We start from the raw sequence: 288,358 nt of genomic DNA on the forward strand, positions 1-288,358 counted from the left end.
CTGATTACAGCGCCAGGCGTTCAGTAGCAATATATCGTTTCTATGTTTCGTAACCGGTTGTGCACGACTCTAATCTCCTTCTTGACTCATTGGAGGTAGTTGAAGATGCAGAAGAGCGGCTGAAAGGAGCATGGAGAAATTCAAAAATCCATCTTACTGTGCCAGAAAAATAGTGGTCTAAGATATCATTCGCAGAAAGTGGCTTCTGTGTTGAAGGAGCACATGGATTTTACAAGGGTTCTTCTTTTTAAGTTTGCTCCAGTTACATCCTCTGCTGTTTAAAGTTCTTTCTGAGCATACAGGCTTGTGTTAACTGAAAAGAGGCGTTCATTCACAAAAGAAAACCTGAAAAAAACCCTTAGGCCTATGGTTTACTGCCGTTTGAACTACGGCAAAAGCAGTTGCATTAACACAAGTGAGATTATTTGATGTATTCGTTGCAAGATTTATTTTAGTTAGTGTAGTTAGAAGTTATCTAAATTTCTCCTTTGAAAAGTACTAAAGCGTCCCATAGTCAGCTCATTTATTTAAATTTTATTCCAAACTTTAAAGTTTTTGGTGCATATTTTCATTCATATACTGAAAGATTTTAGTGCATATAAATCCTTGGTATTCTTTATAGCAGCGTTTCTCAAACTATGGTCCGCGGGCCACCTGTGGTCCTCGAGGTCTGCCCTTGTGGTCGTCCAAATAAGACAGAAGAAAAAATCAAATTCAAACGAATTACGTATCACACTATAGCTTAAAATCGCAGAGTTTGGAAATGACACATGGCATTGGAATTTCACTTTTTCTCTCAGTACTGACATTTTATGAAATTTATTACCCTACCCGTCTATCGACTTCCCACTATACTCACAGCAACAAAAGAGGGATTTAAAGCACTATACACGTGGTGTTTCTCGCCATCTTTTCCCTGCACATCTGGCGCCGCTCCTGTAACCCAGCCAGGGACCACCCGAATTCATATCAGGGGATCAAAGTACCGAAACTTAATTCGATTTTAAAATATACTTGTTTTAAAATATGCTACGAAAATGATAAATTTGCTTTCGAAGGGAACAAGAGAAAGGTGGTCCGCGGAACTGTTCTGACTTTAAAAAGTGGTCCCCACTTCAAAAAAGTTTGAGAAACGCTGCTTTATAGGGTCTAATCCACCACACTTAAAACAAGACACAACATTATTGGGTCTCTTATGAGACTCCGAGTGTATCCGTTCGTAACCTCGAAAAGTCTAAAGTTTTATATGAGAATTAGATACAAATGTAAACCCGTGACCTGGTAATTTGCGTTTACTACGATCACTTTACCACACTTTGCCCTAAACAAATCGATTTAATACGACTACTTAGTATGAGCTTCATTTGTGTGTTGGCAATAATCTAATTACACTACAAATTGAATCAAAACTTCGTGGAACAGCATTAGAGACTTCAAACTGCTGACGGCCTTATGAGAGAAAAGCGATTCCAGCAGTTTGGTTCAGTTAAAAGTTTGTGGCTTGTGGAACAATCCGTCTAGAAGCTTAACGTTTAGCGATATACCACAAACACGAGTAATTATGCTTTGTATCCCGCTTGTTGTGAACACATTTTGAAAGAATAAAATACAGTAGAACCTCTATTACCCGTGGTAATGAAGGGGGTGAACTGAACGGTTAAACGAAAAAATCAGATAATACGTACCATGAATGATTTCCATTAATTTCAGTGTATCATACAGTTTGGATCAACGATTAAGAACCGGAAACACCGTTTGCTACCCCCCTTCCACGACTGGAGTTCGATGATACTGGCGTAATATGCAAACAAATCACTTTACTAGGCATAGGAGGGAAGAAAAGTAGTTCATCCATTTACTTAAACTAGGAAATATCGTGATTTTGAGTTTGATAATTTTCATTAGGTTTTTGTTTAACCAAAATATAGTACAGTATTAACAATGAGTGCTTTTACTCACGAACTGAGCTTTCCATGTGGACGTATTCATTATGCAGTGTATATTATACTGTCTATAGCACATTAGCGTACACTATAGAGAATGAAGTTACATTGAAAAATAATCATAATATGGATATTTAAACACATTTTTGAAAATGGTGGCAGTTCATTTCGATACACGCTTCAGTTCTAATGTGAATATTATCGCACTATAGACTATTGTACGTAATTCCAATTACCAGGTTCGTACTTCGTATCAGTAACTCATGTTGAAATAATTCTGTACCTTTTCTATAAAAGAGTACCTTACGTACTGTAAATTCAATCTTCATTTCTGCCCGATCCGAAAAGATAAAATTACTCAGATATGCTATCTACTGTCCGTCCAAGTGGTTACGTCGCAGCGTCGTAGAAAGGGAGGAAATCACGTGACAGTTAATTACTTAACGAGGCCCTTTTATTTAAGTTATTTTAAACAATTGTATGGGTATAATATTACGTAGACGTCCAATTCCTAATAGAAATAATTTAATGTTCCCAGAAAAGAGCTAAGACAGCCCAGCCACTAGCATTTACAGAGAGGCGAATAGAAGCAGGTGGGGGAAACCGGGATGCGACGTAGGCAAATGGAAAATGATGCAATATTGAAAGCTCCTTCGTCACTGGAAAACGCGAACATATTTTTGGAACGCACTGTTCACTATGACCGTAAGGCTACTATGACTGTATATGCGGTCTTGGATCTGTGTGGAGGACGGTTGAACTTCATTAGTAGAAGGGGTGGGAGTGAAGTACATTAAAAAACTCAGGTACAATAAAAATTGAAGTAAAAATAAAATGATGTCCCTGTACTAGACCTTACACTGTGCAATATTATGCTTGTAATAAGCAATAAATACGATGAAGTACAGTAACATGTAGCACTTTACCCTTGTTTTCTATTAAATCGCGCACAGTTGTAACGCCAATCTCGTATTCTGGTGCGACATGCACCACAGTTTATCTTTTTCAAAGTCACTTAATTACTTGCATATTTTTTTCGATAATTAGCTAAACAAGTTTTCTTTTGACATTCGTGGGAGACATTTTGCATACAAGTAATACAATGTCCACCGCTGTGGAGTAATGGTTAGCACGCCTGACCGAGAAACGAGCGGGCCCAGGTTTTTTTTTAATTTCGACTGGCCAGAGACCGTTTTCCAAAGTTATCTATTTTTGTTTTTCTGTTTGTTTACCTTTGTTTCCTTTGTTTTTACTTATACTAATACAATCACAACACCCATGCCCGAGGCGGGACTCGAACCCACAACCCTTCGGACCAAGCGATAGGGACATGCCGTGCCCCTACCGCTTGAGCCATCCGGGCCGGCCTGTTCAAATCCTGGTTGGGACAAGTTATCTGGTTGAGGTTTATTCCGGGGTTTTCCGTCAACCCAATAAGAGCAAATGTTGGGTAACTTTCGGCGTTGGACCTGGACTCGTTTCGCTGTAGAGCTGGGGACGGAGCGGTTCGGTTCAGAGCAGTTACTGTGACGTCATTACTCGGTTGAACCGGGTACAGTACCGAGTACAAATTTGTGGCGGCAGATTTAAAATTTAGATAGATTGAGTCGATTTCAGAACGTACTTTGAAAGTGAAACCAAGCGTGTTTTAAAAGCGTTGTAGTAAAACGCTTTCGCTTTGCCATTTGACGAAAAAAAAAAGTGCTTCTCTTCATTGCAAAATGGCGGTTGCAAATTTCATTTGAGTGATTACAACTATTTGCGGAGTTATTTTGTACGAAAGGCCTATTAACTTTCAGCGTTGTTATATATGACAGACGAAATAAAATTGATAAAATAATTTATAATACTAACAGCTAATAAATTAACATGTGAGCTAAACGTTAAACGCTGCAGCTAAGTAAAAAAGATGATAGAAAGAAAGGGCTTCATGAAGCGCTGCCTAAAACGCTTAAAAATAACACACAGAATTATTTACTATTATGGAAAGCGAATAAAATAATCAATAAAACGTGGAATCTTAAACTGAAGAACATAATGTTTATTTATTTTATAACATTACTAGCCTTCAATACAACCATGTTCTATTTGGTGAAGAGTAATATTATTTATAAATTAAAGTAATTAGGTAACATAATTCGTAGAAATAAATACAAATAAAATGATGACTGACGAGGTAACACAAATCCAATAAACACAAATAGAACAAAAATATAATGCACTTCCTTTTTTAACATATTTTAATATTAATCAAACACTCTATTATTATTATTATTATTATTATTATTATTATTATTATTATTATGTACAGTAATATGTTCAGACTATCCGTGTTCACTAGGCCTACTTAGCAGGTCATATAATAGGATGAACTCCTCTTCAACACTAGAGGAATTTCAGCCCGCCTTGGGGATAAGGAAATAATTTGTCCTGCAGCAGAAAATATTTAAATACAACAGTACCTACGTTGTTGTCTGGTAGAACTCTGTTTGAACTGACCGGTAACGGCTACGGTTAACCGAGTAACTTCGGTGCTCCGCTGCCAAGCACATAAACCGATAGAACAGAGTAACTCAACAGTTCTACTCGCTCCGTCCCCAGCTCTATTTCGCTGGCATTATCATCTTCATCTCAGTAGACACTATATAACCATAGCAGTTGCAAAAGCGTCGTAAAATAACCAATAAAAAAAGGAATACAGTACGGCCACTCAAACAGGAGAATACTGAATGGTGCACAGGTTTGCATTTGTGTGGAAGTTCTTGGAGGACATTTCTCTGAAAGTAGATTATGACTATTTTACAAGTTGAAAAACACCATAAGTAACTATTTATGTTGCTGATAGCGGCAGAAACATTCCTCCTACATACTGTGTAATGCCAGTGGTAAAGGATTGTAATAACACTCTCTAGAAAAAATACGTACAGTATTGGTACTTATGTAATATACAAAAATTCGTATTTTTCCTGCAGGAGAATAAAAAAAAAGGGTGAGGAAGACAGTCGGAGCCACCGGAGTGGCTCAGTCGGTTAAGGCGCTTGCCTGCCGGTCTGAAGTTGCGTTCGGGCGCGGGTTCGATCCCCGCTTGGGCTGATTACCTGGTTGGGTTTTTTCCGAGGTTTTCCCCAACCGTAATGTGAATACAAGGTAATCTCTGGCGAATCCTCGGCCTCATCTGGCCAAATATCATCTCGCTATCACCAATCTCATCGACGCTAAATAACCTAGTAGTTGATAAAGCGTCGTTAAATAACCAACTAAAAAAAAGACAGTCGGATAATCCGCCGATCGGTTAATAGGGTGACGGATAATCGGGGTTCTACTGTACTCATTTCACAGTCATTATCACCTTCATCTCATTCAGGCGCTAAATAACCTAAATTGTTGATAAAGCGTCGTAAAATAACCTACTAAAATAAAATAAAAACTTTGATGTAGAACTAGCTCTTGGGTCTAGCTATGAAGAAGTGATTCAAAAGATACAAAAATTGATATGAGCAGTGACCCTTGCCCATGTAGTAACAAGCCACAGTTTGAACTCCGTGAGTGCATTATTTCCTGGGTTCGAGGCTTGTATAGATATGTATAAGTAATTAGTATGCGTATGGAGTTAAAAATTTCAAACTTTACACACATAATGACTCTTGCCCATAGCAATAAGCCATTGTTTCAACCTTGTAAGAGAGTTATTTCCTGAGTTCGACTCTTATAAAATTATAAGACGTGATCATAAGAAGACAAATGAACAGCGACTAAAACCAATGCGACAGAAACAAGCGAACAATAGCAAACAACGCAGAATGAGAACCAAGTGAGCAATTCAAAGGTAATAAACATCTCTTACGTGGAGTAGCTCACCGCGTGAGACAAAGAGAGCTCTCCCTATATAGGAGGAAGCCTTTGCCCTTAACGGGACATTTTTAGGCTAATCATTTCATTTCATTTCATTTCATTTCAATCAGAGTTTGGTGTAGGACTCTTGTGTCTAGCTATGAAGGAGTTAAGAATTTGTATTAATGACTGCAAAAAATCCTTTACAAAGATTGAAGAAGGTAAGAATTTGTTAAATCAAATGTGTTACTGCAATACATATTTTACGTCAATGGAAGGAGGTAAGAATATTGTAGTTCAAACTTAGCCTATTACAAGCAACGGAAAAGTGAAAGAAGTTACCGGGATTAATTTAAATGTTGCCAGTTCAGTATTGTCCTCCAAGTCCAGCACTCCATAATTGTTTAAGGGGAGAGGATGGTATTTTTTAAAACTTGTTTCCTGTTTGGCGTAAAATATTGTGACAGCGACGTGAGATTCGAACTCGCGACCAGCGTCCCGCAAGAAAGCAGATCGCGCGGGGACGGCGCGCGGCGGAGAGAAGTAAGGGGAAAGGGCCTACGCGGCGAGAGAGTGGAGAGGGAGTTTGCGCGCGCATCTTCTGCTTGCCTAGAGAGGCCGAGAAATCCGTCGAAGTGGAAGACTCGCGAATTCGAACTTTCGAGGCTACGTCGCTGTGGTTATAAATTACGGTCGCGAAGGAACGACAGTAGTTTTCAGTTGATTAGTCAGCCAGTCAGTGAGAAAGCCAGAGCAAGCAAGCCAGTCTTGTGTACCGGAGTTCGACTCGAGTGTGCGTCCGCAACTGTATCAGCATCCGAAGGCCTGAGTTCGAGTGCAATGGACCGCAGTTGGAGGGACCTGAGTTCGAGTGCAGTGGACCGTAGTTGGAGGGACCTGAATTCGAGTACAGTGAACTGTCTCTGAAGGTCTGTGGTTCGAGATACTGTGAACTCGAGTGACTGAGCTAGAAGAACTGTGAACTGAGAACTGATAGTTCTGATTTGTAAATAGTGCTTTGTAAATATTAGTTAAGATTAACAGTTCATTGTTGTTCGTAGTAGTCCAAGTAAATTGTCATTGCCGTCAGTGGAGTGCTATAACGAATACTGTGTTGAGTGAAAATTCTATTGTTGACGAAAGCGTTTAAGGTGAATTGTAGAAAGGAATTATTGTTGGAAGAATAAAATCCTATTGTTGCGTTGAAATAAACTCACAATATTAATGTTTTGCATTTAGAGAGCTTATAGCTGTGGCAACTCAACCAAATAAAAATATTTTGAAAAAAAAAAATTATTTGGGGGCCCAAATTTGAAAAAAAAAATATCCAATGCAGGATTGTACTAAAACCGATATATCTAAACCGTTTTTAAAGATAGATTCAAACAGTTTTTTGCAATGTATCTGCAAAAGCATGTTCTACAAACTGTCTGTAACAGAATTTTGATATTAGTCCCTACGTTTGTAAAATAAACAATTAAAATTTAATAACAATTTTCTGATTTCTTTCCTTGCAAACAAACGGACGTATTTTTAAAATGAAATGAATTAACAAAATTCTGTTACAGAGAAAAGTTTCCTAATAGTCTAAAGAATGTGTGTTCTAAATGTCATGCATGTAATTTTAATAGTTCAGAAATTATATCCATTTTTGTCTGGCAATGTAGCAAAAAAAGTGAAGTTACTGCAACCGATAAAAGCGGACGTGTGATTTAAAAATCCATAGCGCAGGAAGTTTAAAAATGACGTCTCAACATCCGATAAGGGCACAAATACCTACAAAATGTTATGCAATGCATTCCACACATATCAAAGAGTATTTTAAAGAAAAACAATTTTTTGAAAATTTAATTTACCGGAAACAACAATAAAAGTGGGCGAGTGATTTAAAAATCCATAACGTAGGAAGTTTAAAAATGGCGACTCAATATCCGATAAGAGCACAAATACCCACAAAATGTTATGCTATGCATTCCAACATATCACAGAGTTTTTAAAGATTTTTTTAATTTACTCATTTTTCACCAAAAAAAATATCATCCTCTCCCCTTAAGGATTACGAAGTTTTGTGATAAAAGTTTAGGTAGATAATTATTAGGCCCACTTTGTACACGTAGGTAGTTAGGCCTACAATTATTAGCCTAAATAACATATACAGGTAACACACATTTTTAATTGCAACAGTTTACCCCAGATTCTGTAGTTATTTCCCTGGTGTATGTATTTTACAACATATTGTGATCCAAGACAAAATACAATGGTTGTGAAGATAAAGAATAAAACTGTAAACACTTCGCTAGTAATGTATTTTATTTCAATCATGAACACTGAAATGCTATATGTATTTTGAAAAGAAAAAGTTAATTTTCATTAGACCTACTTAATAATTCATTACACCTACGTAATAAGGCAAATATCGCTGTAGAACAAAGGAGTACAACAGTCAATACATAAAGTTTCATCTGAAAGTACCCGTCTTAGCCCAAAGTCATTACAGATGTACAAATTGTTTTTAAATGACTAAGTAATGTTAATTATAACATATAGAAGTCGTTATTTATTGAGAATTCATGGAAAACCATATTTACAAACTTACTGTCACATTTATTGACTACAATATGTCATTTTATTCAATGAAGAATTTAAGTTAGCATATAACCATCATTTTAATATTCATATAACACATTACAAAATTAACTGAAATTGTGTAAAGAAAATGACATTGCATCAAAATAAATTTGTAGGAATGAGAAATTTAATTTCCCATACGAAGAAAATCATAGAAAACAGTTACAATATACTTGAACTTGAATTATTCCTGGGTATGAAATTCAAACCAACACTATATATGAAGACCAACATTGCATTTTTTGCACATAAATCTCGTGCGTTGACATTTTTCACATCTCTTTTGAAAACAGCTTTCTCTCTCATGCTCCTCAGCTTGGCCTCCCAATCTCACTTCATTGGTTACTCTGGATGAGACTGAACCGCTGGCTGGATGTCTGTATGGAGCTTTCCCATAGAGACCACAGTATACTTGCACGATATTTCGCCGAAATTCACAATATGTCAAGTCGTTTTGTACTCCAGCTCTTCTTGACAGCAACCACGCATTATGACAGGCTGCATCGAGACCAAATGCAAACAGTGGGTACCACCATGACTTTCCACGAAAGCTCACCCTCAGAGAATGAACATTTTCGTCAAATCTCTCTACCCCGCCCATGTATTTGTACTTTGCAACAACCGAAGGACAATCCACTTGAATTTTGCTTCGTTTCCCTGCAGTAACACCGACTCAATCTGCTTTCAAAATCGGAGTTACACTGTGACAGTTTGAAGCAAGAGTGACAATATCATTATCATGCCATCGAACAACAGCAACATCCTGTGTCACAGCGAAAGATAATGCACCACGACTGCGCTTTTTCATGTGCTTAGCATCTTCAACCACACACTTCTCCATGCGGTTTTCTCTAATGGTTCCTGTTCCTCCATTTCTGTGTTCAGTAAGAGCTGACAACTTGAGACTTGTAAAGAAATTGTCAAAGTATAAATTGTAAGGTGAAAAAGCTGCTGGTAATCTGCTTTGAAGTTTCAACACAACAGCGGCTCCTAAGCCATATTCTGCTTGGCCTGTCAGTTGAGATCCTTTAGCTCCTTGGTATGGTTCAAACGCAGCGAGATAGCCAAGACGTATCGCTGCTGACCATAGTTTATATCCGAAACCCAATAGCTTCCCATGACTATGCTGCTTGGCACTATGCCTCCCATAATAGGGAACCATTGTTTCATCAATAGATATGTGACTCGACCATACCTTTTCAAACTGTTGGCCAAAATTATCATTCAGAATCTCGAAGTATCTTCGAACTTTACCAAATTTATCATTAGAATGAAGATTGAAATTGTCCGAAAGACGTAAATATTGGTGGATTTCTGTAAACCTACTTCTCTTCATGGTATTCAGTACAAGTTCATTGTGTATTTCTGAGACATGTAGCCCGTCAGTAAGAGAATGGTAATGTAAACTTTTATATCAATTTTGTCCAATTCAATAGAATGATTTCTTTGGAGGGCATACAATTTTGACATTTCACACATGAGAGCGAGTATTTCTTCACTGAACAGGAGCTCGGAACATTCGACAGGAATAAGTTCCGGTCCATTATAATCTGCAAATATTTCATCTACGTCGCCTCATCCAGATTTACATGTAAAGATTTCTTCTTTGTCTGACCACTCTTTATTACGAAAAGAAATATTAGGAGTAGATTGCTTTTGTTTTTTTCTCTACTGGAGTCTGACTAATACTAGAAATATATTGTCTTTCATCACGAGAAATATTAGAATAACACAGCGTTTTCTTTCGTAGACCATAATTATTTCTTCCATGTATATTCAGATCTGAATTCGGCAATTTGTTTTTGTCTGTTCACACTTGAGTGTTTATTTCCCCGATTGTTACCACGTAAATTGTTGATGGTCCGGGGTTATTTCCTTCATCATTATATATTAGCACTTCATCGCAGAAGTAACGTTGATTTCAACTGTAGATCTGAGTATTCTTCCTGGAAGATGGTTCATGTCATTAGTTGTCTCGTCACCACTTTCCTCGTCGGTAAATGGTCCATCAGCTGGTGAAAATATGGTAATATCGTCTTCCTCCATCATCTCCAGTATTTCATACACAGTCAGACTATAAAAGAATAATAAGTAGCATAACTATACTAATATAATGAGATCGAACGTTTAATGTATCTGACCAATGTCACCTGGAGGTGACATGACACTTTGTAGTCCCTATGTACATTATAGGCACCTTTTTTACTTGTTTATGAAAATTGCATATAAAATGTCAATAGTTTAGCAATGTATAAATGGAAACAAAAACAAAATTACTTACCTCTTAGTTCTATTTTCACAAGCCATTGTGTGAAGTGCGCACAAAGTTGAAATTCTTCTACAACCACACTGATGTTTTCTTCTCTACTGCTGCAGATTTACGAGCTAGTCGCCAACAATGGTTGAAATTCAGTTACTAGATGTCAATAAAGGCACTGTCGACGGCGATTTATATTTAAATATATTTACTGGTAATTTTGGACAGCTGTTAGGAAGCGGCACCTATAGGTGACATTGGGACATCATATCTAAACAACCGAAGGCTAAAATCAGCTGTTAGCTCCGCCGATACTAGAGACATAGTTGAATTAATTGAGAACTACACCTTCCTGAGCTGGATTTTAGTAGGCCTACCAACAACATTAAAGGTGCCGACAAGAGCTTATATTGCAAATTAAGCTTTCAGGAATAACTCCCTGTAAAGTTAATTTGAATAATTTCGAGGGAAAAATTATTCCGGGGCCGGGTATCGAACCCGGGACCTTTGGTTAAACGTACCAACGCTCTCCCACTGAGCTACCCGGGAACTCTACCCGACACCAAAGGTCCCGGGTTCGATACCCGACCCCGGAACAATTTTTCCCTCGAAATTATTCAAATTAACTTTACAGGGAGTTATTCCTGAAAGCTTAATTTGAATAATACACGTCACTGTACGTAACAAAAAACCACAATTTAAAGTCACACAGAGTTAGTGTGCACTCAAATGTTGGTTGCTTGACTGTTGTCAGCCCACTTTGAGGTCTGTGGATATAGAGGGGAAAATTGGATCGGTGTCGGGTAGAGTTCCCGGTTAGCTCAGTGGGAGAGCGTTGGTACGTTTAACCAAAGGTCCCGGGTTCGATACCCGGCCCCGGAACAATTTTTCCCTCGAAATTATTCAAGAGCTTATATTGTGGTACACTGTAGTAAGCAGCGCAACCCTAACCCCTGTTGTTACTGATTGGCTAGGTTTGTTCTAACGTTTAAACTCAACAGCGGGAAGTTTCCTTCTGTATAAAAACAGAGTATAGCAGATTCGGTAGTAAGAAGCGAATGCGATCGGTCGTGGGTTCTATTCCCACTTAGACTACTTACTTGGATGGGTTTTCTTTCCGGGATTTTCTTCAGGTGTGAGGAGAATGCCATACCCCATACAGAATCCTCGGCCTCATTTCTCCGAACACCATCTAGCTATCACCAATTCCAGCGACGGTGGAAAACCTTATCGCGTCGTCATTAGAAGATTTACTACTGTTTAAGATAAACGTTGTTCCATTGCACATGCTGGCACGAAAAGTTTATTATGTCTTAATCAGTTTCAGAATCGCACAATGAATTGTATTAAAATATCACACTGGTATCGATACATACATAATGAAAATTAATGACTCCTATTGAAGATAACCAAACATTTAAGTATGGCGCAAAATATGAAATCTACAAGCACGTGTAAAATATTCATTAGGCCTACATATAACAGGGGTGGCCAACTACCTGACTTTTGGTAGCAGTAACCTAGCGGAAAATCCCCGAAGAGAGTCACTTATTTTCGGCTGTTAAATAAAAATATAACCCATATTAATAGTATTTTAACTGAGAAACATGTAGGTCATATATGATTCACTGACGAAGTTTAAGTACATCATTGAGCATTGCAGACAGCACAAATTACATTGCACATTTAAAGAGGTGGATTCGAAACTGGCCTAAGACAAAATGACAAGTTTTGAGAAAAATTATAAAAACTGATAAAACAAATTTGACGACCCTAGTGACTGCATATGTTTTTTCAGACGGATCTAGTTTAGACTTAGGAGAGTCTGTTATGTATATGTAGGCTTGAAAAGGATCAATTAAAACTTGAATACAACAAGTCAAAATCTTAAAAATATGACTTAGGGCAATTTGCAATCCATCTCTTCATTTTCAGGTGTCCATTTCAGTTGTCAACTGCTTGAAATCTCGTTGGTAACTAGTTAAAGCAGTTCGATCATGTCTTAACCCCTTCAGTTCCGAATTTATATTTAAAAAAATTGAAAAAAGAACCTGATTCCATAATCATTCTGGGGATCCAAAAATCCCAAATCAAGTCTTCTCAGAAAATCAAAATTTGGGGGAAATTTTGACCCCTGGGGCCCCAAGATTTTAAATTTTATTTTTAATTCTGGTATAGAAATGTTTCAGAAATAATATTTTCCATTTTTATCACATTGAATGTTTCAAAATATTTAAAAGCATGGAACACATTCCAAAAAATAAAAAAGAAACAATGTACATTATAATGTACACTTAACGGCAAAAAGAATGGGCCGACTCTTGGTCAATAGAAATGCTAAGTTCTGTCGCGCGGTTCACTCGTGTAAGCGTAACGCACTGCAAGGCATTGCTGTGGTGTCTCTTCAATGAAAGTCGTCCGTCTACAATGTAGTTAGTCTTAAGAGCTGTGTGTGGCCCAGTGGTAAGATGTCTGACATTCGTACCAGCGGTTGTGAGTGCGCCTCCCGGTTCGATAAAATTATAATTATTATTATTTTTTAGTTTTTAATTAATTTATTAATTTAAAATGTGAAATGGCATTTGCTCATAAACTTCCTTATGTCTGCCTTGTAAAAATATTATTGTCCATCACCTGTTGGCTATTAATAGGCGAGACCTAGTGTGTATAAACAAAAAATACTTGCTTCACACCCTAAAAAATCGGACGAATATCAAACATAAATAAATGATTAAATAAACAAAAAAGCAAATAATTTGTTAATATATTAACAAAATAAGGCATGTGGTGGGGACTAATATCTCGTCCACAAACCACCTGAGTCAAAAACGGACCTCATTCTGCGCGGCATGAAGTCCACAAGATTATTGAACAGGTCTAAATTCATGGCCACCTCCTCCCACGCATCTAGAACTCTGTCCCAAAATTCATCAGCTGCCCGAAAAGGTGGCTGTTCTGCCCAATTAGAGCATAGGATCCGTTTGACTGTAGCCAACAAATTTTCAATCGGATTCATATCTGGTGATTTTGCAGGCCAGTCGACCAGGTCGACATCAGGTCTCCTCGTAAACCATCATTGAATCCGGTTGGCCTGTGTACAGGGTGATTATTCTGCTGGAAGAAAAGAGTTCCCTTCTGGATATCATTCCCGGGCGGAAGGGATCAGTACATTTGGCAAAATGTGTTCGTAATATTCTGTCGTAAACAGACAGTGGATGCGTTCGAGAAGTCCTACCCCATGGTATGACATCCAACCCCAACACGCGACGCTCACGCGACCCGACCTGTTAAGTCGTCCCACGAAGCGTTCATCGTATCGGTGGCCAACCAAACGATAAACTAGAGCAGGACCATCGTTGCTATTTACCTCGTCGAAGTTCTGTCGGAGAGTAGCATACGCTAGACGGTCCACGGCATCCTCCATTGTCAAATGTTGTCTCCTCACAGGTCGACGACACCGTATGCCACGCTCTCTATTGTCTCTCTGCCATCTACAAGCGTAATGATGAGACAGAACGTTTTATTAACAGACAGGAGTATTGCTTCGAAGAGAGAGGGAGGTTTATTATTTATTAGGGTTTGAGCATATTCTAAGATATGTCGCCGCATAAACATAGCTTTGCGAGACGTATGTGATGGCAAATTTGCAATTCAGGCGTTCAGAAGTCAACATGATTAACTCCTTTTCCAAAGATTTTGAGATATTCAAGGTTAAAGTTAAGTGTGTGAGTGAAGTGGGGTTTAAAAAGGGCGCGTCAGCATCTATGGCTATTTACGCCCTTATCTAAAATTCCTTACAGAACAGAGACATAATACAATAATCAGAATGCTTAAAAGAACTAAAAAACGTCACGATTAAAACGAGGTACACAAATGGAGTTTCAACAGGATGATGCATAAAACTCATTAAAATCTCAGACCTTAACTAGTATTTAAAGAGACAATAAAATAACAATACAAATGCTACTACAAATAAATTATCTGGCGTATTTCTAAAATACTCAGATGTAAAAGGTCCGAATGTCAAGTTTGTTAAAAAACTTATATACTAAATAACAAATGTAACCTCCGGATGTAAAGGGTCCGGAGGACAGGAAAACGGGTCAATAAAAAAACTAAATCACCCTGTCAAGTCCAGTACTCGATAAAAATCTCAGGACTGCATTTGTACAATTAAAATCATTTCCAAGAGCGTCACGAAGAGTCGGCCGAATTCCATATTGCCGACGGACACGGTCATATTTTTTACAATACAATAAAAAATGTTCTTGTGCTGAAACTCGCCACGTAGCAGATGGCCATGTGTCAGATGACAGTGGCCAATCCTCAACCGGATGAGTAAAACTTCTTCGTGTCGTGACGCTCTTGTGGACGAATCCCAAACTCGAACAGTATTCTTTATTCTTCGTAATTTTTTTTCCTCTTGTGCAGACCATTCTCCTTCCCATTGCCACCATATTCTATATTTCAAATAATTTTGTAAGTCTTGCCACCTCTCGCGCCAATATACCAGAGTGCCATTCGTAGCACCATCTTTGGCTGCAGCATCTGCCGCCTCATTCCCAGGAATTCCGACATGGCCAGGAATCCATACTACTCCAATCTCGCAATTAGAGCTTAGGAGTGTGTGGAACAGCTGCTGAGTTCTTAACACAAGGGGATCATCTGAATAGAGAGACTGCAAAGACTGAATGGCACTTAAAGAGTCGGAGCAGATTAGATATCTGCCCCGAGGTATATTCGCTTAGTTTATATTTAAATATCTGTCCATTTGCAACGAAGGAGCAACCAACACAATCATTTACTCGGGATCCGTCAGTAAAAACTAAAGAATAATTTGGAAAACATGATAAAAGTTCACTAAAACGAAGTCTATAAACAAAAGCTGATGTAAAATTCTTAAAACTTTGGCTCAGGCTTACATCAAACATGGGGCGTCGCATAATCCACGGTGGAGTGGTTGTGTATTCTAGTGTGCGAACGGATGTTAGACGGACGTCCAGCTCAGAAAGCAGTTCACGAAATCGCATACCTGCTGGACGAGGTCTCCGTAGATTTTCACTGTATCGGCCGTAAAGAGACGAATGATGGAAAGAGTCGAAAGAATTGTGCTCAGGCTGCGAGCGGAGCTTAACCGCATATTAGCACAACAGAACATTACGTCGCCGATACAGTGATGGTTCCCCCGCTTCACAATACAGGCTCTCTATGCGGCTCGTTCGGAAGGCCCCTGTAGCGAGTCGTATCCCATGATGATGGATAATGTCTAAGAGACATAGCTTCGACTTATTTGCTGAGCCATAAATAAAACACACATAATCCAGCTTTGAACGGATAAGGGCACGATAGAGACGTAAAAGCACTATGCGGTCTGCACCCCAGCGAACCCCTGACAAAAGGCGTAAAATATTTAGGGACTTTTCACAACGCCTTCTTAAATCGCGTATATGCGCCTCCCAAAGTCAAAGATAAGGCCCAAAAATCTTGCAGTGTCTGCATATTGCAATTCCACTCCATTAAGGCGCAGTTCAGGATGTAGATGTAGTCCACGTTGGTTGTAAAAGTGGACACACTGCGTCTTCTGAGTGGAGAATTTAAACCCATTGCGTAGAGCCCATTCTGATAGTACGTTGATGACCAGTTGCAACTGTCGACCGATAGATGGATGATATCGGGAGCTGTAAAATAGACTGAAGTCATCAACGTAGATATCGGGAGCTGTAAAATAGACTGAAGTCATCAACGTAGATATCGGGAGCTGTAAAATAGACTGAAGTCATCAACGTATAGGAGAGAAGATACTCGGCCACCCACACAGTGGGCAATACCACTGATCGCAATGCAGAAAAGAAGAACGCTTAATACAGAACCCTGCGGAACGCCATTTTCTTGGAGATGTTCGTTAGAAAGTGTGGTGCCTACTCGAACTCGGAAATACCGCTCTGCCATAAACTTCGCAATAAATGTTGGTAGACTGCCACGAAGTCCCCAATCATGCAGGGTTTGCATAATTCCATAACGCCATGCGGTATCGTAAGCCTTTTCTAGATCAAAGAAGACCGCTACAAGATGTTCCTTCTTGAGGAAAGCATCTCTAAAGGCGGTCTCTAGCCGAACAAGATGATCTGCGGCTGATCGGTGCTTACGAAAACCACATTGGATATTAGATAATCGGTTTTCCGATTTGAGTACCCACATCAGGCGTTTGCTTATCAGTCTTTCCATAACCTTACATACACAGCTGGTAAGAGAAATTGGTCTGTAGCTTCCAGACAAAAAAGAAGGATCCTTTCCCGGTTTCTGGACAGGGATAACTATGGCGGAACGCCAAGAAGATGGAAATATTCCCTCAGTCCAGATTCTGTTGTACATAGTCAACAGGAAGGATTTACCAGCTGGTGGTAATGTTGAAGCATGCGGTTATGGATATTATCAGGGCCAGGGGAGGTTTCAGGGGATGTGTCTAGTACCGCCTCCAGCTCCTCGGATGTGAACGGTGTATTGTAATGTTCTGTGTTATCAGATATGAAGTTCAGGTTTCGTATTTCTGCAGCATCTTTGATTTTTAAAAATTCCGGGCCATAATTTCTCGAGCTGCTTATCTGTGCAAATGTGTTCGCAAATATGTCAACAATTTCTACGGGACTGGTGGTCATGACGCCATTGTTCAGAAGGCCCGGAATTACAGAACTACGTTTCCCCATTATTCGACGGACTTTGTCCCATACGATGTTAGCTGGGACGTTCTTTTTCAATGAATTGACGTAGTTTGTCCAGGACGTCTTCTCAGCATCGCACACAGTGCGACGAGCCTTGGCTCGAAGACGTTTAAACTGGACAAAATTTTCTTGGGTCGGATGGCGCTCAAATTGACCTAAGGCATGTTTGCGGTCTCGGATTATCTCTGCAGGCATCTGTCCACCAAGGGACAGAGAAGCGTTTTGGCCTGCAGGAAGACCGGGGGATTGATAACTCTGCCGATTGAATTACCACATTTGTAAAGTGATCTAGTATGGAGTCCACACTTTCATGCCCTACATCATCGAACGATATGGACTGCGAGAATCCGACCCAGTCCACCTTTTTAATAACCCAGTTTGGCGAGCGAGATTCCGCAGGACGTAGAGCGGAAAGACGCATTCGGATAGGGTAGTGGTCACTACCATGTAGGTCATGTATCACACACCATTCCAAATGCGTGGACAAAACTGGGCTACAAATGGAGATATCTATCATAGAGAAAGTACCGTAAGCCAAAGATAGATGGGTTGCTTCCCTGGAATTCAGAGTAACAAGATTAAAACGGGTACATAACTCTGCTATTTTATTTCCTCTGTCATCATCAGAATTGGAGCCCCAAGAGTGGTGGGATGCATTGAAATCCCCTACTAACAGATATGGAGCAGGTACCTGCGTCAGAATATCTTCTATTTCATTTACTGTGAAAGGTGTATTAGGGGGTATATACACACAAATTATAGAAAACTCAATATTCGGTAAATTTATTGTGGCAGCTATGCACTGGTGAGGAGTGGTAACATTGATGACAGAGGAAAAGATACTTTGGTTGAGTAGAAGAGCACAGCCTCCGTTGGTATGGATACCGGCAAAATGGTCATACCGGTGAACATAGTATCCCGAGATATTCAGGGAGTTTTCAGGTCGGAGGTGTGTCTCCTGAAGACATAAAATAGCAGGGTTCTCTTGATAGATTAACTGTTGTAGTTCTGCGTATCTGCTGCGTACACCGTTCACGTTCCATTGCATAATATCAATCATCTCGAGGAGCTATATCATGATGGTGGCTTTACTGGAGATTTCCTTTTCTGCTCTTTTCTATGACTTTGTACCTTAGATTGCGACAGCTTAATTTTCGATTGTGGTGACTCGCTTTCAGCACGTCGCCCTCCAGATCCAGATCTCGATCGAGTACGAGATCGAGAGCGGTTCTAGATTTCTCATCCCGACGAGGCGTGCGACGTCGTGACGTCCTCACAGACGCCGAATCTGTCTGGGATGTCATAGCGACTATTTTTTTGGCTTATAGGGCCTTATTTCAAGACCACAGCTGTCGTCCGAGTAGTCAGTCTGAGTGCCCGCGTCAGCAAATGTCTGGGTTGCGGTCTCTGTTCGCTTCCCAAGTAGATCTTCAAGAGGAGGCGTTTGAGTTCCCATATTTACACCCTCCGATGCCTTTTGCAATACTGAAGAATACGATTTTTGTCGGCGTTTCTTTTCGTCTTCAAGAATACGTTTACGCGCCTCGAAGAAGGTAATATTGTCTCTTACCCGGAGTTCTTGAATTGTCTTCTCTGTGATATATTTCGAGCAGTCTTTAGAATTTGAGCTATGGTCCCCATCACAGTTGACACAGTGTACGGCGTTGGGACATGGGGAATCCCCATGGTCACCACTGCCGCACTTCGCACATTTGATGTTGTTCCTGCACCGTTTCTGCGTATGTCCGAACCTTTGGCACCTAAAGCACCGCATTGGGTTCGGCACATACGCTCGGACAGGGACACGCTCATACCCAACAAATATATACTCAGGTAGGACAGATGTTTCAAAGGTCAAGAACACAGTGCTGAGGGGATACGTCCGTCCGTCCGTCCCGCTTACGTAACAAACGATAAGATTTGGACACGGACTGTTCCGCGAGCTCTTGTTGTATCTCGTCGTCAGACAAGCCGTCCAGAGCATCTGTGTGTACCACTCCCCGCGTGGTATTCAGCGAGGACTGTCTTTCTACCTTTATAGAGTAAGACCCTAGCAACTTCGCCTTCAGTAGCGTTTCACTTTGTTTCGGAGACAATGTCTCAACCAGTAAGCTGCTGTTGCGAAGTCTAGTTGCGTTCTTGACCTTCCCCACAAGACTGTCGAGTGCGCATATCACATAGAAGGGGCTAATATTCTTCATTGTCTTTTCTGTTCCCTCTAGTGTGATACTAATGAATTTCGGAGGCGGCATTTTTACGTTTATCTTTACATTGTCCGTGTCCGTAGCAGTATTTGTTTCCTGACCACCAGTCGTATTATGTCTCTGATCTTGTTTTCTTTTCTTCGGAGGAGGAGAGGATGAGCGCGTAGAAGTCATTTTGAAACTGGCCGCCCCTACGGAACCGTCGGCGTCAGCCTGCCACCGGGGGGGGGGCGGAAGAAAAAGACACCAAAAAAGTCTTCTCGGTCTGTGCCGGCCGTGGGGACCCCCCACAGCCCGATTCCAAGCAACCCACTTCATGCAAGTTACCCTTCAAACTGGTCATTACACACCTAATGGCAAGTCTTACACCAGAGGCGTGTCGCAGTTTTATGCCCCTACCACGGGAATAATCGCCCGTGGCTCCCCACACTACACTGAACACAACCGCCAGACTACTTCGGCTAACTCCGACCTACCCTCCCAAAGCTGGAGCAATCCGAGATCGCACGCAGCTTCAGGGGACTTGTGGTTGATTACACTGCGACACCCATACGTCAGCGGTAACACGTCGGAGCGATATATCCGCGAGCAGAGTCGGTCACCCGGACGTTTAAGTCGCTCCGGGCCACCATTGGGGTTCTACGTGAGTGTACATGACTACTGGTCCGGGCTCCGCACCTAGACTTGCATATAGAGGCAGTATGAAGGGTCCACTATTACTTCGTTGCTGGGCGCCCTGTCGGGCCACACAAGTTGGAAGTCGCGCTCGAAACCATGGGACAGGACCACGGAGATAGGAAAGATCCCCGCTGGTGAGACGGGAGTTATAAACCTAAGAAGCTTAACCTAATAATAGATATAAGAATTAGAAGGTGAAGAAGAATGAAGCCTCATCAGGCATTCTTAACAAATCCCGTCATGGTAACTGACGTGGCAAAAACTAACAGCGGGATGGAGAGGTGAAAATGGCTGTGATGATGTGGTGGGCGTTCCGCATGCAATGGTGGCCGGCGAGGAGAAATACAGCGATGAAAAAGATGACAGAATGACAAGGGCTGGGTGGTGATAAGGCGATTAATGTCCGAAAAGAAAAGCACGAGAGCCACCATTGCATCCCCCGGTCACCAACTTGGCGGAACCCACCTCGACCGGAGGTTAAAGTTAAACACAAACTATTAATTCTGTGATGTAGTCGAGAAGAATACTGCAGTCTGTGGAATTTTTACTGAACTATGGAGAAAATCACATTGATCACTGAAAGTATGGTCAATTTAATACGTTGCCAACTTATAAACTCTGAAATAACCATAAGTGGAGTTAATCATGTTGACTTCTGAACGCCTCAATTAAAAAAGTGTGTGTGTAGAATAGTATATAATGCTTAGAAATATTAGCATGACGACAAAGGAATTTTATTCCTTGTAATGCCCCATTTTGATTATTGCGATTCCTTGCTAACTAATGTAAGTTCGCTCTTAGATGAGAGACTACAACGTGTTCATAATGTGTACATACGATTCATCTGCAATATTCGTAAATTTGACCATATAACAACTTCCCTCCAGTTACTTTCATGGGTGCGTCTGAAGGAACGAAGAACAATACATTCACTGTCTCTTCTGTTTAGAATCATGCATACTTCTACTCCGAATTATCTGTTATCGCGCTTTCAATTTCTTACAACTCTTCGAAACCGACATCAAGCACTTCTTTCTATCCCTCATCATAGAACGTCTGTATACTCATCTTCCTATACTGTAGAAATACCTCGACTCTGGAATTCGTTACCTAATGACGTCAGGGACTGCCGGACTTTATCACAATTCAAAATTAAATTGGAAAATTTTGTCTTAGTTAATGTTTTTAGGTATTGCTAGAAGTATTGATTTGTGTTTTTTTTCTTTTTCTTTTTTAATCTATATTAAAATTGTAAGCTTCTTATTTATGTTAGTTAATTAGTTAGGATACAATTAATTGTGATACTTAATCATTCATTTAAAGTTTGTGTGACTGCAACCTGTGTATATTTTTGTGTGGCTTTACTCTGTTTATAGTGCTTATCTCTCTCTCTCTCTCTCTCTCTCTCTCTATTTCTTGTGTAACTTTACTTTGTATATAGTGTATTTTTTATGCTTATTTCTATTATTGTATTTGTATTCCTGGTGTTGTGGAAGAGAAGGCCTAATGGCCTTAACTACACCAGAATAAATAAATAAATATCTATATATATATATATATATATATATATATATATATATATATATATATATATAAACAAATAAATAAAATATGACCCTATAGCTTACTCAGCTTCTAACAAAAATGGTTACCAAAGGCATTTCCTTGGGGATAAAGGCGGCATCCCTACTGTCATTAATGCCGATTTTCTGTGAATGTGAAAGCTTTAACCTCCCCCACTCTGAGGACTTATTTGGCCTGTAATGGGATTGTCTTTACCAATATTTTTCACGAAGCATATAAGCTGACTGCCAATATGAGGAAAGAGATCACATGGAATAATATTCTTAGTGTCATTTGAATAACTCTGTTTAATATTAAATGTAATTTCTTGCGAGGCTGGTACCAACCGCACTAGATTAGATACCTGAAAGAAACATGAAAAGAAACAGTATTTACACGTTATCCAAAGAATGCGATATTTTAAATCTTAACCGGAGAATGACATTTCGTGTAACACGAAGTACTAGATATAGAAAGGCTGTTTCATTATCAAATGGCACATGTATGACAATATCTAAGTCCACTCTTAACTCACTTTAAACTGTGTCACAGATACTACATATCGAAGTTTCTCAAGAAAGAAAAATTATCAGAAGTTTTATTATGCGAGCGGGTTAATATATTGGATAATGGTGAACTATAGCTTGCATAGTACTGATTATGTTTATAATAAAGATTTTATAAAACATGGACTTTTCAAATTCCAAGAGACTTGTGTCCGATAAATGCACACAATTTTATCTCGTGACAGCCACCGCCGTACCTAAGTCGGCTAAGGCGCTTGCCTACCGATCTGGAGTTGCGTTCGGGCGCGGGTTCGATTCCCATTTGGGCTGATTACCTGGTTGGGGTTTTTTCCGAAGTCTTCCCCAAAAGTAAGGGGAATGTCAGGTAATCTATGGCGGATCCTCGGTCTCATCTCGCTATCACCTATCTCATCGACGCTAAATTACTTAGTAGTTGATACAGTGTCTTTACATACCCAACTTAAAATAGCTATGGGACTGAAGCCGGATGGTCTATGGCGAGTCCTCCGCATCAACCCCTTTGATTTAATTACCCCCCTATGATGTGATTACCTGGTTGGATTTTTCCGAGGTTTTTCCCAACCAAAAGGCAAATGCCTGGTAATATTTTGGCGAATCCTCGGACCTCACCTCATCTCACTACATATCGCCAAAATATTGTAAAAAATTGCACAAAACTGTAAAAATTGTAGAAAATTACTAAATTGTAAAACTGTAAAAATTAGTAAAAATTGTAATTGTAATATTGTAAAATTTTGACTTGTTCCACATCTTAAAGCTTCATTGCTCATTAAAGATCTATGGAATAAAATAATGAATGAATGAATGAATGAATGAATGAATGGATGAATGGATGGATGGATGGATGGATGGATGGATGGATGAATGAATGAATGAATGAATGAATGAATGAATGAATGAATGAATGAATGGAAGATCAGTCCTGTTCGAACATGGTTTATGGCAATTTGCAACCTCTATACTACCTACTTATAGCAGCAGACTCTATTTATTATAATGGGCATGCCGAAAGAAGACAATATATAATTTCTCATTACATTTTACGCTTCATTAGTATTCTGCTTTACAATTAATGTAGTAATTAAATTATAATTAAGGAAGTTTTTCAGAAATATCTGGAAAATCGGCACCATTTCCGGTATACAGGGTGATTCAGGAAGTTGTCCCCCGGTGTATGAAGGTGATTCCTCAGGTTATTTAGATAAAAAAGTGGGCAATCTCATCCTATACGCTGCCCAAAGCTACAACGTAAATCAAATTATGCATGTATGCATGGCAACCAACACTGCGCTACTTAGCGATGAGAAAAAGTCTGCAATCATGTATTTGAAAAGTCAATACACTGTACCTGTATGAAATCGTGGGCGTAGATTACAGACAGAACACCGGAGTCGCATTGGTACTATGCGTCCAGCTCCGGAAGCAAGTTCGGCAAAGGACCTGTCGTAAAAACATTATTACCCGAGTTCGATGCTCGTATATATGTAATTCCTTCGAACATGTACGAGTACGAGAGAATTGCAAATAATCGCAAAATTAGAAAATACAACAATCCAATGAGAGGACAGGAATTGGATTGAGAGCACAGAGAGAGGACTGAGAAGACATAGTCACTGAGAAGACAATGAGGACTCAGAGGACAGAAAGTGGACTGGTAGGACAAAGAGTGTAATGACAGGACAGAGATTGAACTAAGATCACATAGAGCGGACTGAGAAGACATAGTGTCTGAGAGGACAATGAGGACTCAGAGGACAGAAAGTAGACTGGTAGGACGAAGAGTGTAATGACAGGACAGAGATTGAACTGAGATCACATAGAGCAGACTGAGATGACATAGTGACTGAGAGGACAATGAGGACGCAGAGGACAGAAAGTAGACTGGAAGGACGAAGAGTGTAATGAGAGGACAGAGATTGAACTGAGATCCCATAGAGAGGACTGAGAAGACATAGTGACTGAGAGGACAATGAGGACTCAGAGGACAGAAAGTAGACTGGTAGGACGAAGAGTGTAATGACAGGACAGAGATTGAACTGAGATCACATAGAGTGGACTGAGAAGACACAGTGACTGAGAGGGCAATGAGGACTCAGAGGACAGAAAGTAGACTGGTTGGACGAAGAGTGTAATGACAGGACAGAGATTGAACTGAGATCACATAGAGCGGACTGAGAAGACATAGTGACTGAGAGGACAATGAGGACTCTGGGGACAGAAAGTAGAACGGTTGGACGAAGAATGTAATGACAGGACAGAGATGGAACTGAGATCACATAGAGCGGACTGAGAAGACATAGTGACTGAGAGGACAATGAGGACTCAGAGGACAGAAAGTAGACTCGTAGGACGAAGAGTGTAATGACAGGACAGAAATTGAACTGAGATCACATAGAGTGGACTGAGAAGACACAGTGACTGAGAGGGCAATGAGGACTCAGAGGACAGAAAGTAGACTGGTTGGACGAAGAGTGTAATGACAGGACAGAGATTGAACTGAGATCACATAGAGCGGACTGAGAAGACATAGTGACTGAGAGGACAATGAGGACTCAGGGGACAGAAAGTAGACCGGTTGGACGAAGAATGTAATGACAGGACAGAGATGGAACTGAGATCACATAGAGCGGACTGAGAAGACATAGTGACTGAGAGGACAATGAGGACTCAGAGGACAGAAAGTAGACTCGTAGGACGAAGAGTGTAATGACAGGACAGAAATTGAACTGAGATCACATAGAGTGGACTGAGAAGACATAGTGACTGAGAGGACAATGAGGACTCAGAGGACAGAAAGTAGACTGGTTGGACAAAGAGTGTAATGACAGGAAAGAGATTGAACTGAGATCACATAGAGCGGACTGAGAAGACATAGTGACTGAGAGGACAATGAGGACTCAGGGGACAGAAGGTAGACTGGTTGGACGAAGAGTGTAATGACAGGACAGAGATGGAACTGAGATCACATAGAGCGGACTGAGATGACATAGTGACTGAGAGGACTCAGAGGAAAGAAAGTAGACTGGTAGGACGAAGAGTGTAATGGGAGGACAGAGATTGAACTGAGATCACATAGAGCGGACTGAGAAGACATAGTGACTGAGAGGACAATAGGACTCAGAGGACAGAGAGTAGACTGGTAGGACGAAGATTGTAATGACAGGACAGAGATTGAACTGAGATCACATAGAGTGGACTGAGAAGACATAGTGACTGAGAGGACAATGAGGAATCAGAGGAAAGAAAGTAGACTCGTAGGACGAAGAGTGTAATGACAGGACAGAGATTGAACTGAGATCACACAGAGCGGACTGAGAAGACATAGTGACTGAGAGGACAATGAGGACTCAGAGGACAGAAAGTAGACTGGTAGGACGAAGAGTGTAATGACAGGACAGAGATTGAACTGAGATCACATAGAGCGGACTGAGAAGACAAAGTGATTGAGAGGACAATGAGCACTCAGAGGACAGAAAGTAGACTGGCTGGACGAAGAGTGTAATGACAGGACATAGTTTGAACTGAGATCACATAGAGTGGACTGAGAAGACTGAGAGTGCACTGAGAGGCAGAGACTGGACAGAGGGCGCAAAGATTGAACTGGTAGGACAGAGAGCGTAGTGACAGGAAAGACATTGGACAGAGAGCACATAGAGCGGATTGAGAAGACAAAGAGTAATCTGAGAGGACAGACAGAGGACTCGTAGGACAGAGAGTGTAATGACAGGTCAGACATTGGACTGAGAGCACATAGAGTGGACTGAGAAGACACAGTGACTGAGAGGACAATGAGGACTCAGAGGAGAGAAAGTAGCCTGGTAGGACGAAGAGTGTAATGACAGGACAGAGATTGAACTGAGATCACATAGAGCGGACTGAGAAGACATAGTGACTGAGAGGACAATGAGGACTCAGAGGACAGAAAGTAGACTAGATGGACGAAGAGTGTAATGACAGGACAGAGATTGAACTGAGATCACATAGAGTGGACTGAGAAGACATAGTGACTGCGAGGACAATGAGGACTCAGAGGACAGAAAGTAGACTGGTTGGACGAAAAGTGTAATGACAGGACAGATTTTGAACTGAGATCACATAGAGCGGACTGAGAAGACATAGTGACTGAGAGGACAATGTGGACTAAGGGGACAGAAAGTAGACTAGTAGGACGAAGAGTGCAATGACAGGACAGAGATTCAACTGAGATCACATAGAGCGGACTGAGAAGACATAGTGACTGAGAGGACAATGAGGACTCAGAGGAGAGAAAGTAGAATGGCTGGACGAAGAGTGTAATGACAGGAAAGAGATTGAACTGAGATCACATAGAGTGGACTGAGAAGACTGAGAGTGGACTGAGAGGCAGAGACTGGACTGAGAGCGCAAAGACTGGACTGGAAGGAAAGAGAGGGTAGTGACAGGAAAGACATTGGACTTAGAGCACACAGACTGGATTGAGAAAACAAAGAGTAAACTGAGAGGACAGACAGAGGACTGGTAGGACAGAGAGTGTAGTGACGGACAGACATTGGACTGAGAGCACGTTGAGTGGACTGAGAAGACATAGTGACTGAGAGGACAATGAGGACTCAGAGGAAATAAAGTAGACTGGTAAGACGAAGAGTGTAATGACAGGACAGAGATTGAACTTAGTTCACATTGAGCGATCTGAGAAGACATAGTGACTGAGAGGACAATGAGGACTCAGGAGACAGAAAGTAGACTGGTAGGACGAAAAGTGTAATGACAGGACAGAGATTGAACTGAGATCACATACAGTGGACTGAGAAGACATAGTGACTGAGAGGAAAATGAGGACTCAGAGGACAGAAAGTAGACTGGTTGGACGAAGAGTGTAATGACAGGACAGAGATTGAACTGAGATCACATGGAGCGGACTGAGAGGACATAGTGACTGAGAGGACAATGGGAACTCAGAGGACAGAAAGTAGACTCGTTGGACGAAGAGTGTAATGTCAGGACAGAGATTGAACAGAGATCGCATAGAGTGGACTGAGAAGACATAGTGACTGTGAGGACAATAAAGACTCAGAGGACAGAAAGTAGACTGGTAGGACGAAGAGTGTAAGGAAACGACAGAGATTGAACTGAGATCACATAGAGTGGACTGAGAAGACATTGTGACTGAGAGGACAGTGAGGACTCAGAGGAAAGAATGTAGACCGGTTGGACGAAGAGTGTAATGACAGGACAGAGATTGAACTGAGATCACATAGAGCGGACTGAGAAGTCATAGTGACTGAGAGGACAATGAGGACTCAGAGGAAACTAAGTAGACTAGTTGTACGAAGAGTGTAATGACAGGACAGAGATTGAACTGAGATCACATAGAGTGGACTGAGAAGACATAGTGACTGAGAGGACAATGAGGACTCAGAGGACAGAAAGTAGACTGGTTGGACGAAGAGTGTAATGACAGCATAGATTTTGAACTGAGATCACATAGAGCGCACTGAGAAAACATAGTGACTGAGAGGACAATGAGGAATGAGGGGACAGAAAGTAGACTAGTAGGACGAAGAGTGTAATGACAGGAAGAGATTGAACTGAGATCACATAGAGTGGACTGAGAACACTGAGAGTGGACTGAGAGGCTGAGACTGGACTGAGAGCGCAAAGACTGGACTGGAAGGACAGAGAGTGTAGTGACAGGAAAGACATTGGACTTAGAGCACATAGAGTGGATTGAGAAGACAAAGAGTAAACTGAGAGGACAAACAGAGGACTGGTAGGACAGAGAGTGTAGTGACGGACAGACATTGGACTGAGAGCACATAGAGTGGACTGAGAAGACATAGTGACTGAGAGGACAATGAGGACTCAGAGGAAAGGAAGTAGACTGGTAAGACGAAGAGTGTAATGACAGGACAGAGATTGAACTAGGTTCACATTGAGCGATCTGAGAAGATATAGTGACTGAGAAGACAATGAGGCCTCAGAGGACAGCAAGTAGACTGGTAGGACGAAGAATGTATTGACAGGACAGAGATTGAACTGAGATCACATAGAGCGGACTGAGAAGACGTAGTGACTGAAAGGACAATGAGGACTCAGAGGAGAGAATGTAAACTGTTTGGACGAATAGTGTAATGACAGGACAGAGATTCAACTGAGATCACATAGAACGGACTGAGAAGACATAGTGACTGAGAGGACAATGAGGACTCAGAGGACAGAAAGTAGACTGGTAGGTTGAAGAGTGTAATAACAGGACAGATATAGAACTGAGATCACATAGAGCGGACTGAGAAGACATAATGACTTAGAGGACAATGAGGACTCAGAGGACAGAAAGTAGACTGGTTGGACGAAGAGTGTAATGACAGGACAGAGATTGATCTGAGATCACATAGAGCGGACTGAGAAGACATAGAGACAGAGAGGACAATGAGGACTCAGAGGACAGATATTAAACTGGTAGGACGAAGAGTGTAATGACAGGACAGAGATTCAACTGAGATCACATAGAGCGGACTGAGAAGACACAGTGACAGAGAGGACAATGAGGACTCAGAGGGCAGAAAGTAGACTGGTTGGACGAAGAGTGTAATGACAGGACAGAGATTGAACTGAGATCACATAGAGCGGACTGAGAAGTCATAGTGACTGAGAGGACAATGAGGACTCAGGGGACAGAAAGTAGACTGGTAGGACGAAGAGTGTAGTGACAGGACAGAGATTGAACTGAGTTCACATTGAGCGGACTGAGAATTCATAGTGACTGAGAGGACAATGAGGACTCACGGGACAGAAAGTAGACTGGTAGGACGAAGAGTGTATTGACAGGACAGAGATTGAACTGAGATCACATAGAGCGGACTGAGAAGACATAGTGACTGAGAGGACAATGAGGACTCAGAGGACAGAAAGTAGACTGGCTGGACGAAGAGTGTAATGACAGGACAGAGATTTGAACCGAGATCACATAGATTGGACTGAGAAGACTCAGAGTTGACTGAATTTCAGACCCTGGACTGAGAGCGCAAAGAATGGATTGGTAGGACAGAGAGGTTAGTGACATGAAAGACATTGGACTGAGAGCACATAGAGTGGACTGTGCAGACATAGTGACTGAGAGGACCATGAGGACTCAGAGGACAGAAAATAGACTGGTAGGACGAAGAGTGTAATGACAGGAGAGAGATTGAACTGAGATCACATAGAGCGGACTCAGAAGAATGAGAGTGGACTGAGAGGCAGAGATTGGACTGAGACCGCAAAGACTGCACTGGTAGGACAGAGAGGGTAGTGACTGGAAAGACATTGGACTGAGAGCACATAGAGTGGGCTGAGAAGACATAGTGACTGAGAGGACAATGAGGACTCAGAGGAAAGAAAGTATACTCGTAGGACGAAGAGTGTAATAACAGGACAGAGATAGAACTGAGATCGCATAGAGCGGACTGAGAAGACATAGTGACTGAGAGGACAATGAGGACTCAGAGGACAGAAAGTAGACAGGTTGGACGAAGGGTGTATTGAGAGGACAGAGATTGAACTGAGATAACATAGAGCGGACTGAGAAGATATAGTGACTGAGAGGACAATGAGGACTCAGAGGACAGAAAGTATACTCGTAGGACGATGAGCGTAATGGCAGGACAAGGATTGAATTAAGATCACATAGAGTGGACTCAGAAGGCATAGTGACTGAGAGGACAATGGGGACTCAGAGGACAGAAAGTAGACTGGTTGGACGAAGAGAGTAATGACAGGACAGAGATTGAATTGAGATCACATAGAGCGGACTGAGAAGTCATAGTGACTGAGAGGACAATGAGGACTCAGGGGACAGAAAGTAGACTGGTAGGACGATGAGTGTAATCACAGGACAGAGATTGAACTGAGATCACATAGAGCGGACTGAGAAGTCATAGTGACTGAGAGGACAATGAGGACTCACGGGACAGAAAGTAGACTGGTAGGACGAAGAGTGTATTGACAGGACAGAGATTGAACTGTTATCACATAAAGCGGACTGAGGAGACATAGTGACTGAGAGGACAATGAGGACTCAGAGGACAGAAAGTAAACTGGCTGGACGAAGAGTGTTATGTCAGGACAGAGATTGAACCGAGATCACATAAAGTGGACTGAGAAGACTGAGAGTTGTCTGAATTTCAGATCCTGGACTGAGAGCGCAAAGAATGGGCTGGTACTACAGAGAGGTTAGTGACATGAAAGACGTTGGACTGAGAGCACATAGAGTGGATTGAGAAGACAAAGAGTAAACTGAGAGGACAGACAGTGGTCTGGTAGGACAGAGAGTGTAGTGACAGGACAGACTTTGGACTGAGAGCACATAGAGTGGACTGAGAAGACATAGTGACTGAGAGGACAATGAGGACTCAGAGGACAGAAAATAGACTGGTAGGACGAAGAGTGTAATGACAGGACAGAGATTGAACTGAGATCACATAGAGTGGACTGAGAAGACATTGTGACTGAAAGGACAATGAGGACTCAGAAGACAGAAAGTAGACTGGTTGGACGAAGAGTGTAATGAGAGGACAGAGATTGAACTGATATCACATAGAGCGGACTGAGAAGACTTAGTGACTGGGAGGACAATGAGGACTCAGGGGACAGAAAGTAGACTGGTAGGACGAAGAGTGTAATGACAGGACAGAGATTGAACTGAGATCACATAGAGTGTACTGAGAAGACATAGTGATTGAGAGTACAATGAGGACTAAGAGGACAGAAAGTAGACTGGCTGGACGAAGAGTGTAATGGCAGGACAGAGATTGAACTGAGATCACATAGAGCAGACTGAGAAGAATGAGAGTGGACTGAGAGGCAGAGATTGGACTGAGACCGCAAAGACTGGACTGGTAGGACAGAGAGGGTAGTGACTGGAATGACATTGGACTGAGAGCACATAGAGTGGCTGAGAAGACATAGTGACTGAGAGGACAATAAGGACTCAGAGGACAGAAAGTAGACTAGTTGGACGAAGTGTGTAATGACAAGGATATAGATTGAACTGAGATCACATGGAGCGGACTGAGAAGACATAGTGACTGAGAGGACAATGAGAACTCAGAGGACAGACAGTAGACTGGTAGGAGGAAGAGTGTGATGACAGGACAGAGATTGAACTGAGATCACATAGAGCGGACTGAGTAGACATAGTGACTCAGATGACAATGAGGACTCAGAGGACAGAAAGTAGACTGGTAGGACGAAGAGCGTAATGACAGGACAGAGACTGAACTGAGATCACATAGAGTGGACTGAGAAGACATAGTGACAGAGAGGACAATGCGGACTCAGAGGACAGAAAGAAGACTGGTTGGACGAAGAGTGTAATGACAGGAGAGGGATTGAACTGAGATCACATAGAGCGGACTGAGAAGACATATTGACTGAGAGGACAATGAGGACTCAGAGGACAGAAAGTAGACTGGTATGAAGAAGAGTGTAATGACAGGACAGAGATTGAACTGAGATCACATAGAGCGGACAGAGAAGACATAGGGACTCAGAGGACAATGAGAACTCAGAGGACAGAAAGTAGACTGGTAGGACGAAGAGCGTAATGACAGGACAGAGATTGAACTGAGATCACATAGAGTGGACTGAGAAGACATTGAGACTGAGAGGACAGTGAGGACTAAGAAGACAGAATGTAGAATGGTTGGACGAAGAGTGTAATGGCAGGACAGAGATTGAACTGAGAACACATCGAGCGGACTGGGAAGACATAGTGACTGAGAGAACAATGAGGACTCAAGGGACAGAAAGTAGACTAGTAAGATGAAGAGTGTAATGACAGGACAGAGATTGAACTGAGAACACATAGAGCGTACTGAGAAGACATAATGACTGAGAGGACAATGAGGACTCAGAGGAAATATAGTAGACTGGCTGGACGAAGAGTGTAATGACAGGACAGGGATTGAACTGAGATCATATAGAGCGGACTGAGAAGACATATTGACTGAGAGGACAATGAGAACTCAGAGGACATAAAGTAGACTGGTATGAAGCAGAGTGTAAAGACAGGACAGAGAGTGAACTGAGATCACATAGAGTGGACTGAGAAAACTGACAGTGGAGTGAGAGGCAGAGACTGGACTGAGAGCGCAAATACTGGACTGGAAGGACAGAGAGGGTAGTGACAGGAAAGACATTGGACTGAGAGCACATAGAGTGGATTGAGAAGACATAGTGACTGAGAGGACAATGAGGACTCAGAGGAAAGAAAGTATACTCGTAGGACGAAGAGTGTAATAACAGGACAGAGATAGAACTGAGATCGCATAGAGCGGACTGAGAAGACATAGTGACTGAGAGGACAATGAGGACTCAGAGGAAAGAAAGTAGACTGGTAAGACGAAGAGTGTAATGACAGGACAGAGATTGAACTTAGTTCACATAGAGCGGACTGAGAAGACATAGTGACTGAGATGACAATGAGGACTCAGAGGAAAGAAAGTAGACTGGTAGGACGAAGAGTGTAATTACAGAACAGAGATTGAACTTAGTTCACATAGAGCGGACTGAGAAGACATAGTGACTGAGATGACAATGAGGACTCAGAGGAAAGAAAGTAGACTGGTAGGACGAAGAGTGTAATTACAGAACAGAGATTGATCTGAGATCACATAGAGCGGAGTGAGAAGTTATTGTGACTGAGAGGACAGTGAGGACTTAGAGGACAGAATGTAGACTGTTTGGACGAATAGTGTAATGACAGGACAGAGACTGAACTGAGATCACATAGAGTGGACTGAGAAGACATAGTGACAGAGAGGACAATGAGGACTCAGAGGACAGAAAGTAGACTGGTTGGACGAAGAGTGTAATGACAGGAGAGGGATTGAACTGAGATCACATAGAGCGGACTGAAAAGACATATTGACTGAGAGGACAATGAGGACTCAGAGGACAGAAAGTAGACTGATATGAAGAAGAGTGTAATGACAGGACAGAGATTGAACTGAGATCACATAGAGCGGACTGAGAAGATATTATGACTGAGAGGACAGTGAGGACTCAGAGGACAGAATGTAGACTGTTTGGACGAAGAGTGTAATGACAGGACAGAGATTGAATTGAGATCACATAGAGCGGACTGAGAAGTCATAGTGACTGAGAGGACATTGAGGACTCAGAGGACAGAAATTATACTCGTAGGACGAAGAGTGTAATGGCAGGACAAAGATTGAACTGAGATCACATAGAGCGGACTGAGAAGACATAGGGACTCAGAGGACAATGAGAACTCAGAGGAGAGAAAGTAGACTGGTAGTACGAAGAGCGTAATGACAGGACAGAGACTGAACTGAGATCACATGGAGCGGACTGAGAAGACATAGTGACTGAGAGGACAATGAGAACTCAGAGGACAGACAGTAGACTGGTAGGAGGAAGAGTGTGATGACAGGACAGAGATTGAACTGAGATCACATAGAGCGGACTGAGAAGACATAATGCCTGAGAGGACAATAAAGACTCGGAGGACAGGAAGTAGACTGGTTGGACGAAGAGTGTAATGACAGGAGAGGGATTGAACTGAGATCACATAGAGCGGACTGAGAAGACATATTGACTGAGAGGACAATGAGGACTCAGAGGACAGAAAGTAGACTGGTATGAAGAAGAGTGTAATGACAGGACAGAGATTGAACTGAGATCACATAGAGCGGACAGAGAAGACATAGGGACTCAGAGGACAATGAGAACACAGAGGACAGAAAGTAGACTGGTAGGACGAAGAGCGTAATGACAGGACAGAGATTGAACTGAGATCACATAGAGTGGACTGAGAAGACATTGAGACTGAGAGGACAGTGAGGACTCAGAAGACAGAATGTAGACTGGTTGGACGAAGAGTGTAATGGCAGGACAGAGATTGAACTGAGAACACATCGAGCGGACTGGGAAGACATAGTGACTGAGAGAACAATGAGGACTCAAGGGACAGAAAGTAGACTAGTAAGACGAAGAGTGTAATGACAGGACAGAGATTGAACTGAGAACACATAGAGCGTACTGAGAAGACATAATGACTGAGAGGACAATGAGGACTCAGAGGAAAGATAGTAGACTGGCTGGACGAAGAGTGTAATGACAGGACAGGGATTGAACTGAGATCACATAGAGCGGACTGAGAAGACATATTGACTGAGAGGACAATGAGAACTGAGAGGACATAAAGTAGACTGGTATGAAGCAGAGTGTAATGACAGGACAGAGAGTGAACTGAGATCACATAGAGTGGACTGAGAAAACTGACAGTGGAGTGAGAGGCAGAGACTGGACTGAGAGCGCAAATACCGGACTGGAAGGACAGAAAAGGTAGTGACAGGAAAGACATTGGACAGAGAGCACATAGTGTGGACTGAGAAGACATAGTGATTGAGAGGACAATGAGGACTCAGAGGAAAGAAAGTAGACTGGTAAGACGAAGAGTGTAATGACAGGACAGAGATTGAACTTAGTTCACATAGAGCGGACTGAGAAGACATAGTGACTGAGATGACAATGAGGACTCAGAGGAAAGAAAGTAGACTGGTAGGACGAAGAGTGTAATTACAGAACAGAGATTGAACTTAGTTCACATAGAGCGGACTGAGAAGACATAGTGACTGAGATGACAATGAGGACTCAGTGGAAAGAAAGTAGACTGGTAGGACGAAGAGTGTAATTACAGAACAGAGATTGATCTGAGATCACATAGAGCGGAGTGAGAAGACATTGTGACTGAGAGGACAGTGAGGACTTAGAGGACAGAATGTAGACTGTTTGGACGAATAGTGTAATGACAGGACAGAGACTGAACTGAGATCACATAGAGTGGACTGAGAAGACATAGTGACAGAGAGGACAATGAGGACTCAGAGGACAGAAAGTAGACTGGTTGGACGAAGAGTGTAATGACAGGAGAGGGATTGAACTGAGATCACATAGATCGGACTGAAAAGACATATTGACTGAGAGGACAATGAGGACTCAGAGGACAGAAAGTAGACTGGTATGAAGAAGAGTGTAATGACAGGACAGAGATTGAACTGAGATCACATAGAGCGGACTGAGAAGATATTATGACTGAGAGGACAGTGAGGACACAGAGGACAGAATGTAGACTGTTTGGACGAAGAGTGTAATGACAGGACAGAGATTGAATTGAGATCACATAGAGCGGACTGAGAAGACATAGTGACTGAGAGGACATTGAGGACTCAGAGGACAGAAATTATACTCGTAGGACGAAGAGTGTAATGGCAGGACAAAGATTGAACTGAGATCACATAGAGCGGACTGAGAAGTCATAGTGACTGAGATGACAATGAGGACTCCGGGGACAGAAAGTAGACTGGTAGGATGAAGAGTGCAATGACAGGACAGAGATTGAAGTGTGATCGCATAGAGCGGACTGAGAATTCATAGTGACTGGGAGGACAATGAGGACTCAAGGGACAGAAAGTAGACTGGTAGGACGAAGAGTGTAATGAAAGGACAGAGATTGAACCGAGATCACATAGAGTGGACTGAGAAGACTGAGAGTGGATTGAGAGGCAGAGACTGGACTGAGAGCGCAGACTGGACTGGTAGGACAGAGAGGGTAGTGACAGGAAAGACATTGGACTGAGAGCACAAAGAGTGGACAGAGAAGACATAGTGACTGAGAGGACAATGTGGACTCAGAGGACAGAAAGTAGACTGGCTGGACGAAGAGTGTAATGACAGGACAGAGATTGAACTGAGATCATATAGTGTGGACTGAGAAGACTGAGAGTGGACTGAGTGTCAGAGACTGGACTGAGAGCGCAAAGACTGGACTGGTAGGATAGAGAGGGTGGTGACAGGAAAGACATTGGACTGAGAGCACATAGAGAGATTGAGAAGACAAAGAGTGAACTGAGAGGACAGACAGAGGATTGGTAGGACTGAGAGTGTAGTGACAGGTCACACATTGGACTGAGAGCACATAGAGTGGACTGAGAAGACATAGTGACTGAGAGGACAATGAGGACTCAGAGGACAGAAAGTAGACTGGTTGGACGAAGAGTGTAATGACAGGACAGAGATTGAACTGAGATCACATAGAGCGGACTGAGAAGACATAGTGACTGAGAGGACAATGACGACTCAGAAGACAGAAAGTAGACTGGTAGGACGAAGAGTGTAATGTCAGGACAGAGATTAAACTGAGATCACATAGAGCGGACTGAGAAGACGTAGTGACTGGGAGGACAATGAGGACTCAGAGGACAGAAAGTAGACTGGTAGGACGAAGAGTGTAATGACAGGACAGAGATTGAATTGTGATCAAATAGAGTGGACTGAGAAGACATAGTGACTGAGAGGACAATGAGGACTTGGAGGACAGAAAGTAGACTGGTTGGACGAAGAGTGTAATGACAGGACAGAGGTTGAACTTAGATCACATAGAGCGGACTGAGAAGACATAGTGACTGAGAGGACAATGAGGACTCACGGGACAGAAAGTAGACTGGTAGGACGAAGAGTGTAATGACAGGACAGAGACTGAACTGAGATCACATAAAGCGGACTGAGAAGACATAGTGAATGAGAGGACAATGGGGACTCAGAGGACAGAAAGTAGACTGACTGGACGAAGAGTGTAAAGACAGGACAGAGATTGAACTGAGATCACATAGAGCGGACTGAGAAGACATAGTGGCTGAGAGTACAATGTGGACTCAGAGGACAGAAAGTAGACTGGCTGGACGAAGAGTGTAATGACAGGACAGAGATTGAACTGAGATCATATAGAGTGGACTGAGAAGACTGAGAGTGGACTGAGAGGCAGAGACTGGACAGAGAGCGCAAAGACTGGGCTGGTAGGACAGAGAGTGTAGTGACAGGAAAGACATTGGACTGAGAGCACATAGAGTGGATTGAGAAGACAAAGAGTAAACTGAGTGGACAGACAGAGGACTGGTAGGACAGAGAGTTTAGTGACAGGACAGACATTGGACTGAGAGCACATAGAGTGGACTGAGAAGACATAGTGACTGAGAGGACAATGAGGACTCAGAGGACAGAAAGTAGACTGGTTGGACGAAGAGTGTAATGACAGGACAGAGATTGAACTGAGATCATATAGTGTGGACTGAGAAGACTGAGAGTGGACTGAGTGTCAGAGACTGGACTGAGAGCGCAAAGACTGGACTGATAGGATAGAGAGGGTGGTGACAGGAAAGACATTGGACTGAGAGCACATAGAGAGATTGAGAAGACAAAGAGTGAACTGAGAGGACAAACAGAGGATTGGTAGGACTGAGAGTGTAGTGACAGGTCACACATTGGACTGAGAGCACATAGAGTGGACTGAGAAGACATAGTGACTGAGAGGACAATGAGGACTCAGAGGACAGAAAGTAGACTGGTAAGAAGAAGAGTGTAATGACAGGACAGAGATTGAACAGAGATCACATAGAGCGGACTGAGAAGACATAGTGACTGAGAGGACAATGACGACTCAGAAGACAGAAAGTAGACTGGTAGGACGAAGAGTGTAATGTCAGGACAGAGATTGAACTGAGATCACATAGAGCGGACTGAGAAGACGTAGTGACTGAGAGGACAATGAGGACTCAGAGGACAGAAAGTAGACTGGTAGGACGAAGAGTGTAATGACAGGACAGAGATTGAATTGTGATCAAATAGAGTGGACTGAGAAGACATAGTGACTGAGAGGACAATGAGGACTTCGAGGACAGAAAGTAGACTGGTTGGACGAAGAGTGTAATGACAGGACAGAGGTTGAACTGAGATCACATAGAGCGGACTGAGAAGACATAGTGACTGAGAGGACAATGAGGACTCAGGGGACAGAAAGTAGACTGGTAGGACGAAGAGTGTAATGACAGGACAGAGACTGAACTGAGATCACATAAAGCGGACTGAGAAGACATAGTGAATGAGAGGACAATGAGGACTCAGAGGACAGAAAGTAGACTGACTGGACGAAGAGTGTAAAGACAGGACAGAGATTGAACTGAGATCACATAGAGCGGACTGAGAAGACATAGTGACTGAGAGGACAATGTGGACTCAGAGGACAGAAAGTAGACTGGCTGGACGAAGAGTGTAATGACAGGACAGAGATTGAACTGAGATCATATAGAGTGGACTGAGAAGACTGAGAGTGGACTGAGAGGCAGAGACTGGACAGAGAGCGCAAAGACTGGGCTGGTAGGACAGAGAGTGTACTGACAGGAAAGACACTGGACTGAGAGCACATAGAGTGGATTGAGAAGACAAAGAGTAAACAGAGTGGACAGACAGGGGACTGGTAGGCCAGAGAGTTTAGTGACAGGACAGACATTGGACTGAGAGCACATAGAGTGGACTGAGAAGACATAGTGACTGAGAGGACAATGAGGACTCAGAGGACAGAAAGTAGATTGGTTGGACGAAGAGTGTAATGACAGGACAGAGATTGAACTGAGATCACATAGAGTGGGCTGAGAAGACAGTGACTGAGAGGACAATGAGGACACAGGGGACAGAAAGTAGTCTGGTAGGACGAAGTGTGTAATGACTGGACAGAGATTGAACTGAGATCACATAGAGGGGACTGAGCAGACATAGTGACTGTGAGGACAATGAGGACTCGAGGTCAGAAAGTAGACTGGCTGGACGAAGAGTGTAATTACAGGACAGAGATTGAACTGAGATCACATATAGTGGACTGAGAAGACTGAGAGTGAACTGAGAGGACAGACATTGCAATAGTAGGGTAGAGAGTGCATTGACAGGACAGAGAATGGACTTAGAGCACATAGAGTCGACTGAGAAGACAGACAGTGAACTGAGAGGACACAGAGTGGACTGAGAAAAAAGAGAGTTGGCTGAGAGGACAGAGAGTGGTGTGATAGGAAACAGAGTGTAGTGACAGGACAGAGATTGGCCTGAAAGCACACAGATTAGACTGAGAAGATTGTGAGTGGACTGAGAGAACAAAGAGCGGACTGAGAGGATATAGAATGGACTGAAGACAGAGTGGACTCAGATGACAAAGAGTGGACTGAGAGGACAGAGAGTGAACTGAGAGTACAGAGAGTGGACTGAGAGGACAGAGAGTGGACTGAGAGGACAGAGAGTGTAGTGACAGAACAGAGATTAGACTGAGAGAATAGAGTGCACTGAGACGACAAAGAGCGGACTCTGATGACATAGAGTGGACTGAGAGGACAGAGAGCGGGCTGGTAGGACAGAGAGTGTAGTGACAGGAGAGAGATTGGACTGATAGCCTATAGTGTTGATTGAGAAAATAGAGAGTGAACTGAGAGGACCTAGAGTGAACTGAGAGAACATAGAGTGGCCTGATAAGACAGAGAATGTAGTGACAGTACAAAGATTGGACTGAGAGCATATAGAGTGGACTGAGAGCATATATAATAGACTGAGAAGAAAGAGAGTGGACTGATAGGACATAGAGTGGACTGAGAGTACAGATACAAGACTGATAGGACCAGAGTGTAGTGACATGACTGAGATTAGACTGAGAGGACATAGAGTGGACTGAGAAGACAGAGAGTGAACTGAGAGGTCATACACTGTACTGAGAGGACATAGAGTGGTCTGAGAGAACAGAGAGTGAACTGAGAAGACAGAGGCTATAGTGAAAGAACAGAGATTGGACTGAGACGACATATATTGGACTGAGAAAATAGAGTGGACTGAGAGAACAGAGAGTGTAATGAGTATAGTGACAGAACAGAGATTGGACTGAGAGCATAGACAGTGGACTGAGAGGACAGATACTGGACTGTTAGAACAGAGAGTGTAGTGGCTGGACAGAGATTGGATTAAGAGCACATAGATTAGAATGAGAAGACAGAGAGTGGATGTGAGTAAATAGAGTGGACTGAGAGGACATGGAGTGGACTCACACGATACAGATTGCACTGAGAGCACAGCGATTGGACTGAGAGCACATAAAGTTGTCTGAGGGGACGGAGAGTGGACTGAGAGTACATAGAGTGGACTGAGGGAACAGAGAATGGACTGAGAGGACAAGGCCTGGACTGGTAGAACAGAGAGGGTAATGACAGGGAACAATTTGGGCTGAGAGCTCATAGAATGGAATGAGATGACAAAGAATGGACTGGTAGGACAGAGAATGTAGTGACAGGACAGAGATTGGTCTGGGAGCACATAGAGTGGACTGAGAATTCAGACAGTGGACTGAAGGCACATAGAGAGGACTGAGAGTACATAGAGAGGACTGCGAGTATATGGAGTGGACTTATAGGACATAGAGTGGACTTAGAGTTCAGAGAGCTTAGTGAAAGAACAGAGATTGGACTGAGAGCACATAGATTGGATTGAGGGGACAGAGAGTGGACTGAGGCTGAGATTGGGTTTAGAGTACACAGAGTGGACTGAGGGTAGAGAGAGTGGACTGAGACGACATAGTGGACTCAGATGACAGAGTGGACTGAAAGGAGAGAGGATTGGGAGAACAGAGATTGTAGTGACAGAACAGAAATTGGACTGAGAGCACATAGAGTAGATTGAGAGGACAGAATTTGGACTGAGATGACATAGAATGTACTGAGACGATAGAGACTGGACTCAGAACATATACTGGACTGGTAGTACAAATATTGGACTGAGAGCAACATAGAGTTGTTTGAGAAGTCAGAGAGTGGACTGTGATGGCAGAGAGTGTAGTGACAGGATAGACATTGGCCTGAGAGCACGTAGAGTGGATTGAGAAAACAAAGAGTAATCTGAGAGGACAGACAGAGGACTGGTAGGACAGAGTGTAGTGACAGGTCAGACATTGGACTGAGATCACATAGAGTGGACTGAGAAGACATAGTGACTGAGAGGACTATGAGGACTCAGAGGCCAGAAAGTAGACTGGTAGGACGAAGAGTGTAATGACAGGACAGAGATTGAACTGAGATCACATAGAGCGGACTGAGAAGACATAGTGACTGAGAGGACAATGAGGACTCAGGAGACAGAAAGTAAACTGGTAGGACGAAGAGTGTAATGACAGGACAGAGATTGAACTGAGATCACATAGAGTGGACTGAGAAGTCATAATGACTGTGAGGACAATAAAGATTCAGAGGAGAGAAAGTAGACTGGTAGGACGAAGAGTGTAATGAAAGGACAGAGTTTGAACTGAGATCACATAGAGTGGACTGAGAAGACATTGTGACTGAGAGGACAGTGAGGACTCAGAGGACAGAATGTAGACTGGTTGGACGAAGAGTGTAATGACAGGACAGAGATTTAACTGAGATCACATAGAGCGGACTGAGAAGACTGAGATTGGATTGAGAGGCAGAGACTGGACTGAGAGTGCAAAGACTGCACTGGTAGGACAGAGAGGGTAGTGACAGGAAAGACATTGGACTGAGAGCACATAGAGTGGATTGAGAAGACCAAGAGTAAACTGAGAGGACAGACAGAGGACTGGTAGGACAGAGAGTGTAGTGACATGACAGATATTGGACTAAGCGTACATAGAGTGGACTGAGAAGACATAGTGACTGAGAGGACAATGAGGACTCAGAGGACAGAAAGTAGACTGGTAGGACGAAGAGTGTAATGAAAGGGCAGAGATTGAACTGAGATCACATAGAGTGGACTGAGAAGACATTGTGACTGAAAGGACAGTGAGGCCTCAGAGTACAGAATTTAGACAGGTTGGACGAAGAGTGTAATGACAGGAGAGGGATTGAACTGAGATCACATAGAGCGGACTGAGAAGACATATTGACTGAGAGGACAATGAGAACTCAGAGGACATAAAGTAGACTGGTATGAAGAAGAGTGTAATGACAGGACAGAGTTTGAACTGAGATCACATAGAGTGGACTGAGAAGACTGAGAGTGGACTGAGAGTCAGAGTCTGGACTGAGAGCGCAAAGACTGGACTGGAAGGACAGAGAGGGTAGTGACAGGAAAGACATTGGACTGAGAGCACATAGAGTGGATTGAGATGACAAAGAGTAAAATGAGAGGACAGACAGCGGACTGGAAGGACAGAGAGTGTAGTGACAGGACAGACATTGGACTGAGAGCACATAGAGTGGACTGAGAAGACATGGTGATTGAGAGGACAATGAGGACTGAGAGGAATGAAAGTAGACTGGTAAGAAGAAGAGTGTAATGACAGGACAGAGATTGAACTTAGTTCACATAGAGCGGACTGAGAAGACATAGTGACTGAGAAGACAATGAGTACTCAGAGGAAAGAAAGTAGACTGGTAGGACGAAGAGTGTAATTACAGGACAGAGATTGAACTGAGATCACATAGAGCGGACTGAGAAGACAATGTGACTGAGAGGACAGTGAGGACTCAGAGGACAGAATGTAAACTGTTTGGACGAATAGGATAATGACAGGACAGAGATTGAACTGAGATCACATAGAGCGGACTGAGAAGACATAGTGACTGAGAGGACATGGAGGACTCAGAGGACAGAAAGTATACTCGTAGGCCGAAGAGTGTAATGGCAGGACAAAGATTGAACTGAGATCACATAGAGTGGACTGAGAAGTCATAGTGACTGAGAGGACAATGAGGACTTAGGGGACAGAAAGTAGACTGGTAGGACGAAGAGTGTAATGACAGGAGAGAGATTGAACTGAGATCACATAGAGCGGACTGAGAATTCATAGTGACTGAGAGTACAATGAGGACTCAGGGGACAGAAAGTAGACTGGTAAGACGAAGAGTGTAATGACAGGACAGAGACTGAACTGAGATCACATAGAGCGGACATGGTGACTGAGAGGCCAATGAGGACTCAGAGGACAGAAAGTAGACTGGCTGGACGAAGAGTGTAATGACAGGACAGAGATTGAACCGAGATCACACAGAGTGGACTCAGAAGACTGAGAGTGGACTGAGAGGCAGAGACTGGACTGAGAGCGCAAAGAATGGACTGGTAGGACAGAGAGTTTATTGACATGAAAGACATTGGACTGAGAGCACATAGAGTGGATTGAGAAGGCAATGAGTAAACTGAGAGGACAGACAGAGGACTGGAAGGACAGAGAGTGTAGTGACAGGTCAGACATTGGACTGAGAGCACATAGACTGGACTGAGAAGACATAGTGACTGAGAGGACAATGAGGACTCAGAGGACAGAAAGTAGACTGGTAGGACGAATAGTGTAATGACAGGACAGAGATTGAACTGAGATCACATGGAGTGGACTGAGAAGACATAGTGACTGAGAGGACAATGAAGACTCAGAGGAGAGAAAGTAGACTGGTTAGACGAAGAGTGTAATGACAGGACAGAGGTTGAACTGAGATCACGTAGAGCGGACTGAGAAGACATAGTGACTGAGAGGACAATGAGGACTCAGAGGACAGAAAGTAGACTGGTAGGACGAAGAGTGTAATGACAGGACAGAGATTGAATTGTGATCAAATAGAGTGGACTGAGAAGACATAGTGACTGAGAGGACAATGAGGACTTCGAGGACAGAAAGTAGACTGGTTGGACGAAGAGTGTAATGACAGGACAGAGGTTGAACTGAGATCACATAGAGCGGACTGAGAAGACATAGTGACTGAGAGGACAATGAGGACTCAGGGGACAGAAAATAGACTGGTAGGACGAAGAGTGTAATGACAGGACAGAGACTGAACTGAGATCACATAAAGCGGACTGAGAAGACATAGTGACTGAGAGGACAATGAGGACTCAGAGGACAGAAAGTAGACTGGTAGGACGAAGATTGTAATGACAGGACAGAGATTGAACTGAGATCACACAGAGCGGACTGAGAAGACATAGTGACTGAGAGGCCAATGAGGACTCAGAGGACAGAAAGTATAGTGTTTGGACGAAGAGTGTAATGACAGGACAGAGGTTGAACTGAGATCACATACAGCGGACTGAGAAGACATAGTGACTGAGAGGACAATGAGGACTCAGGGGACAGAAAGTAGACTGGTAGGACGAAGAATGTAATGACAGGACAGAGACTGAACTGAGATCATATAGAGCGGACTGAGAAGACATAGTGACTTAGAAGACAATGATGACTCAGAGGACAGAAAGTAGACTGGTAGGACGAAGAGTGTAATGACAGGACAGAGATTGAACTAAGATCACGTAGAGCGGACTGAGAAGTCATAGTGGCTGAGATTTCAATGAGGACTCAGAGGACAGAAAGTGGACTCGTAGGACGAAGAGTGTAATGACAGGACAGAGATTGAACTGAGATCACATAGAGCGGACTGAGAAGACATAGTGACTGAGAGGACAATGTGGACTCAGAGGACAGAAAGTAGACTGGCTGGACGAAGAGTGTAATGACAGGACAGAGATTGAACTGAGATCACATAGAGTGGACTGAGAAGACTGAGAGTGGACTGAGAGTCAGAGACTGGACTGAGAGCGCAAAGACTGGACTGGTAGGATAGAGAGGGTAGTGACAGGAAAGACATTGGACAGAGAGCACATAGAGAGATTGAGAAGACAAAGAGTAAACTGAGAGGACAGACAGAGGACTGGTAGGACTGAGAGTGTAGTGACAGGTCAGACATTGGACTGAGAGCACATAGAGTGGACTGAGAAGACATAGTGACTGAGAGGACAATGAGGACTCAGAGGACAGAAAGTAGACTGGTTGGACGAAGAGTGTAATGACAGGACAGAGATTGAACTGAGATCACATAGAGCGGACTGAGAAGACATAGTGACAGAGAGGACAATGACGACTCAGAAGACAGAAAGTAGACTGGTAGGACGAAGAGTGTAATGTCAGGACAGAGATTGAACTGAGATCACATAGAGCGGACTGAGAAAACGTAGTGACTGAGAGGACAATGAGGACTCAGAGGACAGAAAGTAGACTGGTAGGACGAAGAGTGTAATGACAGGACAGAGATTGAATTGTGATCAAATAGAGTGGACTGAGAAGACATAGTGACTGAGAGGACAATGAGGACTTCGAGGACAGAAAGTAGACTGGTTGGACGAAGAGTGTAATGACAGGAGAGAGGTTGAACTGAGATCACATAGAGCGGACTGAGAAGACATAGTGACTGAGAGGACAATGAGGACTCAGGGGACAGAAAATAGACTGGTAGGACGAAGAGTGTAATGACAGGACAGAGACTGAACTGAGATGACATAAAGCGGACTGAGAAGACATAGTGACTGAGAGGACAATGAGGACTCAGAGGACAGAAAGTAGACTGACTGGACGAAGAGTGTAAAGACAGGACAGAGATTGAACTGAGAACTGAGGTCACATAGAGCGGACTGAGAAGACATAGTGACTGAGAGGACAATGTGGACTCAGAGGACAGAAAGTAGACTGGCTGGACGAAGAGTGTAATGACAGGACAGAGATTGAACTGAGATCATATAGAGTGGACTGAGAAGACTGAGAGTGGACTGAGAGGCAGAGACTGGACTGAGAGCGCAAAGACTGGTCTGGTAGGACAGAGAGTGTAGTGACAGGAAAGACATTGGACTGAGAGCACATAGAGTGGATTGAGAAGACAAAGAGTAAACTGAGAGGACAGACAGAGGACTGGTAGGACAGAGAGTTTAGTGACAGGACAGACATTGGACTGAGAGCACATAGAGTGGACTGAGAAGACATAGTGACTGAGAGGACAATGAGGACTCAGAGGACAGAAAGTAGACTGGTTGGACGAAGAGTGTAATGACAGGACAGAGATTGAACTGAGATCACATAGAGTGGGCTGAGAAGACATAGTGACTGAGAGGACAATGAGGACTCAGAGGACAGAAAGTAGACTGGTTGGACGAAGAGTGTAATGACAGGACAGAGATTCAACAGAGATCACATAGAGCGGACTGAGAAGACAGTGACTGAGAGGACAATGAGGACACAGGGAACAGAAAGTAGTCTGGTAGGACGAAGTGTGTAATGACAGGACAGAGATTGAACTGAGATCACATAGAGGGGACTGAGCAGACATAGTGACTGTGAGGACAATGAGGACTCGAGGTCAGAAAGTAGACTGGCTGGACGAAGAGTGTAATTACAGGACAGAGATTGAACTGAGATCACATATAGTGGACTGAGAAGACTGAGAGTGGACTGAGAGTCAGAGACTGGACAGAGAGCGCAAAGACATGACTGTTAGGACAGAGAGTGTAGTGACAGGAAAGACATTGAACTGAGAGCACATAGAATGGATTGAGAAGGCAAAGAGTAAAGTGAGAAGACAGACAGAGGACTGGTAGGACAGAGAGTGTAGTGACAGGACAGACATTGGACTGAGAGCACATAGAGTGGATTGAGAAGACAAAGAGTGGACTGAGAGGACAGACATTGCAATAGTAGGGTAGAGAGTGCATTGACAGGACAGAGAATGGACTTAGAGCACATAGAGTCGACTGAGAAGACAGACAGTGAACTGAGAGGACACAGAGTGGACTGAGAAAAAAGAGAGTTGGCTGAGAGGACAGAGAGTGGTGTGATAGGAAACAGAGTGTAGTGACAGGACAGAGATTGGCCTGAAAGCACACAGATTAGACTGAGAAGATTGTGAGTGGACTGAGAGAACAAAGAGCGGACTGAGAGGATATAGAATGGACTGAAGACAGAGTGGACTCAGATGACAAAGAGTGGACTGAGAGGACAGAGAGTGAACTGAGAGTACAGAGAGTGGACTGAGAGGACAGAGAGTGGACTGAGAGGACAGAGAGTGTAGTGACAGAACAGAGATTAGACTGAGAGAATAGAGTGCACTGAGACGACAAAGAGCGGACTCTGATGACATAGAGTGAACTGAGAGGACAGAGAGCGGGCTGGTAGGACAGAGAGTGTAGTGACAGGAGAGAGATTGGACTGATAGCCTATAGTGTTGATTGAGAAAATAGAGAGTGAACTGAGAGGACCTAGAGTGAACTGAGAGAACATAGAGTGGCCTGATAAGACAGAGAATGTAGTGACAGTACAAAGATTGGACTGAGAGCATATAGAGTGGACTGAGAGCATATATAATAGACTGAGAAGAAAGAGAGTGGACTGATAGGACATAGAGTGGACTGAGAGTACAGATACAAGACTGATAGGACCAGAGTGTAGTGACATGACTGAGATTAGACTGAGAGGACATAGAGTGGACTGAGAAGACAGAGAGTGAACTGAGAGGTCATACACTGTACTGAGAGGACATAGAGTGGTCTGAGAGAACAGAGAGTGAACTGAGAAGACAGAGGCTATAGTGAAAGAACAGAGATTGGACTGAGACGACATATATTGGACTGAGAAAATAGAGTGGACTGAGAGAACAGAGAGTGTAATGAGTATAGTGACAGAACAGAGATTGGACTGAGAGCATAGACAGTGGACTGAGAGGACAGATACTGGACTGTTAGAACAGAGAGTGTAGTGGCTGGACAGAGATTGGATTAAGAGCACATAGATTAGAATGAGAAGACAGAGAGTGGATGTGAGTAAATAGAGTGGACTGAGAGGACATGGAGTGGACTCACACGATACAGATTGCACTGAGAGCACAGCGATTGGACTGAGAGCACATAAAGTTGTCTGAGGGGACGGAGAGTGGACTGAGAGTACATAGAGTGGACTGAGGGAACAGAGAATGGACTGAGAGGACAAGGCCTGGACTGGTAGAACAGAGAGGGTAATGACAGGGAACAATTTGGGCTGAGAGCTCATAGAATGGAATGAGATGACAAAGAATGGACTGGTAGGACAGAGAATGTAGTGACAGGACAGAGATTGGTCTGGGAGCACATAGAGTGGACTGAGAATTCAGACAGTGGACTGAAGGCACATAGAGAGGACTGAGAGTACATAGAGAGGACTGCGAGTATATGGAGTGGACTTATAGGACATAGAGTAGACTTAGAGTTCAGAGAGCTTAGTGAAAGAACAGAGATTGGACTGAGAGCACATAGATTGGATTGAGGGGACAGAGAGTGGACTGAGGCTGAGATTGGGTTTAGAGTACACAGAGTGGACTGAGGGTAGAGAGAGTGGACTGAGACGACATAGTGGACTCAGATGACAGAGTGGACTGAAAGGAGAGAGGATTGGGAGAACAGAGATTGTAGTGACAGAACAGAAATTGGACTGAGAGCACATAGAGTAGATTGAGAGGACAGAATTTGGACTGAGATGACATAGAATGTACTGAGACGATAGAGACTGGACTCAGAACATATACTGGACTGGTAGTACAAATATTGGACTGAGAGCACATAGAGTTGTTTGAGAAGTCAGAGAGTGGACTGTGATGGCAGAGAGTGTAGTGACAGGACAGAAATTGGACTGAGAGCACATAGCCTAGACTGAGAAGACAGAGAGTGGACTGAGAGGACATAGAGTGGACTGAGTAAACAGGAAGGGGACTGAGGGAACATTGAGTCAAGTGAGAGAATGGAAAGTGAACTGGGAGGACAGAGATTGGACTGGAAGGACAAAAATTGGATTTGAATACAGGGAGTGACGCAGAAAAACTGAGATAGAGAGTGGACTGTGACTAGAGACAGTGGATGGAATTGGAGTTCAGAGAGTGTACTGAGATGGCAGAGATTGAATTGAGAGAACAGAGAGTATACAGAAAGGAGAGAGACTGGACCGAGATAGGACTAAGGGGACAGAGTGGACTGAGGGGAAATAGGTTTGACTGACAGTACTTGGGGTGGGTTGAGAATACAGTGGACTGAGAGTCCAGAGATTGGAGTGAGACTAAAGTGTGGACTGAGAGGAGAGATTGGACTGGAGACAACATAGAGGGGCTGAGAGAAGAGCGTGGACTCGGAGGACAGAGAATCCATTGAGAGAGTACAGAGAGTGGACTGAGAATACAGAGAGTGGACTGATAGGTTAGAGATTGGACTACAGACGACATAAAGGGGACTGAAAGGATAGAGATTGGACTGGGACACAACGTGGCCAGACGTTGCTGAGAATGGACTCATAGGACCGGGCTTCAGCTTTCCATCACTCTACATGTGTCACTATCAGTAAAAATGTGATAATATACACGTGCCGCGGAAAGCTACAGAAATATCCCAAAATTACAGATATGCTTATCATAACTACACCTTCGAATTCAATTCCTTCACACACTTCTGATTCAAACACAATAGGAGCTCTATAAAATAATCTTTAGAATGTCGTGTTCTTGATTGACTTTCGAGTAAAGGCATACTAGCATGAACTTATTTGAAATTGATTTTGATTGCAGAAAATTTTAATGAGGTACATTGCTTATAGCGAAATACCGACATGGAGCGTTACTCGAGTTAATTTGGGCTACTATCGGACTTACGGTAATAATAATTAAAACTTACACAGTGCGTTTCAACTACCGTGCTACAAAATTTAAGAGGACACTCCGTTAAAAGTGACAACTTTTTCCCTAACCATTTTTTCAACCAAATTTTGAGAGCATGTTTATTATGTAAAGACTTAACAAAATCCTAATTTTGAACTCCCAAATGTTTCTGGCTTTTGATTTTTTACTATTGTTTTTAGAAGTAATTTCAAACCCAAGTTTCTTGCAAAGGATCTCAATGTTTTAATTTTTTCTTGCCTTGGTTACATTCACAAGACATAGAGAAATATTTGTATGCATTAATTTTATGAAATATCTCATTTATTCACTTTCAAAAATTGTTTCGAAATTTTGAAAATGTAATTTTTTTCTATAATTCATGAAAAAAAAATATTAATAAAATATACTACTAGCATTTTTTTACAAATATAAATTCATAGAAACTTGTAGCTAACTCATGAATACTTGCAGTAAAAATTTCATCCAGATTGATTAATATTTTGCATAAAAAGTTGGAAGTCACACAGAGTTACTGTGCACTCAATGTTGGTTGCTTGACGGTTGTCAGCCCACGTTCAGGTCTGTGGATATAGAGGGAAAAATTGGATCCATGTCTGGTAGAGTCCCCGGGTAGCTCAGTTGGTAGAACGTTGGTACGTTTAACCAAAGGTCCCGGGTTCGATGCCCGGCCCTGGAACAATTTTTCCCTCGAAATTATTCGAATCAACTTTACACGGAGTTACATGTGAAAGCTTGATTTGCATAATACAAGTCACTGTTCGTTAACAGAAAACCACAATTTAAGTCACACAAGAGTTAGTGTGCACTCAATGTTGGTTGCTTGACGGTTGTCAGTCCACTTTGAGGTCTGTGGATATAGAGGGAAAAATAGGATCGGTGTCTGGTAGAGTCCCCGGATAGCTCAGGTGGTAGAGCGTTGGTACGTTTAACCAAAGGTCCCGGGTTCAATGCCCGGTCCCCAACAATTTTTCCCTCGAAATTATTCAAATAAACTTTACAGGGAGTTACACCAGAAAGTTTGATTTGTACATTGTTTTTTTAGATTTGAAAATAATAATTGAAGGATTTATTGATGGGCATATTTTTCCCACCCACCTAAATTTTTTAACATTTTCAAGTTTGAATTCTGTGATTGACCAATGTCAATTGATGTGAATTTAATTTAAAATATGTAAAATACATTCGGATAATAAAATTATGTGTGCTGGAGCATTTTGCTAAAAAAAATGGTATAGAATAACTGCAATGAAAACCTGGTGTGCATTTTTTTAAAGTAACATAAAAATTGTGGTGATAATAGTACATTATGCAACGAGCCTATAATGGTAGTAATTAAGACGCGAGTACGTTTATGAAACGAGCGCAAGCGAGTTTCATAATTTTCATACGAGCGTCTTAATTACCATTATAGACAAGTTTCATACGACTTTTTATGCTCGACCATATTTCTAACTTGATATTATTCATAAGTATTCATATTATTCTTATCTGACTGGGGAGCAGAACTGACCTTGTGCAATATCTCGTAAATTGTGAGATGTGCGCAGACGCGAAAGTATTGATTTTTTCCGAGAAACAAATGTCATTGACCTTGATATAATCTAGAGAGTAAAATAAACATTAATCTTGATATAACCTTGAAATTGATTTAGACATTGAAAAACGAGATGACAAATTGAATTTATTTGAATATTATTTACAATTAATGCTAATTATTATAGACCTAGATGTTGATACAGCGTCGTAAAATAACCCAATAAAAATATTATAGTAACAGAACATAACCTTCTGCAACAGTATTGGATTTCCAGCCTCCGTGACATTTCGCTAGTTGTCTTTCGATTGCATAGTCCACACCTGTGGAGTAACGATCAGCGCGTCTGGTCGCGAAACCAGGTGGCCCGGGTTCGAATCCCGGTCGGGGCAAGTTATCTGGTTGAGGTTTTTTCCGGGGTTTTCCCTCAACCCAATACGAGCAAATGCTGGGTAACTTTCGGTGCTGGACCCCGGACTCATTTCACCGGCATTATCACCTTCATATCATTCAGACGCTAAATAACCTAGATGTTGATACAGCGTCGTAAAATAACCCAATAAAATAAAATAAAAATCGATTGCATATCCGAGAATAATCGCTACTTGCGCTTTCATATTGCTACAATGGTGTTTTCTGATTGGTGGAACACCTGAACTTTAATGAATAGGTGTACTTTAATGAGGTCCATTAAAGGGCCGCTACCAGGTATATAATTACTACATTTCAGCATGGTCGAGCATAATAGTACATTATGCAACGAGCCTATAATGAAGGTAATTAAGAAGTGAGTATGGATATTTATGAAACGAGCACAAGCGAGTTTCATAATTTTCATACGAGCTTCTTAATTACCATTATAGGCGAGTTTCATACGACTTTTTATGCTCGACCATATTTCTAACTTGATATTATTAATTTTATTGTATCTGACCTGGAGCAATGTTCCGTATGTTGTGAGATGTGCGCAGACGCGAAAGTATTGATTTTTTCCGAGGAACAGATGTCCACATTGACCTTGCTAGGCCATAAGAACCTACAGAGATAGCATTGAAATTAAATTAGACATTGAAAAACGAGATGACAAATTGAATTTATTTGAATATTATTTACAATTAACGCTAATTATTATAGTAACAGAACATAACCTTCTGCGACAGTATTGGATTTCCAGCCTCCGTGACTTTTCGCTAATTCTCTTTCGATTGCATATCCGAGAATAATCGATACTTGCGGTTTTATAACGGTAGAAAGCTGACCTGTCATTGGCTGAACAGTTGTAACCTGAGTCGTCATTGGCTGAAAGACCTGACCTTTAATGTGTAGGTGTACTTTAATGACATGCATTAAAGGTCTGCTACCAGGTGTATAATTACTACATTTCGGCATAGTCGAGCATAAAATAATTAAATTGATCGAATTGTAAATCTCTAAAATTGAAAGTAATTGTAATACAATAATACAATTATTTGTTACACTAGAAGTAATATGTTTAAATCTAATTGTGTGGGTAATTTCTGCCCACCCTTGGTAGTCAAAATCACAAAAAAAATATTTTGATAATGCCAAGATTATTATTAAGTACAATAAGCAGCTGCATGTAGTTTTAATCAATCAGAGTTCTCTAATCTCTTTTTTGGACGGTGTATTTGATAGGCGAATGTAGAATTTAAAATTCAATTCATGTTACGATTATCGTGCTATCAATTTTAAAAGAATCATAAACTTTATAGCTTACGGTTATCATATCTTTCTGCTGATATATCCCTCATTTCAATTTCGAACAATATTCTTAACGTTTTATTTGATTAGACAAATTTTGTTGAAGACGTTGATAAGAAAAAAAGTGGATATAAATATACAGATTCGTTTAGCATTTCACAGTTCGAGAGGGTGTTACCTGACTGAACAAGAGGTAAGTATCAATAATGGATGATCTCAGCTCTAGTTTATAGAACAACCTACTGTCCGTTAGAGTGTTAGTCCTATGTCGCATCTTGTTTCTGCTGGCCCTTCTGTAAAGATTTGTGGTTGAACTGTCTTAGCTATTTCCTGAGAATATTTTCTGTTCAAAATTGGACTTAACATTTATACAACTGTTTAAAGGGACACTATACTGAAATTTCAAAGTTCCGTATTTTTAAGGGTTCACAATAGTGGAAACAATAACTATCATACTTATGAAGCTAGATTCACCAAATTTTGATCACTTGTAGTCTACATCCGATTAACAATGACAAATGTACAAAATTTCATCCACCTATGTTAAGTGGTTTGCATTTTATTAAAATATTGAATCGCTTTATATAAAAAGTCCTTTGCGCCACAATTTACATTATTCTTAACTGATATTCAATTATACCAAATTTGTCCCCGATTAAAATACACGGCACCGAAATTCCGTTCAGTGAATCAGTAAAGAATCTAGGTATTTATATGGATAAAAGTTTAAATTGGAACATTCAAGTTGCAGAAACCTGCAAAAAGGCATTTTCATTAATCCACTCGTTTAGACGATTGAAGAATTTTCTACCCTTTTCCATGAAAAAAATGTTAGTGCAAACACTCGTGATGCCCCACTTCGATTACTGTGATATTCTGCTTACTGACCTAAGCGTTACTTCGGCGCAGAGACTACAACGTGTTCATAATATGTGCGTCCGTTTCGTCTGCAATATTCGCCGGGCTGATCACGTAACACCATCCCTCGAAATGTTGTCCTGGCTCCGTCTAGAAGATCGTAGGAAAATCCACTGTCTTTCCCTTCTCTTTCACATATTGCATTTCTCCACTCCTGTCTATCTTGCGTCTCGTTTTCAAAATTTATCCACCCATCATAACCTAGACACACGATCACAACACTCCTCAATATTATCCATTCCCTCCCACCGAACATACTCATATTCATCTTCTTTCACTGTGGCTGTTCCTCGACTTTGGAATTCCCTACCGAGTAATGTCAGAGACTGTCAGACATCAAATCAATTTAAGAATAGGCTAACGAGATATTTTTCTAACAATTATTGTCAACAATAATAGCTGTTTCAGGTTTCTCAATGTTTAATGGTTATATATATCACAGATAAATATCTAAATTATCTCATTATTACTATTATTATTACTATTATTATTATTATTATTATTATTATTATTACCATTATTATTATCATTATTATTATAACTATTTCTTACCAGTGTTTATTATTGTCACACTAACATTAGTTATCCAATTTTCATTATTTACTTTAATGTTGTTTTATGATCTAGATATTAATGTAATAACTATGTAAGCAAATGTATTTAATTGGAATTAGAGTCTAGCTGGGCGGAAGAGAAGGCCTACTGGTCTTAGCTCTGCCAGATTAAATAAATAAATAAGTAATAATAATAATAATAATTATTATTATTATTATATTATTATATACATGGAATCAAAACTTACTATAGGCTTTTGTTGTAAAATTACTAGAATTTTTTTATTATAGATAAAAAAAATAAAAATATCAATAATCATAAAAAAATTCCTTCTTCTTCTTCTTTTGGCATACAGCTCTTACAATTTAGCTAAAGCCTCCTTTAAAACAATAGCCCAATCACTTCTGTCCTCTGCCCTCTTCCTCCATCTCGTTATTCCCACTTTCCTCAAATCTTCCTCAATGCAGTCTAACCATCTCAATCTGGGACGACCTCCAGTGTTCCAGTGAAGATCATCTTCGCCATTCTTTCGTCCTCCATTCTAATTAAGTGACCTACCCATTCAAGTCTTCTAATTTTTATCGAAGTTACTATATTAGGTTCCTTATATACTTGTTCTAATTCCAAGCTACTACGGATTCTCCAATTATTTTGTTCTTTGACAGAATCATAAATCTTTCTCAGAATTGTCCTTTCCCATCTTCTAAGTTGTTGTTGAGTTCAGTTATGGCCTCATAAATAGAGCATTCATTTTTAGCCCCTTACCTTTTAGTTGTGTGCACATGGAGTTCACATCGTTGTTTGTTGACATCAGATCGAAGGGGTGGAGTACCCGCTGGGACACACTGGCCACGTACACACGCATTAATATAAAGGTGAACCACTTCTGTTAATCATTCTTGAGCGAAACACGTGAATTTCAACTGTTGCAATTTATAACTAAGTACATGCGTTAAGTATCGAAATTGAAGCTTCTCCTGCGATCACTCAACAACAATTTGCATTTAGAGAAATTTCTCTCAACATCACAAGACGTTACTGGAGCAAACAGGAAATAAGGAACGTTACTGTCTTTTACTCCACGTTGTGCCAGTTTTTGCCACGTAAAGGTCTCTGGCAGAACACAATGCCGAATAACCAGGGTTCTTGTGTAGGACTCCTTAAAGTTTATTCTTAACCTTTTCGCCAACAGTTTTACCTTGTACATCTAGAACATTCACGTTTCTTTCAAGTTCCTCTATTAAATTAAGGGCGTCTGACATTTTCAGATCGCGAGCTTCTAAAAGTGTAATTGTTTTGAGAACCCTGAAACCATCAAGACCTGCAACACTTAGCGAACGATTCGTAGTGTATATTTTTTCAGAAAGTCCTTAAAATAACTATTTTCGAGCTTGTGATATGGTATATTACATTTAACCATCATTCACATAAATCTCTGTACAATTCCGAGTTCTTAACCTGATTGTCAGTAGAGATGGACGATTGTTCATTGCCTACCCTGGTGAACAAATTTACGTGGTAAATATGTTTCTTCGAATTACAAAGTTGTTTCAAGTATTTACTTTTACTTCCCCTACACATATTATAGAGTCGGCAAGTCCAAAGTCCTCCACAATCTTATTCAAACCATCCTGTAAAGAGCGTTTTGCTTTCGGCATTGTAGATGCACTGATCTTGTACTACTAAAGATAATTGACACGGTACGTTCGCTGTGTACTCTACGTGGACGGTCTGTCTTACAACTCCGCAACTATTTTGTATGTGATCCGTACGTACGCAAGGTCAAGTGACGTCATCCATACTTCGTACAGCTAACTAAACATTCGCTATCTGTCGTGTTATGGGGCTAAAAATGAATGCTCTACTCATAAACCACTATGGGTCTAATTATTGTTGTGTATATTAGTGATTTTGTCTGCTTAGAAATATGTCTAATTATCATGACTTTGCCTAAAGGCATAATAACATCTATTCCCTGCTGAAATTCCAGCTTTTATATCTTTACTGCAATCATTGTCCCATGTAACCACTGAACCCAAGTATTTAAACTCATTACATTCTTTAAATCGCTTGAGCCAATAGAAACCATCCTATTTTCTTCCGTTCTTATTCTATTTTTTGACGTGTTCATAAATTCTATTTTATCCATATTAATTTCGAGTTCAGTCTCTTTTGCTATCTCCTTTATTTCCTCATATACTTCATTTATTGCTGATGCTGACCTTGTTATTGTGACAACATCGTCTGCATAGGTCATGTATTGTCTAGTTCTATTTATTATACTGCCACCTGGGATCAAAAATTCCTAGTACGAGTAATTTACTGATTCACTGTACAGAAAAACCCAATAGCACTGTTCGTTCCAATTATATAAACAGGCTTCGAGACTTTGGGCCCGATACAATAAGTTTACTGTGCATGCACTATAGGCTGTTGACTCGCTGCAGGTAGATAGAGATGTGTTGAGGTAACAACGTTGCTATTTAGAGTAGAGTACGGTAGTATGGGGAAAAACATAGATGTACATTCTGAAAGTAAATATACATTACACAATGATAATGTCAAAAGAATGTGAAAAGCATTTATTCTCCTGTCTTTTATAAGCATTTGTGTTTAATTATACACAGTGTTAATGGTGGAAATAAGCATGTAGCAATTTTAATTTTTTCATTTATCCCATTGGTCGTCTTTAGGAAGTGCAGTTACAGTACCAAATTGCAATGTACCTACTACAAGATACATTCTCAGTGTCTCAAACGTAAATCTTTTTCGGTTATCTGCCAAAGTTTGTACTGTAGAAAGCTGCGCTCTACGTCGCCTGACGTGATAGGAGCAAAACGAAAAACCCTAACATCATTGCAATCTCTAAGAGACAGTCCTTTATTCTCGGGTGACTCTATGTCCACTAATTCGCTGTTTATGTTACACAATGTTCCATATCCGTTATTTTTACATAAAATTGATTTCCACTTCTGTTTTACACGTTCAGTAACCGGTGTACTTCATGTCTCATTAATTCTCTGCATCATTTTCTAAATTAATTTGAGGGCTTCCGGCATCTCTTGCTCTGACTTTTTTAACCGTGTAATAGTTTCAGACACAGTTTGTATGAAAACCAAATTATTCGTCGGAACCTTCAAATCCAGAGCGCTTTCCTTTGCGTATTTGTTGGCATTCATTCTACAGTACCCCCATCCATTGTACGCTTTACCACTATACTCAGTACGCCGTTTTGCGGATTTCCCACTGACTGCTCTATTGGGTCCGAAGTCTCGAAGCCTGTATATAAAGAATCATATAAGCATATCAGTTAAAAATAATGTAAATTGTGGCGAAGGGACTTTTTATATAAAGCCATACAACATTTTATTAAAATATTAAAGAAATACAAAGCATTTATCATAGAAGGATGAAATTTTGTACCTGTGTTATTATTAACCAGATAAACAAGTGATAACATTTTTGTTAATTTAGCTTTAAGAACATGGAAGTTAGCCTAATTTCAGTACAGTGTCCCCTTAGAATAACTTAAATAAAAAGGGCCCCGTTAAGTAAGTATCCGTCACATGCTTTCCCCTGTTTTCATTGACTTTGCGACATAACCACTCGGACGGACAGTACAGAACTTCGAATTGCTGCCGATTATAGTTGGTGTCCTATATCTAAATGATTACCTCAGGTAACCAAATTCCGATATTATCGTTCTCGATTCTGATATTTATGTTATTTTCTTCAATTTAATTATATTTTTTGACGTGAATACGTCTTCAAAATCAGACCAACACACGGGGTACCAGGACGGAAACGGCGATGTGGTCAATTCCGACACTATTACTTCGTCACTAATAACGCGATTCAAATGAATACGATCTCTTTTCGATCGGTTACACGACTACGATACTACGAAGCGAGCATGACCTTAAGTTGGCGTCGCGCAGGGGCTTTCGGATACTGACGGCCATTTTGGGCGTAGGATAAAAAATCCGGGCGTTATATCTCGCTACTTTGATGTCCTAGCGCGCTGATTTTGGTGTCAAACGCAACATCCCGTCTAGATCTATTTAACCCAGACGTAGGCATATTCACGTAAAAACCACGGCCCTGTCCCCGACACTGCGACACCCCGATTTTTTAATTTAAAGTACACTCAGAATTTGAATAGCGCAACCTCATATATAGAACACATTTTAGTCCCGAAACCAAGAAGTTACGTGAACACACGCTGTAGCCAACTCAAATAATACTCGTATTTGAAGAGCAGCAACCAATATGCAACGATGCAAGCAGGTAATTCGGTTTAACAAACAGTTACATCAGCTTAAGAACTACTTAGAAAATGTAAGAAACTGTGCATTGTTTATGTTTAAAATATATGTAAGTTTATGTATAGTAAAATTATTTACAATGCATACAATTTACAATAAAATATAACTGAAGAGTTATGTTAAAATATAATTTATAATATACACTTATTATTTATACAAATATTTAAATTAACAATATTATTTGTCTGCAAATTGAGGTGCGATTACCCCAACATTTGCGATGAACTTGTTACCGGAATCTAAACTTTCGTTTATTGATATTCGGTTTCTTTTTGTGTACTTCTAATTACCTTATATTACCCAGTACCTTTTCATAGCAATAATTAAATATTATTTCCGCAAAATTGCTTCTCGAGTAGATGTAACTTTTCATAAAAGCTGTAATGATTTCACAGTTTTTTAAAGGAGCATCAGCACGCAATAACATGTAACAGATCTTGATACAATTTCCAATTCATCGCTTGGAACTGATTCGCTTGCTTCTCCCAATTTCTAATAACGTAGATACCTTACATGAAATCTTTATACCATTACTCCTGAGTACTAAGTTCCCAAATCCTTTAAAAACAATTATGTTAAAAACTGTGAGAGTTTCTGTTGTTCGGCATACTTAGACTCAATATAATATAATTCAAACTGTACTATGACTGAGATATTTATCTGTGTAAAAATTAAATAAACTATATTTCCTTTGCGAACACTTAGGGTGCTATTCATAGACATTTCGCAGCACGCGCTACGAGCGTACTAAGCTAGACCCGGCTATCCACTGGTTACTAGTACAGAATTCAAATCATATCCTATCGCTAACACTGGTTTATGAATATGATATGATATGATATGATATGATATGATATGATATGATATGATATGATATGATATGATATGATATGATATATGATATGATATATGATATGATATGATATGATATGATATGATATGATATATGATATGATATTATATGATATGATATGATATGATATGATATGATATGATATGATATGATATATGATATGATATATGATATGATATATATTTCTTCACAGCACTTCTTTACATGTAATGGTGTACCTCACATTTCTGTATCCGGTGCCACCATTAACATATTATTACAATAACACATTATTTGCAGTACACGTCTACACACATACTCCCAATTCCGCTATGTACCTTTTTTATTACTTGGTCAATCTCCCCTTCAGTATTTCCCTACATTTCATTTGCTATTCTCTATTTGTTCATTAATCCTAATATATCTAATATTATATACTCCTTTCACACCCCCCTTTTCCTCTAACTACTATTCACTAAAATCTCAATTTCAATTTTTCTCTATAAATTATCATATTGAATTATTTGCCTATTTGATCTTTGAACTTTTATTCAATTACTGTTCCAACATTCAAATGTTAGTACTAATTTTGTGCTGACACTTGTTCATTTCTCTGAACCCTTTCACACTATTTTCACTCATTTCTATTTGCGCTCACTTTCACTTTCACACTATTCTGCTTACACCTAATCCATTGTCACTATTCTCACTTCCTATAAATACTTATATTTTATTTTACACATCTGCTTATACACTTTCTCTCTCCCCTATACTTCTCGATCATTCCCAGTTTCACTATACTTGCACTTTTTGATCACAACCCCACTTTTTTTACACATATCAAATATCTCTGCTAAATCCTCAACTGTCGCAAATTCTGACCTTTCTTTATTGTTCGTCTCTGCCTTATTTCTGACTTTGTCTTTCTTTCTATTTATTTCTTCTTCTATTCCTCTTTTATTCCCACCCCCACGCTTTCACTTTCACATACTAGATTTCCACTTACACCTGCACCCTTATTCTTTACAATACTTTCTTCCCTATCACTTCCTGACTCTTGGTTTCTCTTTTTATCACCCCTCGCCTTTTTTATAGCACCCGTGTTGTTTGTTCCGTTGTTGTCAGCATTCCTTCTGGAGTGCGCTAACCTTACCGCCATCGTATGGAGACTAGGAATCCGCTTACGTTGCACGCTCGCGTTACTGTGGTTTATGAATAAGAAAAACGCTAATCATCCACCGGAAGCCCGCGCTAAAAATGTCTATGACTACGGCCCTAAATGACAACTTGTATACGAAAAGGGGTTTTACTGCCAGTATTTCCCCCGAGTGACGTCATTGCTACAGTCTTTATGTTAATATGATTCCTGTGTATAATATGACGATGACGACAGTCACAATATGGGCACGAAAAGCACAACATGGATCAAGACGAGGGCAATGACATGGACCACGACAAGGACCATGACAATAGCAACAAATACTATGAAAAGTACCCGTAGTTAGAAAGTTCACTTGTGCGATCAGAAAATCGTAGGTCAGATATCTGAACGCCAGTATACCAGAGAATTTAACAAGTAGAGACAGAGAGAATAATAGGCATGATATGAGAGATAAATTGATTTATTTGATTCCACGCGGAGGTGTGAAGAATATTTTCACCTCTAGAAGGAATTAAGGAAAGCTTCAAGAATGGACCACGAAAAGCACAACATGGCCAGAACCAAAGATATAACAAATCGACAAACTTTGAAATAGTTCCGCTAGTTCTCAATAAGTTATTCTTATTGAATTTGGTATTCCCAAGAAACTAGTTCGATTAATTAAAATGTGTCTTAGTGAAACTTACAGCAGAGTCCGTATAGGCCAGTTTCTGTCTGATGCTTTTCCAATTCACTGCGGGCTAAAGCAGGGAGATGCACTATCACCTTTACTTTTTAACTTCGCTCTAGAATATGCCATTAGAAAAGTTCAGGATAACACAGAGGGTTTGAAATTAAACGGGTTACATCAGCATCTTGTCTATGCGGATGACGTGAATATGTTAGGAGAAAATCGACAAACGATTAGGGAAAACGCGGAAATTCTAGTTGAAGCAAGTAAAGCGATAGGGTTGGAAGTAAATCCCGAAAAGACTAAGTATATGATTATGTCTCGTGACCAAAAGTGTACGAAATGGAACTATAAAAATTGGAGATTTATCCTTCGAAGAGGTGGAAAAATTCAAATATCTTGGAGCAACAGTAACAAACATAAATGACATGCAGGAGGAAATTAAACGCAGAATAAATATGGGAAATGCCTGTTATTATTCCGTTGAGAAGCTTTTGTCATCTAGTCTTCTGTCAAAAAATCTGAAAGTTAGAATTTATAAAACAGTTATATTACCGGTTGTTCTGTATGGTTGTGAAACTTGGACTCTCACTTTGAGAGAGGAACAGAGATTAAGGGTATTTGAGAATAAGGTTCTTAGGAAAATATTTGGGGCTAAGAGGGATGAAGTTACAGGAGAATGGAGGAAGTTACACAACGCAGAGCTGCACGCATTGTATACTTCACCTGACATAATTAGGAACATAAAATCCAGACGTTTGAGCTGGGCAGGACATGTAGCACGTATGGGTGGTTCCAGAAATGCATATAGAGTGTTAGTTGGGAGGCCGGAGGGAAAAAGACCTTTGGGGAGGCCGAGACGTAGGTGGGAAGATAATATTAAAATGGATCTGAGGGAGGTGGGATATGATGGTAGAGACTGGATTAATCTTGCTCAGGATAGGGACCAATGGCGGGCTTATGTGAGGGCGGCAATGAACCTCCAGGTTCCTTAAAAGCCAGTAAGTAAGTTCTCAATAAGTGACCCTATTATTAGGAAGGGTAAAAAAATAAATAAATACTTATCTCTCGCTTCTGAATCTATTGTGCTTGTGTAATGAGATAACTGGACTGATAGCTAAGAAAAATAAACGAGCAACACCCCTCGTGAGCAAAAAAATTAAATCTAAACACATTCTACAATGTACACATTCATCACACATGAAATTCATTCTCCTGATTTACAAGGATTCATATCAAGACATCCTATCTAGAAATACCAGTACCGGTAATGGGTTTGATCCGAAGTGGATAAGCTCAGCTCTATATATCAGATACAGGATTTCTAGAGCAAACTCTTCGAGGCTATTTCCCCTATTGCTCCATTAATCTTGTCTAGGGTTCGCTTATTCGCGGATGATTGTATGGTATACAGGGAAATAAAAAGCCATGAAGATACTACTCTTCTCCAGAATGACCTCAATAGAATAAACGATTGGGCAATAGCCAACAAAATAAAAATAAATTCTCTAAAGAGCAAAGCCATCAGCTTTACAAGGAAAAGAAATAAAATAGTCGCATCGTATACGTTAGGGGGTGAAACCATTCCGGAAGTTAACAAATGTAAATACCTCGGAATAACATTTAGCAGCGATCTCGGCTGGGGGGAACACGTTACAGACACAGCGGGAAAGGCATGGAGAGCGTTACACTTTGTGATGAGGGTACTAAGAAAAGGTTCTGATAAATCCAAAGAGATTGCATATAAATCACTAGTACGTCCAGTAATGGAATATGGTGCTGCATGTTGGGATCCTTACAGATTAGAACATATTAAGACAGTGGAAAAGATTAAAAAACGGGCTCTTAAGTGTTGTCGGAAAAATTCACCATTAAAATGCGACACACCCACGGACAGGAGAACGCGAATTCGATTATGCGCACTGTTCAAAACATACAGAGGTGAGCCTGCCTGGAGAGAAATAAAAAATAGGTTGCAGCCGCAAATTACTCTTCAAGGAACGACCACTCATATAAATTGAGGGAAAGAAGGCAAAGGACGGACGCTGGAAAGTTTTCTTTTCTCAATCGTACTATCAGGGACTGGAATGCTTTACCTGCAGACTTACTAAAGGCTTTACCAACAACCAAAAATGCATTTAAAAATAGGCTTAAGGACCTTACTAATAGACGGTAATTATACACAGTATGTAAAGGGTGTAAATGATACGTTGTTACTGAAGTGTTGTATCAGTGAAGAATTATGTTGTGTCAGTGAAGTGTGTTGTATCAGTGAAGAAATATGTCGTGTCAGTGACGTGTGCTGTGTAAGCGAAACGTGTTCCTGTCAGTGAAGCTTTATAGTTTATAGTGGCAGTGCAAAGAATTTGAACAGTGAAATGTTTTTGAAGTGTTAGTGAAATCAGGATAGAATCAGTGAAATGTGTCGTAGTTCCAGTGCAGGGAGTGAGTTGACAGCGAAATGAGTGTAATGTTGAAAGGTACTTGTGCAGATATGAACATATACTCGTGGGTTTTAGTTCGATCTTAGTTTTAAGATACAAATTAGAATATTTCAAATGTTATTTTAAATGATCGTTTCATTTAATTTAGTATATTCCCTGTTGTTGTTGTTGTTGTTGTTAGTATTAATTATTAGTATTATTATTAATTGTATTTTCAATTAATAAGTTTATTATTGTCATTGAGTATAATTAGTTACCACTGCCACCGGGTATATACCCATTGCAGTGTGATTATATACATACATACATACATACATACATACATACATACATACATACATACATACATACATACATACATACATACATACATACATACATAATTTGTCATCTCATCCACACTGATTAATGTTTAATTTGAAGTTTTTAATAAATTCAATAAATTATGTTAAAAAAACTGTTTGATACCTGTTATTGAAATACTGTGTACAGAAATTTTAAATTAAGCCGGTGTTGTGGGTGGCAACGAAGTAAGGGGATAATTCAGCACTGACATGAATGAAAATCTGATGTTTCTTTTATACTTCTCTCACAAGTGATCTCAACTCTTATGACAAACGCGATAATTATGTTCTAGAAATGGCCGTGGATTTACGAAATTCGCTAGCAATTCTCGCAGTGGTGAGCCTGTTCACCATTTCCTCTGCCAATGAAAGAGTCTCTCTGAGATTCTTGGGCAGCACTGATGGCTTCAGGAAGACTGCCACGTCCTCCAGCGGCACAGGTGGCTCCGCCGCTAGCACCACTGGCAAAGGCTCAGCTTCAGCCATATCACCTTGGGGAGATGCTAGCACCAACAGCCAGTTTGGAGGCACCAGCTCTGCCACGGCAGGGCGTGGCACTGCAGCCAGCAATGGATATGGAAACGCCGGTTCCAGCACCAGCAGCAAGTTCGGAGGTGCAGGCAGCAGTTCAACAGGCAGAGCCTCTGCCACAGGCAGCGTTGTCGACAACCCCTCGGAACGCAATACTGGCCTAGGAGGTGAACTATATGGCGACAACAAATTCATCGGTGTCCATGGAGTAGGAGGTGGTTACGGAGGAGGTGGCTACGGAGCAGGTAGTGGCTATGGATTAGGAAGTGGCTATGGACTAGGAAGCGGCTATGGATTAGGAATTGGCTATGGATTGGGAAGCAACTATGGATTAGAAAGCGGAGTAAGTGGCTATGGATTAGGAAGCGGAGGAAGCGGCTATGGATTAGGAAGCGGCAATGGATTGGGAAGTGGCTATGGATTGGGAAGTAGAGGAAGCAGCTACGGATTAGGAACCGGCTACGGATTAGGTCGCAGCTATGAATTCGGAAACGGCTATGGATTCGGAAGCGGCTATGGAGTAGGAAGAGGATATGGACTGGGAAGCGGATATGGATTGGGAAGCGGCTATGGATTAGGAAGCGACTACGGATTGGGAAGCGGCTACGGATTGGGAAGAGGCTATGGATTACGAAGCGGCTATGGATTAGAAAGCGGAAGTGGCTATGGATTAGGAAGCGGACGAAGCGGCTATGGATTAGGAAGCGGCAATGGATTGGGAAGCGGCTATGGATTAGGAAGCGGACAAAGCGGCTATGGATTAGGAAGCGGCTATGGATTAGGAAGCGACTACGGATTGGGAAGCGGCTATGGATTAGAAAGCGGAGGAAGTGGCTATGGATTAGGAAGCGGCTATGGATTGGAAAATGGCTATGGACTGGGAAGTGACTATGGATTAGGAAGTGGAGGAAGCAGCTACGAAATAGGAAGCAGCTATGGATTAGGACACAGCTATGGATTCGGAAGCGGCTATGGATTCGGAAACGGCTATGAATTAGAAAGCGGAGGCAGTGGCTATGGATTAGGAATCGGCTATGGATTAGGAAGCGACAATGGATTGGGAAGCGGCTATGGAGTAGGAAGTGGCTATGGATTAGAAAGCGGTTATGGATTAGGAAGCGGACGAAGCGGCTATGGATTAGGAAGCGACAATGGATTGGGAAGCGGCTATGGAGTAGGAAGTGGCTATGGATTGGGAAGTGGCTATGGATTAGAAAGCGGTTATGGATTAGGAAGCGGACGAAGCGGCAATGGATTGGGAAGCGGCTATGGATTAGGAAGCGGCAATGAATTGGGAAGTGACTATGGATTCGGAAGCGGCTATGGATTCGGAAGCGACTATGGATTAGGAAGCGGCTATGGATTAGGAAGCGGCAATGAATTGGGAAGCGGCAATGAATTGGGAAGCGGCTATGGATTGGGAAGTGGCTATGGATTCGGAAACGGCTATGGATTCGGAAACGGCTATGGATTAGGAAGCGGCAATGAATTGGGAAGCGGCTATGGATTGGGAAGTGGCTACGAATTGGGAAGCGGCTATGGATTGGGAAGCGGATATGGATTGGGAAGCGACTATGGATTGGGAAATGGCTATGGATTAGAAAGCGGTTATGGATTAGGAAGCGGACGAAGCGGCAATGGATTGGGAAGCGGCTATGGATTAGGAAGCGGCAATGAATTGGGAAGCGGCTATGGATTGGGAAATGGCTATGGATTCGGAAGCGACTATGGATTCGGAAGCGGCTATGGATTAGGAAGCGGACGAAGCGGCAATGGATTAGGAAGTGGCTATGGATTAGGAACCGGCTATGGATTAGGAAGCGGCAATGAATTGGGAAGCGGCTATGGATTGGGAAGTGGCTATGGATTCGAAAACGGCTATGGATTAGGAAGCGGCAATGAATTGGGAAGCGGCTATGGATTGGGAAGTGGCTATGGATTAGAAAGTGGAGGAAGCAGCTATGGATTAGGAACCGGCTACGGATTAGGACGCAGCAATGGATTCGGAAGCGGCTACGAATTGGAAAGCGGCTATGTATTGGGAAGCGGATATGGATTGGGAAGCGACTATGGATTGGGAAATGGCTATGGATTAGGAAGTGGCTACGGATTAGGAGGCAGTTATGGATTAGGAGGCGGCTATGGATTAGGTGATGGCTATGGATACGGAAATGGCGGGCTCTGTGGAGGAACCAGACTCTGTGTGTGCTACTAGAGTCGGCCACCATTAGTTCTCTCATATTTGGGGCATTACAAAGTTAGGCATTCCTATTGAAGCGTGCAGGTAACAAAATTCCATCTGCATTATCCAGATTGTATTATTACTATTACTACTTTCATTATCATTATTATTAATATTATTTTGCTATTATGATCTATAAATCTATGAGTGCATAAATGTGCCTTGATTATAGTCAATTGTGAAAAATAAAATACAGATACGAGCACATGATTACAAGAAAAATTTTAATACTAAGATTAAAAATGCATCAATGTGAATAAACGACCTGTCAATCAACCAACCAGAAATTCGTTTTCGAAAAGCATTCCTGTCTAAAGAAAATACGTCTTTAAAAACTTTATTAAATACCTTATAAAGTATAAATTCGTGGAGTAACGGTCAGCGCGTCTGGCCGCGAAACCAGGTGGCCCGGGTTCGAATCCCGATCGGGGCAAGTTACCTGGTTGAGGTTTTTCCGGGGTTTTCCCTCAACCCAATATGAGCAAATGCTGGGTAACTTTCGGTGCTGGACCCCGGACTCATTTCACCGGAATTATCACCTATGTGTTGATACAGCGTCGTAAAATAATCCAATAAAATAAATAAAACAATATGAAATGAAAGAAACTTTGTAATGTGTAATAGTGTCAATAAATGATTTGGGATGTCTTTATCCTTTTATTTGTATTCTGGTCCTTTTGAAAGCACAAGAATCCCTTATTCTTGGAGCACTGCTGGCGAGAGTTCATTTTAGACCGCTTTCATGCAACAGAGCTGGGAGTTCATTTAACGTCATCTAAGCCAATCACGTAGTATTGTTTTGTTAGGGAACGTGATAGTGATGTCAGTTCTTTTCGCTGTCGCATGAGCTGCAATTTGTCATTTACGACTCACGTGTTGTAATTCCTTTTTTCTATATTGTAAATTCTTATACTAAACAACAATGCAATTTTATTATCTCAACAATAGGATTTGCTCTCCACACAGTAACACAGTATTCGTTAGTGCACTCCACTGACGACAATGACAATTTACTTGGACTATTACGAACAACAATGAACTATTAATATTAACTAATATTTACAAAGCACTATTTACAACACAGAACGGTCAGTTCTCAGTTCACAGCTCGTCTGTCTTGGCTAGTTCTTCTAGCTCAGTCACTCGCGTTCACAGAATCTCGAACCCCAGACCTTCAGAGACAGTCCACTGTACTCGAACTCAGGTCCCTCCAACTGCGGACCACTGCACTCGAACTCAGGCCTTCGGATGCTGACACAGTTGCGGACGCACACTCAAGTCGAACTCCGGTACACAAGACTGGCTGACTTGCTCTGTTCACAACGCTAGCTTACTGACTGGCTGAATAAACTGAAACTGCTCAAGTTCGCTCGCGTTTCTTCTTTTATAGCTAAACCATAGTTACGAGAAATTTCTACGGGTGTCCAGAGATAGCTCTCTCGAATTATCTGGATATCTCCACTTCGACGGACTCCTCTGGACGATTCGAGAGGGTCCGTCCCCCCTTCACTCCACAAGTAGCAGCTGCGCGCGCAACCTCCCCTCGCCGCGTTGATGTAATACACCCCCTCTGCCCTTCAGCATGCAGATGCTCCCCGTACCAGCGTTTCGTCTGCCGCGCGCCCTGTCGGACGCGTGTTCGAACCCCGTTGCAGCTGTCACAATATTCTGAGATTACCAGCACATCGAAAAATAATTGCTGTGAATCCCTTTACTGTGAATCTCTGCAAATTTGAAACAAATCTAGCACTGCAGTGCTCATTTCCATATTATGGAGCACATGTCAGCTGTGAACATATGCTGTGATTTTCCCAAGCACAGTTAGGTACAGTAATACTCATTTCAAAATAACGCAGCAAAATGTCACATGTATTTCTTTGTCGATCACTCCTAATATCCACAGCAGGGACAGCAACTGTGCATCTTTATCAGACATCCCCAGATAGCAGTGAGTATGAATTATGCCAGTGGCATAGGCCAGCTTACATTACAATGTGAGTACAGTTAGTGTACGAGGCCTGTCTAAAATGTATCCGACCTTAAATTTTCCCGGGCAAAGTAGTGATTCTAAGGCGGCGCCACTGTGCACGGTGGAAGAAGGAACCGTAATGCGCATGCTTGATTTTTTCACCGCATTCGCTTGTGCCAGTCACCGGCTGGTGGTCGCCAAGTAAGGTGCTGTTCTAAGTGTTTGTCGGATTTAGTTTTCTCGCAATATGACTGAACGAATTGAGCAAAGATACTGCATCAAATTTTGTCAAAAGCTTGGTGATTCTCAAAGTCAAACAATTCGTAAGATTCAGCAGGTGTTTGGGGAAGATGCGATGGGTGTAACACAAATTAAGGAGTGGTTCAACCGATTCAAAGATGGCCGCACATCAGCGGAGAGTGAGCAGCGTTGTGGCAGGCCCCAAACTGCTCGGAGTGCAGCTGTTGTTGAGAGGGTGCGAAATTTGGTGACGACAGATCGTCGTTTGACCGTGCGGGAGATTGCCGAAGAGGTTGGAGTGAGTAAAGATTCTGCACATGCAATTTTGCGTGATGATTTGAACATGAACCGAGTGGCTGCGAAATTCGTGCCCAAGTTGTTGTCCCCGGAACAAAAAGACCTCCGTCGTGACGTTGCACAGGACCTTCTGGACACCGCCAACACTGATCCTGGGTTTCTGAACACCGTGATAACTGGAGATGAGTTATGGGTGTACGGATACGACCCAGAAACAAAAAGACAGTCGTCGCAATGGAAGCATCCCGAGTCTCCAAGGCCGAAGAAAGCGCGGCAGGTGCGAAGCAAAATCAAGGTGATGCTGACTGTTTTCTTTGATGTCCGTGGAATTGTGCATCACGAATACGCACCGGAAGGACAAACGGTGATAAAGGAGTACTATCACGATGTTCTCCGGCGACTCCATGATGCAGTTCGGCGCAAAAGACCAGACATGTGGACGGCGAACAACTGGCACTTGCATCACGACAACGCCCCCGCACATTCATCCCAATTGATCCACACTTTCTTGGCCAAACATGGAATTACAACCGTTCGCCAACCTCCCTACTCTCCAGACCTGGCTCCTTGCGACTTCTGGTTGTTTCCAAAATTGAAGACACCACTGAAAGGATCCCGTTTTGAGAGTAGAGAAGAGATAATGCGGAACGCGATGACGGAGCTGAACACCATTCCAAAAGAAGACTTCCAGAGGTGTTTCCGGCAGTGGAAGGATCGGTGGGCTAAGTGTGTGCAAGCACAAGGGGCCTACTTTGAAGGGGATTAGGGTCCCAACCCCGTCAGGTATTTGAAATATTTTTTCTGGCTAAAGGTCGGATACTTTTTAGACAGGCCTCGTATGTCAGCCGTGGCGAAGAAGAGTTCGTGCGCCGAGCCACTGTGTAACCTGCAACGTGCATAGCACCTGTGGAGGGAGGCGGACACCCGAAGGGGAAATGAAGCAACTGTCTAACTCAGTAACGGATTTTCATTTTCCTTACGTCCAGCATTTAAATATAATTTTATACAGTACAAGGCTACAAACTAATGTTTCGTACGTACAACGAAAAGAGAAATGTACAAGAAAACATAGGCCACATTATCACGACCTGAAATTAACTGTCTTCAGAATGTCTGTGCGTCAGAGTTTCAAAGTCAGGAATTAAGTCATTTACTGCCAGTCGTAGTTGATCACGAAGGTGTTTGTCTGTCAGTCGTGATCTACATTTGGTTTTCACTATTTTCATTATTGAAAATAATTTTTCACAAACGTAAGTTGTAGCGAACAACAGAGCAAGCGAAAGAACGAAGTTTCGGATACTTATTTTTTGACAAAGATTTGAAAAGTTCAACATCTGTCAAGTCCGTACATCTAGCTTTCTTTGCAACATCACATTGTAAATCTATGAGTTCAGATTGAGGATCTAACCGCATCATTCGTACATCTGCTGAAAAAGGGTCGACGTACAGAGATATGTCATGCTCTAAATTTCTTAAATCATGAAATCTGTGTTCCACAAATTCTTGTTTAAGAATGTTCAGCATCTCAATGTAATTATGTAATTTATGAGGAGCAATATTTGGAAGAGACTGTAAACATGGAAAATACTGGAGTATTCTCACCACATTGGCAGCAAAAAAATGCGTCCTCCCATCCTACTTGAAACTTTCGTTTTTGTAGATATAGATGTATTGGAGAGAGACATTGCGACGATACGCCACTCGCAGATCAGAGGCAAATACAAATGGAACGGAGTTTGACTCCAGTGAGTGAGAGAGTGGGAGTTGTGGGAGGTAGAAATGCACAGATATCCTTGCGAGCCACAATGTGCTCGTGAGTCGCATTTTCGCCGCGGCTGGTGTATGTCATTGCAAGTTATGTACAGTAAAATTTTGCAATTTTCCTTATCCATTATCACTTTTAAAATACCATTAAATAATCAATTATTAACACAAATTCCTGAATTTTAAGTACCAATAGGACTTTAATAATAAGAAATTAAACATGCATGTACAGAAATATAAGGTACCGGTAAAATATGTACAGACACTCAAAGAAAGTTTCCGCCATTGGAACATATTCCAAGTGCAAGATACAGGGACATCATATTATTTTTACTAACATTTTTAATATTAACCTGGCTATACCTCTGGATCAACGCCGTTTGTTACCCCTTTCCACGACTGGAGTTCGATGATACTGGCGTAGAATACAAACAAATCACTTCACTAGGTATAGGAGGGAAGAAAAGTAGTTCATCCATTTACGTAAACTAGGAAATATCGCGCTTTTTAGTTTGAAAATTTTCATTAGATTTTTGTTTAATCAAAATACAGTACAGTATTAACAATGATTGTTTTTACTCACGAACTGAGCTGTCCATGTGGACGTATTCATTATGCAGTGTATATTATACTGTCTACAGCACATTAGCATACAATATAGAGAATGAAGTTAAATTAAAAAATAATCATAATATGGATATTTAAACACATTTTAAAATGGTGGCCGTTCATTTCGATACACGCTTCAGTTCTTTTGTGCATATTATTGCACTATAGACTATTGTACCTAATCCCAATTACCAGTTTCGTCCTTCGTACTAGTAACTCATGTTGAAATAATTCTGTACCTACTCTATAAAAGAGTACCTTACGTACTGTAAATTCAATCTTCACTTCTGTCCGATCCGAAAAGATAAAATTACTCAGACATACTATCTGCTGTCCGTCCAAGTGGTTATGTCGTAGGGTCGTAGAAAGGGAGGAAATCACGTGACAGTTAATTACTCAACGAGGCCCTTTTATTGAAGTTATTTAAAACAGTTGTATAATATTACGTAGACGTCCAATTCCTAACAGAAATTAATGTACTCAGAAAAGAGCTAGGAGAGCCCAGCCACTAGCTGGCGAATAAAAGCTGGTGGGGGAAACCGGGATACGACGTAGACAAATGGACGACAGTACCTGTGCGAAAATGATTCAATATTGAAAGCTCTTTCGTCACTGGAAAACGCGAACATATTTTTTGAGCATACTGTTTACTATGACCGTAAGGCTACTATGACTGTATGCGGTCTTGGATCTGTGTGGAGGACGGTTGAACTTCATTAGTAGAAAGGGTGGGAGTGAAGTACATTCAAAAACTCAGGTACAATAAAAATTGAAGTAAAAATTAAATGATGTCCCTGTACAAGGCACTATGCGCGATTGGATACCCAGGGCACACATACACAAGACAACGAATAATTGAATTACTACGTTTAAAATCACTATAGAAATAGATGAGGAGGAATTATAAAAAGAATTGTAAGTAGACGTAGGCATAGTAGAAAACGAAGTAGTAATCATAGATGAAAAAGCAGTAGCAGAAGTAGTATTAGTAGTAGAATAAAAGTAATAGTAGAAAAAATTAATAGCAGTACAAGTATTAGTAGTAGAAGAAAAGTAATAGAAGGAATTAATAGGAATAAAAGTATTACTGTGTGGCGCAGATAAAGTAGCCTGGCTCCCGTTTGAATGTGAATGCGATATTTTGACTACGCACTTGAAATTCCATTATAGAGGGTTATTCATTAACAGTCTTACTAATAAACCGTGTGTAGTTTTTATACTAGACATGCAGAGTTGAGACAGAAAACTTTACTAATAAACCATGCAGAAGCGATGGACGTATAAACAGCCTGTAACTATATAATGGGAATTGCTTTGCAGGAGTTATATACACGAAACCCCTTGTTTAATCGTTGTATATAGAGAAAAAATGGCCGCCCCTCTAACAGCTGTTCCTATCGACTGTCATTTTATGATGATGTTTGCCTAGTAACCAAAGAAGAACAAACCAAAGAGCACAGAATAATTAGAATAATATTACTGTAGCTTGTACTCTTTGACCAAAATATAGTATGGTAATCGATTAGAGCCAGTTGTACTATCGATACTTAACACGCCACACTAGAGCGCTCTACCGGATGCAATAGAGAACCTCAGACATTCTATTATCTTTCGTAACGAAGTAATGACGAAACTATGACATAGCTGTGTAACAGTTGTACTGTTATACGCGACTTATGTAGTGATTATTAGCAAGGAATTTACACACGACGTATAAATGAGCTACTCATTATATAAGTATAAAACAGTTAAACGTCTGTATATAGAGTTTTTATTAGTAAGACCGTAAGTCCGTGAAACATTAAAAAAAAATCACCACTAATAAACTAAACAGATATCAAATTTTACTATACTGAAATAGAGACAAACTCACAAAGATTTTTTTTTTTTTTTTTTGCATATTTCACAAATGCTCAATCTGTCGATCTTTGCAGATATACGACAGATCTTTAATATTTATTATTTATAGTTCACAGAAAAAGTACATACATATTGTGACTTTTATTCTACTTTTACGAGGCGCATCCAGAAAGTAAGTTTCCCGATTTTTTCCCCTTGAAAGTATACGTAATTAGCCGTGTCAATTACGCATGCGTAACAGATCTATGACGTATCAATCATATGCTAGCCGGACAGGTCCCGCCTGGTGCCAGTACCGTGGCAGCAGTGGTCCGAAATGGAAGCTCTTTTTCCTTCTCCCGCCGCCGCATTGCGCCAATTGAAATTCATCGGCAGCTCTGTCAGGTCTATGGGCCGAACATCATGAGTAAGCAGATGGTGCGTCGCTGGTGTAGGCAGTTTTCCGAAGGTCGTCAAAGTGTCCATGATGAAGAGCCCAGTGGGCGACCGTCCCTCATCAACGATGATCGTGTTGAGCTGGTGCGGCAGTGCACCATGGAGAACCGTCGCTTCACGATTACGGAGCTGAGCAGCCATTTTCCACACATATCGCGATCCTTGTTGCATGAGACTGTCACTAAGCACCTGCTGTTCAAAAAAGTGTGTGCCAGGTGGGTGGCGAAACACCTGACGCCCGAACACAAAATGCAACGTTTAGGAGCAGCACTGACATTTCTGCAACTTTATTACGATGACGGCGACGAGTTCCTCGACAGGATCGTCACGGGCGATGAGACTTGGATTTCGCACTGCACTCCGGAAACCAAGCAGCAGTCAATGCATTGCGGCATAGTGGATCTCCGGTCAGGACGAAATTCAAACAGACGCTGTCGGTACGGAAAGTGATGTGCACGGTGTTCTGGAACAGGAAGGGCATTCTGCTCATTGACTTCCTTCCAAGAGGTGAAACAGTGAACGCTGACCGTTACTGTGAAACACTGCGAAAATTGCGACGTGCCATTCAAAACAAGATGCGTAGAATGTTTACTGCAGGCGTTGTGCTCCTCCATGGCAATGCTCGTCCACATACGGCTCGGCGCACAGCAGCTGTTTTGACGGAATTTGGCTGGGAGTTGTTTGATCATCCACCCTACAGTCCTGATCTTGCTCCCAGCGATTTTCACGTTTTCTTGCACCTCGAGAAATTCCTGTTCTCCGGTGAGCGTTTTGGCAACGACGAAGAGCTGAAGACGTCTGTCACACGCTGGTTCCATTCACAGGCGGCAGAGTTCTACGACAGAGGGATACAAAAGTTGATCCCACGATACGACAAGTGTCTCAATTCTGATGGTGGCTATGTTGAAAAATAGCTGAAACATTGCTGTACCTGTTGCCAATAAATGTTTTCCTGAAAGTGTGTGTTCTTTTTTTAAAAAAAATAGGGAAACTTACTTTCTGGATGCGCCTCGTACCACGGGCTCTCAAGTGTTGTCGGAAAAATTCACCATTAAAATGGGACACACTCACGGACAGGAGAACGCGAATTCGATTATGCGCACTGTTCAAAAGATACAGAGGTGAGTATGCCTGGAGATAAATAAAAAATAGGTTGCAGCCGCCAAATTACTCTTCAAGGAACGACCACTCATATAAATTGAGGGAAAGAAGACAGAGGAAGGACACTGGAAAGTTTTCTTTTCTTAATCGTACTATCATGGACTGGAATGCTTTACCTGCAGACTTACTAAAAGCTTTTCCAACAACCAAAAATGTATTTAAAAATAGGCTTAAGGACTTTACTAATAGACGGTAATTATACACAGTATTTAAAGGGTGTAATTGCTATTTTGTTATTGAAGTGTTCTATCAGTTAAGAATTATGTTGTGTCAGTGAAGTGTGTTGTGTCAATGAAGTGTGTTGTATAAGTGAAACGTGTTCCTGTCAGTGAAGCCTAATAGTTTATAGTGGCAGTGCAAAGTATTTGAACAGTGAAATGTTTTTGAAGTGTTAGTGGAATCAGGATAGAATCAGTGAAATGTGTCGTAGTTCCAGTGCAGTGAGTGAGTTGACAGCGAAATGAGTGTAATGTTGAAAGGTACTTGTGCAGATATGAACATATTATACTCGTGGGTTTTAGTTCGAACTTAGTTTTAAGATACAAATTAGATTTATTTTAAATGTTATTTTAAGTGATCGTTCTTCATTTAATTATCGTGCTTCATTTAATTTAGGTTATTATTATTATTATTATTATTATTATTATTATTAGTATTATTAATTATTAGTATTATTATTAATTGTATTTTTAATTAATAAGTTTATTATTGTCATTATTGAGTGCAATTATTTACCACTGCCACCGGGTATAGGCCTATACCATTGCAGTGTGAATAAATACATACATACCACACACCCGATAACAATGTGACTTTTATTTCTAATAATTCACTCTACAACAATGGGTATTGCACTCAACACAGCAACACAATAGTCGTTATTCACTCCACACGATGACAACTACAATACACGAAGTGTATTATTGAGAAGAGCAACAATGTACTCCTAATTTCAATTAATGTTCACAATGCACTATGTGCAGAACAAAACTGTCAGTTCTCAGTTTGTTCGCCTCTCACTATTCAAGTTCACTGCACATTGAACTCAGGTCCTCCAGATGCGGTCCTATTATTATTATTATTATTATTATTATTATTATTATTATTATTATTATTATTATTATTCTGCACGCATTGTATTCTCCACCTGACATAATCAGGAACATTAAATCCAGACGTTTGAGATGGGCAGGTCATGTAGCACGTATGGGCGAATCCAGAAATGCATACAGAGTGTTAGTTGGGAGGCCGGAGGGAAAAAGACCTTTGGGGAGGCCGAAACGTAGATGGGAAGATAATATTAAAATGGATTTGAGGGAGGTGGGATATGATGGTAGAGACTGGATTAATCTTGCTCAGGATAGGTATCAATGGCGGGCTTATGTGAGGGCGGCAATGAACCTCCGAGTTCCTTAAAAGCCAGTAAGTAAGTAATTATTATTACTATTATTATTATTATTATTATTATTATTATTATTATTAATGGGGTTTAAAGGGCGCGTCAACGTCTATAGCTATTTGCGCCCTTGTGCAAGAGTCAGTACAATAACTCAATTTAAAACTGGTAGACGTAAAATCGACATAAATTAAAATCTCGGTGTCAAAAACCAGAAGGCACAAACAAGATATATATATATATATATATATATATATATATATATATATATATATTGGGACAGCGACGTGAGATTCGAACTCACGACCAGCGTCCCACAAGAAAGCAGATCGCGCGGGCTTCACGGATCACTGAGGGACGGCGCGCGGTGAGAGGGGAAAGGGCCTACCCGACGAGGGAGAGTGCGCGCGCGCAACTGCTGCGTACGGAAAAGGGGGGTCGGACCCTCCCGACTCTTCGAGAAGTGCGTCGAAGTGGAGATATCCAGATAATTCTCTGCACACCTGTAGAAATTTCTCGCAACTATGATTTCGCTATAAAAGAAGAAACGCCAGCGAACTCGAGGAGTTTTCAGTTGATTAGTCAGCCAGTCAGTGAGAAAGCCAGAGCAAGCAAGCCAGTCTTGTGTACCGGAGTTCGACTCGAGTGTGCGTCCGCAACTGTATCAGCATCCGAAGGCCTGAGTTCGAGTGCAGTGGACCGCAGTTGGAGGGACCTGAGTTCGAGTACAGTGGACTGTCTCTGAAGGTCTGTGGTTCGAGATACTGTGAACTCGAGTGACTGAGCTAGAAGAACTGTGAACTGAGAACTGATAGTTCTGATTTGTAAATAGTGCTTTGTAAATATTAGTTAAGATTAACAGTTCATTGTTGTTCGTACTAGTCCAAGTAAATTGTCATTGTCGTCGGTGGAGTGCTATAACGAATACCGTGTTGAGTGAAAATCCAATTGTTGACGAGAGCGTTTAAGGCGAATTGTAGAAAGGAATTATTGTGGGAAGAATAAAATCCTATTGTTGAGTTGAAATAAAATTCACAATATATATATATATATATATCACAAGGAAGTCAGTTACTAAAACCGCCACCAAATGTAAAATGTCTGGTGACCATAAATATTAATACATAAAACGTAATCGGATGTAAAGGTCCGAGTACAGGGCAGATGGAATGTGGATAGTGTATCCCCTAGATGTAAAGAGTCTAGGGGCCGATAAAAAATTAAATGATGTTGTGAAGAACTGTACTTGATAAAAACTTTAAAACTGCGTTCACACAATTAAAATCGTTTCCAAGAGCGTCACGCAGCGTCGGATCTATCGCATATTGACGTCGAGCACGGCCGTATTTCCTACAATGCAATAACATATGTTCCACCGAAACTGGAACATGGCACGTGTCACACACCGGAGGAGGTTCACCATTTTGAAAGATGGTTATGTGTAAAACGGCAGTGGCCAATCCTCAACCGCGTAACTAAAACTTCTTCACGTCGTGACGCTGTTTTAGACGAATCCCATTTCCGAACACTTTCCTTTATCCTACGTAATTTATTTCCTTGTTGTGCAGACCATTCTTCCTCCCATTGCCGCCAAATTAAATGTTTCAAAATGTTGAAGACGTATCGCCACCTCTCACGATAATATGCCAGTGTACCATTCAATGCTGCATCCTTGGCTGCAGCATCTACCTCCTCATTTCCCTGAATCCCAACATGGCCCGGGATCCATTCTACTCCGACTTCGGAACCCGTCGAGAGGAGTGAGTGGAAAAGAGCCTGGATTCGTAGAATAAGAGGATCGTCAGAGTAAGACTGTAGAGACTGAATGGAGCTTAAAGAATAGGAGTAGATAAGAAATCTGCCCCGAGGTTCCCTGGTTAAAAACAATAATACCCAGTAGACAGCATATAACTATGTACTAAAAACTCTGGCATATGACGTCATCTTAAATTTGTATGTTTGACCGTTTGCGATGAAGGAGCAACCTACATAATCATTAACACGCGATCCGTCAGTAAATATTAGACTAAAATCGGGGAATTTTGATAGCAATTCAGTAAAACGTTGGCGATAAATAAAAGGGGGAATAAATGTTTTAAAACTTTGGCTCAGGCATAAATCAAACAGGGGACGAATCATAATGGAAGGGTGTTGAACTCCCATCACTGTTGCCAGTGTGATGTCCAGATCAGAAAGAATATCACGAAACCGGACACCAGTGGACGAGGACGCCGTGGGTTCTCTCTGTACCAGTGATCAAACGGGGAGGAATGAAAATTTTTGAACGTGTTGTGCCCAGGCCGTGTGAGCAGTTTTAGCCCATATGCGCACAACAAAAGCTTTCGTCGCCGATACAGAGACAATTCCCCAGACTCGCAGTAGAGACTCTCTTTCCGACTAGTTCGGAAAGCTCCCATTGCAAGTCTCAGATCTTGATGGTGTACTGCGTCTAAAATTCGAAGTTTAGAACAAATGTAACTTTCGTTCTGCAAAGGAATTTTACAATGTTACATTTGTTCAGATCAAATTCTATATTAAATCTACATTAAAACATAACCAAAGTAAATAAAGGAAATATTTTGTGGTAATTTGAAGACATTTTCAAGTAAATGAAGTGACAACCATCAGTAGACAAAAGGGCCCTAACTTTTCCTGCATACTGCCTAATCTTGCAAGTGCTTAATTATTATGCTTATTTAATAAACACCATAGCATGACATACTGCTACACAGTGAACAAATTTTTAAAGTAAGAAAACGTTTGCAGAAAACTATCAATTCGTACTATTCACTTTATTAAACATTTTTTAGTGGGTTATTTTACGACACTGTCAACATCTCAAGTTATTTAGCGTCTGAATGAGATGAAGGTGATAATGCTTGTGAAATGAGTCTGGGGTCCAGCACCGATAGTTACCCAGCATTTGTTCATATTGGGTTGAGAGAAAACCCCAGAAAAAAATCAACCAGACAACTTGCCCCGACTGGAATTCGAACCCGGACAACCTGGTTTTGCGGTCAGATGCGCTAACAGTTACTCTGTTTATCTATTGTATGTCAAAATGTTTCAAATTATTTTCTCAACATGCATCAAATATAGGGGAGAGTGGGGCAAGACGCGGAATTTAGTGTTTGGAGGCTTATAATTACAAGAAAAACACGTTCAATTAACTTGAAAAAGAAATATGTGTATTCTTACACATTCAAGTACAAAACTATAGTACAACTTAAAGGTACACTTTATTTAGCTAATATACAAAAACAATTTTCTGAAGAGTGGTCAAAACTTCATCTTGCCCCACCAGGTGGGGTAAGATGGGGCTGTTACTGTTGACAGAGTGCACAAAGATGAACGGCCTCGTCGTCTTCATCCTCCTCGCCTGCACAAGAACAGTGTGCCCATTTGTTGCACTTCCAACATTGGATCCATCCTTCAGTAGACTCGGAGTGCAAATATCCGCAATATAAGCATTCTGCGTCAGAAATATCAGATGATGAAGAAGAAGAATGAGATCTTTGGTTCTTGCATTTAATTCCTAAGCTCATGCAAACTGATTTCTTAGTTGTACTTTTGCAATTCACTTGTTTTTCTTTTGTCACTAAGTCTGCAGTAGGATCAGGGGTAAAAATATTGTTTTTCTTCACATTGCCCTTCTTTTGTCGTTTTTTTTAGCCTTGCTGTCGATTTCCATTTGCAGTTCATTTTTACATACCGACTCAGTTAGCATGGCAGTCTTTCCTTGTTTTCGTGTCTTCTTTCTCAAATTAAGACTGCTACAACTGGGAATTGGCAGGATGTCCTCAGGCGTAAAGCTTAGTTTTCTTTTGATTTTTCGGTGTCATGTTCACCAAACACGTATGGATTGACAGGCCAAATGCCAGTCTTACGAAAGCCATTTATTCCTGTGATCAATGTTGCTGCTCTTACAAAGGCACTGGAATAAAGCTTCGCAACTTGAAATTGTGTTACAACACGACCTGGATTTGATCTCAGCCAAACGACAACTTCTTGATCATAAAACACGCTCAAAGGTTTCATTAAGCTTACGTCCAGGGGTTGTAAGCGATGTGTACAGTGCAGTGGGAAGAGTAGCAATATAACACAATTATCTCTTACATAATCAATCACAGCCATGTTTTTTGTATGTGTGAAATGGCCATCTAGTAGAAGAACAGGTGATTCTTTGGTTGCTCGACTCCACATAACAAACCTCGGAATATTTCGGACTGCATCCATCCACTTGGGTGGTATTCAGCTGTTGCTCCAGGTGGGCAGTCATTCATCAGTTGATTATTTGCACGGACTCGAGGGAATATAAAAGTAGGTGCCATGTATGTCCTCGCTGCATTGAAACATACTTCAATGCTGATCGTCTTCCCCCTCTCGGCGGATGTCAGAACTCCAACTCGCTTCCTACCCTTTAAAAGAAAGTATATTTGATCTATGTGTTGGCACAATCGTAACTCCTGTTTCATCACAGTTGTAGATTTTCTCCGGCGTGAACCCATTTTCTTAAAAAAACACGGGTTAATAGATCAAAGAACTTTCCGACATTTACTTTGTTAAATGCAGCTGCTCTGGCTGCACTGGTGGCTTCAGGTTTTCTCAAAGCCAACTGTGGATGACGAACCCTTAAACCAGACAACCAGTCTTTGACAGCTATTTCTTTTGTCTTCGAAAAACTGTGAACTTTACCCAACTTTTCAGCCCACTGGTACGCTTGAAGTCTCAGGTCATAAGTGGTTAGGCCAAACAAACTTTCCTCCATTTTTAATATATAGTCAACTAACAGATTCTTCTCTTCCACTGAGAACACAGCCTTTATTGGTCCTAAACTTTGGACTAAATTTAGGTTATTGGACACTGCCTGTACATCTGCTGCAGTAGGCTTACCAGCTTGTTGTTTCGTAAGTTTCACTTTCCGCTCAAGGGTAGACTTTGGTACTTTAAAGGAGTCTTCTGTTTTTTTATAACCCATTTCTCCCCGCATAACTGAGTCAATACCAAATCTCATTGACTCTGGTGACCATTTCCCTCTATCTGTCTTCCGTTTGTATGTTCGAACCATTTTGATTTATCTGCAAAGAAAAGTAATCTCCTTTGATAAATCTATTGTAAACGTGGGGCAAGATGGGGTACTGCCCCATCATGCCCCTTCGAGGAAACCCCGTCTTACCCCATCCTCGCCATTTTAAATCAACCCTGCCGATACTAAGTTAAGATTTAGTAAATATTAATTGTGACACTGGTGAACACATCTATAAAGTCTACAATTTCAAGTACTACAAATGACTTTAAAAAGAAATAAAACATAATTACCTCAGTAAGGCTTAAATATCCACGTAAATATATAAGTCACAAATGTAAAATCACATAACTTTGAATTCACCTAAACTCACTGCGTTCAAGCAGCTCACAATGGCTGTCAACACTGTCAAATTCAGTCTCTTCGTCAACTCTAATATGTTCCAACAGGTAGCACCACCGACTGGGTCTGTAGCTTGAATACCCCGTCTTTCTCTGCTATGCCCCACACTCCCCTAGGTAGTAATATTTTCGAAATCGTGTCCAGAAACTTACTTTAAGCGAAATACATATATTAGAAAAAAATTTAAGACACTTTTCAATAAAGAAATCAAATCATGTTTTATTTAATGATGCTCGCAACTGCTGAGGTTATATCAGCATCGCCGGTGTGCTGGAATTTTGTCATGCATGAGTTCTTTTACATGCGAGCAAATCTACTGACATAAGTCTGTCGCATTTAAACACATTTAAATGTCACTGACCTGGGTCAAAATCGAACCAGCAACCTCGGGCACAGAAGACCAGCATTATACCGACTGTGCTGCCCAGGCCGACTTTAATAAAGAATGTTCAATGAGTTTACACAAGCAGTTATTATACGAATGTACAAGTGTTATTTCAATTACAAACGTAGAAATGGGACAAAAGAAGGGAATGATAATGGAAGGATAAGGACAAATTGTATACAGATTAGAAAGTTTCAAAACCTAAATGAATTCGAAGGCACACCAAAGTAAACACATGAATGAACTGTTAAATGTTAGTGGTTTTATTTTGTAGCTTACCAAAAAAAATTGTAGCAAATTTAATAACATACAAAATTTCTTAAACCATTTATTTACTGTTGATACTAAAATCTAAATGCTGGGAAATGCAGAAGCTCCTAAAAATGAACACCATCATCTCAGCTTTCAGCAAAGTGCAAAGTTCACGTATTCTGTGGCGTAATATAGTTATACAAGACTATATAAATATGGAGTTTGGATGGGAAACTCGTCATAAGTATGTGCCTACGGGTTTACCATCGAATTATGTAAAACCCCATACTTTTATGTAAGTAATACAAGGCAATATGGTCACCGATGTTACAGCATGTACTGTGATGTACCCTCATTCAAGCATTTTGTGCAAAATTCGAACATAAGATAAAGTTAAACTAAAATAAAATAAAAATATAAACTAAAGCAGGCTTTATCCATCACATTCTTGTACCTACTTAACAAATCAAAGTATTATGGGGTGCTTCGTTAAACAGACTGCAGATATTCATGTAAAAATTTAAAACTTCAAATTTTACAGTGAAAATAATTATGTATTTTTAATGCATAAAAAACAAAGTTAGTTTACATATTCTACATAAGGTTGCGAAATAAATACCAATGTGTTTTGTCAAGTTCTGGAATTAAACATATTGCTTATTTGAAGATGAAAAGTTTGTCATTTTCATGCAAATGTAAGAAGCATCAACTCTCAAAACCTATTGGTGGAATGAATGTTGACATTTCTGTTAAGCCCGACAGTCTTCAGGCAGTCTAAGAATATACACATTCTTATTAAATTCTTCCCAGTGCACTGTAGAATAGGGAGCAACACGATGACTGCACACCAATTAAGATATCCTGCATTTCCATTACAATGAACTTCATTATTTTTTTGCCATTGGGAAATCTTTTGTTATTTCAACAGATGTAGTTAATTTACTATTAAATATATTCGATTAATCTTTTCAGAGCTCTGTTTCTAATGACTCTCAATACAAACATGAGGACAATCACTTTACGAAGCTGATGTTACTTAAAGCTAATGGATAAGTAATTCATACACATGGTGAACAGTCTTATTGCAAGTCATTAAGTAAGTGTTGTAGATTATCTTTTCAATCTACAATTTGATATTCAAGCTGGGTATACTGCATTCTGCGTATATCCAAATAGGGAAATTAAGCATTACAATATACCGCATTCTATACTGATTAGACAGCTGGCATAAAGATGAATTCATAATCATATACTGCAGACATACTCCACAGAAGTATATATTTTTAAAATAAATACATATGTCCCCATAATCAATGAAAGCATAAATATTTAACAATTTTTACACGTGTTGAAATATACTTTTACCCTTCACTGCCAAGTTCGGATTTAGCAGATCCAAAATAAAAATTCTCACAAGGGATAAAGAAGAGCCTTAGGGTCGAATTCATAGTCGTCACTTATAAAATGAGGAAACACTTAAGTAATGAGCATTTCCTTAGCACTTATTTTAGATTGTATTGCAGAGACGCTACTCATTCATATGCCCTGAGCATTCCCTTGACATCGAAAGAAATATGGCAACATGGCTAGACATGAGCGCTTTCCTACATTCAATTGTTTTCCAGCGCCTTCAAATTGTTAAATCGGCATTATTGTCATACACAAATACAGAAGTAAATATTATAGAGCTAAAAATTATAGAAGATGTCCAGAAAGCATTTTACAGAAAAGAAAGAAATGAGCTAAGATAACTAGTTATGAAATATGGAGATATTGTCGAAAGTAAAAAAAAAAATGATAATTGTTCTCTCCAAAAGAAGAAACTGACATGGAATAAAATTGCAGTTGAGTTTAATGCCAACTCCGGAAATATTCCTGTAAGTAAATCATTTTAATTTATTTTTCAGTTATTTTTATGCTAAACAAAGTGGAAGTGATATAATTACGCAAATTTTAACGGCTTATTCCTTGGGTTGAATACAAACAAAAATGCAAATAACACTTTGTTGGGACGTGAATACTTTTCGAAAAAAAAAAAAAATGTCGCTTAAATCTACCTGAAATGCTGCTGTATCATAAATCTCAAAGCAACCAGTACTTTCAGCAGTGGCGAAATCGGTAAGCCTCATGGTGTATTGTGAATTTAAATGAGAGACACCAGAATATTCACAACAGTGTTCTTGTCAAAACGATATCTCCTCTTAAATTGTTGATCATTATACATCTCTAAAGGGTTTCTCATATCTCTGATATATCTCTTGCTTGCCGAAACTCATTTTCATTTTAATTACAGAACTCAAATTAAATTAAATCATAATCTATTGCATACCGAATCAGCTGATTACAATGCATATGAGGAAACACTTGAGTAAGCTGACAAGCTACCTAATTTGAATAAGTGTTCACTTCAGTGAGATTTATGAATTGGAAATTATTATAAGCAACTGATTAAGTGTTTCCTTACGATAAGTGTTGACTATGAATTCGGACCTTATATTTCTTTAGATTTTTCTCCCCTCCTTCCCTCTGTAACTCTGAAAAATGGATTTTAAAGGAACTTAATTTGGACTAAATGCTAACAGTTACATAAATAAGACAAACAAAAGTGTGGCTTTACAAAATTAGTATTCACAAGAGCATAACATTTTATTTTACCAGTTTTGCTCATCCCTTGTTACAGAAAAAGTTACACTGAACTGTCATCTCATGCAGGGATAAAAAAAAAATACCAAATAAAATTGATATAAGTACTTTTACTTACATCCTTTCAAATTGAACAATAGTCATCCAAAATTGTCAGCACACTGTTGCAAAGTTACAATCAAAATTACATCATTTCGCTCACCAACCAATAATTTCACTACTATGCAGATCAATGAGTTCTATAGACAGAACAATTTAAAATTTACCGGTATTTTAACCAGTCGCAGCATGGCCGAGTGCAGTGAAGATCCATGTTGCATGGCCTAGTACAGAAGGGGCAGGGATCCAGCAGTCAGCTGATGGGTGGCACAGGGTGTATTGAAGGAAAGTAAATGAATAGTGAAGGAAACTATATGTGCAGGGTTTAAGATGTAATGTGCACCACAATGAACTAATCAAGTAAGTAATAATTAGAGCCTGGATTTATATGCATTTATAAACATTGAAATATGCATGCAAATATTCTCTATAAAATCTTAAAATATGCATTATAATCTATACTAATAATAAATCTGTAGCCGAAATTTTTCTGGTAATTTTCGATTTTCCAAAAATAATTGGTCCTAATATATATAATTAACCACCCTGAAACCGAAAATCGCTTTTTTGAAATTTTTGTTTGTATGTCTGTCTGTCTGTCTGTCTGTTTGTTACCTTTTCACGCGATAATGGCTGAACCGATTTCCATGAAAATTGGAATATGAATTAAGTTCGTTGTAACTTAGATTTTAGGCTATATGGCATTCAAAATACTTTATTTGAAAGGGGTGTTATAAGGGGGCCTGAATTAAATAAATCGAAATACCTCGCTTATTATTGATTTTTGTTAAAAATCTTACATAACAAAAGTTTCTTTAAAAATGATTTCCGATAAGTTTCACTCTTTGCAAAATTTTGATAGGACTGATATTTAATGAGACAAATGAGTTTTAAAATTAAAATAACACCATCTAAGGCGGTGCAATGAAATAAGAAAAAATAACTTCGTCTATAAGGGGCCTTGGACAACAACAATCGAAAGATATTAAACATAGCCTACAGAGAATGTTTCTGTGTTTGTATGAAGTAATATCGGATGCTAAATTACCCGATTTGTATAATTAATTATTATTTCACCATTGGAAAGTGTACTTTCTCTAGATGGACATAATGCTATAATGTTATTACAGTAACTTCTGAGTGAATCAAGGACAGGTAAGATTAAAATAACTTCTTATGCATAGAAAATTTAATAGGCTATTTTGTACATTCATTAAACTGGTTGCATGTAATAAGAAATAAGAAACATGTTAAAGAAATTGTCATTGCACCAAATGAGTGCTCTCTGGACCAAAATGATCGCATTTTAATTATTTAAATACAATTTAAATTAAGTAACATATTAAACGATTTATCCTTCTATCAAACACTAATGTTCCCTGGATCAAACGTCCTATTTTAATTATTTAATTACGTTATATTTATTTCTAACGGGTGCAGCGGAGCGCACGGGTACGGCTAGTATACAATATAAATTCCGGAAGTAACACCTCGTAAAACAATGTTTTTACTTTTAAATGGAGTAAAAAGAAGGTGGTTTTAAAGTCGTGTAAAACATTGTACATTTCAATAGAACACAGTTAAACAACTAACTTGACTTTCACTATATTACTTAAGTATGAAATTTGTCTTTTACTAATATTAAAGCTAAGAACTGCAGGAAACGATTAATGTTATCTGCATATGTTCCATGCTGAAGCTCCTATGGCTTTAAGAAAACAGATTTGATAATAACCTCTACACATCACAAGAAGTCAAATTGCATGGAGTGAAGTAGATATATCTTTTTGTGTCATCTCATTTTTTAATTCCACTGCTTCACCACGTAACAATTTTGCTATCTTACAAACAGTATGCTACCCAGAATTTTTTGCAAGCAATGACTGAAGTTTTCTAGAAACGTTTTTTGCAATTCCGTGTGTTTCAGAGGTGAAAGCATAAATAACATTTTGAATCAAGGACAAGGACTTTTGCAATGAAGAAAACTGTGCTTTTATTTTTGTTATTGTTTCAGATAGACTGACTCACGTGGTACTAAAACAAATGAACTAACCACAGTGCCGCAATTCCACAGGGCAGGAATCATTTCTTATCCATTAATCTTCGAAGAATTGCTGAATATGCCACTCTTTTTTGTATTACAAATATGTTGGAATATGTCCAGAAAATGCCATTTTTTTTTTTTTACTGAAATAGGAAAATGTGCATGCAATGTAAATAAATCTTAAAATATGCAGTCACATGCACTAACAATGATGTGTTAAGTAATTACTATTGTCATGATTAGGAGGCAGATGTTGATGAAATTCATCTTATTTTTCACATTAGGATGGTGCCTATTAATATGGAAATCCTTTCTATGTTAATATCAATGTGAAAAAATTTCTTATGTTGCATTTGTTTATGTCTTACAAATATGTTGGAATATGTCCAGAAAATGCCATTTTTTTTTTACTGAAATAGGAAAATGTGCATGCAATGTAAATAAATCTTAAAATATGCAGTCACATGCACTAACAATGATGTGTTAAGTAATTACTATTGTCATGATTAGGAGGCAGATGTTGATGAAATTCATCTTATTTTTCACATTAGGATGGTGCCTATTAATATGGAAATCCTTTCTATGTTAATATCAATGTGAAAAATTAATTTCTTATGTTGCATTTGTTTATGTCTTTGAGCTAATAGGTCATTTTCATATTTTGTTTTCGGCATTTTTTGGTCATTTTTAATACTTTGAAGATCTTTTAGATCATTTGGAATGTATTTTACTTCCTTCTTTACAGATAGACGTGTTAAATCTTTTTCTAAGCAAATAGATCAGTAATCATTACCTACTGAATAAGTGAATAACAGTGAAGTTTGAGTTTTATAGTTTAAAACAAACTCTAAAATCCATCCCTCATTCCACTGAAGACTTCACCTCACACAATAGAAATAATATAAAATGCTTCACAACAGCTTAGTTTAAGCGAGGGCCTCGACCATTACTACTGTTCTTTTATTGGTATGAGGGTGTCTTTAGAATTAATGTTTGAAAGGCGGGAAACTTTCACCATTTCCTGAACAATAGAATGTTGCATCCCCAATATGGTTCGGAAGGGATCTACTACAGTAGACAGTATTTTTAACACAAAGATTGCAAGAATGCACGCTGCACCCACAATTTGTTTTGTCATTCATACTCCCTCATCTGGAAGTCTGGTAACAAAGTGAAGAGTGGGAGGAGATGGAGAATGAAGGCACTGACATAGACCACCCCTGATTGAAAACACATTGTAAACCCTAATTAAAATCTATAGTTTTCCCTTAAAACATTAATTTTGTTGCATGTCCTTTTCCTTTATCTTAGTCAAATTACAGGAAGTTTCCTCCTCTCTCCGAATTTGGTGGGCAGTCATTGAAACAAGGTGACTAATTTTTAAGAAGTTGTGGTGCAAGTAACTTGAATAATATTTAAATGTCATTTTCTTTTAATTCTATGCCACTTTTCCATTACTTTAAGGACATTTTATTGATCATTTAAGTAGATTTTTAGGTCAACAACATCCGCCTCCTAATCATGAAAATCGAAGAAAACTATGTTTGCATATGTGAAATTTGTTTGCATGCAGTATGTATTTTGCATATAAATCCGGGTTCTAGTAATAATATTGAAAATTATATATAACTTATCTTTCATTAAAGCAGTTGTTGAAAATGATTTTCACCTCTCTCAATGGCAAATGCAAACATCAGACCAGAGTAGAAGATTTTCATACACCTGCTGCAGCTCATTTTCTGTATCTCTTATCACTTGCATGATTTCAATTTTCGGAGCTTCAAGAGTATGTGAATTGTTTCTTTACACTTTCTGCTTTAAATTTCCTCATAGATAAAAATTACACATACCGGTACTTAAATCAGGGGAATATTGTGGCCGAAGTCCATAACTAATTAACCTGTCATCATACTGGTTCATCTTTTCTAGCGTGTTCATTGAACAGGATTATCCTGCAGGAAGTAGGCATGCATTTTTCTTCCTCAGACTAAGTCACCAAGAATGGCTGCAGTATGTTTTGAACACTATGTTCTGAGTTACCTGTGTCATAAAAGAAAATACGGTCAATCATCCTGTGTGCACTAATGCCACACTATACACCTACTTTTTGATCATGAAGAGGAACTTCATGAACTGAACAGAGATTTTCAGTGTCCTAATACCTTGTATTCTGAGTTCACGTACCCATTTATATGATGCATCTACATGGTTCAACTTTTCTTTCAATTTTAAGCATTCAAGCAATGCATGCAAGATTGATATTTAATATTAATTAACATTTATACGTAGTGAAGTTGATGTTCAAACTGGCTCACCATGTAGACATAAAATCTTCATGCTTTTTAATTGAACGTTCGTTTTAAACTTGATTCTTTCAATATTCTTCCCAGATTGCATGCAAACGTGCAAGGAAAATTGAACCACGTAGATCCAGCTATATGGAACCAAGTTTCGTCAGTCATGATCAAAAGAAATGGATAAATTATACCATCATGAACAGATTGTAACATCCACCGAGAGAAATTTACACGAGTAGCTGGATCTGTTGGTGTTAACTGATGAACGAATGAAGCTTGCCACTTCTGTGGCTACAATGCTAGCATGCTGATCTTCCATCCAGGCAGCTTGTGTTCGATCCCCATTCAGGTTTGGGTGGAATTTGTGGTGGGCAAAACTGACATAGCAGGTTATTCTCGGGGTACTCAGGTTTCGCTTTTCCATTTCACCAAAAATCTTTAATTCCCCCTCATTTCATCTATCATCTCTAATAGTAAAAATAGGCTTGTGTAATACCTGGAGATAGTGCAGGTTTCCAATGCTGATCTACTGTAGTTTCTCTGATCTACTGTAGTTTCTAAGGGTTTGGGGCTCTGGATTCAGGCTCATCAATAGATGACAGGACCTTATCTGCAGGGCCCAGTAAGGATGGCCCATCTGTCAGTGTCGGATGCACGAATGCCTCTCAGGGCATCTGTCAGACTTAGAAAATTAGTGCATATAGAGTGAATAATGTACCTAAAAACAGCCTAAGTTCAAGGATCTATTTATTACAGATCCAACCCTGGTGAAAATTAATCAATCAACTGAAACTTCATATGGAAAAAAGTTCAACACTTTCAATCCTCTTAATTCTGATGTTTTTGAGATGCCATATTCCTGTGCTAACCAGAGTCAAAATTTTTTCAGACTTCGCTCGAATCTTATCCGAATATCTGCAAGTGTTTCGTCCGTTAAAACAAATATATTACGTTTTTTTTTTTTTCAAGGTACTGTAGCATCCCAAGTATTGTGGGTCCCTATTACCATGGTATGGCGCATCCTCAGGTTTTGGATAGAGGAGACAGTCTCCAGATATGGAGGGTAGCAGCGAATATATTGAATAAGCAGTCACGGATAGCCGACAAGGGGTGGTCCTCCAGCTTGGGGGTTGGAAGAAAGACTAACAACCCATCACCGTAAAAAAAGAGCCTGTTACGAAACCCCAACATAAGTCTTGGGATGGAACTGATTCTTTGGTGCAACCAGATGGATTGACACACAACCAGATAGATCATATTTTGATAAATAAACGAAGACATACCAGTATAGTAGAAATTCGATCCTTCAGAGGGGCAGGCTGTAATTCTGACCATTATTTGGTAATTGGAAAATTAAGAGAAAGACTATCAGTAGCCAAGCAATTAGAACAAGTTAATATTAGGAGATTCAATATTCCGAAATTAAAAGACGAGGGAACTAAGCAACATTATCAGGTCGAAATTTCGGTATGCCACTTTAGAAAGTTCCAACGAAGTCGAGAAGGAGTTAAATATTAATAGCGTGTGGGAAAATTTCAGAGATAATATCAAAGTTGCAGCTGAGCACACCACAGGTTATTATGAAACGAAGAAAAAGAAACAGTGGAATTTGTCATCTAGTCTGCTTTCAAAAAAAAACTGAAAGTCAGAATTTTTAGAACAGTTATATTACTGGTTGTTCTCTATGGTTGTGAAACTTGGACTCTCACTTTCAGAGAGGAACAGAGGTTAAGGATGTTCGAGAAAAAAGTGCTTAGGAAAATATTTGGGGCTAAGAGGGATGAAGTTACAGGAGAATGAAGAAAGTTACACAACGCAGAACTGTACGCATTGCATTCATCACCTGACATAATTAGGAATATTAAATTCAGAGATTTGAAATGGGCAGGACATGTAGCACGTATGGGTGAATCTCAAAATGCGTATAGAGTGTTAGTTGGGAGACCTGAGCGAAAAAGACCTTTGGTGAGGCCGAGACATAGATGGGAGAATACTATTAAAATGGATTTGAGGGAGGTGGGATATGATGGTAGGGACTGGATTAATCTTGCTCAGGATAGGGACTGATGACGGGCTTATGTGAGGGCGGCAATGAACCTCCGGGTTTTCTAAAAGCCATTTGTAAGTACTGCAGCAACAGGAAACAATGTCGAAATTTAAGTATATATCTTTCACACGATTTCTTCTTTAAGAGATAACTATTGACATGAAACACACTTTGTTCAGTAGTGTACCACACCATGGTGGTGCTTGCAACAAGAAGTTAGGAATGCAACTGAGAAAGCCAAACCCCTCTTTCAATACTATAGCTGATTGACCCCACGCCCTTGCCTTTCCTGTAGTGGAAAGCCGAAAGTATATAGGTAGAAACAATCCCCGTACTCTTGAAGCTCTGGAAAATGAAATCAGAGATCTTTCACACGATTTCTTCTTTAAGAGATAACTATTGACAAGAAACACTCTTTGTTCAGTAGTGTACCACACCATGGTGATGCTTGCAACAAGAAGTTAGGAATGCAACTGAGAAAGCCAACCCCCTCTTTCAACACTACAGCTGATTGACCCCACGCCCTTGCCTTTCCTTTAGCGGAAAGCCGAAAGTATATAGGTAGAAACAATCCCCGTACTCTTGAAGCTCTGGAAAATGAAATCAGAGATCTTTCACACGATTTCTTCTTTAAGAGATAACTATTGACAAGAAACACTCTTTGTTCAGTAGTGTACCACACCATGGTGATGCTTGCAATAAGAAGTTAGGAATGCAACTGAGAAAGCCAACCCCCTCTTTCAACACTACAGCTGATTGACCCCACGCCCTTGCCTTTCCTTTAGCGGAAAGCCGAAAGTATATAGGTAGAAACAATCCCCGTACTCTTGAAGCTCTGGAAAATGAAATCAGAGAAGTAATAAGTAAAGCTACACAAAATGAGCTGGTGTTTGAATATCTTCTATGCTATGTGATGTTTGCATTCAGGAAGGTGAAAATCATTGTCAGCAGCTGCTTTGATAAAAATTAAGACTCGCATAATTTTCAACATTATTATTTTATTATAGTGCACATTACAGCTTAAACCCCACACAATTACTTTTCCTCAATACACCCTGTGCTGCCACTCGACTGCCATGTTCCTGCCCCTCCTATGCCGGTCAAAGTGCCGGCAAATTTTAAATGGTCCTCTCTGTATATCTGAACTTTATGTACATATTTTTGCATCCCATCGTTCACAACGAAAAATAAATTTCTATACATAAATGTTTACGTATATATACAAGTATACTTATTAATATAAATTAAGTTATATAATTAATACAGAGTGATTTATATAGAACTGACACATTTCTTTCTTTAATTATTCCGTTGGAAATTCATTCAATGACTCAAATTTAGCACCAAATTAAGCAGAATGTTTTGGAGTTTCGATTCCTTGTCACTAGATGCGCAGATGTTTATGTTTTATTCCTATTGTTGGCAGCTGTTTTCGACATTTTGTGTCAACATAAAAATGCAGTACACATTAAATCAACGACTCTTCCTTGTGAAGCAATACTGGATTACGAATTCAATTACAGCTACTCAAAGGGCATATCAGAGAGAATTTGGTGTTCGCAATCCTCCCAAAAGAAACACAATACTGGGACTGGTAAACAAATTGGAAACAACTGGATCTCTGGTGAGTGAAAAGGGCAAGCATCGTTCATCTAGGCTTCCCACGGTTGTTGACGTAAGAGCACGACTGGAGCAGTCACCCAAAAAATCATTAAGACGTTTGTCGCAGGAGACAGGGTACACCTACTCAATGTGTCAGAGAGCCTAAAGCCATATAGGGTTACGGTTGTTCATCAGCTACAGGAACCAGATAAGGATAAAAGATTGAATTATTGTCGTTGGTTTCAGACGTTCATTGTGCAAAATCCTGCCATATTGTCCATCACATGGTTCACAGATGAAGCATGGTTCCATTTATCCGGTTATGTGACGACCGAATAATTTCCAGGAACCTGTGGCCACCGAGATCTCCGGATTTGACAATGCCGGACAACATTTGCTATAGAGGTAAATCTCCCAAAATTCCTCTACATTTTAGGTATAATAAGTTGTCGCTAGCACAATTCGTTTTGAAACAATTAATGAAAGAAATGTGTCAGTTCTATATAAATCACTCTGTACAAAAAAATGGCTAGTTAAATTCGGCTGCCATGAATGTAAATGGCAAAATTTTCTCTTTTGCTTCTGTCTCTTGAAATGGCACAGCCGATAACATAGTTCATGTGGTATGATGAGCGTTCAGTTGTAAGAGAGGAGGAAATGAGTAATATACTTCCTTCTCCTTACAAAATGTTCTATGATCCATTTAGATTATTTTCTTAGCTATAATATATTATTACAGCAGTCATAGGGTTACTAACATTTTAACACATCTAGATATTGCCAAATACGTCCATGAGATGATATATCAGATAGTACCAAAATAAATATTAAACTACATAAGAGAGACCTTAGAACTAGTCCTAACCTCAAAATGAAAATGAAGATTGAACTTCTAATGGCTTATTAGGCAACTAAAATATGGAGCAAATGCAGTTATGCAGATACAAAGTAGCTTGTATGTGTTATATACAGTATACGTATGAATTAACCCCCACAACTTTATCAATTAACTTTAGAATTAGAATTCTATTTTCAAAGATGAGTTTTATATATTTATTTTTCTATAACCACTTCTATTTCCTCATAAATGGTCTGGAAATTTTGATAGTGACGAGTCACCAAAAAAGTTAACAATTTTTTGAACACGAAATCACATTTCTAAATATGAACATTAACCATACTAGGTATGTTATAAAATAGCCAAAATAACAACGCTTTCAGTTAAGCTCTTGTAAGAGGGGGAACAATTTCTCGAACGTCATCCTAATGTTCCACTGATAGAGAACATTTCAAAAGCTGGTGTATTTCTACCATAACCAGTTAAAAACTATTATTGGTCCATGAAAGTCAATTGAATTTACATTCCAATAGTCTGGATAAGACGAAAAATTAAGCAATTTTAGATATCAGCAAATAAGAACATCAGTTACCCAAGAGTCAGAAATTCAGATCAACACCAAAAGTGAGGGCATTAAAATCTACGAAACTTTTCTTACAAAATTAAAATTTACACTAAATACGTTGAACTTAATTCCTACATTTCCTTCGACTCTTCTTTCTTTTACGTCAGTAGCAACAAAACTTAGTTCACAGTCACAGACATATCTGTAATGCAAAATGACGTAATTTTAAAATAGCCTGTCAGCCACTGACAGAAATTCATCAATTAATGTTACTGCCAACAAACAGCGCAAAACTATAATTACATGGGATGCAAAGACAAGGGATAAAGACTTTTCCACACACAATTCACAGTTTTCAACCAAACTGGAACTTGAGGTCTACATGCTGTGGCAAACTCAATTTATTCTTTTTACACGGTATAACTTACAATCAACACTCTCCTATCCTTATCTTGAGGATCATACAATTTTGATTGTCACTTTTTCGTTGTGGATGCGGATGCTTGTGCATCCTGACCCAATGACTAGATAAATAACAGAATTCAACTAAACTTGGCTGGTGCACGAGGACTTGAACCTGTGACAGTAGATCTTGTTTAATAAATGCGAAAGGTGACCACTTTGCCAGGCCTGCTAACGATCACAGTACAAAGGTTAGATTATTGTAAATAAAATCAGCATAAGGGAAGAGTAAGTTCTGGACGAGACACTTAGGGCAATGTACAAACACTGTAATAGCCTTATCAGTCACATCACTGGGAACTCAAACACTTTTTCTTTTCAATTACAAACTTTAATAGTCTATTGTCATTATTTTAATTATAGAAAACAGAGAGGAAGCATTTTATTGTGTGTAACAGTTACAATTGCAACAAGATTCTCTTGCAGAAAATCTAATATCAATTCACTGAACTTCACATTTTCAGTATAACCCAGTAGATTTAGATTGTACTACAATACCAAAGCACCACTGTCACCACATCTGCTACCATCAGCACCACTACCAACAACACCATCACCACCACCACAAAATAGTTACAGTTTTCCTTATGGGAACTGTTACGCGTACCTTCATATTTGTGTGATGGCACATGAATATCAACCATGTGTGAACAACAGATGTTTCAAGATTTCGATGATTAACTTTGTCATCACAGAGCTGAAATTTCCAGTGAAACCTTCACATGTACATACAAAGCCCTCAATTTCTTGAATGTTTATGCAAGGTCAGCAATAAGAATTTTGCAATAACACATTTAGTAATGCAGGCAATATATGAAGAACAAATAAACTTCAAGTCGTTCATGATATGAGATTGTGGCATTTGAAACAAAAGCATTCCAAAAATTAATTAGAATTTACTTATTGATTACTCTGGAAATGGTGTAATAATAAACAGCTTTAAAATGTAGAAGTTTAACTTCATGGGAATTTTTAAATGATATTTTCCTGAAGTATGGTCATTACTTTTACAAATTCAGTATCTTTCCTGAGATTTCACTTACAAGTACTTGTGTCTGGATTAATTTCTTATGAAATCTACGGTATACTTCAGTTTCCATGATTAATAAGCCTATAATGAAAATAACGATACATATCTATAGTAAAAAGACGAGTATTAAAAATAACTTAATAAACAAACTTGTTCTTTTCTTACATTAACTCTACACAGCAACTTGCACAAATGAATTGCTAATACAACTTAGCTTATAATAAATTCTACACAGCTGTAAAATATAGATTAGTGTTTAAATTAAAATGAACAAGGTATATCGGCAAACCGGCTTCATAAATTTCAGTTCTGACTACATAATATTACTTTATACATAACAAAATAAAGCATTTGAGTATAAAAATGGGGTGCTGCTGTGCCCAGGCCACATCTGTAGTTATGATTTCAGAAGGCAGACTGTACACAAAAAACATGCAATTGTAATTCGTAACACACACAATCTTTGGCCTTCAATATTCATTCAATAATATTTAAACTAAAAATCTAAAGAACATGCCCTCTTACCACGAACTGATCCAGAACTCGACACTTCCCTGTACAAAGTTATTAAAACAACAGATTCATTCATCCATTCACAAATTAATGACTACCTCAAGAATTATGCTTTTCATGCTATCCAAATAACGTAAGTGGCAATATATTACTAACACTATAATTGGCGTCATTTAGCCAGTATTGTAAAATTACAAACAGAAAATACTGATACTTTAAGAAATTAGTACCAACATTGTCTGATATAAAAAATATTTGCAAATAAATTTCACAAATAACTGAATCTGACAGTCTTTCAAATAAAAATTAATATCATACAGTGTATATATAAAATGTCATATATATTCTTATCAAATTCATTTTTCCATAAACATTAAAATACTAATTATTTAAAAACTGGAATTACCACTGATCAAATGTCAAGCACGTGGCTTTCCACTTGCCTTGTAAACAAAATTGCATAGTTACAGGTATAAAATAGCAGCCAAGTTTTGGATTCAGCTGTTTTGAGTCGAAACGCTTCTGTTTGAGCTTTGATAGAACTTCACTCAACTGAGTTTGATTTTGTTCAGTTAAAAGTCGTCCATCAATAGTGTGGGTATCTTCTTGGAGTACAGTATAGTGTATGGAGCACAAAATTGATGTCCAATAAGCCAGTACTAATTTCAATTTGACCACATGTTCAAATCAGCACAAGTAATTTTTACTTCCTAATTACAACGGATTACATGGCCCAATGAAATGGATAAACTTCAGTGGCCGATAACTCCTCCAAAGTTTTACAATTCACACTACTAGCAATCTTACGCATGCACACCCACACACACGCACCATGCACGCATTCTCCCTCTTGAGCAGAGTTGGCCATTGAACACATACTGCCTCTTGGACTCGATGGGAAAGAACTGAACCAAGACCCCGAGTGAGAACAACACAATGCACAATGAAGAATGAAATGGGTGGGCATCTTTGAGTTTGTGCTGCCATGTCACTTAACACTGTAAACACACGACATTCAAATTGCATCGACAGTGATCACGTAGACATAGACATGGATGTGAAGGTGTTTGCGTATCATGACTCAGATACAAGGAAAGAATCAAGTGCTACAATTTTTGACATAATCAGGCATGCAACGACCCCACACAGTTCATTGGCACAATGTAATAGCAGGTTATTTATGTACGTGCCCCATTGTGAATGTGCTTTCAAAGGATGTGTGTCACACATACAGGCACTCTGCTGCAGCTGATGGGTGGAAGTCAACAAATTAACTAAGTAGAGTTCAACAACAGAATGGAGTCTTGTTCCAACCCGTCTCGATGGAATGCAAACTTGATACCCATGAGAGTCTAAGCTGGGTCTTCTGTAAGATGATGCAGGTCTGCATAGTTTACAATGGCACGGTGCAAGAATTCATACTGAGCCTGCAGAAAAAAGTTACATTACAAATAACACAATCATTGATAATATACCGTATTTTCTCGAATACCCTGCACCCTATAGAAAGCCACGTATGCAACTATTTTTTTTGGGGGGGGGGGGAACTTTCAACAAATGTATTCACACAAATTAAAAACAATTAAACACAAATACAGTGAAAGTTTTGGCCTTAACAACTTTCTTCCATTCCTTACGGCTTCCAACTATCTTCGTCCAGTTTTCCACCTTCATCAATTTCAAATCATTCAGGACATCATCCTCCCATCTATTTTTTGGTCTACCCTGCTTTCTGTTAACTATTGGTTTCCATTTGTATATTTGTTTGACCAGTCTATTATTCTCCACTCTATTTATATGACCAAACCATCCTAATCTTAGCGATTTTATATGATTTATTATGTTCTTATTCTTTATCAGCTCATTCAGTTCACTGTTAAATTTAATTCTCCATGTACCATCATTCATTTTAGTTGGACAAAAAATTGTTCTTAATATTGCTCTTTCAAAAATTAGCAGTCTATGTTTTATGGAGTTTTTAAGGACCCATGTTTCGCTGGCATAAGTTACTACAGGTCTTATTGTAGTACAGTATAGCTTAAATTTGGACTGTTTAGATATCAATTTACTTCTAAATAACTGGAGGTTGGCATGGTATGCTTTGTTTCCCATTACAATTCTTTCCCTTATTTCTTCCTCAATGGTGTCAAATACAGTTCAGTTAACAATAAATTTTATCCTGGAACAGGACACATTTCAAATCCAACCTATGTGAATGCACTGCATGCATGTCAGTTGTCTTGTTTAATCAGCCATTTACACAATATCCTACAATGCTGGTATTAAAAGCATGTGTCACGATTTCCATGTTTCTTCACATGTTTGATAATTTTAAGTTTTTTGCTGCAAGTAACGAATCATCATTTCATACCTTTAGTGTTAGGTCTCCTCATTTTCAGATTTGAAAATAAAAGACGTATAAACTATACACTATTCACACTTGAACTAGATTCTGACACATGTACTGCTCATCCAAACACCATTTAACAATGTTAGTAACTGAAATACAGTAGCGTGCAAATTAATTCGAACACGACATATTTTTACATTTTCTGTCATTGTTGGCCTCACAGCTGCTCATACCGCTTTAATTGACATCTGTAGTACGTGCAATTCCATTGTTGAAGGTCTGTCATTATTTTTTTTATAATATGTGACATTTTGCCTGTCGTTTTGTACTTATAAGCATTTCAGTTGTGTTGAAGACTTAATACTGCAATCCTGTGTACATTCTGTCGTCTTCACAAATCGATACAACTCCACGAAAATGGTCTAAAATTATAACATTAGCAGAGCATTCTTCTATGACACAGAGGCAAATTGCTGCAGAATGTCACATCGGTTTGGCTACTGTTAATTCGATCATAAAACGATACAGGGAGACTGGATCCATCACACCCCAGAAAAAAGGAAACTGTGGCCGGAAAAGGAAGACTTCACCTGCCGATGATTGTTTAATTGTCAGGAAAAGTAAATTAAATCCTAGACTAACTGCTGTCGACTTAACCCGCGAGTTAATGGCTACCACTGGGGCGAATATTCACGTCACAACAGTGTGGCGCAGGCTTTTGGAAGCTGGACGAAGGGCTCGTAAGCCTATTAAGAAGCAACTGCTAACCCCTGTTATCTGCAAAAAACGCTTAATGTGGGCAAAATTACATCAACACTGGACAGTGAATGACTGGAAGAATGTACTTTTTTCCGATGAGTCTCATTTCGAGGTCCACGGCCACCGTGTTTCTTACGTACAGAAAGGATCCGAAAAAGTAACAGCAGCTCATCTCCAACAAGCACCCAAATACCCTCCTAAAGTAATGTTTTGGGGTTGTTTTACACATGAAGGGCCTGGAGCATTAATACCTATCAAGGGAATGATGAATTCTGACAAATATATTCACTTATTGGAAACCAGAATCGTACCCCAGCTGCAAAAATCATTTCCGGATGGCAGAGGTGTGTTCCAACAAGACCTGGCACCATGCCATATGTCTCGAAAAACTACAGAATTCTTCAACAAGAAGAATATTCAGGTACTCCCCTGGCCAGGCAACTCACCTGACATGAACCCCATTGAGAACTTGTGGTCAATTTGCAAAAGAAGAATGCAAAAAATGGATTGTTCTACAAAGGAGAAGATGATTTCTGCCCTCATTGGTGTATGGTTTCGCGATGAAGAAATGAAGAATATTTGTGGGAAATTAGTGGAATCCATGCCAAATCGTCTCAGAGCTGTTATTAGGAACAAGGGAGGCCACATAGATTACTGAGGTATGTCTTAGATCCTTTTTTTTATCCCGTTTTGAGTGTTTTTGCATAAGTAATTACGTTGTTCGGATTAATTTGCATGCTACTGTACCTGTGCAGGAAGATAGTGGCATGTGCTTCCACCTTAGGAGTTGCATGGGAGGAAAATCGTGTTATGTTATCAGTTTCATTTCGAAGAAGCCGTATACCCATATTTTTTACTTCTATATTTCGGAAAAAAAAAAAAAAAAAGTGCACGGGGTATTCGAGTAAATCGGTATAATGAAGTTGATATTTGAAGGGTTCAAGAGTAAAAGATGGTAACTGCCATGACTATAGTTTTGAGAAAAGCACAAAATAAGTTTCCCAAATTTTTGCACTGAAACAGAATGAAATAAAAAGTGAACATAGAAATTAGACAACATATAGTATTGAAATACATGTTAAGTGCACATTTTGAAGCTCTTATTCTATGGATATTAATGAGTTAGTAATATTTATAGTTAGTGGTTACCCCTTTTTTACACCAAACAGAAGTACATTTCTCGACATGTTACTAATAAACACTCAGACTATAAAATTAAAGATCAAGGACTACTCTTTATGGATCTAATGTCTTTTAACAAATTATTCATGTGTTTGGTGTTCCAAGAGAGCAGTCAATGAGTAGACTGCAGTTACAACTCACTAATTTTCATCTACTTCATCTTCCCAGGCCATGTGTTCATCAGCATTAGTAGGCTTCAAATCTTAATGAAATGAGGCATGATCTGGAGGCATCCATTTCATTCGTTCTAATAGGTCTTCCAGTTTGCTTCTGTCAACTTGTCTTCTGTTTTGTTATTTCTTTCCCATCTGGATCAATAGTAATGACTCTTTGGTTGTACAGGGACATCATTTTATTTTTACTAACATTTTTAATATTAACTTGCCTATACCTCTGGATCAACGCCATTTGCTACCCCCTTCCAAGACTGGAGTTCGATGATACTGGCGTAATATACAAACAAATCACTTTACTAGATATAGGAGGGAAGAAAAGTAGTTCATCCATTTACGTAAACTAGGAAATATTACGCTTTTGAGTTTGATCATTTTCATTAGGTTTTCGTTTAATCAAAATACAGTACAGTATTAACAATGAGTGTTTTTACTCACGAACTGAGATGTCCGTGTGGACGTATTCATTATGCAGTGTATATTATACTGTCTACAGCACATAAGCGTACAATATAGAGAATGAAGTTAAATTGAAAAATAATCGTAATATGGATATTTAAACACATTTTTTAAAATGGTGGCCGTTCATTTCGATACAGGCTTCAGTTCTAATGTGCATATTATCGCACTATACACTACTGTACCTAATCCCAATTACCAGTTTCGTTCTTCGTACTAGTAACTCATGTTGAAATAATTCTGTACCTACTCTATAAAAGAGTACCTTACGTACTGTAAATTCAATCTTCACTTCTGCCCAATCCGAAAAGATAAAATCACTCAGACATACTATCTACTGTCCGTCCAAGTGGTTATGTCATAGGATCGTAGAAATGGAGGAAATCACGTGACAGTTAATTACTTAACAAGGCCCTTTTATTTAAGTTATTTTAAACAGTTGTATAATATTACGTAGACGTCGAATTCCTAACAGAAATTAATGTTCTCAGAAAAGACAGCCCAGCCACTAGCTGGCGAATAAAAGCTGGTGGGGGAAACCGGGATATGACGTAGGCAAATGGACGACAGTACCTGTGCGAAAATGATTCAATATTGAAAGCTCTTTCGTCACTGGAAAATGCGAACATATTTTTGGAATGTACTGTTTACTATGACAGTAAGGCTATTACTGCGGTCTTGGATCTGTGTGGAGGATGGTTGAACTTCTTTAGTAGAAGGGGTGGGAGTGAAGTACATTCAAAAACTCAGGTACAATAAAAACTGAAGTAAAAATAAAATGATGTCCCTGTATATTAACTTCACTGAATACTTCAGTGTTCTAGGTGTGGTGTCACCAAAATGAGTGGGGATTATTCTTACTGAATGGCAGTGTGCACGCTTGTCATAAATTCATAAGTGATCCATCCTGACAGACTGTCTTTTTGATTTCATCAATTATTATAGAGAAGGGGTAGCTTATCAAGTTTTACATGAAATAACCAGCGTTTTCACAAAACTCGAGAACTCGTACTCCATCTGTTTGTGCGAATTTCAACTATTTCACTTTTTGAATGTAAAATCTAATGTGCGGCTCACGAGAGGAAGAACTTGGCTGTGAGATCAAACTGCGCATGCGCGGACAATAAAAACCTAAACTAACCAAACTTAACCTTCGTATATGCAAGATGTGTAAACCGAGTATGAAGGGAACTTCTTGATTTGATTGGAATGTGCACGCGAAAATATATCCAGTTAAGGATCATGCTGGCACTGCATGAGAAGTCCGAGCATGCGCAGTTTGATCTCACAGCGAAGTTTCTTCCTGTTATGAGCCCCTCCTAAAATCTGTGGATAGTGGAGATTTCTAGTGACTATAACCCAAAATCAATTGAAATGGTTTTGGAATGAATGGGGCCGTCTATTGCTTATCTTAGAATGTAGTATTAATATGTTACATTTTATTGATGAACATTTTCAACCGGAACGAACACACCACCACAACAACACCAGCTATTGTACCATATCCGGCTGACTGAACTTCGAGAAGTGACACCCTGAAAAACTGTTAACATACGTCCATGTCAAGCTGTTAAATAATATTAACATCATTGTACTTCAATTTGATTGTTAACACTAGAAAACTTTGCAACACTTGATACAGTCAAACAATCCACCACATAACACAGCTATCCAATTGTGTTTAACTTGTTTTATCAGAACATGTAAGCCAAATGAATGATGAAAACGACATCCGTCTTATAAGATTTATATCAAGTGTCATCTGTTAATGTTTTAATGTTAATGTTTTATAGATCTGTTTTAATTTGTTTCATTCAACTAGTGCTTTGTGTTGTAACATATTATGAAGTGACAGTGTACAATCAACAGCTGATTGAGGACACAGTAATCACAAGTTCGCCTTTAAAATAGTGTAATTATGATTTCGTTGTTTGTTAGTTATGTATTGCATTTAACCAATGTGGCATAATATTAAGTATGTATAAAAAACAACTTTTTAAGATCTGAAGATGGCATAAATATGCCCAAAACGTTCAACAATAAAATGTAACATATTAATACTACATTCTAAGATAAGCAATAGACGGCCCCATTCATTCCAAACCCATTGTATTTCTGCTTATCGGTTAAAACTACCAACAAAATGAAAATTGAAATTGTGCTTATCATCTTTTACTCCTGAATCCTTAATTTATTCTCCAATATGTTAACTTACTATACCAGTATCACAGTCACCAAAAACAACAAAACTATTTCCTGAAAGTGCCAGGTTCCATTGTCAATTATCACCAGGCTTCGAGACTTTGGACCCGATACAATAAGTTTACTGTGCATGCACTATAGGTTGTTCACTCGCTGCAGGTGGGTAGAGATATGTTGAGGTAACAATGTTGCTATTTAGAGTAGAGTACGGTAGTATGGGGAAACACACACATATGTATATTCTGAAAGTAAATATACCTTACACAATGATAATGTCAAAAGAATGTTAAAAGCATTTATTCTCCTGTCTTTTATAAGCATTTGTGTTTAATTATACACAGTGTTAATGGTGGAAATAAGCATGTAGCAATTTTAATTTTTTCATTTATCCTGTTGGTCGTCTTTAGGAAGTGCAATTACAGTACAGAAATTGCAATGTACCTACTACAAGATACATTCTCAGTGTCTCAAACGTAAATTTTTTTCGGTTATCTGCCAAAGTTTGTACTGCAGAAAGCTGCACTCTACGTCGCATGACGTGATAGGAGCAAAATGAAAAAAACATAACATCATCACAGTCTCTAAGGGTGCTATTCATAGACATTTCGCAGCACGCGCTACGAGCGTACTAAGCTAGCCCCGGTTATCCACTGGTTACTAGTACAGAATTCAAATCATATACTGTCGCTAACACTGGTTTATGAATATGAAAAAAACGCTGATCATCCACCGGAAGCCCGCGCTAAAAATGTCTATGAATACGGCCCTAAGAGATAGTCCTTTATTCTCGGGTGACTCTATGCCCACTAATTTGCTGTTCCATATCCGTTATTTTTATATAAAATTGATTTCCACTTCTGTTTTACACGTTCAGTAACCAGTGTACTTGGTGTCTCATTAATTCTCTGCGTCATTTTCTAAATTAATTTGAGGGCTTCCGGCATCTCTTGCTCTGACTTTCCTAACCGTGTAATAGTTTCAGTCACAGTTTGAAAATGGATTTGTATGAAAACCAAATTATTAGTCAGAACCTTCAAATCCAGAGCGTTTTTCTTTGCGTATTTGTTGGAATTCATTCTACAGTACTCCCACCCATTATACGCTTTACCATTATACTCAGTATGCCGTTATGCGGATTTCCCACTGAACTGCTCTATTGGGTCCGAAGTCTCGAAGTCTGATTATCACATTATCAAAACAACTGTCTCATTTTCAATTTGCCACTACTGCTCCTTCTGTTCAAATGACAGAACTCTCAATTACAGCTGCAATAATCTCCTGCTTCTGTGAATACTTGCTCAATGGTTTTAAATTAAGCTGTTACTAATAAACTATTATTTTACAGTACAGTTATTTTTTATTTTTCTGATATGACCAAAATTCTTGTGACTGAGTTTAGTTACATGGTTGCTCGAGAGAGGGAGATAGTTATCGTAATTAAGGAAATAAGGAAAAGTTGTAAAGTGTGGAAAAGTAAGACTGGAAAAGCCTACAGGAAATGTCAAGTTTTTCTTTACGAAAAATGTTTTGCTACTTTGCAAACTAGTTTTATTCTTATGATTGGCATGATTGCTAGTTATCACAGACAAGTACAATTAGTTAATTACCTTTGCTTAAGTGAATAACAATTATTTTAAGTGATGTTAAATAAATCATTTATCAATTAAACAGTTGAAACTACAAATATCAGTTTCATTTGTAATAATTTCTCACTTCAGTAAATAACATTATTTAGCAATAGAGATATACGTGCCCAGTGGGTCATTAACAACCCATCCTTAAAAGGCCACTTGTGCTTGAAATATAATTAAAATTCTTACTTTTCGCCACTCAGGTCTTACGATGAAGGCATGTCAAATTTATAAAGAAATTTAAATGAAGAAATTCCGGGCAGATATGGGTTAAAAATGTATATTCAGCTCTCATGGTGGAAAACAAAATAAGGTAGTATTTTATAAATGTTTTAGACTTGTGTTATATCATTTGATAGCAAAAGCTTCTTATGACTATTTTGAAAATAAAGTTTTGTATTAAAAAATGAGAATTATAACTAGATAACTGACCAATAATAATAGTCAAGTCTACACTATAATATCAAAGTCAATTGCTTTATGTTGTTTTAGCTAAAAACACATCATATGCGACATTGTTCTTTAAAAACGTTGCTTAAGGTGCTTTAGAAAGAAATGTCCTATCCCATTCACAACCTTTATCTCAATTACATATTTCTAGGAACGTAAAAAAAAAAAACAAAAACAAACATGTGACAGTCAGATTTTATAAATAAATTTAATTAAAAGGGCTATAGGCACTGTGCAAGCTCCTCTGGTGGCGACTGTTGTTACTAACTGCAGGACAGGAGAGATAGAGTTGTACATCAAGCGTATGAATGTACTTAATGTCTCAGGTTAAATGATAAGAAATATGGATGACTTTAAAAAGTGAAAGATGCAAATTGCTGTGTTCTTGGGTGCAGTAACGCTTATAGGAACACACCAACCTATATTGTTTTTATTCGTTCGCAAAACAGAAAACTGAAGCGGAATGATGCTAATTGTGGATCCAAGAAGTACGCAGACAAAAGTAAGTAGACCTACACTGCTTGTAATAATAGTATTATTATATACCAATGTAAGAAATATAATGTACATATTATATTATGTTTAATAACCATTAAGTTAACAACGACGGGAATTTATCATTTACATTTCAATGCTGTATATGCTATTATATTTAAAAGTAAAAATAGAGTACACAATTACTGAGTTCTTTACATATATAGTATCTATAATATTAGCAACAATAAATTATTTATTTTTAAATGTATTCATATCAATATTTAATTCTTGATTTCAAGTGCTGATGGTTCACCTTGGGAATCAACACACGCAACAAGAATTTGTAGTAATCATTTTATTGGGAACGAGATCAGGGCGCCCCCAAAACCAGCATACCATTCCCAGTATATATTAAAAAAAAAAATTACAAGAAAAAGGCTACCGCATCTCAACTAGCTTCGGAAAAGTACGAAAGAGACGCAAAAAGAAGAAGAAAAGGTGAAAATTTAAGTATTATGGAAGGTGAATGTTCAACAAGTGTTATTTCGAAAAATGAAGTAGCCATACAGGTAGAAGTAAATGAAACCATTCTTAGTGATTTTGTTTTTTCTTTCACAATTGAATTATGAAAGCGTCTATTCCATTACATGCTGAACTGCAGTCACATAAGAAATGTTATGACAAGAGTTCAGGAACAGATATGTTTAATGAAATGTAAGGTTTCTAAGATTATTATTCAATGAGAAATGAGACAGAACTACCAGACTTACCGGGAGTGACATTTGTGGTTTTGAATATATTGTTAAATTTGCTGCCAATTGAAACACAATCATACAATAAGATTAGTAAAGAAAATTGTCTACTCATATTTTTAATTAAAATGAAAACTGGATTGTTGTATTCTGCTATGGGGGTGATGTTCGGAGTTCATCGTACAACTACTGTATATGATGTATTTTTACCACCACTTTAATATTGTTGACATCCACAATGATTAATTTTGTGTTTTGGCCTAGCAGAGAAAGTAATCAGGAAAAAATGCCTGCAATATTCAAAAGAAAGTACCCAAAATGCAGAGTGACAATTGAATGTAAAAAAAAAAAAAAAAAAAAAAAAAAAAAAAAGGTAAAGGTATCCCCGTAACATGCCATGAAGGCATTTGGGGGGCATGGAGGTAGAGCCCCATGCTTTCCATGACCTCGGCACTAGAATGAGGTGGTGTGGTCGGCACCATGCTCTGACCGCCTTTTACCCCCGGGAAAGACCCGGTACTCAATTTTATAGGAGGCTGAGTGAACCTCGGGGCTGTTCTGAAAGTTTGGCAACGAGAAAAAATCCTGTTACCACCTGGGATCGAACCCTGGACCTTCCAGTCCGTAGCCAGCTGCTCTACCAACTGAGCTATGGCCGCCGACAATTTATTGTACTGAAGTTAAAGTGGAACAGCTACCCAAGGCGGATCAAATGGTGGCCTTCAAATCTAAATGCTACGGTGGCAGATCGAGTGACACATTCATAACTGATTGCAGATTATTGACTCTATTAGACGGTGATGAAGTCAGTTTTTCCCGGAATAAAAACAAACCTCTCTGATAAAGGGATCAGGCCATTGTTGTTACTCCACCGTACCTGCATGATGGCAAATTAACAACTGAAGAAGTCGAAACTACATACAGCGTTGCCAGTGTTCGAATTCATGTTGAAAGGTGCATTCAGGGAATTAAAATATATAACAATATACACACACTATCATTTGAACTGCTTCTGTATGTGGATCTTGTTGTTGTTTAATCAACTGTCCTAAGACAAGTTTGAACCTCAAAAGTGATACCAACAAGGCACCACTTATGAGGCAACTAGGCCAGGAGATCATGGGATAGGGTGGCCAGTTCCTTTTCCCCTCCAATGCATATATTGCCGACTAGCTACATATTACACTAGTCAGACTTCAAATGCATACAAACAATTGTTCTTCCTCTGACACATCATCAAGTGAGATGTACTGTCTGATAATAGATGTACATAACGGCCAGCACCTCAATCGGAAGTAGTATGTTCATGATATTGTTCATATGTGTTGTGTTATAGTGAATTTGCAGTCGTCCATTATTCAGGAAGTGTAATTAAGACTACTTTTAGAATTAAATCACATTAAAATACGTAATTTATAGACAGATTATACACATATAAATATTACACACTTCATGACATCAAATATAAGTATAACAATATTTTCGTAATATGACTGTTCCCCCCTCATTCAATGGTCTGAAATCTGATTTAAATGCCAAACAGCTATACTGACATTTCAGGAACTCTGTAGTTACATTTTTACACTTCTTTCGCAGTACTGAACTTTCCACTGTGTCTATTAAACAATTAAATACATATTTACAGTCACGTTACACTTCAGTTCTGTTTTCTGCTTTCAGTATTCTATGTAAAGGACATGGAATATTAATTAAGTCGTACAATTTTAAAAGAGCAGCTGTCACAACGAATTTTAGTTCTTTTTTCGGGAATAGGTCACTAATTCTCCTTGCCTTGGAATATTTCTCTTTTCCTACTGGAATTGTCTTCGAAGCAGTTTGTTCATTATTAACGTAATAAAGAAGCGCAGCTACATGTTTACATGAGTTTCCAAGTCCTGCTGGACAAGGGCAAGTGCTATTAATAATATTTCTTTCACCATCAATGTATAAAAAAGGTCGATTAGAGAAAAAATCACGAATAAAGAAGTAATAATAATAATAATAATAATAATAATAATAATAATAATAATAATAATAAAATAATAATAATAATAATAATAATAATAATAAATCATTGCAGTATAAACTTTGAGAGACATGAACTTACCTCAAGAGATACTTGGTAAGGTGGATGAGTAACAGACGTTTGCGAGCCACTTCTGCTTTTAATAAAGAAAACTCAATCCTCTTCATTTCTTTCACATTATTCACATGCCCATTAATAAAAAGATTTTTTTCCTTTTATTAGTTCGGGGCAGAAAATTATAATCAAATAATAGGCGACATTAAGATATATGGATCATATGCGAACACTAAGAGGAAGACAGATAATATGAAAGACTGGAGAATGCTGAGTTTGCAGTGAAAGACCTCCCCTCGAGCAGAACACTATGAATGAATGAACCCATTGTCACTAATATTACAACTTCTTATCGACAGAAAGCTGCATGTAATTTCTATATTACATATGACTAGTGAATGAATGAGAGCCTGTAGTTAATTAGGAACTGAGACACTGCGTGGCGCCACCAGTACGATTTTCAGACCCATGTTCGGTGCCTATATGACTGTATTAAGGAAAGGGAATGTGTTCTCAATAGTTTTCAGTTTAATATTCAACCATTATACTCACATGTAGATGTGAAGCCGAAATGTGGTATATGTATTATGGTTCAACATTTCATTACAACAGATAAAACATTACGTGCTCTTTTGGAAAGTAATATGAAAAATACTAGTAATATTGTTGGTATAATGGATACCTATAATACCGATCAGGCTGTAATAATAATATTGGTATATGGATACCTGTAATACCAATCGGGTTAAGTAACATGAGATGTAGTTCCGACTTTTGCCACCACCAGTCTTAATGGCGCTTCAATAGTGTGTCGAAATTATACATTGCATTGAAGGTCTTTCTATTTATTTATCTATGATATATACTATGAATGAATCTATACTAATAATAAATCTGTAGCCGAAATTTTTCTGGTAATTTTCGATTTTCCAAAAATAATTGGTCCTAACATATATAATTAACCACCCTGAAACCGAAAATCGCATTTTTGAAATTTTTGTTTGTATGTCTGCCTGTATGTTTGTTACCTTTTCATGCGATAATGGCTGAACCGATTTATATGAAAACTGGAATATAAATTAAGTTCGTTGTAACTTAGATTTTAGGCTATATGGTATTCAAAATACTTTATTTAAAAGGGGGGTTATAAGGGGACCTGAATTAAATAAATCGAAATATCTCGCCTATTATTGATTTTTGTGAAAAATGTTACATAACAAAAGTTTCTTTAAAAATGATTTCCGATAAGTTTTATTCTTTACAAAATTTTGATAGGACTGATATTTAAGGAGATAAATGAGTTTTAAAATTAAAATAATGCCATCTAAGACGGTGCAATGAATTAAGAACAAATGACTTCGTCTATAAGGGGCCTTGGACAACAACAATCGAAACAGGGACCTTGGACATCAACAATCGAAAGCTATTAAACATAGCCTACAGAGAATGTTTCTGTGTTTGTATGAAGAAATATCGGAAGCTAAATTAACCGATTTGTATAATTAATTATTATTTCACCATTGGAAAGTGTAGTTTCTCTAGATGGACATAATGCTATATGTTATTACAGTTAACGTCTGAGTAAATCGAGGACAGGTAAGATTAAAATAGCTTCTTATGCACAGAAAATTTGATACGCTATTTTGTACATTCGTTTTCTGTATTTCTTAAAATAATATTTATGTACACTCATTTTAATCTCAGAGAATTAACGAACAACGAGAGTGTATTGATTTAGTATGCAGTAATAGTACGTTAGCTTAGCAATCCATTATTTTATAATTCAAATTTTAACTATGCTCAATTGAATCGTGTTAAAATACATAAAAAATATATGCAATAAATGCAATGCAAAAAAATTGGGTAATGAGCAAAGCAGATTATCTTGCGCTGTTGTAAAAGTTGTTCCCTGGATCAAACTTCCTATTTTAATTATGTAATTACTTTATATTTATTTCTAACAGGTGCAGCGGAGCGCACGGGTACGGCTAGTTAATATATAAAGGAGGAAAAAACAAAAAAGTCTGCTCTTCTTATTAAAGTAATAAATCAATAGATTGGAAAGAAAATTAAAGAAAGACAAAGAGAAAGAAACAAAAATTCTGTTCAACACCCTAAATAAATACACAAATTAATGGCTGGGAACAATGCTTTCTTGTTGTTACTTACAAACGTCTGCAACATCCCGTGGCGTTGTGACCTCAATTTCCGTGTTGCAGTGAAGATATCAACTCTTTTTTCTGTACGCAGCTGCTGCACCAATATGCTTAATGCTACAAACATCGAGCTACGATCGGATCCACAACTGTAAAATATAACAAGGAATAGCATCAGGTAGATGTTCATCTCTGTAATACCCAATAGAGTAAATATTCTGTTATATCGAGTATTTCAGAATTCAACCGAAGAAATTTAAGGGCTTGTAGAGAGGTCTTATGTGAGGGTGGCAATGAACCTCCGGGTTCCTTAAATGCCAATAAGTAAGTAAGTAAGTAAGTAAGTAATTGTGTTTTAGATAATGTGTGCTTAAAACCCAAAACCACTACAGTATTTCTTAAATTTATTGTTCCCTCTTTCATCCCATTCACAAAACACGGCACTATTTGCTGAGTTATCCTCCAGGACTTGGGCGTCATGTACCTCCAAAATGCTCATCAGGGACACCATGTTCCTATTCCCAAAATTATAGCCTAGACCCAACCTATCATCCCTAAAATATTCGGTACAGTATTTATGTCTGAAACACACTCCATATGAAGTCATGTGAGAATTCGTGAGCAATTCATTCATTAGCATTATGACAGTTGTATGTAACTGGATAATGCAGACAATACAACAGTGGCAACTATGCTCACCACTAGTGACCAGGCCGTACCGAGCCACGTGAAACAAAAGAGAATCGAAATGTTGCTAGAATTCGTGACTGTAATCTTTAACAATTCACTGCACTAGTCAAGTGTGAGATTTACGGAGTATAACGGCAGTTTTTTGCAAGTTTTCGAAGATATCATAACATGTTATCGCAAGCAAAATGAAAGAGAAATATGATGTGGTCCAGGGAATATTGTTGAAATCGACAGAGCATCTAACTGACACTAATACATCTCCTAATCAAACCTCACGCAAACTTATCACTAACAGTGCGTCTAATTGACACTAACATATCCACTCAAAACCCTACCTAACCTCATCACTGTCAGTGCATTTAATTTACACTAATATATTTCCTCACTAAAAACTACTTAAATGTTCACTAACAGTGTCACTACCTCTCACTAACATCTAGAACGAACGAGAAGAGATATAATGAAATTCCACTGGTAATGACGTCACTGATAAACGTCTTGCGCATATGCTGGCAACAATGTGTACTTGGTTATTATTGCAACAGCAGGGTTGAAAGCTGTGGTACCTAAATTATGTAGTTTAGCGAAGAAGTTAATCTAGTGAAGTGTTATTAACCTACCTGCAATGAACTGCAATAGGGCCTGAGCCTCCATGGGCTTCCTGGTGGTTCTGAGTTTGGTCAACTAACTCAATTAACCCTCTTGTGACTTCTGGGACTTCGCCTTCTACTGTCGGCCATCCATTATATTGGAACTGTGTAACCACTACATTCTCATCAGTCTGCAAAATAGAAGTACATCAAAACTGCAACAATGCATAGTACAATAACAGTTGCAATGTAAAACGCAATAATGGTGAATCAGAAAGAAGTCTGTTACATATCATCCAAATACAGAGTAATAAATAGGGACCGTATTTTTATGTAATATCAAGGTGTGAAATATGTACATATTTATGTAAGAGAAATAAGCTGAATATGTACCAAAATATGTAAAATCATGAAAATATTTAATATCAATATCTGGCAGGTATAGGATAGGTAAGACTCTTCAGTTGGGATTTCATAGAACACCCGACTTTTCTACCGCACACTTGACACATTACTATTTTTCCTTCTGTAGTGAAAGCTTCATCCATTGCAATCCATGATTTTATATTTGTCGTTAGGGTTGAAGATACAGGGGCCATTTTAGTTAGTTAAAAGCAGTAGAGAAACTCACTTGCACTTTATAGGTATTGTAAGTACTAAAACTAGAGAAATGAGTGAAATGAATGACACAACAGTACTGCAAGCACTATTTCGCTTTACTGGATTATGAGAAAATAAGAGATGTGGGGGACATGCATTTTAGCTGCTCCCTGTAAGAAACATGTACCTACTAAAACCTCAAACTACAGGCATTTACAAATTGTTGTTAGAAAAGTGACATTCCTGTTTCATTCAGAAGAGTAGGATTATTCCAGCCTAGAACCATACTTTCTAATTGCTCGGAAAATCCCATTCCGTATAGGTCTCCTAAATTTAAAATAAAGAGGTCAAGCAATAACCTGAAAGTCCCATGTCAGACTTGACACGGGTTTCCCTGGAAGAATTATAGGAAGAGGGTGGGTAAGGTTGCAAATTGCGTGGGAACGGCTTGTTAAGACGTGTGCAGAACAATTATAGTTCGAGACAAATCATGTCGTCCTCGTCCCATCCACCGCATGAAGGCAACGCTACTTTCCAAGTGATTTTTACAATAAAGGTAGTTGTATGAGAAAGGCTGCCTTTTGTTCACTCATATTTACAGTGGGCGGTATGGGGTGAGTGCCTCTATTACTTCCTGGAACTAAGGACGTTATGTTTCGTCCCGAAATATATCCTTTCTTGGGTAGGTAAAAGGGCTTTTTAAATCTGTGTATTTCAAATTGTAAACTTTCCCAGCAGAAGTTTTTTTTTCCTTTCAGAGAAGTAAAAATGAATAAAACCCCTAAATATGTAGATTTATGTAATACCAAGCCATAATATGTAATTTGGGGTAAATATGTAAAAATATGTAGTATCAAACTTTAATATATTAATGGTAATTACAAGATTCACAAAGATTTGTTATTTATATACGGTTAAGTTGAAAGGAATATAATATGTAATTACATAAAAATCCGGTCCCTAGTGCTAAACAGTGCAATGTAAACCACAATTTCATTCTTCTTGTACAATTGACACAGAAAAATGTATTCTAATTTTACTGTGAAAATTATTTCGAACAAAATGTGAAAGTTATTCTATGAGGGATTGTCTCAGTTGCATACACGGATCATCAGAGGTTGAAGAGAGCTTGTGTACTTGTCATAACAGCAGCTCATATTTTAAACACAATAATTCGCCAAGTATTTCCTATAGTCTAGAACTTTTTATGCTCTAAAACTTTTTCGGCAAGATTCATAATTAATTTTTTGGTCACAGACACACTTCATTTGCGAGATACAATATTCTTTGAAACTAATTAAGAAAAAATCAGAAAGGAAATTGTCAGATATCTCTTTCAGAAAATCAATGTTCTTATTATTATAAATAAATTCTAAAATAAAATACTGACATTTTAAAAAATAAATTCTGATGCTTAATGTACATGTTTCAGAAGTAGATTTATTAATATCTATTGAAAATGAACGGAGTCGAATAGAGCAACAAACCATGGACTAAGGATCCAAACTGAAGCCACTGAGAAGCAAAAATTTTCCATTTCGTCATAACTTCTAGAATGAATCTCGGGTCCAATCAGCCTTCTATAATATAGAGCATCAGGACTTTCCCAAGTGTATATGATAGGATGAGTTTGAATTATGAAAAGCCTGGAGATTAAGTACAAAATAACTTACTTCTCGTCGTTCATGTATTCTGTTACATGCATTGATTAGCATGTACCTGCAGTTTTTGCTTCTATCATTTGAAAAACCATAAATTTTCTTACACATGTACAAGATTTCAGTTTTCACTATGGCTTACACACATATTAACTAATATTATCCTCTACATACAATGGGTTTGAGTTTTGAAAATCTAGAACCTTTGCACAAAATGAAGAAAATTGATATAAAAAAGATACTGGCAAGCAAATAATGAAATTATTGTTTCTACTCAACTATTCACTGTTACCGCATTATTCTCAAATTTGTTGCAATGCCAAGCCCGTTTTTGAAAAGTAACAAAATTACATGTAATTACAACAAAATTAATTCAAAATACCATTGTATTCAGATCACAAAATAGCCCATGTGAGCTATACGACCTATTCTTTCACTCTCACTGTGTATAAATAAGTATTTTATCTGTTTAAGCATTAAGTACATTTCACTACCATCATTGTGGGTTGCAAAGGGTAACAAGTCCATTTCATAATCTCTCCTACTCAAATCCCATCCTCTCCTTCTTGTTGTGAAAATCAGTTTTTAACAAACGAGGCTCTGGGGACCAAATCACTGTTCCATAAAAAATTTAGGAAATTCCATTTCAATATGTTGACCTGCCATGGCATGTATAAGCATCCTCTAAGTGGTGAAAAGGGGATATGTTCGGTGGAGTTTTCTGACAATCCTCCCAGCTAGCTCATATGGTCCACACTAATTGACAGCAGGTGTGGTGCTCCAAACAGTTTGAGTGATATTAACGGCCATAAGTTAATATGGTACCAACATTAAAACAATTACACTTTTCGCTATTCCTCCTATATTGGAGAGCAAGAGAGTTAATGGCTTTATTGTCCAGAACTCCGTATTAGTTAACAACACTATCATCATTGTTAAACATTCGTCTCTCAAAGAAAGTAACAAACATTAAACAGTGCTATAAATTGTCTTCTTCTTCTGCCTGACAAGTGTTAGGCCACAAGGCCTGTTATAGTCTCACATAAAATTTTCATGCCATGTCTTAGCAAGACGAACCCACAGATCTTTGGCCATGTGGTACACAATCATAAATTGCCTTTGGGAGTCTACTATTACTCATTCTTTCCAAATGATGTTTCCAATCAGACTGATATTGAACAATGTAGTCTAAAACTGGTTGAGTTTTTAGTTCCTTTAAAATTTCACAATTTCTTTTCAGATCCCACTTAATATAGCCCGCTGTTTTTCGCATGAATCTCATTTCACAAGCTGTTATTCTGCTTTCATCTACTTTCCTCAGTGTCCATGCTTCGCTGCTATAAATTTTAAAATACCATATATACGTGAATACTCTGGACATATTTTTTCCGGAATTTAGTGAAGAAAAACTAGAGTGTGCGCATTATTTCAAATAAGATTGGTACCGCTTCGCTTCAAAAACTGGATCCCTAATTATTATGTAGGATTAATTTCTTGAAAATTAAACACACATTACAGCCAAATTTTTTTCTTTAATTTTCTCTCCTAAAATTACGATGGGCATGTGGAGTATTCGCATGTATACAGTAATAATTAAATTAAAAAATTATAAACTACTAACTGAACACTCAAATAATTAAACACAATTATACACTGATTGATGCTGAAACTGATCAGAAAGAGGAAAAGGAATTGGCTGGGTCACTGGTTCAGAAGAAACTGCCTTCTAAAGGATGCACTGAAAGGAATGGTGAACGGAAGAAGAGTTTGGGGCAGAAGAAGACACCACATGATAGACAACATTAAGATATATGGATCATATGAGGAGACAAAGAGGACGGCAGAAAATAGGAAGGACTGGAGAATGCTGGGTTTGCAATGAAAGACTTGCCCTTAGGCAGAACACTATGAATGAATGAATGAATGAATGAATATACACTGATATGTAACTGTTAGTTGCTAATCATTGACCGAATGAAACATTAACCTAAGCATAAACGAATGAACTGAGAATCGACGATGACAATTAATATCAGTATTTGCAGACCAACTGTGCAGGTCCTGTCCACGTGAAATGCCTACTATTTCCTAATATTTCTTTCTCTTGTTCCTCTAGTGACCCACCTAACTTCCTCCGGCCATTTTGTGATCTGTATACAGCTGAGTTTAACCTAACAATGAATGTAAGTAAAATGAACTTATAGCAAATGGTAATAAAATTAATCGCTGCTAAATCATTTATAATTCTGTCTAAAAATTGAACAAAACATTCTGATGTGTATTTCTCTCCATGCTTCATTCAATAACCTCATAAGGGTGAGTACTTTGTAGGGATTAACACCGCCACCAGCAAATCCTTACCTTTGTGTTGGTCACACTCAATTCTCTGCGTGTGTAGTACGGACAACTTTCACTTTGAATGTACTTAACACGAATATGTTCATGACTAATCTCATCATCTGGCCAATATCTGATGCATTTTTTTGATCCATCACCCAGCTACAACAAAGAAAGAAAGAAAATATAATGTAAAACACAAGAATTAAATGTTAGCAGAGTAATAATGCTTACATAAACCTCTGTATTAACCTACTCAGAGAATTCTTTCGTGTTTCAATGAAACTCATACTAAATGCTAATTACTTTAGGGTGCAGCAGAAACAGTGACACATTTTAAATATTACATTTCAGCCAGTGGCGGCTTCTCAAGGGGGTTGCTGGTTTGTACACCCCCCAATACAGTTCCTAATCTCCCGGCTTTGTTACTATTAAAAAAATATATATATTTTTTTTTTACAATTTTCATTCATGACTATCTGCAGCTGGCATCTTGTTTTGTATGTCTGCAGGAGCCTTCGAGCCTCTTGGTTTGCAAAGATGTTGAAACCTATGGAAGGTAGTTTATAGAGATGTTCGGCTAATGTGGGGACAGGGGGTTAGAGGCGTGGTCTACTTCTTTCCTCATTGAGAACGGTTTGTCGCACTCCCTGGCATGGACACCAACTTCAGTGCAGAAGAAACTAAATTCACTGGGAAAGTATCTGTTTCAACTAGACATTTGTCCGAAGTAATAAGCATGAAAAATGTATTCATTCGGCTTGTGCAACAAACAGTCGCATATTTCGCATATTACTTTCTCAATCTACATGCACACGAACGGCACAATACATAAAGGAACTTGTATTTTGCTTTAAAGTTGTAAGAGTTGTCGTTCTGACAATAAGTGCCGCTATCTCCTGACAGCCTATGAAAGCTGCATTTGAATTTTATGAACGAAAACGTTGGACTTGGTACTTGGTAGCATTCTGATGACGATTCTATGCTCAAATGTTTTTCATGAGGGTAAATCGCAATATAGAGAGCTCCATCCACGACCCCGTCCACTTTTGGACTTTCTGTATAAATAGGTATGCTTGTATTTAGTCATTTTACTTACTAATTGCATATAAATAAGCTTTATATGTATATGCCCTCAGGTATACACGGTTTTAAACTTTAAAGTAAAGTATGTTTAACTCCTCTTCGATATCCATTGTGTACCACCATATTTTCAAACCACTAGCCACCACTGATTTCAGCATTAGACATTATAACTACATATTATTACTATGCATTTTTGCAAAAGAACACTTGATACCATTCCTTACAAGAGTCATGTTTTGTAAATTACGTCCATCAGGTGACCATCATTGTTGGCAATGAAATCTTTAATACAAACACACACATTCGCTATAACCTTACATAGGGTTCCTTGTGTTATTGCCTCGACTTCGGTACAAATGTTGTTTTTTAATTCCTGGATTTTTGCTGGCCTGTTTGCAGACTTTGGATTTCAGAAATTCTCACAGAAAAAATCAGACAGATAAATCAGGCAAAATGGAGATGTGCCTCAACCATCATTATCAGATGGTTGAGGAAATGGACGTGTGTTTATCACCTCCAGAAGCTGTATTCAGAAGGTTTGATGTGAATCTAAATTTGCTACCTGTTCATTCCTGTCGATGCAGTGAAACCTCTCCTTACGGACACCCCCAAGGTATGGACACTCCTCATATACGGACAGATTTTTGTCCCAACTGAAATAATATAGAAATAATGATAAATTTAACTCTCGTTTACGGACACTCTCAGACACGGACACGGACATCTGTTTCATAGTCAGAAAGCTTGCTTTATATCCTGACTGTGGACAGAACTTGGATTTCAAGACATGTGTTACAAAAATGGCAAATTTAGTTTTGAGAACTGTATAGAAATTCTTTAACATGAAAGAAGACAATAAGGGTCTCGTAGGCTACCACTAGCCCAGCTGGCTATCCCTTGTTAGCTGGAAGTGGGTGGATAAACAAAATCACAAAATTTAATCTGTCTGATGGGTCCAAGATTTCTGCGATCGTGAAATTGTATTAGACACATGATAGGGTTAATAGGATTATTCTCTTCACTTCAATCAGTTGTACTCTTTCGAGAGACATGGCACCTGAATGTAAAGGTTAATTTGAAAACTGTAAATTACAGTACTGCATAACTGTAGACCTAGAATAAAATTGCCTTGCACAGTACTGTATTTTCCTTTTTCATTCTTATCTACTGTAGTTCAAAGTACCAAAGAATTTACTGTAGTACAGTAGACTGTATTTAGAATTAAACTGCAGTAATACATTTCATTTCAAGTGTGAAGAGATACATAATGCATATATATCAAATATGAATGAGGTCTCGCCCACCTCATTCATATTTGATATATATACACTGTTAGCAGTTTTCATTAAACTGATGTTGAATACGGCAACAAAGTCATTTAATATGCGCTCCTGCATACATATGACGTGCGTCTTAAATGCAGGTAGTAAAGCCGTAAAACAGTACTACGAGAGGGGTTCGGCCGGCGCCGTGGATCGTGTCCCAGCATGGCTCAGTTGGTAAAGATCGCTCAGCGCGCAAAGCTGAGAGGTCCTGGGTTCGATTCCCGGTGCCGGTACGAATTTTTCTCGTATTTATCAGTAATAATACATAATGCATATTATAAATTTTCTGTTATATTGGGGAGCCTCCCTCCCAATTAAGGACAACTTCCAGATGCCGACAGATTGTTACGTAAATGAGAGGTTTCACTGTATATATATTTTTAGTGGTTTATTTTACGACGCTGTATCAACAGCTCAGGTTATTTAGCGTCTCAATGAAATCAAGGTGATAATGTCGGTGAAATGAGTCTGAGGTCCAGCACCGATAGTTACCCTACATTTGATCATATTGGGTTGAGGAAAAACACCGGAAGAAAGATACACTAAGTTGTAATGGGGCTTTCATTTACACTTCCTAGAATAATTTGCATACTTACATCAGAAAGCATGACTAGTGTGCTGATACTCTGTTCAGAAACCATGCGCCAGAAATCTGCTATTGTTGATTCGAGAGGATCTTGAGTTATGATGAAAGATTCGGAATTATCATAGCCCTGAAAAAGAAAAGACCTACATTAACATCTGAAAACATGTTCATACATTTCCTTAAAATCAAATTAAAAATTAACATAAAAATTGGTAATTCTGAGCAAACACTTTTATATTCTTTATACACAGACTTTGGTTACTGTAGTATGAAGTTCATTGTCAGATTTTTATAAATGCCTCTATACCAGGTAGACCATTTAAGTCGATAATGTGAAAGGTCTAAAAAACGAAGCATTTTAGAAAGAAATGTTTCCAATGAAAGTTAATTGACTTCAAAGGGAAAGCAAAGTGCATTATTTGTGTTGTATTCAGAGGATGTTTTCAAGATCATGAAGGACAATCTATTAATTTTTATTCTAATTTTTCGTACAAAAATAAGCAAATTTTGTATAAAACATTTTCCAATTTCGCGTGTAGTTTCACAGATATTTGAAAAGTACACATTGATAAAAAAAATCACACATTTCATAAGTATCTAAATTCTTATTATAAAAACAAAAACGTAACATTCAACTAGATTTTTAAAAATAAATGCTCAAAGTGATGCACTTAAATCTCACTGCACATTTCAATTCTTTGAAGGAAAGATTGATGTATATGTAAGATTATTTCTCTCTCAATATTCACACAAGCATTTTGTATGCACTCCTGAATGTTTTCTGGGGTCGATGCATCGATCAATTTTCTCATTAAAATAAACTAATTTTGTTGTTATAAAGCTTTAGATAATTATGACATGTATGAATTATTTTTATAAATTCTCACTTTTCAAATATCTCTGAAACTACACCCTAAATTAAAAAATGGTTTATAGAAACATTGTTTATTTCTGTATGAGGAATAACAATAAAAAAAATAAAAAGTATATGCTTCCCTTAAAAAGAAATTAGATTTACCTTCAAATGACCTTGAAAACAACAAATCAACAAAAATAATCAGTTTGCTTTCCCCCTTAATGGTGATTAATTTTTATTCCCGACATTTTTTGTATTTTTCCCATTATCAACTTAAATAGCCCAACTATTATAGAAAGGGTATTTACAGAAAGATGTGTGCCAGTCTCTCTCTTAATCCGACTGTGCATGTACTAATTCCGAAAACACTTGATATCCATTCTGATCTAAGTCTCTTTAAGGCCCTGAAATTATAAACACCGTAATTAAGCTTGGTTGCATAAATACAGTGGAACCTCGATTTTGAGTTTCTCAATTTAAGATTTACCCGCATTTTGCATTCTTATTTTGCGGTCCCTGCAGAAGTGCCATATACGCAATGCTATTTCTACCCCGGTTTAATGTTTCTCAATTTAGTGTTTTACCCACATTTAAGAAACAAATTTTTTGTCCCAACAAAGCAAATTAGCTTCGATTATGCGTTTTTTCAGCCCTAAATGCTTATTTCCTTGTCCAAGATCGTTTCAGTAGCAGTTTCTATCCCTCTCCTTATCTACCATGCGTACTCAGGTGAGATACCTGACGCAACACAGTGCCAGAAACCTCGTGTTAATCATGTGCTGCAGTGCATGAGAATCAATTCACAACAAAGCATCACATTAAGACTGAAAGTGGACAATTTTAGGGCTTCTAATGGATGGCTTCATCACTTTAAGCATATTACATAAAAAAACATGTGTGATGAAAGTGCAACTGTTCCAGATGAGTCGGTGGATCATCAGAAAGACGATGTGCTTCCATGTCTCATTGAAGGCTATGACGCCAAAGATATCTTTAATACCGATGAGATGGGGTCTTCTACTCCCTGATGATGGGAAGAAACGTAAGGAGAGGCTCACTGTTCTTCTCTGTACAAATGCAGATGATTCCGAGAAGTTGAAATCCTTGGTAATTGGCAAATATGAAAAACCAAGGTGTTTTAAAAATGTCCGCACACTGCCATACAGTTACAAGAACAACAGGACTGCCTGGATGATAATGGACATTTTTAGCAGCTATCTGAGACAGCCTGGACATGAAAATGGAGGCTGCTAATAGGAAGATAATTCTTTTAATGGGAAAGTGTCTGGCACATCCCCCTGATACATCATTCCTGAAGAATGTGAAGGTTGCTTTCTTTCCACCTAACTGTATAGCTGTCTCCAACCCCTGGATTTGGGTGTAATTCATGCCCTCAAGGGAAGTATAGACGTTCAATGGTGCAGAAACAAATTGCTGCTGTGGACAGATAAACTAGAGATTCTGTTTTCAAAATCTCCATCCTCACTGCCTTGCATATGGTCTGCAGTGCATGAGAGGAAGTGTCAGCAGCCATCATCACCAACTGCTTCAGAAAAGCAGGCTTTATAAAGGCTGTCAGTGGTGACATCATGGAGAATGAAGAAGACTGCATCGATGAACGGTAGCAGGACTGGAAGCTGTATGAAGATACATGAGTAGCTTCAATATTGGTGAATCGAGGTGAAACCAAGTGAAAAGGGAGTTATTCTTCCTCCATCAAAGATGTCCAGCAAAACAGACATCCATTCTTGATTTCTTTAAGAAGTGGCAGATAAATTTGATGCAAACAACCAGTGTACTTAATGTTGTGAAGCATTTTTGTTCTTTTAGTTGAGATTAGCCCACACAAATCAGTTTTTAAATATGTTGATGTGTTTCTTTTTCAATTTTGGCAAAACCCCTAGTTTGGGTTTTTCTCGATTTTGGGTATAATTTATCCGGTCCCCTGAAAAACCCAGAATCGAGGTTTCACTGTAACACTAACTGCAGTTCACTTTTGATCGAAGATCAGGAAATGAACTGAGATCAGTTATTTTATGTTGCATAATACTGTACCGGCCACGTTTTGATAGAATGAATTGTAAAGTATTATTACAGCATTTGAAAGGCAGTTCAGTTATTCGAGCAGTTTCAAATTTTTGTTAAGAGTAAAGTAGTACTGCAAGTATAATCATAATATATTAAGATTTATATCATGGAAATTTGTACAATTCAGATGTAATTCAAGATACGACCTACATTTTAAACTTAGAGAAAAAAAAAATACTTTTTCTTTCGTCCAAATGCAGATATGAATATGGTTTTTGCTGATGGGGCTATAAGTAAGCTTTTATGTATCAAACTAATTTAACTATTACAAAATGATAAGTCTGGTAACACTGCATTAGTGACATTTATGTGCACAATTTCCTTATACTTTGATAACGAGAATTTTAAGATTATATTCAACTAGTATATAATGTAGGGTAAATTGTGCCTATTTTATGGTACTGGTATGTGAACAGAGGGTCCATTGTTAACCTAGCACTGAGATCTCTAATCACTAGTTCACTCAATTTTATAAGAGGCTAATTGGACTCTGGAGCCATTCTAGGAGTTATGACAAGATGAAAAATCCTGCATCCACTGGGACTGAACCCGGATTCTTTCGCCCACGTTTTATCACTCTGACTGAGCCAAAAAATACGTAAGATTTCTTAATTATAAAAAGAGAGTGAAGTTAATTAATTTTGTTAGTTTATGAAAATTTGGAAATATTTGTGACTACTGATATAGCAATGATGTAATTTGGGAAAATTTCATACACATTAAGGTACTGCAGCTGTAAAAGTTGCGTGTCGTGTTCACACGTAAGCCTAAAGTAGCACACTGCACGCTACTTTTCGTGCTGCAAAACTCAAGCGCTGCAAATGTTGCAACTGGAAGTTGCGCGTCTGTTCACACACAAGGCGCTACTCTTTCAGTCGCAGTCTAGCTGCAGGTTTCCATCTCCGTGTTGACTTTTCAATATATATTTTGTGGTTATGTTCGCATTATTATGGAACTCATGCGATAGCTTATTTATCTATTATTTGCTTCTCTGTCCTAACAAATATTCAGAAATTGGCATTATTTTTACTGTAAAGTTATTAAAAACGCCTATATACTTAAATGATAACCAACAGCATATTCACGTAATCAATGTTGGCAACCCTCTTGTTTGAAACTACGCTATGGAAAATAAAAAAAAAATTAATTATATCGTCAGCAAATATACTCAGACTGTGTTGTACATTTAGTAACTGTTACAAATGATTTATTTTCATCAGATCTGACATTAAAATATATCCAAACAATAAAAGTGTCATGGGCACATTTGAGTGGAAACACGGTCACAACCACAGCAAAAGTTTCAACAAAACCGATATCAAAAATGCTGCGGCTGCAACCCTGAGCACCCTGTTCACACATCACTACTTATAAGCTGGGGCAACAAGTTCGGCAGCCACTACTTTTCGGGTTGCACAGTTGTTCACACGTCGCAGTACGAGAGTTGCATAGTTTTTTATACTGCAATGCTGCAAAAGTAACGACGTGTGACCGTACCTTTATAGTTCATACTTACTTCAATAAATGAAGCATTGATGTATGTGGAATGTTCCCTTCCTGGGATTGGAGTGAGGATCACACGGTTCCTATCATACGGTATCACAAGTTCACTGCGATTTTTACTTCTGTTCTCCTCCCCACCTCCAACGGAAAATGACTTGCGGTCTTCGAGCACACGACTGATTTTCTGAAAAGGAATAAAGACATATTAATTACCCTAATTTAGTAATGTACTCGAAAAATTAAATTAACGAAGTAAAGATAAAAGCAGCCCCTCCACATGCCATGAAGGCACTTGGGTGGCTATGCTTTCTTGACCTCAGCACTAGAATGAGGTGGTGTGGTTGGCACGATGCTTCAACCATCTTTTTACCCTCGGAAATGTCTTGTGAACAGATTCATTATGCATCACGCTTAACGTTTTGGCCACCTATGCTGTACAGTATAGGAAGATTTCAAATTTTGCAGTAATTCCGATGATTATAAAGAAAATAAAAAATGATTGACTTTTCAAAACAAAATTCTTAAAAAAGAAAAAAACTTGCTTCAGTATCAATAAAAATTACGTTATCAGCAATTACAAACAAACAAAATGAACATACCTCAAAATCGTCTTCCATTTTACACCTATCCTTTCCATTCTCTCTCTGTCTCAGCTTCTCCACGGCAGACTTTAATTCTGACACTTTCAACTCTGTGTCCCCAAACTGTGCTACTTCCATCAATGCTCGATATATGAAGATATATTGTTTCTGAAATTAATTAAACAACTATATTGCAATAACAATGAAAATGGGGGAGAAGGAGAAGAAAAGGAAAAGGTCACAATTATTATTTTCCACGTTCCCAGACTTCTGTATTTGGCTATTCAAGTGTTTAGTATGAGGTTACGTTCTTGCAGCATTTCTCAGATGTAAACCCATACATTCTGGAGTACAGTAAAGCTTGTATGAATACATTTTGAATGGACCGAAAAGAAAATAATACCAGTAAATGATAGTTGAGGATAAACTTTAAACTCATAAAAGCACAATAAAGCAAAACTGATTAAAGAACTGGTTACATATAACAACACCCAGTAAACGTTAGGTTTACTGGACCTTAGCATTTCTAAGAAGACTCTCTGCAATTAGTAATAGTAATAGTAATTTATTCACCATAAAGATTTTTACAAATCATGGCTTCGTCAATCTTATTTCTAAGTCTTAATCTAGTTTCTGATCATACTATAGGCATATTTATGAATTTGTAGCTTTGTTATTGCAGGACATCTGCTGACATGATTTAAGAAGAACTGTAAGATAGTATAAAAATAATAATAGTAATAATAATAATAATAATAATAATAATAATAATAATAATAATAATAATAATAATAGAAATGTTCTTAACAGCAATAACGACCTATATGCCTTCACAATTACACATTAGTAGGCACTTTCATGCAAGGTCGAAAGACATAAATTCCTCTACAGTATATGGCATATGATGCAGCAGCAACCTGTTGACTATGCTTTTAAACTTCTTTTGTTTACTATTTATTATGGAGCTTGGAATTTTATTATACATGTTTATTCCTCTATGTAAAATACTTTTAAGACTTGTGGTAATTCTATGAGTGGACAGATGGATATGACTTGATGTTCTTGTTTGATACATGTGGTAGTCTGAATTCAATTTGAATTTTGCTTCCTTTTTATGAATGAAAGACACTGTTTCTAGAATATATATACAGGGCACAGGCAGAATTTTGAGTTCTCTAAAAATTGCTTTACTTTGCGACCTTATAGGTGCTTGAATAATTTCGAGGGAAAAATTGTTCCGGAGCCGGGTATCGAACCCGGGACCTTTGGTTTGACGTACCAACGCTCTACCACTGAGCTGCCCGGGTAGCTCAGTGGTAGAGCGTTGGTACGTCAAACCAAAGGTCCCGGGTTCGATACCCGGCTCCGGAACAATTTTTCCCTCGAAATTATTCAAATCAACTTTACAGGGAGTTATACCTGAAATCTTGATTTGCATTATAGGTGCTTGTTTCATAATTTTTATAATTTTCTTCTGTACCTTAAAAATTTCCGTAATTTTGCTTGTTGCGCCCCATAATGATATGCCATACTGAATCTGGGAATGTATATAGCCAAAATACATAGATCTGAGAACTTCATTAGAGGTTGTTTTGCTTAAAATTCTGAAAGCATATATATAGCAGTTCAATTTTTCTATAGTTTTCTCAACATGATAGTTCCAGGTTAAAGCAAAGTCAATCCAGATGCCTAGAAATTTTGTATTTTTAACTTTCATTATGTCTTTATTGATATCTACTCAGAATCTATCTGCACATTCTGCAACCCACAAGAGACGCACAGATATCACTTGAATAGTGGCACAGGGTTATCGAGCTCAATTGAATGTGAAAGCTTTTGGGAAGCAAAGGGACAAATGGGTCAAAGATGTTAAATCAGTGTACCAAGCCAATGGTGGAGGGTGAAAATAATCCATTGCGCCTTTCACTGTGATGAAATTTCTCATGTCAAACCACATTCCTTTTAGTGTAGTTCAGCTACAGTACTTTTGTTTTCTAGATTTTAAACCTAATGTTAAGCTGTAACATCACTAATGGATAGTTGAATATCTTGGACTTGGCTCTCCATTTTCTTTCCTCATTAATCCAGTGAAAGAAAGCTCTATATAATTTGATATTCTGAAGAAATGACAATTTCTCAACGTGCCTAATATCTAAAAAGCGATATTTTGGCATGTCTTTTTCACTTACCAATGATTGTACCAAAAAGTTTCTCTGGTGCCGCAGATCACACACTGTATTGAAAATAGCCACTTGACCCTCTTCTGCTAATTGCTGCAGCAGCGAATCCAGGGCCACTAATGTGCCAGTTCGACCCACTCCAGCGCTGTGGAAGCAACCATATATTTTCAGATAGCCATTCCTAAAAGTCTAGATCATATATACCCAGATTGCTCGGCCTTACAGGCTTTGACGGTAGCAACTTTTGCCAGGTTTACTATGCTGTCTAGTTATTACATAAGGAGTCACGTCATAACTCCCATTTGAATTGCATTAGCGACTGTACTGCCATCTCGTGTTCGTTTACGGCGAATGGGTGATGATCCTGGTGGTTGTACACTTTAAAGTGCTACCGATTTTAACATAGAGATAAGCAATCTGTTATATATGTGATCTGGGCTAAAAGTAGATCTTTCAACACTAGCCAAGCATACTAAAAATTGACTATTATATATTATATACAAAAAAATACTTTTAACTAAAGCGGCAATTTTTTTATCACTGTTTTCAACTGCCTGCATCGATTATCAAATGCTTCCCACCAATGTCACATGACAAATCACAACTTATCAATAAACCATGTCACATGATAGTAATCACAACCAATCAATAAAGCAGTTGAAACAATGTGAGGTCTACTTTTAAAAACGACTTTTTGGTTAAGGGACGAACACAGATTAAATAAACTGCTTCAACAACTACAGTAGAACCCCGATTATCCGTCACCCTATTAACTGACTGCGGATTATCTGACTGTCTTTCTCTCGCTCTTTTTTTTTTTTTTTTTTTTTTTGCTACAGAAACATATGAAGTAGATTCTATTGTACGGTTATATTAGTATAGGTTTTTTCTAGAAAGTGTTATTACAAGCATTTACACTTACACAGTTTGGTGTACTGTTCAAGTTGCCGTACTCTACAACTTTTATATAAAATGTATTCCATGAGTGTCAAAAGAAACGTGTTGTGCTCAGTATCGAACAAAATGCAAATAATTAAGTGGTTTGGGGAAAGAGAAACTGTGGGTCATTTCGCATCATAATATGAGACTGATGTTACAACTGTGAGCAATTGAATAAAAATCAAAGATAAAGTGTATACAGTATGTAAATCTACAACATGAGACCTCTACTATTTATATCTTTCTGCTGACATCCATTACAAGGAGTTTTCTCACCCCTTAAAAATACGTCGTTGACAACCGAACTTAAATTAATGAACTTCTGACTCACTACTAAGTGTGTTAAACACAAGACTACGGAGAAAATGACGAAAATTCAAGTGTTATTCACTTAATTTACGAAAATATTTTATGGTACGGATTATCCGATTTTTTCGATTAACCGTTTCGTCAACCCCCTTCATTACCACGGATAATAGAGGTTCTACTGTAAATGGAAAAATTAAGAATTAAATTTACGTAATTATAAAAAAAATTAGAGGTCATCTGGGTTTGAACCTCGGACCTCTAGATATGCAGTCGATTGCTCTATCACTGAGCAATACCATAGCCTGCTTTTAATGCGATAAAGTTTCAATACAGTATTAAAATAAGAAACAACACAGCAGTGGAGAAGTCACGAGAATTATCTCTACAGAAGTACAGAAAAACGGCTGTCTAAATATAGTGTATGATACACATGTTAAAAATGGTTTCTTTTAGATGTCATAAATCAACGACACGAAACTCGGAGCTTTACTTCCCTCTCAGAGGAAGCCATGCTAATAACTGTATCGCCCTTTAAAATCGATCACCCTTGGCCAGATTCGAACATGCAAACCTCATATCCAACATAACTGCAAGACAAATTTCGATGATATCTTTATTCAGTTCAAATAGTCATCACACCAAATAAACAATTCCACACACAAACAAAAACACAAACACACACACACACCTGCAATGAACTAGAATGGGTCCCTTTTCCAGAGAATAAGCTTCGTTCATGCGTTTTATGAACTTGAGGATTCCTGCAGGGTGTTCAGGGGCCATGAAGTCTTTCCAGACGAGGTAATGGTATTGCACTATGCTTCTCTCTTCTCGTTCTCGTTCCTTGATTGCTCCTCCACATGTCCGCCACATTTTCAATTCACGGATGATATAATCTGAAAAAATTAAACAAGTCTTCTTTTGAGGAAATTTATAACACAATTCCTTCAAAATTCTGACTAGGAATAATACACATAATTGCCGTATTATTTATAAATTCACACAAACTTTCACTCAACTAGTTACAGAAGTTTTTCAGTTGCATCCAGAACTTGTTTCCAATAGAATGTTAACTGCAATACCACAAATTCAGGTTTCAACACTAATCATTAGAATTTAAGAACTGTTGCTTGAAACTAAACGCTTTGGAAACATATGGGATATATTGGTAACTACATCTATTTGCTACCATTTCATGAGCTAAAAAGGGAACTGATAATGAACTCAAGTCGAAACTTCTTCTCAAACTATGCACGTTGTTAGAGCTCCATAGCAGGTAGATAATACAAAAATTAGCTGATACTATTTGAAAGATTCTGACACTGTAACACAAGAAGTTAGAAACTGTTATGTAATAAAACTGATTAATGCTGTGTTTTTTTAAATATGTGGCAGCGTTCTCAGATGGATTATGGCATTATATCTATGGCAGTATAACTTCTTTTGAGTACAATCATGCAACATGATAATGAGCTGTGTGCTGGTGATCTCTAATTTTTTCACCATTTCTATTTACTTTTCATACAGATTTCAAATCTTCACAAATTCACATATAAAGCCAGCCGCTTTCATATATATATATTTCGGCCAAAAAATGGAAATAAGATCCATTAAGAAAACAGACAAGAAAATAAAAGAAATCACATTGCACTGTGAAACTATTTTGAAATTTGTCTTTATATCTTTATATAAAACGTAAAAGAAAAGAATCGTAATGCTGCAAAAACTCGATTTTGAATTTGCTAAGTTCCAAAACCACTCAGACATACCAAGCCAGAGATCTGAGTGTCCCACTGTTCACGAATTAGCATTCCTTGTTGTGAGCCTGCTTGTTACACTGAGACAAAGTGTAATATTTTTTGACATTTATATCACCTTCAAATACAGACTTTTGTAAAGAGTATGATGTCAGAAATTATTACAATATATATACAGCTATTTTATATAAATTTGTGATAAATTAGCTAAATTTATTTACTTAACCATGAAATGTGTAATTAAAGTAAAATGTCTTATTTTTGGGATTATAAAGGATGCCTTTTGTATGTAATACAGCAGGAATGGCAATAGGCACGCATATGAGCAAGTTCCACATGGAAGTCAGTAGTAGTCAGACACTTGCTCGTATGCACTCCACTGATACCAAGTCACCTGACGAGGGAAAGACTATTAACCAAGGGTGTATGTGGAAGGAGAAAAACGCAAATCTTCAAACCATTTTAACCCCGAATGGGGAGTAACATTTCTTTCTAGGAATGCAAAATGCCCAATATATAATATGTAAGAAGCACGTGATGTGTAGAAAACATAATTTAAAACAGCACTATGTAGATTTGCAGCTTATGTACTATCCATGTTTGGTGGTACATATTGTTAGCTTACAAGCAAAACACATTAATATTACTATGATGTACCGATATTTCCGTGCAGGAATGGTAATGCAGAATTCCTGCACGGAAATATCATATGTACTTCGGTACATCATAGTAATATGATAAGCATAAGTAATCACTTCATGATTCAAGATGGCACCTTGTTCCATCAGACCCTGGCCACTTAGGGTCGTATTTATAGACGAGACTTTGGACCGAAGTTGACTTTGGAAAGTACAAAGTCACCATTTTCCTATTCACAGTCGACACTTTGAGGAAAGTAAACTTCAATCGTGACTTTACTTCGAAGTCGCCGAAAATCTAGACTTTGACTTTGACTTACGTTCGTGGACAAAAGGAAAATGACTGACATCTGGGAAATCGATGAATTTGCCGAGAATATTGAGGACATCCAGGAGATTATTAAAGCTGCCCATGTTCCTTAGCGTATTATTATAGGTTATAAATTGAAATCAAGGTACAGATTTAATAAATAGACCGTATTAGATATCCTCATGAACTTTCATTGATAAATAATCAAAGGGGATTATCTCTTCCACCAATAAATAATATAATTTATTTCATCGCGATTTTACGCTATAGATAAGGATTAATAGCTTAATATTGATTCATATTATTTAATTCTATAGAGGATAGGTTATGCAGTTGGAAATGCAATTAATTTATAATCCTTGCAGTCGTCATAAGAATGTTTTTTGCATATTCATTTCAGATAATTTTTAAGTAGTTTCTACAGACATGCAGGGAATAACTCTGCCAACTGTCAGCACGATAATATGTCTCTTTCATAGTCTGTCATTGGTGGAATCTTATCTTCCATATCTTCACAACAAAATTATTTTACAATGAAATAATTTCAGGGCTTAATGTGAAACATAACTACATGTTTTATTCACAACAAAATTCTTAACAGGCAATACTATTTCAGATAAACTATACCATCATGTTTTGTAGTTATGAACTGTGTTATATACAAAACTGTTCGAACTGAGTTACGATTTATTTGTAGCCAGGTAGAAGAACAAATTATCGATTGGTTTAAAGACCTAAAAATATCAATTTTTGTACTTACGTACGTTAGTTTCACAATAATCCCTCGAATAATATTATTCTTATGTAAAGCTGCAAGAACAGTTAACAATAATTGTTTAACATGTACCGATGTTCAATTGTTTCATTGATTTGTGACTCAAAAGATGGCTTTGATTGTGTCAATGCGTACTCTATTTCAACTAGCTATTAATTTAAATCGTTTAGAAGGCAGTGATTTTTATTGCCAACATTAGAACAAGATCGTCAAATCTCGACTTACCAAAGTCAAAGTTAAATTCTCAGAAGTATTGTCTATGAATAGGACTTTTAACAAAGTTAAACTTAACTACGAAAGTCGACTTTGGGAAGTCTTTATCCAAAGTCTCGTTTATGAATACGGCCCTTAGTCACTCATAATGAGTGCACCTCTGTCCATAGTGTTGGACATTGTGCCACTGTCACATATTCTGTGACACAGTACATGAGGGTAGGCTACCAAGGGGAAACTTAAACTGAGAGGAATCCAATCCAGCATCGCCACTGAAATCCGATGTGGCTTAGTGGATAAAGCGTCAGCACGTAGAGCTGAAAACCTGGGTTCGGAGAGAATTTTTCTCTGTTCTACCCTTCTTCAAAACACATTAACAAAATGAGTTTTCAAAGCTCTTGACATAGCTGAATCCTCAAAATATTCTTTTTAGTAAATTGTTTGTATTTATGTGTATTTAATTTTCCAATTTTAAGTTTATACACATATATTATGTACATTACACGTGCCTTTTTTTCAGAAGTAATATTTTTGACTTAATGTGTTTTATATATTATTTCTCCATTCCATTACTCTTTCATCGCATTAATGTGTTTTGCATGTAAACTGACGATATGCTTGTGAAAATTTCTCCTCTACAATGAAGCATATGAAGCCAAGACTGAGAGCAAATAAAGGACACAAAATTAAAAGCTGTTTTGCAGCTTGCAGCATTGAAATATCTTAATCCGGATATTGCAAAAATTAATTAGAAGCAAAGAAAGCCCATTCTTTCAGAAAATAAGTTCTGAAAATACACAGACCTTGTTGTTGTTGTTGTTGTTATACTTTTAGAAGAGACAAAAAGAAACTGTTTTGTAATAGAATACTTATGTTTGAAGTGTCTATGAAATTAGAAGTCAATATGACACCTGCCAAAATCAAAACGAATAGAAACAATTTTCACGAATTGTTTCAATTAAACAAATGTGTTATTCTTAATCCTATTGCTGTGAAGTAATGGTTAGCGTGCCTGACCGTGAAACGAGTGGACCTGGGTTCAAATTCTGGTTGGGACAAGTTACCTGGTTGAGGTTTTTCTGGGGTATTTCCTCAACTCATTAAGAGCAAATGCTGGGTAACTTTCGGCTCTGGACCCTGAACTCATTTCACTGGCATTATCACCTACAACTCATTCAGACGATAGACAAACTTAGCAGTTGATAAAGCGTCATAAAATAACTCATAAAAAATCCTACAGTTCTAGTACATTTCGACTTAAGCAGTGTTCAAAACATATTAAATACTAGCTGTACCCATGCGCTCCGTTGCACTTATTAGAAATAAATATAAAGTAATTACATAATTAAAATAGAACATTGGGTCCAGGGAACATTCGTGTTTGATAGAAGAATAAACCGTTTAATATGCTACTTAATTTAAATTCTATTTAAATAATTAAAATGCTATCATTTTGGTTCAGAGACCACTCATTTGGTGCCAAGATAATTCGTTTAACATTTTTCTAAATTAGTCCTGAATGCATCCTTTAATAAATCACTTCAAATTAATAGAGTTGATTGTGTACGAAGATCATTTTTATGTTAACCTTACTGTGCATCTTTTTTTTGTTAAGTTTATTTTATTCACGCCTTAACATCTGTGGTCATGTCGCGTGTTTAGAATGTGTGGGTATATCAATATCAGCAGGCCATTTTGGAACAATGACACTATAATCTGAAGCGGCGGTGAAAATGTATTGTATTGTTGTTTTAAAACTCTTGTATATCCTTAAATATCAGTCTTATCAAAATTTTGCCTGGGATAAAACTTATCGAAAATCATTTTTAAAGAAACTTTTGTTATGTAACATTTTTCACAAAAATCAATAATAAGCGAGATATTTCGGTTTATTTAATTCAGGCCCCCTTATAACCCCCCTTTTAAATAAAGTATTTTGAATGCCATATAGCCTAAAATCTAAGTTACAACGAACTTAATTTATATTCCAATTTTCATCGAAATCCGTTCAGCCATTATGGCGTGAAAAGGTAACAAACATCCAGACAGACAGAGAGAGAGCGAGAGAGAGAGAGAGAGAGAGACAGACAGACAGACAGACAGACAGACAGACAGACAGACATACAGACAGACAGACAGATAAAAATTTCAAAAAGGCGATTTTCGGTTTGAGGATGATTAATTATACATGTTAACAACAATTATTTTAGGAAAATCGAAAATTACCATAAAAATTTCGTTCACAGATTTATTATTAGTATAGATATATTTACTGTGATTAAATAAGAGTTATTGGTCTTGTTATATTCTGTTGGTAAAAACTAAGTTCTTGTAGTTTCTTAATTTCATTTGCCTCCAGGTCAAATGGCTCATAGGCTACCGGTATACTACTACAACTACAATTTATTTAACAACATACCTGAATATCTTTTCTCTCTAACATGTGCCACACCGAAATCTCCAAACACTTTGTCGCCATCAGCATCATCTGGCCAGTACTTGGCACACTTGGTTTTACTGTATTCTTCTAAGTTTGTTAACATGAGGATTAACTCCAAATGCTGCTCCCATACCATTCGCCAGAAGTCACACACAGTATTATCCATTGGCCCTGCAAATCAAGAGTAATGTGTGCTCAGGGTTTAGCACTTACATTTCTTCTTATTGTCCAATATAAATTCTTAAGAGATTCACAGTTTGCCTCGAGTTCAATACCCGTATCATATTTCGTGCATAATAAGTAATTTAGAGAAATTAATAAACCTAATCCATTTTGAATCTTGCGTACACCACTTTTAACACTTAAATATAATTAATTGATGAACTAGTGGACTTACTCGTGTTAAATATGTAATATTTGTCCGGCTTACAGCTGTTTCAGTGCTTCACGCACCATCATCAGAGCCTACTAGATCGCGGCGTCATCTCGAACTTCTCTGCCTGTTAGGAGGGTGTGTTTTATTGTTGGAAGGTGTTGAAGTGTGGAGTCGAATAGTGTGTGTGTACTGAACCAAAGAACCAAAAACTCAACACACTAGAACAGTACGAAATATACAAACACACTAAAACACACCCCGATCAAATCCTCAACACACAGATCAATTTCAGTACACACACACTATTCGACTCCACACTTCAACACCTTCCAACAATAAAACACACCCTCCTAACAGGCAGAGAAGTTCGAGATGACGCCGCGATCTAGTAGGCTCTGATGATGGTGCGTGAAACACTGAAACAGCTGTAAGCCGGACAAATATTACATATTTAACACGAGTAAGTCCACTAGTTCAATTGATAATAAACCTATTTATTCTTTGAAGATGCTTGCTTGCTCCAGGTAATCGTGAGCAATAACCAATCTGAACATAGTAACAGCAGATTTTCTGGGAATAAGAAATTAATTTTAAATATTTCACCTTGGATTTTGATTTTGAGGTAGTAAATTACAATGAAAATTGAAATTAATTTTCTTTCTTTCAACCTGTTTTATAGACTGGCAGGAAAAATTATACATATATTTTTGTTATTATTATATTTTAATTTTAGTTGCTTTCTTTGCTTACACATAAGCTGTCTCATTACCATCTAACCCACAATGGAATAGGATTCATAAGAAAGCTACGTTTTTATTTAGATACTGTTTTATCATGCAATCTATTTATGTAGATAAACGTATTATCTGGGTTTCAGCTTTTGAGTCTGAGAAGTGAAACTTATTTCATCCATGCCTCGAAGATTAAAGCAAGTAATTCGGGCTGAGGGTCACATACCCGATATTAGAAATATTCCTTCTTGTTGTTTTTATATGAGAGTATTCATTTTCATTTGGATTTGTTCCTTCATTATTCATTTTCATTGATCTTAGATGAGAAAAAGTAAAATGCCTATTTTTTTCTTTTTGTACGTGCACATCAATGCCACAAATCACAAACGATTTAAATGCATAAAAAAAGACGATAACCGGCATTCTAAAAGTTTTTTGTTAAAAAAAATAAAAGTAAGATGTAGGCAGGATTCGATCCTGTGATCTTACACAGGATTTTGTTTACTATATACACATTTTCAAAGATTACTTGATTTACGTATTTAAATGTGTTAATATTGCATGAATGGAACTATAATAATGTCAATTCTTCAAATCATTATAAACATTTTTTCATACGTAATGGGCAAAATCTGACTTCAGATTCTTCAACAAAGTCAACAATTATTCAAAATCAACCTTCGATACTAAAATCCTTGAATAAAAATTTAATTTCGCAACTCTGTGTATTTATTAAAGAAAGATAGAGCTCTGAGCCTATATTTAAGGTTTTCTGTGTTTCACAAATGAAAAAAGTCTGAAATTAACAGAAATATCACTGTGATTTCATTAACATTTTAACAGCTTTTTTCATTTTGGGGAATGGAAATTTTTCAGGGGAAATTTCCAGAAATATTAAATATTCCCTTGGGGTTATTCCCCATGGCAAAGTTCCCAGGAATTTACTCATCACTACACAAGTCACTACCAAGAAAGTGTGAAATAAATATTGTCATCTTGTCATTAACATTTATAATGTTACTTTTGTGGTATGGCTCGTTTCGTTGGAGTCACAGGTCAGTTTAACCTTATGACTTGCAGATAAGGCTGTACTCACAAAGCCATCTGTCATGAAATGTTAGAAGGACATTAAGATTATAGAATGTATTCAGTTCGATTCCATCTTCGAAATCCAACAAACACTGCACATAAAAGCGTAATATATGAGAAGTTTACACATTCATTTGCCAAGCAGTACACATTACATACCTTGTGCACAGATAAACTTCTTACGTTCCTTGTAGCCAACAACAAAATTGGCATTTATATAATCAGAGCCCACTACGCTGTCAACTTGTGACAGACGAACACGAGTCTGGTCATAAGCTTTAATATCTGGGTAACGATTCTTATATAGATTTTCTCGGGCTTCAGAATGACGTGTTGTGCGGTCAGGGAACCGATCTGGCAAAAGCTGCAAAGAAGATTAAACAAATGCACAATCAAAAGAGCACACATGTTAACATGCACACAATGAAGCAGAAGCTCACGGACATCAAGACATACACAACAGACAAACAATGAATGAGTGGCTCAGTGCCAGGGTTGCCTAACCCTCGATTACACTCAGAAAAGTTATTGAAGTCTAAACTCAGATCTCGTTTTTTTAAAACTATATGCTCTCAATTGGAAATTATTTTTCATTTACTCTAATCTAATATTTATCTAGTACGTCTACTTTGGTACACATATAAATGATAATTTACAGTCATTTTATGCAGAAATCTGCGGCTAAATAATTTGTGGTTTACACAACTCTGGCACTGAGCCACTCCAATATAATACATGAAAATATCACACAATAATTTAACAAAAATATCTTAATATACGATACATATTTTCCCCCCAAATCACTTTCTTAAATAGTAGTAGGCCTACTGGTAGTATTTTTTAACAACACACTTAATTGCAGAGGTTATTCAGTGTCAAAATTCAATATGGGCAAGAAATGGCAGATACATTTTACCTGGGGCCCTTCTATTAGGACCAGAATTCTTTAACATGTTGTAAATCAAAAACACGTGCCTCTCATTTAAAATTCAACGCTTTCAGTCAGTTCTGAACCGATAAACCTTAAATCCAACAGGTGCCTTGGTAACTGCTAGACCAACTAGGGTCCACCATATTGTTTCTGTAGTCCAGTCCACCATACTGTTATCAAGGTTAATAGAAAAACTGAACTTCAGGAAAGAAGAGAAATTTATTCCATCCTCAATTAAGCAACTTTTGGCATCTTTAGAAGAATGGTTCTTATTCCACAACTAAATTCTCACTCCCTCTTGAGAATTTTATGAAAAATCTGTTAAATACCTCAGTGTCTGGATTGTTCATTCACAAGCTAAAATATCTATAGAATGCATACAGCTGAGATCTCCTCCAGAAAGAGAAAAATTGAAGAGGCAATTCATCACTTTCCTTCAAAAGTAGACAGACTTGACTTGGGTGAATAATTTACTTACTTACAAATGGCTTTTATGGAACCTGGAGGTTCACTGTCACCCTCACATAAGACTGCCACTGGTCCCTATCCTGAGCAAGATTAATCCAGTCCATACCATCATATCCCATCTCCCTCAAATCCATTTTAATATTATCCTCCCATCTACATCTCGGCCTCACCAAAGGCCTTCTCCACTCAGGTCTTTCACTAACACTCCATATAATTTATTTAATGAAATTTCTTGAAGAAATATGTGACTTCAGAGTAAATAGCAAAGTTGAATGAAGAAAAAGCTATTCTTTACTCAAAATAGAGTGAATTATTTCTTTTTTAAATTTTCATTGAGAAAATGATTGCCCATGCACAACTCTCTGTGCCTTCCTGGAAGTAATGCTTCAGCAGAAAAGTTTTTTTCTTCAACGAACATGGTGAGAATGAGTTTAGAAACTGTTCGAGCCATGCTTGCTCTCTTAACCAAATTGAACATGACCTGTCAGATATTTGCTGCAAAATTGGGATCGAGAAAAAGACTTATTTAAAAAAATTCACTCTTCTTAAAAAATAGGCCGACCAGTAAGTTAAGTACGGTAGTAGATAAGCAGAATGAATATCCTGAGTGTGTAAATAGAATGATTATTTTAATTCTTTAAATTGGTAAAAAGAATACAAGTGAATAGCAAACTAACAGAAATGTTAGAGTAGTTTTTTTCATATATTGATATCTGTCCCGAGAAATAATTTGTTTTGTTTAACCACATGAAATGATTAGTTTAAACTCCAAAGATTGAATCCACTTTAAAATGTATACTGTTTATTTATTAACTGTAAGTGTATTATTAATTATGTTCAAATTCCAATAAACTTTGGCAGCTTCTTCAGAGGCAAACGATATTCTCAACATAACAGTTAGGAAGTAACTGCCAGTTGTAGTTATTTGTCAGTACCGAAATTCGAAACAAAGTTGGCAAAATAAAATTCAACCTGACAACTAGAAAATCACTATAATTCACTAGCATGTGTAGTAATTGGAGGAAATTGGTTAGGTTCAACCTTAGGTATAAAGTAAGAAGACCCAGACTATAGTAGAGTAAACGCAAGAAGAGCTTGCCACGGAAAGCTGTGCGAACTTTCGGAAACGTTCGGGTGCACTCGACCTCGCTTCGATTCGACTGGCAAACTGTTGTCAGTTCTCAGTCGTCTGCTGGCTTGATGTTTCGAGTGAGATTTATCACAGCGTATGTAACGGAACCTAAACCTAGTTGCAGAGTAACTAATAACATTACATTGTTGAAAATACAGAAGCACGAATTCTTTTACATATAAAATAACTGAATGAAATTACAAAGATGTTATAAGAAATATGTGATCATGTAATAATTGATATTTGACATTGTAATAAAATACTAATAACTAATACTATGTGATTTTATTAAAATGTTCCGATAACTAGGGTTATAAATAATTCCCTAGTTTGACTGTATAACGTTTCATTAGCACTTCCTAATTTAGAGCCAACGGGGGGAATTGTTAAGTACATAGAATGTTATACAGAACTCTGTTATTTTACAAACACACTTTGAATTATATAAAACTCTTGATATCAGGGATAAAACACAGAATATGTAATGCACACGCTGGCTTCTTCTACCCGCTCTGCACAATACATTTCACGATACAAACAGCTCAAGACCGCGCTTTCGAATGCACCCTGTAATCAGCATTACGTGATTCATAGCAGCCCTGTAACGAGCATGACGGCACGAGGACCGAATATCGTTCTCTGCGCATCAGTCAAATGGGCAAGCTTTCTTTGCGCTTCCTCTACAATGGTATATGACTGATATTGGGTGGCTAAGTGCTGAACGACTTAAAGTTTAATCCATAATCCACTCTACTTGCATCGGAAATAAAAGGAAGTTATGTACATGTTTTAGGCATAAAATGCAATTAATAAAACAATAAATTGTGTCAAAAAATCACAAATAATTTATATAGAACTTGTAGAACTTAACATTACCTCATTTTTCTTGATTTGCATATGTCATTCTGAAAGAACATCCCTGTAAACTGTGACATAAAATATATCGAAATACAATATCAGTTTCGTGCCTGTGGTTTTACTTTCAAAATCATTTTATTAACGAGAGAGGCTCAGGGGAGCATACTGAGATAAAATCTCGTACCTCAAATTCATGCTGGAACCCATAATCAGAATCCCTGTGTCTTTCCACATATGCCATTGTGAGATCAGCCTTTGAGATTGGGGTCATATCAGGAGGACTTGCAGACACCAACACATGACGTCCACGTAAACTGCGACACAGGTGCCTACAGAAAATCAACAACAGAATCATCTCATTGGTTTAGAGCAAACTACAGTTGTGTTTTGTTCATTTCAAAAGATGACTAAAAATAATTATTTTTCAAGTGCATAATTCCCAGTTCGAATTGTAGATACTGAACATGGACAAAACCCTTTCAGGGGTTAAAAAAAATATTGTATACAGACAGCATATTTAAAACCACTTTTCCAGCATCAAGGATGTTAAAAAGGAGTATTTTCGTGAAAATCTCAAAATCAAAACTTCGCAGTATCACAATACCTTCTCTTTACCCTTCCAATGATGACACCAGGGTGGCCTACTGGGGAATAGCTCCCTCTCTCCAGATTCCAGAATTTCCCCCCCCCCCCCCGAGATTTCAGACCTTTTTAAATATAATTTACACAAAATAACACTTAACAATGGCTTTGTGTGACAATTTTACATAGAACGATAGTTACCTATTCATATTCATCATGTTTTACGCAGCAATGATAACATTTTCAAGTTAAGGGGTTACATACACCTTCGAGGATAAAAAAAAATGTTTTTCTTATATTAACTTGATACGAACTCTTAGCTTTTTATATGTGAAAGAAATTCTAAGTTAAATATGAAACTGACCAAGTAATACATTAAAATGTCCTTCCAAGCAAACACAATACCAGCTAGCAGTATCCAATTTTATTGCTTATTTTCTCAAATCCGCATTTTTCAAAACTGTGTATATCATATATTTCACAAATTTTAAATCATAAATGCACGAAATTTTGCATGATCCATTTTCTTATTAAGATTAGTGAAGTGTAGCTCAAACTTTAACCAATATTTAGCAAAAATAAAGGAAATTAATGAAAAATGTCTCAAGAATTTAAATACAGTAGACCCCCATTATCCATCACACTATTAACTGATTGGTGGATTATCCAATGGTAATTTTTTTTTTTTTTTTTTGTAGAACAAAATATGAAGTCGTGTACATTGTTAGTACGAATTTTTTTCTAGAAAGACTTATAAGTAAAAGTAACATTGTTTTCATTAACAAAGACAGGCCTTTCCAAATCTGTGCTTCTGAACTAGTATTATTTATAGTTTATATGTATAAGTCTCATGTATTATTTGTCAAAATCTCATTACTGAATTTGTTATTTTGATACATTAACTGTGGCGACTATACCGAGGTATGTGTTATTGCAAAGCACCCCTCAATTACAAACCCATTGCACCATTCTGTCCTTGTCCTTCTGTTTGAGGGGCCGTACTGTTTAACTTCTATGCAAGATGTCTTCCATGAGTGTCGAAAGAAAACGTGTTGTTTTAAATAACGAAAAAAAAAAAAATGCAAATAATTCAAAGGTTTGGGAAAGGGGAAACTGTGGCATATGTCGAATCAGAATACGAGATTGGCGACAGAACTATGCGCGAATAATAATAATAATAATAATAATAATAATAATAATAATAATAATAATAATAATAATAATAATAATAATAAAAAGAATAGACTATGAAGTATGAGAATGTAAATCTACAACACGAGACTGATTAACTGTTCAGTCCACCCCTTTCGTTACCATGAATAATAGACAAAATTTGTCTTCCTATACAGTAGAGGGGTAATAGGATTACCCCACTGATGATTTTTCAATATTATTTTCATTTTTCTCCATATGTCTTTTTGAAATTCCATGTATTTGTCCATTATATGTCTACTAATAATTTGAATTAAGGATGACATAAATATTTAATCTACTTCAAGAAGTAATTCACATTATTCAACTGGGGTGATCTTGTTACCCCCCTTCCAGGATACAAAATTCAATCTGGTGCTTATTTTCTTCATTTCTAAGTTTGTCTGCTTCCAAAACATTTTATTTTGTGTTATTTATAACAATTCTTATATTCTTATTTATATTATCATGACTTTTTGTTCCCAATTTTTTTAGAAATAATTATTATTGGAGCCTTTTTTAGAGATGTTCATTGTAGTATACGTGACGGTCGAATATTTGAATTTCAATAAAGAACTGAAATTTGATTTATTAGTTTTACATTTTTATTTATTCATTTTTTAGAGCTTTAAATTTTTTTAATTTTATTTCATTAGGAACAAATCTTTTGGAGATGCTCATGGTTGTACATACATACATACATACATACATACATACATACATACATACATACATACATACATACACACACACACCACACACAAACACACACACACACACACACACACACACACACACACGTGTTCTGCCCATGGGCAGGTTTTCACTGCAAACCCAGCATTCTCCAATCTTTCCTATTTTCTGCTTTCCTCTTAGTCTCTGCATATGATCCACATATCTTAATGTCGATTATCATCTGATATCTTCTTCTGCCCCGAACTCTTCTCCAGTTCACCATTCCTTCCAGTGCATCCTTCAGTAGGCAGTTTCTTCTCAGCCAGTGATCCAACCAATTTCTTTTTTCTTTCTGATCAGTTTCAGCATATGGTTGTATAGATTATGATATTCTAATATTTAAATTTCAAGAATTAACTGAAATGATTTCCGATTTATGTTATAATCACTGCTTGTAAATTTGTTTTCCACCATGTCAGAAATGTATAGCATTGAGGAATTTGTCTTGAAATGGAAGGGAGACAAATTTAAATTTACTAAATATGTTACCTCATAATGTCACCAGTAATATATCTGAAATTAATTAATTTTGATATATTTTTCAGCAGGACTTTAGAATCACTCTGTATTTTCAAAATAGGGTGATTATTTTATATTTTTACTTTTTTTTTAAGTCTATAGTCAATAACATAAAAATTGTTTATATTTCAAATGCTTAACAAAGATTGGTATATAATTTTGATGTAGCAGTAAGTTTTGAAAAACCTTGGTAGCAGGAGGGTTAAGTAAGACACTTTTTAAAGGTTAAGGAAACTTGTGTGGTAGTATCACCATGATTCTACAATGTCCATTCCCCGCCATGAGTGAGTCAGTAGCACATAGTGAAAACCTCGTTGCGCCTGTCCACACCTCACCTGATCACACTATATATGTACATACTGTACATATGTAATTTTTTTTGAGTGTGTAATTCATTATTATTTATATCAACCGAGAGAAACATGTGATTTTAAAAAGAGTTTATACAGTGAAACCTGTTCAAGAAGGAAGTGACAAGGTCCTAATTTTTTTTTCCGTTGTGGACAGGTTTCCGTGTTATTCAGGCGTGAAGTTAAAATGGTATATTTTATCATTTGCATTAATGAAAAACAAAATGGCATGCCACAAATTGTAGGAATTACAAACTATTCAGTTTAACACTACTGACATTAAATCAGCTTCCTGTCACTTATTTAATTGGTGAATGATCTTGATTAAAATCTCATTTCGTATATAAATTGTATCATTACTCACTCATTAAACACTGTAAAGTTTATTAATTACATTAAATTTAATATCTAACACTATAATATAATACTGTACTGTATATCACAGCACATTATTTAATTCGACTAGGAGCCTAGAAGCCTTGAATTCTGGATTATTTAATTTCTTTGCTAGTTCAAGGGTTTTCTTTGCAGAATAGGTCCAGAAATTTGCGTGATCTATGAAAGGGCAAGAACAATCCACTCCCACAACTGTTCATTTATTTCTATGTAACCAGTTGTTTTCTCTTTCTTTTTATGTCACCATTATTGACCGCAAGCCACTCACTCATGATACGGCCTTTATTTCTGAAAGTGTTAAGTGACACCTGAGTTTTCCATTCATAAATTTCAACATTATTTTCCATACACTTCATTTCTCATTTTCCTCGATAACTTTTACTTCATCAATTAATGATAGTGCAACATTTTCACGCAACTCTTTTTTTTATCACGAAATCGCTAATACACTTGCGTTTTACCCAGCTACGACAGTATACAGGAGTGAAGCATTGAGCATCTTTGAAGGGACTCGTCTGCTTAGTCAATAGGGTAATAAAATTTATGACCACCAGGCCAACACACCCTCGCACCCTCAAAAATTTTACAAAGAAAACTTGTTTTTATTTTAGTGACCTATTAGTATTTCGTACATTTCTTGAAAGCACATACTGTTTCAAAATATAGTTTACATTAAAGTAGTGTGTCCAAAATATTATTTCCGTTTTGAACAGTAGCAGACAGTTTCCGTTTCCGCGTTGGACAGTTTCCGTTTTATTCAGGAAAAATTACACATAATACATATGAATTTTTCCGGGACCAATAAATTGTTCTGAAATAGACAGGATTCCAGATTATTCAGGTTCCGATTTGAACAGGTTTCACTGTATATGTGTGTGTTTGTATATGTATATATTTATCGTGTCCTTACTTACTTACTTATTGGCTTTTAAGGAACCCGGAGGTTCATTGCCGCCCTCACATAAGCCCGCCATTGGTCCCTATCCTGAGCAAGATTAATCCAGTCTCTACCATCATATCCCACCTCCCTCAAATCCATTTTAATATTATCTTCCCATCTACATCTCGGCCTCCCCAAAGGTCTTTTTCCCGCTGGCCTCCCAACTAACACTCTATATGCATTTCTGGATTTGCCCATACGTGCTACATGCCCTGCCCATCTCAAGCGTCTGGTTTTAATGTTCCTAATTATGTCAGGTGAAGAATACAATGCATGCAGCCCTGCGTTGTGTAACTTTCTCCATTCTCCTGTAACTTCATCTCTCTTAGCCCCAAATATTTTCCTAAGAACCTTATTCTCAAACACTCTTCATCTCTGTTCCTCTCTCAAAGTGAGAGTCCAAGCTTCACAACCATATAGAACAACCGGTAATATAGCTGTTTTATAAATTCTAACTTTCAGATTTTTTGACAGCAGACCAGATGACAAAAGCTTCTCAACCGAATAATAACAGGCATTTCCCATATTTATTCTGCGTTTAATTTCCTCCTGAGTGTCATTTATATTTGTTACTGTTGCTCCAAGATATTTGAATTTTTCCACCTCTTCAAAGGATAATAAATCTCCAATTTTTATATTTCTACAAATTACAGTTTTAGTATCATCATAGGCCTTTTCGAGAGGGTTAAAATTTATTCGAATCTTATGACTGATTTGAACCACAGTGCCAGAGTTTGGAAAGAATAGAAATTCTACCATAAATTGTAATATTAGCAATACATACTAATAAATTACCAAGTATGCAATGCTGTATATCAAGAAATTAATCATAACTATCTGTTGAAATGCTTCAATATAATGCAGATTTATTGAGGTGAAATGTGTTTACTTAAAATTACACAATATCTTTTCTCCTTTTTCTTCAACCCACAACAGACACAACACATTTATTCTGTTGACATATGTGGCAGACACTGGCTAAAAGACATATTTTTCAGTTCATGCCTGAAACGAGCAAATGTTCTCTGTGTAGTTGAAGTCTTCCAAAAAATGACGTAACTCACAACACAAAGAAGTTCAAACTATTTTACACTCTCTCTTATTTTGGGAATGAAGATTTGCATTGATTCTTTAGAATATTCCTAATTTCTTTAATGATAACTGGAGGTAGACACAATGAACCATCTAGAAGGAAAGAAATTACAGAGAGTCCATTATTTTAGCTTGACCTTCACAAAGATTCTCTTAAGCTAGCATGAGCTTGCTGCTCAATCCTTGCTTGATCCATCTATGTCAAGCTCATTATTTTCTCTCTGTGTAGGAAAGCAGAAACAAGAGCTCAGATTCTTGCCAAACACAATCAAAATGCATACATTTATCTAAGAGGTCAGTTAAAGATTGAATTCTAGAAACAGATTAATTGTTGTTGTTTAGTCAATTGTCTGAAGACAGGTTTGAACCTCATAAGTGACACCAATAAGGCAGTATTCATAAGGCAACTAGGCCAGGAGATAATGGGGTAGGGTGGCCAGTTAATTAGGGTTCAGGAATTAAGAAAATTATTTCATGTAAACACTTCTGTAACAACCATAAAATTGGGTGTATGTACCAGAAAAATGAATTTTCTTTTATCAGATTTATTATTTATTACTTCAGCATTTCTCAAAACGAAGTTTCAGTGTAATCATGAAAACGACACACAACTTCTACTGTGTGTATAAAATATGATTTCACTGATTCAAAGGAATGTATATCTGTCCTGGAGGTGTAACAGTTTAGCCAACTGTTATGTGTATAATGTGATCAGGATTAATTTATGATGATGACAGAATGTTATATATTCAGACACCTCAGGCCATTAACAAGAGTTATTTGGCAACAGAAGGAGGAAAAATAGATGCAATGGACGATTTTGAGAATTTGCTTATATCAATCAACCAATCAATTGCAAATTGCATGGTTTTTATGTGGAACAAACTTTGTGTGACAGAAAACACACAGCTATATTTCCAATCTGAGAGAAGTCATATGATACACTGGTCCATCAGCAAGCATGCAAACTAAATCAATGAGGATGCCACTGTGTATAATTTCATGTTGGTACCAATTTTCTGAATTAATTTAAAAGACAAGAACTTCTTACATGAATATTACAGGAGCATTTTCAAACAATTTTATTATTTCGAGTAAATTAATTAAAAATCATTAACTGGAAATTCCATATACATTGAAACTTTGACTGTTATTATCTCTGACTACCATTTCTATTGCCATTCACTATTTAATACCATTAAATTCGATTATGGCCAAAATTCTTCTAATCATCGATTGTGTAAGATCATGTACTATTCCCCTGAATGACTAATATTATCAAGATCTCGAGCACCAGTCACTCATCCAACTGTTTCATTTCTGACTACACTTTCCTTGGTATGTGGGCATCTAAGGGTGTGTCAGCTGTTAATTTCAATATCAATGTAGGTAAAGGAACATATCCCATCCAAATAAAAAATTGTTTTACTCAATTTTACAGCATGTAAGCTTGGAAGCAAAAATTCTACAAAAAATGTAACGGACTTAACAGTAGAGCTTTCTGGCCTGGCTACAACTTTGCACAAACACCACCATTATCATATTCTTTTAATTGAATCGAGATTGAATTGATATTTCTGCCAATAGCTATTCAATTAATTCTTTCCAAATACTAATTCGTTTAACAGTGATCACAAAATTCGTTTCCATTCAGTCCAGCGAGCTGTGGTAATTGCTGTCACCCTGCTGACGAGTGTAAAATGGAGCTGTTAAGCTGTGTATTGTGAACAGTGATGGCACTCAGCAAGCAAAGTTTGTTTCTCTATATTGAAGAGAATAAAAACATTTTTGAGAAATACAATGGGACAAGAGAGGCTTTCGGAATTAGCAATGTTTTCAGTGGAAAAAGACTTCATCGTGAACAATACCAGTTTCAACCAGAAAGTTACCGGTATCGAAAATTTAACCCATAGCAAAAAAAAAACAGAATGAACATACTTTTCATGTAGGACTTGAAGGAAGATGTTTAATGTGTTTGTTATCTAGTCAACTGTCTAAAGACAGGTTTGAACCTCATAAGTGACACCAATAAGGCATCACTCACAAGGCTACTAAGTCAGGAGATAATGGGATACGGTGGCCAGTTCTTTTCCCCCCTCCACTACATACATCACTGATTAGTATTTTAATATATGTACAGTATTAATTTGGTATGTTAATTGTTTATATGGCTTTAATAAGAGCTGATTCTGTGCATAGTTAAGTTTTATTTGTAAAAAAGAAACCCTCTTCCTCACATTTTGTTACTTATTTCTGTCAGGGTTGAATCTATGTTGCATAGTTTGAAGGCCGTTTTCTGAATGTAAAATATATAAATATTAGTAAATGCAACCACTTTTAAACAATAGCACGAACCACTACTGGGATTTAATAACTTTCAATTAAATTAAATCGAAGTACCGGTAATAGTGTTTTGGAAATACGTACATTTTGCTGAAATGTTATAATATGAAATTACGATGTTTATAAACAAATTGTGCAGATATTGGCATAGCTCAGTAGCTAAGGTGTTTGCCTGCCGATCTGGAGTTGTGCTCGGGTGCGACTTCGATCCCCGCTTGGGTTCATTAACTATCACCAATCTCATTGATGCTAAATAACTTAGTAGTTGATGGAGCATCATTAAATAACAATGTCAAAAAAATAATTGTTGGTATAATTTGGTATTAAAATATTAGATTCTGTACTACGCATACCACTGAAAAATGTGTAACATTTGGAATCACCTTTTCTACAATGCAGTCGTGAACGGTGTTTTGATGAACAAAGATGTACATATTAAAAATGAATAAATACCTGAAGGAATTCGTAAGTGTCATCTCCACACCTTGGGCTTCAGCCACCTGCTTTGTATAGCGCTGCAGAAGACACAGGGAGATGAGCAACACCAGCACAATGAGGATAAGTGCACAGAGCACTTGCAGCACTAATGCCAACACCTGAGATTGTTCAGCAGCTTGCAGCACTTGTGGTCCAGGATTCAGAGCTACAAAGTATCCACTGTATGCTGGTAGCAATGTCTGCTCTGGTCCAAACACTGCCATGCAATCAAATTAAACTTTTCAAGATTTTCTATTTCAATGTAAACTCAAAATTACTTAAGTTAATATGAAGTTTTTAAAAGAATTATTCTAATCTTTCACAGATGCGATCAGGCAATTATTGACCATAATTACACTAGATTTTTTGTGGGAAACAAAGTAGAAATTTGATAGTAACAGACAAGAACAGGTATAAATTTAACTTCGATTTCGTAAGTTCAATTCCTTTGGAAACTAAAATTTTAAGGAATATGTATGATAAGAACTTTCTTGTGTTAAATTTTAACGTACCTTGTTAACATGTTTTGACCTATTTTCGGTCATCTTCGGAACAAGGTACGTTAAAATTTAACACAAGAAAGTTCTTATCACACATATTCCGAAATGATACAGTGTTAAAAGTTGTGTAATCAAGATGTAAAATTTTAAGTTAGAAAGTTTTCCCACATAAATTCCACTTGTGATACTTATTCTTTAAGATGTGGAACAAGTCAAAATTTTACAATATTACAATTACAATTTTTACAAATTTTTGCAGATTTACAATTTAGTAATTTTCTACAATTTTTACAGTTTTGTGCAATTTTTTACAATATTTTGGCGAGATGTAGTGAGATGAGTTGAGGTCCGAGGATTCGCCAAAATATTACCCGGCATTTGCCTTTTGGTTGGGGAAAACCTCGGAAAACCCAACCAGGTAATCAAATCAAAGGGGGGTAAGATTTCTGTACAAAATGAATGTAAAATAATACTGTTCAACTCTACCATGTGAAAGTAGGAAAAAAAAACGTTTGAAAATTTATTTAACAAATCTCAAACAGCAATGAATTTAGTTGACACTATAAGTAGTTTAAAAAGTATTAACTGACCTTTTACATAACGACAAAAAATATTTTTAAAGTATTAACTGACCTTTTACATAACGACAAAAAATATTTTTAAGATTATACAAATTTCTCAATGATTCCGTGTGCTTCTTTAATTTATCCAGTGTTCAAACGGAGAGAAATTCTGGTGCTAGTGCTGGATTACAAATTTAATGTAACAATATATTTCCGTCCTTCAATTAGCTTTCATGAAACAATTAGTTCAGACCACAACATAAAAATGCATACTTCCTGTATTCAGTTTGTCATCTAATATCAAAGAGTTGTCGCCAATTTCAGTGATTTCTATTGCTTAATTATCCGAAGTTATTGCAAGTTTTGTCAATAAGATGACATGGTGAAAATGAAGCACATGCCAAATAATTCTGACATGGGCAAGTACGGGGTAAAAACACAACTCCAAGTTACAGAAATCAAATATTTTCTAAAACATCAATGAACACTTCTTTGCCCTAAAAGGAACAAGTTTACGATGAGGCATAGTACCCTTATTAGAAAACACACACATAAGACGACACTATAACTGAAGCCACAACTTTTGTAGGCTATATATAAAAAAAGACCATCTGACATTCATTTTATGAATGTGATTCATTATGCCTCAGAAAAAATAAACTATTGTGCATAATAAACTTGGGCCGAAGGGATATAAAAAAGGTTTCAGAAGTGAAGATTTGATATTAAATAGGCAAGTGGAATTAGCCCAATGACTCAACTATTTATGGCTGAACTAACCCTCAAGTTCCGCATTATATATTCCATTCTATTTCTACACTTCCTAGGCATGAGATGAGAAACTGATATGCATATGAGTTTCAGAATGGTTCATTAATAATAGCAGGAATAAAGTTGTATGGTAAGAAAACATTTTGTTTCTTTAGCTATCCAGGATTTGAATCAAGCCCCTGAATCAGCCATTTTGTCAACAACACATTCAAGAAAAAGACCGGCATGGTGGTCCAGTGGCTAAAGCATTGGACTCATAATCCCATGGACCTGGGTTTGATCCCCAGTGTGCCCCTAATTTATGACTTGTGCTGGGCAAGCCCATGGTCCAGGTAACACAGGGGCGTCACAACAAAGCTCCATCATCTCATTTCATTGTGGGTGTAGCATAGACCAGCCTCATGTAGCACACCCTGGGCAATGATTCTGTCGGTAAAATTGGTCTTAATATGGGTGAACGACGAGCAGTCAAGTACCCATTCATAGATTAAAAAAAATACATTCAAGAAAAGTAAGTTAGTACCACAGTCTACTATATACAGTCACGAAGCTTGGGGTGAGTTTTTGCATTTCTCACAATAGTTGCTAGTCGCTTGGAGTGCTGTGAGTACTAGGAACAATAGACTGTGTCACTGCCATCGTGATCTAATACAGGCCGTAAGGCAGACCATGTGACTCGCTTAACCCGATCACGAAGGGCGGCGTTTCAACCATATAAATTAATTGGAATGCATAAAGAGTAACAGATATTTCTCTAAAATGTAGTGTAATTGCATTAATAAAATTTAAAACAATGATTAGGAGACACTTCAGACATAATTCCTTGCGAGTTTAAGATGTAATATTATTTTTGGTTTGAAAATTACGTTGTTCGTATGTGTAATACCTGCCTTTATTTCGATTAAATATTGCGAAATTCTTGTACATTCATTTATGCACGATTCAATATTTTTCAGTTGCACCGCACGAATATTTAGATATGTTGATATTATAGGTTATGTTTACTATTCCAGTTGCCCATTTCTGTCTAATTTTAGTGGTCTCCAATGCCCTGCCACCAATTGCCACTACAAATGTATGTTATGTTATATGGAAAGTATAGGTTATGTTTATTATATTTAACTTATATTCCTATATTCGCAATTATACATTATAATTAAACATAATGTCATGTATGACACCCATCACATTCTATTTGTCTGTATTTTAATACAACTGAGTACTGAATTATTGTATTTATCTACTACCTAAGAGACGAAGTAACACAATCGTACGTACACTAATTTCATAGGAGTGGTATGGTAAATTTTCTGTCTACAATTAAGGAAGGTAGATGTGCTAAATTAAAATCACAATATAAATTCGTTTTTATTGAACCTCAAAATAGCTTCCATTCTAAACTTAAAATGTTGATGCGAACAGATTATGTTAACGCATAAAATTCTTTTCACATTAAAATAAAACAGTTTTGTAATTATTTCTGCAACATATTATGCAACAAGAAGTAAACGGAACTTATGGACACATTACACTAAATAAAACTTAGCAATGATATGCAATAAAGTTATAATGTAATATTTCACTGAGCTACATACACTGAAATAGAAAACCCGAACATACATTACGGCCTGGTCTAGATTGAAAAGGCACTGACTGTGCCGTATTTCGCTTTGTTGTGAAAAGCTGTGTAAACTGTGAAATGTTCGTTATCGGTTGTAATAACTGTAAATGGCTAAAATACAATAATTTGAATAATAATATGGGACAAGGAGACATTTGTGGTACTGTAAATATTGTAAGAAAAAGAGGTCAGATTTATCCTTTTTCTGAAAAATCCAGGAAGGTGAGTTTATAAAATATAATATATACTTTATGAAAATAATATATAAACCTTATGTATCTCACATTTCAGTAGTGGAAGGAAGGTGTTAATTTTTTCAAAAGAATACGATATCGAAAGTACAATACATTTTATCGTCTCCTGGGGAAAGGGCCTGTAATGAGGCGGTAGTAGCGGTCCTGGTGGTGAGCAACTATCTATGGATGCATATTTCAACTGTCAACGTTTGCATATTTAGTAAGTATTAAGCTTTGTGACTGTATATACTAGACTGTGTTAGTACCTTCTTATCCAAACTTACATTTAGGGAGGGGGACAAGGGGTTGAAGGAGCACTATGAAAAAAAAAAAAAGGACAAATGGATGTTTTCATAAATTATCGAAGTGGATTTTCTGTGAACTGTACTGAATGTCAAAAATGCTTATTTTGGCAAGGTTCTCACAATATATACCTTCAGTCGTGTTCATTTTATAGAGAAGTATATTACCTTACTTGTAGGAAGAGAGAAAGGTATGATATATAAATATTCCGTGTATAATTTAGGTCTAAATTTCATATTTTATTAGAATGATACATGCAACAGAACTGAACTCAGATAATGATTAAACGTCAAAATGCATGGAAAAATCAACACTTCTTTCATCTTACCTATAACTTCAACAAAGCCCGTGTAGTTGCTGCTGGTATCAAGATGTCCATCATACACTGGGAGCTGACCACTTATCATATCCACTTGAGGCACTGCTGGTGGAGGAACATGGGGTAGAACAAGAGACGGGACAGAGAGAGGTGCAGAAGTGGATTCAGCACGTTTTACACGAACTGACTCAGGACTGGGCTCAAATGTGCCACTAACATAGTCTACAGAAGGGAACACTGATGGAGGCACAATATTATCAGATGCCTCGGGGATGACAGAGGTAGTGGCAACTACTGTAGAGGGTTGACTGGAAGTTACTGGGGGTGGCAGTGTGGTCTTGATGTAATGAATCTTCGGTCTGAGCCCAATGCAATGGTTGCAGGCAGAGTTGTTGTTATTCATATGAAGAGTCTGACCATCTCCCAAGAACACTTCACTGCTCAGAGCATTGCTGCAGACACAAAGAACAGAAATTAACTTACATATATAAAGCTTATAAGGGAACTTTTTTTAGTGAGCAGCTGTATTTGTCTATCTTCTTTGGAGATCTAACAATGTGCGCTTTTTAATAGGAAGTTTTGACATGAGCTCATTGACAGGTATCTTTCCATAATAACAGAAAAACTAGTGGATTCTAAAGCACTTAATATTAAACAATTTATTACAACTAATATTTCCAAACCTTTCAAACATCTCAGCCACGTATGCACCACCTCTCTTACTGTGATGAACTTCTTCATATGATGATACATGAAAATCTTCTGGTGCTGGAAGATCATCCACGCTCTGGTGTGGTTCCAGTTTCACCACAAAAATCCTGAAATCCATTCCATTCAAAATATATATATGATATGATATATATTTCTTTCAACATATTTGGTCCTGCCGACCCTTCACATTTCTGTATTCAGTCCAGCAGTCCCTTACTTACACTATTTACAGCTTAAAATACAGACGTATCGCGACCTTAATACCTGGTCCTTCTTGTCCCTTCACTTCCACTCATTCCTCCTCCTAATTTATCTGTAGTAATGTCACGAGAGGTCTGAGATCTGCCGATAAATCCACGAGCGAAGCGAGTGGATTTATCTGGGAAATCTCAGACCTCGAGTGACATTTATTAGGACATTTCGTGAATAAAATAAAAATGTAAATAATATATCCCTAAAATTCGATTACAAAATATTAATAATTGTTTATTTACGAATACTTAACCTAGTCAGATATTGTGAAGTTGAAATAGATGAATATCGATTACTGCAATAAAGAAATTCGATGTTATTATTCAGTAATGCCAATTGCGAAAAGCGAAATACAGGTTTAACAATGTTAATTACATGTACTGCACTTTTCTCTTATTATTATAATATAAATACATTTTCGTTATCTGCTGAAAGCATGATTTAATTTAAAATTGTATAATATAATTACAGTAACCTGATTAATACATTAATTAAATGAAGGAATGTAATTTTTTTTCAGATAGCCTACAATGGACATGGAATTGAAAGATGAAGATGTATTTTATAGGCTACAGTTATAGGTTAGATTACCTGTGTGAGCACGACCAGTGTCAGCTGTGCCTTATTTCGACCGTTAACTATGTGCTACAGGAAAGCATTTTTTATAGCTCGACAAACGCATTCTTGCTGTAGTGTGTAACGGAACTAAGGCTGCATCTACACAGTTCAATATTCCAATCGCGTATGCATGCAATCTGGGAAGAATATTGAAAGAATCAAGTTTAAAACGTACGTTAAATTAAGATGCATGAAGATTTTATGTCTACATGGAGCGCTGTTTTGAACGTCGTCTTCACTGCGTAAATATATTAATTAATATTAATATCAATCTTGCATTCATTGCTTTAAAGTTGAAAGAAATGTTTAACCATATAGTTGCATCTTAATGTATTCATGATCATCAATTTACGGGGAAACAGTTGGCGACGACTAAACAAAAGAACGACCATGCGATAAATTGATAGCGATAAATCTAGCTGCAAAAATTATCGAAAAGTGTGACTGTGATTGGTTGGAATTCAAAATTTCATTATACTTCATTGGTCGAAAATGGAATGACGTCATATAAACGAAATAGTCACCCTAATTATCCTCCTTCACTTCTCTTATTCTCAGCTACACTTAATGACTATTCATGCTAATTTTCTCATTCAACTTCACTCCCAGCTTTCTCATAACTCATGAATAATTTTGTCTTGTAAATAACATAAATACCTACATTTAAACTTATTTAATACAGAAGACCTACCCTTTTTTATTACTTCCGGAAAAACATAACCTAGTATTAAATTTCACTATCTAAACACTTCTAACACATCACATTATCACTTGTAGCCTAGAACATTGGTTTCATTTTATTTATAACTTGGTCTTGGAATCCACTGTTTAAACAAAACAATTCCATAACCTTCAAAAAGTGCATCAATTCAATTTCATTTGTTCATTATATAACTAATCCTATTATTTCATCCCACTGATATACCACTGCCTAAGATTATAAACTTGTTTTTTCTTCCCTACTGCCCCCTCGTTTTGCATTCTTAACTCGATTTACAATCTCTATACTTCCCCTTCTACCCCCTGCACTTTTTTGACTTCCTCATTCCCCACTCTTTTCTTTCGTTGATTTTGGAATGCCAGAGGGGAACCGGAGCTCCCGGAGAAAACCCCTGTTGCCTAGACCATGGACTTGCCCAAAACAAATCATAAATCTGGGGTATGATAGGGATTGAATCCGTGTCCTCAGGATTATGAGTCCAGCACTTGAGCACTACTGTCGCATATTATGTTCATATAAAAATCTGTATCCTGGAAATGATCCTCAAATCTGCATAAGACATGTTTATTAAAAGGATATCTTAAGAATACATATATAACAAATTTGTTTCATTGCTTAGAAATATTAATATTGGCAATGCAGGAAGAATCCTCGCGGATCTCTTATAAACTGTTCGGACCTTGGGACAAATTGTTGTTGCAAAATAAAATACCGATAACCATAACAAAAAAAAAATTATGGCTTATTCAGCGACAATCGCAACTGCAGAGGTTATATCAGCATCGCCGGTGTGCCAGAATTTTGTCCCGCAGGAGTTCTTTTAAATGCCAGTAAATCTATTGACATGAGCCTGTCGTATTTAAACACACTTAAATGTCAATGACCTGGGCCGGGATCGAACCTGCAACCTGGAGCACAGAAGGCCAACGCTATACCAACTACATTACCCAGGCTGACTGGTAACCATAATATTGCACCACAAATGAACTTATGTTAAGGGTGGATACCAGAGGAACACTACTATATAAAACAGCTCAATTAGTTGGATATGCAGATGATACTAATTTGATGGGAAGAACAACACGAATAGTTAAAGAAATATTTGAAGATCTGAGTAGAGAAGATAAGGAGATTGGCCTTAAAATCAACTAACAAAAGACGAAGGTAATGGTACAGGCTCGGAGAAGGAAATATACAGACGAACAGCTTGTCCCGGAAGGATCCAAAGTGGAGATTGTGAATGAATTTAAACAGCTTGGCATACATCTAACCAACAAAAATGACGAAATGGTAGAAATACAAGCAAGAATACAGACTGCGAGTACAGCATATTTCTCAGTACTTCCCATCTTCAGAAACAGGGACATAAACCAGAGATTAAAGATAATGCTATACAAAACACTTATTCGGAGTATAGTGATGTATGGAAGTGAAATGTGGACCCTCTCAAAGAAAGATGTGGAAAAGATCGATTCCTTCAAAAGGAAAATCCTGAGGAGAATTTATGGACCTGTATGCATGCAAGGGGAATGGAGAATTAGATATAATAACGAATTATACACCTTGTATGGAGAGCTACCCTTGTCGCATGTTATTCGGATTAAGAGACTCAAATGGGCAGGTCATCTAATTAGGATGGAAGAACATAGAGTCCCAAAGAAGGTATTTTTAGGAGACTTCCGAGGAGGAAGGCCGGTGGGAAGACCATGTAATAGATGGGAAGACAGTGTTTGCCAGGATGCACTACAAATCCTCAAAATCCAGAATTGGAGAGTTGCAGCACAGGATCGACTAGGTTGGTGGAGAGCAACTGGGGAGGCCATGACCCGAAAACGGGCCAACGTGCCATAGAAGAAGAAGAAATGAACTTACGTAAATTATTCTGTATTTAGTTTATGCCATTCCTAGGTTTAATTCATGGTTTATATTGAACCATTAATTTACATTTTTATTCATTCATTGCTCTTTGCATCTGTGTGGGTGACATATGTATTTTGCACACACGATCTTAGGCTGGAGGGGGGGGGGTAATGGAGGGCAAGGGAATCGAAGAACTCAATATGCAGGCCTGTTCACCTTTTCACATTGATTCAAGGACAAGTTTCCAAATAGATGTTGTCTTTATTCTTTGCTTAGAATATGAACTAACGCAGCTTCGAGGTTAAAATGAGACTGTGGAGCATAAATATTGTTTCTTATATGCAGGTAAAATCTTATAGCGAAAAACACTAAATTGGGGTAAACAAAACTTGTGTTTATGGAGTTTTGGTCGGGACCACTGAAAATAAACGTAAAATACAGGCAAACTCAAAATTCACAAAATTCGAAATTCGTATTTCACTGCACTTTTAATAAGGTACCATACTGTCAATGCAGCATTACTCTCTCTTTAAAGATTACATTTTACTGAGGAGGAGGGAAAAGAGAAGAAGATGAAACAATAATGAATAGGTTTTTCAAGTATGCCATACCTGTAGCAACAAATTGGCCCATTGCGTTCAGTTACACGTGGCAGGGCAAGTTTGAATAGCCAACGTCCTTGTTCCTCCACTTTGCCCCAGTTGAAACGAGCCAATTTGTCTTTATCTGGTATGGTTGGTGGCATACGACAATGACGTGTTGCTTCTTCCCCTTGATGTCGACTTCGTGTGACTCCTGACACTCTAACAGTGTAGTTGGTATTTGGTGGAATCAGATCAAAGCGTGTACTGTGTAACTTCCCTGGAACTCGTTTCACTTTTGGGTCTGAAGTAATTCTTTGCATCAAGCCACTTTCATTTCTGAAGTTTGCTTCACCTTCCAGCTTCACCTGAACAAGTCAAACAACAGTTATTTATTATATAAATAAACATCAGAATGACATTTACATTTCAAAAAATCTGAAAGTTAGAATTTATATTACCAGTTGTTCTTTATGGTTGTGAAACTTGGACTCTCACTTTGAGAGAGGAATATAGGTTAAGAGTGTTTGAGAATAAGGTGCTTAGGAAAATATTTGGGGCTAAGAGGGATGACATTACAGGAGAATGGAGAAAGTTACACAACACAGAACTGCACGCATTGTATTCTTCACCTGACGTAATTAGGAACATTAAATCCAGATGTTTGAGATGGGCAGGGCATGTAGCGCGTATGGGCGAATCCAGAAATGCATATAAAGTGTTAGTTGGGAGGCCGGAGGGAAAAAGACCTTTAGGGAGGCCGAGACGTAGATGGGAAGATAATATTAAAATGGATTTGAGGGAGGTGGGATATGATGATAAAGAATGGATTATACTTGGGAAGGTCTATGTTGGCAGAGCTACCTGATGTCTTGGGAAGGGTCAGGAAGGGTGAGTTGAACTAAACCTGGGACACAGGCACTTGTATACTCGTAACAGTATTTCCTCTTTCTTTCCTCCCTCTCCCTCACCAAACCAGTCCATCTGGAGACGTTGTCAGTGGTGGATGTTATTACAACTGTGTGTTAACAACATTTTTCAGTGTAGTTTGAGAAGGTGCCTATAATCATTTTATAATTCAAATGTTAGAAGTATTGTGCTTTATATTAGGTCTACTTGTCCTAGTGTTTGTGATTCTTGGTGTAGGAACAAGAGGAAAGCCACTACAGTCTGACGCCAGGGAAATAGTGTGCAATGTACATAAGTTTTTCGTAGAGGAGTACGATGCCTTGAAAGTCGGAAATCCTACAATAAGCATAGTTGAAGTAGCAAAGCGAACTGCTGTTGCGTGTGGAGTATCTGAACACACTGTTTACCGTATCCTAAATGAAAAGAGAGAAGCAGATGAATCAGGAAGAAAAGTTTCAACTCCGGGCAAAAAGCGGCCGCAAAGAACTCCTACGAAAACCAATATAGACTCATTCACTGCTGCTGCCATCAAGAGGCAAATTTACTCCTTGTATAAGGCTGATTTCATTCCGAGTGTGGAAGATATTCGTGATGCTCTCGATAAGTCTGGCTTATTTTCTGGCAGTAAATGGTCGATCCGGGAATTATTAAAAAAACTTAATTTCCGTTACGCTAAGAATAACTTCGGACGGAAGCTTCTGCTAGAGAAACCCGACATAATTGCTAAGCGATTCCATTTCTTAAGGAGGATGCGCGACTTAAGAATAACCGGCCGCCCTATCGTTTACCTAGACGAAACATGGATAAACATTAATCACACGAAGAGCAAAATTTGGATTTGTGATGATGGTGACATTCCTCTGAACGTGCCCTTAGGAAAAGGAGGACGATTTATTATTGTGCATGCTGGCTCTTCCTCTGGATTTATACCAGGAGCCTATCACAGTTTTAAGTCCAAATCTACCAACGATCCCCATGAGGAAATGAACGCCGTTAATTTCAAACATTGGTTCGAAAACAAACTCCTTCCGAACATTCCACAAAACAACATTATAGCAATGGATAATGCCTCTTACCATTCTGTACAGCTCCCACTTCTGCATCTTCTAAATCAGACATGCAGTCTTGGTTACGTCAGAACAACATAGAGTACGACCCAAAGGCGACAAAAATCGTACTGTACGACATAATAAAATTGAAAAAGGAAAAAATGGTAAGGTACGAACTGGATACATTAGCTCAAAGTGAACCACACCGGCATACCATAGTGCGACTGCCACCATACCACTACAATTTTAGTGCCATTGAGTTCATCTGGGCTCAAGTGAAAAATGATGTCGCTAAACACAATGTATCTTTCAAATCCAGTGAAGTTATAAAATTATTTGAAGAAGCGTTGTCCAAGGTTACGCCAGAGAATTGGAAAAATGCGTGTGAACATGTTAAAAAGGAAGAGGATTTTTATTGGGAAAGGGATGGAATGATTGACAAAACGGTGGATCGTTTCATAATAAGTTTGGACTCTGATAGTGACGACGATGACGGTGAAGACAACATGGAAGTAGAAGTAGAAGAATCCGCCACTGCACATACAAACAGTTTCATGGAGGGTATCTGTCTCTTGCCACCATCCCCCCCGCAGAGTTCCGGTCAGCCACTGACTGAGTGAGAGGTAAGAAATATATCTTTCTCTGTCTAAATTTCTCTGCCAACTAAAGAATTCTATACTATAATCTTGCTCAGGATAGGGACCAATGGCGGGGTTATGTGAGGGCGGCAATGAACCTCCGGGTTCCTTAAAAGCCAGTAAGTAAGTATGACATTTACATTGCAATTTTAACGCATGCACAAATGTGAGAAAGATATGTCACTCGGTGTGGAGATGAATGAAAGAATCATACAGAAATTGCAAGAAAGGTAGAAAGTAATAAGTAAAATAAGAGAGAATTTCACTCATTATTAATGGAAACAGTGCCATTATTCAGAGGACAATGATAATCTAGAAATTATATTTTTAACAACATAATTAAAAAATTAAATAATGATTTTTGTTTAATGTTGTGTGCTTGACTGTTCGTCATTAACATATGTGAAGCCAGGTGTGTAGACCAATTTACCGACATATCGTTGCCTGGGGTGTGACATAGGAGGCTAGTCTATGCTACACCTGGAATGAGATGATGCTGGAGAGTTCTTTGGATGCCACAAGGGAACCGGAGCTCTTGGGGAAAACTTGTATGTTGCCTGGATCAAAGGAGCTTGCCCAACACAAATTACAAAACAGGGGTACGCGGGGGATCGAACTCGGGTCTACAGGATTACGAGTCCAGTGCTCTAGCCACTGGACTGCTGTGGCAGCAAATTAAATAATATTTAACGAAAATTATTTTGTTTCACTTTTACAATCGCATGCTCTTCCGAGAAAGACGTGTAACAGAAAATCGTTGACAAAGGAACTGTTTATGAGCTCATGGCGAAACCTTACCTCAAATTGGGTATACTTAGAATTTCACAGCAGAAAGAAAAAAATAGTCACCCATAATAACTGTGAAGATGTGGAAACTTACTTGGAATGGTGTAATACGAAACAAAGGCACGTGTGTTACTAATCCATGGACTGCTACCCGGTAACGCGACCTCAATGCACTTTATCAGTTGACAAGCAAACATTCTCATGAGGCAGATAAGGGAGTTTTTTTTTTTTTCCATCATGTTAATAATGTCAAAACAAGTACTTATACAAATTCTGGCCACTTGAGTGCAATTACGAGAGCTCCCCAGAAAGTAAATTTCCCTGGGACCATTTATAGAAATAAAACACATTTTCATGGAAAGATTATGCAGCAATTGTTGAGCTATTTTTCAACATATTCTGCACAAGAACTGAGACATTTCTCACAATGTGGGATCATCAGAGAGGTGCAGATGGCTGTCACACGTTGGTTCCAATTCCAGACAGCAGACTTCTACGATACAGGGATACTAAAGTTGATCCCACAGTATGACAAATGTCACAATTATGGTGGTGAATAAGTTAAAAAATAGCTTAATAATTGCTGTATCTGTTCCAAAAAAAAAAAAAATCTTTCAATGGAATTGTGTTTTCTTTCTGTAAACTGCCACAGGTAAACTTACTTCCTGGAGGACCCTCGTAATTGCGCTCAAGTGGCCAAAATTTGTATAAACACTGTTTTGACGTATTAACATAGTGGAAAAAAATTAACTTTTTAATCTGCCCTCATGAGAATGTTTGCTTGTGAATGAACACCATGTAGTTACGATGATCTCCTACTCAATTTTTTGATAACAGTTCATTGAAAGTTCAATTTTGGAACCTTGCAGTTAATATGAAAAACTACTTTTTTTATCTGCTGTGGAAATCTATGTGTGACATGGTGAGCTCATCAACAGTTCCTTTGTCAGTATACGTTATTTTGATGCACTTTTCTGCACACTGTGTATGTGTGCATGTACACAGTAATTATTTGATATATGATCTGGATATCATACACTGACAAATCAAAATCAAGAGCATTAACAAATAATTAAAGAAACCAATTTAACACATTTCTTACTTTCACTTTGTGGATAATATTAATGTTACCATACGTACTTTCACAAGAAAAGCAATATCAGAAAACATTAAGGACTTAAGAAGGGGTTAATAAATTCATAAATAATAAGTAATCCACACTTACATTGTAGTGCATTATCTGGCCATTAGGTTGTAAAGGTGGGGTCCAAGTCACATATACGAAGCTTGCATGACTAATGTTATCAAAGCGGCACACCAAACTCACATTCTCGGGTGGGCCTGATTCTAGAAAAAAAAAAAAACATAGATACTTAATACAAATCTCCCAATTATAATCACGTATGTCTTTGTTTTACCATTTCCAATTCATGAGATCCTTATAATACTAGCAGTTACATTATTCCCATTAGTGGATAGCAATTATTTGGACGAATGCAATTTTGGCAACTCTTACACTAATTCCAATGTTTATTTAAATAATACAATCATCATATGACAAATTAGCTTATTACACAAAAAAAAAGAAAGTACGAATGATGCAGAAACAATTCCAAGTTACATTTATACACATATATACAATTAAAAATAATAATAAAGTATTTGATAGAATGTAATATGTACTATGAAAGAATTTCAAGAGAAAATTTGCCAGTTTTATCTTTCAAAATGTTGAAATCAATACAAGGCAGAGAAAAACATATTATTTTGTTCTTAAATCTCCTCCTCCCCCCCCTCACCCCAATGACAGGAAGCTGCTTGATTTTGCTTCAGTTACCCTTTAGGAATGGCATGCTATAACTGTAGAGCTCTTTGCCATCATAGCATTGCCCATGGTTCATCATAGGAAGCGATCTATATTCACTGCATGTTGGTGATTAAAAAATGAAACAATGGTGGAATGTCAATAGGGAAAATGGAAGCCCCTGCGAAAACCTACAATGAAACAACATCTTTGTCCACCACAAATATCACTTGAGCCCATTGGGATTCGAACCCAGGTTACCATCATAGAAAGCTGAATCTCTAGCCATTCAACTAATGGTGCGTTAGCAATATAAATATAGTAGTTGTTTACTATCCCATGACATTCCTCGAAAGACTCTTAGGCTGATGGGATATTAAGACTCCCATCACACAAGACAACCGGTACTGACAAGGGAACTATAAAGGTACGGTCACACGTCGCTACTTTTGCTGCGCAACTTTTGTACTGCAGCTGCAAAAGTTGCGTGTCGTGTTCACACGTAAGTCAAAAGTAGCGTGCTGCATGCTACTTTTCATGCTGCGCAACCCAAGTGCTGCAAAAGTTGCAACTGAAAGTTGTGAGTCTGTTCACACACAAGACGCTACTTTTGCAGCCACAGTCTAGCTGCAGCTTCCCATCTCTGTGTTGACTTTTCAATATATATTTTGTGGTTATGTTCGCGTTAGGGTTTTGAATTATGAAACTCATGCGATAACTTACTTATCTATTATTTGCTTTTCTGTCCTAACTAGTATTCAGAAATTGGCTTTTATATTAAAAAATGCCTATATACTTAAATGATAACCAACAGCATATTCACGTAATCAAAGTTGGCAACCCTCCTGTTTGAAACTACATTACAGAAAATTAAAAAAATGAATTATATCATCAGCAAATTTACTCTGACTGTGTTGTACATTTAGTAACTGTTACAAATAATTTATTTTCATTACATCTAACATTAAAATATATCCAAACAATAAAAGTATCATTGGCACATTTGGGTGGCAACACTGGTCGCAACCACTGCAAAAGTTTCAACAAAACCGATATAAAAAATGCTGCGGCTGCAACTCTGAGAATCCTGTTCACACGTCGCTACTTTTAAGCTGCGCGCAATATGAAAAAGTAACAGGCAGCAGGTTCGGCAACCACTACTTTTCAGGTTTCACCGTTGTTCACACGTCACAATATGAGAGTTGCGCAGTTTTTTGTACTGCAGCGCTGCAAAAGTAGCGACGTGTGAACGTATCTTAAGAACCTTTAAAGCACAATTTTCCATTGATATTTTGTACATAGAAACCTTGTAAAATAAAGGCTTACTTACAACAAAAGTTAGCCTGTGAACAAAGCTGCAAAGCCCTCAAACAGACTAGAAATAATAAAGATCACTTGAACATTCCTTTCAATTGGTGCTTATGGCAAGGAAGAAAGGAAGCTGTGGCTCAATTAAGACGGAAAGAAATGCTGTTCTCTGTCAGTTAGTATACACTTGTTATCAATAGTGATGTGGTAATACACAATCATGTTTGATATACATAGATGAGGAGGGCTTGATCTAGATTTTATTTTAGTATAACTGAGAATACAGTAAGTTGTGTTAATATTTTAATTTCAATTTTGTAACAATAACAGTTTTCATAACTTTCAATTAGCAATAATTGAAATTCTTATTAACATAGTGTATATAACTATAATCTATTCAACAGTCTATAATTGAGGACCTTCTCGGAATAAGAGTGTAACATCAAATTCATGAATTATATGACTTAGGTGGAAAAAGTAATTCTGAAGCATTTATTTATAACAATAAATTAATAAACTTGTATCCTTGATTAGTCAAATAGTTCTACTAGTACATAAAGGCCTAACAATATATGTCTCTGAAATTAATTTCCTCTCTCTTGAAATGTGTATTATAGATTTGTTGATTACACCCTTATTCCTGGGAGGTCTTCAATTAACGATATCACATTAGATAGTAAACTGATAGTTGATCGATATCTTCTTGATACAACTTTATGTTGTGATGCCAACTGCCCAACTACCTACTAAAAGGAGTAAAATCAATACTTGTGGACAGCAAAATTCATACCATACATAATGTTGGTGCATAAAATTTGCAGAGCAAAAACAAAATCCAAAATAATCTTAAAAAAATTAGGGTACATAAAATTTGCAGGGGTGAAAATTACTCGAGCAAATACAGCATGTATATTCCATCTCTTGTGAAATACACTGGTTAATAAATTAAAGATATTTCAGAATATTCACTTGTTCATATTTTGACTGCAATATCCAGTGAGTCTATTGTAGCAATTTCTCTTCCTGCACTTCTACAGTTATGAAAATGAATAAAAAATGAAATACCATCTAATTTCAACAGCTTTATCTTAATGAACATGCAATAACTTAAATGCTCGGTCACAATATGATAACACGCTAGAAATACCACTCCACACATCATCTCTTTATTCTTCGTCTTTCACTGTTGCTACTTCTCGTCACTGGAATTCTCTGCCGCCTGAAGTCAAGGGCTGCCGAACTTTAATTTCCTTTAAATGTAAACTGGGAAAATATCTTATGATGAGTTGCCAGACGTAACGCGTTGCAAATATTTAATGGAATGTGTTCCACTGTATTTATTTTTACTTTTTTTTTTTGTTTCTTATTTTCATTATCTAAATCGTGTTTATTTATCACTTAACGCCAATATGTATCCCACTGTGTTGTTTTTTTATTATTAATCTATTTTTTGTGTACATTTTATTCAATTATCGGTTTCTGGTTTAATTATGTAAATCCTACTTAATTGTAATCTAATACTAATATGTATACTAATGTGTATATTTTTATTTTCACTGTGTACATTTTTTTTTATTGAATTATCGGCTTCTGTTTTTATGTGACTCGTATTTGATTCTAACAACATTAATATGTATTCCACTATGTTTATTTTTATTTTATGAGTTAAATTTTTATGTAACTATCTCTTTTGATCTCATTATGTACCTAAATTGTATCAGTATGTAATTACTTAATTCCGATCCAGTATTATGTTCAACTATGTAAGCAAGTTTTAATCCTGGTTGAGTGTAAGAGAAGGCCTTACGGCCTTAACTCTGTCAGGTTAAATAAAGCCATTATTATTATTATTATTATTATTATTATTATTATTATTATTATTATTATTATTATTATTATTATTATTATATTTATTATTATAAATAAAGGAGGATTCATCAAGCACACATTCTGTACACAAAACATCCATTCACAAGAACAGCATGTCAAAAGCCACTTTTTCTGACTCACAGATGGTGAATGCATTAATTTTCTTCGAATTCTCAATATTAAAGTTTTACAATATCTGAATATTTTCTCTTATTCTCTGAGCAAAGGAAAAAAAAAATTACAATTTTGTAGTGTGTCTGGAAAAATATAATGTCCAGATTTTCAAAACTGTAACTATCGAAAACGAGTTTTGATATTTGTGTGAGTCATACTCTACTTGTGCACTAAAATGATTACAATTTATATTTCAAACACTCTATTAAAGGCTGCTCCAATTAAACAATGACTCTGCATTCCTTGTGTATCATGAATATTGCGCTTATACTTACGTCCATCCATTGTCGTTCCATTTGCTTCTTTGGACCAATTTCCACACTGTTGTGTATAGTAACTGCATGCAGACACCTAAAATCAGTGATACAACTCCCTTACGCAAAATTCCACTTCATCTTTCCCAGGAAAAGACAAGTGTAAAAGAAAATGCCAATACACTTTTATCTGAGACTATAACCAAATTCTGCATGCCACAAGCATATAAACAATCTTTACTGACAATAATTTATAAATAAAATACAATATTTAACTTTTACGAAATGTGCTGTGAGTATAAAATTAAAGTAAATGAAATGTATAATGGAAGATTCGAAAGGAATCGGAGTTAATATATCAAATTTTAAAACATCAATCTGATATTTCTGTCAATAAATTCTTAACATACATTATTGAAGGCAATGAAAAAATGTCAAAAACAACTTCACTTCACTGTTAATCAAAGAAACATTTGAAAAGTAACTGAATCAATAAAGACTGTCACCAAAGACAATCATTTTATTAAATACAATCTGTGCAGAATATCATTAATATTTCATTATCTTCTAATTATAAAAAAAATATATGCTACAGGATATATGCACATGAAGAAGTACTACAACTAGTAACAGGCAAAATATGAAATTGTATACTCTAAACTAGCGGTTCTCAACCTATGGTATTGTACCACTGTTGGTATTTAAAGTGTGAAATAATAATAGAAATTATCATAAAATATAAACATATGTAGCTGTTTTCTGTATATTTTATGCAACACTCCATTAAATAAATTTAAATAGTAACTCCTTTTTAATTAAACACGCCTAAATAAAGCAATCAATTACTGGTACTGAAGCATAGAATCATTTATTATGACCCAAGAGCGACACCTGATTTGCCATTATAAATTTGGTTAATGGTATAGCTAATGTCATAAATAAAAAATAGTGATATGTCACTGAAAAAGGTTGAGGACTGCTGCACTAAACCATTCCTGCTAGTGGTATGGGAAGAAAAATTTTCACGATTTGCAATAGGTGGAATGCATTTAATGCCGAAAAGTTTTAATATTTCTGAATGTTTTGACGAAATTGTGAAAGTTGTTTTTGGCACTTAGAACATTTAGAATGTTAGGTCCTCAATTATATACCTTGCTTGGCTTGGCTTTTTGGGGACAAGGCCCAGGACAAATCCATGCACCTAGACACTTTTAGTCCATTTTACACTATATTACGCAATGGGTGTCAAAATCTGACATGCAGCCTAAGTGACATTCGTCAATCTGATGCTGACAGGTGAGGTATCCTGTCTTAGCTCTGACAGAATCAAACAAGTTCCATCACGACTAGGCTGGGGATCGAACCCAAGCTGTCTGGATGGAAGATCAGCACGCTAGTGTTTGGCAGCAAACATGGCTTACAAAACATCCATTGAGCTACTATGATATGAAGCAGCTTTTCGTCTCTGCACTATATCTTTCAGAATGCTCATTTTGAAAAACACATTGTTCTGATTATGTCTACAGCAAGAATTATGCATCCAGGATGAATAATAATAGTTGACACAAATAATTTTTTTGAGTTGTGTATTTAAGGAATTCCCAAAGATAAGATAAATACATGTCTTCTTACAATTATAAAATTTCAGTAAAGATTATTTAAACCTATGGTCATATGAACTAAAAACACATCTTCTGGACTGCAACACCGAGTACAACACTCCAGTATGTAAAGTATTCCAGAAATCCTAAAGCTACAGGGAATTTATACATTTGTTGTATTATACCTTTTTGCACGATTGTGTTTTTTGTTGTATTTACAGTTATTGTTGTTAAGCCTTGAAAGTTAGAATTCCCACACAGAAACTTGTTGCTAGGGAAACCATTCTTCATAACATAAAACTATACTGAAATAGACCTACAGTGCACTTATTGTTGCTCGGTTACCATTACAGTGCAGTTTTGCGAAGGCTTTGGAATAATATTGCTCTAAATTTTCAATGCAAAATTAATTGTATTTGCAATTTTAAAAACATGATCGTGCAAATATGTTGTACAGTACACGTTTTTGAAGAGAATTACAAAATTTCGGAAATTGAAAAACTTGCTCTGCTCGTTTTTTTAACTTTTCCTCGATTTTGTAAAAAGCACTTCCCAACCTTGTATTGTAATATACTATTAAAAGCCATGGAGCTATCAATCCTCATTTTTAAGTGTGTACATGCAAAAAGTGTACAATAATAATAATAATAATAATAATAATAATAATAATAATACTAATAATAATAATAATAATAATGAGAACCTAATGTCATCGGTAATTTTTTGTTTCCAAAAGTGTACACATATCAAGAGTTTTTAATAAAAGATTAAAACTTAGCTTTACATAATGGGGTAATTCTTATAGGTTTGAACATGAAACTTACCTTAAAGTGATATGTTGTGGCTGACTGAAGATCAGTGGAAAGAAAAAGATTCATAGATTCTCCTGGATAGAAAGCTTCACTAATTGTGTTGTTGTTCTGGATAATCAACATGTAATAATGTACGTGATCACGCATTTCTTCTGGTGGCTGAGACCATCCAATTGTTATAGAATTTAAAGTTACGCCTTTTACAGAAATTTCGGGTACGAAGTCTGGATCTGTGGAAGGAAATCTTTGTTTTACCACATGATACTCCCTATTAGAATACAGTTTACTATGATTTATACATGAGGTTAATGTCCTATAATGAATTGACAAAGTTAAGGGGTCTTTTTTACTTCTGTATTCAAAACAAGTAAGAAGTGAAGAAGTCAGAAAAATGATACGTAAATTTTTGTAGTAAGTAATTTAATTACTACCAGTTTTGTCACTGAGCAAGGTAATTTATCTTACCTTTATCGAGTGTTTTCACCCATTCTGGCCATATATTCAAGTTGCCTTTACCAATTGCATTCCTGGCACTTAATCCAATCTCATATTCTGAGCTATTATCTAGGTTCCTTATAACATAGCTTGTGTTTCCCCCTCCAATTTGTTCTGCATAGAAAGTCCATGTATTTGTGCCATTTTTCATATGCTGCAAAACATGATTGGTTTTAATTAGGTTATCATGCAAAACACGATTGGGTTTAATAGGTTTCTAATTTTTTAATAAAAAAATATTAAAATTTCATTTTCTTATATTCTGTAGGTGAAAAAAATAAACAAACAAATGAAATAAAAAAGCAAATAATAAGTAACTGAGTATATAAGTAAATAAATAAATTTATTAACTGATTAGTTAGAGTGAAAGAGTAAACAATGGGGCACTTCAAAATAAAGGCATCTTGTTTTCAGTGAATTTTCAGATTTGTATATTAATAAAAAATATATACAGGTTTAATAATCAAAAGCCCATGCATGTATCCCCAAGACTATTAACAGTAAAAGCTGGTTCACAATAAACCAGAAACGAGAATCGGAACGAAAACGAAAAAGGTAAAATGTTAAAATGTGTACATTTAAATGTCAGCATTCACAATTATTAACGAAAAGCTTGCCGGAGCCCGGGATCGGGAACGGACGGTTGGCCAAGTTTCAACTTTGGCGTTCACGTTTCCAATCACAGCCCACTAGATTCATTCTATTGCCATCTAAAAGCTATTTTGTCGTCGTATATTTTGTAGCAAGAAGACCGTGACATAACCTATGCATTATTTTGTTCTGTGCTGTGCATCATGGAGCAAGTTTTATTTCATGAGATTCTAATATTGAGTGTTGAGGAAAATCCTCACGTTTACGATAAGCGGCGCGACTCGTATAAAGATGAGAAAATGAAGGAGAATATGTGGCTTTCATTAGCTGCATCTTTGAACACCGATCGTAAGTGAATCATATTTTATTACTGTATTGATTGTATTACACACTATATATTCATGCTTCAATTCAATAACTACTTTGTGTTCATTTTTATTCTATTGCAAATGTTTCTTCTCTAATTATTTTACGTTATGGTAGACTTAAAATAGGTTGTGATAATAAAGATGCATGGGCATATTTATAGTACCGTACCTAATGAAATGTTTCAGTTGAAATTTCGAAGTTGGTTAACCTGTGTTTATGTTGGCTGCCTTCTACTCATGAGAGAACGCCATTGGTAAATTATACACAAATAACATCAGAATGCGTAATATCGACTTTACATATTGTTATGGACATACATATCGATATGCATAGTAGTCTACGTTCTCGGTTTATTGTGAATCAAAAATTTTCATATTCACGTTCTCTGCTTCTCGTTTTCATTCTGGTTCTCGTTCCCGGTTTATTGTGAACCAGCCTTAACTCCTATCTTTCCTCCCACTATTCTTTATGTAATACATAGAGGCACGATTTTATGGTTAACCACAAAAACTTGAACTGTGATAATATGTGTAGTAAATGGTTAAATTAGGTATTTAAATGGTTTCTGACTCTCAATATGTAATTTATGTTCGCGATAAAGCACAAAATCCTGTCTTATTCACGAAATCTATTTTTATCACGAAATATCTTGTATATTAGCAAATTCAAACGAATTTCTACGTTTTAACACATTTTGTGCAAGAGCATTGGGTTTCAACTATAGAGATGATCACGAGGGTTCTTCTTATGCCCTTGCACACAATGTAAATGGGCTCATTGGAGGGTATAAGTTGGTGGAAAGATCAGTGTTAAAACAAGGTACTTCGAAAACCATGGAGGAACTGACTTTTATGAAGCAATTCGAAGCTTCAAGTGTAGCATGTAACTTACAACAAAACTGACTGACATGCTATTAAAAGATACTGAACATAAAATTTTTTGATCACTTCAACTTTGTTTCATTTGCCTCAGTTAAGAATTCCCAGTATTGACTGCTCTCATGCTGAGATAATTAAGAACGTTCCCATCTTACAATCAGTAAACAAAACCATTTTTTTTTTAATTCTATTTCAAACTTCACACTTAAGTAAAATCTTATTCAGATGAAAGCACTTGCTTTTGTATGTAATTAGGGGAATGTTACAGGATCACAAGATAATAGATTTCGAATGTCTCCAAACAATTTATATCTCAATTTCAATCTAGATAGAGGGAGGACTCTTTTCCTTTTCTGTTATATTTTCAGATAACAGAATCACAGTTTTTTCAGAAAATCTGAAGACAATGATTTCTATTTTAAGTAAAAAAACACTGAGCAGAATTTAATTAAATTTCTACCAACAAATTTTATTGTTCAGTGTTGAGCATGAATACGAGTTTTCTTATTTTTTATTGTAATTAGTCATAAATTTTCTGAACTATTTTTAGATGTTTTTATTATAAAAATGATTATTTCTATTGTGTTTTCAAAAATATTCTTAATAGATCAAATAGGCCTAATTGTGTTTCTAATATGCCTATAATATCAATTAAATGTATCAAAAAAAATTAGTGAATACTAAAACCTTGAGGTACTGGCAAATAAAACGTTATTTAACCATACTTGGCATCGTTTTTTCACCACATTTATCTCATTATAAAAAAAAATTATACCGATATTCCATTTTTTAGTCACCAATTAATCGTGCCCCTAGTAATACAATGCTACACATGGAAATTGTAACACGCATAGTCATTCGTGATTCCGATTTATTGTCACATATTCTGTTGAAGACAATATGTACAGCTTAGAACAGAAAAACTTGCCCTGGTCTTGTCCTGAAAAAGTTGTCTATCACCAACTTTGGCTACCTTCATATCCAGGGGGTTTACATGTGAGGGTTTCTGTGGAAAAACGGGTCTAACATTTTAGAGTAATGTGTTGCTCTTATCTGTTTTAAGGTACTGTATCACTTAATGCAGCAGCTGCCACAGACTTTGCGGTAGCTTATAGCAAAGATGCTATTACTTGTAATGATTCGAATCATAATGACTACTCATTTATTCATTTATTTATTTATGTTATATTTATTCATTCACGATAAATTAATTATTATGTAGTCATTTATTTCTGAAATAAATAATAATAATTAATAATATTGTATGATTAACGTACTGTAACTTGCAAAACATGACATTTTGTCCTAATTTCGTCGTGTTTTGTCCCATAAAGCAGGTGATTTAATACAAAGTGAGTCAGCCAAGGCTAGACTGGTGTCAGCGGAAAGCAGTATGCATAGTAACTGCTGCGTCATCGCAGTGATCAGACGACCTCTTGCTCGCGTATGTTTCGTGTTTAGTTATGTAAACAGTCATTCCCCGATTCGCCAGAGCCTTCTAAAGCATTGATTTACAATTTAGTGAAGAAATTTCGTACAACTGGATCAGTATTGGATAAGAAACGAACATGTGTGAAGCGTGTTCTCACAGAGAAGACGTTAGATGAGATTGGTCACTGACTAGAGAGAAGTCCTATGACATCATTCCTCCATGTGGCTCAGCAGATAGGTGTGTCTCATTCTTTAGTAATAAGAGGTACGAAACAATTAAAATTAAAACCTTACAAAATTCATGTAGTTCAGAGTTTAATGCAACCCGATTATCGGAGCAAACTTAGGTATTGCACGTGGTTCCAACAGTCAGTATATGATGGACTACTTGACTCCACCTTAATTTTTTATAGTAACGAAGCATGGTTACGTGACACTCAAAACAATCGTTACTGGGACAGTGAAAATGCACAATGTTTTCACGAACAACTGCTACATGACACAAATTCGAGCCAATTCGGAGAACAAAATGCAGCAAGTTGCTGCACATGTCTTCAGGATGTGCAGCCTGCCAGATATCACAAGGACGTCATTTCGAACATGAATTGTGAATTCAGTAGTACATCATTACGCAATACTAACTGCAAAAGCAAGGAATGAATCCTCTGCATATGGTAGCATCGTTACATACAAATCAGCTGCCATGAGTGTGGTTAGGAGTCTAGCCCTGGCAGGTTCACTCTGTACTTCTATCTGTTAATTTCGTGAAAACAGTAGACACCATACATTTATAAAAAGAGTGGAGTAGTACAGTGCAACATAATTAGGAACATTAAATCCAGACGTTTGAGATGGGCAGGGCAGGATATTAAAATAGATTTGAGGGAGATGGGATATGATGCTAAGGACTGGATTAATCTTGTTCAAGATAGGGACCGAAGACGGGTTTATGTAAGGGTGGTAATGAACCCTGGGTTCTCTAAAAGCCATTTGTAAATAAGTAAGTATAGTGCAGTAATTTACAATACACAACTAACAATAATAATAATAATAATAATAATAATAATAATAATAATAATAATAATAATAATAATAATAATAATAATAATAATAACAATCATTCTCGCAATATATTATAAACTAATTAAAACAGCATCATACTTTTCGTTTCTTTTAATAAAGAAACTAAATGAAGGAAATACTAAGACTCAAACACTTCACGCGTTTGTTTTATACTATCACATCGGTCACCTAACTACTAACACAATGACAAGAGATGGAAAATTGCTGTCATGAGTACATATGTACGTAAAACCGCTTCTCATTAGAGGTAAGGTACGAAGCAGATTACTAGTGTGATCATGCTTGTCTAGCCGAACTAATCTGAGTAGAAGATAGAATTTGTTCGAACGGTAAGTTTTTCTGTCCTAAGCTGTTTATGATTAAAAAAGTAATGCAAACGTCACTGTAACAAGTCATGCAGAGGGTATTCTTTGCCATATCGCACTAGGGACATGACTAATTGCAATATAGAACAGATATTAGTACACAGTATACTATGGCATTGTCATCAAATGGACTCATAAAATAGGAAAGAATGAGACAGGATGGTCTGCTCATCACATTGCCATGCAACCAGTACTAGTTTACAGTATGTGCACGAGTGGATAGGTATTATATGACACAGATGGGATGATTCACACACATAACACAGCAGAATCACGAACTAACCCAACATTAATGTACCACCTTTTGAAACCATATAAAGTAGTGACAGATTACATGTTGTGCTCCATGAGGAGACCATGGATCAAAGAGTACTCTAATGAGATGTATTGTGTGTAATGTTATTAAGATGCGCAACAAATGATGAAGAGATGGAAAACAAAAAATTCAATAAAAAGGAAAACAGAACAATTTGTACAGAACATTGCAACACCTGTATGTTAAAGCTAACAGAATATATTTACCTGTATATAATACTGTAGCACTGGCTCATTTCCGTCACTCACTGTCCAATTCAAGAAGATTCGAGTTCTCCCCACTGCTTTGACGAAGTCTATTTTCACGAGAGGCATATCTATGAAAAAGAAAATCAGTAATTAGTAATAAATTGGATTTCTATTTTGTTCAAGAAAAAACATTCTTAATTAAATGAATGAAATAATGTAACTATTGTTAATTTCTTTATAAATTTAATCCTCTCTGTCTCAAAAAATATACATGTTTAGAGCTGTATATATCTGATATTGCAAGTGAGCACTGTCAAACACTTTTCAGCATAAATGTTACAAAAAAGAAGTAAAATATTAGAGAAAACACTGAAATAATAATGCAGGTAGACATGACTCTTCGAGGAAGTGAATGTGCACTCTTAGGGCCGAATTCATAGTCAATACTTATCGTAAGGAAACACTTAAGCAGTTGCTTATAATAATTTCCAATTCGTAAATCCCACTGAAGTGAACACTTATTCAAATAAGGTAGCTTGTCAGTTTACTCAAGTGTTTCCTCATATACATTGTAATCAGCTGATTCGGTATACAATAGATGATGATTATTATTTAATTTAATTTATTGAGTTCTGTAATTAAAATGAAAATGAGTTTCGGCAAGCAAAAGATATATCAGAGATATGGAAAATCCTTTAGAGATGTATAATGATCAACAGTTTAAGAGGAGATACCGTTTCGACAAGAACAGTGTTGTGGATATTCTGGTGTCTCTCATTTCAATTCACAATACAACCATGAGGCCTACCGATTTCGCCACTGCTGAAAGTACTGGTTGCTTTGAGATTTTATGATACAGCAGCATTTCAGGCAGCTTTAAGTGGCATTTCTTTTCGTAAAGTATTTACGTTCCAATGAAGTGTCTTTTGCATTTTTGTTTGTATTCTACCCAAGGAATAAGCTGTTAAAATTTGCGTAATTATACCACTTCCACTTTGTATACCATAAAATAACTGAAAAATAAATTAAAATTATTTACTTACAGGAATATTTCCGGAGTTTGCATTAAACTCAACTGAAATTTTATCCCATGTCAATTTCTTTTTTTGCAGAGAACAATTATCAATTTTTTTTACTTTCGACGATATCTCCATATTTCATAACTAGTTATCTTAGCTCACTTCTTTCTTTTCTGTAAAATGCTTTCTGGACATCTTGTATAATTTTTAGCTCTATAATATTTACTTTTGCATTTGTGTATGACAATAATGCCGATTTAACAATTTGAAGGCGCTGGAAAACAATTGAATGTAGGAAAGCACTCACGTCTAGCCATGTTGCCATATTTCTTTCGATGTCAAGGGAATGCTCAGGGCATATGTATGAGTAGCGTCTCTGCAACACGATCTGAAATAAGTGCTAAGGAAACGCTCATTACTTAAGTGACGACTATGAATTCGACCCTTAGATACAAAAAATTACCAATCTCCTGTAACGTGAATTTGTCTAAGTACACTTCGGGTAGCACCTGGTTCACACAACTAGGGTAAGGATGTTTATTTCACACATAATTTACTCCTTGATTATATCTTTGTTATAAATAAGTTATAACACTTCATCTATAAACAGACAAAGCAACGAACAAAACAAAGGAAAAACAAAGAGGAGCCCTCCATAAGAAATTCGTTCACGTGTAAGCCTAAGCTCTTAAGGAATCAACCAAAGTTTTCCAAAGAGGATTTAGCGCATGGCAGCTGGTCAGTCTTTTTATCTAAGATTATACAGCTTATGTACTACATCGTCAGAAAAGACCGAACTTTGGGAACACACAGAAAGGATTGATTAATAAATTTCTTGAATAGAAAACCATCTCCACTGATACCAAATTTATATGCTATAGAAGTTAACAAATCCAAACATTTAAATTTAGCACCAAGATTTCGCTGTTTAACTTTGGAGTGTTTATACTATTTAATTCTACAAATAATGAATCCTTAAGCCTTTTTCTTTTTTTCCGAACAGAAGGACAAAAATCTACTAACTTCCTGCCATTTCATTACCGGGGTTCGTTAATTTCTACCCATCAAATGAAGCATACACTTTCACACAGCTTAGAGAAATGCATTTTGTGTACAGGATAGTGGATGACAATGCACATGAAGTGGATCACACAGAATATTCTTGTCCATAGTATGAACTCCAGTCCTATAAATGTTCGAAAAAGTTCACCAGGAGCTATGAAAAATAGGCTATCTGCAATCACAATACTGCAGAGGACGACCACAACGACGATAAATAAAACTTCGCTGTACACAATTAAACAGAGTAAGAACGAAGTTAAGCAAGAGAGCACTGTCCGAAATCTTGGCGCCAATTTAAATGGTCGAATTCTTTAATGAACTACAACACATCAATCTAGTATCAGCAGATGCGAATTTATACTCAGGAAAATACAAATTGAGCCACTGAAGTGCAAACCAGTGTGTGTTAATGCTATCATCGAACATGGATCTTATTGCTGTGTGTAGATATCGCAGAGAGGTATGACGCAACCATACAAGGTAGCATCAGTAAGCCAGGGACTGCCTAGTAAGACGGTTCATTTATTAGGAGTTGGTGTTTGTTTTGTTGTGTATGTAACAAGATATGTATTATGGCTCAACTGTTTTCTACAAAGCAACATATCGGCTCAATTTCGAAGTCGATATGTTGAAAGGTTCCTAGGCATAAAAGTTCCAAGTTGTACAACCATCCCATGTTCTTTATAATAAAATTTAACAAATCTCCATCATCTCATCTCATAGTGCAGACCAGCCTCCTATGGTCCACGCTGGGCAACATCTCTATTGTAAAATTGGTCTACACAGCTGGTTTCATAAGGGTGAATGACGAACAGTCAAGTACTTGCCAACAGTAAAAAAAAAGTTCTGAAATAGGCAGACAACTATTGAAATAAATATATATTACTTGAAAAATGTCTGGAAAACTACAGTCTGATAATAATGAAAATTTCTTGGAAGATGTAATGAAACTTTAGGTGCAAACAACAAATTATTTTCATGCTGAATTCACACAACACGCAGAAAAATCCTTCATTATGTCATACTAACTTTACAGACTAGTTAGAGTAATCACCCACATGCACATTAAAGATAATACCATTTTAATACACACCACTTTTCAGCCATGCACTTGTAATGTGATTTTTTTTACAATTAAAGAATTTCAATTTTGCCTGTTTCCTTTTTTCTACTACCACGCAACAATATTCAAGAAACCTCATTTTCTTTTTCTTAGTTTCATAATAGCCTATGCCCTACTCAGCTGCAATTTTGATATTATCTCTGATATTTTCCCAAACACTATTAATATCTTAATTCCTCTTCAACTTCGTCGGAACTTCCTAAAGTGGCAAACCTATTTGAAATTTCGACCTGATAATGTTGCTCAGTTTCTTCGTCTTTTAATTTCGATAATCTTTATTAAACACAATGTTCAAAATTGTTGTGTATATTGGAGTGGGAAATCTTACTTAAAATGGCTTCAACATGTTTTTGTTCCTGAAATATATTATTTTCTATTTAGAAGACAAATAACATAATTAGTTGGAGCAATCACCTTCATTCTACATTACTGGCTCTCTCTTGTGGTGATACTGAATAAAATAAAACCATGGTATGTACCTAAAACAAATAGATGCACCTCTTCACTCACTTCACCCTGCGATCCATATGCCATGCAACGATAAGTGCCATTATCCTTGCGACTTACAGGACCGAAGGGTAGCTTCAACTCTACAAGAGTGTAATTAATTCGGACGACATCAATCAAGAATCTGAGGGAGAGAAACAATTTACATGTAATATAGGCTACTTGAGAGAACACATATTATATTAACTTCCCAATATGAATATACTAATGACAGTGTTACTATTCATTACACAATTTATGAAAACTATGCACTATAGAATTTGATAAGCAAAGTACAGAAACAACATAATAATTATTTGTATAAATATATTCATCATCATATTTACAGTATGCATTACAAATTGAGGGACTCGGGCGTAAAACATGGTAACTGACATTTTAGTCAAAAATGAGATATGTAGCATACTATATGGTATCTTACATTCTGCGTCTAATGCAGTAGTTAGTTTTCCAACATCTCAACAGATGGCAGAAGTATAGAGATTTTACTTTCCCAGTAACTGTACAAACTGTTGCGTGTATACATGTTTATCTACCTAATAACTTCAAAACACTAAAACGTCACTTACCATGTTTTACTCCGGAATCCCAATTAAATAATGTGAATACTTTCTCAATGTGTATATTTACCAAATATGAATAATATATGTATTTTTACTTTATTCAGTGTTTAATTTACAAATAAATGTCACAAATTTGACTGGAACTTTTTATACAAGTAAATAAGTAGACATAAGTCACAGCTTTCTTTCCAATAGACACTAATCTTCCACCTAACTCTTTCACTTACGATAGCATGTGAAATATTTCAGATATACACAAACTGACAATAACAAGTTAAATTACATCGAAGGGGACATCCGATACACATAATGTATTTTTCTACACGAAATAATTTTCAAGATATTTGAGACAACTTTCTTTTTTTAAATGAGAACCAACTATGTTTTGTATTGCAAATGTTGCGTGCGCTCTGTCTAATAACAACTGACTACTTTGCAGACTGTTTGAATGTCACTGGTGAAAGTAAACATAAACAATGGTGGTGATGGTGGTGATTATTATTCAAAAGTTTGGCTATCCTCCTTGAAATCAACAAAAGCAGTTAGCTCTTAGTAATTTCCAATCACACTTGATTAACACAAAAGACTGACTTAGTATGTATAAAGCTTATTATTACATCAATTGTAATAATTAATTTAACGGAAAGCAGACACTATACTAAAATTAAACATTTAAACCAAATCTGTAAATATTAATCTTCAATTTTCAGACAACCAAAATCAAGATTATTCTTCTAAAACTAAATTCTCAGTAACAGCATTTTTACTACAATGCAAATTTATTTAAAAAATTAAGAAATTCGGGTAAAATTAAAGCATCAGAAGACAGCCAATTTCGAAAGTAGCAAAGCAGTTGGCCAAGAAAAAAATAAATGCATTAATTGAATTTCAGTTAAGCATTAATGACGATGTACACAGTACACATAGTGCATCATAAATGTGTACATATTTCACTATAAACAAACTTAATCAAACATTTCACATATTAGTTGTACTTTATATAAGGCATTTTAAAACTTTCCTTGTGGCACATCCTGGATATAATTGTGATCTCAATGTCCTTTAATCCCCATTATAAATAACAAACCAGAAGTCCGCAGCAATGCTCTTATCCCTGGCCACAATGGAGATTGAAGAGCTCATTGTGGGAACCTATTCAAGTACATAATGCTCCAAAATGTATTAGCCTTCACAATCACTTACAGGTGGATGAACCCCATCTTTTCAAAACTTAAGTACTGCACAGTAGTACCTTAATAAAGTAACATTTTAAATCTAGAAAATTACACTTCGAAAAGGCACATTTTAAGACACAGAAGAATTAAAAAAGAAAACTATTTTATATTGTAAAATACTGCATAATTTTTCATTAAAAAAACCAGAACCACATCATGGAAATGGTCATTATCATCACCAATATAAACAAATTATGAATATTAGGATATATATCAACTAATCTCTTCATTCCTGAACACTTTTTTTTTATTTTGAATGAAACAGCCTACCAAATTTGTTTGTATTCTTACTTCTCACTTTCAGCATCGACCTTCTGCCAATCAAAATTTTCCAATGGATAACCTTGTATGGTGCATCCCAGTTCTGCCTTCTCTCCTATCTTCACTCGCTGACTTCTTACACTAAGCACTTTCCCAGGAACTGAAAAAGACAAACGTTTTTACTGTCATATACATGTCAAAGTGTTTGCCTCTGCACACACATTTAAGTTTTATATTTCAAAATCTTATTGCTAATGCTCATGTTACACCACTTCTATAATTATTCAGTTGCTGCCAAAATAATTGAATGAAAGCTAATCCTCAATACTTTTTGCCCAGCAATTATACATGGTAAATTCTCACCTTAGTCACTAAGCAGCAAGACTACAAGAATTTAAAAAACTACAGAAAAACTATTTGCACTAGTATCACGATTCCTTCTTTACTGTTCGGAATCTGCATGAATGAAGTTTTCGCAACATAAAAATGAGCCCAGTGTTACTGTCTGAGGCCTTGAACAAAGGAATACAGGCACAGTAACTCAGTGTGGTCATAGAAGTAAATATCCTATCAAACTAAACAACATATGATACTCAGAGCTCATTGACACATGTGCAAGAGGACTAGAAACATTCCAGCATGTATATATTTTTATGCTCGACCATGCCGAAATGTAGTAATTATACATCTGGTAGCAGACCTTTAATGCATGTCATTAAAGTACACCTACTCATTAAAGGTCAGGTCTTTCAGCCAATGACGACTCAGGTTACAACTGTTCAGCCAATGACAGGTCAGCTTTCTACCGTTATAAAACCGCAAGTATCGATTATTCTCGGATATGCAATCGAAAGAGAATTAGCGAAAAGTCACGGAGGCTGGAAATCCAATACTGTCGCAGAAGGTTATGTTCTGTTACTATAATAATTAGCGTTAATTGTAAATAATATTCAAATAAATTCAATTTGTCATCTCGTTTTTCAATGTCTAATTTTATTTCAATGTCATCTCTGTAGGTTCTTATGGCCTAGCAAGGTCACTGTGGACATCTGTTCCTTGGAAAAAATCAATACTTTCGCGTCTGCACACATCTCACAACATACGGGACATTGCTCCAGGTCAGATACAATAAAATTAATAGTATCAAGTTAGAAATATGGTCGAGCACAAAACGTCGTATGAAACTCGCCTATAATGGTAATTAAGAAGCTCGTATGAAAATTATGAAACTCACGCTCGTTTCATAAATATCCATACTCGATTCTTAATTACTATCATTATAGGCTCGTTGCATAATGTACTATTCTATTTCAGTACAAAAACTGCATATATTCTGGACATATTTTTTACGCCTATTTTCTTTCGTAATACAAAAATGGCATATTCAGCAATTCTCTGAAACTTAATGTATAAGAAATGATTCACGCCCTCTGGAAACGTGGCATTATGCTTAGCTCATCTGTTTTAGTACTACGTGAGTCAATCTATCTGAAACAATAACAAAAATGAAAGCACAATGTTCTCCACTGCTAGAGAGCTTGTTCTTATTCCAAAATGTTACTGATGCTTTGACCCCTGAAACACTCTGAATTGCAAAAAACCTTTCAGAAAAATTTCAATTCTGGATACCATTCTCTTTTTAAGACAGCAAAACTGTTACTTGGTGAAGCAGCAGAATAAGCAGAGAAACTGCCTTTGCATGCTGATCTGGAGTTGTGCTCAGGCATGGGTTCGATTCCTGCTTGGGCTGATTACCTGGTTGGATTTTTTCCTAGGTTTTCACCAACTGTTAGGAGAATGTCAGGTAATCTATGGCGAATTCTCGGTCGAATCTTGCCAAATTGTATCTCTCTATTACCAATTCCATCGATGATAAATAATCTAGTACTTAAATAATCAAGTAAAAAAAAAGGGGAGGAGTTGATACAAAAAGAAAAATGGAGTTTAGCCGATGTACCTTTGACTTTTTGTGATGTGGAGAAATTTTTCTCAGTATGTATACAAAAAAATTGTTTCCTGATAAGAGTAGGAGTTTCACCATGGAAAACATGAAGATGAGAGTCATCGTTTTAATATGGGTGGAAGATACAAATTTAATACTTAAGTGATATAGTGAAATTCAAGTTAGTTATTTAACTGTGTTTTATTGCAATGTACAGGGACATCATTTTATTTTTACTTCAATTTTTATTGTACCTGAGTTTTGGAATGTACTTCACTCCCACCCCTTCTACTAGTAAACTTCCAACCGTTCACGACACAGAGCCGAGGGCACGTAAGCAGTACTGAGTTACTGAGTATAGTATGTTTCAGAAATATGTTCGCGTTTTCCAGTGACGAAAGAGCTTTCAATATTGAATCATATTTTCGTACAGGTACTGTCGTCCGTTTCCCTATGTCGCATCCCGGTTTCCCCCCCCCCCGCTTCTGTTCGCCCCTTTGTAAAGTCTAGTAGCTGGGCTATCTTAGCTCTTTTCTGAAAACATTAATTTCTGTTAGGAATTGGACGTCTACGTATTATTATTCAAGTGTTTAAAATAACTTAAATAAAAGGGCCTCCTTAAGTAATTAACTGTCACGTGATTCCCCCCCTTTTCTACAACCCTGCGACAAAACCACTTGAATGGACAGTAGATAGCATTTCTGAGTGATTTTATCTTTTCGGATCGGACAGAAGTGAAGATTGAATTTACAGTACGTAAGGTACTCTTTTATAGAGTAGGTACAGAATTATTTCAACATGAGTTACTCGTACGAAGGACGAAACTGGTAATTGGAATTAGGTACAATAGTCTATAGTGCGATAATATGGACAAAAGAACTGAAGCCTGTATCGAAATGAATGGTCACCATTTTCAAAAATGTGTTTAAATATCCATATTATAATTATTTTTCAATTTAACTTCATTCTCTATATAGTACGCTAATGTGCTGTAACAGTACAATATACACTGCATAATTAATACTTCCGAATGGATAGCTCAATTCGTGTGTGAAACACTGAGTGTTAATACAATACTGTATTTTAATTAAACAAAAACCTAATGAAAATTATCAAACTCAAAATTGCGATATTTCCTAGTTTACATAAATGGATGAACTACTTTTCTTCCCTCCTATACCTAGTAAAGTGATTTGTATTTTACGCCAGTATCATCGAACTCCGTCGTGGAAAGGGTAGCAAACGGTGTTTCCTGTTTCAATCGTTAATAGAAAGGTATAGCCAGGTTAATATTAAAAATGTTAGTAAAAATAAAATGATGTCCCTGTACAAGGTTTTTACAACTTTCAATTTTGAAATCCGGTATCTTCAAGGGGGTTAAATTAAGAAAACACCTACTCAATGCCCGGACAGTGATCAAGGAGAGAGGTGTGGTCTTTAAATGGCAGTGAAAATAAATTTGTTTTATGGGTTTTTACATCAGCTCTAAGAAAAATCGATCTCTAAGAGGAGTGGTCTTTTAGAGAGGTTTCACTGTACGTTAAAAGGTTATTAACATGGGAACAAGGAACTGTAGTCTATATGGAAGTATTATCCTAATACTATTAGCTTTAAGATACAAGATGTCAATGTGTTATTAGTTCATCAGTTCACAAAGTGCAGTCGTAGAGAACGGTTGTGTAGTAAGCAGCATATACAAGTAGGTTAGCGTGTGAAGAAAGTATAGGCGACGACCTAAATTCTTACAGGTCGCGAATCGGGAGCTTCAATGCAGGGCAGTTTTGCAGATGTTCAAAAGGTGAAAATGCAATAGTGTCTGATAGAATCAACATATTTATGCTCGCGGCTGTTTTATAAATTCTACTGATTATTGGAAATGTGGAGTTAAACCCTGGTCCTGGAGATACAGAAGGAAGAGTCTACAGTGATGAAGTGTTTCAAAGAGAATGGATAAAGTACAGTCATGAAAGAAACGAGAGAAGACAGACAAAATGCAAGTGTTCTACTAAACAAAGTAGCAAGTGATATAGATACATTAGTAAACAGATACACTGAAGTGGAAAAGAAGTTAAAGGAGGTTATCCAAGAGCAGGTGGTGTTAAAATCGATAGTTAAAAAATGGGAAAATGATAGTAGAATTAATAACATTGTAATTTATGGTGTTGAAGAGAGCAATCATGAAAAAGGAATTGATACTGGTTTCGTAGTATTAGAATTATTAACTATAGTCCCGTCGCTCTAATTTCCGGCAGCCAATCGCGTTGCAGGTCGGCTACATTTAAATGTGTGCGTCTTGTGATTCGCTTATGAAGACATTATTCATCTCTTAAGGCTTGATAAATACTTAATATAATCGCCCGCCATTTTGGCTCTTTCGTTGGCGTTCGCAGAAAGCACACGAAGACGTTATTTGCCGCTCAATTATTTGCTGAATTACATGCGTTTGATTTATTATCATAGGAGCTACAACATGATAATGTTTAACGGTGTGGCAAATAGATTCCTCATATGGTAGCTCGGGAACGAAAGAGCAAAAATGGCGAACGACACTACCTACCTAGTCTTTATAGAGCCTTCACTTCCTAAGACGTAAGCAAAGAGCGGAGTCATGCCGGAAATAACAGGGTCGCGACTATAATTATTTCAGTCTAAATTTGGACATAAGTGCGATAAATAATGCATATAGAGTCGGTAACGGAAAAAAAAGACCAATTGTTGTGAAACTGAACAGTTACTTTATCAAACAGCACGTCATTGCCAATATGCGTCAACTCAAAGGCACAAATATCTACACAGAAAATGACTTTGCAAACGAAATTAGAGAGAAACGAAAGAAATTAATTCAAATATTAAAAGAAGCTCGAGGTAAAGGATTTAGGGCAACTTTAGTAAAAGATAAAATGAAGATAAACAGAAACATAGTTAATGTAGAGTCCTTAAATAATCAATGTGTTATTAGTTAAATATTTAACCAAAAACTTGCATCTTACCTGTGAGATCAAGATATATACTCTGCTCCACTTCCTCTTGGTCCAACTCTTCCTGATTGTCTACTCTGCCCAAAGCATGACATGTGTAATTTCCTGTGTCATTCACAGTGACACAGTCGACATGCAATGTGCATACAACTATATCTCCATCATTCATACAATCTGTTGTGTGTCTGCAAAAGGAAAGTAAACAGAAAATAAGTTCTCAGAGATGTTACATTGTCACACTGCACATTCTTACTGACAGTAGAACATCCAGAGATATTCGTAACTTTGATAGGAATCACAGAAATCCTCATCTCTAATAAACTGATGATGTATGCATATATCAAATATTAAACTCAATTATAAATAATATTTTTGTATTCAATATTTAACTGACTCACTCAATGACGCAATACAAAATCTTAACGAGGACCTTGAATCTATATCTGCATGGGCCAGAAAGTTTGGTTTGACTCTCAATGCAAGAAAATCACAAGCAATCCTAGTGGGACATCAACGTCTATTATGCAATATTACTCCTGCACTTCCAGTCAAGTTAAACGACACAATAATCCCTTTTGCTTCCTGTGTTAAAAACCTTGGAGTTTACTTTGATACGCATTTAAACTGGAATAACCAAGTAACCCATATTACCAAAAAAGTGCTTTCCATAACACATTCCTTAAACAGCATTCGAAAATTCCTTCCGCTATCACTCAAGAAAATACTAGTGGAAACACTAGTAATGCCCCACTTCGATTATTGTGATTTTCTACTGACTGACCTCAATGTCAACCAGTCACAAAAATTACAACGTGTTCATAATTCTTGTGTTCGCTTCGTCTGCGATGTCCATCACGCTAACCACATTACCCCATCCTTCCAAACTCTAAACTGGCTACGGCTTAACGAACATAGAAATTTTCATTCACTTGTTCTCCTTTTCCAGGTCCTTCACACTTCTACACCTACCTACCTTGTCTCCCGTTTCAGTTACCAGTTATCATATCATAATCTCCTCACACGTACGCAAAATAGCCGCATACTAGCCATACCAACACATAAGACATCATCATATTCATCATCATACACAATCTCGCTCTCGCGCTTGTGGAATACCCTACCCAGTGACATCAGAGACTGTCGGAATTTAGTAGCGTTCAAAAGCAAGCTTATTAAGCATTTTCTTACTGCATAGAGTAGGTTTAATTTCTACTTAATCAATAAAGAAAATGCTTCTCTCTTCTTAACTTTTACAATAAACTGTCTAGCTTTTATTAATCAGTTAATCTTTTAGTACTTTGATTTTTATTGTATTTGTAAATTTAATATTAATTGTAATTATAATTGTAATTGTATTCTTAATATTGTAGTTGTAATCCCCTGGTAGAGGGGAAGAGAAGGCCTGATGGCCTTATCTCTACCAGGTTAAATAAATAAATAAATAAATAAATAAATAAAAATAATGCTAATCATCTAAACAACATGAAGTTTCAATTTTATATTTTTTACTTTAACATTAATTATGCTTTGGTTTTAACTGCATGGTAGATGGAAGATTTCCTGGAACTTGAGCCACATCTAATGTGTCTGTAGCTCTCTGGAATGTAGCAATAGAACTCTCTGACATTTGAGACAAATCCACCAAGAACAACTGCCTCAGCTGCCAGATCAGACCAATGTCAGGGTGAGTTACTCGAGTTTGTGAGATGTGGTGAGCCCTTTCTGGAAAGCGAGTGTCTGTTGGCGAGCAAAAAATTTCTAGGAGCTTTATATCAATCTGGTATCCCTGACACTGAAAATAGAGACCTTATGGGCTTACGTGGCAGGTGGGGATGATGAAAGACGTATTCAGCATAGAAATAAAATATCAAATGTTAAAAAAGGTGCGTCCTCATATGCCCCTCAAAAACCATTTCCAAGAGTAGCAATAGTGGCTACAAAAACATGTAAGTGAAGCTGTGAAGAGCAGAAAAAATGGAGGAAGCAACCAGCTCTGGTGCTAGTACCAGCTTCATTAATATTACAACACTGTAGCAATACACCCAAAATCTGGTTTCTAGATTCAAAAAAGGTCGGAAAATGAAGAAGAAGGTTAAGAAGACGAGTTTTTGTAATTTATACAATTTTCATTATACTTTCTTGAAAATTTTATATCAGATATTGCTAAAATACATGTGCACATTTTTTTTTAATATTGCCATTTTTATATATATTTTTATTTAAAATAATTTCTATTCTGGGTCTCATATAAAGATAATCAATTTTCTAAAATTTAAAACAAAGCTAAGACTCCCTATAATGAAACAGTGCATTGGGTTTTTCCTGGTCAATATATTTCATTAGTAAATACAATGAAATAGTGAAATGGTTTTCAATTTTCGTGAAAATATTTAGCAAGATTTTATATACTGTTATTTGATACATAAAAGACACAAATACTGTTTCAGGGTATAGGTACGTGAACGACCACAAATATTATCAGAAAATGCAGGCCCTAAATTTCTAGAATTTTAAAAGAAAATGAACTCACAATTGGACAAAAATTACAAGGTACCACAACAAGACCTATTAGAACTTAAATACCTGATAAAAGTATAAAAAAGGTTACTAAAAATATTTTTTAGAAATCACTTTTTACTTTGAACTAAATTTTCCAAAATTTGAAAATTTTCACACATATTATTTCATACCCCCACAAGCATTATAGATAGAATTTTGAAATTTTGTACAGTGATTAACATGCATTCATGCAAAAGGTAGACTACAATAATGCCCATTTCTTTCAAAATAGAAAAATTAGGTCACAAAACATTATGTAAATTTTAATATATTTTATATAGGAGAAATAAAAAATTAATTGTATTCAAATAAACGGCTCTCCAGGTCTGAGAGTTGTCTACTTTTCAGAAATGAGTGTTTATTACATGCAGGAAAAATATTAAAGATGTCAGAGAGACCATAACAATGTTATGGTTACCAAATGACGTAACTACAGAACTCTTTTGTTTTTTTCATACTCTGATAAAACTGGTTTGAAAAATATTATTAGTAACCTTTTTTATACTTTTATCAGACATTTAAGTTCTGATAAGTCTCGTTGTGGTGCTTTGTAATCTTTGTCCAATTGTGAGTTCATTTTTTATATAAATTTTTAGAAATTTAGAGCCTGCATTTTCTGATAATATTTGTGGTCGTTCACGTACATATACCCTTAAGCTGATATTTGAATGAATACGTAAGTCATGTACTTCGCTAAATGACGACTAACCTTCGCAATGCTTCTTCACTAAAGCTTAATTTAGTAACTTCCGTTTATATTCTTTCAATTAATCATTGGGATCTTGTGACCTGTAACCACAAGCTCTCACCACCAGATCATGATGCTGACTGTGCGTGTTCCAGTACTATTATTATTAATTATTTTCTGTTTTGTAATTCGACGGTAGTGTGCTTACTATCAATATTCTACGAAAATTAAAAAAAAAAAATATATATATATATAAATATACATATATATATATATATATATATATATATATATATATATATATATATATATATATATTCTCACTAATGGTCAATATGTACCTTTCATCTTCAGAGATGTTCCTTCCAGAGAATGTCCACCATACCATACTACTGGATGGCTTTACTTTGCACTCAAGGGTAGCATTATTGCAAAATGTCAAGTCCGGAGAAATGTTAACTCCCAGAATTTCCAGTTTTGTATCTGTAACATATAAAAGTTAACTCCAATTACTTACAGCACTTCAGTTTCTGCATATTATTATATTCATCTTAATGTAACTATTAAAATTTTTAAATATATAAACAAAAATATTAAAAATATTAATGCATAAAAAAGTTTCAACAGTAATAAATGTTTTATCAACTGCCTCAATGTGATGAAAACCTTGCACATGTGCTAGAATTATCTCGATCTATACTATCTAGGAAATCTCGTTCTGGATTGCCAATTACATGAGCAGCTGAAGAAAAATGAGAACAATTTAGACTCGTTGACTTCTTCTGTTCTCTCCTTAGCAGTTTCAAACTCACTACAGACAGAAGGACAATAACTTTCATGGGATCAAGTGTGATGGAAATGTTATTTCTGTCAAAATCTTAACATGGACTGTTACAGATTAACAATAATTTCTCTTTATTTTATGTAAAAAGAAAGCAAAACTTAATTCAAATTGAGAAGTCTAAAGGTACGGTCACACGTCGCTACTTTTGCAGCGCTACTTTTATACTGCAGCTGAAAAAGTTGCGTGTCATGTTCACAAGTAAGCCAAAAGTAGCGCGCTGCACGCTACTTTTCGTGCTGCGCAACCCGAGTGCTGCAAAAGTTGCAACTGGAGGTTGCGAGTCTGTTCACACACAAGGCGCTACTTTTGCAGCCGCAGTCATGCTGGGTTTCCATCTCCGTATTGACTTCTCAATATACATTTTGTGGTTATGTTCGCATTATTAAGAAACTCATGCGAAAGCTTCCTTATCTATTATTTGCTTTTCTGTCGTATCTAGTATTCAGAAATTGACATTATTTTTACTATAAAGCTTTTAAAAACGCCTATATACTTAAATGATAACCAACAGTATATTCACATAATCAATGTTGGCAACCCTCCTGTTTGGAACTATTCTACGGAAAATTTAAAAAATGAATTATATCGTCACCATTTATGCTCAGACTGTGTTGTGTATTTAATAACTGTTACAAATAATTTATTTTCATCACATTTAACATTAAAATATATCCAAGCAATAAAAGTATCATTGGCACATTTGGGTGGTAACACTGGTTGCAACCGCAGCAAAAGTTTCAACAAAACCTATATCAAAAATGCTGTGGCTGTAACCCTGAGAACCCTGTTCACACGCCGCTACTTTTAAGTTGCACGCAGCATGGAAAAGTAGAGGGCAGCAGGTTCAGCAGCCGCTACTTTTCGGGTTGCACCCTTGTTCACACGTCGCAGTACAAGAGTTGCGCAGTTTTTTGTACTGCAGCGCTGCAAAAGTAGCGACGTGTGATCGTACCTTAAGGTATTGGTGTACTGCTTTGCAGTCCATAATGTGAACTGCCACTAGGCCTAACAAGAGTCAATTATTGATAAAATCAAATACTGGTTATGTAACTTCCTTCATCTAGTTCATATATATTTTCCACAACATTTTTTGACAAAACACTTCATGAGGCACAAAATACTGTCACTGTTCTTTTGTTTATATTACGTCCTCTTGTCTTTTCCATTTCAAAATATTTCTTTCCCTTACAAACATTCCATAAATGCATTCCTTTATTCCTGATCTGTAAGTAGGGGTGTGTCTAGGAATGCATTAAATGATATAGCCTATGAGAATGTATAGAAAAATGTTAAAAATTTCATCTCAAATTTATTTCAGTTGTGCATTTCTTTAAATTAATTTAAATCATTAATATTAAAAACAAATATCACTTCTTATTTGTACAGATATGCCTACTTGGCAGATTTTCTAAATAATTACCATGCATATAGTTTTCAGCTTCTACATATATTTGGAGTTCCTACATATTTTACTACATATCTATGTACAAATTTGTTTAACAGCTACTTTCATAATTTAGAATTCCTTCAAAATAAAACTATTCAAAAATGACAGAAAAGAGTTAATATTTCACATAGACTGCATAGAGTGAAAGGGACATTAAACAGAAAAATAACTGCATACAGATCACACATTACTTTTTCAAATGATACAATTTCTGTGTAACAGATGAATTGATAACCACATATTTACGATAGCAAGGTAGATGTTTATAGTTTTGTCTGCCTTTGTAACGAATGCTAAAGAGTTAGGAATATATTTGCCACTTTCTTTTACTCACCTAGTAAGCCAAATCTCTTCTGTGAGTAACAATTTTGAATAATAATAATAATAATAATAATAATAATAATAATAATAATAATAATAATAATAATAATAATAATAATAATAAAATAACAATAATAATAATAATATTAATAATAAAATAATAATAATAAAGTAATTATTATTATAATAATAAAGTAATAATAATAATAATAATAATAATAATAATAATAATAATAGTATTATTATTATTATAATAAAGTAATAATAATAATAGTAATTATTATTATTATTATAGTAATAATTATTATAACAATTATTATTATAATTATAGTTATTACTATTATTATTACTATTATTATTATTATTATTATTATTATTATTATTATTATTATTATTATTATAACCAATAAAAATAAAATATTCAAACAAACTTCTAATTTAGTAATATTTGTAATATGATTACCAAGTAAGTTTTGTTAAGATATGAACTGAATGAACTTTCATACATTGCAGCCTATTTCAGTTTATCGGCATTTCAAAATGTCGTAAAATATAACCTCTCTAGAATTTTGGAACTACATACACGTTCCATCTTCAGAAATGTGCCATTTCATGGTCACTAATGTCATATTTCTCAAAATGAAACCAATAACCTATAAATTTTATATAGAGATTTTTGTAAATAGCAAAACAATGCAAGCAATAATTATTTTATTCAATTTCTGCAAAAGTTGATCACATGCATATACAGAGTGTTCCTGTATTATTTTTTTAGTTAGTGATATCAATTCTATATTTTTCTATTTTAAGCTTTCTTTTATTTCTTTTATATTTATTTGGGTTCATGGTACAATACCACGTTTTCGTTATGATAAATTGATATATTTAGCTTGAAAGGGATTTTTACCCTTACCATTAAATTATTTATTATTATGCAAACCGATCCCAGATAGTAATCCGTCAGTTTAATGACTGTAGTGTGGGGTGCCTATCCCGAAAAAGTTAAGCAGCAAGGGGTGGAGTGGGACTGGTCTGTGTATGTAAGCAGGAACGAACCTGTCTGTATACTGGCGTATGACCACTCATTGCCCAACAACAGATTTTGTTAGATAGAGGTTGGAGTGGAGTCTGCAGAGAAACTCTCTGTACTTCAAAAGTACAGTTTATAAATAAAATTTTAAAACATTTTAGATTTGATTTTATAAAAATGTTGTTTATGTGCAATGCAGAAAACAAAATTTCATTCTGTTTGGGTTACATATAGAAACACAACTATTAACACGACAAAAAACCCAATTCTTGTGGAACACGTAAAACACCTGACGGAATGTCACTAACATGACAGCGAATTTTTTATTCTCCTATTTTCGTGAATAATTTCGTAGGGCCTACATCATTTTTGTGCATACACATACGCTTAATCTGAAGTCTGATCTGTATCTAGTCAGCGATGTGTGCAATGGAGGGGGAAAGAAACTGGCCGCCCTACCCCATTAACTCCTGGCTCAGTTGCCTCATGAGTGATGTCTCAATAGTGTCTTTTAGGTTCAAACCTGTCTGGTGCCAATGTAAGTACTACTATTGTTTTTTGTCCTCTTCAGTGTAAAAAAAGTGAGCTACCTTCTTCTTGTATTCAGGTAAGAATTTGATGATTCTGTAAAATTATTTAGTTATGCAGATTTATTATATTCTATTTGGTAGCATACTAAATACAGGCAAACCTATTATTCTCTAAAATCTCAATTAGTGAAATGTGATGTAAAACGACTCCAAATTGCTTTGGAACGAAGATATTTTAATATCAAAATATTTATTTTATATTTTCGTATATAAGTAGGCCTACTGTATATTTCCAAAATATATCTCGTATTTTGGCAAAATTTTCTTCATATTGTGCCGAAATCTACTTATGACTATGACAGCCATCCAGTGCAACTTTTTTATGTTAATGGTCGTAAGTCAACTATCCATATGTAAAAAGTTATGTTATATTAATTATCCAATATATTTTCACAATTCCATCACCTTCTTGTAATAAAATAAATTCAGATTTAAAATAAATCTCAATGGTATACATAGGCCAAATAGAAATGATCAGGACGAAATTCAAATACAAACTGCTGAGCTATTCATACCGGAACCCACACTTTCTGAAGTCGAAATTGCGATAGAAAATCTGAAAAAGTACAAGTCTCCAGGTATTGATCAAATTCCAGCAGAATTAATACAAGAGGGTGGAAGGGCATTATCTAGCGAAATTTATAAACTTGTACTTGCAATTTGGGAAAAGGAAATTGTACCAGAACAATGGAAGGAGTCCATAATCATACCTATTTTTAAGAAGGGGGACAAGACTAACTGTAGTAACTTTTGAGGAATATCACTTTTGTTGACGTCATACAAAATTTTGTCGAATATCCTTTTGAGAAGATTAACTCCATACGTAGATGAAATTATTGGGGATCATCAGTGTGGTTTTAGGTGTAATAGATCGACTATTGATCAGATTTTTTGTATTCGACAGATATTGGAGAAAAAATGGGAGTATAAGGGTACAGTACATCAGCTATTCATAGATTTCAAAAAGGCGTATGACTCGGTTAAGAGAGAAGTTTTATATAATATTCTTATTGAATTTGGTATTCCCAAGAAACTAGTTTGATTAATTAAAATGTGTCTTAGTGAAACTTACAGCAGAGTCCGTATAGGCCAGTTTCTATCTGATGCTTTTCCAATTCACTGCGGGCTAAAGCAGGGAGATGCACTATCACCTTTACTGTTTAACTTCGCTCTAGCATATGCCATTAGGAAAGTTCAGGATAGCAGAGAGGGTTTGGAGTTGAATGGGTTACATCAGCTTCTTGTCTATGCGGATGATGTGAATATGCTAGGAGAAAATCCTCAAACAATTAGGGAAAACGCGGAAATTCTAGTTGAAGCAAGTAAAGTGGTAGGGTTGGAAGTAAATCCCGAAAAGACCAAGTATATGATTATGTCTCGTGACCAGAATATTGTAAGAAATGGAACTATAAAAATTGGAGATTTATCTTTCGAAGAGGTGGAAAAATTCAAATATCTTGGAGCAACAGTAACAAACATAAATGACACTCGGGAGGAAATTAAAAGCAGAATAAATATGGGAAATGCCTGTTATTATTGGGTTGAGAAGCTTTTGTCATCTAGTCTTCTGTCAAAAAATCTGAAAGTTAGAATTTATAAAACAGTTATATTACCGGTTGTTCTGTATGGTTGTGAAACTTGGACTCTCACTTTGAGAGAGGAACAGAGATTAAGGGTGTTTGAGAATAAGGTTCTTAGGAAAATATTTGGGGCTAAACAGGATGAAGTTACAGGAGAATGGAGAAAGTTACACAACACAAAGCTGCACGCATTGTATTCTTCACCTGACATAATTAGGAACATAAATTCCAGACGTTTGAGATGGGCAGGACATGTATCACGTATGGGCGAATCCAGAAATGCATATAGAGTGTTAGTTGGGAGGCTGGAGGGGAAAAAGACCTTTAGGGAGGCCGAGACGTAGGTAGGAAGATAATATTAAAATGGATCTGAGGGAGGTGGGATATGATGGTAGAGACTGAATTAATCTTGCTCAGGATAGGGACCAATGGCGGGGTTATGTGAGGGCGGCAATGAACCTCCGGGTTTCTTAAAAGCCAGTAAGTAAGTAAGGTATGGCATAAGACTGTCATTGTGTGCAATATGGTGCGAGACTTCTGGAGACTTGCACAAGGTCACAAGACAGAGAAACTGCCAATATTTCAGCTCCATTACCAGGGAAGGCAAGGAAAGGGGGACCCTCCTAACTGCTGGATCCATATCTAGAGAAGGACTCTTGGTAATGAACCCAAGAAATAATTTCATTAAACAGACACAATGGATATTTCTGCAGCTATGACACAATGCAAACAAAAAAATGTACAAGGTCTCTACAGTACTTTCATTCACGTCTATAGAATACAGGTAGATGGGCAGGAGTTCCCGTAATGATTAATAAAACGGAAATACTTGCGCAATATTGTCGCTTTCTGCTCTCTCTCCAACTCCCTCCCTCCCCCTGTCTCAAGTTCATACTGACAACAGCAGAATAACTTTAATGTGGAATGTGTTGCAACAATAATTTCCTAAGAATATGCTTCAATTTAAATTGAATTATGTTACTGCCTGATATATTTTAATCTAGCTGAACTGCTAGAGATTCCTAGTCATTTTCACTACTGTCACCATCATTGCCTCAATCAATAGCAGTTCTTCATTGTCTTCGTCATCAGTCTTGTAAATTTATTATTCTAGGTTCTCAAATTTCATCACATACCATTTCCTTTGTTTCATCCTCTCACTCTAGTTTTGCATCATGTTTCACGCAGGATTCCCCTCAGGGTTTTTTCATCACACTGTGTATTTCTTCATTTCCGCGTCTTTCCACAACTTTATTTGCAACCTCCTGCTATATTTCACCCACAAAAGATCAGATGGTCTATAATGACCATAAAACGAGTGGCCCCAGGTTCAAATCCTGGTTGGGACAAGTTACCTGTTTGAGGTTTTTTAAGGGGTTTTCCCTCAACTCATTAAGAGCAAATACTAGGTAACTTTTGGCGCTGGACCCTAGACTCATTCCACTGGCATTATCACCTTCATTTCACTCAAACACTAGATAACCATCACAGCTGATAAAGCATCGTAAAATGAACCAATTAAAAATTGTCAGTTGATCTTGCATGTAGTTTTTATCCTTGTCCTTGAACAGTAATACCTTTTGTAAAAGGTCAGCTTTTGTTACACTTTCCGGAAATTCAAACCATTTCTCTTAAAACCAATAATGATGATATCACTTCTTTTAGTAAATAAGTTTGGAAATTATTTTTTTATAAGTGACTGGTTGATAAGAGTTGTTATTCATAATTATTAAAATTTCATATAAAGAATTTAGGAATCCATTCAAAATCCACTTCTTAAATATAGCAGCTGTTATTTCCTCAGGGTAGAAGTATAATTAAAGCAAAATATCCATTCACTCTAAGGTATAAAACCTATTTTCACAGAACCTACATTAGCAAATTTTAGGTCTGTCTTCCATTCCAACAAATAGGCCTACCTTTAGTTGCTATATCATTGTTAAGGGAGTCTTCTTGCCATTACTTAATTACAAATGGCTTTATTAGAGAGCCCAAATATTCATTGCCGCCTTCACATAAGCACGCCATCGCTCCCTATTCTGAGCAAGATTAATCCAATCCCTACCATGATATTCCACCTCCCTGAAATCCATTTTAATATTATCCTCCCATCTACGTCTCGGCCTTCTCAAAGGATTTTTTCCCCTCAGGTTTCCCAACTAGCACTCTATATGCATTTCTGGATTCATCCATATGTGCCAAGAATCAGTCCCATTCCAAAGCCTATGTTGGGGTTTCGTAACAGGCTCTTTTTTACAGTGATGGGTTGTTAGCCCTTCACTCAACCTCCTAACTGGAGGACCATCCCATCGGCTGTCTGCAACTGCTTATTCAATATATTTGCAGCTACCCTCCATATCTGGAGGCCATATCCACTATGGGAGTCTTGCCATACTAACTTTATAATTCATCTAAGTCTCGTCTGAGTAATATATACTTCATGTCACCAGAAATTCGAATTTCCTCTATTGTGCAGTGGAAATTTAACCCTCCTCTCCATTAACAATATGCATTCATCACTCATATGTTTATATACAAAGCCTGAACTTATAATATCCTCATTTCACCGGCATTATCATCTTCATCTCATTCAGACGCTAAATAACGTAAGATGTTGATAAAGCGTAGTAAAATAACCTATTAAAATAAAAATATAATATCCTACATATATACATGCTACAGTTTTTGTGTGAAATTTTGGTTTCATTGCTAGGGAACTTTTTGTAGGGTTGGAAATTCAACTTTATTGTAGAAGTTAAAACAGTCCTCCGTACAGACCCAGAAACAAAATTTGGGCCATCTAAATTTTCCAAGTTCCAGTTATAACATACTGCACATGCTCAGTGAGATAAGCGAGACTGAGCATGCACAATATGTTATAACTGGAGCTTGGAATATTTAGGTGGCCCAAATTTTGTTTCTGGGTCTGTACATACTTCATGTGAAAATAATTTAAGTTTTTAATCTCCTTAGGATGTCCGATATGCTTTTAGGAGACACATATAGCACAGCACTAAGACAGCATAAAGGCTGGTTCACAATAAACCGGGAACGGAAACGACAACGAGAACGGAAATATTGTTAAAATAAATGTATTTAAATATGAGCATTCATAATAGAATTAACTACACATTGAAAGACACTCTTTCAGCTTTCCCAATGACGAGACTGCCTCATTGGACAAAGCAAAATAAACATATTGAGTGAAAACAAAAACAGACCACAAAAGAGAAAGGAGGGAAACGAACAAAAGGGAAACTTAAGTAAAGGAAAGATAATAGCATGCATATAACAGGCCTAAACATAGTAAACAAACAGATTAGACATTTGAGCAAAATTCTCCCTTTTTAGGAAACAAAGTACAGGTGGTATTTTAAAATGGCAAGTGATCCTCTGATAGCGGCAAGGGAAACATCACGAATGAAGTCGTTGTTCAGCTGGAACTTCTTGCAGAAACTGACAAAGAGGCGAGGTATTGTGCCCCTAGCACCAACATTAGCCCAACTACTTCACACTAAAATACATTTATTTTAACATTATTTCCGTTCTCATCGTCCGTGGTTTATTGTGAACAGACACGTAATACAGTAACTTTGTGTATCCCATCCAAACCGTTGATATTAAATTTTGATATTTTCCAAAGTCAATCTTTTCCTCTCTTCAACTTCATAATATATATTCAAGAACTATAAACATTATAAACTACATTTCTGCTTTGACTCCCGTCACTTGTCTTTTCAAACTACCCATAGCATTATTACTACTTAGTCTTCGTTTGTTTAAAGAATTTTTTTTTTATTTCTCACTCACAAAATAATGTAAACAATTTCTCAGGATTTCTTAGATTGCTAAGGTGCTAATGAATGACTGAGTAGACCAAGTGAAACAGTGAAGCAATGTCCTATGATTTCTCCGAGTTAGTTTTGTATCAACATATTTATAATTAACTCTAATGGAAACGTAATATTGGTATATAATAGTCAGTTACAGTTACACGTCAAATAAAAACAAACGATACAATGAAAACTAACGAAGCTAACAGAAAGTGGTTTGAATGAACATGTTCACAATTCTGCCATATATGCCTTATAAGGAAATCCGTATGAAATAATATCTTAACCTGGTGTGAGTGACATTATTATATTATCTAGAATCCTTTCCGCAATAATACGAATTCACAACAGGAAATACACACGGCAACATTATAGTCTCCTGGTTGGGCAGTGCTCAGAGGCTCGTCAAGGTCATGCCACTTCCCATTTAAAACATAATATAGATATACTTCTCAATTGGGTTCTCGGAAGTAAGAGAATGATACGTCATCATTACTTTCTTTTATCCTTATTATACTTACCTAAAATTACATGCAACGCTAAAGAAATCTACTTTCAGATATTCAATATTCAATTAATTATATATATATATATATATATATATATATACACACACACACACACACACACACACACACATTTTATGCTATGTCAAATATTTTACTAGAAGAATTAAGAGGTAGAACAGGTGAAATCCTCGTGAAAAAATAGCAATATATATTTTCTCAGAATTTGCTTTTACAATGATACATTATCAATACAAGAAATATTCCCAAATATAGACTACAACGGTCCACACCTGTGGAGTAACGGTCAGCGCGTCTGGCCGCGAAACCAGGTGGCCCGGGTTCGAATCCCGGTTGGGGCAAGTTACCTGGTTGAGGTTTTTTCCAGGGTTTTCCCTCAACCCAATACGAGCAAATGCTGGGTAACTTTCGGTGCTGGACCCCGGACTCATTTCACCGGCATTATCACCTTCATTTCATTCAGACGCTAAATAACCTAGATGTTGATACAGCGTCGTAAAATAACCCAATAAAAAATATAGACTACAACAACACTGGATTTGAGGGAGGTGGGATATGATGGTAGAGACTGGATTAATCCTGCTCAGGATACGGACCAATGGCGGGCTTATGTGATGGCGGCAATGAACCTCTGGGTTCCTTAAAAGCCAGTAAGTAAGTAAGACTATAACAGCAGATGGGAAAATTTCCATGCATAGGCCTAATCCAAGATGAGAGCTGATTCACTTCCTGTAACAGCTATTTAACTTTCGCTTAATTGTGAGGTAGTTGTAAATTCGTGAACCAAATTGTGTTCTATACAAGAAGGCAGTCTCAGACAATTTATCTAACAGTAGGGCCACTTAAGTTAATAATGACATTTGTCAGTAGGGCCACTTTTTAATAATACATCATCACAATAATAAATTTACTGCCAATTACACACTATTAAAGCTATATAATATACATTGTAAAGACTAAAGAGTCTTTGGAAAATAACTGCTATTTTCTTGAGTAATAGAGGGGAAAAATTTCTCAGCATTTTGGTACATATTGTAGTGTTTTAGTCATTGTAAAAATCATATGTTTTTAGCTTCAGCAGTATAGTATTTACATTGCAAAACAGTGTAAATGTACAGTGACTAGACGTCCCAGTATTCGACACTTTGTCCCATGTAATGAAAATTTTTCTTAGGATGTTAAAATATCTGGTTTCCTTTCACAGGTTGAAACATGTCCTGGTTTCCTTTCACCAGTGAAAATGTTTTGAGAACGGTTTTATATTCCCGCAAAATGTAATGTGATTCACTGAAAATATGTTGGCAGCTCTGTTTAGGTGGAATTGAATCGCTATTTGTTAAAAAGGCAGAAGTCACATTTTTTCACAATTAATTTTTATTGAATTGTGTTCTCTTACCATAGACGCATCAATTTATGTTAAAAGGACTTTAAAAAACCCAGTACAAATAGTTAAAATGCAACATAACATTTTATAATTTATGTTACAAGGGCGAATGTTCTGAACAGTTTTCTGTCTCTCCTGTAAAATTTGTATTTTTGGACTTCCACCCTTTTAACAAATGGCGATTCAATTGTGTTGTACAAAAGTGTAAATTTTATTATTTGGTAAACTTTTGTTGTGTCTTCCAGGAAGCAATGCAAGTCTGGAACGTGTTTTCAGCCTTATGAACATGTATTGAACTGATAAAAAGAACAATACTTCCCTAAATTTAGTTAAAGCAAAAATAATTGTTAAAATTAATTTTAATATCTGTGTTGACTTCTAACTTGGAAACAAACTCAACAGAAAATATAACCACAAATCCATAGTTCTGAGAGGTACGTGCAACATACATTATTAAAGGGTTATGAAATTGTTTTTAAGGTATATCATAAGTTATATATGTTGCTGTCATTGCATCAGCATTGAAATTATGAACAAAATTTATATTTAGTTTTATTTCTTCTATCACAACAACATAAATGTTGCAGTTGTAATTGCTGAATTACAGATAGTAAAATTTATGTTTGATATCTTACAACTAAGAACAGTCACTTTCTATAACAACATGGATAAGGCTATTCTTAAATTCTATCATGTACATAATATCACATCTGTGTTTGTTACCAACAATCAACATTTTCAGTTATAAGCAACCATTTCACAACTTCTCAAATAGTGACACATCAGCACAGCCTATTATGTTCATGGGCTAATGTGTTGAAGAAAATTCCAGGTTTTTCGGTGCTGAAGTGTTAATCAAGTCATGAAAAGGAAAGTGAAGATTTTTCTAATGTAATTGAAATAAAAAATGCAAGTTTAGCATTCTTTCTCAGTTCACGGACAAACAGCTTCAAAATGGCTAATTTGGAAAAAGATAATTGTTATGTATTGCAAATTTAATAATGAATAAAATTCTTTAAATGCTTGACTCCGTAACTTGCTTTTCATTAAATATTACAATATTGAACAAATTATAACAAAACTTGTGCCCCTGTTATTTGGTAATGAAAGCACTTAAGGGGAGAGGATGGTATTTTTTGGTGAAAAATGAGTATATTTTCAAAAAACAAAAAAATTCTTTAAAATACTCTGTGATATATGTGGAATGCATAGCATAACATTTTGTGGGTATTTGTGCCCTTATCGGATGTTGAATCGCCATTTTTAAACTTCCTGCGTTATGGATTTTTAAATCACTCGCCCACTTTTATTGTTGTTTCCGGTAAATTAAATTTTCAAAGAAAAATGTTTTTTTTTTCTTTAAAATACCCTTTGATATGTGTGGAATGCATTGCATAACATTTTGTAGGTATTTTTGCCCTTATCGGATGTTGAGACGTCATTTTTAAACTTCCTGAGCTATGGAATTTTAAATCACACGCCCGCTTTTATCGGTTTCCAGTAACTTCAATATTTTTACTATATTGCCAGACAAAAATGGATATAATTTCTGAACTATTAAAGATACATGCATGAAATTTAGAACACTCATTCTTTAGACTATTAGGAAACTTTTCTCTGTAACAGAATTTTGTTAATTGATTTCATTTTAAAAATACGTCCGTGTCTTTACAAGAAAGGAAATCAGAAAATTGTTATTAAATTTTAATTGTTTACTTTACAAACGTAGGGACTAATATCACAATTCTGTTACGGACAGTTTGTAGAACATGCTTTTGCAAATACATTGCAAAACACTGTTTGAATCTATCTTTAAAAACGGTTTAGATATATAAGTTTTAGTACAATCCTGCATTGGGTATATTTTTTTCAAATTTGGGCCCCCAAATAATTTTTTTTTTCAAAAATTTTTTTTTGGTTGAGTTGCCACAGATATGAGCTCTCTACATAGAAAAAATTAATATTTTACACCAAATAGGAAAAAAGTTTTAAAAAGTACCATCCTCTCCCCTTAAGGGGCATAGGGTAGAGGTCCATGTTTTCTTCACTCGACATTAGAATGAGGTGGTATGGTCAGCACCACATTCTGATTGCCTTTTTCTCATTCCCCTCCCCCAAGGAAAAAATCTGTACTCAATTTCAAAAGAGGGTGACTGAATCTCGGTATCTTTCTCGAAGATTGGCAACAAGAAAACCCCGTCACCACCCAGGATCGAACCTCGAACCTTTCAGTTCATAACCAGTTGCTCTATCAACTGAACTACCTGGCCATCCTTATTATTTGATGATTTAATAATTTAATCTGTGTAAGTGTTTTAATCTAACGACTTACTTTTTTTAATTATTTAAATTTGATTACCTGTTCCTAAATAAATAAAAAATTGAGGCTCTGTTGAAATATTTTGGGTGCCTATTTTATTACTTTACGAGCCTGTTTTAGCTGCTAAACAAATATTTTATTCGATGTAAGAGTAATGGAATGGAGAAAAATTCTCTCCGGCGCCGTGATTTGAACCCGGGTTTTCAGCTCTACGTGCTGATGCTTTATCCACTAAGCCACACTGGATACCACCCCGGCGTCGGACAGAATCATCTCAGATTAAGCTCCAACTCTTGGGTTCCCTCTAGTGGCCGCCCTCTGCACTACGTCATAGATGTCTATGAACGTAGGACCGAAGTCCACACATGTGCTGAGCACCTCAGCACATGAGTGACTAGTTGGCCGGGATCCAACAGAATAAGCACCGTCTTACATCATATGATGACGCAGAATATCTGCATGGAAATATCATATGTACTTCGGTACATTAAAATAATCTATAAAATATTTTATTGCCTTAAAATCACATTACTCAGCCTACTCAGCCTACCATTTAATAATAATATCAAAATTGTAAACAGAAAATGTAAACAACGGTAATATTTTTGTCATACAGTTGAAGAGAGGCTTCAAGGTGAATGATCTAACCACTGACTGATTCAATGAAGGTTTTTTAGAAGAGCAAAGGGCACTATCCCATTCTGGGGACAGAATATTCTCGCAGGCACTTTAGTGTTGCATTTGTTTCGAAAAATATGCTAGCTCCACACACTGCTAGACACTGGTCAAACTGTAAGAGGAAGGGAACAACTGCAGAGAAATTTTCATGAGTTGCGGGAAAAACGATGAATGTCACATTTCTGTTAAGGATTAGATAATGATCTAATTGAGTCTATAACTGCAAGATGTAGTGCTGTTTCTATAGAAAATAAATGACAGGATTACTGTATTCTTGGTGATAATTCTCCCTTTTACCATTTTTCATAAGAACAACATTAAATTTCGCAGTGATCCATTGAATTAGATAATGACATCAACCTTAAGAAAACTGTGACATTCATCGTTTTTCCCGCGAACTCTTCATTTGTTTGATGTCGTCTATCACCTGTAAACATATTTGGATTCTTTTCCTAACATCCCACAAATAATCACTTTTTTCAAGATACGGTTTTTAACTGACAGATATAGTACTTTATCGAATATATAAGAATTTTATATTAGGTACTACGTATACCGAATACTACAATTTTTTTTTTTTCACTAATTTTCTCTATTACCTAATCAATTTTGTGATGTGAAAAATACAATATCTTACAACAATGACAAAATTATATAATTTGAAATGGCCTATGAACTGCTCTTAATATACACCCTTAAAGGTAATATTAAATGTCTGATACACATATTGCTTTCCTAAAATAATTGTTTAATTAGAAGACTTGGGCTCTGTGCAAGACAGCATGATGACCTATACTTTGGAGTGTGGTAGAGACCTCTGTCTTCCAGACACTAAACATAACAAACCTAATTACTGTACATTAAAAAGTGTTTTCTTTCAATAAAAATGCCAGTCTTTTCTGTCAGTAGTAGCTATGAAGTTAGCCACACACTTATTTATACGTATTAATCTCGAGGAAGAGGAATAAGTGTGCGTCTAAAAAAGTAGTACTGCTTTCAATATTCACATCAATGTATTACAATTGTGACATTAGCCTAAATGTTAAAGTTAATAAGAAAACTATAACATGCAAACACACAATAGTAGCTATGAACATATACTATAAAAATTTCTTGCTCTGTTTTCTTTTTCGTTCATCTCACACATTTAAGAGCTCAATCTTGTTGCGTGTTTTCAACACCGCATTAATATTCGGTATAGGCTATATTATAACAAAATTCTTTGAATTTCTTACGTAAACATAAAAAAATGAACTTGGATATAGCAAACAGAAATATGGTTGAAATAGACCTATGTCAAAATTAACTGCAAAAACAGACAGTCTGCTTGAATTCCTTTATTACTTCAAACTGTTTTCAGTGATCTAACAAGTAATTCCATGTAATATAAGTCAACAAACAATCCCCACTTCCTGATGTACAGACATACAGAAATTGACTTCAGACTCTCATTATAAATATGGCCGAAATAATTATAATTTTCTAACTGTAGTTGCTGCACTTATGCCGTTTTGCAAAGACCCATTATTAAAGCTAGAAAATTACCCACTATACAACGTCACTGACTCTATCTAGAGTATGTTGAAATTCGACCTATTAAATTTACCTAAATATGACGTTACATGACTGCTACACTTCATGCATCATTCGCCACCATTTTTCTGTCATTTATTTTTATTACCTTAAATGAATTTAATTGAGGAAAATACTAAATTAACTATTATAAAATTTAGACAATAAAAATGTAAGTGTATTAGAAAGTAATAATGTATTTTATATCAATAAACTAATTTTTTTAATGAACTTCAATTTTATCTCTCACGATTATTAATTTTATTTGTTTAAATTAACCAATATACACACCCTTCTAGTTTTTACTATCAAGTACTTCACTTTCATTTTCAAATATTCAATGAAATGTAATGAGAAAAGTAAGTTTGCACTTAATAGGGTGACAGAAATCCTCGGAAAAAACCTCAACCAGATAACTTATCCCAACCAGGATTTGAACCCGAGCCTGCTTCTTTCACGGTCAGACATTCTAACCATTACTCCACAACGATGAACGAAAAATAAGATAGGTGTGCATATTCGTAGATAGATTATAATAAAAATAAGTTTATAATATATAAGAAAAACAAGGAGAAAAAGATAGAAGAAGCAGGAATGGAAATAAAACGAGGAAAAAAGGAGGAAAGGAAAAACGGATGTTAGAAGATAATAAAAGAATATATTCCTATCCCACACATTCACACACACACACACACACACACAAACCATGTATTTCCATGTTTATCCCGTTGATGAAAAAATGGCACATGTGCAGAAAATTATAAATTGCTCCAATATGAATTATCCTATATAGAGCACGCATAAAAGTGTTTGATAAATATGAACCATTTCTTCGAGATTTTATTATATTTTTATATCATTACTTACGAAGTTGCTTTTTTTTATATATATATATATAGGCCTATTAGAAATTTTAATAACACAACAATTCGTTACAATTAGTAGAAGGGAAAGGGAAGAAATTTGGTGCCAGAGATTAAAATTTGCACAGGTATTTAGTATAAACAACGGTAATTCTCCAGAAGAGCTACACCAAGAAAGGCACAATTTCCTTTTGCTTCATTGGCTTCTGTGAGATGTATATAGTAATAAACATGTGGTTTTGTTTGTAGCACAAACACTTTCAGCATAAAAATCGTTTCATACTTAAATGTATATTCTAACACGCTGTTGTAACCCCCACCCACTTGTTACAAATATAACAATCGAAAGGTCGAAGATGCAATACTAGGGAAACTGATTATTTCCCTAGTAGTTCGTCCTGGACCTCTAGTATGTCATGTTGGTAATGAGTAACAAATAGGGAGGGGGGGGGGCAACAGCAATGCATTAGAATATAGCTACAGGTAAGTATCAAACGATTTTCATGTTGAAAGTACGCCTATTTGTGGCTGCAAACTAAAACCATATGTTTGTCACAATATACATCTCACAGAAGCCAGTGAAGCGAAAGAAAATTGTCTTTTTTAGTATAGTTTTTTTTTTCTGGCGCATACAATGGTGGGGAATTTCACTTAAAAACCATGAAGTGTAGGGTAGTAGAAAGTCATGTACCTGAAGTAAACATGGAGAAGATAAAAATTGTAAAATGCCCTACAGCTCAGATCATAATAAATTTCACTACATGAACGCAATGATTGCTTTTAACTGTATCAGTTATTACGGTAGCTAATAAAGCTCACTGAGATATTGTGTAGCCTATACATTTGCAAACATTCATTAATATGTCAGTATTCACGTTGAAAGTATAACTGACAACTCCATGTCAGATTCTGCAAATTCGATTCTTTGTTTTGCTACTGTCAATTCTTCATAATCTCATGAATCACGTGTCCTTATTTAAAGCTAATTAAATATGTTATGCTCAAATATACTACATGCCATATGACAATGTCAAAGTTATTATGAAGCAGACTAGGCCTAGGTCTCTATTGTGTCAGTACAAATGAACATTCAAAGCGGAAAAATGAACAAGTGTTTTACAAGACTGACAATTTAAATAGGTATGAAATCAAATCACCAGTTATGTGTAATTTAAGAGTGAAATTGTCAAAACAATGAACAACAGTTCAAATGACACATGGTTTCCTTACATTTGTTATTACTGTGAAGATACTCTGTTCATCAAATAGAACATAGTCCTCTAAAGCTGCTTGAAGAAGCTCAGAAGTGACATACAGTTTCTTTCTAATGTTCAGAGTGGTAACAAGTTCTTTTTAACCACAAAATATTGCATGTACTGATCAAAAGAGTTCAGATCATGCATTAAAATGACAATTTTAAGCAGTTAGATACTCTAAAATCGCAACTATTACACTTTTATTGCTATGACTTAAGGTATCATTAATATATATGTATTTCATCACTCTTCCCTTCTTCATACATACAACCATGATCTGTCAAGTTTGACACAAAAACTCAATAATAACAGAAATTATGTGATAAGAAAGTGACATTATTATTGTAGCACGTCGTAAAATATACAGATGAATATATACTTACCATTTGCTTGAAGGGGTAATACCAGGCACGAAGATAAACACAAAAAGGTAATAATTATTTGCAATTCGTGGGCTTGGCTTCCCAACATGGCGCCTAACCGGTTGTTCGTTTGACGGTAGAAACTTATAACTTAGCAGCAGTGGTGATATTCATTATTTTCCTCCCATTCCACACAGAGTTCTTACTTCTTCTAAGCACTTCCCGATATAGCATATTTTCTCTTGTGGCAATGCTGTTAAAAACATATTACATATAGGCCTACGTTCATCTTGATTCTAGCGTTAACAAAACCAACAAAACTTCATTCAACATGAGCATGGCTGAAGGCAAAGAGTGTAGGGAGGCTCAAATGTTACAAGACTTCTTCGGTTTCTTTTTCATTTGTTTCGAAATATCTTTGGAACATGATCAGAGTTCTCTTTACTGGACAAAAAGAATGTATTTACTGTCAATAAATCTCATAATAATGGCATCTGTAAGAATTATCGTAAAAGACAAGTTATTTCCCCTAGACAAATAATATAACGCCAAAGCAGCCGGCGAATATTATTATTATTATTATTATTATTATTATTATTATTATTTTTATTATTTAACCGTGATCGATTAAGTACCAAATCATTTAGGACGCAAGCTTTATAAAGAATCTTTAGGATAGAATTTGGATGGTTAATTGTTATAGTAACAGGACCAGGCAAGAAAAATTGAGTGTTAGTATGACAACAATGTTGAATAAGTGTTTTTGATGAGATTATTAATCGAAAAAAAAAAAGTTTTTATTAAGTTAGGTGGTTAGAGTGTAATTGGATATTACGATTACAATAGTCAGCTCCAGTGATAATTCCACGGATTTCCCTTTGGAGACCATTTGGCTTTGAAGGTGACGCGGATGTGCTTAAGAATATATTTCACTATGGTACAGCATGTACGAATGGCGTGAAACAGTATAAAAGGCAGCAGGTGTTCAATGACAATAATGTCACAAAGAAAATCCTGAAGATATTGGAACATAACTTTTCCTTTACCATTTTGTATTGTTTCTTTTAATTTAGTGGAAAATCGTCAGTAGCACGTACACCCCTTCTCCGCAGCAGTGAGGGAAACAGATGTAAACAAACACTAGGAGCGGCCCGTCCTTAGGGGCCACGGGGGCCATACCCCACCAATATTTCTTTCCCCAGCAATTTTCTTTTCGCATTTCAAATGCGTACATTTTGTTCAGGACAGTGTACTAGATTCATATTTGGTTCAGTAAATTTCATAATAGGACGCAATATGTGTCACTAAAACGTCAAAGATTGTATGATACTAATATTGTGAGCTTGGGCCCGCGTCAAAGGGCCCCACAACTTGAATCACTTTAGCGCTCAACTGCTATGGTGTGAGTTATGCAATGTTCGCTATCGACGGAGATTCACGAAGTGTTACGAAGTTACCGTCACGAGTATAATGCTTCTCGTTGAGGCCCGACGAGCCTGGCCCACCTGCCGGACGGGAGCGACAGTTGTAGTGCCACTGAACAGTGGGTTAATTCTAGATGTGTCCGTGTGAACTTCGAATAGTGCATGCGAGCGAAGTGTGAAAACATGAATAAAGTGGATTACCTATTAAAACATAGTTTTCTTCGTTAAAATTAGAAGATAAACTTGAAGTTAAACGACTAGGCACACATCATCCTAATGATTTCAATTTTACATAGGCGGATGGTATGAAAAGAAGAACTTTCCGTCACTCGTGGTTTACTAAGAAGTCCTGGCTAACTGTAAGTGACGAAAAACAAGTACGTATAAATGGGGAAACGATTGGTAAATATAACAGCCTGAGCTTTCCTTTGGGGTTTTTATTATTTTTTTTCGTTAGATAAGTAATAGATCGTTTAGATAAGTGCCTCATCGAGATTGTCTGGACCTAGTGTCTTGTTTGGAGGTAGTTCTTTGACAGCAGTCTTGATTTATTGAGGTTATATGTAAGGAATAACATCTTTTATAGAGCAATGTAGGCCTAGCGTTAATTTTATTTGTTGATATATCCTCGTTGCGAAATGCGGAATTGATGGGTGGAGATGCGGACAGAATCATTTTTCAGAAGAATTGACAAGAACGTTGAGTTTCTTTTGAAGAACGTAAATGAAATTCTTCCATTATTCTGGATGAGGGATTTCTTATGGCTGTGAACTTGCCCAGTAACGGCAGACATTTTGTGAAATCTCATGACTCACTTCTGATTGTGGGAAAATCTGTATTCGTGTAAGAAATTTTATACTCTTATTTGAGGATTCCAAAGTAGAGCGTCTGACAACAATGTTTTAATGTGTTACTTATATAACAAAACTGAATCACTTGATACGCCGTGATACGTAACTTGATTTGTCATCTTATTGTAGCACGCGAACTGTCCACGTGAGTTTGGTACAGTCCGTTAATACCGAAAGTAAGAAATTAGTTTTAGTTACTATGAAGACTGGCATTGAATTCTATGAAGTAATGCACTTTTATAATACCTTGTTGATTAGTCCGATTTTTGTACACAAGAACGATAAGGAGGTAAATACACATTTTGTAATTTTATGAAAATTGTATTACACAGTCTCTTAATGCTGCTGCTTGTGCGGAAACAACCACTCTACTGCACAAACTCCGATCTCTGTAGTGACAAGTGTTTCTGTTCATTATGTTCACTGTTCAATATAATGTTTATGTGCTTAGAAAGATATCTTTGTAGGGTTATGAAAGAGCGGTATTGTATGTGAAATGGTATACGATATATTAGGATGTGACACAGATTCTATGGTCCGTCCCAGGAATCTGTGGAGTAACTTCACGTACATGGGGGGGGGTCTATCTGTGCCGGAGTGTATTGCGGGCAGCATCAGCTCGAGGCTGCTAAGAGGTAAGATGGTCGTGGTAGAAGGTAGAGTAGAGTTCAGATAGAAATGATCCAATCCCTGCAAGCGATTGCTAGCTTCGTTCAACCAACACTCTCCCCAGAACGAACACTGGCTCTAGCCCTCCCACATACCAGATGCGCAGAGATTTTGTTTCGTCTTTCTACTCTACAGATTCCTGGGATGGACCATAGTTGCAAGGAATGTAGCACTACGGCCTAAAGAAAGCCCACCTACTTTATACAGTAACATTAATTTTGTGAAAATAGATGTGATAATCCATGTCTACATTCTGAACATACCACGAATCTCGGTTCATAATTTTTAACATATTTCACTTTGTCTAAATTATCAGTGACAATCAACGTCTCGATAAGAAATTGCGAACTAATTTCTAGCGCGTACATCACTAGTACTAGCCAATAGAACATGGATGCAGTATTGGGAGGGAGGAGGAGAGAGAGAGGGTGTGGAAACATGTGGAAAACATTGGTTCCCCTTCCACAGTCTACCGGCATTGAATGACGTCTCCGTGATCCGTCGGCAACCTTGTGGCGGATTACAAGAGATTGGTGCTCATGAACAGAATGACTAAAGTATTTTCGAAAGCAATAATTACAACATTTAAACTTAACCAACAAATTCGAATTAGATGCATTAGGCCTACATGTCTAATGGTATACAAACAAATACAACACGTCTATATGTAAAAGAAAGGCATTTGGAAGTACTTAAATGCACATTTTCTCTTTTTAAATTCAATCGGTTAAAGTGAACTGATAATATTAAACAAAACATACTCTTGCTGTAGTCTTAACAGATTAGAGAAACATAAGTCGAGAATAAAATTACTTAAGTAGGCTCTACTCCCTTTCAAAACACATTCCTATAAAACAGATTAAATGCCTTATCCTTGTATTGTTATTTAACTATTTAGGTCTGTGTATAAGATTGTATATAAAAATGAAATCAACCATAACATTTTGAAAAGTATAAAAGTACATATATTCTATTTTAAATAAAATTGACTAAATTGATCTCATAATAAAAACTAAAACAAATCTAATTTCTCATGTGAATATAAAGGAAAATCACTATTGTAATTAACTTAGTTGCAACTACAACGTGCGTCACATCTCTGCCTGCATTCTTGTTTTGTTCACCAGTTTCATTATATTTTTTTTATAAGGTTACGTGCAAGACGGAGCCTGGTTGGTAGTTGGTAGCCTGACTGGTTACCTAGTCGGAAGGAATGCCCGAACGTTAAGCAATGGAGACGTGCAAGACGAGGCCTGGTCGGTAGACTGTTACGTAGCCTGTTAGCCCGTTGGTAGCTCGTAGAATGAATCACCTCATTTTTCCAGCTATACCAGCAATACAATACAAATAAAGTGTAAATTTAAAACATTCTAGCACTCCCCTAAAAGAGTGTGTTCTCTCATTTGAATTGCGTGGAACAACTGTATTTCCATCTATCGGTCGTTACCATAGATGGTGGTTGTTCTCTTATTCGTTCCCGGTAGTTGTTCTCTTATTTAATAAGAGTCCAAAACATGTGGGCATGGTGATAAGTAACTGTCAAGTTGAGCAGTTTGTCAACGTTTCGTTTACATAAGTCAGTTCAAGTGAAGTGTGAAAACACGATGCTTCGTAAAAAAATTTACTTACGTGCTAGTAACTAATCTAAAATACAGAATTTCATGTGCGAGATTTGATGTAAGACTAACGCTAAATTTAAAACACTTGAGCTATTCTTAGAAGGAAAGCTTAAGAATGATCTGAGTAAAATTGTCATGTACGTACGATAAAAGTTCCAGCAAATGTACTGAAATAAATCTTAATATTCTTTAGTCTTTTAAATGCGACCTGGAAGGCTGTCTATAAAATGAACGAGTAAAATCCGGATGCATTTTTTTAGCTGCTTTCTAGTCTCTACAATTGAAAAACTATTTATTATATCACAAAATATTATAGAATGGAAGTTGGCCCTAATTGCATTAAACAATCTTTATTTCTAAGCTTGTCATTTGAATAAAATATGACATAACGACACGCTTTAAGTTTTTTTCTCTCTTTTTTTTTATTGCAATAGTGTATAATTTTATTGAAGACCGGAATAAGGATGTGACCAACAAAACTGTAATTCATGTGTCAAGAGAAAGGAAAATAATTTCAGGGGCATATTTCATTAGACGTATATTTACTATCACAACCTTATTTATTTGTCTATGATCACAACCACTTGGCTAAAAAAGGATTCATGTTTATTTCGTCATAGAACGTAATAATTTGTTACAAATAAATGCTTTAAAATTTCTTTTTCCACCCACATAACATATTTCAATAACCTGATGTTACATCCTTTTTCCGGGAAGTCTTCAATTATGATTTTTCTGTCCCTCCAGTCAAAATACTGCCAACAGTAATACTGTCTACCCGAGAGTTTTGCAGAATTTTGGATGACAGTGTCGAAATACTACTTTAATATTGTATTACTATAGGTTTTAACTGGGTTTCAAATGAAATTATAATGGTTTTTATCTAGTGTTGTGGGATTTAATCGATTAATCGATCAACTTCTGTTGTAAGATTAATCGATCAAAAATATTTAATCGAATAATCGAGTCGATTAAAATTAATCGGTTGTAGTTGATGTTAATTATTATTCTGTTAATGCAAACTCATACTAAAAATTCCGATAATATTTTCTCTCGGAAATTGCTTACTTAAAAGGATAATAGTACTGTTATTTTCTAACTGTAAACCAGGTAGCGTAGGAAAAATCTTTGCACAAACACTTCAGTAAGAGATGGAGATATGAAGATAGTGACCTAGTGTACCTCTATTGAAAGCTGAAACACAATGCGAAACCCTTATTAAGTTTTATGATTTTCCAAGCAAACTTCCACCTTGTTTTCAGCTAATCTTCCTAGCATATGAAATATATAATTTTCTGGAATTCGTCCCTCTCATCCCTTATAAAATAGCCATGTCTACACTGTGTGCAAGTGAGAGCGTAACTACCTTCTTCTCTTTCTAAAATCTGGTAATTCGATTAGAATAGGGACCAGTCTTCTGTTTCGACAGGTGTAGTTTTGCACTTGCAGTTTCTCTACTGAGTTTGTTTAGATTAATAAAGAAAAAAAATCAGTTTCCTGTGTTTTGTGAAAAGTGTAAACTTCATTATGTCATATGAGAATTTGAGAGGTAAACTCGGTGAAACGTTTGGATTTAAATTGAACGATCGTGAAGTAGTGCTCGACAGAAAAAAAGTTTTTTCGTGTTTAGTGATGCAGAAAACATTGTTACTAAACGTAGAGCGACACTTTATTCGGAGCATGTGAATACACTCACATGTTTAAAAACATGGATGAAGCAGTATTAACTACAGTGGGTGATCAAATTATTAGGGACACTTGGTAAAAGTAGGAATTTCATCTTCAAATTCACATAAAACATAAGTAATTTGTATTTTCTCAACTGGAAAAGCTTTATTACTCTAAACAGTGTTTTATAAACAATATTATTACATATTTAATTATGTAATCATGAATATGAAATGAAATAAACAAGGAAACTAATATTTTGTCACACATACCTTTGCAGCAATTACAGCATTAACTCTATTTGGCATGCTAGAAATGCATTGGATACAATTGTTTTTAATTTCTTGACCGTGATGCCACACATTGGTCAGTTTATCTATTAAATATTGTTTATTTGTAATAATTTCTGAATGAATTTGCCTCTTCATTAGCTCCCAAATATTTTCAATCCGATTAAGGTCCGGAGAGTTACTAGGCCAATCCAGAATCTTAATTTTGTTGTCAGACAGGAATTTTGTCACTTTATTTGCTTTGTGACAGGGCGCAGAGTCGTGCACGAACACAAAATCACCATCTGGAAACCATTCACGGACTTGTGAAAGAAGCCTTTCCTTCAGAATCTTTTTGTATTGATATTGTCTCATTATTCCTTGAACAAAATACAGACGACCATGACCACTAATCACAGACTACACCTTGAGGCTTAGAGGATGTTTAACAGTCTTCATAATACAGTCATTATTGTACTTTTCACCTTTACGCCTTCTAACGAACACAGATTTGTCAGCAAGTATCTGTACGGTAGATTCATCTGAAAAACACACCTGAAAAAAGAAATAAACAGTAGGCCTACATAAAACACATTTGCACAAAGCAAAATTGTGACTAACAAAAATCATGTGAATGACAAAGAATTCACTTTTTTCCAATCATCCACAGTCCAAGATTGATGCTGCTTTGCCCAGGAGAGACGCTTCTTCATCATGTATGGTTTCAGGAATGGTTTCTTGATTCGAGTGCGACATGAAAACCCAAACTCTTTGATCTTCCGACGGGTTGTCATAGAAGATATGTTGATTCCAGCATCTCTCATTGGCGCCTTTCTATGCAGAAGACTGTTAAACATTATCTAAGAATCATGGTGTGGTCTGTGATTAGTGGTCATGGAACTGGTCACCTGTATTTTGTTCAAGGAATGATGTGACAATATCAATACATAAAGGTTCTGAAGGAACACCTTCTTTCGGAAAGTCCATGAATGGTTTCCAGATGGTTATTTTGTGTTCATGCACACCTCTGCGCCCTGTCACAAGGCAAATAAGGTGACAAAATTCCTTTCTGATAACAAAATTAGGGTTCTGGATTGGCCTGGTAACTCTCCGGATCTTAATCCGATTGAAAATATTTGGGAGCTAATGAAGAGGCAAATTCATTCAGAAATTATTACAAATAAACAATCTTTAATAGAAAAACTGATCAATATGTGGCATCAGAGCCAATAAATTAAAAAAAAATTGTCTTCAATGCATTTCTAGTATGCCAAAGAGAATTAAAACAGTAATTGCTGCAAAGGGATGTGTGACAAAATATTAGTTTTCTTGTTTATTTCATTCCATATTCTTTACTACACAATTAAATATGTAATAATATTGTTTATAAAACACTATTTAGAGTAATAAAGCTTTTTCAGTTGAGAAAATACAAATTACTTGTGTTTTATGTGAATTTGAAGATGAAATTCCTACTTTTACCGAGTGTCCCTAATAATTTGATCACCCACTGTAGGTGAGTCTTCATACTTTTTGTTATTTTTGTTTGTCTCAAAAATTCCCGGAGAAATTGCCACAATAAATTATAAGTCTCATAATAAATATGTTAGTAAGTAATGAAATAGTTGTTTTGTAACATAACGATATAATATATACAGGTAGGCCTATACAACATTTAATACTTATACTTAACAACGAACACAAGTTAAATTTAACAATAATTGTGTATTACAGTAAAACATTTGTTCAACTCGATCAAAACTCGATTAATCGACAGATTAATAGATTAAATTCAAATATTTAATCGGTTAAATATTTTGGTCGATCAACAGCACTAGTTTTATCCGGATTTAATTTAAGCCCATTATTTGGGAATCATTTGTTTGGTGTATCATTTATCTCCGCAATAGGCCTACTTTTTATAAGCTATAATTCACCGTCTTCTTTTCTAAGCAGCAAGGACATACGGAACAGAAATAAAGGACATTACACAATTTTGTTCATTTTTATTAATGAACAGAATTGTGTAATGTCCTCAAAAGTATGTAAGGGGAAGGTCTTGTGTATTGCTCTTAATGAAGATGAGCAGGAAATTAAAATTTGTAGGTATTGTGCTGGGCAGCAGGCGTCTTCTATCGGTAGTTGTTCAGTATATATTTATTTTCAAAATGTCGTGAACACAAAAAAAAAGCTATCAGAAAGTGCGATATCATTTGCCTGGTTTCATACTTATTGTCTACTGTTTCATCAGTTCCATATTTTTCAAAGTGAACCTGTAAAATAAAAAATAAAAATACTGTACATACTGTAGGGTATGCTGAGTTTTGTTACAAATTTACGCATGCATCAAAATGCTATCAATTAGCAAAACTATACCTTAACTTCATAAAATTTAGCTGAAATATTATACAGCCTTTTTCTTTTTTCTTCTGCTACTGCAGTTATATGCAGCACACACAGGAAACACACACACACACACACACACATATATATATATATATATATATTTTTTTTTTTTTTTTTTTTTCTGTCATCTCTGTATGAAAGACATGGAAAACAGACTAAATTATACATTGGAGGGCGCTTATTGAATGGCTACTGTATTTCGTCAAGGCACCACCCAGAGCGCTGTACGAGCCAAGCTGACCACTCTAAAGCTCGTTGGTTATATGTGATGAAAGGCATTACCAACGTAAACTGCCAAGTTTTAGCCTCAAAATGGCGGACACTGCAGAATTACAAACATGTCTTGACCTGAAAGTGTATAGACCTTAGTATTATCACTGTACAGTGGTGCCATCACTCGTGTGTTCAGAAAGTCATTGTAATAAACATAATGACAGATCCTACTGCCATCTTAACATAGAATGGTGTATTTCGTTTAAAACAGAAATATTTATTAGGTGTTTTACCTCAAGCATTAGCATGTAGAAGTAGGAAGTGTGATCAGTTCTTTTCTTGATCCTATGTTTACAAAAGTACATGACTGGCACTTTGGCTGAAATAAGAAACTACGGCGCAACGCAAATTCTCGCTTTCTTCATCACTGCTACAACTTGATGTATTCGATGTATTCCTAAAGTGTGTATTGCAATTTACAACAAATTAATTTTTCTTTTATTTGTGAATTTATTTTCTTTGTATGTATGCTTCTATGTCGGCTTAGTGATTTCTAAATGTGAGTGAAGTAATTTCGTACATTTATTTCGAATGATCTGTGAATCTGCATCGTGGCTCGAAATAAATTGGTTGACATTTCTACTTTCTTTGAATCCAGATATGTATCAGCATGTTAAATATTAAGTTTTGAAAAATAATACTATTTTTACGACCGAAAGAGATAACATCTTGTTTCAGATTTTTTTTAGTTGGTTATTTAACGACGCTGCATCAACTACTAGATTATTTAACGTCGATGAAATTGGTGATAGCGAGATATTTGGCGAAATGAGGCCAAGGATTCGCCATAGATTACCTTGCATTCACATTACGGTTGGGGAAAACCTCTGAAAAAACTCAACCAGGTAATCAGCCCAAGCGGGGATCGAACCCGCTCCCGAACGCAACTTCAGACCGGCAGGCAAGCGCATTAACCGACTGAGCCACGCCGGTGGCTCTTGTTTTAGATATACCTCAAATCCTTAGGAAACTTTGTTTACAATCAAGACTTCGTATTTGTCACTTTTCAGACCACTTTATTTCGGAGTTTGATAAGTTCTCTATTGCTCGAAACGAAATTAAAATATTCGAAGAAATATGTATTTAATATCAGATATTGTACCACCCAATTCTCAAAATTTGTCCCAACATTTAATAACTCATGAAATAACGTTGACATTCAACGGTATGTTTAGAAGAATTTTTATTATTTTATTGCAAGTGAACACTTTGACTACAATTAAACATCTATTACTACAATTACAATAAGTATTGCAACTTCAGAATCAACAGCAACTACAAGAGAAACAGCAGCAATAACAAAAGTACAACTACAAGTACAGCAACAGCGGCAATAAAGCAACAATAAATGTTAATTATAAGAGCAAAAGCAGTGATAACAAAAGTATTACTACAACAGCAACAGCAGCAACAACAAAATTGTAATTAAAAGAGCAATAGCAGTAATAAAATTGCAACTACAAGAACTACAGCAACAATAACAAAAGTACAACTACAAAAGCAACAGCAGTAATAACTAAAGTACAACTACAAGAACAGCAGTAATAGCAAAAGTACAAGTACAAGAGCAACAACAGCAGCAATAACAAAAGTACAACTAGAAGATTAACGGCAGTAATAACAGATGTACAACTACAAGAGCAACAGCAGCAACAACAAAAGTACAATTACTAGAGCAATAGCAATAATAACAAAATAACAATTACAAGAACAGCAACAGTAACAGAAGTATAATTACGAGAGCAACAGCAGTAATAACAAAAGTACAACTACAAGAGTAACAGCAGTAATAACAAAAGTAAAACTACAAGAGCAACAGCAGCTCCTACTACTGCTACTACGGCTGATAGTTACTAGCCTACTACTGGTACAGATGATGCTATCACCACCACCACCACCACCACCACCACCACCACCACCACCACCAGTACTCTTGTATTAATATTAATAATAATAAAAATATTAATATTAATAATATATATTATTATTATTATTATTATTATTATTATTATTATTATTATTTCCAATTTTATCGCATCTTCGACATGAAAAGAATAATAGCCACATTAGAGATTGAAATTTGTTAGTAAAACTAAAAGAATTAATTTACAACATAATTTTATATAAAGGCTTTAAGAGTTATGGGAAAAGGAAGTTATCCGAAGCAGAAGAAGAATGAGGATAACTTTTATAAAGAAACGAGCACGATTGGATAGAATTTTTATTTCAGAATTTTTATGCGTTGATAATGTCATCACAAAATTGTGAGATTGATCTGCTGACAGCAAAGCACAAGTTTCACATTCTATTTCAAAACTAATAGAACGTACAACATGACGACATTTGCAAATTGGTGGTAGCAAGACGGTGGTGTTTGACGAGGTGAGGATTTGTCACATGATTACTTGATATTTGTCTTACAATTGAGGGAACCTAGGTTAAAACCCAACCAGATTATCAGTCCAAGTGGGAATCGAACTCACTCCCGAACGTAGCTCCGGATCAGCAGGCAAACGTGCCTATGTTCTGAGCTACGCCGTTGATTACTTCAGTCTTACCTTTTAAATATTCGTATACGAATGTAAACAGCTCATGACAATTATAATTCGCTCACTGACAATAAGCAATGGGATAATACAGCACTATTACGAGGAATGAAAAGAAATCTGATATCAAAAAGCTTGGGCCCGAAGAATTTGATGCATCATGTGAGTAAGATAAAGGTAAAGACACTCCCATACATTTCATGAGGCATTAATAATTACCCCCCCCCCCCACTTGAAAAAATTCTGCGTGCGCCAATGAATTTTCGTGTATTTATTTTACGAACTGCGTAGACCTGAACTGTAAGAAGGATACGTACACGAGTGCTTGTAGGTAGAGCTTTTGCACTATGGAAGTCATTACGCTTTTTCAGTAGTTATGTTTCTAGTAGGCATAAACTTTACCTAACTTCAACTCGTGCTCGAAACTTTTCGTCGTTGAAATTCCCTAACTCGCAGAGCTTGTAGGGCCTACTTTACTTTTAATAATGATAAAACACAGCTAAAATAATAAATAAACATAGACAAGTGAGCTGAATAATATATTGATTCATACGATGCGCTTGAGGAAAAAAAAAAAAAACAAAAAAACATTCATTTCTACTACGCGGATCTCTCAAGGCAGTTCATCGCTCTTAGCTGGAGTAATGAGTTCTATGCATATTCCAGTGCCTGTGAGAGTTCGATCCCCGGCTCTTCTTTTCGTAATCTTTAATTTCGAACTCCGATTCTATGGGTGCTATTCATAGACATTTCGCTAGCCCGCTCTACGAACGTGCTAAACTAGCCCAGGCTATCGTGGTTACTTGTACGGGATTCATATCAAATCAAATCATATCATATCATATCATATCATATCATATCATATCATATCATATCATATCATATCATATCATATCATATCTCGTATCGTATCGTATCGTACCGTATCATATCATATCATATCATATCATATCATATCATATCATATCATATCATATCATATCATATCATATCATATCATATCATATCATATCATATCATATCATATCATATCATATCATATCATATCATATCATATATCATATCATATCATATCATATCATATCATATCATATCATATCATATCATATCATATCATATCATACCATATCATATATCATATCATATCATATATCATATCATATCATATCATATCATATCATATCACATCATATCATATCATATCATATCACATCACATCACATCACATCACATCACATCACATCACATCACATCACATCACATCACATCACATATCATATCATATCATATCATATCATATCATATCATATCATATCATATCATATCATATGTCATATATCACATCACATCACATCACATCATATCATATATCATATATCATATATCATATCATATCATATCATATCATATCATATCATATCATATCATATCATATCATATCATATCATATCACATCACATCATATATCATATCGCTAACACAGGTTTATGAATACGAAAAACGTTAGTTCGCTGATCATCCACCGGAAGCCCGCGCTAAGAATGTCTATGAATACGGCCCTAGGTGATTTAAGAACATTCTAACTGAAATTACTTTAATACGGGAAGTACCTATAAAAGCTCGTATCCTGCCTTCGATAATCATTCACGTTTCGAATCTCTCAAACTCGTGATAGCAAAATTGAAAGATAGCGGGAGAAGAATTGAATATAACGTTTCAGCAAGCAGAATATGTCAATATGGTCCAACCCCATGCGAGGTGCCGTCAATCTGTATGTCGTAGACCATAATATGGCCTGTCAGTCTGAATCCAATCTTTTTCTTGGTCTACCCACGTTGTGACGTTCTCATGGTAGTGTAGATAGGAGTGACACACTCAAAATATATTTAAATACCAATAAATTGTGTTAAACTCTACGCAGTGTATTCTTTAAGAGTACTTTTTATTTTGTCCGTTAATTATTCCGAATGAAAGAAAAAAAATAATCTGAGGGACGCATTATGAAATAATATCGGCAGTATAAGAAGAGCAAATGACTCAATAAAACACTATCCAATGATAAACGCGATTATAATAAACATTAGAAAGCTGAAAGAAAATAAATAATAATTAACAGATTGGCTGCACATATTTAACATAACATTTTCATACGAAGACATTCACATGGACGCTAACACATATCTCTGATTCCGCCTGCGAAACCATTAAATACCTCCCACATGTCTGGACTGATATTTGAGTTGCCTAAACAGAAATGAACGGCTTAAATCAGACGTCCTGTATATAACAACCAGAACTTCAATCAGAAGTAATTGTCATATTAAAGTTGAAAATTAAACAGTACGTAGGTAAAAGCAATGAAGTTGTGCTCTGTTGTATTTTTTCGAACAGTGGAAATTCAAGATTTTTTTTCACCGCAACTCTGATTTTCAGGTTGACTATTTTATTACTTTTATAATACAAACGAGTTTAGACGTTAATTTTAAAGCAAATAGTAAAGCTGAGGACATTTTAACTTCTTTCCACGTTCCACTGCAATGGTGGGTCCAATTGTGTATATTGCAGTTATTGTACAACTACGTAAGTATTCACAGAATGAGGTGGAATTATTCCTGATTCTTGGAAAGAAGCATGTTTCTGCCCTGAGTTTACAGTATAGTAACAATGATATTGTTCACTTCTTGAGGACGTTTCCATTAAAAAGAGAACAGTAATTACAATGCTCATTAAAGTAACGGTACTTCATCCCATTCGTTCTGTTTTACATCATTGAACATTTGCACCCACACTTTCAGTTAAAGATAAAGGTTTTACGCCTGGGGCATGAAATATCCTTCGAGATATCGAAGAAGTCGAGTAATGAAACTTAGTGTTGTGCACTAAAAGGAATTCGAAATTTCCTTCCGTTGCTTCTCAAGAAGAATTTAGTGCAGTCGCTCTTGATGCCTCATTTTGATTACTGTGACACTCTTTACACTGACCTTAACATGAGACTGACAGACAGACTACAGCGTGTTCATAATGTATGCGTTCGATTTATTTGCAACGCCCGTAGATCTGACCGTATCACACCTTCACTAAATATGCTGTCCTGGGTCCGTCTCAAAGAGCGAAAAATTATTCACTCTCTCATTTTACTCTTCAATATTCATCAAACCTCTAACCCTAGCTACCTAGTTTCTCGTTTTCAACATTTGTCCTCATATCACGAAAGAGATACTCGCTCACAACACCATATCACACTCTCAGTTCCTAAACACAGAACATCCTTCTACTCTTCATCTTTCACGGTCTCTGCAGCTCATCTCTGGAACTCTCTACCACAACATGTCAGAGACTGTCGGACATTGTCTAGTTTCAAGAATAAATTAAAATTGCACTTTTTGAATTAGATTCCTTTCAGTTATAAGCCCTTTTCTCTGCCATAGTTTTGTAAAAATAGGCTATATATTTCTTTTTCCTTCCTTTGCTCTTTTTGTTCTCTTTATCAGTCGATGAATTTATTATTATAGCCTTTTTATCGTGAATTTTATTTAATTTTTGTATTTCTTTTCTTTTTTATTACTATTTTATTACATTCCATTTTGATATATTCTTCCTTACGTTTTTCCATATTAACCATTTGTATTAAATGAGTTGCTTTCACTATATTCCAATGTACGTTACTTTCTTTTTTTTTCTATTATGGTATTATTTTCATGTTGTTTATAGTGTCGATTTTATTATGCTATTATTATTATTATTATTATTATTATTATTATTATTATTATTATTATTATTATTATTTGTAATATGTTAGTATTCTGTTCTTTAACTTTTTGTTAAATTTTAACTGCTTGTATACTTTGTGACCTGGTAGAGTGTAAGAGAAGGCCCTATGGCCTTAACTCTGTCAGTATAAATAAAGAATTATTATTATTATTATTATTATTATTATTATTATTATTATTATTTGTAATATGTTAGTATTCTGTTCTTTAACTTTTTGTTAAATTTTAACTGCTTGTATACTTTGTGACCTGGTAGAGTGTAAGAGAAGGCCCTATGGCCTTAACTCTGTCAGTATAAATAAAGAATTATTATTATTATTATTATTATTATTATTATTATTATTATTTGTAATATGTTAGTATTCTGTTCTTTAACTTTTTGCTAAATTTTAACTGCTTGTATACTTTGTGACCTGGTAGAGTGTAAGAGAAGGCCCTATGGCCTTAACTCTGTCAGTATAAATAAAGAATTATTATTATTATTATTATTATTATTATTATTATTATTAATTTTCAAAAATCTGAAAGTTAGAATTTATAAAACAGTTATATTACCGGTTGTTCTGTATGGTTGTGAAACTTGGACTCTCACTCTGAGAGAGGAACATAGGTTAAGGGTGTTTGAGAATAAGGTGCTTAGGAAAATATTTGGGGCTAAGCGGGATGAAGTTACAGGAGAATGGAGAAAGTTACACAACACAGAACTGCACGCATTGTATTCTTCACCTGACATAATTAGGAACTTGAAATCCAGACGTTTGAGATGGGCAGGGCATGTAGCACGTATGGGCGAATCCAGAAATGCATATAGAGTGTTAGTTGGGAGACCGGAGGGAAAAAGACCTTTAGGGAGGCCGAGACGTAGATGGGAGGATAATATTAAAATGGATTTGAGGGAGGTGGGGTATGATGATAGAGACTGGATTAATCTTGCACAGGATAGGGACCGCTGGCGGGCTTATGTGAGGGCGGCAATGAACCTTCGGGTTCCTTAAAAGCCATTTGTAAGTAAGTAAGTAAGTAAGTAAATTATTAATTTTACTCACAAACTGCATTAAGATGCCTCTGGGAAATTACAATTAAGGCCTATATCGATATCGAAATTTCGAGATATAGAATTTCAACTTGTGGAAGATGAACTGTGTTTTATTCAACAACGCTTTCAACTGCGAAGTTATTCCGCGTCGAAATTCGACGTGGGAGACAAATGGACGACTAATTTTCACTGGATCCCTAGGTAATGGACAGGGTTATTTTACTTATCGTAAATCTACAGTAGGGGACCCATAGCCTTCCTTTCATGGCAGAGGAAGATACACGAAGAATTTTATCGCCTTTTAAAATCGATCGAATTCGTCCGAGTTTGACTCCGTAAACGCCCGATACAATGGCTAGGAAGATAACCACTGGAGCACGAGAATGACGACCTAGCAGTAGCAGTAGCAGTAGCAGTAGTAGTAGTAGTAGTAGTATAGTTTGAAAACTTCAAGTGAAACCCTCGTAAAACACGCCAACTTCTGGAATCTCCCTCTTTCTTTCTTCTCTCTCCCTCGCTCCTCGTCATTCAGTCACCAATCACCACGTAAATATCTGAGAGGGTGTGTGTGGGCATTGCGACCAATAGAAGAACCACTCTCCAGTATTACCACAATAACGGATTCTTCATTTTTGCCTCGACTGTCGGCTAGGAATTTTCCATTATGCTAGCATTGCAGGCAAATAGTCAACCTTTTAATGCTTTTGTTAGCAGGTTTGACAAACTGTGAGTGGACCTGCAAGTACATAGTGCATAGTGCTCTCTCCCTTCCCCCCGTGCTTTCTCACTTGCTCCTCCCCAAGACAGCCAGCGCTCACGTAGTAACTCGGTCAGGGTTTCAGTTCGATTTGTCATTCTATAGTAGATTTTATTTAACTATGCGTTCAACTATGTCCCTGTGACTTCCATACTTCCACTAACCTGTTGACCGTGGTTCATGGGACGCAAGTTTTATAAATCAAATTTTACGGTTTATTTTACGACGAATACTGCAACTGTAACAATCAATATAACCGCAACAACAACAACAACCACAATCACTACCACAACCAGAAAACACTACTATCCAACTAAGCGTTTACTCATATCGATGGAATATTAAACTAAACATCTTACGTTATTCTTGACAATTGAAAAGCGCATGTAACATCAGACCTGCTAACCTACGAGAAACAAAATGCAGGAGATGGGAATTCGTTAAGGGAAATCTGTTTTAGTAATACAATAATGATGATAATAATAATAATAATAATAATAATAATAATAAAGGTAAAGGTATCTCCGTAACATGCCATGAAGGCACTTGAGGGGGCATGGAGGTAGAGCCCCATGCTTTCCATGACCTCGGCACTAGAATGAGGTGGTGTGGTCGGCACCACGCTCTGACCGCCTTTTACCCCCGGTACTCAATTTTATAGGAGGCTGAGTGAACCTCGGGGCCGTTCTGAAAGTTTGGCAACGAGAAAAAATCCTATCACCATCTGGGATCGAACCCCGGACCTTCCAGTCCGTAGCCAGCTGCTCTACCAACTGAGCTACCCGGCCGCCAATAATAATAATAATAATAATAATAATAATAATAATAATAATAATAATAATAATAATAATAATAATAACTTGCTTACAAATGGCTTTTAAGGAACCCGCAGGTTCATTGCCGCCCTCACATAAACCCGCTATCGGTCCCTATCCTGTGCAAGATTAATCCAGTCTCTATCATCATATCCCACCTTCCTCAAACCCATTTTAATATTATCCTCCCATCTATGTCTCGGCCTCTCCAAAGGTATTTTTCCCTCCGGAATAATTATAATAATAATAATAATAATAATAATAATAATAATAATAATAATAATAATAATAATAATAGGACGGAAGCAGCATTAAACACGAAAATCCCGGAGACTACTTTGTCAATACGGTAGAGCGGAAGTCGTGAGCTAATTGCGTATCTTTTGAACATTATGCATGGAAGTTGGTAGGTCTGTTATTTAACCACAAACAGATGACAACAAACCTACAGCAGAGGCAAGAGTGCTACATAGGGTAGCAGCACCCTGCTTCAGATATGACATCCTTTGGCCGCATGCTGCTGCTGCTACTGCTATTGCTACTGCTACCATCATTACCACCACCACTACTACCACCACTACCACTACTAGCAGTAAAACTATCAGTAGATCACTACTACTACCACCACTACCATCACCAATGCCAACACCATCACTACCACCACTACCACCACCAATACCAACACCACCACTACCACCAGCACTAATACTATCGCCAACGCGACAGCGATCAAAACCGCTGCTACAGTATTTTTACTATTGCACAGAGAGAATTCCTTCCTCTTACAGCTTACAGCTGTTTCGGTGCTTCTTCACACCATCCTCAGAGCTTACTAGATCTCGCCGTCAACTCGAACTTCGTTGCCTGTTGTGTGGGTGCGTTTGATTGTTGAAAAGTGGAGTCAAATAGTGTGTGTGTACTGAAATTGATCTGTGTGTTGAGAATTTGATCAGGGTGTGTTTTAGGCAGCGAAGTTCGAGATGACGCCGAGATCTAGTAGGCTCTGAAGATGGTGTGAAGAAGCACCGAAACAGCTGTAAGCCGCACATGCTTACACAATTAACACGAGTAAGATCGCCATTTAATCGATTATTTATATTCAAGTGTTAAAAGTAGTGTACGAAAGATTCAACATGGAGTAAATTTAAATTTGCTTCTCTTTCATTTCAAGACAAACTCCTTAATACTACACAATTTTGACATGGTGGAAAATACATCTACAAGCAATGAAAGTCACAGTACTATAATATAAACTGGAAATCATTTCTGTTAGTTATTGAAAATTAAATATTAGAACACCAAATATACCCACAATGAGCAATTCAAAAACATTTGTTTATAATAAAAAAAAAACAAAATTAATTTCTAAAAATAAATAAAAATATGAAAATAATAAATCGCCACCGGCGTAGCTCAGTTGGCTAAGGCGCTTGCCTGCCGTCCCAGAGCTGCGCTCGGACGTGGGTTCTATGCCCGCTTGGTCTGATTATCTGGTTCGGTTTTTCCGAGGTTTTTCCCAACGGACAAAAAATGTCAGGTAATCTACAGCGAATCCTCGGCCTCATCTCGCCAAATACCGTTTCGCTGTCACCAATCACATCGAAGCTAAATAATCTAGTAGCTGATACAGCGTCGTTAAATAACCAAGTAAAACTAATAAATATAATTTTAGTTATTTGTTGAAATTCAATTACTGTATTCGAACACCACCTATACTACAACGAGCATCTCGAAAAAAGGCTAAACTAATAATTATTTCTAACAAAATCACTTTCAGAAAAACCTTAACACACAGAAATAAAAAATAAAGAAATACAAACAAAAGATCATGATAATATAAATAAATCATAAAAATCATTATAAATAACACAAAATAAAATAATTTGGAGGCAGACAGACATAGACCTGAAGAAAATTGAGATACAGATTGAATTTTATATCCCGGAATTGTAATGACACAGGTTACCGAGGGGGGTAACAAGATAGCCCCACATAAATTATGTGAATTATTTGTTAAATTAGAGTAATTATTTATGTTATCATTAATTCAGATTGTTACTACACACATAACGGACAAATACATAGAATTTCAAAAAGAAATAGGCCTATGGAGAAAAATACAAATAATATTGAAAAATCGTCAGTGGGGTAATCCCATTACCCCTCTTGGTAGCAGGAGGGTTAAGAAAGCAGTGTATTATGAAAATAAATGATTGCAAAAATGTCAGTTCTGTCCTTTAAATATGCATAAAATCGTTCCCAACGGCATAATATTCAACGATATGTAACACGACTACATTCCATTTCACATACTACAGATGTCACTTCTATACTTACCAACAAGGAAGTTTCAGCATGAAATTATGAAATCAATACTCGCCTCTTGGCCACCAGTAGTCCTTTGAAAGGCAAAGCGGGGATGTACAGTTAGGTCCGAAAGTCTTGTCACACCCCTCCCCCTTTATTTGTATGTCGATGTGCGTCCATTTTGAACGTGTCATAGCAGATGTGTGACAATGGTTGATACTTTACGTTCCAGCTTGTTTAGTGATCCAAAACCTCAGTATGGGCCCATCATTGTCGCAGCACAATATGATGCGCCGCTATGTCCTGTGTGAAATTTTCCGCAGCAAAGGCGGTGTGATTTCCCTGAATGCCTTCCTAACAGCTTGCTTCAAATCTTCAATTGTCTGGTATCGATGTTTTTATTTTTTTATTATTTTTTTACTTGGTTATTTAACGACGTTGTATGAACTACGAGGTTATTTAGCGTCGATTGGATTGCTGATAGCGAGATGATATTTGGCGAGATGAGGCCGAGGATTCGCCATAGATTACCTGACATTTGCCTTATGGTTGGGGAAAACCTCGGAAAAAACCCAACCAGGTAATCAGCCCAAGCGGGAATCGAACCCGGGCCCGAACGCAACTCTGGATCGGCAGGCAAGCGCCTTAAAGCGCCTTAGCCGACAGAGCTACGCCGGTGGCTGGTATCGATGTTTCGAGATATGCTGCTTAATTATTCCCCAAAGGGAATTATTATTATTATTATTATTATTATTATTATTATTATTATTATTATTATAGTAAGAGCAAAATATGGATGTGTTTAGTTACATGTCATTCTGAGAGTTAAACAGTTACAATTTAAAGTTAAATATAATTTGGAGCAAAGGAATCATTAACATTATTATATTATATTATTATTACTTTATTATTATTACTTCATTGTTTTCTCTATTGCCGTTATTTATATTTGCTATGTATTTTTATACTGGTTGAGTGGAAGAGAAGGCCTTACGACTTTAACTCTACCTTACTTACTTACTTACTTACTTACTTACTTACAAATGGCTTTTAAGGAACCCGAAGGTTCATTGCCGCCCTCACATAAGCCCGCCATCGGTCCCTATCCTGTGCAAGATTAAGCCAGTCTCTATCATCATACCCCACCTCCCTCAAATCCATTTTAATATTATCCTCCCATCTACGTCTCGGCCTCCCTAAAGGTCTTTTTCCCTCCGGTCTCCCAACTAACACTCTATATGCATTTCTGGATTCGCCCATACGTGCTACATGCCCTGCCCATCTCAAACGTCTGGATTACAATGCGTGCAGTTCTGTGTTGTGTAACTTTCTCCATTCTCCTGTAACTTCATCCCGCTTAGCCCCAAATATTTTCCTAAGCACCTTATTCTCAAAAACCCTTAACCTATGTTCCTCTCTCAGAGTGAGAGTCCAAGTTTCACAGCCATATAGAAGAACCGGTAATATAACTGTTTTATAAATTCTAACTTTCAGATTTTTGGACAGCAGACTGGATGATAAGAGCTTCTCAACCGAATAATAACACGCATTTCCCATATTTATTCTGCGTTTAATTTCCTCCCGAGTGTCATTTATATTTGTTACTGTTGCTCCAAGATATTTGAATTTTTCCACCTCTTCGAAGGATAAATCTCCAATATTTATATTTCCATTTCGTACAATATTCCCGTCACGAGACATAATCATATACTTTGTCTTTTCGGGATTTACTTCCAAACCGATCGCTTTACTTGCTTCAAGTAAAATTTCCGTGTTTTCCCTAACCGTTTGTGTATTTTCTCCTAACATATTCACGTCATCTGCATAGACAAGAAGCTGATGTAGCCCGTTCAATTCCAAACCCTGCCTGTTATCCTGAACTTTCCTAATGGCATATTCTAAAGCGAAGTTAAAAAGTAAAGGTGATAGTGCATCTCCCTGCTTTAGCCCGCAGTGAATTGGAAAAGCATCAGATAGAAACTGACCTATACGGACTCTGCTGTATGTTTCACTGAGACACATTTTAATTAATCGAACTAGTTTCTTGGGAATACCAAATTCAATAAGAATATCATATAATACTTCCCTCTTAACCGAGTCATAAGCCTTTTTGAAATCTATGAATAACTGATGTACTGTACCCTTATACTCCCATTTTTTCTCCATTATCTGCCGAATACAAAAAATCTGATCAATAGTCGATCTATTACGCCGAAAACCGCACTGATGATCCCCAATAATTTCATCTACGTACGGAGTTAATCTCCTCAAAAGAATATTGGACAAAATTTTGTACGACGTCAACAAAAGTGATATTCCTCGAAAGTTACCACAGTTGGTTTTGTCCCCCTTTTTAAAAATAGGTACAATTATGGACTCCTTCCATTGTTCTGGTACAATTTCCTTTTCCCAAATAGCAAGTACAAGTTTATAAATTTCGCTATATAATGCACTTCCACCCTCTTGTATTAATTCTGCTGGAATTTGATCGATACCTGGAGACTTGTACTTTTTCAGATTTTCTATCGCAATTTCGACTTCTGAAAGCGTGGGTTCGGGTATAAATGGCTCAGCAGTTTGTATTTCAATTTCGTCCCGATCATTTCTATTTGGCCTATGTACATTTAGTAGTTGCGCAAAATAGTTTTTCCATCTGTTTAGGATTGATGGAGAGTCTGCAAGCAAGTCACCATTCTCATCCTTGATCACGTTTACCCTTGGCTGATATCCGTTCTTAAATTCCTTTATACCCTTATATAAATCTCGAATGTTTTTATTCTTACTATTTGTTTCTACCTCATTCAGTTTTTCCTTCAAGTAACCTCTCTTTTTATTCCTAAGTGTACGACTTGCTTCCCGTCTTTCATTGAAATAATTATCTCTCTTCTCCTCAACTGGATCCTGTAAGAATTTCAATTTTGCCTGTTTCCTTCTTTCTACTACCATGCAACAATCTTCATCAAACCACGGTTTCTTTTTCTTAGTTTCATAATAACCTATGCTCTGCTCAGCTGCAATTTTGATACTATCTCTGATATTTTCCCACACGCTATTAACATCTAATTCTTTCTCAACTTCGTCGGAACTTTCTAAAGTGGCAAACCTATTCGAAATTTCGACCTGATAATTTTGCTTAGCTTCCTCGTCCTTTAATTTCAAAACATTGAATTTAGTAATATTAACTTGTTGCTCTACTCGCTTGGCTACTGATAATCTTTCTCTTAATTCTCCAATCACCAAATAATGGTCAGAATTACAGTCTGCACCCCTGAAAGTTCGAATATCTACTATACTAGTATGTCTCCGTTTATCTATCAAGATGTGATCTATTTGGTTGTGTGTCAATCCATCTGGAGAAGTCCAAGTATATTTATGTATATCCTTATGGGGGAATGTTGTACTTTTGACAATTAAATTTTTCGATGTGGCAAAGTTGACTAATCTAACTCCATTGTCACTACTAATTGCGTGTAGGCTCTCTTTTCCAATAGTTGGTCTAAAAATATCCTCCCGTCCTACTTTAGCGTTGAAATACCCCAATAAAATTTTCATATGATATCTAGGGAACTGATCAAAAGTATGTTCCAATTCCTCATAGAAGCTATCCTTTATATAGTCGTCTTTCTCTTCTGTAGGGGCGTGAGCATTTATAACTATGATGTCACACCATCTACCCTTAAGTACTAAATATGATAACCTATCACTGATAAATTCGACCTTTTTTACTGCTGATTTTATTCTTTTATGTACAAAGAATCCTGTTCCTAATTGGTGATTATTGTTTCCTTCCCCATAATACAACAAGTAATCTCCTATTTGTGATATGCCATTCCCATCTAACCTAACCTCTTGTACTCCTACGAAGTCTATTCTATATCTAGCTAGTTCTTTTGCTACTAATGTTACCCCTCCTGTTCTATAAAGACTAGTTACGTTCCAAGTGCCAAATCTCAAAACCTTATTCCTTTGCTGTGGTCGTGCCAGAGAATCAGTCCTATTCCGAGGCTTACTGTAGGAATTCGTAACAAGCTGTTTTTTACGGTGATGGGTTGTTAGCCCTTCGCCCAACCCCCAAGCTGGAGGACCACCCCTTATCGGCTGTCCACGACTGCTTATTCAATATATTCGCAGCTACCCTCCATATCTGGAGGCCGTCTCCTCTATCCGCAACCTGAGGACGCGCCATGCCGTGGTGATAGGGACCCACCATACTTTAACTCTACCAGTAAAAATAAATCAATTGAATGAATCAATAAATAATTTAAATTGTAGGAAAAGTCATCGTAGTATCAGTCTATAATGCATTTTTTATTTTATTTGGTTATTTTACGACGCTGTATCAACATCTAGGTTATTTGGCGTCTGAATGAAATGAAGGTGATAATGCTGGTGAAATGGGTCCGGGGTCCAGCACCGAAAGTTACCCAGCATTTGCTCGTATTGGGTTGAGGGAAAACCCCGGAAAAAACCTCAACCAGGTAACTTGCCCCGACCGGGATTCGAACCCGGGCCACCTGGTTTCGCGGCCAGACGCGCTGACCGTTTCTCCACAGGTGTGGACACTATAATGCATTGTGAAGAGTCTGCGAGGTACAGTTTTGAATCATGAATAGAACGTCAACTGCAGCACTAAGAAAATGAAAGTATTCCCTGGTAGTATATACCTGTGACACGCGCCAAACATGACGTCACGTCGATATAGTCTATGAAGAACTAATCTTATCTTCGTACTCCCTGAGACAGAATACGGTCCCTAGTTATAACAATGCGTGTAATCACCGTCACCTCGGACGGTCCGAGACAAAACCGACCTGTCCGAGACAGAATGTCCGAAGCAGTATGCTGCAGGCCTAAAGACTTGGTTTTTCTGAACCGACACGTGCCTCGCACAAATCCGGACTACACGAGAGATAGTGAGTGGTTTCTATATCTTAGAGATGCGAGGTCTGCGCACCTCGCAGGCATAGAAACCACTCACTATCCCTCGTGTAGTCCGGATTTGTGCGAGGCGGGCCTCGCACGTCGCACGTGTCGGTTCAGAAAAACAAGACTTAAGTTTACTTTACGTCAGTGACGGCTCCTGCATATTTCTTAAGAGGAGGAAAGAAGTTAACAGCGCAAAATGACACATTCTTGAGAGAAACATGCTACAAATTAGCCTACATGCATACTTGTAAGATCAGATAGTGTTAGGGTTGGCCTTCTCTTTTGTATAGCAATAATCTGTTCTTGTAAACTGAGTTTCCTAAATTGTCCAAAATATATTTTCACTTACATTCATTGTTGGATAATTGCACAAATTAACAATTACAAGGAAATTCACAAACTCGCAGCATTTTTCGCGCACACTACAGCATCAAACGTGTTGGAAGTGACTAGCTACTAACACACAACCAGAACCGTTTTACGGAAGTGGGAATGGGAAATAATCTGTTAGGAAAGCGAGAACACTGCACCCACTCACGTGGTCTGTGTTGCCACATGTACATTTTACAAGTTCAGTATCACATGCTTTTGAAGAAGAAGAATGTCAGTTCTTGTAAAGTCATACCGCTCTGGTCATACTACCATTATTGTTCAAAGCTGCAGGTGACTGATTAATTTTTTATGTTAAAAATAATGTAGTTTGGAGTACTTTCAATTTCAAATATATTTGTACAAAACTGACAACTTGGCTGTTGTCCTGTCTAGTACACAATGAATGGAAGTGAATTTCAGGGGCCAAAAAGATCTGCGATACTTAGAACTACTTCCTCTTTGTTTTATATAAATCTAACTTCAACTTTCAGATATCCTCGAAAGTTTCAAACCATGAATAGTACCTTATATAAAGTGCAATGGATATTATATTTTGTTTTGTAATTAAGAAAACAAGTTTATATGGTGTCTTTCATAGCTTTGTGTTAAAACTGTTTTTATTGTGCCTCCTCCTAGATGTGTTATAGTCTGATTGAATGCAGCATCGTTAGATGGCAGCGGTAGCGAGCTTGCTGCACGACCAGGCGGTTTCTATATTTCCCGCCCATGCGCTGATTCAGAGGAGGATCTCCTCCCTCTCCGTTCATTTACTTGCTTTAAAACTCTACTACTGTGTCTCGCCGTTAGTGCGCTGTTGTCTATGTGTGTTAACTGCAGTAAAGGAGGAATAGATTGAATTCCTCCACACAAACAATCTCGCATCTTTCTCACAGTTTTCTAGCAGCACTTGATTGCGCGTTGTTTAAAACTCGATCAACCGAGGTTTTCTTATAGCTGTGAACTTAAAAATTATGGAATCTTCCTCGAATTTCAAGGCATATATTTCATTTGGTATTTACTTTCAAAAGAAGAAAAATGTGAGGAGGACGTTCCTCCCTTCCCTCCCCCGAGAAACCGCCACTGCTTTACGTAATTCTATAAATCTCGATAATTTACTCAATTTAGATTGATTCGCCTGTCTTTTTAAATAGAACGACCTATTGAAAATTTATTAAATATAATTAAATACCATGTTCATTTCCGGAGAAGTTCAGTTGTGGGTACTGAATATGAAAAAATCTGTCGGGTGGTGTATAAGAAACCGCTGCACCAAGAGACAGGAGATATCGGAATATTTTCTGTAACAAACACCCTGGCAATGGGTGATTCCATAAATAATATCTCGAAATCGACTTTTACTGCATCACAAGATCTTCTGTATATGCCTACTTGGTATAAAGAAAAAAGAAATGAGATTATCATCGGACAGGCTGAATATAAACACCAATCAGTCAATGATAGAGGTTCAGGCAAACACACTAACGAGCATTTCAACAAAGCATACAACTGTCCTTATTGTGGCGCCCATTGTGTGGGTAAACGTGTTGTTTTGCTTCCCTTGCTTCTATCTTGCTTGAGGAGGGAATATTTTTTTTAACAAAGTGGAAGTAATTGACATGCAGCATTCATCTGATCGCGAAAGAATTTCAAACAATTTCGTGAGTGTATTTGTATATGAGTCCACCGCTGCCGAATAACGGTTAGCATGTCTGACTGTGAAGCGAGTGAACGCGAGTTCAAATCCTGGTTGTGACAAGTTACCAAATTCGGATATTTTCAAATGTTTTCACTCAACTGAATCTAGAGGAATTAAGCAATTGATTAACTAGCGGACTTACTCGTGTTAATTATGTAAGTCTGTGCGGCTTACAGCTGTTTCGGTGCTTCATCACACCATCCTCAGAGCCTACTAGATCTCGGCGTCATCTCGCACTTCTCTGCCTGTTGTGTGGGTGCGTTTGATTGTTGAAAAGTGGAGTCAAATAGTGTGTGTGTACTGAAATTGATCTGTGTGTTGAGAACTTTTCAACAATCAAACGCACCCACACAACAGGCAGAGAAGTACGAGATGACGCCGAGATCTAGTAGGCTCTGAAGATGGTGTGATGAAGCACCGAAACAGCTGTAAGCCGCACAGACTTACATAATTAACACGAGTAAGTCCGCTGGTTAATCAGTTACTTATATTCAAGTGTTAAAAGTAGGCCTAGTGTACGCAAGATTCAAAATGGACTAGAGGAATTCCTGGTAAATTTCGACATTGGATCTCAGAATCGTTATACACGATTAGACTTCGGACAATGACGGACGTCACATCGAAACTAGCCAGCCAGGTAATTTGCCATAATATTAACACAGTAAAGCAGTTATTACTTAGTCAGTGGTTATACAAGTTATAAAAAGTGTATCCAAAAATGGAAAACTTTGACAATCCTTGTAAATGAGCTAAACTAGTAATGCCTCATTCCAAAGGAGAGGCAGAGAGAATTTTTTCAATTGTTAAGGTAAAAAAAAAAAAAAAGAAAACGGCCTGTGTAATATGTGTTTTCAGGAGCACATTGCAAACTACTCAATGTAACTGCATAGATTCAGGTAAAAATGCTCATTTGAAATAAGATTTATTGTTTTGCAAAATAATTCAAATACTTATATGCAAATGTTTAATATTGTTATGCCAATCATTGTAATAATTCTAAGTAGTATTGATCACAATGTTACGTGAAAATTATTATTATTATTATTATTATTATTATTATTATTATTTCTTCTTTTCCTTTTGCTTGGACCTAGAGGTTGACAGTTCTGTTAAATGAGTGGGTGAAAATGTGAGTGCTTGTGTATTATAAAAGTGAAATAATGTGTTAGTAGTAGTAGTAGTATTTATTTGTTTAACCTGGTAGAGATAAGGCCATCAGGCCTTCTCTGCCCCTCTACCAGGGGATTACAACTATAATATGAACAATAAAATTACAATTAATATTAAATTTACAATTACAATTACAATAAAAATTAAAGTACGACAAGATTACCTGGTTAATGAAAGCTAGACAATTTATCATAGAAGTTAAGAAGAAAGAATATTTTTGTATTTACTGAATTACAAATTAAACCCAAAATAATAAATATCTATAGTGATGAAATTACCATATATTGAGATATTTTGTGATAGATTAAGAAAACTAATTACAAGAAACCATGTCTGAACGAGTCTCAATTACTGACCAAGTGCCTAGTAAGTTTGCGTTTGAATTCAATTTTATTTCGACAGTCCCTGATGCTAGCAGGTAACGAATTCCAGAGTCTTGGCAGGGCTACTGTGAAAGAGGATGAGTATGATGAGGTGCGATGGGATGGTATTGTTAGTATTGTTTCATGGCGAGAGCGTGTGTTCAGATTGCGGTGGGAAGAAAGGTAAGTGAAGTGAGACGCCAGGTACGAAGGAATAGAATAGTTCAAGATTTCGAAGAGAAGGAGAAGTGAATGTAAATTTCTTTTCTTATCTAGTTTAAGCCAACCTATTGTTTCAAGGGATGGAGTAATATGAACATATTTACGAACATTGCTTACAATATACAAATTATGAGCACGTTGAAGTTTCGTTTTGTTGTCGCTGGAAAGGTCAGTGAGTATAATGTCATCATAGCCAAAATAGGGAAATAGGGAAATAATGTGTTATGGTGTGGGAGAAAATGTGGGAATTAAATATTTTTTCATGGGGGTAAAGGGAAAAATTTAGATGCATTTGTGGGACTTGCCATTGAAAAAGGTTGGCAACATTGGATTGTATGGTAAGTAAATTTTACCACAGAAAGCGAGTTTTACCACAGTCTACTATACACAGTCACGAAGCTTGAGTTTTGAGGGTGCTAGAAACAATAGACTGTGACGGTACTATTTTGCATTGCCTGTAATGAGGCGATATTAGCGATCCTAGTGGTGAGCAACTATCTAATGTTTGCATATTTACTACGTATTGAGCTTCGCCACTGTATATACTAGACTGTGGTTTTACTGTAACTCTCACAAATTAAAAAGCGAGTTCTGAAAAAGGTACTGAATATTGCCACTTAAATCACAGTGGAACAATGCGAGTTACGCAAAAACTTGTTGCATAAGAAGAAGGAGGACTATTTCAAGCAGGCGATGCAGTACATAACTCATTTTTCAGTTTTGAAGAAAGCGAGCTTTGGAAAAGCGGTCCTCAATTAAGAGCGCGTGTGGTATGAACTTTCAGTTGTTGTGGATAACGGGCAGGAGGGAGAATTCCTACACTAGGGGGCCTGCCCTCCGCGTGTTACCTGTGGCAACTCGTAACGGTGGAGTTGATGTTCTCTTAAATAATGCACAATATTCCGTAGAAGAGCTCGTCGGCGAACGAAGGATTCCTGGAAAACTGGCTGAAATGCGATATAGCCTGTTAATGAGTGCTTCCGAGAAATTAGGCGTCCAACCCGACCTCTAGGCCCGGTGAAAATTTCGCATAACAAATCATCTAAATAACGTAATACACCCCCAGCGGCTCTGCAGGGTGTGGCATAGCGAAAGTGAGTTCCTGCCGGCAGGCCGAATAGAACCTATTAAATGTTATTTTCCCTCTAGAAATGCGCGCGCAAATCGCCAAGTTTTTCCGCGAGACATGAGGAGAGTTGCCTTTCCCGGAATCGTTGCAGATGGAGCGAGCGGGCAGAGAAGGCGACTCCACCCCCACCCCGAACCGGGGTTGAACTGTTGTTCGTTCCCAGAAGTGACTGATCGCAAAATTGACGAGTCCCATGCTACTTAGCAGATCATCCCGCTGCATTCCGGAGCGCTGCTCTACCCCCCGAGGAGTAGCGAGCGACACGCCCCCTTTAATCCGCCCGACCGCCAGCCCGCATCTTCCCTGAATTTCCTTCCCATACATATTACACGAAGTTTCGTGCTAAACTGTCAAGCATGTGAAAAGCTTAATTTCATAAGCACAAGTCAACAGACTGCGAGTGGCGGAAATGGCCTTCACTGCTGTGTCCACTCGCATGCTGTGCTGAAGCCGAGCCAGCTTCCGAAACAACCCCGAATTTCCTTATGTGTTACAAAGGTCTACAGCAACTATAATAAATACTACAGACCACTGGCGGCTCGTAACCAATTTTCTTGGGGGTTCAAATAATTCGGACATATTAATGATTTTTGGATTATTGAACTTACCTTAAATACAGTGGCGTAGCGTGTATTTCGAAACAGGAGAAGCACTGAAGATTAAGTTTACTTACTTACTTACAAATGGCTTTTAAGGAACCCAAAGGTCAATTGACGCCCTCATCGGTCCCTATCCTGTGCAAAATTAATCCAGTCTCTATCATCATACCCCACCTCCCTTAAATCCATTTTAATATTATTCTCCCATCTACGTCTCGGGCTCCCTAAAGGTCTTTTTCCCTCCGGTCTCCCAACTAACACTCTATATGCATTTCTGGATTCGCCCATACGTGCTACATGCCCTGTCCATCTCAGACGTCTGGATTTAATGTTCCTAATTATGTCAGGTGAAGAATAAAATGCGTGCAGTTCTGTGTTGTGTAACTTTCTCCATTCTCCTGTAACTTCATCCCGCTTAGCCCCAAATATTTTCCTAAGCACCTTATTCTCAAACACCCTTAACCTATGTTCCTCTCTCAGAGTGAGAGTCCAAGTTTCACAACCATACAGAAGAACCGGTAATATAACTGTTTTATAAATTCTAACTTTCAGATTTTTGGACAGCAGACTGGATGATAAGAGATCCCTACAATAAGAAGATTAAGTTACTAATAATTTTATTATTCTTTAAATTCATTATAGAAAGAAATTGTACCAGAGCAATGGAAGGAGTCCATAATCATACCTATTTTTAAGAAGGGGGACAAGACTATCTGTAGTAACTTTCGAGGAATATCACTTTTGTTGACGTACAAAATTTTGTCGAATATCCTTTTGAGAAGATTAACTCCATATGTAGATGAAATTATTGGGGATCATCAGTGTGGTTTTAGGCGTAATAGATCGACTATTGATAAGATTTTTTGTATTCGACAGATATTGGAGAAAAATGGGAGTATAAGGGTACAGTACATCAGCTATTCATAGATTTCAAAAAGGCGTATGACTCGGTTAAGAGAGAAGTTTTATATAACATTCTTATTGAATTTGGTATTCCCAAGAAACTAGTTCGATTAATTAAAATGTGTCTTAGTGAAACTTACAGCAGAGTCCGTATAGGCCAGTTTCTATCTGATGCTTTTCCAATTCACTGCGGGCTGAAGCAGGGAGATGCATTGTCACCTCTACATTTTAACTTTGCTCTAGAATATACCATTAGGATAACACAGAAGGTTTGGAATTGAATGGGTTACATCAGCTTCTTGTCTATGCGGATGACGTGAATATGTTAGGAGAAAATCCACAAACGATTAGGGAAAATGCGGAAATTCTAGTTGAAGCAAGTAAAGCGATAGGTTTGGAAGTAAATCCCGAAAAGACTAAGTATATGATTATGTCTCGCGACAGGAATATTGTACGAAATGGAACTATAAAAATTGGAGATTTATCTTTCGAAGAGGTGGAAAAATTCAAATATCTTGGAGCAACAGTAACAAACATAAATGACACTCGGGAGGAAATTAAACGAAGAATAAATATGGGAAATGCGTGTTATTATTCGGTTGAGAAGCTTTTGTCATCTAGTCTTCTGTCAAAAAATCTGAAAGTTAGAATTTATAAAACAGTTATATTACCGGTTGTTCTGTATGGTTGTGAAACTTGGACTCTCACTTTGAGAGAGGAACAGAGATTAAGGGTGTTTGAGAATAAGGTTCTTAGGAAAATATTTGGGGCTAAGAGGGATGAAATTAGAGGAGAATGGAGAAAGTTACACAACGCAGAGCTGCACGCATTGTATTCTTCACCTGACATAATTAGGAACATAAAATCCAGACGTTTGAGAGGGGCAGGATATGTAGCACGTATGGGCGAATCCAGAAATGCATATAGAGTGTTAGTTGGGAGGCCAGAGGGAAAAAGACCTTTTGGGAGGCCGAGACGTAGGTGGAAAGATAATATTAAAATGGATCTGAGGGAGGTGGGATATGATGGTAGAGACTGGATTAATCTTGCTCAGGATAGGGACCAATGGCGGGGTTATGTGAGGGCGGCAATGAACCTCCGGGTTCCTTAAATGCCAGTAAGTAAGTAAGTAAATTCATTAGAGGTAAGGATTATATATATATATATATACATATATATATATATATATATATATACAGTATCGGTATAGATAATGCATCAATTAAGAATCATAGATGATTGAATAATAAAACTGATATTCAGTTAACAGTCTATAATGTAGTTTAAATGTTTTGTTCAAAAGTTAGGTAGGCCTACTCTACTATCCAATTATTATGTCATAAATATCCATTACAATATCCATCGAAATGCATAAATGAATTTTCATATTGGGAATTAAATCAACGGCTTTCCCAAAATACGCTATACTATTTCATATAAAACAATTTTTATCTAAAAAAGGAAGAAAAAACAAGCAAAATTCTATGAAACATTTTTTTGAAATATCTCAAAGAATAACCCTTTGAATTTAATGACACTATTTACGGTTTACTCTGTATAGCTCCAGAAGCTGCCTCCCTTTTACAACGAAACGATTGGAAGCTCAGCTTCAATTCCACTGTGACTTAATACCAAATTCTCGGAATAATACCTTTCTTGTGCTAAAAGGTCGGGAATTTGTTTTAAAGTATGATACAAGCAAAAGATTAATTTTATTAAAAAGTGGAGCCACCTCCTTTTTGCAGGGAGCCATTCAATTATCGTTGTAGGCATTTTGATTTGAAAGTTAGACATGTTTGATTCCGTACTAACACAAAAGTCATAAATGACGAGACTATGATCCGGAGGCCATAATGGCCCAGATAATTTATACGAGAACACACATCTACAGAGATAAAGAGAACACATTTTTCCTCTAGTCATGTTTGTGTTAGTTTTGCTTGACGAGCATCGAACCCGTTTCCACTAAAAGCGTTACAACTACTATAATGTTTAAATCTTCGAAAATATATGGATTAATTTTATAAATGCATCTTCTCCCCTGAAAGTCGATATTAACATTAGACGTTCCGTGAAGTGACCTGATTCGAAAGCCGGGCGGATTACGTCACACGGCAACCTGATACTTGTCGACTAATCCTGCAAGACGAGGAAAAGCGTCACGGGGAATCTGAGGAGTCTGTAATTTTATCGAGTGTGGGTAAACTACGAACCCACTACACTTTATAAGTCAATCAGTAACAAGAAAGAAATTCTGAAGAAAAATAGTGTAGGCCTATAAAGTTGAACAGAAGAGTATGAATAAATGCAATTAACGATAAAGCGTTCTAGATTACTTGCTACTTACTTACTTATGGCTTTCAAGGAACCCGGAGATCATTGCTGCCCTTACATAAGCTCGCCATCGGTCCCTATCTTATGCAAGATTAATCCAGTCTCTGTCATTATATCCCATCTCCCTCAAATCCATTTTAATGTTATCCTCCCATCTACGTCTCGGTCTCCCCAAAGGTATTTTTCTCTCCGGCCTCCCAACTAATACTCTATATGCATTTCTGGATTCGCCCATACGTGCTATACAGGGTGATTCAAAATTCGCGCGACATAGGACATCTTCGTTATTAGTATAAGTACAAAAATAGTTTCAAATGAATGTTTTAGATATTGATACGTGTAGTTCATGTGCAAAATTTAAAGAAGATCGTAAGAGCCATTTTTGAGAAAATTGCAACAAACATGTTCGAGTTTCAAGTAAAGTGCCAGTTTGGTTAGGGAAAACGCAGCCAAAACTGAGGTGTTACATCTCTGGAGCATACGAAACTTAAATTAGAAATGTGGTTTGGGTCGTGCGCCGTAATTAATAAATTGTGTTTTTTGTGTGTAGACAGGTGAGTAAGTGCTAGTTTCACCAGTGAACCGGGTAGCAACGGACAATTTACACAATTCCTGAGAGGGTGGAAATGGTTCTCATCCATGCGGGAGGCCATCTCAAACGTCTGGATTAAATGTTCCTAATTTATGTCAGATGAATATTACAATGCGTGCAGTTCTGCTTTCTAGATTAGGGGCATAAATCTGTGGACAATGAATTTCCTTAATAAAATAATTTTTGAAGTCATGCAGCCGACAGTTTTGTCTCACAGGAGAGAAGAGTAATCGTCATATTCTTAAAGATCTGAGTGTTTGGTGGTACCAAATGCATTAATACAAAGGATGCGAGATAAGCCAAATAAACTAACTTTTGACGGAAATGACGATGCTTGTTGACAGTGGCTATTATTATTATTATTATTATTATTATTATTATTATTATTATTATTATTATTATTATTATTATTGTGATGACGATGGTGATGATGATGATAATGATGATTAGGGCTACGATTTTGATGACCTATAAATCATAACATAATGTCCTAAAACAATACATTTATGACCTAAAAATCTTTCAAAAATGCCCTAAAAATTGATCTTACATTCTAAAATTGGCTCAGTAGGAAAAGGAGTTTTGTGCTACTTAATATTTAGACAACATTTAAGTTTATTTAATTTTACATAATTTTTTCTAAGTGGTACACTTAATTAATTACTTTACGTGATGTAGTTTCCATGTAGCCCATCACACGGCCAATCTTATACGGAATTAGCAACTATAGAGGATTCTATATGGACTGATCCATTACATGGGGTGTACTACGTTAAAAGGGCAATATTTGTGTAGAAAAACGATTAAAATATTATACAAAATAATGGGTATTAGCCACCGGCGTAGCTCGGTCGGTTAAGGCCTTGCCTGCAGATCCGGAGTTGCGCTCGGGCGCGAGTTCGATTCCCGCTTGGGCTGATTATCTGGTTGGGTTTTTTCCGAGGTTTTCCCCAACCGTAAGGCAAATGTCAGGTAATCTATGGCGTATCCTCGGCCTCATCTCCCAAAATATATCACTGTCACCAACTCCATCGACGCTAAATAACCTCGTAGTTGGTACAGCGTCGTTAAATAACCAAGTAAAAAATAAAGGGTGTTAATGGATAAAATATGTAGACAAAATATCAGAGGAAATAAACATTATTTTATATTAATAATGGAGATTTGTGGCCAAAATTAAATGAAAATGCCTCAAAATGCCCAAATAACACAAAAGATGTCTTATGAGTTGAAACAGGCAAAAATTGCAAAAAAAAAATCCCTAACAAAATATGTCTTAAAACACTCAGTTTATCACATAACATATAAATACTAAAGCGGCTATGTTTCTGGCTTACTAGAAAAAAAGATGCAATTTCATCAAAATCCTAGCCCTAATGAAGATGATGATGATGACGACGGATACAGGAATCTCACTGGCTTCACTATGAAGCGTGGGATGTACTCAATACTAAGAGTGCAGGGAATTCACTGAATGCTGTAACTGTATGAAGTGCCTATCCGCCTCATACTCTCCTTAATTGTTATTGCCGGATATTAAGGGAATCCTTTCGGCAAGAGAATACACCCCAAAGTCCTTTATTGCAATCGTTAGCCTTTGTGATTATCATCGGCTTATTGTTCCTGAAAATTCTACATTTCCTGGAAACTATTGGAATGAATCTGATTTGTGATACAAATTGACATTAACGAGTTGAAAGGTGTCGAGTAGTATTGTGTTCAGATATAATTTTATAAACTAATACACAAACTAATCTAAATACAGCGTGTCCGGTGAAACTACTAAAAATTAAAAATTACATACAGTATATGCACAGTTTAGTATATACAGTTGCGAAGCTCAATACTTACTAAATATGCAAACATAGACAGTTGAAATACGCATCCATAGATAGTTGCTAGCCACCAGGATCGCTACCATCGCCACATCACAGACTCTTTCCCTAGCAGACGATAGTAGTTTTGATATCGTGTTCTTTTGAAAAATTAACACCTTCCTTCCACTATTGAAATACAAAATACATAAGGTTTATGTATTATTTTCATAAAGTATATATTATATTTTATAAACTCACCTTCCTGGAACTTTCGGAAGGATAACTCTGACCTCTTTTTCTTAGAATTTAATGTGCAACAAACGTCTCCTTGTCCCATATTATTACTCAAATTATTGTATTTTAGCCATTTACAGTTATTACAACCGATAACGAACATTTCACAGTTTACACAACTTTTCACAACAATGCGAAATACGGCACAGTCAATGCCTTTTCGATCTAGACCAGGCCGTAATATATGTTCGGGTTTTCTATTTCAGTGTATGGAGCTCAGTGAATTATTATATTATAACTTTATTGCGTATCACAGCTAAGTTTTATTTAGTGTAATGTGTCCATAAGTTCCCTTTACTTCTTGTTGCATAATAGGTTGCAGAAATAATTACGGTACAAAACTGTGTTATTTTAATGTGAAGAGAATTTTACATGTTGACATAATCTTTTCGCATCAATATTTTAAGTTTAAAATGGAAGCTATTTTGAGGTTTAATAAAAACGAATTTATATTGTGATTTTAATATAGCACATCTACCTTCCTTGATAAAGACAGAAAATTTATCATACCACTCTTGTGAAATTAGTGTACGTACGATTGTGACTTCGTCTCTTAGGTAGTAGATAAATATAATAATTCAATACTCAATTGTAGTATTAAAATACAGACAAATTGAATGTGCGGAGTATCATACATGACATTATGCTTAATTATAATGTATAATTGCGAATTTAGGAATATAAGATATAGAAAACATAACCTATAATATTTCCATATGAATGGCAGGGCATTGGAGACCACTAAAATTAGACAGAAAGGGACAACTGGGACAGTAAACATAACCTATAATTTCAACATATCTAAATATTCGTGATGTGCAACTGAAAATTATTGAATCGTTCATAGATGAATGTACAAGAATTTCGCAATATTTAATCGAAATAAAGGCAGGAAGGTCTATTACACATACGAACAACGTAATTTTCACACTAAAAATAATATTACACCTTAACTCGCAAGGAATTATGTCTGAAGTGTCTCCTAATCATTGTTTTAAATTTTATTAATGCAATTGCACTACATTTTAGAGAAATATATGTTACTTTTTATGCATTCCAATTAATTTATATGGTTGAAATGCCGCCCTTCGTGATCAGGTTAAGCGAGTCACATGGTCTGCCTTACGGCCTGTATTAGATCACGATAGCAGTACACACTCCAAGCGGCTAGCAACTATCGCGAGAAATGTAAAAAATCACCCCAAGCTTCGCGACTGTATATACTTGACTGTGGTATATGTCAAACGTTTTATTGCAGAATAGCATTCTAATGCGTAAAGTTTAGTAACCTATCTACTTTCGATGTATTGTTTTCATAGTATCCATCATCATCATTATTATTATTATTATTATTATTATTATTATTATCATTATTACTATTATTATTATTGTCGAGACAGTTATTGCAGAAAATCCATTCTAAAGAAATTGTGTTTTATTTTTCAGGAAATGTTACATTCGATGACGATTGGCAAGAACGGAGCCAGACTTTACATAAAACGACGCTGGGGTACAATGTGAAGAATGAGCAAGACGGGATTCAAATTTAGGAGGTTAACGACCGTTACCATGATATTTTATACGGGTTAAATAGTAGTCACTTACGCTGCATCAGAGGTAGCAATCCAGGATTCCAATCGACCGATTCCAGGTTAGCCTTTCAGCGAGAGAGAAAGAGAGATTTATTCTCCTCCCAGAGGAGCTATGTGTTTTTCCCCGAATTTCCTAGTTCGCGTTGGACGCTAGTCACATGAGCAGAGAATGTATTGTGTTGATGTATAATTCTCAAGGGTAGAAAGTAGGGAAATTGGAATTTTATTTCTTCTCGCAATATTAATTCAACTTAATTTCAAGAACTCGAAATGTATGTTTGTTTCTGGGCAAACAGATAAGTCCCCAATAAACTATGTAATGGATATGTTTGTAGAAGTTTCATGAGAGTAACTGGAAACTCTAATTCTTTTTATTTCAAATTATTTTGTTTAATTTACTATAAAGTCGTATTATCTATTTGGAAAAGTGAAAATAACGAAAACGTGATCTCATATCCTACGTTTTAAGTAGTTTCTTTAAGACGTTTGGATGTGGTAATTTTCGGACAATGTTTCATGAAGTTGATTTGTTTTTAGGATCCCAACATAATTAGATTTTCAATTTTACACACTACAGGACAAGTTGTTGTAGCAATGTTATTGGAAAGTGCTCCAACTTTAAAAAAATGCTCCAACTCTCAAACGCCTGTCATTATTATGAAGTCCAATCAACGTTTTGGCCCTACATCTATAGTATTATTAGCTTAAACATTAAATTTGAATCAATAAGCTCAGAATCATAATACTTATATTACTGTCTTAAACGTTAAATTTATTACCAATAAATGAGCAAAACATATATTTTTTTGTTTTAAACATGAAGGGTGGTATTCATAGACATTTCGCAACACGCGCTACGAGCGTACTAAGCTAGCCCCGCTTATCCACTGGTTACTAATAGAGTAAGGGAGGGTATTGTCGGATACCATTTTGAGGTTTCAAAATAAAGGTAATTGAAAAAAGTCAGAACTGGAATTACTTAGTATAGGGACATCATTTTATTTTTACTTCAATTTTTATTGTACCTGAGTTTTTGAATGTACTTCACTCCCATCCCTTCCACACAGATCCAAGACCGCATATAGTCATAGTAACAGTACGTTCCAAAAACATGTTCGCGTTTTCCAGTGACGAAAGAGCTTTCAATATTGAATCATTTCCGCACAGGTACTGTCCATTTGCCTACGTCGTACACCGGTTTCCCCTACCAGTTTTATTCGCCAGCTAGTGGCTGGGCTGTCTTAGCTCTCTTCTGAAAACATTAATTTCTGTTAGGAATTGGACGTCTACGTAATATCATACAACTGTTTAAAATAACTTAAATAAAAGGGCCTCGTTAAGTAATTAACTGTCACGTAATTACCTCCATTTCTACGACCCTACGACATAACCACTTGGACGGACAGTAGATAGTATGTCTGAGTAATTTTATCTTTTCGGATCGGGCAGAAGTGAAGATTGAATTTACAGTACGTAAGGGAATCTTTTATAGAGTAGGTACAGAATTATTTCAACATGAGTTACTAGCACTAAGAACGAAACTGGTAATTGGGATTAGGTACAATAGTCTATAGTGCAATAATATGCACATTAGAACTGAAGCCTGTATCGAAATGAATGGCCACCATTTTAAAAAATGTGTTTAAATATCATATTATGATTATTTTTCAATTTAACTTCATTCTCTATATTGTACGCTAATGTGCTGTAGGCAGTATAATATATACTGCATAATGAATACGTCCACATGGACAGCTCAGTTCGTGAGTAAAAACACTCATTGTTAATACTGTACTGTATTTTGATTAAACAAAAACCTAATGAAAATTATCAAACTCAAAAGCGCAATATTTCCTAGTTTACGTAAATGGATGAACTACTTTTCTTCCCTCCTATACCTAGTAAAGTGATTTGTTTGTATATTACGCCAGTATCATCGAACTCCAGTCGTGGAAGGGGTAGCAAACGGCGTTGAGTCAGAGGTATAGGCAAGCTAATATTAAAAATGTTATTAAAAATAAAATGATGTCCCTGTATTATAATAACCTCTTGGGGTTCTGCAGATTGTACATAAGTATTAGGTAATTTACATGATATGTATTTGCTGCATAACTTGCAAAGACAAAACAGAAATAATATCATCACTGACAGAATGGGAAGCTAATGTCGGATACATTAGACATTATTATGTAAGAGGTATAATAATGCATTTAAAATAATATATTGCATATCAGAAACTATTACAATAGTGTTCTGTTTAGCCAACTGATATGCAAGCCTTTTAACATCATTTCTGGTTCATCCAAAATATTTTCTCTCCATCATTAACACATAGTCAACTAGCTTCTCTTCAAGTGAAGCTGGGAGTATTGGTTTTCGTCCAAGTTTCGATTTAACGGCTTTGGTAGGCTCAAAATTGGACCGTACATAATCAAATAATGTTGATCGAGGTACATTGAATCTTTTGGAAGCAGCCAGATAGCCCATTCTTTTCTCTCGTACTGCGACAATGGCATTTACCATATCTTCAGACTTCCATTTTTTTAGACTGAATCTCTTTTTTCTTTTACTTTAGGCATCTAAAAATATCAGAAGAAGAAACAATTCGTTACTTCATAATATTCGATTAATTAGAAAATTAATTACTTACATTAATTTAAAATACCCATGAATAAAAATGTAGTGGTTTGTTATAGAAAACATATAAATGGGTTTAAGGCAGCTTTTATGTAGCGAGCAGCATTGAAAGACAGCCGACAATGCCCTCGGCTAGTATCCGACATTGCCCTCGGCTAGTATCCGACATCGCCCTCAGCTAGTATCCGACATCGCCCTCAGCTAGTATCCGACATTGGCCGACTCTTCACAAACAGTAAAACAAGCCAGCTGCATGAAACATGTTGTCGATAGCATTTCTGCAATTAGAGAATTAAGAAGCCTTATCTATGGTATATCAAACAGTGCATACCATGTTGTGTAAATATAAGAATAATTTGTAACGAATAAATCACATTACTTACCCTCAAAAGTTTTTTTTTTTTTGCAGACACGTTGAAAACACGCTATTCACACACGGTGAAGCACTCAACAGTAATGGCTATTCATATAGATGTTCGTCTACTTGTAGAGAACGTAATGCATTATTTTCACATCAGATTGCACCATTCGATGGAAAAGAAATATGTTATCCGAGATTATCCGACATTACCAGACCTATCCGACAATCCCCTCCCTTACTCTACAGAATTCAAATCATATCCTATCGCTAACACTAGTTTATGAATACGAAAAACGCTGATCATCCACCGAAAGCCCGCGCTAAAAATGTCTATGAATACGGCCCGAAATGTCCTATCAATAAAACAGCACCAACATAATTATATGATTGTCTTGTTTTTAGTTGGTTATTTAACGATGCTGTATCAACTACGAGGTTACTTAGCGTCGATGAGATTGGTGATAGCGAGATGGTATTTGGCGAGATGATGCCGAAAGCATGTTTTGTAGTATCGTAAAGAATTTGCAGTTTGGAATGTTGGCAAACAAAGAAACAAATGGTAGGGAAGTGATAAAAACAGAAGTTTATACAGATTAGAAGAAATAAATTATTCTAATACAATAAAATAGGTATTAATTGACTTAATGAGTTCTATTTCACTAATGTTTTTTGTAGGTTATTTTACGACGCTTTATCAACAGCTTAGGTTATTTAGAGTCTGAATGAGATGAAGGTGATAATGCCGGTGAAATGAGCTCGGGGTCCAGCACCGAAAGTTACCCAGCATTTGCTCATATTGGGTTGAGGGAAAACCCCGGAAAAAACCTCAACCAGGTAACTTGCCCCGACCGGGTACCGAACCCGGGCCACCTGGTTTCGCGGCCAGACGCGCTAGCCGTTACTCCACAGGTGTGGACTTCACTAATGTTAGCTTCACCAAAACGTTTGAACGGAGCTGTCATTTTCATTTGACTATCTATGCGGGAAACAAATGACGATCGCAAAGCATGTTTTATAGTACCGTAAAGAATTTTCAGTTTGAAATGTTGGCAAGCAAAGGAACAAATGCAAAGGAAGTGTTAAAAACAATGCTAGGGAAGTGATAAAACAAATGCTAGGGAAGTGATAAAATTTTAGCGATAAGCAGTCACGAATGGTTGAAACACGTCCTTTATTACCGTTTTATTGGTCAAAAGTATTATGACGTAGTAAAAGTGTAATAGTCAATTTAATTATTTATGGACTTTCTTCAGTCTGTCTAAGAATTTCTATAACTTGTAGATACAGATTCTTTCGTTAAGACTTTTTTTTGTAGCTGGGAGTGGCACTCTCCTATTGCTAGTCTTTAAATATCTTAAGCTTTTTTCTCAGTACTATGTAACAAGACTTTTGTTTCCTTTATAATATCAGATTTCGGGATCGTATAGGATTGAACACACTATGGCAGTGACGTTACACATGAGAACAGAGGTGGTCTCTAAACGGATTGTCCGATTATGTTACTTTGTTCTGTGTCGGAGAGTCCAGTGGACTGTATAAAGTTACTGAACTTCAAGCTTGTCTGAAATTACGTAATTTGTACGTGAGCCCTAAAATGAAAATACCGGTAATGAAATAAAACGACACAAGTGGAAATGAAATGTCTGAGAACATGTGGCTGTTAAATATTGAACAAATCTAAAAATGGGACACTAGAAGGGAACCGAACATATAAAGAGTGAACCGTAAGTAATGTAATTAATTTCAGGGGGTTATTCTGCGACATATTTCAAACAAAAAAGTTTAAGAGGCCTACCATTTTTCTCGTTTTTGCTCCTTTTCGAGAAAAAAAAAACTGTTCTACGTTAAAAATTTCATAGCGTGTTTTGGGAAAGCCATTGATTTAATTCCCGATATGCTCAGTCATTGTGTATCACAATAGCCGTAATTCATTGCTCTGTATAATATTGTTAGAGTTATAGCACTGTATCAGAATAGCCCTAAGGGTGTATCAGAATAGCCCACACAGAAGGCTATTATAATACATTGGTTTTAATTTTATCCATTATGTATGTATGTATGTATGTATGTATGTATGTATGTATGTATGTATGTATGTATGTATGTATGTATGTATGTATGCATGCATGCATGTTATTAACACTACAATTGGGTATACACCCGGTGGCAGTGATATATAATATACAATAATTACGATTACATGAAATAAAATAAAATAAACGTAAATGAAATAAAATAAACGTAAATCTATAAATAGTAGATGCAATAAACCTAGGACTATAAATAAAAACTATTCTATAATAACGCCTACGATAAGCAAAAGTAAATCTAACTTATAAGTATTTCTATTTTACCCAACTATTACCAATTTAAGTAATTACAATCACTTTAATTAATTACTTACCAACTTAATGACATATCATCTTAATTAACTACATATCAGCTTAATTTATTTACATATTAACTAAATTACATATCATCTTAATTAATTACATATCATCTTAATTAATTACATATCAACTTAATTAATTATATATCAACTCAATTAAATACATGACACAACTTAAATAATTACACTGCACCTCCAATTGCATTTTCAGTCTAATCTTCTCAACCTTTCCTTAAATGTATTGATTTTAAGAGGACCACCCTGAAAGATTGCCACAGGTAAGCTGTTCCAGTCTACTATTGTGCGGTTAAGAAAGGAAAATTTTGCCACGTCCGTTCTTTGTTTTCTACATTTAAACTTCCTAATATGATCAGCCCTTCCTAAGTATGATGGTGTTGCTAATCTAGCATTGATATCGGTCCATGCTTTGTGTCCCATTTGTGCCTTAAACAATGCGGTGAGTCTGGTTTTTCGTCGCCTTGATTTGAGAAGTTCCCACCCTAATTTTTTTACTATCTCCTCACCATGTCCCTTCCCCGTTTTGACATATTTTGCTGCCTTGCGTTGGACCTTTTCTATTGAATCTATTTGGCTTTGTCTGTACGGATCCCAACCTACTGCTCCATATTCCATAATTGGGCGAACAAAGGTTTTGTACGCTAATTCTTTTGACTTTCGGTTAGATTTCTTCAGAATACGCATAGAGAAATGTAGTGCTTTCCAGGCTTTCCTTGTGGTATTAGTGACTTATTCCTCCCAACCCAGGTTGTTACTTAAATATATACCTAGGTATTTACAAATGTTCACTTGTGGCACCGATGTACCATTCAGCTGATATCCGAGACAAATTTAACTCCAAATCCTTCATGTTTGTCTGAAGTAGCACATTATGTATTTTTTTCATTTTCGTATATGCTTTGATAGAAAAATAATTACAACGAAAGTTTAATTTTTTGTATCATAATAGCTCTACTTGACCCTAGTTTGATTGTTTCGGTTTTCAGATTTATATTTCGGAATGTAAGGTATGCCGTGTTACAGGAACTTCCTCATTTACGATTAAAGACTAAACTGTAAACAAAACTGACATGATTCGGTTACAAGGAAAGCGGTCTGTTTGCAAAGGACTCAACGCGCGAGATTTATTGCATCTCACAGTGTGGCGTAATGTACTGTGGACAAGAGGTCAAGGAAGATGTTGAGTTATAGAACACAGACACGCGGAAACTGTAGCAGATTTATAGCAGAATTGTTATTTATCACTAGTCTTGCTTTTGGTTACTCTGAATACAAGTTAGGTGTACGTAGATCATACTAGTTGCGGTTGGTAAGGAGAGCAAGTTGCGAGTAAACAGTTCACGCTGCGGTCTCTCCCGCACTCTCCGGTACTGTGTGCTTACAACTGTTTATTCGTGTACCTGTGTGTACGGTGAACAACAGGACTCATGTACAAAGTGACATTTGGATTTAGTAACAACGATAATGAAGTATTTATTTAAAGGTAACTTATAGGTAATAAAAATATATTTTTTTTACCACAGTTAGACAAAACTAAATTTTTTCAGGAGTCTGCACCTTTATTTTCTGAAGCCAGCACACTTGTCCCCACATGCAATGAGAAAACCATTCGAGCTAAATAATAGTAATATGCGTTACAAGAGCGGTATGTTGAAGTTTTCATGTTCGAGGAAAAGTTTGAAAAAGCGAAACGTAGTTGAGCTTTTTTAATTTCCGAGAATTGAAAGAAAACATACCGCTCGTGTATCGCACATTATTTTGTGCGAAGATCGTTTATTACATACCTGAAAGAGGAATTTCTAATTAGTTGCAATGAAATCTCCATCTTGGTTTCTGTTCAATGACGACAAATTTGCAAAACAAAAATATTTATCTTCAACATTGTTGCTTTAAAATGTTTTCTGTGTTTACTATACTCCAGCAGGCCGTGATTCAAAGAAGCCGCCGTGATGAGTCTGGAATCTTGTTGATTTTTTGACTGCTTCCTTAATGTTACTTGCATCACGAATGCAGTAACTTTAGTGGAGTTGTAGAGTTTACTTAATTTTTGCAAATATTTAAAAACAATAATTAACAGTGCAATTTAGGTGAAATTGCAGTGGTAAGTTTCCAATTTATAATTATCACTATATTGAACGTCTTTAAAAATAATATGTTAAAAGCCTAAAGCAGTAAAATAAATATGTCACTTAAGCGGTAAGAAGAGGGAAATTGTTATGTGTGTTAGGTTGGGAATACTGAGTGTGGAATTTTAGACTTTCCGCGGATTGGTTTTGTGCGGAAACCAAGAAAATACGCACGATCTCGCACAAAGATACATTTATTGAAATATATTAAACAATATTAAATATCTAGGCCTATGTAATGCAAACACACGCTCTCAGAGACGCTCTGTGCTCTCTATTGAAGCTAAACGACATTTCATACAAGTTGAGAGGATGCTACTTGCCCTGAGTCCGTCAGTGACACACAGGTAGCTGTTACCTCTTATACCTGCACCCCCTACACTGTACACACTAGGAAATAAAATATTAACTAAAGTACATTAGTGAATATAAAATACATCGACACAGATGTTTGACAATTACATGTATGAGTATATTTTAGTGTCGTTCTTACAATATTTTCAAGTAATAATTAATTAAATTAAGGAATGTTGGTTTGTATTATGAAGTCGGGGGGGGGGGGGAGTGACACAGGGTAGATTGTCCTATTGTGTATGCTGTAGAGTAGCAATTAGCAGTGAAGAAAACATTTATCTTCTGCTGTCAATAGCTTTTTAATATGCCAGTTGATATAAATACCAATAAAATGAAATATAAACGCTTAGTATAGATTTTCGAAATATAGATTACCGGTAAACACTTTCAATAATAAAATTTGTCACTATATTGAAAGTGAATTAGTCGAACGTTAGTAAGATGGACAGTAGCATCTTCCCCTTCACTGATGGTGGAGAGTGTGAGAAGAGGGGAAAGCCTACCAACCAAACTGAAATGGGGAATATGTAGTGACAAAACCTTGAGCTGCGCAACAAATGTAGTAATATTAATCTAAGTTGCACATTCGAATTTCTTCCTACAACCGTTTTTGTTAACATGACGTATTAGTGGTATTGACACGACAGAAATCAAAGTCTTAAAAAAAAAGTCTGAACTCAATAAACAATTCAGGCACTATATAAAAATTTTTAGTCGTCATGGCTTCATGCTGCCAGGAATTTGTCTACCCCTGATTTTTACAATATGTAAAACGCAGTAAGATACTTTACATTTAATTAAGGGTTAAAGTTCACAAACAGAAAAAAATATCAGCACAAACGTAAAATAAAACAAATAATGAATGATGCGTGTTTTACGAGTCTCTACACATTATAATGAAGGACTGTAAACATTCTGTGTTTCAAATGAAAAATTTCTTCTTATTTCTGACAAAATATGTTCGTCCCCAATGAAGTGCTCGCTACCAAATTCTTCTATTAAAGCACTGCACTGTTTTGTTTTCGCATGTTCACTGAACAGCAGACCTGAACTGTGTAGTAGGATCGCGTGCCGACGATCTATACTTCATACATACTTGTCACTTGGAGGCTCCAGGTCACCAAACGCAGGACTCTATCGTACTATCTTTTTTACCTTGGCGAGTATTTCAAAATGGAGGTAAGTCTTATGATGAGTTCAATTTGTAAGTGGTATCTACCCACAACAGTCCCGCGCCGTGGCGTCGTGGTCTAAGGCATCCTGCCTAGGACTCGCGTTACGGAATGCGCGCTGGTTCGAGTCTTCATGGGGGAAGAAATTTTCTCATGAAATTTCGGCCAGTGTATGGGACAGGTGCCGACCCAGCATCGTGATGCACTTGGGAAGCTACGATAGGTAGTGAAATCCGGTTGCGAATGCCAGCTATAACGGCTGGGGGGATCATCGTGCTAACCACACGATACCTCCATTCTGGTTGGATGATCGTCCACCTCTGTTTCGGCATGTGGGCGTGAGGCCAGCAGCCGGCTGATCGGTCTAGGCCCTTCACGGGCTGTAGCGCCACGGATTATTATTATCTGCCCACAACTACACTTTTCACTGAAATTTCCTTTCTCCTGAGCAGAAAAATGTACAGGCATTATAGATATTGTCACCGTCATTATCCAAAAGACAGGTGAAAGATCATATGACCCATTACGCCCTCGATCCATCATTTAGCATGTCTACCTTTGATCGTCGGCTTCTCGGGAGGCATTACCCGTTAGTGGAATGCTGGTAGGAGAGGACATCAATTGAATCGGTCGGAGCTAAAAGGAACTAAGTCAAAATATGCAGTTTTTTTGGTTATGCAACCATCTGAACAACGGATGTCATGCGCATCGAACGATGGAAGAAGGAACCAAGTCAGACTTTTAAATGTACTTTGGTCTTCTATAAAATAAAAATATTAATATAGTGGAATGTTTTTTGCTTCTCCTGAAAAGTTGTGAAAAGTGACTTACTTACTTTTAGTTCCGACTGATTCAATTGTATTGCTTATGATTTGCATACGAAAGATAGTACAGTATAGCTACAATTATAATTTTATGTATATAGTTCAAGACAATTTTCGCCAAAGTAATAAATAATTGTGGTCTCTTTAATGTTTTATTTTTTATCCAGGGAAAATAAGTAGTATTTTACGCAAATACTGGCAGCGGCCATAATTTTTTAGCGCTTTGGGGAGGTTTATCAAATTTAATATAATTTTATTTATTTTGAATATGATATTCTCACGTATTTAGTATTTAGTATTTATTGCTAAATAAAATACAAAATAAATACATATTATTGACGTAGTGCACACCCGTTTTAGCTTCATATGAATAATTACTTTGTACTAAAGAACATAACTAAGATTCAATAAAATTAAAACCGACACAGTTTATTGAGTTCTGGCATCTTGTCAACTCATTTGAGTTGTGTGGACATAAAGGAAAAATTGTGACGGTGTCGTGTATAGTTCCTGGGGTAGCTCAGTCGGTAGAGAGTTCGCGCGCTAAGCGAAGGGTCCCGGGATCGATACCCCGGCTCCGGAAATTATTCAAACCTGCTTTACAGGGAGCCATTACCTGAAAGTCAGATTTGCATTATAATAATTATAATAATCACTTTACTGACAGTAAATTATTTCAACGAGCATATTTAAAGAAATTAACTCCGCAGTCACTAAAGAACAAAGTAAATCACTTCCAAAATACTATATTAAGTACCTAAGTCACTGACTTACTCATTAACAAACGGAAAAATCCTAGCGAACAAAATCAATATACAAAGAAACCGACCGACCGACCAATTAAATTAAATATACAAACGAATAAACAAATTAACTATAAAAACTAAACTAACTGAACTAAAGTAAAGTGTGGTGAGGAGAGGAGAGGAGAGGAGAGGAGAGGAGAAGAAAGTAAACTAATTCCATTTAAAGTATGTATTTCCGTCTAATGACTTATACAATTGATAAAAAATCAAATATTACAACATGTTTTTAATTATAGTAAAATTTATCATCCGATTGAGTTTCTGGCTGATACGTACATCTGTTATCAGGCAGTAATTCTCACCTGACGATATGTATCAGAGAAAAAACAATTGTTTGTATACATCTGAATGTGTAATGTGTAGCTAGTCGGCGATGTATGCAATGGAGGAGAAAATATACTGACCACCCTACTCCATTATCTCCTGGTCTAGTGGCCTCATAAGTGGTTCCTTCTTGGTATCACTTGTGAGGTTCAGGCCTGACTTCGGACAGTTGACCAAGTCAACAAATCTTAATTTCTTTTGCGAACGTTCGCAAAAATAAGTGTTCTTTTCATCAATTAGTTAAGTAATTAAACGTAAATATATAAATTGAATTAATTAAATTGTCAAATAAGCCTTATCGGAAGACAACCACTAATGAATTATAAGATAAACTAAACTAAGCAGCTAATACTATTTTAGAAACAGAAACCGATCGAAGCGCGGCTGCTCTCAGGTCTTTTGCCAAGGGAAGCTTCCGTGAGCTGAATATCGAGAGTGACTTAATGATTATTTCAACATACGTGACGGACGCCCTCGAGTCATATGTTTCTCCCTAAATATGCATGTGTAACTGCTAATGAATTGGAGACATTTCTCTCCCTGAGTCAAGATTTGTCGACCTTTTCTCGCCCACATTAAATTTCAACGCTGAATAAATACTGTAGTTGAAAGTGCCATTAAATATAATACTACTACCACTACCATTACCACTATCACTATCACTACCACCACTACATTTCTGAGAGAACGTAATCATTCGAAATTTGCAGAAATCTATGGCGTAGAAAGACGAAATAAGGTCTGTGCGCGAGAGGTATGCAGGACCGCTCTAGGGAGAAGCATTGGTTGAACGAAACTACCAATCGCTTGCAGAGAGGGGATCATTTCTATTTGAACACTCTACTAAGAACATCTTATCACAGTCTAGTATATACAGTCACGAAGCTCAATACTTACTAAATATGCAGACATAGACAGTTGAAATACGCATCCATAGATAGTTGCTAACCACCAGGATCGTTACTATCGCCTCATCACAGATTCTTTCCCCAGGAGACGATAAAATGTATTGTACTTTCGATATCGTATTATTTTGAAAAAATTAACACTTTCCTTCAACTATTGAAATGTGAAATACATAAGGTTTATATATTATTTTCATAAAGTATATATTGTATTTTATAAACACACCTTCCTGGATCTTTCGGAAGGATAACTCTGACCTCTTTTTCTTACAATATTTATAGTACCACAAACGTCTTCTTGTCCCATGTTATTATTCAAATTATTGTATTTTAGCCATTTACAGTTATTACAACCGATAACGAACATTTCACAGTTTACACAACTTTTCACAACAAAGCGAAATACGGCACAGTCAATGCCTTTTCGATCTAGACCAGGCCGTAATGTATGTTCGGGTTTTCTATTTCAGTGTATGGAGCTCAGTGAAATATTATATTATAACTTTATTGCGTATCATTGCTTTTAGCACATCTACCTTCCTTAATTGTAGATAGAAAATTTATCATACCCCTCCTATGAAATTAGTTACGATTGTGTCACTTCGTCTCTTAGGTAGTAGATAAATACAATAATCCAGTACTCAATTGTAGTATTAAAACACAGACAAATAGAATGTGACGGGTGTCATACATGACACTATGTTTAATTATAATGTATAATTGGGAATATAGGAATATAAGTTAAATATAGTAAACATAACCTGTAATTTCCATATGACATAACATACATATGTAGTGGCAGGGCATTGGAGACCACTAAAATTAGACAGAAATGGGCAACTGATACAGTAAACATAACCTATAATTTCAACATATCTAAATATTCGTGCGGTGCAACTGAAAATTATTTAATCGTGCATAAATGAATGTACAAGAATTTCGCAATATTTAATCGAAACAAAGGCAGGTATTACACATACGAACAACGTAATTTTCACACCAAAAATAATATTACACCTTAACTCGCAAGGAATTATGTCTGAAGTGTCTCCTAATCATTGTTTTTTTATTTTATTAATGCAATTACACTACATTTTAGAGAAACATATGTTACTCTTTATGCATTACATTTAATTTATATGGTTGAAACGCCTCCCTTCGTAATCGGGTTAAGCAAGTCACATGGTCTGCCTTACGGCCTGTATTAGATCACGATGACAGTGACACAGTCTATTGTTCCTAGTACTCACAGCGCTCCAAGCGGCTAGCAACTATCACGAGAAATGCAAAAAATCACCCCAAGCTTCGTGACTGTATATAGTAGACTGTGATCTTATCCTTAGCGGCCTCGAGCTGATGCTGCCCGCAATACACTCCGGCACAGACAGACTCCGTCCCCACATGCGCCAAGTCACCAACAGACTCCTGGGAGGGACCATATGTATAATTTACTATTTATTAAACGTGAAGCATAAGAGAAGTGGAAGTGTACAAGTTTTTAGAACTTCACGATAGGAGGGAATACACACACTGACCAAGATGTCGAAGCCGTTACCACCATTAGTTCTTCTTCTTCTCTGCTTCTATGTATTAATATACAGTGTAGAAGTGAAATAACCTTGCAGATTGAAAAGAACGGTAGGGTACACTTAAATGAACAGAAAACCTATATTACGTTTTGTGAGTAAATGCACGGTTAATTAGAAAATTAAGTTTGAATTTTCAGCAGTCTGGCAACATCGCCGCTAACACACTCTTCTCGTGATACAGATGTAAGAGGTCAACGAACTCGGTGTGTCTTGCTAGATGAGCAGTTCTCTGGCGCTGTGTTGCAATCAACTCGCATCGTGCAGTGGCTTGAAGACGTTTTTAAAATTTAAATTACACGAAAACCGCCCACACTATTGAAATACGCCAGAAGGATAAATTATTCCTTATTAGTTTTCCTATCGATATTGACAAAAATCAAAATACTATTCGCAATGGTTACCGAAAAAGAGGTTGTTAAAATTAAAAGAAAAATTTTTTATAAAAAATTATTAACTTTCCACCAATATGATATTGTAGTTTCTTGTTAGGGCCTACATACATCATGAGCTATTTACTCTGAAACACTGCAAGACTATTTCACTTCCAACCTGTCTATTTTTTTACCTTAAACAACAATTATTCATAAACGATACTATATGGTGACCACTACAATGCAGCTACCACGAGATAAAGAGGATGAAATCGAATTTGCCACCGGTGTAGCTCAGTCGACTGAGGCGCTTGCCTGCGCTCGGGCGTGAGTTCGATTCCCACTTGGACTGATTACCTGGTTGGGTTTCTCCCGAGGATTTCCCCAACCGTAAGACAAATGTTAAGTAATTTATGGCGAATCCTCGGCCTCATCTCGCTAAATAGGCCTACCATAGGCCTACCATCTCGCGGACACCAACATCATCGACGCTAAATAACCTAGTAGTTGAAATGGTTTTCGAATTTGACCATTTCTCAAAACATAAACAAATATCTCAGGAATCTCAGGGACTTTTTTTTTTAAGAATATTGCCGCCCTAGGCACATGCGCATATGCTCTCCCCGATCCCCATTTCATTTTTAGTAATGTCCGCATCTCGCTCCCCTGAGCTGTTTTCTGTCGTCACTCATGACATGTCAATTTAATGAAAACATAAAGTAAAATCTTCGGTACACCATGCAGTGATAATTGGACTTTATCACAACGATTAATTGTAGTAATTATTATTTATTTATTACTCGTAATGTCGTAATAATGTTTGATTTGGCTTGGAGGATGAGGAATTGCACGTTGCACTAAACTCGGTATGCTCAACATTAAAATCACATTGCTGCGTATTTTGTATCCTAAATAATGCAAATCGTATATGTGTCAATATTCTGCAGTAATAATTAACAATTTTTGTGGAATATTTCGCCACTATAAAAATGTTGATGGTAAATCATACTCTTTTCCTCGAATAACGCTACTGATTGTCTTAAGGCAAGACAAACTAAGAACTATACTAGTTTAATGATGATGATAATAATAATAATAATAATAATAATAATAATAATAATAATAATAATAATAATGTGTGAAAGTAGAAGACACCAGGGGTGCTATTCATAGACATTTCGCAGCACGCGCTACAAGCGTACTAAGCTAGCCCCGCCTATCCACTGGTTACTAGTACAGAATTCAAATCATATCCTATCGCTAACACTGGTTTATGAATACGAAAAACGCTGATCATCCACCGGAAACCCGCGCTAAAAATGTCTATGAATACGGCCCCAGTAGTTCACTTTCAGCAATTATAACACGGAACTGGAAACAATCAACTTGCCAAAGTAGAAAGAAAATCTGAAGAAAAACACGGAACTGGAAACAATCAACTTGCCAAAGTAAATGAACCAGATGAACAATGTAGTTTCGAAGCAAAATTTCTAACTGAACAAATTCAGAATTTCGGGAAACAAAATTGTAAATTCCATTAAATGACGCTGAAAATCTGCATACTGATATTTAACAAGTCATCAATAAATCTCAAATAAGACTGTAATATGCTTGTTATGTTTATAATCTTCGTACTCGATCAGTAATGCAAAATTAATCAAAGAATTTTCACGATACACAATGCTTAGTAATGGAACTATTCATCATTTAATGGGACTGCGAGGCGAACCTAGCGGCAGAAATTGTCATGACGCTCAGAAACCCACTCTCGATCGTGCTATGCGCCAGCTTGTATATAATCTCGTAAGCAACGATTCCACCACTACCACGCCGGGGATGGAACCCTGGCCTGCCGGATGGAATACTACGCGCTAGCGCTGATCCACATACGCGGCCACTCCTCTGCTTCTATCGCTATTATTACCGGCGTTGAAAGCAATTTTAATAGCTGCCATACATAACTCTCCTCAGCATGACACGAGAATCTCCACGAAGTGAGTGCTTCTTTAAACAACAGAAAAACAGGGCATCCTAACGAACCTAATATGTACAGTTAAGCTTTCCATTATTACCAATAATCTGTTCCCGAAACTATAACGGTTATTATCAAAACGACAATAATATAATCATTGAAACCCATGTTATAGTGACAATTCGCTCCGAAACTAACACCTAGCAACAAATGAGCCATGTCTATCTCTTACGTTAAACGTCAAGTAACATTGAACACTATAGGATATTACAAGAAATATCCCTTAGCATTTTCACATTTATTTAAGGGGGTTCGTGCATCTTTCGCTAGTATAAATTTGATAAAATTCAAAATTTAATCTCTACATATCCTGAATTAATTTTCTTCTTGAATTTGGGGTAGTTATTAGTAGAGTCCTGCGTTTGGTTACTTTGAGTACAAGTTAGTTGCACATGGATCATACTACGTAGCTTGGAACGGAGAGTTCTGACTCGTCTCCCCACTCCGTTCCGTTTCTGTTTATTCGTATAGACAAAGAACAATGAGAATGCGACTCAAGTACCAAATATACTGTCACGTGGATTTAGTAACAAACAAAATATTTATTAATAGCTATCTTATGGGCAACAGAAGATTATTCTCACAATAAGTAAAACCCATCTAGATTCTAGATAGACCTGCTTTTTTGTTTTACAATATATTTTTCACTCGAAAGTAAAAACCAGAGTTTATTATTTTTCTCACATTTACAAGAGTTCTGAATATTTAAATTGCACTTTTTAAAAATAAATATATAAATTTGATCAGTGTGGAAATTAGTTTAGAAGTAAATACTATGATAATTTATTGAAAGGATTGAAATTTGAATATTCACAATAAAAATGAGTTAATATTGAATATATAATATACATTATGCAACGAGCCTATAATGAAGGTAATTAAGAAGTGAGTATGGATATTTATGAAACGAGCGCAAGCGAGTTTCATAATTTTCATACGAGCTTCTTAATTACCATTATAGGCGAGTTTCATACGACTTTTTATGCTCGACCATATTTCTAACTTGATATTATTAATTTTATTGTATCTGACCTGGAGCAATGTCCCGTATGTTGTGAGATGTGCGCAGACGCGAAAGTATTGATTTTTTCCGAGGAACAGATGTGCACATTGACCTTGCTAGGCCATAAGAACCTACAGAGATAACATTGAAATAAAATTAGACATTGAAAAACGAGATGACAAATTGAATTTATTTTGAATATTATTTACAATTAACGCTAATTATTATAGTAACAGGACATAACCTTCTGCGACAGTATTGGATTTCCAGCCTCCGTGACTTTTCGTTAATTCTCTTTCGATTGCATATCCGAGAATAATCGATACTTGCGGTTTTATAACGGTAGAAAGCTGACCTGTCATTGGCTGAACAGTTGTAACCTGAGTCGTCATTGGCTGAAAGACCTGACCTTTAATGAGTAGGTGTACTTTAATGACAAGCATTAAAGGTCTGCTACCAGATGTATAATTACTACATTTCGACATGGTCGAGCATAAAATATATTTCGGCCCTGATGTTTCAACTTTTGTTCATTTATAAATGTTTGTAGGTTGTTTATGTCTCCACATATTAACGTATATAATGCGAGATTACAGAAATTTCATTATGAAAAGGTCTACTTATTTTACACGTCAACGTTGTGAAAGGGTCATTCCATATCAAATCAACAAGGCGCTCAACCCGACCGACTCAGATTTCTTTCAAAATTTGAGGGTTTGTTTTACCTGCCGCGCTAACTAAAACTGCTGAGTTTCATATGTCCTGTGCTTTTCGTTTTCTCTCAGTGGCATTTCAAACATGAAGAAAAATCATATTTTTGTAAGCACGCCGCTTCAATTAAAATTATATATCTCAACAACGTCTCCAGATATATTTACAAAAATTGAGTGATACATTCTTAATATGTGATAGTTTTTATTGCTTATATTGTTTTCTGAATATATTCAATTACACTAAAAAAGCATGGTGAAACAATTTTCATATATTCATATTTAAAAGTGCGGGGTTTCTATTTTAACCAAAAAAATATATAGTACGCCTCAATTAATGATATAATGAACTGATAAGTTTCAACTTGGAATCATCATAGGATACAAAGATAAAAATTATGTCACTGCAAGCGTAAGCTAACCGTATGAGTCGCGATAATTATGTCCCACACATTCGTTGTATTTAATTATATTTGATCATATTCTTGAATGTCGCTATGTAATTTAACATGTAGTACATAATTCGATTTTTTTAATTATTACCTCAAATAAATTATTGTCACATGGATTTAGTTAAACCTGAAGTTCTGTAAGAAATGCTTACATTTCATTGCTGAGATGAAATAGCCTGATCATCTTTCCAGACAGGATGGTCCGTTGTTTCAGCTGCATTTTATAACTGCTTAGCAAGTATAATACCCATCCTAAACAGCAGGACTGTATGAAACTTGTGTTCCAGGCACTGCGTGGATTTTGCAAATCAAATAGCAAGCATTTTTTCCTCTTCAGTATAGTTTTTTTTTCAGTCACATAAACGGTATTATTGTTTGGGAGATGATCCCTTGTCCAGTCGTACAATTCCTTAGGTGTAGTTATTTGTTTATCGGATGGTCTCTGCAAACTAGCACAAGCCGCAAACATTTTTAAGAGTCCCACCTACAACGTCGCATGCTCTTTTGCCATGCGATATGCAAAAATATGCAATTCTGCTGGATATCCAAAATCTTCTTCCTGTAATGTGAGGTTCAGGAAATTTTTTTCTATTTTTATACTGAGCAGAGAATCCATCAGAGAAATACATAATTTTTGTGGTGAATTACAGATGTTTGTTTTAATGACTCCATTAAATATTTTTGAAACAGATGTACAGCTGTAGTGTCATGTTTCGGGCAGTGTGAAATTATTACCAGATTTTTAATAGAGACTGTATCGGATGACGATTCGTTCTAATACTCGTATATTACGAAAGTATGAATGGTTGTCTGCACATTAGTCCTGTGGTATGACTGAATTTTATCTTGGATTACGAAATAATAGTTTTCAGCGAAGTCGCATAACACAACATGGCTGTAGAAATGATTTCATATCACGTAGAAACTTACTTTGTTCAGGCGATATAAATGAGCGAGTCAGTAAATCACCAATTTTCTCCAAGAGACAGTCGAAAAATTTGTCTTTGGGTTTCACTATGGTCTCAAGCGTTGATCAGTCAGTCGTCATCCACTGCTTGTAGGTCACTGATTCACTGAAGTTTTATTCGAAACATTTCTCTAAACCCTCTCTTATTTTGAATGATTCAGGACATTCTGTACATTTCCTGAACAAGCAATTTATATGAGGAGGATTGCACACCATAGTAGCCAAAAACTGTTGATAAGTTGGAAGGTATAACGAAAAATTTTATAGAAATCCACGTACACCTGCAACTTCAATAAATTGCTTCCGCATGAGTTTTACATTCTGGTGGGGACACAAACACAGACAGTATAGTCCCACTAACTCCAGCTAGAATACAATTTCTTGGTCTAAGAGCTGAAAATTTGGAGAATATTACCTTCATTTCAGGGTTAGAATTTTTAAACGCTGCATATAATTCGTTTCTGCTCATGTGATTTACTCCCCGATTCTTTAATCATAACAAATATTTCTTACCGGGCATCATTCTGTTAATCTCGTCAGAACAACAGAATTCTTTAACTTTACCGGCAACAGCCGCGGGCAAGGGTTTTCCAGGTTCCGGATTTATGCATTCGGAAGCTGAAAGAAACTTTTTATATATTATTTACGCTCCAGCTTTTAGGTAGTAGTGTTAAAATGGTGATTTTCTCACTTTTATCTGAATTTTGAAAAATTTCCTGCAACTGGGACAAAATTTCAGAATCAGGACTTGATGAAAGTCCTGGTTCCTCGGCGTCTTTAATATCGAAGACTTTATCTTTTAAGACTTTTTCAATATTTTCAAATTCCTGTCTCTTATATTTCTCTTGTTGTAGCCATTTTTGTTTAATAAGGAACACACCTTGGTCAAAAAAACTTGTATTTAATGAACTTACATTTGCTGTAGAATCGACGTATTCTTCATTACTAGAGTCATTCTGAGGATTCTGCGTAATAGCATCATATTAAAAATTTTTTTATTTCTTTGCGACACATAGCGCACACCTTTTGTTCCTGTTTTAAATCAGGAAATACATTAAGCATCCACGATATAACACTTCTTAAATTTTTACTCTAATTACAATGCCCTGATTTCTCGAAGGGATTGCAGCAAACATATAACTTAAAACGCGACTTCATTACATCGCACAAAACTACCACAATCTAAAAAAACTAACGAAACTGCACTTGAAATAGATCGCATGTTTTGTATAAATTGAAGACTGTATAAACTGCCACTCATGACAGTCTGACAGATCGACGACGCAGATAATAATCAGACAAGTACGAACTCGCACGCATGCAGTGTTGGTGTAAGATGGGTTTAAGTGCTACAAACCAAGACATTGATATATTTTTTTTACTGATATTCCTGAAACGTTCCCAAAATGAAACTTGCACCAAGGGGAGAATGCTCTTACCTCTATAACATATATTTTTCGCGAAATAATTTGTGACCCGCATTTTTAGATATTCAATGTTAAAATGTGATTCACGTGACCATTCAATAAAGAATTCGATACTTCTATGCAAACCTATTTTTATTGAAAAATATGATTCGTTAGCTTTAAAATAAGCCCAAGTTTAAGATTCTACCTCAATTAGAAGAGAAGTTATGAATTATTTTTATTGACATAGTATGCAACATTTTTACATTTTTTCTCATATTGACAGAATTGCTGTATGGATATCGTGCATTATTGAGGGCTAAAATTTTACATAATTAATTAACTTAAGGTTCTTTACCATCCCACCAAATTTAATGAAAATCTGAGGTGGTCGGGTTGAAAAGTCCACTTTTTTGTGTTGATTTGACATGGAATGGCCCGAAAGCTTGTTCACAATAAACCGAGAACGGAAACGAGAACAAGAACGGAAATATTGTTAAAATAAATGTATTTAAACGTAAGCATTCAGAATAGTTAATTGTGAATACTCACATTTAAATACATTTATTTTAACAATATTTCCGTTCTTGTTCTCGCTGTCGTTTCCGTTCTCGGTTTATTGTGGACCAGCCTTAACTAAACAGCCTATTTATGTACACATCTATAAACAAACAAACAAACAAATAAATAAATGGTGGAAATTACAATAACGCAACAAAAATCACAGTAAAACAAAATTATTTACACTGACTATTTGCTTTACGAGCTCTACACATTATGAGTGGCTGTAAATATTCTGTACGTATTTCAAAAGGAAAATTTCTCATTCTTTTTCATAAAATACGTTCAATACCAAATTCGTCTATTGGAGCTCTCATTTCCATCCGTGTAGCTTTGTTTTGTTTTGACATGTTTACTGAACAGCAGGCGTAAAGTGTGTACGCTGCACTATACTCTGTATATACCAGGTAATCAGCCCAAGCAGGAATCGAACCCACGCCCGAACGCAAATCCGGATCCTCAGGCAATTGCCTTTGCGAACTGAGCTACGCCGGTGGCTTTGATGTGTTTTATTTTTGTAGAAAATGATTTGCAATAAAGGCCCGAAGTTTAATTTCCATTTATGTCAAAACTCATTTTTATGACTTATCTTCCTTTATTCAAACACCATCGATATAAATTTGGCAGTATACATGGTTTACACCTTGCATACGTATGAATGAGTATGTATGTACCTATTCAGGGTTTCATATTAACAGTTTTGAATGGGATACTAGAAGAAATTCGAAATGAACTACTATGTGATGTACGAGAAATGCTTTACGTGGATATAAGGAGTAGGGGAGAAGTGGGTACAGTAAGACAGGGAGAACAGTGAGACATTTTTTATTAGATTGTACATTTTGATGCTGAGATGTAGGTAACAGTGGAGTTGTATATTGCATGAGTAAAGTAACAGTATTTTCATACTCGATTTGATTCTAATTATAAAGGTGAGTGATGAAAAAATAATTCGTAATTTTTCACTCTAGAAGTAAAATGTTGGCTTGTGTTTAATGAAGGTTATATTGGATATGCAAATGAGATATAAATATGAATACTTTGTTACCTAATACTATGGCATTTGAGATTATGTTTGGCAAAGTTTCGTCTTTCTTGTTTTAATTTTGAAGTGATGACGTCATTTTAAGTGAACTATGCGTAAAGGGAACAGTGAGACATGATATTGAAGGGTACACTGAGACGTCTCACTGTTCCCATGTACCAATGATTTGCAAAAACAAACTGTAATTATATTACATTTACCAGTAACTAACATTAAAAATGAACATACTAGTAACCAATTTAGGAACTGTAGCTTAAAATAATGGATACATTACATTTTAATGGTTTCATAAAAAAAATTATTCACAAAATTTAAGAAAATGTCAAAAAATAATAAAGAATTACATTAAATTCTTATAATTATAAGCTTTGTTGTCATCAAAAATTCATTTCATTTTTTCGCAAAAGTTTGAAATGTCATGGAAAATTCACTTTTCCAAATGTTCCAGATGTTTCAATGGTTTCGAAGTCAGACATCAAAATGATTCTAAATAAGCCTACAGAACATGTCAAGATAAAGAGACAGCAAGTTTTTGTTTTCTTTTGAAATAAATGTAAATCATTTCAATGTCCGTTAATAGACACTGTAGTGTCTCACTGTACCCTCCCGAATGGAAACAGTGAGACATTTGCATTTTTTTTGACAAACACGTATTGTACATTATGTCCTTTATCTATTAGCATGTTTGTTTATGTATTATTATACTCCATGTTTTAATGTCTATTTCTATTGCCCTTGATTTTAATAGTACATTATGCAACAAGCCTATAATGATAGTAATTAAGAAGCGAGTATGGATGTTTATGAAACAATTTTCATATGAGCTTCTTAATTACCATTATAGGCGAGTTTCATACGACTTTTTATGCTCGACCATATTTCTAACTTGAAATTACAGTATTCAGATGTATACATTTTATTTGTATCTGACAAGATCTAGGTCGTGAATTGTGAGATGTGCGCAGACGCGAAAGTATTGATTTTTTCCAAGGAATAATACTGTCATTGACCTTGTGTAATCCCGTTAAACTTGGTATAACTTTGATTATTGAATTCGACATTGAAAAACGAGATGACAAATTGAATTTATTTGAATATTATTTGCAATTAACGCTAATTATTATAGTAACAGAACATAACCTTCTGCGACAGTATTGGATTCCCAGCCTCCGTGACTTTTCACTAATTCTCTTTCGATTGCCTATCCGAGAATAATCGATACTTGCGGTTTTATAACGGTACAAAGCTGACTCGTTATTGGCTGAACACCTGTAAGCTGAGTTGTCATTGGCTGAAAACATCTGAACTTTAATGAGTAGGTGTACTTTAATGACATGCATTAAAGGACTGCTACCAGGTGTATAATTACTACTCGGACCATTGTTGTTCACAATATATATCAATGATATTACATCTCATGTAAGGCATTGTAACTATCACTTGTATGCTGACGACCTTCAATGCTACATCTCTTCCAGCTTAGATCGAATAAATGACCCTATAGAAAAATTGAACGAAGACATTGACTCGATTGTGACATGGACAAAGAAATTCCATCTTAATATCAATCCTGGAAAGACACAAGCAATCATATTAGGACACAAATGGCAAACCGACGCTGTAAAGCACCTCGACATTTCCCCCGTTAAAGTAACTACAGTGCATATCCCTTTCAGTTCTTCGGTAAAAAATCTTGGCATTCACATGGATAATAATCTCAACTGGGATATGCAAATCATAGAAACCTGCAGAAAAGTATATTCTATTATCCATGTGCTAAAAAGGATAAATGTTCATCTTCCCTCTTGCTTAAAAAAGTCCTTTGTGCAGACCTTGTATTTCCCTATTTTGACTATGCTGACATTTTACTCACTGACCTTTCCAGCGACAACAAAACGAAACTTCAACGTGCTCATAATTTGTGTGTACGTTTTGTAAGCAATGTTCTTAAATATGATCACATTACCCCATCCCTGGAAGCAATAGGTTGGCTTAAACTAGATAAGAAAAGAAATTTACATTCACTTCTCCTTCTCTTCGAAATCTTGAACTCTTCTATTCCTTCGTACCTGTCGTCTCGCTTCACTTACCTTTCTTCCCACCACAATCTGAACACACGCTCTCGCCATGAAACAATACTAACAATACCATCCCATCACACCTCCTCATACTCATCCTCTTTCACAATAGCCCTGCCAAGACTCTGGAATTCGTTACCTGCTAGCATCAGGGACTGTCGAAATAAAATTGAATTCAAACACAAACTTACTAGGCACTTGGACAGTAATTGAGACTCGTTCAGACATGGTTTCTCGTAAATAGTTCTCTTAATCTATCACAAAATATTTCAATATCCGGTAATTTCATCACTATAGAATTTTGTTATTGTAGGTTTAATTTGTAATTCAGTAAATACAATAATATTTTTTGTTCTTAACGTCTATGATAAAATGTCTAGCTTTCATTAATCAGGTATTCTTGTCGTACTTTAATTTTTATTGTAATTGTAATTGTAAATTTAATATTAATTGTAATTTTATTGTTCATGTTATAGTTGTAATCCCCTGGTAGAGGGGCAGAGAAGGCCTGACGGCCTTATCTCTACCAGGTTAAATAAATAAATACTACTACTACTACTACTACTACTACTACTGCTACTACATTTCGGCATGGTCGAGCATAAAAATACCTGAATTATCACTTGCATACATATGTCTTAATATTTTGTCTCACTGTACCCACTACTACCCTAAATAACGTTCAAGTTTTAACAAGCTCTGGAGTTCATTTCCCCAAATAGGCGTACGAGTTTGTCGAGGTCGTGGCGCCTCCGGTAGAATGAATGGCTCTCCGTGGCGGATACGTGAACCGCGCGCCACGCTCGGAATCGGAATGAGGTTTCCTGGTGAACACCCTGCGATATATTTGGTCTATGACTCCGCCGTTTATCTTGTTAAAGAATTCGCGGTTTATTTTGGACGCGTGTTCTGCTTATACGAAAACAAGACAGGCCGAGCTGTAAATCTGCCGCAATTAGAAATTCTCCCCTGCTTACGATTTTGTATCGTTCAAAACATTTAATGAGGGCTATAAGAAAACCCCGCCTAGCCCACACAACCACTTGTGCGATCTGCATGACGTGTGCGAAGCAGCACTTGTTGGCAGAGAGGGGGGACTGTCAGCTGACATAGGAATGCGAAAATAAACATGTGGGCCCTGTTTTGGATTCTCTTAATGCTAAAAATACATCACAGGCAGCTTATTTTAGCTTACGGAAGGTTAGAGGGGGAGAAATGATGCTCCGAATTAACTTCTCTCTACGTGTTGGCCTGCACGACTCCCCCCGTTTATTTGCTCTTCTTCATTTTGCATGTTGTAAATTTAGATGAAGGTGTTTAAAACCTATTTGTACCAATTAGATGGTGGAGGGAGATCGTTGGCGGAGCGGAGGCGGGGTGACTTTGAGGGCCAGGGATGCCGCGCAGTATCTGGGAATGAACTCCAGACTATCTACTACGACGCGAAACTTATGTGATTTGAATTGCGTAGATAGTAGCTGGTGACGGGTCGTCTTTGGAAGATGTGCGGGAAAATAATCGAATCAATGGTTAAAAATAAAGACGATGTTTCATTGCCTCTGTAATCCAATCTATGACTATTACACTTTTACTACGTCATACTACTTTTGACCAATAAAACGGTACGAAAGGACGTATTTCAACCAATCATGGCTGCTTATCGCACAATTTTATCGCGTCCCTAGCATTTGTTTAATTTTATCGCGCCCCTAGCATTTGTTTCTTTGTTTACCAACATATTTTCAAACTGCGCTGGTGTGGACGTCAAAAAAAAAAAAAAATAAAAAAACAGAAACTTACAAACCATTCCAGTCGATGCACAGCAGCTTCAAATATGACTCGCGTCTGAATGAAATGAAGGTGATAATGGCGGTGAAATGAGTCCGGGGTCCAGCATCGAAAGTTACCCAGCATTTGCTCGTATTAGGTTGGGGGAAAACCCCGGAAAAAACCTCAACCGGTTACTTGCCCCAACCGGGAATCGAACCCGGGCCACCTGGTTTCGCGGCCAGACGCGCTGACCGTTACTCCACAGGTGTTGACCCCTTAAGGCTGGTTCACAATAAACCGGAAACGAGAATCGGAACGAAAACGAAAGCGATAAAATTGTTAAAATGTGTAGCCTACATTTAAATGTGAGCATTCACAATTAACGAAAAGCTTGCCGGAGCCCGGGATCGGGAACGGAGAGTTGGCCAATTTTCAACTTTGGCGTTCACGTTTCCGATCGCAGCCCACTAGATTCATTTTATTACCATCTGAAAGCTATTTTGTCGTTGTATATTTTGTAGCAAGAAGACCGTGACATAACCTATGCATTATTTTGTTCTGTGCTGTGCATCATGGAGCAAGTTTTATTTGATGAGATTCTAATATTGAGTGTTGAGGAAAATCCTCACGTTTTCGATAAGCGGCGCGCCTCGTATAAAGATGAGAAAATGAAGGAGAATACGTGGCTTTCAATAGCTGCTCTTTGAACACCGACCGGAAGCGAATTATATTTTATTACTGTATTGGTTGTATTACACACTACATATTCATGCTTCAGTTCAATAACTACTATTGTGTTCATTTTTGTTCTATTACAAATGTTTCTTCTCCAATTCTTTTACGTTATGGTAGACTTAAAATAGGTTGTGATAATAAAGATGCATGGGCATATTTATAGTACCGTACCTAATGAAATGTTTCAGTTGAAATTTCGAAATTGGTTAACCTGTGTTTATGTTGGCTGCCTTGTACTCATGAGAGAACGCCATTGGTCAATTATACACAAATAACATCAGCATGCGTAATATCGACTTTACATATTGTTATGGACATACATATCGATATGCATAGTCGTCTACGTTCTCGGTTTATTGTGAATAAAAAATTTCCATATTCACGTCCTCTGCTTCTCGTTTTCATTCTGGTTCTCGTTCCCGGTTTATTGTGAACCAGCCTTTAGTATCACCTCCTCTTCTGCTAACACCATATAATCACAAATGTTATATTAAATTAAAATTAAATAAATTTTAATTTATGCAGGAATGTAACACATTTTTTTTACATTTCAAAGAACTGATTTTTTACGATTTCCATGTGGTTAGCACACCTACCTTGCATTCGCGAAGTGTGGGGTTCGTTCCCAATGGCCGACTTTGGTGGTTTCTGAATTCTCTCCGAGCCAGGATAACACGAATTATTAAAAGCCGCATCTTACCTAATCTTATATTTCTTAGCCATCTTATCACATTCTACAGGGACATCATTTTAATTTTACTAACATTTTTAATATTAACCTGGCTATACCTTTCTATTAACGATTGAAACAGGAAACACCGTTTGCTACCCTTTCCACGACGGAGTTCGATGATACTGGCGTAAAATACAAATCACTTTACTAGGTATAGGAGGGAAGAAAAGTAGTTCATCCATTTATGTAAACTAGGAAATATCGCAATTTTGAGTTTGATAATTTTCATTAGGTTTTTGTTTAATCAAAATACAGTATTGTATTAACACTTAGTGTTTTACACACGAATTGAGCTATCCATTCGGAAGTATTAATTATGCAGTGTATATTGTACTGTTACAGCACATTAGCGTACTATATAGAGAATGAAGTTAAATTGAAAAATAATTATAATATGGATATTTAAACACATTTTAGAAAATGGTGGCCGTTCATTTCGATACAGGCTTCAGTTCTTTTGTCCATATTATCGCACTATAGAATACTGTACCTAATTCCAATTACCAGTTTCGTCCTTCGTACGAGTAACTCATGTTGAAATAATTCTGCACCTACTCTATAAAAGGGTACCTTACGTACTGTAAATTCAATCTTCACTTCTGCCCGATCCGAAAAGATAAAATCACTCAGAAATGCTATCTACTGTCCGTTCAAGTGGTTTTGTCGCAGGGTTGTAGAAAGGGGGGGAAATCACGTGACAGTTAATTACTTAAGGAGGCCCTTTTATTTAGGTTATTTTAAACGCATGAATAATATTACGTAGACGTCCAATTCATAACAGAAATTAATGTTTTCAGAAAAGAGCTAAGATAGCCCAGCTACTAGACTTTACAAAGGGGCGAACAGAAGCAGGTGGGGGAAACCGGGATGCGACATAGGGAAACGGACGACAGTACCCGTACGAAAATATGACTCAATATTGAAAGCTCTTTCGTCACTGGAAAATGCGAACGTATTTCTGAAACGTACTATACTCAGTAACTCAGTACTGCTTACGCGCCCTCGGCTCTGTGTCGTGAACGGTTGGAAGTTCACTAGTAGAAGGGTGGGAGTGAAGTACATTCCAAAACTCAGGTACAATAAAAATTGAAGTAAAAAATGAAATGATGTCCCTGTATATATCATTATCTTCGGCTAGACACTAACCATTAGTGATAAGCAGAAAATCACTGACCTGTGATTTTATCACGGTGATCGAAAAATCACGATCACACCTGTGATTAAACAGCTCTTTAAACAATGATCACAGTTCGAGGGCTCACCAAATGAGACAGTTCATGTTCTTTTCTCACTGCGTGCGCTGCGCTGGGTACAACTACGCCCGATTTTAACAATACATTCAGTGTAGCCAGTTCAGTAGATTTCAGGTTGACCCTGACAGATTTAAATTTCTTAAAGACGAGAACTATACTATTGTCAGCCGGCAGCCGAAAAACTGGCAGGATTTTACATTGTTTAATTGATACTATTATTTTAAGCAGTGACGTTATTAATTAGCTGTATTATTCAACTAGTAAAATTACAATAATAACAAAATTTTAACAAATTTACTCACTCACTCACTCACTCACTCATTTATTTATTTATTTATTCTGGTAGAGTTAAGGCCATGAGGCCTTCTCTTCCACTCTACCAGAAGTAAAATGCAATTTACTGTATGACAATGATTTAAAAAAATAATGTTTCATTCATCTTCTGAGTGATGTGTGAATTATGTCAAAATTACTAATTTTCCGTTTCTTCCTATATAATATTTGACTTCAGGAATACTGGAGAAGATGAAATGGACAATCATTATACTGGGTAACCAGACGACAAATTTTCAGTTTTTTTTTTCAGCATTAGATTAAATGAATAAATAAAATAAATACTGACTTTCAAACCTTTAATCTGTTTCTAAATTTTTAAACATCTTTATTTACATCTCAGTATTGTGCTTACACTTGACTTGTGTGAAGTACAAACACATAACCTCAAAATTTTCTCGCCCTCTCCTACCATGTGCGAAATATCGAGAGCATTGAAACATCGCAGTGACACGCTCTGGTGAGCGGAGAAGAATGAACTGTTCAGTGTTCACCTCGAACAAGTTCGCAGTTCAATCACTGTTTATCACTGTTTCACTGTATAAGATCACAGTGATCAGAAATGAGCAATCGCAGGTCGAACAGTGATCACAAAAGAGTAGTTTATCTCATCACTACTAACCATCTGTCCGGCAAGTACTTACTTACTGGCTTTTAAGGAACCCGGAGGTTCATTGCCGCCCTCACATAAGCCCGCCATTGGTCCCTATCCTGAACAAGATTAATCCATTCTCTATCATCATATCCCACCTCCCTCAAATCCATTTTAATATTCTCTTCCCATCTACGTCTCGGCCTCCCTAAAGGTCTTTTTCCCTCCGGCCTCCCAACTAACACTCTATATAAATTTATGGATTCGCCCATACGTGCTACATGCCCTGCCCATTTCAAACGTCTGGATTTAATGTTCCTAATTATGTCAGGTGAAGAATACTATGCGTGCAGTTCTGTGTTGTGTAACTTTCTCCATTCTCCTGTAACTTCATCTCTCTTAGCCCCAAATATTTTCCTAAGCACCTTATTCTCAAACACCCTTAACCTATGTTCCTCTCTCAAAGTGAGAGTCCAATTTTCACAACCATAAAGAACAACCGGTAATATAACTGTTTTATAAATTCTAACTTTCAGATTTTTTGACAGCAGACTGGATGAAAAAAGCTTCTCAACCGAAAATAACAGGCATTTCCCATATTTATTCTGTGTTTAATTTCCTCCCGAGTATCATTTATATTTGTTACTGTTGCTCCAAGATATTTGAACTTCTCCACCTCTTCAAAAGATAAATTTCCAATTTTATATTTCCATTTTTCACAATATTTTCGTCACGAGACATAATCATATACTTTGTCTTTTGGGGATTTACTTCCAAACCTAACTGTTTACGTGCTTCCAGTAAAATTCCCGCGTTTTCCCTAATCGTTTGTGGATTTTCTCCTAACATATTCACGTCATCCGCATAGACAAGCAGCTAATGTAACCCGTTCAATTCCAAAACCCTCTCTGTTATCCTGGACATTCGTAATGGCATACTCTAGAGCAAAGTTAAAAAGTAAAGGAGATAGTGCATTTCCTTGCTTTAGCCCACAGTGAATTGGAAATTCATCTGACAGAAACTGACCTATACGAACTCTGCTGTACGTTTCACTGAGAGACATTTTAATTAATCGAACTAGTTTCTTGGGAATACTAAATTCAATAAGAATATCATGTCTGTCCGGCAAGTACTGCATCAAACTGCCCGAAGATACAGCTCTCTGTCGAAAGGCAAGGGAGGTAGTTGTGGAGGTAGTTGTGGCAACCGCGCAGAGTAGGTGGAAACGCGAAAAAATAATGTAAGTGTAATCAGAAAGTGTCTGTCGTTTTACGACGCTTTTTATTCTTATGGAAAATCACGCATTGAAACAGACTACAGCTTCTGCTAGAAGGATCAAAAGAACATGCTAGATTGTTTAATGAACTGAATGGTTTATGTCAGCGTTAAATTCGTTCTGGTGATGTTTTAGTTTACACACAGCTAGCCGAATAGTCTCCGTGCCGGAGATTCTTTTGAAATTTTTGCGAATTTAACGAGAAATTCTTTAAGATAAAAGAAACAACTTCCAAAATATCTCTCGGAGAAATCCTACATGCTTAAACAATCGCATCTCATTCATAACAGACTGTTGCTTAATTCCATTCACCACGCACCCCAAGGCATTCCAGAATGACGTGCGATATGTGAGAGTCAAGTCTTGAATTTTATCAACGCTTTGAGTCAAGTAGGGAACATGGGAAGTGCAGTATTAATTTTTAATAACATGAGCAAACTCCTTCCGCAATAGTTTCACATTTTGAAAATAATGATAATCATGACGACTGTTACGTATACGATTTTATTATGGGTGAGGTATTTATGTTCAATTTTCAATGAATATCCAATTTATTTCAGACGTTTAAAATTGCACATTGAAATGATTTTAATACACAGTGAATCATAGGTAATGTAATTAATTTCAGGGGGTTATTCTTTGAGATATTTGAAACAAAAAATTTCAATAAAATTTTGCTCGTTTTTTCTTCCTTTTCGAGACAAAAATTCTTTTATAAGAACTATTTCATAGCGCGTTTTGGAAAAGCCATTGATTTAATACCCGATATGCTCATTCAATGTAAGAGAGCAGTGTACAGTATTATGATAAGAAATTACTGAAAGAGTTACAGTTTTGTCCTTTAAATATGCAGAAATTTCATCCGAAGAAATATAACTTTTCGTTCTGCAAAGGAATTTTACAATGTTACATTTGTTCGTATCAAATTTCGTTCTACGATTTATTATCGTAATACACTGCTCTCTTAAACTGACTGAGCATATTCGGAATTAAATCAAAGGCTTTCCCAAGACACGCTGTGAAGTGTTTCATATAAAACAATTTTTATCTCAAAAAAGGAAGAAAAAACGAGCAAAATAATTGTGTTAAAATTTTATGTTTGAAATAACCCTAAAAATAACACCCTGAAATTAATGACATTACTTACGATGTATAGAAAGCTCAGTGATAAAGAGTGGGTTACGCCACCGGCGTGGCTCAGTCGCTTAAGTCGCTTGCCTGCCGGTCTGAAGTTGCACAAGGGCGCGGGTTCGATCCCCGCTTGGTCTGATTACCTAGTTGGGTTTTTCCAAGGTTTTCCCCAATGGTAAGTTGAATGCCAGGTAATCTATGGCGAATCCTCGGCCTCATCTCGCTATCACCAATCTCATCGACGCTAAATAACATCGCAGTTGATACAGCGTCGTTAAATAACCAACTAAAAAAAGTAATAAATATTGGCTCGTTATAATATGGAACAATGATTTGATTTATATATCATTATACTTTCTGACATTGAAGGGAAAGTTTGGAAAGAAAAGGTTCATAAGCTTCCATGTTGAATCTTTCGTACACTACTTTTAACACTTGAATATTAAATAATTGATTAAATGGCGATCTTACTCGTGTTAATTATGTAAGCATGTGTGGCTTACAGCTGTTTCGGTGTTACTTGACACCATCCTCAGAGCCTACTAGATCTCGGCGCTATCTCAACTTCGCTGCCTGTTGTGTGGGTGCGTTCGTGTGATCAAGAGTTGTGTCAAATAGTGTGTGTGTTCTGAATTTGATCTGTTATGCACCACCATCTCTCGCTTAGTCCCCAGGTAGAAAATTCTCAACACAGAGATCAATTTCAGAACACACACACTATTTGACACAACTCTTCATCACAAGAACGCACCCATACAACAGGCAGCGAAGTTGAGATAGCGCCGAGATCTAGTAGGCTCTGAGGATGGTGTCAAGTAACACCGAAACAGCTGTAAGCCACACATGCTTACATAATTAACAAGAGTAAGATCGCCATTTAATCAATTGTTCATAAGCTCTTTAATCATAAGGAGCAGCTCTGCTTAAGAAATCTTATTACATTATTACAGTTTTTTACAACACACATATATGATATGATATGATATGATATGATATGATATGATATATTTATTTGTCAGTCAACTTTACAATTCACAGTTATGGTGGGCCTTCACATTTCTGTTTTTCGATCCACCATCCCTTTAATACATACAACTCTTTTCTATTAGTGTATTCTTTGCCGAGAATTTCTTGATTACTTTCTAATGTTCTGTTAAGACTGAATTGCTATATGTCCTTCCCCCTCTATCCTCTTCTATTCTCTCCCTCCTACCTAGACTGTCTCCCTTCCATTTCTCGCTCACCTATTAAATATTGCATATTCCTTCCTTAATAATTTGCGTTATTTATTTATTTTCTTCTCTACCCTCAAATCCTACCTACTCTTAATCATTGTTTTCCAGATATTTTCTCCTACATTACTTGCTGACTTTTTCGTTTACTCTATTTTACAACACTTACATCACTTTTTTTTTTCCCTACCCTCTGTTTATTTACGTATTGATCCCTTTCTCTTCGCTTCACTCCTAAATTTCCTATTTTATTCCTCTTTCCATATATTTATTTCTATAATACTCCTACAGTTGTAGTACCCCTCATACTACTCTCAACTCATAACATTGAAAAACATCAAATATCTAATTCACTTAATTACAATTGCAATTTCTCTGTCATTCCACTTCACATTTGTTCAGATGTTTTTTTTTTCACTTTAATTCTCTTGTATTCATTATTTGATAGTCTCTTATTACTCTCTTACACTATCTTCTTACAATTAACACTTTTTTCTCTGTTCCTTTTCTTACACTTTTGCCACCCCTAACTTTCTTGCACTCACTTTTTAGCACTCTTTTTCTTCGCTAATAACCTCTCCAAAGCCCTATTCATTCTGTCCTCACAATCACTAATATCTGGTAGTCGCTTCATTCCTTCACACGTTCTTATCATGTCTTCTCTTGCATTTCCTCCATTAGTCTTGTCTATGCTCCTGACCTCAGACACTTCCAGCTGTTTCCCTAATCCTTCGTCCGCAGTAGAACAACACATATATGAATGTGTAATATATAACTTATCGCTGGGAATTATAACTGGCATATATAATCAGAATGATGGTATATTAAGATGTGTTTATATACAGGGTGATAAAAAGCTGGATGACTTGCAACTCTACCGTGCGATTCTTTGGCAGAAATCTGGATACTTTTCTATTTAAATAGCTACTTGCCCAATCTTGCGTATCATTTTCTCAGAATAAAAGATATAAATTAATATCGGACTACGTTGAAGGCTGTAAGTACACCGAGGCGATGTGTGCTCAGTAACAAGGAGTCCCAGTCAGCTGCTTGGATGAGTGGCTATCGTTTTGGCTTAAGTAGAGGCAGACGCGTGCCCACTCCCACGTGTCGCTCATTCCTTAACTGAGATGCGAAAGCGATTATCGATATTCTTAGAAATTTCTGAACACATTCCAAGATTATTTCAAAATTTTATAAGTTAAATTTTAAAATTATCGCTCTCGGTGGTCTGGCGGTTAACATGTTCCTTGGTTCCGAGGTTTGCAAGTTCAAACTCGGCTGAGGCGATGAAATTCTTAGCATGGTTTACAAAAATTGATCCCATGATATGAGAAATGTCTCATTTCCAGTAGGGGATATGTTGACAAATAGCGCAACAATTGCTGTATCTATTTTAATAAATCTTTCCATGCAATTGTGCTTTTTTTGTAAACGGCCCCAGAGAAAATCGCTTTCTTGACGCCCTCGTAATTACGGCTGAATGGCCAAAATTTGTATAAACACTTCTTTTAACAGTCCGCCGAGTTAGCTCGGTGGTAGCGTGTCTGCCTCTAGACTAGCCGGCCCGGGTTCGATTTTCGGCTGGGTCAGAAATTTTAATATAAAATTCCTACCTGGGGACTAGGAGAGATGGTGGTGCACACCTTCTAATTACTAGATTCTGCACCAATACGCCTGAGTAAAATCCCAAATCTCTTCGCAGTGCATATGAAGAGAAGGCATATATCACTGTTGATAGTGATTCGTCCGTCGGATGGGGACGTTAATCCTTGCGGCCCCCTTGGTGCTATTCGATAGGAATAGGCCATGTGCCGGCACCGGGTTTCCCCTTCTCCCTTCCTCATCATCATCATCATTCATTCCCGACACTACACTTACAGATACACTCACCCTAGTATACTGTATTTTTTTTCATGGAGTGCAGTTTCATAGAAAGGACTTTGCCGACAGACCTTCTACTGCCCCCTACTAATTGGTTGTCATAAATAAATATCTTCCTTACGGTGACGAAAATCTTGTCTTCTCCTGTCAGTAACCAATCACAACCCTTGTTCAGAAGAATTGACATGCTCTCGTCAAATCCACGTGGAGGCAGAGTTGCTGCATCTTTTCCGAATTTAAAGAATCCCGTCAGTTTCATTTCAGGGTCACCAGGATTATGGCAACTGTGCAATGTTGGGACGAGGGGACAGGATGGAATTGTCAGAGGTGTTTGTGTAGGAAGTCATAAATCTGTAAGTGGGTGTTCAAAGGAGCCACCGAACTGCACTCCTTGAAATAAAATAAGGTATACATGACATAACTCTTCACAGATATACATTTTATACAGCGTGACCCGCCGAAGTGGTGTACAACTAGAAAATGGGTCACAGTTCTGCCATCTATCCGCAGCATGCGGAACCCGGATCACGCAAGTGAAGTGGGTGGGCATTGCATACACACACACGCACTTCTTTTAACATTATTGACATGGTGAAAGAAAAAAAAAATTTTTATCTGCCACCATCAGAATGTTTACTTGTCAGTCACATTTCTTGTTCGTAAAATATTTGTGCACGTCTTCAGGTACTTTGGAGAACTCCGTCACAGACTGTACAAACATAGCTTATTACTCAAAAGGAAGAAAATGCATGTTTCGGAATTCCCTAGTAATGTAACAAAGATGTGTCTCTAATATTAACACATTTTCATTATTTAGAAGGAATTTCGAGAGGTTAAATCGTGATGTTGCTGGTCCCTGTGTGGACGAGCATTCTCCGTCACGAGCTCAATTAAATAGGTTAACCGTGATCAGCTAACAATGAGATCCGGAGAAGCTGAAGGACGATTAAAGAAATAAAATACCGACGTCACCGACTATTCTTTGTGATGCTCCAGGCTGTAGGCTATTGTTGCCGTTCGTTTTAGTAAGAAGTCTTCATTTAGAATCGCTGACAACATTTAGAGACGCTGCAAGAAGTCCTCGTCGTCCTATTAGTCATCATCGTATCTGTAGCAGTAGGAGTAGTAGGCCTACAAGTAGTCTTATTCCCAGAATTAATTGTTTCCATAGCAGTACTTGAATGTTCACAAGTACCTACACTCACATTAATATTTGTATACTCAGCAGTAGCCTATTTAAATGCTCAGCAGACCTTGTATCGTAAGCAATAACTACATCCGCATTAGTACTTTATTTGCAACAATACCCGTCTTCTCAGCAGTATTTACATTTTTGCATTAGTACTTGTATTCATGACAGTACCCGTATTCTCAGCAGTATTGAAATACTCAGCAGTGCTGTATCATCAGCAGTAACTACATTTGCATTGTACTTATATTCGCAACACTACCTGCATTCTCAGCAGTATTTGTGTCATTAGTAGGACCTGTATTCGCATTAGTACTTCTATTTGCAACATTACCTATATTCTCAACAGTGTTTTCAACATCAGTATGGCTTATTTTCTTAGTCCCACAACATTTGAATGAGTATAAGTGTGCACAGGTACCCTACAATACGGCACGTGCCCTTCATAATAGACTCCGCTCACAATCACAACTAATAACGCGCTCTACTAGGTCACTCTACAAGTTCCTTACTCCTAAACAAGTACAGTATACTTTAGGTTAGCAAGTTTATGATATTATGCACTGCTAGTTGAAATAATAATGATGCCTAAAACAAGTACGAAATTACAGAAGTGTTTAGAGGAATTCGAAAGTGGCGACATAATTGTGTGTAATTTATGTGAGACATATAATTTGTTCTAAATGGCGATATTAACAGCAGCATTATAATTATCCCTTCCAAAAACATATAAGTATTTTAAATTGATAGAAAAAGTGAGTCTGACGATCTACTTCCAACTAGTAATTCAGTGCCAGCGGACGAATTTTGCAGAGATCTCTGGTACTTGTTAATATTCCTTTAAATAAAATTAATTTTATTGAAATGTAGCTACACTTGTACACAAGGGCAGTACCTGTATTATAGTAGTGCCGGTGTATTAAGTTTAGTTTTACAGCAAAACTAATTGTAATATAGGCTTAAACATTTCAGTAAGAGTAGTGCCTGTGAAACAGTACCGTAACATTTTAAGTTAAAATATTACCGCAAAGATTGTTGTAATATAGACTTAAACATTTCACTAAGAGTAGTGCCTGTGAAACAACAACATTTTAAGTTAAAATACTACTGCAAAGATTATTGTAATATAGGCTTAGGTCTAAACATTTCATTAAGAGTAGTGCCTGTGAAACAACTGCACAATCAACAACTTGTATTTAAAATAAAATAAATTTTGTTCATGTTAATTTTAATATTCTAATAAAATGAGTTCATTTCCTGCGTTTTAATGTGTGTTGTTTTGAGGTTAAAATATTCATACCAAGCCCTGCAAAAAATCAATAAATACGGCGTACACGCCTGCCATCTGTTGCACTACTTGAGAACACGCTGAAAAGACACTTACACTCGTTCCATCTGTTGCAATAGTCGAGAACACGCTGAAAATACACAAATGTTGACCATTTTATTATCACTAAAGTATAATAAGGTAAAATATTTGTAAAAACTTAGACTTTTAATTATAGTCGAACAAAAACAGTCGTATGCATCTTGCCTATAATGGTAATTAAGACGTATGCAAATTATGAAACCCGCGTCTTAATTACTACCATTATAGTTTCTTTAGAATGTAAAAGGTTACTGAAAAAAAAAGAGGATTTACTTCACCCGTGATCGAAAACATATCCCAATCCAATTACAGATTAAACCAAGTAGACTGTATTAATAGACGCATATAACCGCACTATTGATACCGAAAAAGAAAAACTTCGAATTTTAAAGGGATGTATGAGATGATGTTTGCAATTATCCATCGTTCATAAAAATGCTATTTTTAGCAGTTAAGTAATAGGAGTGTAAAGTTAGTAGTTGTAGTAGTACCCATTTAAGGGAGGGGCTCGGACTGGGGAATGCCCTGGCACGCAGGCCGCTTCAGTGGGCCCATTGTACTGCCCGGAGAGAAATGATGTGCATACCCCCAGAGCTACAGATTCCTATGCGGACCACACCCGAACTCCCCTACAGCCTGCAGAATTTTTTACTTGGACGGGGGTAGAACGCTCCAGACTGCCCAACTTCAACTCAAGCGTGGAATGAGACCTCTGTCATTGGTTGAATAGCAGTTATACTGCTCTACTTCTCTGCCGGCAATGTTTACGTCTCCTGTCAAAAATTAGGGACGAAGTATAGTAGTCAGGCCTATACATAAGCACTACGTAGAGTGACTGGATTTCAAAGCAGTCAGCATGAGCTGGCTCATTTTCAGGTGTTGCATCTATATCAATGCTCCATCAACTGCACCTACAATTAATGGCAATCCACCAAATTCACTAAACTTATTAACAACTTCATTTAAATCTTTTGGCCATCGCACAAGTTCCTTAAATTATGAGTGTAAGCTAGTTATAACTAGACTGCAGGCCGCTGGTCTCGCATGCCGGTATCTTTCGACTTCATGAAGCTTTCTTGTCTTCACATCAGTGGTACAAGAGTAAAATTGAGGTTACCATGATGTGAGAAGAGCAGCTTCAAACCCCAATTTACTACAGAGCAGAAAAACATAGTAACTGACCTTTAATGGATTCGAACTGAAGTCATTTTCCATATAGTACAAAAACTGATTTATAATCTTTATTAACTATTCCAGGGTGTGAACTCACACTCATTTTTTGGTTTTTAACACTTTAACTTCAAATTTAATACCATGAAACTTATTTAACATTCACAGTATCCGTTGATTTCTTTGCTTTCTACGTAATTAAAAAATAGAGAGACAGACAGACAGACAGAGAGACAGGTAGGTAGGTAGATAGATAGGTAGATAGATTGATGGATGGATAGATGGGTAGATGGGTAAATAGATGGATGGATAGTTGGGTAGATGGATGGATGGATGGGTAGATGGATGGATGGATGGATAGATAGATAGATAGATAGATAGATAGATAGATAGATAGATAGATAGATAGATAGATAGATAGATAGATAGATAGATAGATAGATAGATAGATAGATAGATAGATAGATAGATAGATAGATAGATAGATAGATAGATAGATAGATAGATAGATAGATAGATAGATAGATAGATAGATAGATAGATAGATAGATAGATAGATAGATAGATAGATAGATAGATAGATAGATAGATAGATAGATAGATAGATAGATAGATAGATAGATAGATAGATAGATAGATAGATAGATAGATAGATAGATAGATAGATAGACAAATAGATAGATTTAGCAATATTATACATACAGATGCACTACACTAACAGAATTTGTCTTAAATCCAATGCACGTGTCTTTTGACCGTACGTGCTTTACAAAACAAATCCCACCACGCTTATTTAACTAGTAATGTTGCTCATCTTAGGACATAAACGAACTTTCTTTAGATATCTAAGCTGGTCAGAGCCATATTTATAAAATGCGTTGTTTTTAGTTATTTTTGAATGATTTCGTGCTATTGCACTCTCGACATGCTCACTTCAACCCCCCTAAGGCGCTCAGTGGCGTCATCCGGCGATGAGATCATGCTATATAAACCTAGCGTTGATTAGATTTGGTGGGGAATCCCAAGGGATCACTTAACAATACTTGCTTGTTACCTCTTCATTTCCCCACGAGAAAGAATAACTACAGGGTGTGTGGCCGTGGTTGTGATCTCTCCAGCTACTTTGACTGCAATTTCCTTTTGTAGTAAAAGCTGCAGTTAATCCATTTTGTATACATGGTTTTTTGTCAGAGTCTCTCTGGTACATTCTACAGAGATGCTGTCATTGCAAGTTCAAGGATAAGCGATCCTGGGAAGAATAGGAATTTCTACAATAATATTGTGAGGTTTCATGTATACGGCTATGAAATAGAGACTATTATGTACAAGCCTAACCCTCGGAAGCGACATACAGGGTAGATGGTAACCTCTGCACCAATATTTAAGAGGTGATTCTACATGTTAGCCTAAATAAAACAAAATTTTATTACACGTTTCCTTCGATGAAGCACCGTTCAGCAGGGAAAAAAAATAGTCTTTCTCCAATGTTTGCAGCGCTCTTTTGTGGTAATGACCCGATAGAAATGGCTGATAGCTCTACAAGCAGAGAGGTAAAAATAATCTGAACTAAAGACACACTTCCTGGACTGTAACACCGAGTACAGGACTCCAATATGTGAAGTGATTAAAAAAACCGTGTTGCTACAGAGAATTCATAGATTTGTTAAACTTTATCTTTAAAAGACTGTAGAGCTATCTTTGACCATTATCTATCTACATAAAATAAGTAGTATATATACGTAGTACACAAACTACATCTACTAGGAAAAGAAAACTATAATTTGAGCATATCAACTCATAAAACTAAAGTAATGGCCCAGAGTGGCAAATTTCCAATTCGTACAAAAATAATAGTTGATAATAAGCCCATAGAACAAGTATCTCATTTTGATTATTTAGGTTGTAATATAACTTATGACGTAGACAGAGATATCTACAACAAAATAAGCAAATTCCAGTGGATATGCGGAACAATAAATAGAACACTAAAAAATAAAACTAGAAAAGAAACAAAACTAAAGTTCTATAAAACTATGGCAGTACCCGTGTTGACATATAGAAGCGAATCATGGATAATTAAATAACGAGATAAAAGTAAATTACAGGCTGCAGAGATGAGGTTTCTTCGTAGAGTAGAGGGATGTAGGCTACAAGCAGGGATCTGATAAGAAATGAGGATATCCGTAAAGAATTAAATATATTCAACATAAACGAAAAAGTTGAAGATTATAAAGAAAAGTGGAAAGAACACCTATCTCAAATGGATAATGAAAGAATTCCAGCACTGATACAATACCAACCTAAAGGCAAAAGAGATGTCGGACGTCCTAGGAAGAGGTGGAACTGAATAAAATGTGAAGACGGAACAGGCACTAAGCCTAAACCATGAAGTGAAGATAATGATGATGATGATAATGATGATGATGATGATGATGATATACGTAGTATATCGTATAACCAAACTAAAACCCTAGCATACCGCTTGGTAAATTAGGGTTCTTTTGAGCTGATATTTAATAATAATAAAAAATTATCTGAACATTATGTCTTGAATCTTTTTTGCAAATTAAACCTTTTAGTCATTAATTTAAACTGAATAATAGCGAAAATCGTTGAAATAAATCTTGCAATGCAGCGCACATCGTGTATTAATACCGACTGAATACATCAGAGAGGGAGGGGAAGATAAGGATTGCAGGTCGCGCTTGCTTAAGAATTATTGTAAGAACCGTGATGTTACCACAGTCTACTATATACAGTCGCGACGCTCAATATGTATTAAAAATGCAAACATGGGTAGTTGCCCACCACTAGGATCGCTACTATCGCCTCATCATTGCAGATCTCTCTCCTAGTAGACGACAAAATATGTTACACTTTCGTTGTGTTCTTTTGGAAAAATTAACACCTTCCTTAAATGCATAAAGTTAATTTATTATTTTAATGAAGTATATTAAATTCCACCATAAACTCGAAGATACCTGCAAGAAATAGGTTAATATTATTTTTGTTTGTGCAAAACGAACTGAAATTTACTATAATCGCTTCAATCATTCAAGATTATAGCGATAATTAACTATGAAACCAATAAATATTAATTTGCATTTCCCTTTACAACAATAATAATAATGGAAATATGAATTAATGGAGTAACTTACGTGTACCGGTACTTGTAGTGTAGGCTTACGTAGTTAACAAAGTGGGATGAGGTTAAGCAATAATAATCACACCAGAATTGGAAATAAAACGTGATCAATAAATTTTATTGTAACAGACTTTTTCTACGTCTCTAGTAAAGTAAAAAATAAAAATAACAACAAAATTAACAGCTATAATTAAAAACATATCCTTTCAAAAAAAAAGTAGGCCTAAGCAATAATAATCCCACCA

At 36.9% G+C, this 288,358-nt stretch overlaps 1 protein-coding gene and 1 non-coding gene across 4 annotated transcripts; one reads left to right on the plus strand and one right to left on the minus strand.

The window, feature by feature from the left end:
- Window positions 1–14,037: 14,037 nt before the first annotated feature.
- On the minus strand, window positions 14,038–208,094 carry Ptp69D (Protein tyrosine phosphatase 69D). 3 transcript variants are annotated; one of them, XM_069837085.1, is made up of 26 exons: window positions 207,775–208,094; window positions 189,488–189,629; window positions 185,912–186,084; window positions 181,010–181,139; window positions 178,893–179,044; window positions 175,228–175,337; window positions 169,959–170,142; window positions 169,506–169,723; window positions 167,102–167,177; window positions 162,897–163,018; window positions 158,320–158,657; window positions 154,230–154,364; window positions 153,556–153,998; window positions 149,210–149,450; window positions 140,793–140,937; window positions 137,379–137,583; window positions 135,003–135,194; window positions 129,579–129,786; window positions 127,652–127,787; window positions 125,481–125,630; window positions 124,895–125,065; window positions 120,445–120,561; window positions 117,462–117,599; window positions 112,873–113,033; window positions 111,576–111,711; window positions 14,038–14,150 (listed from the first exon to the last, which is right to left on the minus strand). In XM_069837085.1, the coding sequence occupies exons 1-26, from the start codon at window positions 207,860–207,862 to the stop codon at window positions 14,133–14,135; spliced, it is 4,329 nt and encodes a 1,442-aa protein (XP_069693186.1). In that variant the 5' UTR covers window positions 207,863–208,094; the 3' UTR covers window positions 14,038–14,132. The 3 variants fall into 3 exon arrangements, with proteins under 3 accessions (XP_069693186.1, XP_069693183.1, XP_069693184.1); XM_069837082.1 differs by lacking the exon at window positions 14,038–14,150 and adding an exon at window positions 73,837–74,964; XM_069837083.1 differs by lacking the exon at window positions 14,038–14,150 and adding an exon at window positions 82,740–98,318.
- TRNAD-GUC (transfer RNA aspartic acid (anticodon GUC)) lies at window positions 126,762–126,835 on the plus strand. The gene has a single exon. It is a non-coding gene; the product is annotated as a tRNA-Asp (tRNA).
- Window positions 208,095–288,358: the final 80,264 nt, after the last annotated feature.

The sequence above is a fragment of the Periplaneta americana genome, chromosome 10 (genome assembly GCF_040183065.1).
Source record: "Periplaneta americana isolate PAMFEO1 chromosome 10, P.americana_PAMFEO1_priV1, whole genome shotgun sequence".
NCBI classification, from domain to species: Eukaryota; Metazoa; Arthropoda; class Insecta; order Blattodea; family Blattidae; genus Periplaneta; species Periplaneta americana.

Coding starts and splice junctions, on each gene's coding strand:
- Ptp69D (XM_069837082.1), bottom strand. CDS start 207,862: ATGTTGGGAAGCCAAGCCCACGAATTGCAAATAATTATTACCTTTTTG. Junction 179,045..181,009: donor GTCGATGCTGAAAGTGAGAA/GTAAGAATACAA, acceptor TCTCTCCCTCAG/ATTCTTGATTGATGTCGTCC. Junction 154,365..158,319: donor GGGCCAATTTGTTGCTACAG/GTATGGCATACT, acceptor AATGGATTTCAG/GATTTTTGTGGTGAAACTGG.